General features: G+C 38.8%; 1 protein-coding gene across 1 annotated transcript; it reads left to right on the top strand.

Annotated features, from left to right (window-relative positions):
* The first annotated feature begins 17,381 nt into the window (after window positions 1-17,381).
* MED13L (mediator complex subunit 13L) lies at window positions 17,382-221,039 on the top strand. Its single transcript, XM_049806858.1, has 31 exons — window positions 17,382-17,534; window positions 37,632-37,869; window positions 112,774-112,858; window positions 117,855-117,938; window positions 164,191-164,336; window positions 165,767-165,961; window positions 166,357-166,548; window positions 171,541-171,703; window positions 172,520-172,624; window positions 175,941-176,669; window positions 177,924-178,146; window positions 179,143-179,248; window positions 179,669-179,793; window positions 181,203-181,302; window positions 184,883-185,103; window positions 188,282-188,487; window positions 190,906-191,852; window positions 192,453-192,632; window positions 194,309-194,532; window positions 195,099-195,291; window positions 197,322-197,766; window positions 199,249-199,468; window positions 201,867-202,055; window positions 204,910-205,133; window positions 205,593-205,735; window positions 207,490-207,648; window positions 208,700-208,876; window positions 211,142-211,296; window positions 214,586-214,747; window positions 216,838-216,950; window positions 218,169-221,039. Exons 1-31 carry the CDS (start codon window positions 17,463-17,465, stop codon window positions 218,299-218,301), a joined length of 6,654 nt encoding a protein of 2,217 aa, XP_049662815.1. The 5' UTR covers window positions 17,382-17,462; the 3' UTR covers window positions 218,302-221,039.
* The last annotated feature ends 67,319 nt before the right edge of the window (window positions 221,040-288,358 follow it).

Raw genomic sequence — 288,358 nt, forward strand, 5'->3', positions numbered from 1 at the left:
TTGGCTCAAGTCCCACTGGGATTACTACTCAGAATTATTTTATTCAATTCACTGTGTGAGTGGTGCTTAATGTGAATACATACTGTGTTTTCCCCACGCTGTAGCTTCTCTTCCTGTCTTAACTGACTACCCTTGTTTCTAGTCTACATACTGTGCACATGACCAGTTCCACACCCCCTCCCCATTTAGAAGACTTTTTTATACCTAAAACACAGGAGGTGCTGAACTCTACCCCAACCTGATGAAGATCACAGCTCTTTCTGTTTCCTTGTGTCTTTGTTCATGGTATTTCACTTGTAAAAGAAAAACACCAATGAACTTACAAGCTATTTTATGCCATACTTATTTTTCATTAGAGTTATTTTGATACGGACACACAACTTTTTAAATGATGATTTTTTTTCTCCTTTAAAAAAGCGTTGAACATTTGAACAAAAGCATGCACTTTGTTTCCATATTATCACATTTACAATAAAGACAGTGCACAAAACACGGCAGTTTGTTCTGTATTGGCTGTGCTTTTGTGGACACGTTTTTATTAGGAACTTTTCTCACTTATCTTTCTCTGTTTGTATATATGCTTGGCAACCTAGATGGAGAATAGGAAATATTTCTCATAGTTGTCATTCTCAAGTGGTACTGACTCCCAAATATAAGGTCACAAAAATAGCATAAGAAACCATAAATTATATATACCATGTATAACACATGGTTCTATGATACTTTATGAAGTGAAGAAGTGAAAATTTCAAATCTGCCTGGAAAGAAGGCAAAATGTAAAATGAGTGAATCTCTTGTAGTGTAGAATAGCTTAAATTTGAAATGGTTTTACTGAGTTTGATCATTTATTTTATCCCATCCTCCTGGTTTTCTTCCCCTCGAGGGTACACTAAATGAACTGACGACATGGTTTCTTCCTCTCCACCATTATGCAAGCAGCACATGCGAAGGATGAAATGTTCAAATGTAAAGATAATGCAGTAATTAGGAAAGACAGTAGGCACCTAAAAAAGACAAGAAAATCTAAAAGGTGAAATAACATTTTTAGAAGGGAAATTAACTTGTAGGTGAGTGAAATTCATGAGATGAACAAATTCACTGAAGTTTTAGTGGTTCTGTGGATCAAAGAGCGTGCTTTTGCAAAGTGCCTTACGTGATGTCATTAGGTAAAGCAGTAAGTGGTAAACCAAGGCAAAATAAGTCTGTGCCTTAATCATTAAGCTTTAATAATTCTCCTTCTCTTTTGCCCAATATATCTTTCACTCTGCTACACACTGGACTATCATCAAAGGATGGGTGGAGAACACTCCGCCTAGAACACCCTGTAATTTAGTAGTTAGGTCATTTTCATGGGAGATGCGGGTTTGAACCTCCTTAGGCAGATGTCTCCCACTTCCTTGTTACTGTATTAAAAGGGGGCATTACCCCGGCATCTTAAGAGAACATTTTCTAAAAGGATAACCTTAGGTACCTAAACTTGAGGAGGATGTTCTTAGCTGGGGATCCAGTTCTGTCGGAGGTGAGTAAAGGTGGCCATGAAGGTCAGCAGTTTGTATCTGAGAATCAAGAGGTATACAGCCTTGCTGAAGGAAGACACTTCGTACATAGACCTTGCTTCAGTGTTTTCCGCTGGCTGGGCTAGGAGCAGCATGTTGTCTTCTGTGACTGCCTTGCTAAGGAACCAAACTTTCTTCGTGAATGTGTGTGCTGAACACCATTCTGGGAGAACGGTACCTTCCTTTGGACAGGATGATGCATCAGCCTAAGTCCATTGTAAATCTATACCTCAGTTCTTTTCCTGTCAGATTAACACCTCTGATAGCTCTCAGGTTTAGACCAAACCAACTAAATATGATGTTGAATTCATGCCATCACCTCAAGCTCTTGATCCTTCTCTGCTTTTTAACAGGAAGGTATGAAGTGGTCAGGAATCAAAGACATATTATTCTAAGTTGACTTGGCACATGTATAAAGGACAGAGTGTTTGGATAATAGAGAATCTAGCTCTTATTTTTCCTCAGCATGGAAACGTCTGGATCAAAAATCCAATGCCATGCTGCAAAGACTATCTCAAGTTCCCCTCCCATTCAAGACAGTGGCAGTTGTTTATCTTTCTTATTTCTCATTTGCTATGCAATAACCTACAAGGCTTCAAACTGTGAGAGCGAGCAGGGAATGGCAGTCTTTCCTTTACTGCTATTGCTCATGCACATGCAGGTTATTTTAGATGATGATTCCTTTGCAGGGAAAACAATGAACTGTATGAATCAAACGTTTTCACAGCAGTTGAAAACTATAGCTTGGCAATGAGGGGGAGCGGGAAAACATTAAAGACAATGTAGTAATGACAGACAGGGAAGAGAGAGATGGGGTAGAAGATAACAGGGTATTGGGTAGAGTACACAAGCTAAACAGGAAAAATTAGATGAGGAAAGGAATGTGAAAAAATGGGGAGGTAAAGATTGAGAAATCTATCTTGCCAGGTAAGCAAGCTGTGTTGTCTTACTTTGGGAAAAGAGAAGTTTAGAGCTGTTGACTGACCTCTGATGAAATATAGTATGTATTTTCACAACACCTTCATAATAGTAGTAATTATATTGCATAATGGTCTGAGAAATGGATACTTCTAACATTGATTTCTAGCACTCTGGCTTGCTGCTGTAACTGCCAGGCCACCTTACTCCTTGTAATAGGATACACCTATACTGTGTCTTGCAGGGGTACTGTGGGTGCCATAGAGCTGTCTTCCACAGGGCAGGCCATGCCCAGGCTTCAGATTTTGTGCTGCTTTTTAGCTGAATCTCTGTTGATATGTGTCCTTGAAGTGCATGTTTCTTTTATCTGAGATACTCTTACAGAGGTGAAAGAAAAGGTTTGGTGTCCAGCACTTAGAACATAATTGAAATTTCATGGCTTGAGGCTTTCATATAATTTGTTCAAGGAGTTTAAGGCATGTGGCCAAACACACAGCTGATCTGTGTTTTGGTTGTACAAATGTCCCTGTATTGAAACCTGAAGAGGGTGGTTTTTTTCCCTATTCTTATCCTGGAAACTACTCTTAAATCTGTGTCCAACAGACGTTTGCAATGGCCCCTCTATGTACTCAGAGACAGACTTACAGCTGGTTGTGGGCTGAGGTGACCATACTGCAAAACCCCGAAACCAACTGCGTATTTCCCAAAGGGAAAGCTGAAGACTCACAGTTTGTGGGCCCATTTTTGTGGTGTGCTCCTGTGGTGAAGGATCAGACAAGGAGCATTTGCTTGACAACTGATACCAATGCACATACCTAACACTGCCTTTCCCATTGAGCACTACTTTCCTTTATTCCTCCTTTACATCACATTTGCCTTTACTATGTTGTTTATTTGGGCACGAAATTTCTTATACATGCAGTCACTTCATAAATCCTGCAAAGGACAGCCTTTTTTTCCTCCTAAACCTGAAGGTATAATGTCGCATTGCACAGCCACAGCCTTACTGATCTGAAAACCTGCTGGTGGCACTCACATGCAGTTTGCCCTGTAGCTGAATTAACCCAGGTCTCCAGGAGAAAACCACAGACCTTGAGCTACTCTGCATTTTCCTTATGCGATACCTAAGCCGCTTTAAAACACGGCAAATTTATAATGTGTGGTGTCATCTCACAGACTCTGCCAACGAATGTAAATGGCATAAAGAGCATGTGGAACAGATGGAATGAGACATGCACGTAAAGAATTAAAGTATTTGTGAGGGAATTTGGCAAGGATATTGGAATGCTTCGAGCACTGTGTACGGGGGTGGAGGGAGGGAGACCAGGATGAGTTGTGGGGGCCTGTATGCTAGTGATCCATTTCTTTCAGAAACAATATGTGACCTATTTCTGTAATCATGCTAAACACAGCAACAAATATTTCTTTTTTCCCAGCTTCCTTCAGGAAGCTTGACAACTTCTTTAGTTGGAGAAAATGTTTCCTTGAGGAAAAGCTGTGAGTTGTTTGATTTTTTATTGCAAATATTTTAGAGCAAATGAAGGATAGCAAGGAGAAAAAAGAAAGCATGGGTGGGAATGGTGTGACTTGCTACAGTCAATAACAGTGCACTTACCTGGGCTCCATGGGAGTAAGCAGTGAAGAAAGTAATACGCTAATGCAGTTGTTAAATTTACTTACATGAAATGACTTAGGGTTTTAATTTTAAAATGGCATTATGTATTGGCTTAGTCTAATTATTTTAAAAGTGACTTTTTAGGAGATTTTATATGTGCACACAAAGAGTGAGGTTTTCTGAGTGGCTTATCAAATTGGAAAGAAACAGGAAGGAATTTTACGTAGAAGTGACAAAGAAAAGCCACTGGAAAATGGAATAAAAAGCAATAAGCAGCCTCATCGTGGACTTCTGCAGACCCTTTCCTTTTGCAGTTCCTCTAAGCAAACTTGGGGACTAATGTTTTTGATCAGCTCATTGCATAACCTTTTTCTTCGAAGGTACATCTGGAAGTTCATGATCATAGCTGGGATTTGCTTTGAGTGTAGTCTTCCAGGGAGCTGCTTGATCTGCTGCATGCCACTGGTGACACATTCACACAGATTGTGGTGACATCCCAATCTTCAATCCAATTTTGTAATCTTCAGTCTTCCTTTCTTGGAGAGGGGTGATAGAAGCCGTGAGTCTGTGGATAAATGTTCTTGCTCACTGCTCAGACAAAACATCTAAATTCAGATATGTGAAAGGAGGGTTTCTTCCAGCCACAGGAAAAGGAGATATATTAACTGAAAAGATTTTTGAAAGAAAAGAGTGACACTTATTTGAGCAATGCCGACTAGCAGTCTTAGGAACAGGTAACACCTGATGGTTTTCATTAAATCGCTAACACAGCTTCTAGTGGTGCTACTGGACTTTAAAGGAAGCCCACATCCAGTTAGTTTGCCCCAAAAGAAATCCTGAAACAATGATGTGAATAGAAGAGACAAGTCAGGTTTCCCTTGATAATCATAAAGGGCTCAAATTACCTTCCCTTCCATCCCCAAAGGGGGCATAAATACTTCATTTATGAGATTGTTTGCGCATGACTAATCTATTTCTACTTGCTAATTGTAATGACTAATGCGTGTTACAAGACAAATATTAGCTTGTAATAATACCTGAACAAGTAGATTTATAAGCGTTAAGCAAAAATACAAATAATTAGCAGAAGCTGACTGGTATTATCTTCTAATTAACTGTAAAGACACTTTCTGTTTGGAAGAAAAAGTATGAAGGTTTCTCAAGAAGCTGTAGAAATAACTAGGCCAAGCTACTGTTCTCTTGAAAAAAAGGCAGTAGTCAGGTAATATTTAATTTTCACGGGAGCTGAATTCAGTCATACTTCCCCCACTGACGTCAGTGCAAGAAAAGCACTTTCAGCCTGTTCCTACCTGCTGAGACCATATGTCCACTGGGAAGAATTTGGCAGATATCTCCGAGTAGAAGTAATTACAAGAGACAGGAACGGTCCAGATAGCACAGTTCAGGAGTTATTTCTGCACTGCCCAACTAACTGACCACTGCTCACAGAAATCGATCTGAAGGAATGTTGTTGACCAAATACTAGGTTTGATACATACAATACTTTTGACTTGGGCTGTTGTGCTTTGTTTAAACAGAACATGAAAACTCTCCAGTGATGTTACACGTACTTAATTAAAAGTGGGTTCTCTTTAAGTGAGGTGGAACATCAGAATCATTATGGAATGCATCTCCATTTTTTTGCAGCTGATAGACACGCGTAATACCAAAGTGATTTTCCAACTGTTGAGATGTAAAGTTTGTGAACAGGTTAAAGCACGACAGCTCATGTTATATTTGAAAACTGGATTTAAAGGAACTCTGTTGACTTCTTTGATACCTCCTGAATGCATGCTTGAGTGCTAACAGGCCAGAAACTCCACTGAAATGTACCCTTGTTGCCTGAGAGGCAGAATTTGAGTATTGATTCCCACCCTGTGCCAGAATGTCCTTGATAGAAAGATAGCTGGTTAATCCCAGGCTGGAGCCAGAGTACACACCAGCATACAGGCAGCATGCATGATTAGAGAATTTGACCTCAGGTATTAGCTTGTGACTGAAGCAAGTGTGACACTGTAGACATAGTCTCTGAAAACTGATGAAAGTTGGCTTCTGGCTCCAAAGTTACAAATTGGATTTTGGCTCATAAATGATATCATTACCTCAAAAATAGTGTTCTAGAGTAACTTTTTTACGATATTAATGTAATCCTTCACTTAAAATCTGTGAGTATTACCAAAAATATTTGACCTATATTACAAACAGTCATCCAGAAGCCAATTGGCTTGTCTAAAACCACAAAGTGAACTGAGGATAATGCTAGAAATGTTATCCAGCTCTCATGCTCCCAATTCCTTTCTTCAGTTTTGATATCTTCCAAGTTCTTAATATTCTGATAAGTGATCATGATATTTCACACTGAGAAATAGGATGGGGAGTCTCCCCTTTTGGCAGGTATCGCAAGTATACCTGAGTGGTGTGCCTGACTTCCGTTGCAAATAATTACAACGCCAAACTGTAGACTGGGAATGTGCTCAGCCTGAAACTCAGTGGTCTGTGTCCTGTTGAATCTTAGTAAAGATTTAGTGTATTTACAATGGTAAAAAACAACAAAATTATGATTCACGTGCATTCGTACAGTCCATCATGCTGGCCTAATATTAAGAGACCAAACTAGAGATTCAGTAGAATTGTTACACCTAAGTTTACCATTTTACTCAAAATATACAGCTATGATTTTAATTTAGATTTTACACAAAAATATTTTTTCCAAATACGAATGTGGAACACTAACTGTGTTTTGTCAAATACTGTATTAGCTTGGAGTTCTAGAATAGAACTTAGAGACTGCAGTGTGTTGCGACTTTTAGCTTTGTCAATCATTTAAAAAAATCTCTGTTAGCAGCACCCACTATACTTCTAACTGAAAAAACCCAACACATTTCAGAATAAGTTTGTATCCATAAAGCCCCCACAAATGTGAGATAGTCAGCAAGTACAAACACTACTTGTTTCCTAATATGAGTGGAAGGGTTTGTTTAAATCAGCAGAGCTGATCTTTGCTCAAGTTAGGTCCATGTGCCAGAAAACTGAAGGTCATCCCTGATTAGACTAGAACAGGATCAGCTGTGGCCTCAGAAAATACAGTTGCTAATACATGGACTACTGCTTCTTGGACAAAGTGGGCAGTGGAAGGTAAACCATGAGAAAGGAAGGACGGCTACTTGCTTCGGACCAGAAAGCACGCTCATGTTGTGACCAGGTCATTGTTACTCTTTCCATGTGGCTTTGCAAAGCCATTCAGATTTTTAATTGATCTTCTGCATAAAATCTCAGTCCAAGGATTTGCAGCAAAAATTATCAGCTGAGTTGATGTGTAGGTATTAGTTATGTTGTATGTTTTAAATGAGGCCAACAGACTTCGGTCTCCACTTAGGAAAACAACAAATATCACTGTGTAATTCCTTTCTTCATATGTCAAGCAAAGACAACCATTTGAGTTTCCTCCTGAAACAAGTGTCAGAAAAATCCAAAAAAGCAATACTCACCAGGCTTCAAAAAAACAGAAGGATGAACAGATATCTCTAAGCTTGCCTAGCAGTCTGAAAGATAGGTTCCCTTTAAACAAACATTTCAAGCCATGGCTAGTTTCTTGAGTAATCAAGACAGCAGTTGATTAAATTAAAAGCAGTTGAAATATTGTATTATATATGAGTCTAATTTCTTATGAGGTGAATATTTAACATTTTTGGTGGTAGTAGTAAAATAGGATTTGGTCTGTAATTCCTCTTCAAATTACAGCTTGTGAAACCTTAAAATCTCAGAGAAATGAGTTGTTTCATTTAATTGGGCTTGGAAACAGGGATGTCAACACAGGGCATCTATGGAAGTCTTATGTCTGTAATTCTTTTATTCCTTCACATAATTTCAGCAAAAGCTTTCAGCACAACATTTATCTGCAGTTGATGGATCACTGAATGCTTACAATTGAAGAAAATGAACATCAAAGATATCCAGCAAATTATTTTAATGGTTGGATCTTTCACAGAGCAAGCTTCACCTTTCATATGTTTTGTTCCCTATAAAAATACAGTTTATATATGTTTTAAAGGCAGAATTTAGCTATAGCTTACTATTTGCTTTGATTTACATTTCTTATAACTGAGCTGTAAGTGAACTTGACAGCTTTATGGCCAAAGGGAAGTCCTGATAGTAAGGTTCCAGAACAAAAGGGCCTTAATGAGGTCAGAGTGGTAACAGAATGTAAAACATAACATTTCTTATTCAATTTCATTATTAGTGATGAGCCTCCAGTGGGTCCTCACTAGTTGTTCAGACTCCCCATTTGGAATGGGGTGGGAGGAAGCAAAGACAGAAGCAGGAACAGGCATAAACTGTGAATAATACAGAAACTATTACAAATATTGAAATGTGTGTGTCTGCCTAGAGTAAACTGCACAGACATAGCCTGTGCATTTTTGCCGGTACACCTGTGACTGACTGTTTAGTTTTTAGATGCGTTATTTTCAGGGATATGAGCCTGAACCTTAATCTCTCTTTAAATGGTGCAGTCCATGACAATGGCATCTACTTCAAACTGGTTTCTTTTTGTCTCATAAACGCTCACTAACTGCTTGTTTTGTTCGGGATACAGCAGGAACAGCTGCACACCCCTTTTCAGACCGAAAAGCTGTTTAATTGTTCTCGTATAATTTTGTAACATAACTTTTTAGCCTCAGAAATCTAGAAGTACAAAATGTGGGAGTGCGACAATAAGATATACTTTTAATGGTAACAAAAAATAAATCTAGAGGAAAGAGCAGAGGAAAAATTGGCAATTAAAACTTAATAGTGCCTATAAGGACTTGAATGTGAATGGTGGGTGTATGTATGATAAAATATTCAAAATTATCCCTTACTTATAAAGAATCTGCACACTGGTTGCTAAAGGCCTGAAGTTCTAGAGCTGTCATCTAGAAAGAGTTTATCACACCTTTTCAGGCTGTGGTACCTGTTTCCACATATCCATACAGAAGTGGTCTAGCCAAGGCTTTCATAGCATGGATACTCTGTTCTTCCGGCTTCTAAAGGATCCTGTTTTCCTTTCTTCCAACAGTGTGTGAAAGTGTTTACACCAGAGTACAATCAAAAAAGCCAAACAATTGTAAGGATATGTTAGAGTCAACTCTCATAGAGCTTTTATTCAGTTATAACTGCAGGATCAGGTCCCAAATACGATTCCATGTCATCAGTATAAAAGCGAAACAACCTGTAACTGAGAGTTATCAGCTCCTTTTTCTAGATCATAATGGTAACATAACATCTTAAATTCAAATCTATTTGTGTTTTTTACAAAGTTTCTTCATAGGTCTTCACTTTGTAGGAGGATTGTGGAATCCGTTAGATGAACTTAAAAGTACAGCTTGGAAATTGCAGTTTGCAACAGGAGGAACAATAACTCTAGAAAAGAAAGAATGAATATTTGAAGGGGGAAGAGTTGGAAGATAACAGAAGACAAAGAGAGAGAGAGCTGCATTAGTCCAGGCTCTAATGTGGTCAGTGATCACAGACCATGAGCCACAGTTTTTATTCATCTTTTTTATAACAGAACTTGAGCGTGACTTTAAAAACAGCAAAGATTTCTTAGGACTTACAAGAAAAAACTTTACCTTATCTTTTCCTGCCACAGTAAAGCAAGATGATTTTTAGAATTACAAAAAAAATTTTGCTGTGATACACTTAATCTGCCATTTGCCCGTACTTTTCCTGCACTTTGTCTAGAAAGGCCATACTGTCCCTGGCAGATTTTTTTTTTCTGTTTTAATTTTAAGCTGCAAAGTAAACATTGTAAGTTTGGCAGGAGAAGTCCATATATATTTCAGGGCAATATTTTGCAATTCTTGTTTTTACAGCCATAAACACCTTCTAATGCCAAAGGGGAAGAGGACTTTAATCCAGATAAAATAAGATTCTCAAACACTGAAAACTGTACTCAAATTTATGGGCCAATTTTAATATTTGAGCTCCCATGCCAAAAGCTGCACATTCCACATCTGCAGCATAGGGTGTTGCCTGACTGGCTGATTCCAAGGTCATAGCACATCAAGCTGCATCACCCATCCAGAGTTACCCTAAAATCTATTCCAATAAATAAACTTGGAGTTTTGTTCTCAGAATGTGTTCGCCAAATGTCATTTCCATATTTACTTTGCCTTTTAGCCTTAAATCTTTTAATTTTTTTCTCTTGTAGTATTTTTATCCCGTATCTTATTTAACACCTTTTAATAAGCTGAATTCTTACCAAGCGAGCACAACAACATCTGAAAGATGAAATCTATCTCTTTGATGGTATGAAACCATGACCCAACAGGCCCATCCTCTGCCTGGAGGGCTAGTAGGAGCTTCATGTTAGATTATTAAATCCTTTAGAAACTCAGGTATGTTTATTCATAATGCAAGGTATCTAGCCAACATCACAATTCTTTCCTCTTTTGAGTGCAAAAATAATTTACAATTAAAAAGTATTTGCCATTTTGCTCTGCCTAGATCATGCTGCCCTTTTATTCCTGAATAGTTTCAGTTGTCATTTGCTTCTTTCTGTTTTTCCAAATAGCTCATTTGCTTTGGTTCTACAGAATATTTAAATGCGAATTTACAATCACGTCTCACAGAAACCAACAGGGCATGCTGGTGCACAAAACTGTTCCTTACCTCCAACTAAAAATAAACACGTTCCTTTGTCTTCCTTCGGTAGGTGCCTTTGCAAGGTCTCGCTGGCCAGTTCACTCTATACTGAAACTTATGCCCCTTACACCTTAAGTTCTTGAAGGCCTCTGTGACATCCAGAGCGTTCTCATTCTTTTTGTAAAAAAACAAGTGAAAACTTGCTACCACAACGACAGCGTTTTGACTGTCAAATGGGACATCATATATGGGACTACTTAGTGCTGTATTTTTTAATCTTATCTATTATTATTTTCAACAAGTTTTATTTTTAGCATTACATTTTCTTGACAGTAATGGTTTGCATTTTGCTATTTGCTTCATCCCTACCAGTTATACCTGAAATGTCATCTAAATATCACCGTGATGTAGGAAAGAAATCAATCCACTTCTCTGCTCCTGAACTGTTTTAATCCTTCCATCCAAAGCCACATTGCTAGAGATCTTCCTTGTCTTTTCCCGAATTGGTGCTGGCAATTTAAACTTCAGATGGCCAAACTTAGCCATCCTTTTTTCCTGACTCCCTCACACTTACATCACTAGTAAAGGCACCATGCTACTAGTATTACTCTTTATAACGAGTCAGGCACCTTTGACACCTTCCCTTCTTTCACTGTTCATTCCTCTGTTCATACCACTCTTCACCGCTCTTACTCAACTCCTGCTGCTACTTCATCCATAACAGTAAGAGATGACCTTTTATCTTTCTAGACAGTAAAAAACCTTGTCTAGGCTCCTCGTGCCGGCCCCCACTTCATTTCCTGCCTGTCTTCTATCTTTTACAATCCAGAGAACAAGGAGCTACTAAGATAATTTGTCTGTTTTTTTGATAAAAATTTGGGAGCACTTTCTTTCAACTCCATGTACAGCTTTACATCTGCTTCACCAGGGTAAGCTTAAATGTCTCATTCTTGTCATTATGACTCACCTATTAACTTGAACTTTTTCTCTTTTTGCTTTCCTAATGATGTGACCTTCAGTTAATCTCAGTCCTCTAAAACGGTTTGCAGATTTCTTTCAACATTATCTTGTAGGTGGAAAAACTTCCCAGAATTGGCTTTCCAGGTCATTAATCTTTCCTCAAACTGCTCCGTTAGTATAGTATTCATATGAGCAAATAAAATAATTTTCAGGGAATTTTCTTGTGTATAGGTCTTTAAGAGGTGTGTCGAAACATTGACCTCTGCCATGTGTGTGCTTTTCTGAACCCCCACACGATCCTGACCCTGAAACAGTTGTGCCTTGTGAGATGCTTGTTCATGTAAGTAGTCCCAGGGACATCAACAGATTTAGTCAACTGAAGCTATTTATTTGCGAAAGGCATTTGCAAAATCCCTGCAGTATAACTACTGTGGGGTCTAGCATCACATCTGGCAGTATCCTACATTTGGTCTTTTCTTCATCCTGGAAAAGGAAAAGAAACAGAAACTCTGTGAAGTCCCAGCAGACTATCCCTGCTGCTGTTGATTGTCAAAGGACAATGCTTAAATACTATAAAAATCTCAGAGAGCATCAGCTTGGAGACCTATGGGCTTTTTCACTTGCTTTTGTGCAATTTAAAATAGTCCATGTTACTAATTTTGATTAAAAATATACTTAGTTTCTGTAGCTACTTCTATAGTTAGGGATGGTTGTAAACAGACTACGTGGATCTACCTTGCAGTATTTATTGATAATGATGGTGAGCAAGGATGACTCATTCAAAGATTGCAGTCTGATCACTAGCAGGACTTTATGCACCTCATGAACAACTTCTCTACTAACAAATCTTTTATTTATGTATTTATTTTCCTCTTAGGTAGAAGTACCTATTCCTTCAGAAGATCAATATCTTGTTTTAAACCTCAGGTAATTTTTTATCTTTGCTAGGACTAAACAAACTTACTAATGTAGCCAGTCCTGTATCTTAATAAAATTTAAATTAAAATATTAGTTTACAGGCAATCTGTAGATTATCAGTGGTCAAAAAAACCCCACCCCAAAACAAACAACTATTTAGGAACTATTTAGTATGGATTTAATGTGTGAACATTTTTGGTTATTTTTTAATGTTGAAATTAGATGCTGTTCATTTCTTTATGCTAGTGAACTAGTTTGGTTGTTTGGGTTTTTTTTTCCCCCTCTTAATTCTTCAATTTGTGGAAGTAAAGGTTTTTGGTTTAAAACCAAAATCATTACGAGTTCTTATTTATAAACACTTGAACAAAAAAATGTAATTACTGGACGAATTAAAAAACGCTTAAGAAATTAATTCAACCTCATAAAAAGTAGACAATGAGACCACTGGAAACATACCTGACATTCGGCCGTTCATCTGCACTACATTACAAGAACATGCAATAACAAACCACCTAAATCATGGACAAAGAACTTCTAAAATTCTTTGAGTTTTAGTAATCGTCAATGAAATTACTAACTTGAGTAGAATTTATTTAAGAGCAACTCGAGAGCAGGGGGGAAACAAAATTATTGTCTTTGTTGCTTTTTGATATGTAGAATAGATAAAAGACCATGGCTTGTATTATGTTCATAATTTGGGTCTCATATCATTCTCCTCCACGCTATCCTTTCCGTTACAGGGTGTTGTAGGCAACTGGAGAGGAAAGTTTAGAAAACAGTAAAAATGACACTTGACAGTCATTATTTGTACTGCAAAAGCTGGAGTTTGTGCTAGTGGATAACCATAATGTCTAACTCAAAATACGTGGAAAAATGCGTTTTACCTAGAAATGAGTTGTCTTTGAAATGAAATGTCAAACACTGCTTCTTCTTGACACTGACAAAACTTGGCTGAACTCCAGTTCTGCTACTGGTGTAAGAAGGGCCAAACTCTCCATACCCAAACAGAGCCCTGCCTGGATCGAGTGCTCAAGCCGGTTGTATTCCTCAACTAAATATTCTTTTCATAAATCGGAGGTACTTGAAAGTACAGCAAAGTGGTCGTACTTTAAGATAGAATAAAACCAAGCAACTGCTTTGACATTCTAGCTTTGCCTTAGCCTCCTGACATCTTTGTTTCGTCCTCCATGTTTCGTTTGAAGCATAAGCAACACCTGCTGGTGAAAACAAAGTCTATGAAACTGCTGAGCCATCCTCCTGGAAGAACAGGTTTGATCATTACCGTAAGCTCTTGGTAAGTTGTTCTAGAATAAAAGAAGCTTGCTTATCACTATTTGGACTAATTTTGTAAGAGTAGGTAACTTGCTCCTTCCCAGAGTGCTTATCAGCTCTGTAGGGTGAAGGCTAAGTGTGACACAGCTGATCTCCAGGAGCCCGGAAACTCCTTTCTGCTTCTGAGTTTCGGAATTGCAGCTTGCAAGTTAATACATTGGCAGAATTAATCAAAAGGTTCCTGTATCTTGCTACTACAGAAAAAATGGTTATTTTGTTAAAGTAGAAGCCCCAATGTTGTTGTTCATGCTCATTGATCAATTTTTTTAAAAAAAGTAAAAGATAACAGGGAACTAAACTTGAATACCCTGAGCTGGGAAACACGTTCCACCACATACCACACAAGGATAATTACCCACAAGCAAGTGTCACTTGTACTTGTATATGATATCTGTAAGTGGAACAATGTCTGTTTTAAGTAACACTGTTGTCAGAAGACAGCAAGGGAACTTTCCTAGTTTGGTACTGTGAAGTGAATGATTAGACTGTAACGATTTCTCTTGTCTGTGATAACTGAACATAATATAAAGTCAAATAACTGGCAAACCACTTAAAAAGATGCTGTCTTTTTTTCAGTTTAACAACAAAATGAACTTTACAATGCAGGGACGCGGCCAAAATGTTTGACCGGTAGGCTTTCACAAATGCAAGCGGCAACCTTCAACTTCAGAACATTGACCCATTGCAGGTAATTTAATTATACTAGAAGATCTTTAATTTAAAGAGTGGTTAACGTTCATAGTCATCCTGAAAAGTGGTCAAAGCAGCAAGGGTTGGTTGTACCCTAGGCGTCATTTAGTGATAGGATGGACAACTGATGCTGCAGTGTATTTACGAAGAACTGTACTATTTTCACGTGGAAGGATGTGTTTTGTGGTTGGTTAATACTTACTGCTTGATGTATTTACAAGTGCCACATTGTGTTCTCTGTTTATAAGACTTGTTGCCAAAAGGAAGTGGGGCAATCTTGTCCGAAGTACTCCCCTGATTCTGGATTGCCAGGCTGTAGCGAGCCACTTCTAAGACGACGGCAGTTTGGCTGCTTTGTCAGCTTTGCTTCTTACCAGTTCAGGGCTTTTACAGCGTCTTTGTACCACTTCGATTCTCCTAGATGAAGTGAAGGAGGACAAAAGTCTTGCCCTAGGGTGAGTCTAGGCCTTGTTCGGCTGACTAGTAGGTGTAAAAAAAAAATAAAAAATTGCAATTGTAACCGAATGTGAATATTTAATTTGTGTTTGAAAACACTCTTCCTCTCACTAATAGAGGCCTGGTCTTTGCAACACGGAATTCCTGTTCGGCGTGACAGTGGAAGGAGCGGGGCATGATGGATCGGACTTGTCAGACAAAGAATGCATGTGGTAAGGGCACTGGTCTTGGTGGAAATTTTCTTTTGGCCTAAATTCTATCACTGTGTGTACATAATTGAGCTAAGTGGCTGTGCCGCTTGTTTGCCTTAGAGATTTGTTACTATGAGGTAAGTCCAAACAAACTCCATTCAGTCATTAGAATAGATGCTAATCTTAATTTATTACGAAGAACAGTGAATTGCAAAAAAAAAGGTGCCTAAGATTAAACTCATGATAAGGAAAGCTGCCATTGAGCAGAGCGAGAACTTTTCCCACTGAACCAGATCATTGAAAACGTGCTACGTTTCTGTATTAACGCTTAAGCTGAATTGCTAAATAATCTGTCTTTTAAGCAGCAACATTTGCTTTCTGTCGTCACCTGTGGAACACACCTGTCAGTGAGAAACTCGGGCAGGTGAGCTGTAATCTGCCTAAGCAGGCCAGGTTCCCACTGGTTAGACTCAAAGGGTCATTCCGAACGGCGAAAACATTTTTTTGTTATGAATTACACGTTGGAAACAAAGTATTTGACATTTATGGTTTGCGTCGGTCCTTTCTTCCTATGACAGGAATGAATTTCGTTTGTTTGTTTAACTCCGGCACGCTCGAGTTCCTTTTATAAAAAAAGTAACCGTACACGACGGCTGCAAAGCTGTTTCTGATGGGACCCACGCGGGACTGCTCTGGATTTTTGGCGAACTCGCGTTTCGCGTGGTCGGCAGAACCCGCCGGGGCTGACCTCGCCCGTTAAAGGGGAGCTCCCGGCGGACGCCCTGGTTGAACTAATCGGCACGGACACCTTTCGGAGCGAGTTTCAAAAACTCGCAGGCGGCCCGCCGGAACAACCCGTCGGACTCTCTTCGCTGGCGGTGAAGCGTTTATCCGGCGGCCGGTAGCCCCTCGACGCCGGCGGCAGGAGAAACCCCCGGAGCCCGCCGCACCGGCAGCGCCACCAACGAGAAAGTCTGCCCCGTCCCGAGAGGCGGCCCCCGCTCCGCCGCTCCCCGCCTCCGCCGTTCCCCGGCCCGGCCGCCGCCGCCGCCCGCCACCCGTTGCCGCGCTCCCGCGCGCCCCCAGCGGCCCGGCGGGCGCCGCCGCGGCGGAGGGAGGGGCCGGGGGGGGGGAGCCCCGGCTGCCGGGCCCCCGCCCTCCGGCGGGCGTCACGTGGGGCGGCGGCGGCCAATGGCGAGGCGAGTTGCGCCTGGCGGCCGCCATTGCTGTCAGAGTGGAGGAGAGAGGCAGAGGCGAGTGTGTGTGTGAGGAGGAGCGGGTGAGCGGGGCCGCTGGGCGGGCAGCGCCAGGCGGAGGGGGGGGGGGGGGGGCGAGGACGGGCGGGGCCGGCTCTCCCTCTCTGGGCCGGGGCTGCCGCCCGCCGCCCGCAGGACCGGGAGCCCCGCACGGAGCGTAAACAAGGCGGCGGCGGCGGCGGCGGCAGCAGCAGCAGGAGGAGGAGGAGGAGGAGGAAAACACCATCCACCCGCAGCCAGCGGCGGCAGCAGCGAGGGGCGGCCGGGCGGGGAGGGGAGGGGACACGGCCTCCGCCGGCACGCGAGACAGCGCCCCCCGCCCGCCGCCGCCGCCACTGCCCGGGACCGGGACCGGGGCCGGGGCCGGGACCCTCCCCCGGCCCGCGGGAGGAGACCCTCCCCTCTCCTTCCCCTCCGCCTTTCGCCGCGACGCGTACCCCGGCCGGGGGGGGGGCCAGACCTGGACGCGGAAGGAGGGCCCCGGGCCCCCCCCCGTTTCTTCTCTTCGCCCCGCCGACGCTGAGGCGGCCTGGAGGACCGGAGGAGCCAGCCCCCTCGTCCCCCCGCCCCGTGTTGAGGGGGCTCGGACCGAGACGCCCCCGCGTCCCGCCGGAGAGGGTCCCCGTCGCGCCGGGCCGCGCCGCTTGAGGATTACCGGGCCGGGGACGGGCGGAGAGGATCGCGCCCGCCTCGGCCTCGGCGCCCGGACCACCCCGCCCGCGGCGCTCCCCCTGCCGGCCGCGCTCTCCCGCTCCGAGCGGGCCGGACCGGACCGGACCAGACCGCGGCTGCCGCCCCGGCCAGCTCGGAGGAGTGCCGCCTGCTGCCGCGGCCGCTGTCGTCGCTGCTTCTCCGCCGCCCCCCCCGCTCCCCGCCCCACTCCCCCCTCCGCCGGGCCCGTCTCCTCAGACATGCCCCGCTCTGGCGGCCGGGCTCGCCGAGGATCATGACTGCGGCGGCGAACTGGGTGGCGAACGGGGCCAGCCTGGAGGACTGTCACTCCAACCTCTTCTCGCTGGTGAGTGCCCGCGGCTGGGGGAAAAGGGCGGCCCGGGGTGGTGGTGGGGGGGGTGGGTGTGTTAACCGGGCGCTCCGCCGCGCAGACAGTTCGGTTCGCCGGTGGAGGTGCAGCTGCCGGGGGTGGGGGGTGGGGGTGGGGGGGCTTTATAGTCGGGGCCCGTGGGGCTGCTCCTCCGCTGGCCCCTCCCCCGGCCCGGCTCCCCGTGTTTATTTTGCTCTTTAACGTGGTTTGCTGCCAGTGCGTGTGTTGCTCTCGCGGCTGCGCTGCTCTGAATAGGGGAGAGGAGAGGGATCGTGTCTGTGTGTCTGTCCGTCCGTCCGTCCGTCCGCCCCCCCGCCCCCGCCCGTGCTGCCTGCATGTACGACCATCTTCTCTGGTAAACAGTCTCTTCTCCCCGCCTCCCTTGGCACTCCGTGCCCTGTGTGCTTTGTGCCCACCGAACTGTGGGGTTTTTTCTCTCCTTTCACAATGACAAACGCCATTTCAGCAGCAGCAGCAGCAGCAGCAAGCGGTCGCGTAGCGTGATGGTCTGTCGGACTTGTGCTCCGGGGCTCTTGTGACTGCACGTCAGCTGTTGTTACGGCGTGGTCTCCGCTTTGCGTAGATCGTGCTTGGGGGCGAGAGGTAAAAAAAAAAAAAAAAAAAAAAAGAAACCCCAAACCTTTTCAGTGGCTGAAAATGTAGTATGCTGGATAGCTTGTTTGCATTAGACGCTGTCTGCCCATCTTACTGGTAACTGACAACTTCCTACTCGTATTGCCCGGTTTAATGTTGCAGAAATTATGGTATCGCTTTTGGCTAGCTACAGATTTGTAATTTAAATCAAAAAACAAGAAAAACAATTCGTTTGTCTGTAAGGGCAAAGTCATTTGGAAAGACCTTGCGTTATTTTACCTGACACGTATAGGAACATTGTGCCGTCTGGCTGGGCAACAGCTGAGTGAGCGAGAGGACTATTGGATCATCAAGAGCCTTCTAGTGTTGCCAGGGATAATGTCGGAGGGAAGGAGGGACTTCTATAGTGCATGGTATGGTATAATTAAAGCAAAAACTCATAATGCAACTTTGGGGGGAGCATGTAGGAAAGATTTCTGGTAGATGCCCCCTCCCCGCATCAGAGCTCTGCCAGAATTGGAGGTGGGTGCGTGTGGTGGTAGTCTTTTTCTAATAGAAAGGGAGAGGTTGTTTTTAGCTCCCTTGCAGGAATTAAGGAGAAAAAAGAAAATTTATTAAAAAAGATCAAGGTCTTTGTTTTATGTTTTTCACCTTTTATTGCTGTATGTTCATTATTTCGCCTCTGTTTTTTGGTTTTTGTTTGTTTTGTTTTTTTTTTTTTTTTATGTATGTGTGTTTGATTTTTATTTTGCTTATACCTTTTAAGAATCTGGGACAAGAGCTGTAGTCACTTACGCTGCTAGGAAACTGGCCCAGAGATTCTTCTGCAAGAATAAATGCAATTCTTACTTTGGCTTTTTATGGAACTGTTGCGTTGCATGAGTTTGTACCTATGCTTCTGTTTGAAAGCATTTTCTAATATAAACATATAGCAGTGTTATATGTATCAAGATGCAGGAATTGTTATGGTGGTTTTGACTGCAGTGCTCTTACCCAGTAAGAAAGAAAAAGCGGTAAGCGTGAGGGAGACAATTGTATCTGATTGTAAAAGCAAGGTAGTGAATGCTTTGTCCTTTACAGAAAGAGGGTCGTGAAGTCTCCATTTATTAATGGAGAATTAAGTAGCGTGTTTTTGAGAAGCGTAATGTTTCATGTAGTTGCAGTCTGCAAATCTGTCACTGGTAAAAATAATTGTTGGCGTGCAATTAGCATAAATTATAAATTGAAGTTATTTCGTAGTTATTGTGGTTTGGTGTTGTGTTTGGTTTTTTGATTTTTTTTTTTTCTCCCCACCTTACTAGACTAGGGAAATGTTAAATTTTAAATGGGTGTGTAATATCATTGAAAAAAGTTTAGCAAAATTCTTTTGCAAGTGGGTTTAATAGTAATAATAATAATAATGAGTTTAATGTGCAACCCTTTAATCTCTCATGTAATTTTGTGGGAGGTATCCATACCTGTAATGTGGTGCTATGTGTGAAACGGTAATGTTTTTATTGTGTTCTGGCTCCACTTGCAAAAAGAAGTGCAATACCGTAGTATTACTTTTTTAAATGTAGCATATATGCAAACCACTAGGGTGATTTATATTATGTTAGTATTTGTTAGGATTTATGTATCAGTGAAAAATATTGAGAAAGGAAATATTGACTGGAAATACGTGGCCAACACCATTGACCCTTTAACCTCAAAATTGTCATAGTCATTTCAAAATTTATGAAGTGTTAAAGCTACAGTAGTCTGGATTACTAATTAGAGAAACTTTTGCTAATCATTTACTTTTTCAGTGTAAAGGAACAAAAACATGCACAAACTAAATCAGCTGTTGATGGGAATTCATCCATTCTTTAGGAGTCGGGGGGATTACAAATCTCTTTGAACTGATTCTGCTATTAGAAGTTGACAATTAAGTTTTTTTATTGCAGGCTTTGTTTTGAGTGTGAATCACAAAGCAATGTTCTTGACTGGAGAGTTACAGTTCTGAAATAGTTATAATCTACTGTGATTCTGTTTGTTTATGTTGAAATAATTTCTTCCCACAAACATTTGTTTTGTTTAAGGAGGAACGCTATCTCCCCACCCCAGAGAAAGCAGAGCTTTGTGGCGAGTCTGTCTGGTTGCTGTAGTGGATTTGGGTTGGTTTAACAATTCATAATCTCTGTCTTATTTTTCTTTTGACTGTAGACAGCCTTTAGAGAGAGGTTAGATACCACTGTTTCTTCTGAATCTTTTTACGGAAAATAGTTGCTAAAAGCTTTTTAGCAACTGATTCTCTTTTATCAGTGATGTCCAGAAAGTATAGGGGTCCTTAGTGTTCTTAGCTCAAAATATTTCATTTGAGGGGAAGGCAGAGTCTTCAGTTAAAAGTTTAAAGTTAGCTTTGAATATCCAGATGCTGAGCGTGATCTCAGGCTTGCCTAGTTGGGTTTCATGAAGTGTCCTGCTGGAGTTAGTGACGCAAAAGGCTGTTGTCTGATATTGCGTATTGCTCTATACTGAAGCAGGAATCCAGTGCCGTTCTAGAAAATGGGTTAATGTTTGTATGCTCTGTCAGGCAAAAAAACCCACAGCCAACCTACACAAAGAAATCTAGAGTTTCGCTCTAAATGCAAAGCATTTCTTAGTAAGATGATGTAAGGACCGGTTTGCATATTTGTCCTCAGAATACACCTCGGATATAAACTTGTTTACGCTGGCATACGCAGCAGATTAATAGGCTTGCTCATTAAAAATATGCTTTCTGTCTGAAACTGCTATGTTTCTGGCACAGCAGTAGAAGAAATTATATTAATCCGAACTCTGTTTTTGCAGTAGTCAAAATGTCTGCTGCTGCTTCTGAAAAAGAGTGTCTGTTTATCAAAAGAGTATTTAATAAGCAATTGTTAAAGGCCAGTTTATTTAAATACTAATTAAGAGTTGTCTAATAACTATTTAGAGACAAAATGTTCTGAGGTAATACACTTTGTATTAAAACTTCAGACCCAGCTGGCAAACAGTCTTCCTATGAATAATCCTTAATCATAAAAGTAGTCTTGCTGAAATTAGTATGACTTCTCCTATGAGTAAGGGTTAATCATATGATGGTGAGGGCTTGCGTGAAGTATGAAGATGTTTCCCCAGCTGTCTGGCTTAGCTGCCGTGGTGGATCCAAAGGCACAAGTCAGTCTCTGAAAAACTGGGATGAAGTTGCGTAACATTACATATGTTGGAGCTGGAAAAAGAGTACAGCAAAGGGTGTCAGGAGTGACCTAAAATTTGGAGTAGTTTTCATGTGGTGAAAGATTAGATACTGTAGGAGTCTTCAGCCTGGAAAAGACATGATTGTGTTCTTGGAAAGTGAGACCTATTTATAGAGGACTTCAGAGAAGCTGGTATGGAAGATGTCATGAGTACTGGTTTAAATGTGTTCTTGCAGAAACCTGCTGCCAGAAAGGTCCAGTTAGTAGGAATGGTGTCTTTGTTCCAGTTAGCGTTCAAAGGCAAATTCACAAACTGTAAAGGTCATTGCTACTGTTACTTTTTTCAGTTTGCAAACGGGAACAGAAGTTGTTGCCTTCGATCAGTGAGTTTTGTTGCTGTTTTCAGAATGAAACTGAAAGGAGTCAAGGAAATCTGAGATGGCATTTGAATTATTTTCTTAAAAGTTTTTCATGGCATTCAGAAAGCGAAGGCGGCAGAGGTTGCCAGTGAGGTACTCCTTGGTGTTGCGTAATTGTCGGTAAAGGACTTCATAGTAAATGGTTGATTGCCCAACCACCTGCTTAAGTAGCAGTATATTAACCGGTAGTCGTTCTTGCTTATTGTATTATAGTAAATGCAGTGCTCCAAGCAGTAGGCTGTTATTTTGGCATGCAGGATGTTACATCACTACATAGTAGATATCTTGCTTGTTTGAAATTGTATGTAGGTGTGAATTTACATGCATGTATATTTAAGAAATGGAATGAACCTCTCAAGTTTTCCAAAAGTATTTGATTCTTTAGTTACCTTTATACTGAATTTTATTAGGTAACAAGATAGAAGTAGAAAAATGACATTAGAAAGCTTGCTCGCTTCCTGCTAGTAAAAGATTATTTCACGTTTTAAATCACTGCAGTGGCAGGTTTTTATTATGTCCTGTCAGAGTATTCGACAGTTTAATGGTGTATACTAGGGTGTGAGTTTGAAGAAAATAGACCCAGATTTGCCAAGAGATTGGGACGGAGCGACATTCAGTTAGCTTGCCCAGCTTTGGGAGTGGAATTAATGAATCTGTGTTGGGTAACTAACCTTTTCTGAATATTGCACAAGGAAAATCGAGTGCGCAGGAGTGATATTTGCAGTGCAGGACAAAGCATGCCGAAGAATACCAAGCTAGCCACTAAGAAATGTTTGAGTGAGGTTTTCTTGAAATTGGGATTATCTTCTGAACGTACATGTACACTGGGGCTGAGAATCCTTCTCCGATTACTGTGTTCTGATTTTGGTGACAATGCGAGCCCTTTGGCAAGACAGCTATTGCAAACATCAACGTGATTAAGAAAATAAACCTAGGTAACTATGTCTTAAGAATCATGATTTTCACTTACTGTAATACTATCTGAAAATACACATTTCTTGATTTTTCTACATAATTAAGTGCAGTATTGACATCATAACCCCAGTTCTCAAAACCCCCCAGATTAATTTGATCTTGAATTTTTCTCCCATTCTGCTTCTGAGAGCACTTCCTTATGTGAAAGAGAGTACCTTTCTTCTATTATTTTCCTTCTTGACAGTGCAATTCTTTTGAAAAAATCTAAAGATACTGAAAGTTTTGAGCTTCAGTGGAAAAAAAAATTATGGTGCATATGAGATGTATCTGCTGAATGTGTTAACTTGATTAACTTTGGTCATTAGATGAAGGAGAAATATTTATGGATTTTGTTTTAATTTTTTTATCTCTCTGTTTTCAAAAATGTTATGCCTTGGTAAAGGGAGTGTGCGTGTGTGTGTGCAGACGCACTGCTTTTTAAATACCAAAAGAACATCGATGTTACTGGCGTATTATACTTCGTAGTAAGTTGAACATCTATGCTTGTTTGAAGCTTTCTGTTTACTGGATGAGAATGCTTAACCTGTTGTCTCCACTTTTCCCTGGTGGCTCTAGGGAGTTACACCACCACCGCCCTGTCCCCCAGTCTTCACTTTTACATCCTTAGTTGTGGCAGCATCCTTTTATCGGGGTTTGACTAAAACATCCCTGGTCATATCAAGAATGCTGCTACAAATTTTCCTCTCGTATTCTGTGACTGGGACCACGTTGCACCTTTCTGCAGTCTTTCATTGTCTTCCCCTGCTGTTACATCTCCTCAAAGTTACCGTGCTTTCACTTCCAAAGCCTTGAGTCCTATTCCTTCTCTACCTTTTATTTTTCTTTCAGTACTGACTGTCTCCTGACTCTGATATACACCAGGATCATCAAATTATAAATTAGTGTCTTTTGGGTTTTTTTTCCTAGTCCCTCCTTTGTATTTGTGGGAGGTTACCAGTTGATGTCCACAGACTTACTACGTTGCTGTCCTACAAACCCTTTTCCTAAACTTGTTTGTGGGATCCTATAGACAACCTAATACCACTGAATTTAGGTGATTGGTCTTTTCAGACTGTTGCCTTTAAGGCTGACAAGTATAGTTTTATATTCTTTCAAGTCTGTGTGTATTCATTTACTGTTCTGTGGGTGAGTAGTGCACTTTTTTGTGTAGAGTCTAGCACAGTGGGATTTGCAAGTTGTTGGTGCCATAGTAACACAAATAATGAAACAAATACTGTTCTGACTAGAAGTGTGCTCATTTCAGTATTAACTTGCCAGTTTTAAAAGTACACCAGTGTTTTCAACAGAAGATCCCAAATCAAATCTGGAAGATTTGTTTATATGGAGTATATATTTACATGGGGGCATCCTTCTTCCTCAGACTGAACTTTTATACCACTTTCATTTTAAGCTCTAAGTATTGCTTTAAAAATAGGGTGTCTTTCCATGAGTTCCGCAAGATCAACTGGTAGTTTCCAAGAGAAACCAGCTAATAAAAATATTGTCCTCTAACAGACCTCAAAATATTACTAAAACATTGTGTTAGATTCCCTCTGCACTCAGTTGTGAAGTATATACCGCAGGGATAACAGGCCTGTGATACTAAGAATGACAGCTTGCATTTGTTTCCTGCTGTGGCTTCAGCTAGTTACGCAGTCTTGCATTAGTATGATCGCTATACTGTAAAATAATAATGACATCTGAACATAAACCACTTTGATACCATATAGTAAGTTTAACTTTTCAGATCGGGAGGGTTCTTAGCATTTTACTTAGTAAGATGGTGCCTGGTTTTTAGTATCTCGCATATGTTAAAAGGTTTAAGCAGTCTTTCCAGCTTGTGCTTGGAGTGTTTGATTAATTTTGATAAATCCTGACTCTCACTTCCTACCTGTCTGTTAAAAAATGTTATTTCTCATTGAGTCTTGTGTGGCTTAATTCACTTTCCTAAGCAGAGTTGCAGTAGTGCATATGGAAATGTGACTTGAGCTTTTAGTGGCATTCGCTCTTTTGTTTCTTTGAGACAGGAAATTTTATTGTGTGTTGCTGTTGTATAATGTGCCCCTAGGCAATATTTACACTTATGTGACTAACACAGATGAGCTTAAACATACACAAAGACCTTGTCCCTATACTAAGGAATGTATTTAATCAGCTTATGAAAATAGAGAAAAATGGTCAGTCTTCTGAAATTAATTTTTAGTATAAGATATGACACACGTATTTCTGTATCATTTCTCATTAGGCGCTCACCTCTGCTTTTTTTAGTCAGCTGATGTTGCAGTGTAGTCCACTATTCTTGTTTTCTATGAAAAGAAAATTATATTAATTAAAGAAGAGGAGGTGTGGTTTTTCTCCCTCTCTCATTTTTCTCCCTCCTCCTTCACTCTTCTTCCATGCCTTGGTGACCCCAGAAGGATTTAGAAGCTCATATCTAAGCCTGGATCAGGGAGCTGACCTACTGAAAAGCTTTTCCCCCTTCTTATTCCCTAGCCAGCTCTGTGTACCCCTTCTTCCTCTCTCTCCCCACCAGGTTTTGGCAGCGGCGTGGATTGAAGCGAGATCAAAGTGGCTGCGTAACCACAATCCATGTCTTAGAGAAGGCAATTTAAAGCTTGTTCAGTAAAACTTTATTTAATTCATTTTTTAGCTTTAAAAGAGCTATGCTGTGGTCAGTGCCTTGTTGTTGCCTATTATAGCTCCATATTTGCCCATAAAATACAGTATTCTGTGAGAACAGAGGATTGAGGAAAAAAATTTAGAGGAAGACTGTTCTGTACCTACTGACCAGGCATTGGCAACCTTCAGTTTTTTTGTAACGATGTGTTCATAGCTGACAGCTATGAGACATAAGTTTCAAAATGTGTGGTTTGTTACAGTATAGAACCATGACTTTTTTTCTTATTGGAGTCTCTAGTTTACTAGGAAGTTTTTAAATCTCGTCTAGTATATCTGTAATAGCTTAGTTTCAGGTTTTTATGAGTCTCACTTCGTGTATGTCCACAATATTACTGAATTTGTAGGCAGTTCTGGGTGAGTTAGAAAATTAATTCCAGGAACATCTTGTAGTGACCATGACAAGCATTTTTATTTAAAAAAAACCAACCAAACAAAAACTTTGCTGACAGAATAGGTTAATTGGTTAAATTACTTTATTCTGAATTTGCTGGTTTCTTTTAGCCCAGTTTCTGATTATTTAATTTTGTGTGTGTATTTTAATAAAATTTTGACTTGAGTTCTCTGTGAATTTCGTTCTGGCAGGAGTTGCTGGATTCTTGTCTTTGCAGGAATGACAGCAAGAAAGCTGGCAAAATGAATCTACATGACCAGTCATGTAGTGGATTGATGTACTTCTTTCTATATTAAGGAAGATTCGTAAGAAAGAATTCTTGATGTGGTGGTTTTTTTTAAAGGGCTGAGGGATTTTGGCAGACTGCCTAACAATTTGAGCTTTATTTGATGTCACTGGTCAAGGCGATGTTGATGCTAAAGAACCAGGGCTGTCTGATTGTATTTCTGCACTGTTACTACCTTCCTAGCCTGGAGCCAGGAATCTGGGCCAGGGCCCATTTGGGCAGGCAGCGTAGTTTGCTTTGCAGGTCAGTGATGGACACATGCGTAAAACGGCTATGTGAGCTGTCGTTGGTATTCCCTAAGCAGTTCTGCTTAGATGTGGTGCACAAAAATGTTCTACTTCTGAGCTCTTAAATTCCCTTTGTGTAAGGGAAGAAAAGGAACTGCATTCTTTAACGCGGTATGCCAAAGTTTACCCTACTCGGGTTGTTACTTCCTCCAGCCCCCCCCACCCCCTCCCCTTTTTTTTTTCTGCCCATATGTCAGATTACTTGGTTTGGGAAACATCTGATAGTCCATTGTATGACTCTGATGTTTGACATTTCCTTCCTCCTTCAGTTAAAAAAAAAAATTAAAAAGTTAAAGTTGGGGGAAGAGAGAAGATTTCTTCATTTACTGAAGATTTGCTTTTGTCATCTTTTTTCATGTGTTGGACTACTTTTCTGCAAGAGAGGATTTTTTTTTTTGATTTGGAAAATGGGCAGTTACTCAGTTCTGATTCTGCCTCTTTGAAGGGGACTTGCAAACCTAATCATTCACCCTGTCTTAGAATGAGGGAGGGATTCTTTGGCTAGTAAGTCGCACATTTGCTTGCTTTCTTTTGTGTGCTATCTGAAGTGTACAGTGGTAGTTTTCATTTTATTATCTGTTCTCAACCATCTACTCGGAAGTTAAAACATAGTTGATTCCAGTTAGTAAAGAAACTGGCTGAAGTGTTATGGAACTCAGAGGTACCTTTTAGTGTGCTCTGTAAAATAGTGTCCGTAACCTGACCTGCAGAGTAGTTCACTACCTAAGCCTAGGGTTTGTTAAAATGAAAAGAATGTATTCAATTCCTTCTGTCTTTTTGTCTTGGAGATGGCATTTTGCTTCCAGGCATTGTATGCATCCATTGCATACAGCTTACACTGGTATACATTTGGTTCCAACACGGGTAAATTTCATTCCAGTTCTTCCCCTCTTCCCCATAAAACCACCCAAACCAAATCAAAACCCACCATGTCTTGTTTTAAAATGCTTTTGTCTGTCTTGGCTTTGTTGAGTAGGTGTGTTCTCCAAGTACGTGGATAGGTCTTCCGTAGGAGCATCCTTGAGATTCCTACATATTCAGTACCTGTTTGACTTTTCAGTTTCCCTCTCATGCTTGGTGGTGAGACTCCAGCATGACGACTTACCATTTCATGTGTCTGTATTGGTGCAAAAGCCAGTAAGTACGAGCGTGTGGAAGCGCGTGCCTATGTGTGTTTCAATCACACGCTGACCTGAGAAGATGTTGCTGCCATCTTTCAGTTTCCTAATATTTTTGTGTCTTGAGTATTTTTGACTCAAAAGCATCTTTTCAAGTAATGGCTAAATCTCAGCCCTTTGGCTTCCAGCCACGCTTATCACGTTATCCTTTTACATCTCTGTCTGATGAACTTAGTTACAGCCTTTACAGTGAAGAGAGCTGACGAGCCAGGCGCCAGTTTGGAACCGTGTACTGAGATGTGCTGAATCAGTTAAGGGACTGCAGATTTGCTAACTAAAGCCATTCACTGAAGGTGAAAGATGTTGATGCAACTCAAAGGTCTTCTCTCAAAAATTCCTTCTTTTGTTCTTTTTGTTGTTGTTGTTTTATATTTATTTTTTTTATGAGTTCCCGGAGTTGGTCCTGAATGACTGTTACTGTTTTATTGATGGGTGCTTAGTGTTAACTTGAGAACGGCAGGTCTGAGAGCTATTTTGAGGGTGATCACTGACACTGCTCCTCAAGTGCTGATAAAGATTTCAAAGATGCCAGTGTGGTATCTAGCTAAATGACATGGCATGGGAACAGCTTTGTTGAATCGGGACAAAAGTCCATTGAAGTGTCCTGTCTCAAAGGTGGCCGGCCAATGGTTGTTTGGCCTGCTGGATTTAATGAAACGTTGTGTTGGTGCTTACCAGTTTAACAGCTGCTATGCTGTCAGTGACAGCGACCTGTATTGCGTGGCTTTTTGTATTTGGGAAGTCACCTAGGGGCTTGCTATAGGTGCTCATAGCAATGCTGCAACTCTTCTGGGACAAGAACAGGGGACCCAAAAAATCTGCTGCAAAAGCATGCACTCCCTTGTAAACATGAGCGGTTACCTGGAGAAAGATGTAAGAGTAGGTCAAGGACATAATTATTCCCTTGAATAATCTCCCAGGCTCCGTATATATTTGGTTGAGAGATTTCTTGAACCAAGTAGATATTTAATAGACAATTTTTCAACTAGTACCTAAGTTTTTATCCTGACATGAAGTTCAGCCCTCTTGTTTTGGTTTGAGTCTGCATTCTGCTAATTTAATTTGATACCTGGAAGACACAACCAGCAGCTGTGCTCTGGAGACCCTCGGAGTTTCCCTCTTTTAGACTGAACAGTCTTAATCCTTGAATGCTTTTTGTTGTATGGAATATATACTTTTTGACTATTTCTTTCTGTTTTCTCTACTTTTTGATGTGGCGAGACAAGAACTGCAGTTAGTGATGAAGGTGCAGAGCTAGAGGTGAATCAAGATGGCCTAACCATTTCTGTGTCACCTTCTGTTTCTTTTGTGAGAATTTGTAACATTCCATCTTGTTTTGCCAACCTGTTTCTGCAGTGGACTCTAGGAAGATACTGTTTCTCTTTCAGTATGTCAGCATGCACTCATTTTCCTTCCTTCTGCTGTGTTTTATTTTAGTTTTTTACTTTAGTATTTAACCTTGAAATTCTGTGACGGTTGGGATGCATATCAGCAGTTTGGGCCCTATTATCAGATTACTCTATTATGCTTGCCACTCAAAACTTCTTTGTTGGTAGCTTGTGCATGTGCCAGAACTGCTGAAATTTGAGCATTAATATTGGACTCCTTTTATATTTTCCACTGGGAAAGATGGTGCTTAGTTGCCACCTCAAATTCCTTTTGAGACTAGTCTGACTTTTGTTTCTTTGAAACAATCTATTAATCTTCCTGGCTGCCTCCTCTCCCACATAGGCAGAAACACACTGACATTTAGTAGAGAGAAGAAAAAAAAAAACCTAATTTCTGTTAGTACTGTTTACTTTTTAGGCATAACAGCTCATGCTATTAGTTTGTGGCTTTTAATAATGGCATATGTGGACTCTATTATTTTAAATATATCTTGTTTTTCTGGTCCTCTATACTACGATATAGTATCTCAAATGTCCCCAGGTACAGAAGTCTACCAGGAAGATATCTGATAATAGGATTTTGGTTACAGCTAAATCCTTCACTGAGACTTGGCAAAGATAAAAGATGACATACAAATGCCCTGACACTGTTGCTTGTCACAAACAGCTCTGAAGTAGTAGCATTTAGATAATCTGTTCCAGGGGGTATGAAGGAAGAGGGCGGCACGGTATGAAGAGATTTATCCAGCAGAAAGCTGTTTCAGGCACACGTGCTGCATGCAGTGGTGTGCTCAGTTTCTTGCTGGTCTTAAGAGCAAATGAACGACAACAAACAAAAAAAGGATAATTTTTTTCATCCTTCATTTTTCAAAGATTGTTAGTGGTGTCCTTTATCCTTTTTTTCCAGCCACTTGATTGTGTGCTTATACAGGGAAAGGATTAAAGTCAAACATGTCATTCTGCTGTTGATCAGTTGCATATTAAGAAGAATGATGCTCAACTCAGCTGATCAGTCAGCTCTTTGAAGCACTAGGCATGGCATGGTTTTCCTGTTGGCCACGTGAGGCCCGTTTCAGAATTAGATTTATGTTTTTTAAGGTGTTGGGTTTTTTACATTCTTGAATTCAGAGTATGAAAAAGTTTGAAGAACTTTGTTTATGCAGTTATTGCAATGCTTATCTGCATGTCATATTGAAGATGAGCCGTGGCTCGTTCAGTGCAGGATAAGGCCTCTCTTCGCTGCCATATGGTTCCTTCCTTTTTAAGGGGCAGAAGGGATAAGCCCTGAGGGAAGGGAACACGAACCATTTGCTGCTTTTTTAAAATGGATAGGATAAAGAGGGGAATGTTAATATGTAGTTTAGTAAATGACCTGATTTCAGGAGGCCACAGTGTTGAGATGGTTGGTTTGTTTTGGTTTTTTAAACCAAGAGAGTTTAGACCGAGGAGTAAAAGGTAAGAGAATGTCTGTGTACGGGTGCTTGCTGCTGCTTCAGTCTTATCATAGAAGGTTGTGCTATCCAAATAGGAGTCTTTCTCAGAGTGTAGAAGTAACATATAGCGATGAAGAAAACTTTTTTTAGTTAAGAGATCTCCTCTGTTCCCTGATGTGTTTCTTGCCTCTGTTCTTTCCATTTGCTCGACAGGGACTCAGGCAGATGTTACTAAATATTTTATTTCGGTAGGAGTGGGGACAAGAGTTCTTGTCAGACTATGTGTTTGCCTTCCCCATAAGCACGTGTTGTTACAGAGTATTTTTCAGTCCTCCTGTCTATTGTCCTTTTGTCCTTCCTTCCTAGTAAGGTGTATCAAGATGACATAATTTTATCTGGTATTTAAATGGCTTGAGTAGAGTGTGAAATGGTATTTTGTTGCTGTGTGAGGATGATGTAGTGAAATGAAACACTGTAACCAAAACAGATGGTGCTAATCTTGAATATGTCTGCAAGATCTTATAGCATTTAATTAAAATGGTGGTGTAATTCCCATGACACCTTTAACTACGGTCTAAATTCTTGGACTATGAACTAAGGGCTTTCTTATGCAGATTTTTACTCATGTGAGTAGTCCTTCCTATGAGTCTCTAATGGCTTCAGAATAGCTACTTACTTGAATGAAAATCTTTAAGACGAGACTCTAATAAAACTGGCATAAAAATACATATATGGCATTTATGTTTTTTATGCTCCAATTTGAAGCATAAATTCTAGACTAAAAATACTTAGCAACTACAGTATCCAACATAGAAGCAAACAAAAATCTAGATTAGAGAAATTGTTTAGATTGTGCCTAACTTCAGAGGCTGGTAAATACAGCCTTTTAAGCTACCGTGGACAACTTAACATCTTCCCCTTGGTTAGAAGGGCATATGATGAAAGCTTTTTCATTTTTATATTCCTGTTGGTTAACTGAAACTTGTTTGTAGAAGTACCTGACTTAAGTGATGAGGTGTGGTGTGGTTTGGTTTGCTTTTTACAGTACTTGCTTCTTTTCTTAAGACAATTAGAGAAACTTATGTTTGAAGCACTGTGCAGACCTGAATTTGTCCGAGTAGCACCTTTTGCACAGGCAAGTGGGAAGTATTTTTATACCTGGCTTTTGTTTTATTTTTGTTTTCTTTCAGATAGGAGAATTGAGACAGATAAAATGACCTGAACAATGCCATGTTGAAAGTCTTTGTGAAAGTCAGGGTTGCAGCTGAGGGCCTGAGTGATGGATATCTAGTTCTTTAGCTCATAAGACCCTTCAAGCCTCTTGTGTAGATCTTTGCTTCCTTTTTAAGTATATCCTTCCTATTTTGGGGTACTGATTTTTTTGCACTCTGAGGTCTGAATCTGCCTTAGCTTTTCTCACCTTTCTGTACTATACGAAGCAGGAAAAATAAGATGCGATTATGTAATTTTAGCCATTGTTTTTAATGTAGAGAAGTACAATAATACAGAAATAACTCTGCTTTACACTTGGAGTGGCCAAATACAAGAATTTCTCAAACTTTTGATGCTCTGCCTTTTTCTGGCTCTGCTGTGTCTGTATGCTTGTATAATCTCTCCAAGGGAGCTTTGTGTATTAAAGTGGGTGGAATTACTCAAGTCTTCTGGAGAAGTTCATTTAGAATTGGTCTGTCCATTTCCCATGCAACATATATAGTCCAAAAAGTATTTGGTGGAGATGAGGAAAAAAAAAAAAAAAAGAGGAGGTGGAAGATATGTTTTGTTTGTGTTCCATCTGTGAGGACTGCAGAAGAGGAAAATAGTCACAGTGGCTACACAGCACTAATTATATCTTCAGGGTTGCTGGTAGCATGCCAGAATCAAGTTGTGCAGTGTGAAATGTTACTGGGGAATTGTGATTTTCAGCAGCCTAAACTCTGCCAATCTGAATGGAGTGCTATGAGATCAGCAGAAGACCCTTCCTGCCTGTCTATTATTCTGATTTAAGCCTGAGGGGGGGAGAAGAATCAGAGCTTAGGTTTTGTCTCTACTAGGAATTTACAGTTCTGGATGCTGTCCTGGAGTTAAAATGGCTACAGCCCTCAGCTGTTGTAGATAAATGTGAAGGTGTCTGTATTTAGGACAGCAGACTAATGGTTGTAAGAGAAAGTGCTAGTAATTTGCTTTCTCTCTTTTCTGCTTGCTAGTGTGTATAGGGGATATCAGAGGTTTGGATACTCCTAGCTCATTTCGTCTGAAGCCGTTTCACTCTGTAGAGTGTAACGTTAAAGACAGTCATCTAGGAGGAGGGAAACCTGTGTTTGCGCTCCTTTTCCAAGGACTGCATATGACATTGTTTCTATGGCCATGTTTCTGAATAAAAGCATTGGCATGGCTGTGTTTTCCTTAATGCCTATTCCTTGGGTATGTTTTGGGTGGTTTTGGATGTCTTTGTGGAATTTTGGGTTTGAACGTACTCTTCTACCCTGATTGCTGCTTTTGGATACATCAGAAACAGATCTTTTTGTGTTTTGGGAATTTTACTGTAAAAAGTTGAATGTTAGTGAAGATTTTGGATATTGCTGTTAGATGTAGAGATCTGATTTCTCTGTTTCCTTACAGGCTTGGCCCAGTGCATTTAGAACAGGTGTTTTACAAACACTTTATTCTGTATCCAATTGCAGTTAACTGAATTTAGAAAAAAAATTTTTTTTAAAAAAGCCCGTCTTATCTGGGAAGTTGAACCCTTCACAGCATAGTCTTCTGAAACACATGTTCCTTTATAAACCAAAGCAAAAAATCTCTTGCATAATGCATGATTTACTAACAATGTTGGTTAATGGTAAGTATTTCTAAGTTCCTTTTTTGTCAGGCTTTTTAGTGTTAAGAACATTGTAGCAACAATAATAAGCCAAGACTACGCATATGGGAAAAGATGCAAGAATCACAGAAGATTACATCACCTGGCAAGACTTGTGCTTTGTTCTGCATTCATTTCTAACCAGTTGTGAGTAAAACAGCATGTTCACAGTTTTGTCCTCAGGTTGGCAATCTTGGTTTCTATCTCAGCGAGTATTTTAGGCTGTTTTACTAAAAGGAGCAGCTCTGCCCTCCCTGACTGGCTTTGCTGTCCTCTGTCTTACTGGTACAAGCATCTCTGTGGGTATTTAATGAATCGGGTATGGGAACTGATCTGAGTAGAGGAGAAAACCGTTTAATGTAATACTTCTGATTTTTAGTCAGTTCACCTCGGTATGAATCTATGCAAACAGCAGCACTGCTGTAAAGTGGAGGTGGTGGTAAAGTCAGGAGCAGATGACTGAGGCAGGGAAGGCAGGCCAGTCCAGGACTGGTTTTGGCACGAGTGCTTGCTTGTGTTGGTTTAAGGTGTACATTAACAACAGTCTCTGTGTGCAGTTTAATGTTCTGTTTTATCTGATTGGAGCTGTCGCTGAAAGGGGAGATCCTACTCCACTGCTGCTTTCAGCTGTGTGTTCTCACTCCTGCTCTTCTGTCTGCTCTAGTGGTTATGTGGCTGCAGGGTAAGCTGTCGGTGTGCTGATCTGATAAATATCCTTCTTGCTTTTTGTTTTTCATCTTTAAATTGGTGAACTGATTCCATGCACCCAATGATTGCATGATCACTGGATCTAATGTCAGATTGGGAGATGGAAGTGCATGGCTGGGGTTGAGGAAGAGGCTGCCATTTTGGTAGCAGCCTGTGTTCACTGCTGATTAAACATAAATGAAACCATGTTTAGTTCTTTAATACAATCACCAGAACCACAGGCCATTGGCTGTCTTGTCTGTAAAAAACCTGCTACAGATTGCGGCCTGTTAAAATTAGTGATGTTTTTTTGTTTAAATAAATTAATTTAAAAAAACTTCATGTGGATGCAGATACGCTCCCTATAGTATGTTAAATACTTTACACAAAACATCTGTAGAGGCACAGAATATATGTTAGTGTTCCTGGTGCAGTCTTCTCATGTGTACTCCTTCTGGATTCAGATCTTCTTTTGAATTCAGTTTTAATTAACATGAGGACAAAATCTAGAAGTTCTCAGGGATTAGTATTGATGCTTACCTATTAAAAATTTAAGCAGAAACGCACATATCCAAATAAATGCACTGAACTGCATCTCTGCAACTTTGACCAGAAAATGATGTAAGAGATGTCATTTTATGCTGCTACTAAGTCCAAAACCAGTACTTGTCTCTTCCTTTTCTTGGGAGTCACTTTCTGTGTAAGTGGTCACTAGTGACCCTGGTTAGCTCTAGTAGTTAGTCATTCCTCGGTCTACAGAACTAGACCCTCCAGAAGTTTGTTAGCGTAGAATTAAATTGGATGCAGCTCTGCTGGTTTCTGTATGCTCTTCTTGATGATGTTTCATCTGTAATATGGATGGAATGTTATGGGCTGATATCTCTGAGCTACCAGAAAGCTGCAAGAGCTTGTCTGCTGTTTCAGACAGTTGTTGCTGTGTTGATCAAGTGAGTGGTGCTGTTTAGTAACCTTTTTTGTTTGGTTGGGGTTTTGTTTTTGTTATCCTATTCCATGTTTTTTGTGACTTACCATATGTTCCTAGTAGATTATGACATATAAACATTTAACATTTTTTTCCTAGGTTGCCTACGATGGTACTAATCTTTGGCGGTTTGTGATTCGTAGTCCTATTCATTACACTTTTTCAGAAACTCTGAACGTTCCCTTTCGAAGACATCCATGTAGAACAGATGTAGGTGTTTTGGGGAAGCATGTGTAAGCACTTTCTTTTAGAGTATTATGTAATGTGCGAGGTATTCCAGTGCTACGCAGCACTCTACTGTGAAAAAATAATTTTTGTCCTTCCCTTTTGACTCTTCCTGTTGCACTCCCATGCCTTGTTTTGTGCCAGGAACATGGCATATATGCTGTGCATCTTGGCCATTCTTGACGATCTTTTCTGATTTGCTTTTCCATGCTTCCCCAAAACTTTGAATAGATGATCAGCATTTCTGTTAGAGTGCAAAAGCAGTAGTGCTGGCTGTAGAAAGTCTTTAGCAGGGATAATCCACTGCTGTCTGCGACTTCGTCACCATTGGTATCCTGCTGATGTGGTACAGGATGGTAGCATCACTTCCGCAATGTGGAACTGAAGATGACAGGTGGTTTAGGGGCGTGCAAAAAATAAAACCAATTTCATTGCTGTTCGGTGTTTTGTCAGATTTTTCCCCTTCCCAGCAGAGGTCAGCTACTGTATTCCTGTGTGACTGCTGAGGCTTCTTCAAAGGAAAATTAAATAGGCAATCTGGGTAATTCAGTGTTTGGGGAAATAGTCCTTGAGGCATAGTCACACGAACTTTAGTCATGGGCCAGAACCCTGCTGTGCTAGGCAATATACAGGCAGAATGAGGTGAAACTGTTTTAGGGGAGATTTTTATAAGATCAAAGAAATACAAGTATTTTTTGCTTCTGTTGTTGGTATGATGAACATCACCGTTAGCTCCTCAGCAGTTAACTAGCTAGCTCTTGAACAAGTAACGGCTTACTTCCAGTTATTGTGGTGAAGGAAAGTAAATTTTAGAGTTTAAACTTCTAAATGAACTAAGTTCAAGTGGACTTGAAAAGGGAGATCCTTCCGTAGTATGGGTTTTGGAGGAACAGTGTAGGCCAGTAGGTCAAATGTACTTGTGCAGATGATGACAATGGGAGGAATATGTGATTTGCAAGTCTTTTGTTTTCTTTAGGAGTAAAAATTCACCCTTTTTCTTGTTGATATTTTCTGTATGTACTGTGAAGAGGAAGGAAAGGAATTTTAGTGTTTAGATACAGCTTAATTCATTGGGAGGGAGGAGGCAGGCATTCCTACAGCTAGTATTTCCACTGCTGTGTCTTTCCTCTTCTCCCTGGCAGTGACTTCTTTTGTCAAAGGTGTGGATGCTGTATTTGAGTTTTTGCAGCTTGTTGCTGTAGACCAGCTGGCTTTTCCTGTAGGACCACTTTATTAAGGCTGAGCACACTAGCTATTTCTGAGCAGCAAAGTGAAGGTGTGAATACTGTAAATGAAGCAGAGGTAATAACAGCAGTGAGAATGTGGTAACATGGGTTAGAAACTAGAATACAAGCCCACTGTGAACACAGAGTATATACATACCACTTTTTTATTTGATAATGATACTCACGCTAGCTAGACTAGAATTCACATGAGTATTCCCGTTTGTGTCCTGGGCAGGCTCCCAGAGCTGGTGGAGGGTGGAGAGAAAGGAGGACGAAGCAACAGTCATAGGGACAAACTGGGAGTGGAGGAAACACGGGAGAAGGAAACCAGGCAGCAGGCTGGGGAGGGGAGAGGAAGAGTGTGATGGGCAGGGTAGTAGAAGTAGATAAAAAGGTAACAATCTGGACACTTCAGAGGCGGGAAGAACTGAATGTGACAGCTGTGAGCATCTGTTATTAAAAGTGAAAAGAGAAAACAACCCAAACAGTTAGAACCATTGCTCTGCTGACCTGGTTCTAGCTGCTAACTCTTTCATGGTTTGATTACTTTATCGGTTTCTTCCCTGGCAATTGTTTATTCACACAGCTTTGCAGTGGGACACCTATACTTCTTCAGGTTTTTACCCTGTGTAGAGGGAAAATCCTTCCCAAAAGTCTGGGTAGCCATTTTCCTGCTCTTTTTATTCTTCCTTGATGGTTAATAAGAGAATTCTGTCTGGTTGAGAGACAGTAAATGGCAACTTTCCTTATTCTGGTTTTGTTCATTTGAGCAAAATAAAAATAAAAGGCCAGTGTGGTAAACCTGTAACACCACAATATGAAGCTGTATTTGACCATTTTCATCAAGTCACTTGTTCTCTTATGTCCTGTAGTACTTTTTCTTTGTGACTTCCGAGTGATCAACTTTCGGACCGACACTGAACTCACTTGACCACCAAGCAGCATGAAGGGAATGGGCCGCCTTCCCTCTCCCTGTTTGTTTGTTTGGTTTTTTCCTTCTCATTTGTTAGATTACAATAAGATAACAATAAGGTTAGAAATGAATGAATCTGCTGGAAATGAGTCGAGTTGTGGTGAAAAACCTAAATGCAGGGGTAAGCTAGGTTTATTCAGTAGTGTTTCTAAAATTTGTTTCCTTGAGGGGGAAAAGAAGAAAATGTGGGAATAGGAGGAGTTTTTAACTTCGGCTCCTTAGAGCTGAATTCTACAAATTAAACAATGAAAGTGAAAGAAACCAGCACTATGAATGTAACTAAATTTTGAAATAGTGATTTAATGACTTTTTTTTCTTTCTTTCCCCTCCTGTAGGCTGAACTCACAGGCATCAAATGGCGTAGGTACAATTTTGAAGGTCATGGGGACTGTGGCCCTATCATTTCAGCCCCAGCACAGGATGATCCAATTCTGCTCAGCTTCATCCGCTGCTTGCAGGCCAATTTGCTTTGTGTGTGGCGCCGTGACGTCAAACCGGATTGTAAGGAGCTATGGATATTCTGGTGGGGAGATGAACCAAATCTTGTAGATGTGATACATCGTGAACTGCACAGTAAGTTACTCTCTTTCTTTTGTTTCTTGATTTATTTATATTTTTTCCAGTGGAAAGGGAACTTTGTCATTAAAGACTTTAACTTGCTACCACATGTGATTTTGTCACAATTTGTGTTTTAAGACCTAAAGGAAATAAAAACCGTGTAAATTTGACTTCTCTGCTGCAAGTGATCCGTTTGATAAAATGCAAAATGAAAACTTGAAATGAACTTAGGAGACCCATATCCAACATCATTACTTAAATTTTTGTGAAATCTCAGATGCGCTGTAAAATTAGAGTAAATTCTAGTTCAAAGGATAATAATAAAATAAACCCTGGCATAAGGTAATAGTTGATGGAATAAAGCAGCTATGCTACAGTCAGGCAAACTCCATGGCACCACAGGTAAATCTGCAAGGGCAGAACTTGCCACGTTGGTCATGCTACAGGATTTGAGTGTAAATGGAGGCAAGTTACAACAAGTGAATGTAATAAAAGGAAGCAAGGGGAGGGTAAGAGAAAGGTAACAGTGATAAGTTGATGTGATTGTAAGTTTTATGCAACTTGATTGTCCTCAGTGTCTCCAGAACATGTAGCCTTAAAATTACAGAACAAAACTAGCTTTATCTGTTGTGATCCTTTGTGGCTATGACTATCCACTATATATTAATTCCTTTTCAGTGATGTATTGTTGCTATGAGTAGACCTAGTTTGCCTGAAAACTTTAACTTTTAAAAGATATTTTGTTAGACTGCATGAATACTTGTTTCTTGTTTCACGTCTCATGTCTTGGATGAAAACAATGGAAGTTCACTACTCCCGGAATACTAGTAGTGATTAAAAAAACAGCCCCACACCAACAACCCAACACCTCCCCCCCCCCCCCCCCCCCCCCCCGCAATAAGGACCAGTTCCTTGTTTTTTGCAATAAATTTTCATCCTGATATAGCCTTTCTACCTTCTGGTTCCTTGGCGATAAAATTTATATGCCAGTTCAAATATATAGTATATTGTATTTTCGAAGTGTGCTTTAGTTGTCCTTTATGTCCTTACCTCTACCCTACCCTGTTTGGGTTCTGGGTTCTGCTATGTTAATTTTCTTATATGTTATCTTGTTCTAATCACCTATCTTCAGACTGTTACAAACTTCATACTTTAATGAATACCAGACTGTTTATTTGGTAACATAGCCTGTGAAATCACAGATAGGAAACACTGTGTATCTTTAGGCGTATTTCTACACATAGCAGGTAGCTATGTGATCATGTATAATTAAAGAGGTGGCTCAGAAGTGCTGCACCAAGCCATTCCACTGACATTAATTTTTTATGAGGCACCTGTTTTGAATGAAGGCATGGGTAATATTTCTACTTACCCAGCAAAGCTTTAATAATATATGCTTTTCTCTTTGTGAAATATAGTTTATTTAATATTTCAAATGTAGTATATGGGACTTAAGTGTCTTTTTATTTGAGGGGAGTTGCAGGTGATAGCTTCTGTTTCTGTTGTAAATTGATGTAGCTTGTTTATATCTAACATCTTGGTTACAACAATATAACGCTACTTCCAGTAATAATGGTATTGTGAAGCATTTAAATATATGAATAGCTGAACCTGCTCAGATACAGTATGGGATTGAGTATAGCAAGTAGAAAATAGCATCACTTTGATACTTTTTTTTTTTTTGCTTAGTCCAAAATTTTGTGAAGCATCTGGGCTGGAGCCTTAGCACGATAATTTTTAAGTGGAATTAAATCTGAAAACTGTCTGCAGGAGCACTGTTTTTTAAAGTGTCAACAGCAGCAGTATCACACTGATGATAAAGAGTTTGAGCGCAGTGTGTTTCACAACACTGCAGCCAGCTTTACTGAAAAGATGTGTCTGCCCTGGTACAATAGCACTGTCATTGAGTGATCCTTATTTGCAACGTTCTGTCACGTTGAAGTAAAAATGTCTGAAAGAAAAAGGTACAGAGGGACATGAAGAGATGCAAAGTTGAGTCTGGAGATGGAGAAAGGAGGACTATGTGTAACTTATTTAGGGGAATGAAGTACATGATAAGAAGAAATATGCTCCTGCTAGCTGTCAGGACTCTGCAAGAATTTGGGAGGTAATCTCCTTTTGTCCCGCTGCAGGTTTTGGAATTCTTTGTTATGTGTGTACATCATATAATGATAGGTTTACTTGTTCTATATCGAAAGCATATTGAAACGCTTGTAGTGACTTAGCAGATAATAGTTTAAAGTGAGGTAATTGTAAAAGTATTATAAATTTTACTGCTGATTGAGCTGTCTTGCTCTCGTCAGTAGTTTTTCAGAGTTCAACCATCAGTACTGACAAAACGTTGGACATCAGATTATGCCAGAATCAGGCATTTATGTACACGGATTCCTTGAAATATGACAAAGGACACTGTTCAAAGTTTCATGCTGCAGCAAGGCAGAAGAAACATGGTTATTTTGATTTTTATTGATAAGCAGATCATAGTACTGAAATATTTGGTGGTTGAAATTGGTTTCCTGAGTTTACATGCTCTTGAAAATATGAACGACTTTGCATGTGGGCATACAAACAGAAAATAAATGAGTTACTGAAGCATAGCAATTTACCTGCCTGTCAGCTGAGCCACCATAGCATGCTGGTTGTTTCGGTATAACCTAGTTGTGAAATAAGCTGCATTGGCTTAAAATCTTGTTTGTATCGGTTGGATTGTCACTGTGGTCAGTAATGTAGAGTTCAATGACCAGAGCTTTGTTTTTGTGTTTGTACTCATATGTTTAGGAGCACAAGTCCCAGAAATCTGCCACTGCAAATCCAAGTGGAAGACTAGAGTCTGTTGGAAACATTTTCAGCTTTACAAATCCTGTCTTTTGAGATTTATGAACTTTAGGAAGTAATGGCTGTTAATGAGATCACGAATTCTTACCAAGTATGAAGTTGCTCACAGTGTTTTGGATTTCTGTTCTCCTGCCTAGGACTTGTGCTTTAAAAGTGAAATTTTCATTAGGGTGATAAAAAATTTAGTAGCAACTTATATTTAAGTCTTTGTCTTTTATTCATTCAAGTCTAAATTAGAATTATTGATTTTCCTGAATAACAGAGTAGCTCAAATAATATCGGATGACGTTTAGTACTTTTGTTAAACAAATGATAAGTCCAAACTGAGACTTAGAAACACTTTTTAAAGTTTTGCATATGAAATGTGTGGGTTGCCTTATCTTTATAACATTCAAGATAGATGATTATGGAAACAACAATCTGCCTTGAATAAAAGAATTTCAAGTAGTCATAGAGAAAACAACTTAGTAGTTATAAACAGGAGTACTAGGAACAGTTGTTTATGTAGTAGCTTTCCAAAACTGTGTAGATAATTAAATGCTGTCATGGGAGATTAAGCAAAAACAATTATTTGCAGAACAGCTATAGATCAGTTAAGTAGTTAGATTAGCTAGACAGCTGTGAATTTCATAGGTGTGTCTCTTGCACATACTCCTACATTTCTTTTTCCTGCCAGCCTCAGCTGTTGTGTTCTGGTTTTTATTATGATTGGATTTCAATTCGAAGAAAGATGGAATACCTTTATTCTGTTCCAAGTGAAAAAAGCTAATTGGTATGGGGTCACTGAATGGGAGAAAAAAGTTGAGTGATTTTACAAGTTTGAAAAAGTTGGGAGTGTTTTAGTTTGTGGAAGTTTTGTTTTCTCAAGGATAAATGCTATTTAATGATATTACTGCCTGAAGAACTTTGACAAGTGGTACAGCTGCGGTACCTTTTCCCATAATTTTTTTTTGGTGAATTCTACAGAAGAAATGGAATGGAGAGGAGGTAGTATCTAACTGTTGGCAGGTTTTTTGACAGGGAAGTTGTAGATTTGCAAGTTGCAGTGATCTCATTTGCATTTGGTGACCAAATACCATCTGGAATGCCATAGAGAATTTGTACTTGACTCTTGGGGTTCTTTTTTTTTTTGTTCTTTTTTTTTTCCCCCCCTTCTCTCCCCCTTCTTCCCGGCCTTGTACCCTACGCATTCCATGTAGATTATAAGCAGGTGATAACCTGTTCCTTAGTTGCCGCCTTTGCTTTTGCAAAGAATACTTATGTCTGACATTTTAAACAACCTTTTTGTCTGACAGTTTTGACTATAAACTTGTAATCTGCATATTGAGTTTATGGATATATTAGGCTTTGTTACATCTGTGGTACAGAATACTTGAATTATCAAGAATAATGCAGGAATTATGATGTGCATGGCTACTGAGAATATAGTTTTGGTGACTGTAAACATGACCCTGGGGGTGGACTCTGGAAGGCTGTCAATGTTAGTATCTTGAATAAGATTCTGGGTGTTTGATAGAAGGATGCCATTTTGTTTAAAGAACTATCATCTTATAGCTTGTTTGCCTGAAATCACTGCTTTTGGTAGGTATTTGGGATTGCCATCACATGTGTTCCTCTGTGAAGCTATGAAGACAAGACAAACAAATACGAGGAACTTCGGGCATCAGTGAGAAACTCCAGACACCCATCTGTACCCTCCAGCCGTTATTGTTGGCCTAAGCAATGCATGGCACAGAAGTGAAAACCCAGTATTGTGACAGGTGCTTCATCATATAGTTTCAAAATAGCAGCTTAACAGTACAAAGCTCCTTGAGAGAAAATAAATACAATTTTAGCATTTTGCTACTCTTGGGACAATCATCCTTCAAGTGTTGGTACAGTTGCAGTTAACTCTTGACTTGCTCTTACTAAAAATTCACTTAAAGATATTTTCACCTCAGGTAGATCAGACTGACAGTTCTTTCCGAGCAACTTTTTTGTTGCAGGGGGAAGGGCTTGTGAAGGGAAGGTGGTATATGTAATGTTACTATTTTTCTGTGGGCTAAATTCTTTTGAGCCAAACCCTTTGGGTTTTTTTGTATTGTCTGGTATATTGCACTTGATCCATTAATTGCTGGAGCTGCTTTCCCCCCAAAAGATACTAATAACCCTTGTACTGTATTGGAGGTAGAATGTTAGGATTTTGATGGAAACTCTTCTGAAGAATAGATATCTTGAATTAATTAGGTAAGTCTTTCCTGAAAGATTATTGTTCATGATATTCACAGCTTGGTAAGTTTAAAAATGTAGTTAAAATTTGATCTGTGACAGGAAGAACATGGAGCTTTTTGGTTCATTCCTGTTTATGAATTCTTGGGACATTGGGCTGACGCAGTTGTAATCCCCATGTGCTGATAAATGTTAAGAGGCAAAAATGTTAGCTGTAGGAAGGACTTTTTGTAAGGCATCCATGATAGACCATATAGTTGTGGCCCAGACTTAATTTCTGCTGTTGTTTCTCTACCTGAAAGTTTCTGGTGGGTAGACTTTTACCTACAGGAAAACAGAGCATGCCAGCTATGTTTTCAAGGATGTTTCTGGAGCGGAAAAGCTTTCCAGAGCTCAATTTCAGTATTTTTATTACAGCTAGGTAGGCTTCTTGATGCTCACTTATGAACTTTGCGATTTTGAAGTTTATTTTATCAGTTAAATCTTCTAAATTGAGTAAATGTTTAACCTATAAATGTTAAGTAGATGGTGTTTTTCAGCATCTATTAGGGATTTGAAGAAAAATTATGGAAAACTTGAATTAGGAAAAAATTTTTTTTTTTGGTTCTACTAATATGAAAGAGAATAAAGGAGTGAAAAGTCTCCTTGTTTCAATTTAAAATAGTCTATTTAAGGTTCTTTCAAGGTACTGTGTTAGATTTACTGTAGTTGTAAGGAATTGGGAACTCTTTCGGGAGACGGGAAATACGTTCTTAACTGCTGTGTAGCGAGATATATTAATTATTGAATGAGAAGATGTTCCTGTCTGTCAAAATGTATTTTAAGTGTGTGAAGCAATGTGTAAAATCAAGAATAAGCACCCCTTCCTGGGAAATGGGTGTACAAATCAGTAGTATTTCTTTTAATGAAAGTGCTCATAAATCTTTTGTTCTATTATAAAATTATGAAAGTGGGAAAGAAGGGAGTGTTTTGCTGCTGAAACTGTGTTATTGCATGCTTTGATACTTTCTTGCAATTACCAAAAGGTTATCTCCTTGTTTCCTGCTTTGATAGGCTTAGTTGAAGGGTGTACAAGCATGGAATGTGTATTACAACAATTTGTTTTATGTACTGTAGATAACTACATAAACCCCCAAACTATTGCCATGCTCAGTATTATTTAGCATGAGACCAGCTAATATACGGAAAAGCAGTTTACGAACAAGGAATAAAAGGACTCTCGCAGGAGCTGAAATGGAAGTATTTTTGAAGGCTTTCAATTTAAAAAGAAGCTACAAATATCAAGCAGCTGAGTACCACTTATTAATAATTTGAAGTGAAATCTGAAAATGGTTAATTGCTGGTTCTTGAGTTAAGAGTGGAATTAGCAAGTAGGTTCATATGACAGAAGACTTTATTGGAATATTAAGTTACTGAAAAGTCTGTTTCTGGGTTGATTACTTTCAGTAAGATAAGTCATTTGCATTTTCTTAATTGCCTAGCATAGATTATTTCCAAAGACATGAAAACAAAGTTAAACTTTTACATTCTTTTGGAAAGAAGATAGGATTTAAAAGTGAATTCATACTTTCTCAGCTTGCAGAATTGTTCTGTGACCCTTATATTTGACACTGTTAATTGGTGTCTGGTGATTGCCAGTTGAAGTTTAGCTTAGACAAAATAAACTTTTTCTTTTAAGGAGGCATATTAAATGAGGTTATTATGCCATCATTTGGGATTAAGGAATTGCTTCATGGGAAAATGCCAACTCCTTTTATACACATGAAGTTGACAAGAGCCTTATTGTGTCTGGGCAAGATGTCTTCACTTTATTTTGTTTTCTTTTTAAAATAAATATTCTTCCCACCATTCCAACTTCTTCTCTCTTTTTACTCTGAAATTGGTTTATAGTTATAGACAACAAGGGTATGAGTTGTTAAAAAAAAAAAAAAAAATTAAAAAAAATCTGAGTCTCCCGTTTAGATATCAGATTGCATTTACCTTTTCCTTAATTCTTCTTCAGTGTTTTTTCTCTCAACATTAACACTGAATCTCAGTGTTCAGAGTAGTATCAAGTGAATACATGTGGCACTAATGAATTCTTTATCAGTTCTAGTCAATGATGTACCATTCTAACATACTGCACTTTTTCACTTTTTACAGTCTGCAATATCCATGTCTAAAAGGTATCAAAAAAGATGAAATCTACCTAAGGGTCATATGTGAGATAGCCTAATGCTTTCTATTTTTTATTTTTTTTTTAATTTCCCAAGAATTAACATTTTAAATCTTTTCACATTTGCGAATTTGGAGGTTTTACTGTTAATTGCAGCACATTGCCTCCTGAAAATAGTTTGAAGGAAAGACACTGATGGAAGGTAAAGCCAAAAAATTCTCTACTGAGTACCGTACTTCTTCCTCTTAATCTTCCTGCTTTCAAAATATAAGCTTAGTTCAATTTAAATAGTTGAAATGTTGAGTAATTAATCTTCAAGTTTTATTGGCCAAACAATAGTTATTGTTTTTCTGTTGTTTTTGTGGAAAAATGAATTGGCATTCATTGTGAAACATTAATAGCTGCATTCTGCAGTGACGGTTTAATGATTCTTTTGCAGAACTATTTCAGTAAGGCTAGACTTCATAGCAAACTGTTTACATTTAAGGGTGGAATAGAACTGCTGCTACAAAAGTGTTAGTGCTCAGAAAGTGCTGGAAATCTGAAACAAGATTATAATAGCTCAGAATCGTTTTCAAATAAAAGCTAGAGTGAGGTATTACTAATGAATTGGAGAGAACTATTGTATAAAATGTGCTTGGAATTAACTAGAGTGTTGAGACCAAACTGAAGTCCAACTTTTGAATGTAAATAAAATTGATGTGTTACCACAGGCAACTCAGTGAACCACGTAATTAGTTTTTTTCCATGAAAAATGAGACATTATACTGCAGCAAAGCAGTATGTAAAGGATTTATATTCTGGTTATATGAAAATTAAACAATCATTAAAAGATTGTATTTTTAAAAGTGCTGCTTGAGGGGGGGAAAATGAAAAATCCAATCAGAATTTATTTTTCAGCAATGTGTTGGGCAATATCATCCACAGTAGTTGATGTTTTTTGCTTCAGGGAATCTTTTTTTCCCAGTGAAATGAACTCACTTAACTGTGTGAAGTAAATCTAAGTTAGCTTGAAGTGAAATCTACATTAATAGAGCTCATTACTGATGTTTGTATTTTCATGTACTGGGTAATCCTAAGAACACAGGGTAAGCTCTACTGGTAAATTTCATCTTTAAAAATAGATTAAATGCCACCTTCAAAAAATAAAGTAAAAATTTGCATACAGTTGCATTTTGGTAATGCCATTTTTACAATAATTAATGAACTTCTAGTGACAAAGACATGCTACTGGATTGCAAATAGAAAACATAGAAACATGTTCTTCTGAAGTTAACCCATAGTTTCTCTTTAGAGAGGTATGTTTTCCATTACGTAAGTTACTTTCTTTATTTTAATGGTCCTATTAAAGGTTATAAATCTTGATACAAAATTCTTATACCCCAATTCTGAGACTAGTCTCATTTTAAGTGGACTTAATTACACATGTGCACTTACTTATCCAAGGATTTGACAGTAATCTGTATTACAAGTACACTGGATACCTAGAAACATGTACATATGGCAATTTTAAGATTTGATGTATGGTTCTGTATGTCAGTGATCAGCCATGAAATTTGAGAAGCAGTGTGTACCCTGAGAATGAAGGTTTTGAAACATGAAGTCTGTTTCCTAATGTTTATTTGAAACTACGGGGCATGCTGAAGTTGTAATATGTCATTTCCGAAACAGCATGCTGTAAACACGCAAACAAAAAAAATTCTTACAGCTAATTAAGAGGTGGACCAAGTGCAAAACAATTAAGCTGTAGTACATAGCAGCTTAAGAATGAAGTTGAATTCTTACCTTTGCTCTTTGCTGATGGGAGTTGTGGGTTTCAGTAGGAAAAGAAAAGGGTGGAGTTTTGCTTTTAGTTAAATATTAGTTCCTTGTTTAAAAAACCCAGACAACTGTGTGTTGCAATTACTCATATAATGACAACTAGAATTTGAACTTCCAGTGAAACAGTGTTAAATTGAAGTAGTTTGAAGGAAAAGTATATGCTAGAGGGAAGGCACACTACTGAAATGCTTTTGCATTCTTGTTGATGTAAACCACGCTTTAAATTTTTTCACTTTCAACTGAGCAGTGTAAGCATAACTTGTAACAAAGCTACCTGTGCTCAGTTTGTCTGATATCAGAAAATTGACTGTTCTCTTCCCTTTAGTCATACAAATACACTTTAATTGTCTTTATATTCTCTTAGTTCAGGTACAGGCTGGTGTGAAACAAGTCACTGTTTCAGTTTCTGTTACAGCTGATGATAAGGATTGGAGCATCACAGCCCTCAGCTCGCTTCATTGGCTTCTGCCTTTTACCATCCATAATTTTGACTTGGAATGAGACCACTGCTACTTCTGTGATCTAGCACAGCTAAACTCAGGTGTTTCCCTTAGTGGCCCATTGCTACAGATTGAAGTACCTGCCTCTGCATGAAAAAGCTGTGGCCTGGAAACAGCCATTCTTGCTAAAAGACCCTTGCAGTCCTTATTTCTGTTTTCTGCTGGTACGGTATTTGCCGGTCTTTTCACAGAATCTTGGGGCACGTTTTGGTTTGGAATAGTCAGTGAGCCAAGGATGTCAAACTGAAATGTTACAAATTTGTGTAATAAATTGATGGGTGGATAGTAACAAATAAACAGGCAAAGTTAGCACCTCAAATTTAAGTGTGATGTTCCTATATTAAGGAGTGTATATAGATAAGCTTAGTCTCATAAAGAAGATTAGAAGGTGGCAGGTATGGCAGTTTCTAAGCAGGACTCCGGGAAATAAATACGTCTTTTTCAAGAAAACACTTCATTTTTTTTTTTTTATGGTTTAACTTGTTCCATGACATTCTAGTTGCTCTGTCTTTTCTGAAACATGAGTAATACTGTTTTTACAGCCAAGGGAAACTTCAAATTGTAGGTGATGAAAGTATCATTGTGCAGTGGTTTTTTTTTCCTTGAATGGCTTTAAGAATTTCATACGTATCCTTTAATGCTCTCTAAAGAGATAGGAAGTAGGAAAATTATTATTGTGTCTACAGGGGGAACAGGAGGGCTTATAGTCTTACGTGTTTATGGTTCTGGAGAGTTGGTTAATCAATTGGGGCATGGACATTAAATCTCTTGGCCCCTTCTGAGTTGAATAAAATTTATTCTGTGCAGTATTTTGCAACGTACGTCAACAAAACTCACTGGAATCTGTTCTGTAAGGCAAATGAGGGGAAGTGTGGGGTTTGTTTTTTTTTTTCTCTCCTGTACGAAAAGGATGTTCTTTCTGATAATATGGTAATAAGCAGTATGATTACAAAGGAAGTATGGCTTCTGTATTTGATGTTCTCTGCTCTAGTTAAGCAGTGGATGTGATGTTGGACTATGTTGGGTTGGGATAGACTGATGAAAGGCTTAACTGAAAATCCTGCTCTTTCCAGTGATATTCCTGAATGTGCCTGGGAATTCTGCCACTTTAAAAGGCTGTTTATCAAGAGGAATGTGTGTTTCTGACAACAGCTATATGGGTTTGCTTTAATGTGCAATTGGCTTATTGAAATACAGCATTTTATTATTATTTTGAATAAGTTAAAAATAACTTAAGGATTGTATTGCCATCCTTAGCAGCCCTCAATTGGTAGTCCAATTCTGATTTTCTTTAAAAAGCAAAGTAAGATTTTCATTGTTGCAACATAGTAAGAGCAATTATGAAAAAAAAAAGATTTTTTTTTTTTATTGTTGCAAAAGAAATAGATGCAGCTAATGTAACACCTGGAAAGTCAAGATGGCTCTTCTTTCCTTGTTTGTTTCAGTAATAAGTGGAAAAAATATATGTGCTGCATCTTCAGCTGCTCGTGTAGACAGTTAACTCCTTTTCATGGTAAAAATCACTGAAGAACAAATAAAAAAAAAAACCAGAAGAGATTCATAAACTTCTGCCTCCTGGGAGAAGGAAGTGTAGTTCAATTTTAAGCCTGAAAGCCATTTCAACCTTTGTGCCGTTTCACCTTTGTGCTACGTATTGCGTTGAACATCACTGTAAGCTTCATGTGGGGAACTGTATATTTGGAGGTGAATTGTTGTAATTCAGCAATGTGAAAAAGGACTGAGAAAAGCGAAATGCTGGGCTATTTAATAGGAGACACTAAAAAGTGAAGTGGTATCCTGGAGTGATGTCAACATCACGGCTGCTTCTTTTCTGTTGGCTTGTTGGTGCTTACAGTTTAAGTCAGGTCCTCTGATCCTCTGTCTTCAGACTCTGCACAAACTCAGAGCTAGAATTTATACCCAGAAGAGTTTTACAGTCCAAATGGAGGAGTTTCCACTTGTCTGTTCCTTTTCCCATTCTCTGGGAAATAATTTGTTCAGGAGCTACTAAGCAGCTGAGGTAAAGCTGAGAGTAATAAACACAGCATTGTGTTTCAGAGATCTCTCTAGAGACCCTTTTTGTACCTGGAGAAGCTATCTGTGGAAATGTGTAAGTTCTGGACAGATACTCGGTGTCCCAGATGTATGTAGAATTATTGCTCAGTCGTGTCCATGTCCCGTCCCCTGCCTTTTTTGTAAACCAAACCAGATCGTAGTAAGCATTATTTTTTTATTATTATTTCTTTTGTTGTAAACCACAGTTAAGGCATGGAAAGTGGGAAGGAAAATGTTTTGCCTGCAAGACTGTTGCTGCTTAGTTTCAAAAGAAATACACTGTGGTACTCAAATTGCTAATGCCTCCCATTTGGTATATGGCCTGGCCTTGTCCTGAAAGTTTCTCGGTAAGTCCATAAAATGTGTATAATTGGTGAGCAAATATTACACACAGGCACTCATCATTGTTTACTTGCATGTCCTGTCCTGGACAGCTGTCTAAACTTTGTGCCACAGAGAAATGCTCAGGTTTTAGTATGGCTGATCCTGTGTTTTAGCAACTTCTCAAATTAAAGTGCTCAGATTATTGTGTGTTAACAATCTAATCAAAAGATCATAATGCTTATAGACACATTAAATATATATGTATTGATGTATAAAAAAATATTACTGTCTTTGAGGAAGTAACTTTTGAATTGGAATTGACATGAGTTCAGTTTTCAGTTCTTTCTGTGGCTTTACAATTATTTTAGATTGAATTATTTATTTATTACCCACTACTAAACTTGCCAGCAAACCTGTGTTATATATCCTTTAGGAAAGATGTTTGTTTGCTTTTTCTTTCCCTCTTCAGTAACTGAGTACAGTTTCCATTTTGTCAGTTAGCATAATGGACTGAATAGGAGTTAAAAATAAGTTTCCGAAGTCAAAACTGGCCAAAATACAAAATCTGAAGGAGGGCCATGGTAGATCATTAAAATATAAAAACCCCAAATTGCCACTTACTGGCTCTGAGGCCTCCTGCTTATGCTCCCCTATCCTCCCCAAATATTGGAAGAAGCAACTGACTTTTTAGTATTTTCCTCTGAATTTAATTGCTTAGTTCAATTGACATGTAATCACTTCACTGGAAGAGTAGGGACCTCAGATTACTCATACATTGGAAAAATCTATGGTAGCTATTCATTATTAAAGATACCATTTTATATAGCTGAATGGTATATACAAGAAACATGATGCTGATTTAGCTGAAATAACAGAGGCGTGTGGAAGGAGCCGCACACTGATAAGGCTGCATGATTCATTATTATGTTAGCTCAGAATCTTTCATTGCTCAAACTGCTGAGCTCTGTAGTTTTGTACTGTCATTTGTCTTTGTTTTAATGGGATTAAGTAATTATGTGTGCATTTTCTTTCAACTAACTAGCCTGATAAAAGCATGCAAAACTGAATAGCCTATAAATTGTCAGCTCTTCTGTTCTAGAAAAAGTGCTTTGATTGCACTGCAGTTTTTAAATCTTGGTGCATATATTTAGATGACCTACTGAGGTGAGTAAGACTATAGAAGTAGTTTATGTAACTAATGGGCTGAGGATCTCCCCTTGGGAATGTGGCTAGGGGAAAGCAGATCTCGGCTTACAGTACAGAAATTTTAAGAGAACAATCCACAGCATTTTAAAGCAGAAATAACAGATATGGAACCTAAGGCAGTGTCATAAGTGACTCTTTAGCTGTTCTCCCAAACAGTAGAATAACTCTTCATTGAAACTAATCATATTTGGTATTGACATTTATACTTGGGCTATATCAGTAGTAGTTTCAAATACAAATTTTGCTGCCTCTTTGTAAAATCTCTGCCTCTCTCCTGCAACTTTCACTAGTGTTTTTGTTGGCTTGATATCCATATGATTTTTCAGGTATTAACTGATGGTCATGTATCATGTCATATGAGAAGTGGAGCATTTGTGTTTAATGAAATCATCAGGTGTTTGATATGTGATATCATTAACCCACGTAATTATTTTTACAACTTTATCCTTTTGGTATGGCTTGTTTATACATTTAATTTTATCTTTACTATTAATTCAAATTAAGCCTTGTTTTGAGAGTTTATGTAATCACTTTAATGAAGTGGTTGTGTTTGCTGCTGTGTGTTTATTTTAAATATTGATCTGGGGAAGTAAAGGTTTTAATGTATTCAAAATGATAACTAGTAGTAATTATGCGGTAGTCCTCTGTTAATTCCTTTTTAAGAGATCTGCTCATAAGAATAATTTTTTTTGTACTATTATGCTCTCTCATAATTTCACGCCAGAACAAACTTCTGTTAATTGGTGTTAGTGCTAGTTCATATGTGTCAGAGCTATAGTTTTTCATTTCTCTTCTGGCCTGGACTTATGTTGTCAGCAGATCCATTTCTTCTTTTCTGGAGTTTGTCTATTACACTTGACAATACAGTTTCTGAATCTTGTGGAGTTGTGACTACTTAATCCCAGGTAGATGGTTAAACTAACCTGTTATTGATGAATGACTGTATCCTAAAAATGATTTTTCTTGTCATCTGTAGAATTTGTCAAAAGGCTTTCTGTGAATGTATGTATCGGCATTGTGCATTAAGCAGTGGTTTAAGAACAGTAACTTGTAGGACTTGTGATACAAAGGGACAACTTTCCCAACACCTGTCTCTTGAGATCTGTGGGGGAAGATAAACCAGCTCAGGCCACCTTGTTTGCCTACCTTACAAATGGAATTATTTGTATCCTGGTTTCCTAATGGAATGGATAAATTCAACCTGAATGTTCAATCTCTTGCATCCTTACGTTAGCTCTTATCTGGCTATTTACAGTGGTTTGTAAACTCTTCAGAAGATAGCTCTAAGACTAGACAATACTAGTGGCTACTCTTCCTTTGGGATTTTTAGCTGCCGAGCTGGTTGTAAGCAGGAACTCGAAGGTCCCTTGGCCAAGCCAAGGTGCCTGGTTTTGTATTTAACCTTTCCCCTGGGCCACCCAATCTGAGTTTCCTCAGCACTATAACTTGCGAAGTTATCCAGGATGTGTATCCAGGATGCGAGACTGAGGAGGAGGGAGTTCTGGTCCATGATTGCTTTTATGTGCAATGATAAACAAGTAGGCAATGCAAATGATAAATGAAAGCTAAAGCTTGCTTGCTTATCACTTCACCTTGTCTTTCTGTGTTCTGGTAGCAGGGGCAAATGGGGAAAAGGAGAGGTGGTGTGGAATTGTTTAAAAAGAGCAGATATCCAGTAGCCTTTTTTGTTGCTCCCGCTACTCCCAGCTACATCTTCATGCTAATCCTCATGTGATTAAGAATATTGGATGATGAGACAGAGACTTCTATGAAGTAATACTTAAGGAACATATCCCGCTGTGTACATTTGATGCCACATCTGGGATGAGATTATAAATTAAAAAGAAAAGGAAAAAAAAAAAAGGGAAAATACAACCCTGAAATCCAATGAACTCTAACTTTTTCAAAGCCTTTGAATAGATAGAGCTTGAAGAAAATTGAAGGAGTTAAGATATTTTGCATAAATATATTAGAAAAGAATACAGAGTACACTCAGAATACAAAGACTCAAGTTTTATTTGCTATGGTTGTTGTCAATATGTAGCAAAGCACTTAGTAAGTATTGTCTCAGTCTGTCGCTGTAACGTGTTAAGCATTTGAAGTTGTAAGTCCCTATTGTATGTCAGAAATAGGAAATTTTGCAACCAAATAAAAACATACAGAAACTCTGGATTCACAAAACTTTATGCCATCTACCATAACTTTGGTTGTAGCTTCTGTTCAGTTTTGCAGCTGGCCAATGTATAAAGGGAGTTTTCAAAAATGTACGTACTGTGAAAATGTAGCTATGTTTATGTAGTAATAGTTTATTTAATGGAAGCTTTGCAAAGAATTTCACTGCCCTGTGCAGTGTCCAAATTAAGAGGCTGAGGCACAGAAGAATTGCTAGGGCACAGTCATCTTAAGCAGAAATTACATTATCGGATTTTTGTGAAAGTAGATGAAGTTTTTTCAGATGTGGTATCTATGCTAGTAAGCAATTCAGTGAAATAAAAGCAGTTCAGCAGATCAAAGCAGCTGGGTTGAAGGCCCTGTAGTCCACACCCTATGAAATTCAGGGGTTTGTTTCAGCTGGACCAGAAGCCCTCACCACGTGTGGCTTTGAATTAGTTTAAACAATGAACCTTCAGTTCAGACCCTTTTGTCCCCTTTTGGGGTTGGGGTGTATTTCAGCATGTATGTGGAACAGAGATCCTGCCTTCATTGCTGCCAAAAGGAATCTGTTTTGCATATACCAGAACTGGCAGAGAGATAAGATAATAGGTGATCGGAGCTGCCCAGTATTTATGCTTCTTAAATACTGCTGCGATAATTTGGTTTGTTATTTGTCTACAGTGGGTGTATTGCATGGATGGCATTAGTTCCTGGTGACTTTTTCCCTCAAGAGGTGCCATTTGTCATGACAGCATATATTTGTGTCGCATACATTGGTTTGAGTGTGTAAGAGATTTGCTGCATCTTGCACTTGTGTGCAGGTAAACAAAGTCTGTTCAACATGTGTACAATAAACCCGACGAACGCAGGATGTGTTGTTTGTGTATGTGTTACTCTGCTGGTCTGCTGTAGGGTTGGCTTGTGGCGGTCATTTATGTAGACTGCCAAATATCTGGAAATGACACACAAATGTTGAAAGTCCTCATGTTTCTGGCACAGTTTCTAGGGATGAAGAGAGAGCGCAGCCACTGCAGGCGTGTAGATTGTTATTGTGGATGTAGGTTTCTTTTGTGATGCCGTGCATGCTTTTCTACTTTAAATATCAGTATTATGCTTGTATGTGAGAGAGTGCAGGTGTTCCTGGCCCTTTCGTTAAACTGTTAAGATCAGCTACCCTTCTCTCTTAAAGTTACTAAATATTTTAGCATTTCATAAATATTTATGAAATATTTTTTTAAAATGGGCACTACTACTGAATTAAAATATCAAAGGGCTTTTGGATGTTATCTGGTCAATTGAAATAGAGTTCGGCAAAGACAAGAAGCCTTTGCTACTGACTCTTGGATTTCTGTTGGATTTAGTCTTGTAAGTAATGTGGTAATGGTTGGTTTCATGTTGTTCTGGATTAAAACTAAAACATTACACTATATGATTTACATAGCTTAAATTATTTTGCTATTATTATCTTTACATTAGTCTTTCCTTGTATTTTGTTAGGCAAATTAATTTCTTGTTAAATATTTGGGAGGAGAATTTCAAAATACTGTGATTAGTTCTTTTATTTTGAAAGAAACAGTTAACAAATAGGAAAATGCTTTTGGAGTGCTAAATTTCTGGCAAGTACCATCGGTACAGAGTGTACTGAACTGTAAATGTTGCAGAGTTAGCACAAACTGTCTGATATAAAAAGCACGTTTTTGTTATAAACACTGGCTGGTTAACAGAGTTGTTGGTCTTACAGAACAGCTTTAAACAGTGACTGTTGCTTTTGAGTAATATTAAATATTTGTCTTTTGGTGAATGTTGTCTTAGGAAAAAAAATCACTGACGATAACAAATAAACCAATCCTTTTATTATGCAATATAAATGCATTTGAACTTCCTTGTTTTTATCTAGACTCTTTCAGTTTAATTTATATGTTTTTGTGAGGTTATTCTTCACTTGAAAAAATTTCGGGTTTTTTTCCTCAAAAAAAGGTATTTGTACAGGTGTCTTCTGATTTCAAAATTGGCTATATTCTGTCTAACCTTTGTCTTGTTTTCTTTCTGGCTTTGTACTGACACTTCAGTGTGTCTGTTATTGTACTGTTTCAAGTGACAGGAGTTGCAACAGTAATGGAAAATATCCACTTCAGTAAACATTTTCAGGAAGTATAAAACAGTGTGAATGCGTAAACCTTTCCAAGCTTGAAGTCTGTAAAAATACTCTCTAAAGTTCCACCATGTGAGTGATGGGCTTGTAGATTTTTCTGTGGCTCTCTGTTTAATATTAAATGCTGTGAGCACACGGCATGCAAAGTTTCTCTAAACACTGTATTTTGTGAATGATCTGGGGTGTATCAACTTATAACCAGGATCAACTGGCCTTTTTATTATACAGTGTGATTCGGGTATTCTGAATTCTAGTCTTTATGTCATCATTCCTTACTTGATCCCGTAGTGTATATCCGTCTTTCTTCCAGCTGTCTCTGTGAAGTCAGTTGGGGGAGGTGATGCTTTTTTTTTTCTTTTTTTGGAGGGGACGTGTGTAGTAGTACATTCTAAGAACGAACAGAATGGAAAAACTACCATTTTGGAGACAAGTTGCATTTTGTTAATCATGATAGCCAGTTTACAGTCAGGAATGATAATTTCTGAGCTCTTTGTGTGCAGATTTGTAATTGTGCTGGAAGAGGAGGACAAAATGTTAATTGGACTTACTTATCTCTTTACAATAAAAATACCTGTTGTTTCATTTGGTTTGTCACTTTAAGTATCCTTATTTTGTAGGGCTATATAGATGTCCCAACTTAATCTTACTTGTGTTTGCTAGACCTAATATAATGGATATCTTCTAGGATCTTTGGGAGAAAGGAAGCAAAGCCAAAAACGTTTTACCATTCTGTGTAAATTTATATAAATTTATATACTTTTGTTAGTATAGCAATGATTTTTTGATTTGTAGTCATCAATAGAAGCTAGATGGCTAGGACACTCTTCACAGCCCTGCTAAATGCTTGCCTATTCCTGAAAGGGTCTCAGTACCTTTTAAAATTGGCTTTTTATGCAGCAACCAATCTTTTGAGTCTAATGCAATACTAAAGGTTTGGCTTGAAAGTCGCAAAGGTGTGCATTGAATGGTATTTTAAATACCTGGAATGTTACGTGTTCAAAACTCCCACCCTGAGACTTGGTGATTCAATAATTAAAACCGGGCTCTGATGAAGAGCAAAAAGGCTTATTGTCCTTTACCTGATTACTATTTTCCCCTTTTATTCTAGCAGCTATGTTTAATATTTTAAGAAGATAAATTATCATAGAATTATACAGTAGTTGAAGTTGGAAGGGACCTCTGGGTATCTAGTCCAACCCTCACGCTCAAAACAGGGTCAAGTAGAGCATGTGGCCCAGAATGATGTCCAGTCTGATTTTTAATATCAATGAGGGTAAAAACTCTAGAGCCTGACTGGGGAGCCTGCGTTCAGTCAACCTTACAGTAAAAAAGTTTTTTCTTTGGTCTGCATTTGTGCCCATTGCCTTTTGTCCCATCACTGGATCATACTGAGAAGTTTGGCTCCATCTTCCTTACTCCTTCTCATCAGATATTTGTACAAAATGAAAGATGTCCCGAGACTTTTTTTCTCGGGGCTAAACAGTCCCAGCTCTCTCAGCCTCTCCTTGTATGACAGGTACTCCCATCGCTTAATCATCATCGTGGCCCTTTGCTGGACTCGGTCCAGTTTGTCCATGTGTGTGTCTTGTACTGGGGAGCACAGAACTGGACACAATACTCCCAGTGTGGTCTCCTTAGTACTGAATAAAGGGGAACTGTGAAGGAATCGCCTGTGTAATCACTTGTAGTTCCTCGCAATAGCTGGGAACCACGTAAGAGACATTTAGGTCTCAAGTGTCCAGAGAACATCCACCATACACTTTCTCTTATATCAGAAGTCTAAAAGTGCTCCTAACACAGTTTATCATACTTAAGCTATATAAATCAAAAGACCACAACCTGCAAAAACTGCAGTGTCCCAAAAATTGGGCAAGAGAGATCAGGAACACCACCAATGTCTTAGATTTTTGTGGTTGCTGGGAATTTTCTAGGTGAAATGAGCTCAGATGGTTCTAGGAAAGGAGAGTTCAAACGCTACAGGATGCCAAAGTAAAATATAATTTTTCCTTTTTAGGTACTATTTGTGTGTTTGTGTAAACTTACTTTCTTAACTTGGTTTCATCATCTTTGTGGTAATCTTACTATTCTGTATTAACCAGAATCCCCTGTTGATTTGGGCACTCTGGAGTAAATAAGAAAGTGCATCGTTATCAGATTTTGAACTGATGGCTACATGACTGTAGCAGTCACTTTGTCTTCATACATGATAGTTGTTTCTTCTAGTCTTGAGGTTGATGAGAGGTGCGGGAGGTTAATGTTGTTGCTGCTGTTGGCATGCTGATTCTTTGGATTTTATTCTTCAATGAAACTTAGATCTGTTGTGTAATTTATTAAGAATATGTCGTGTTTTTACTTCCTCCCCCCTTTTTTATTTTTTACCGTGTTTATCTTATTCTAAGCGTGGCAATTCTTGGGGGACAGTAGGTGCCTCTATCCTTTTTCTGGTCTTTAAAGATGAGCCTGGCACCCATTGCAGCTGTGTAGGGAAGGAGTGATGGGGACAGGCCTGGCCGCCTTTGGTCAGCAGGAGAGAAGGAGCTGCTTGTGTTCACGCCATTGCCGAGCATGCAAAAAAACCTAACAAGTAATCCATTTTTTATACCAGACAGCTCCTAGTGTCCACTCAGAAAAAATGTTTTGGTGGGTAAAAGGGGCGGGGGGATATTTGGTTTTGGATCATAAATGGGCAACCTGTTTATCCCCTTTTTAAAAACAAGGAAAATCTAATTACTTAATGCTTAACAAATGAGCCAAAGCAAACCTTAATCCAGTCTGTTTCTTTTTAACAAATTAAGTGTGCATGTCATCATTTAAATATCTAATGAGATTCTGGAAAATTTGATTAAACCTACTAAGAAAACATCGTGAAGTGCAGCAGAGATTAAGTAAGAATTATACTACAATTGAGCGTAAATAATTATTTTTATCAATCCGATAGTGTCTGTAGCAGTGCTCACTAGTGTTGTGATTTATTATTTTTTTCCCTTTCGTTTTTTCTTTTCTTGTTTACTTGTTTTGTTGGTGGTTTTTTGTGTGTGTGTTTTTGGGGTTTTGTTTGGTTTTGGTTGTTGTTGTTGTTGTTGTTGGTTTTGTTTTTTTCTTCCGCTGTAAGCATCAGTCTCCTGCTGTCTGTTCTGGGAATTCTGTTGTAGCGGGATGCTGTGTAGCCAAACCCTTTTAGAGTAGGGAGAGAAGGAACTTGTTTCTTGCTGATAATATATCCAGACATCAAGGGAAGAAAGTATCAAAAGGAAACTTTTGAGCTGAACACCTTTTGATTGGAAATGCAAGATTTGGAAATACAAGGCCAGTTGGAAAGGCAGTTGGAAACTTGACAACCCTCCTATAAAATACGACCTTTTTCTCTTTACATGCTAAATTTTGTGAGCCTATGAATCTTGCTTGTTTTTTCTTGAGTACTTATCATGCGTAGATTTATATGCTTATAAAACAACTGAACTTGCTTTGTCACTGGGTAAATGATTAGCGATGGGAGAATGTTAAACAAGAAATACCTTGGAATGTTAATTGTAAATCTAATGACTTCCTTCTAAAATGAACCTGAAGCAAAATTCTAGTAACTGTTATTGGGAGGAAAGAAATGTGGGAGTATAAACTAGATGAGGCTTGCAATAGTTTAAAGGGGATCTGGTGATTTGGGCATAAAGGGGACTTTCCAGTGGCATTTCTAACACATTCTGGGGATATTTTGCAGCTTATAATGGAGCTGCTGCATGGGATTGGGTTTTGAAGCTGATGCGTTTCTCCTCAGAAATAGTTTTAATTTCATGGCTTGAACTTTGGATAAAAATATCTATTGGGAGAGTTGAAGGAAATTAAATTTTGGATTACTGAGCCTTAGTAAGAGAATGTGTTGGCAGCAGCAGCTCTTGTAAGTGGTTATGTAGGTGTTTTAGAACTTAGTTATCTCTTACGGCAACTAGTTAAACACCCACCACCCACCCCCACCCCCCCGCAAAATAAAAAAAGGCCACAAAATCAACAGCAACCCCCCCTCCCCTAAAGTCTCACCTGGCTTTAAGTTTTCTGCTCCTATCTTTTTTACTTTAAGTATCTTCAAATTTAAGGCCCCCATAATGTAATTCCAACACTGGCTGTGACTCTTATGTGTGACTGTAAGAAATGACTCCCAAAAGAACAAAGGGAAACTATAAATTTAATAATGAAGGTGAGAAACAAAAATTTCAGGCAATGTGTTCTGTGAAGAAGCAAAAACACAGGTATTTTTACTACAGATTCTCTCGTTTTGCTACTAAATAATTGAGAGTCTCATTTGCTGCTTTCTAAAATGGATGAGAAATTATACAAGTAAGGACTTTGCAAAATAGATGTGCTAATCTGCCAAAACATAAACAATTGTGTATTTGTATGCCTGTGTGTCTGCAAAATTGGGAAGTGAGGATTATCCTTCCTATTTAAAGTAGGACATAAAACTTACACTACTGGGAAAATTGCTGGATCATTCTTGATGCAAGTGGCACAATGCAGTGCGGGGACCTGTGGTGCGGTCTTGAGTATCTGCTGAATTCTTACTTGAATATCTGGAGTTCTGTGTATGTTGGTGAAGGCATATGGAAAGAAGTACTGATGATAAGAGAGGAATAGAGATTTTCTTAATTTGGTTAGAAATGACTTCCACCCCCTTTCATTATTTGATATATTAAAGGATTTGGTAGAAGATCTCTTCACTCATTCCGCCACAGCAAACCACAAGAAGAGTTGTTTAAAATAGATGACGTATTTAGTAGTTGCCTTGCCAAAAAAACTTCCTCCTTTCAAACTGTAAATAGTTTTTCATTCTGAAATAATGATCTTTTTATCTGCATTGCATTTTTGTCTACAGCTAGTCCCTTATTTGTAGAAGTTTATTTTTGTAAGGGTTTTCCAGATTTAGGAACTGCATTTGATGACTCATAGTAATTTTTTTTTCCTTTGCTGTATGCCAGGTGTGAGCAGCTGTGTACTTGATAATTAGCTTACTCTCTGCCTTTGCTTAAACACTGCATTCTTTTCACTGTGTTCTGGCTGAGGTGGGAAAAATGCCGAATTTTTCTCTCGTTTGCTTTTTGTGTTCAGCCTACAAAAGCCGGTTTTACTAGGCTGTTGAAGAAGCCAGAATATTTAAATACAGCATCTAAGTAAAAGGAGGACTATAGAACTGCTGTAAATAATCCTTTTTCTCCTCCATGTTCACTTTCTCTGAACATCGTAATTCTGGATAGTATTGTAAAAGTACAGAGGCAACAAAAAGCAGATGGTTACTATAGTTTCAGTGAATGAAGGCACAGTTTTACTTGGCTGAAGGTATTTTCTAATTTCTGTCATCTTGCCTGACACTCATAAAAGGCTTTTATAAACGCATTGAAGTACCGACTATTTTCATACATCATTTGATCTTTTTTTACCTATAAAAGCAGAAGTACTATCTCTGATGTTTTTAAGTACATCCTTATGCTAACGGTTTTATTGCCACCATGGTTTACTCATAACTGCCTTCAGTTCTTTTGAATAGCAGAACTAGTTTCCTTACACTGTGTCAGTCACAGTCCTCTTAAAGTAAATACCTCCCCCATTGGATAGAAGACAGCTATGACTTCAGGCAGAATTTTATTCACTTGAACTTCAGAAAACAAAGAAGCAGCCATAGCTTCCATGTACCGAGTTGAGGTTGCGGTATGGGAAATCGTAATAATTAGAACTGCGGAGGAAGTGATTAGATGACATTTTTATGAATCTGCAGTATCTGTATGTATGTCTGCGGTCATCTAATAGATGATGTTGATAGATGTTATGCATGAACCTGTGTTACGATAGAATAGACACTTCAAAATATGAAAGGGATTCTGTTTGCCATTATTTTATTAAACAGGCATCTGTCCTATGGAAAGCCTTTTTATTTTAAAGCTGATATTACAGTGGTTAAATCCGAATTTTCTTTGTAAATTGCATAAACCAAAACTGTCCCCTTGTTCCTATGTGGATTGTTCTGTTGTGAGATGTTGATGTCTTTTGTGTAAAACTTGCTCTGTATTCCCCAAATACCTTGTCAGGTCTGTGACAGCTGATCTAGTAGCTTAAACGTTAGCTGTGATCCCAGGCAAAACTCCTGTCACTTAATGAGTTCAGCAGCAAAAATTATTCAGCAATAGCCTGATGGCAAACCCTCTCCCTCACCAGAATGAAGAACTTTTACAAAATTTCTGACAAACAGAAATTGCAATATATAGGCTTTGCAATATCAAGAACTTCTTTGTTTGTTTGATATTTAACATGGGAGATTGAAATAGGTAGGTAAACTTCTTTCAGAGCAGAGCCTAAGAGTTAACAGAAGCATCCCCAAGTGGGTCTGTGCATATTGTTATTGTTAGATGCATGTGGCATCTGTTGTTGAGCAGAGTTTGACAGAAATTATCTATTTCAATATGCATTGTAGGTAAGTGCATGCATTGAAGTACATTTACTAGTGTGGAGGAAGACGATGAAAAATTACAGCTTCCATTGTGGTGATGTATTTTTGATGTAATTCCATCAGTTTCATGAAACATGCATGACTTTCTGAAAACAAAGTACAAGAAAAGTTTTGTGGTTTACGTTTGCTAAGTTTTTCTTCTGTAAGTTCGACTTTGTAGATGTTGTGCTTCTTTGGCGCGCCCTGTGCCTTTTTCTAAACCTCTCGTCTGGCGTTTAGCCTCAAGGAGTAAACAAAGACAACGCTTTACAAGGTTTCTGACTTCTCTAAAGATGTGGGTAGTAGTAGTCTGTATGGTGGTGTGGGGTTCTGAGGGGAGGTTTTGCTTGTTTGTTTTCTTTTTTCTTTTCCCAGACACTTAGCCTCTCATTGCCTGCTAGCTACCCTCTTACTAAAGAATTTACGATAGAGTTTTCTGACCCCTGGCCTGCTAGCCCACAGTATATTCTGTAACACAAATTGTAGTGTAACATTTTATATGCTGTATAGCTTTGTAATAGTTGGTAGACTCTTGTGAAAGTGGACTTTTGTGCAGAAGCTGTACTCAAAATGAGAATATTTTTCAACTTTAAAAAAGCTTTCATTATAAACTCAGGTGTTCTAATCAGAAAGGGTGTTTACTATGGGATCAGTGAAATGCTTCCTCTCTGGAACTGCTAAGATTTTTAGCTCATGGCTTAAATACTTATCTTTGGGGAACCAGAAGCCCTCTGGCTGATCTTTTTTAGTTACTTTGGATAACTGAAGAGTGTGTGTATGTATATACAGAAATGTATATACTTCATACATACGAAAAACAGCATTTGAACGGAATACTAAGCATCTTTTGTGCTTCAAATTCAATTAGCAACTCAGCATCTTCACAAAGATACACAGGACTGTTCACATTTAATGAATATTAAATTTTATTAAGGTGCACACGTGGGGGGTGTGTGTGTGTGGGGGGGCATGTGAATCGGGAACATACTTGGAGTTTTGTAGTTGCACCCTATAGTATAAAGTAGCAATCTTGGTGTTTCTCTGTATTGTGCATCGGGACTGGCATTTGTGAGGTGCTCGTTTTGGCAGTGTTACTGTTTGGATCATTTTTTTCAGTATTTGAATTGGCATGTAGAACCAAGGAGGAGTAAACAATCCCAACTATTTTGAACTACAGTTAACATTTGTTTTTTCAAGATTGGATGAAATTCAGCTTAAACTTCCTTTGTGCTAGCATTGGAATAACAAATAAGAAAATAATTGCCATTTTAAAAAAAGTGAATGCGAAGAATCTACAAGTGAATTCTTTTGATTTACTGATACCACCTTAAGCTGATGGGGTTTTACATTGAATTTATCCCTCGTTTTACGGTATGGATTTTTCCTTGATCGGTGTTACTGTGACTGTTAGTGTTTTCGCGTTAGAGAATTGTCAGTTTTGTTGTCTGTCGTGCACTCTGTAAAATGCCCACATAATTTAGCATTAATCTACCTTGATTATTTTATTTTCTTACTCTATAAGAAAAGATTAAGCAACTAGAATACTGATAAGAAAGGAGCAGAGAATCGCAGCAAGACAGGCAGAGGCAGTGGCCTCTCCAACAAGGCCAGAGTATCTCAGTACCTGATAAGAAGAACAGTCCAGACCACCAGACAAGTCCATTGCGATGAAGCAGGTCCAATGTCAAGGCAGAAAGCCGCATTAATGGCTCAGGATCAGAGTCGGGGAGGTACAGTATCAGACACAGGTAGGCACAGACCTACTTGTAGCTTAAGCTTAGGCTCCCACCCTTCGGCTCTGCCTGAGCTGCGAGCAGCAGAAGGGGGACAAGCCCCTGCTGAAGCTTCTTATAGCTCTTGTTTTCATGCTTGGATGGCTGCACCGTCAAAGTTGGCCTGAGCCCAAGTATTTGAGCCCCCAGGAGTGGGGGGATTTGTTCAGGGATCTGACAGAATTAGGTAGGATCAAAGATCCATTTAGTATCTTGCAACCGATAATGACCTAGCAAATGTCTAGGGAAGGGATGCTAGAGGAGAGCAAGAATACAGTGAAGTGTCTTTCAGTTCATCCAAAGTTCCAGCAACCTCTGACTTAATGATGTGTCTTAGCCAGAGGCTGTTTCTTTGTAATTCAAGTCCTCGCTTGTTCCGCACCCCCTCCCGCCCCCAACTTCTTGAAACCCCATTAATTGCTGACATGAACAGTGTCCTGTTGGGAGGTGTTCCCTATGTGAACTCTCATGTAAACAACTTCTCCTTGAGCATACTGCCTGTAGATTTTGCTGGGGTGCCCCTACACCAAGGTGGTCCAAGTCATAGATAATCTGTAGGGAACAGAAGGTCCTGCCCCTAAGTGGCTTGTTGCTTTGTGCTGGCAAAAAATATTTCATACCCATCTGTTGAACTGGACTGAGGAACTGGGAAGAGAGGAACTGAAAAAATGGTTGGGGACCAGTTTTTTGGGAAGAGATGCTGTGTTTTATCTTCTTGCTTAACGTAAGATTTGAGTGATGCAACTTGTAAGTTCTGGACTTGAAGTTTGTAAAGGTGGAACATACAGCAGGCAAAACTGAGGAAGGCCTAGAGAGGTGAATTGATTCTATACAAGGTGGAAACTACCACTTCTAACTGAAAATTAAATAAGCTAATAGGAAATCCTGCTTTTAAGCCTTGTTTAAGCTGCTTCTTTTTTTCTTTTTTTTTCCCTTGTTTGGTGTTTTTTTGCTTGGCTGTTTTTTTGGTCTTTGTTTTTTTTTTCTTCCCCTCTGTTAAATACAACTGAACCATGGACAGAGAGGTTTTTTGCAACCAAATCTACCACCCTCTAACCAGGAAAACACAGCTTCGCAGCTTTTTTTTTCTTAAATAGATGTAGCTCTATCACCTAACATTCCTTTACTTAGATTCCTTTTTCATATGTTTTGGCTATCAATAAAGATTGCACTTATTTACTAGATTAATAATTCTTCCTTTGGTTTGTGTCTGTTTTCACATGGCTAAAACTTAAGTTAAAGATGTGAAACAAAATTTGTAAACCTACAACTAATTCTATCCTAAATATGTTAAGGGCTTACAAAATAGTTCAAATTAATCTAAGCCTATTTTGCCTTGAAACTTTACCAGTCGCACTTTTAAAATTCACCTGTTTCTGGCAGTCATGTCTTAGCACAACCAATTGTGCTGATTTTGGCTGGGGTAGAGTTAATTTTCTTCACAGTGGCTAGTATGGGGCTATGTTTTGGATTGCTGCTGGGACCAGTGTTGATAACTCAGGGATGTTTTCCGTACAGTCAAGGCCTTTTCTGCTCCTCATACTGCCCTGCCAGCAAGTAGGCTGGGGGTGCACAAGAAATTGAGGACCCACAGCCAGGACAGCTGACCCCAACTGACCCAAGCGATATTCCAGACCCTATGGCGTCATGCTCAGCATATAAAGCTGGGGGAAGAAGAAGGAAGGGGGGGATGTTCGGAGTGATGGTGTTTTGTCTTCCCAAGTAACAGTAACACGCGATGGAGCCCTGCTTTCCTGGAGATGGCTGAACGCCTGCCTGCCCATGGGAAGTCGTGAATGAATTCCTTGGTTTGCTTTGCTTGTGTGTGTGGCTTTTGCTTTTCCTATTAAACTGTCTTACTATCTCAGCCCACAGGTTTTCTCACTTCTACCCTTCTGATTCTCTCCTCCATCCCGCCGTGGGGGGAGTGAGCAAGCGGCTGTGCGGTGCTTAGTTGCTGGCTGGGGTTAAACCATGACACCAATCTACAAATGTCTTTTCTTTTGCATCTAATAATTTATTTGATGAATAAGTATATATGAATACGTGGATTGTTTACATTCCTCATCTGTACATTAGATAAATTGAAAGAAAGCAGGCATCTTGTCTGAGACACTGGAGGTATTATGGGAGAGATGGAAAGAGAGCCGTAGAAGTTGCAGCTATGAGAGCCAATAGAGAACAATTTGGTGTAGAGAATCAGTGTTCAAGTCAAAGGCTGGAGTGGAAAGAAGATGTGGGGAGAACAAATGATGTTTCTGAATTAGGGAAGGGAGAAGACCCTGCTGCATTGTAGGTAAAAACCTGCACAGATTTTGGTGGTTGTCCTGAATTTTCCATCCGGCCCTTCCCCTATCTCAAAACTTGGTTTTAATAAATGCCTTTTATAGCTTTGGCTAGAAGCCAGATGGACACTTCTAAGAGAAACTAGTGCCAGGGTAGGAAAAGCTCAACAGGGATTACTATTTCTAGTTAAAAGGTTGGTTAGACTTAAACACTGAGAATGCTTTACGCAATCTGTTGTGAGGAAAATGAATGATTCAACAGTGTTTCCATTTAAGAAAGTTATTAAGTATTCCTGGCTTTGTCCCTTCATCTTCAAGGAGCAGCTGTTCACATCGGAACAGGCGAAACTTTAGCAGCTTATCTAAACCAGGTGGCATAAAAGTAACTTCAATCTGTAGAAGAAAATAAGTTTTGTCTCTAGGCAAACAGATTGTTGCTGACTTTATCTGTGACTATGCGTTCCTGCAGACACTGATATCAGACGGGTTCACGCGTTATGATAACTATCAAAGAAAGTTGGAACAGAGTCAAGAAGCCTGTTAATAACACAGAATAATAACATAATGCTTTATCCCAGATGAAAATTTATGATACGGCTTTTGAATAATAGACCTCAGTAATTCTGCTTTAGCAACAGCCCTTTCTTTTAAAGGAGTAGTAAGCCACTGATATTCAGAATTTGTTCTTTTACATTAGAGGTGTTCAGACTTTATTCCTGGCAGACTGGGGTAGGGTGGAGCAGGGAAGACTAATGTAACTATGGCTGTGTAATGCTGTATGTGAGCTATAATTAAACCTTGCCAGCCTGGCTTAGATCTGTACACCCCAATCCTAACACACAGAAATGAATCAAATTTGTTTAGTCTGCTTGAGCAGCTAGCATTCCTGGGGTCAAATAAAAATTCTCCATGAAGCAGATCTAGCAGTTCAACCACTAATTGGCCATCTTTCTTTTGATTCCTACAGTTAACTTCTTTTGTGCAACATTGCTGTGTTTAAACAAAAAAAAAAAGAAAAAAGAGAGAGATAAAAGGAAATTAATAGGTATTAACTAGATTCATAAAAAACTCAAGACACTGAAATAACATTGTTTTGTTCAATATCACAATATCCCTGATACTCAGAAGGAAAAAGATTATTAAGGAAAAGTCTAAGATCTGCAGGAGCTTCAGCTTTTTTCCTACTTAGTTATGCAGTGGATATGTCCGAACCCTAAACAGCTTAATCTCTTAAAGGGTGACACAGGGTTTTTCCTATTGTTAAAGCCTGGAAGACTTTGATGTTTGTAAATATAAGGGGGAATAACTGCAAGGCACTGGACTCTGTATATTGGTCTTTTAATAAGTAATAAAAATATAGATGGACCATGATATGGAAATAACTTGCTGCAGGAAAAATTCCCCAGGATACCTGATTATTCCCAATATCTACTGCTGTAATTTAGTAAGGAAAACTACAACAAGCCATGTCTAATGCTAATGTTGTGCTCTTTTCCTGAGTTTATTCTTTAAAGATCTGTGATTGAATAAATGAAATCATTTAAAAGCTATTTTACTTACCATTTCAGAGGAAGCCTAAAATTGATAAGGGATTGGGGTGTTTAGGAGGCTGTCATTACCTATGATTTTCAAAGTGTCTATTTGAAAAAAGCATTTTATGGAATAATCTCCTTTTTTTTTTTTTTTAAATGTTTACATTTTATTCAGAATGGTTTTAGAAAATGAATAATACTAGGTGTACTTTCATGACTTTTCATGTTCATATAATAAGTGCTAGAAAATCACTTCAGCATCAGAATATAAATTAAAAGGCAAAATAACTAGAGGTGTCTCCTCCTGTTTACTCTGTGGCTGAAATTCTGAAGTATGACTTCTTGAACACCTACTACAAAAATAAAAGGTTTGGTTTTATGTGTTACCTAAGAATTTTCAAAAGTTCAGTTTTTAGCGTGCCAAATATTTCTCATAGGAAAGTGTGTTAAACGTATGCTTTGGAACTATGTTGGGTTTTGTATTTCTGCTTTAAAACATAACAGTAGTACTTCTTTCTTCTTAGTAACACAGTCTCATTTGCAAGACGTGTAGCTAGATTTAAGATAAACATCTCCGTTTACCATATTTCTGAACCCTTGGCTTTACCTCATTAGTACTTCCTGCATTTTGCATTGCACTTAGTGTATGCTGCCTTTTGTAATAATACTGATAAACTGTGCTTTTGGTTTTCAGTTGTTTTTTTTTTTGATTTCTGTGAATCTGTCAGCTCTGAATTGGTTTTACGTCTTAATCTAATTATCTTCACTGTTGCTTGCTGAATTCCTTTGAACAAATAGAGCTGAACAATTTATGAAAGTTAGTTCATTTATGATATTTTTGACCTTATTATTTTTCCTAAACTTATACTTTCTTTAATGAAAATATGTATGAAGCATTCATAAATAAATTTAAAATGTCGATTGAGCAGCTTAATATTCTGAATTGCCAAAATAACATTAGACTTTCAAAATATACTTTGCAGTCAGAAGAGCCCTCTTGCCCAGTGAGCTTATTATTTAAGATCTTCTTGTAGCCTAGGGCAGTGCAAGTAATTATCTCTGCAGAGACGGAGCAAAAAAAATTTTATTTAAGAAAAAAACCTCTTGTCGAAGCCCAAAAGTTACCTTTTAAGAAGTGAATTTTTCAAAAAGCTGTAATAGTGAAAACCAATTTCCTTTACCTCTGGTTCCATTAGGTGAAAGTCTTTGGTTCAGCCCAAGTTTTCCTGCTGTGTTATTGTGTTCTCTGTTATTCAAAGTATTGTAGGTGAATTGTGTTCTGTGCTCACACGTGAGGATTAAGCTGATAGAGAAGGTGTCTGGGACTTCAGCGTTCATAGTGGAACTTGTTTTTCCATAATAACATTATGGGCCACCCCTGAAGGCCTCTTTCAAAGCTCACTAGAAACTTGTTTCAGTCAACAGCCAGATGTGAGCATTAAAATATTTCCACTTTTATGGAGTGGACTAATGGATGTTTCCTCATCCCACACCAAAAGAGAGATGATGGTTGGATATTGTTCGAGAAGTTGCTTTCAAGTATTGAGCCTGGCAGGAGATTATTTACAGTGAGAAACTGGTAGCAATAAATACCCTGATGCATTCCCACTAGTCTTTTTATTTGTGTTTGTGTGTTTCAGCATTGTTCAGCTTTCTTGACACTTCTGAAATGAAAAGAAATTCCTAGGGCAGCATAAATATTGACCTCTCTCAGGATAAAATACTGTTATGTAAATTGGTTTTCCAACTGATCCATACAATGCTTACGGTAGATATCTTGGCGTATGAGTAACTCTTCATCCTCATCTACAGCCACTGGACCATTGTGCTTCAGCCAAATCTGTTGCTGTAGAGGGAGTAGTCGGAGACTGCTGCTGTTCGGATCTGGTTGTTAATAAATATATTGGTACTGTCTGATGGTTCTGTGGTCTCAAAGAAAGTGCTGGCAGAGTTTCCCATCCTGATGAGCACTTCTTTGTTCAATAAATTTTATCAACCCTCTGAACTTCTTTAGAAAGAGTCTTCCCAGTCATTTTGTTGCTTTGAATTTATTTTTCTTCAGTCTGTATTTTGTCAGGCTGTTGTTTCCTCTTTGTTTTTCTTACGGTGCACAGTATATACCTTCAGAGCTCTAACCCTGCTGTTAGATGGGTCTTTATTTTCAAGTACTGATGAAGCTAGGTTATAGAGTTAGACCAGCTCTGATGACTTTTTTTTTTGTTTTGCTCAACCAGAGTTTACAGGTTTTCCCACTCCAAAGCTAAATTTATATTTGTTATTTCAGGAATTTGAGCATATAATGCTTAATCACTGATAGCTTTTGTAGATTTGTTTGTGTAGGTTAAGTTTACTCTGTCTTGGGGTTCTGTTGGCTGTCGGTGCTACTTACCTAATTCAAGTTAACAGTTGATGCTTGTTTCTGTCTATTTTTTAACTGCTTTCTTACTTGTTTTTCCCTGTTCAGTTCTCATGTTGAGTGAGGGAGGAACTCTGTCAGCTGTAAAAATATTTGACTATACTTTGAGAATATGTTTATTTGCTTAAACGAAGAAATACTGTCGCTAGAAAAAAAGCTGAGTGGAAGATGATGAGCACGAGTGATATATTGCAGTGTTTAGTCACATTAGGGGGCTTTATTTGTGTTAAGTGAGACCAAAATTTTAAATTATTTAGCTTATGAAGTTTGTAGATCCTATTAGAAGACCTGCTTTATTTCAGTGCCTTGGTTTGTAAACACATTAGCCTGTTAGTGTTATAATAAGATAAATGTATTTAACTGCCTAGTCTAAATTGGGTGAGTTATAGGATAACATTTATTGCAAGGAGGCTGGGGTTTATTTCTTTGTTTTGAGCAGAAAAATAGAAAACGTCTGTGGGTTTTCTTGGGGTCCCCTCTTTCCTGTGAAATTGCTTAATTTTTATTCTGAATCCCCTGGCTACGGAACCATGTAGAATACATTTCATTTCTGGCAGCAGTAAGACTTCTGACTTTTAGGGCCATCGAGCTGTAGTGAAGCTGCTGGACTGTACTTGAGGCGTGTGCCTGTGTGTATTGACATGTTTGTGTATTTGCAGGTACAAATTCTGGATTGGGGGCGCTGGGGATTTTTTTGAGTGCATAATTGGTCTTTGTTTAACCCAAAGTCATTGAACTGCTGCCATTCTCCGCTTCAGTTAAGCAGTGTGGGTCCTGTACTGTGGAGGGAGATTCCACATCCTCTGTAATGTTTTTCAGGAAGGAATTGGCACTCCTCTTGAAGTGAGCCAAATCTGAAATGGTGGCGTCTTTATTTGCATTTTTAGTAATTTGTAGTAATCTCTGGATTATGTAATCACCATATTTGTCTTAAGTGCTCTCAGCCTGCAATATTTCTGTCCTACTTGGTAACTTCTGGCAAGTAATTAAAACCCTGAATCTGTTGGCTTTTAGGGATTCCTGTCTCCCTTATCTCCATTCCCTCTCCTGCTTTGAAGGGTAAGAGAACCGATTCTATGCTGAACGTCAGTCTTCACAGGTCTCCTACTTCTGTTGGTACTTGCTAGTCTCTTAGGGCTCCTGGATTTCATCTATTAATTTTCAGTTAACCAGTACTGTCTATACATACATATATATATATAGCTGTCCTTCATTACATAATGAAGACCAAGTTACGTGAGTGAGATGACTGATGTGGCTTAAAATGCCAACATCAGAGATTTATTCAAATCTGTGGTGGTTTTTTTTTTTTTTTAAAAAAAGTAATAAGAAATAAACCCATTAGATGCTCGGAGTAGAAATTCTTCAGTCATAGTCATTGTTCGAGGTTATTCCTTATTACACCTCACATGTATAAATCCAGAGATACTATGTAAGGGAAAACAGTTTCAGAACTTGCTACTTAAAATGGGAAAAATATGTTGTTACTTAGATTCTAATAACAATTGCAAGTTCCGCTTCTGAAATAAAGCCTCGTGGATGGTGTAAGGAACTACTAAAAAAGAATTAAAACAATCTTTGTACTGAATAATAGTCTCTGGAATTGCATTAAAGGGTTACTTTTGTAATCTACATAATTCTTCTGTTAAATCTAACTTCTTTTTTTTTTCTTAAAGAATTAATGAAAGTGATTTAAAGGGATTCACTCAATATAAGTAGATACCTGATAGTAGTGGTAATAGGGAAGCATTAACTGTGATCTGCAAGCATCCTCGCTACTGGCAGAAGTAGGTGACTATGCATTTAGGACATGTGAGGAAGAAGGAGTAAGGGGGGAGAAAACACGTTTAAGCCCCATGCTTTTTCATTATATTCTTTTTCACTTGTCATATAAAAATGCAGCTCTGAGCTTTATTAACTTACCTGACTTCCACCGAACGCGTTTGGATGCCCTTTGTGACGGTAGAGCAGCCCCTCTGAGGAAGGAGGACAGCAGCTATATGGAACAGGAGCTGCCCGTTTTGGGTGACTTCTGATGGCAAACTTGGAGTTGTCTTTTTCCCCCTCTAGGAAAACACAGAGTTGTCGTCGCTGATGGTGTAAACTGTAAGTTCTGAAATGCACGTTGTCCAAAAGACGCTGTTAGGCAAACACCAAGACAAGACCATTAAAGTAAATAACTATTTCTTGACATACACGCACTCGTTTGAAATTCAGTTCAAAGGCTGCCCTGGATGTAAAGGGTATTACTAAAATGGTCAGGGAAGTTTTATGTAACTTTTTAATGAGACTATATTTGCTGAGTAAGTACTTATTACCTGCTTTTCACTAGGTATTCTCGGTGTTACTGCGTTCAAACTATTACAAAAATAAGACGCAGAAAAAGTTGTGGCTGAAGTGCCTCTGAGGAATCCCTTCATTAGCTCTGTCCACGTAATGTCATCTTAGGTGGGGTGAATTTGGCTCATAATTGTAAATGAAATTACTGACATTTGGAGTGTTTTGTCCAAGGGCAATAAAGGTGAAAACAAGATTTGATCACCGCACCTGTTCAAGGGCTTATCTTGCAGACAGTAAGCAATTGTTCGATTTAATGGGAACTCTTTAGTAGAGAGACCAGTAAGTGCAAACATACGGAACTTATTCCCTTGACAGGCCATGCCAGGTTTATTTGTATACATAATGAGCTGTGCGTAGGTTTTGAATTGCTTGCGTTGTAACTAGTGCTGTGACTTTGCTTTTGCTTCTTTTTTTTATTCTTCTTTTCTTGTCTTTCTTCTGGGCCAGATGTGGGCTTAGATACACATATTTTCTTGAGCTATCAAAGTTGTGTGGAACATTTTTAGATTACTGAAGGTCCATAAAGCTGACTCCTTGTTGATCACTTGAAACATGATGCTTTCCTTACAGTTAAATGGTGTTGCCCATGCTTCCGCACAGGCCTAAGGCTTAGTATTACACCAACATAGTAGCTTACAAATAAATGCATCGTTTGTGAAGATACATTAAAAAAGCAAGATTATTTATTTATAAATTTATTACAGAATTGTTCTTTTCTTCTTAAGGGATGGTATAGTCTCACATTTTCATTCACAGGCCATTCCTAGAGGCTGTCATGAGTCAAATTTTTTTGATGCAAAAAAATTTCATGACCTTTCTCAAAAGTAAGTCTTTGTGGAAACAGAGTAGGTGTTGGTGAAGGAGATTTTAATTTTTTTTTAAACAGGACAGATTAACAAACAAGAAACCAGAATGAGAGATTTCTTCATTCCAAGTATCTGAGATCAAAATAACCTCAGAGATAATATAAATATTTTTTCATTTCCTCAGCTAAAAATCTGATTTGATTGTGAAGACAAAAGACAATTGTGTGTTTTTCCCCCCAGTCCCTTTTCCACTTGCATTTCTCAAGAATTTACAAAACCTTAAACAATTTAAAGATAGGCAGTGACATTTAGGGGTGATTCATTCCAGTACTAAATGAGAGCCTCTGACAGTTTACTGTTCCTAAAACCTTCTCAGACTTTGCAGCATCTTCGCTGTGGACGTCGTATCCTCTGTCTGTGTTAGTTTGAAGAGTGCTGCGCTAGTAAGTTTGCTGCTCTTGTAGAGACAATTTCAACTGAAATCATACTTAATGAAGCTTTTTATATATTGATGTTGGCAGTAGTAATACTAATGCTGAGCTTAATATTAACCTGTGTTTGGGCTGGCATTAGAGGCAATGATCTGTATTTGGTGTCTGTGCCAGAAAGACTTGTCATCACTAGGCTGGAGAATGCCAGCAGGCTTTCCAGGCAGGTAGGAGATCTAGGCAGATACACTTTTTTTTTTAAAGTGGTCATTTGATTTGAAAGCCTTCAGAGTTCTTGAGTACGGACTGGTTTCAGAATAATGCAAGGTTTCAGCTGACATGTCATGTGTCAGTGCTAAGGAGGGGTGAATCCCACCATTGGGGAAACCACTTAGGAAATGCACTGCTTTCCTGCCGTAACTTCACTAGCTGACTCGGTAAATACCCTCTTTGTTTTCTGTTCTGAAGGTGATTGAAAGATAAAGCTGATTATTTTTCTTTTCATTTTTAATGTGCTAATTTTACTCCCCCCTGTGGTCTTTAATTTCATGTTGATCATACCATTTTCATTTCGGTCTTCAACTAGTTTGAAGTGTCCTCTAGAATTTCTGCAAATTCTAGTAACAGAAATCTCCCATTGATCAGGCTCTCCTCTGCCTGGCGGTCCTTCCGCAGTGGACTTCCTGCCTTTTTAATTTGTTCCTGTCAAACCTGCATTTTAAGAACAAAAAAGAGACTTTCCCTGTAGAGCAAATTCAATTTTGCACTACTGGAATGGCAATCCAGGGCTTCGGTGGAAGAATGTGATGAGATTAAACACTGCTGGCTAAGATGCAAATTCATTAGGTAAACTACCCTTAGTGTTACATAGAATAACCTCTTTAATGCAGTCTTGGCAATACTATTCTTTGGGAGCTGTTTCTTTATTTTTATTGCATTGAACTAATGTTGTCTAGTAAGCATTTCTTAAGGATTTTAAGCATGGTAAATTGCTTTCCTGGCCCTGAGAGCAGTATCTGTAGCTACCGTTAGTGAGATCCCTGTCATAATTTCTTGAAACTCAGAAATTCTGCTGCCATTATTTAGCTGGAAAAAAATCCTGGCGATAAAGCTGAGTACAGCGTTACTTTCACTGCAGGTTTTCAGGAGAGGCCATATACTAAACTACTGTATTATTTCTGTTTTACATTGCTCAGAATTTGTGAAACAAGTGCAGAAGTCGTAATATCACTGTTGAATTTGACCCTCTCCTTAGCTTCCGTAAATGGAATGCTTCATGGCTCTGAAGCAAAATCCCTAATCACTTTCCAATGTGTACTTCTTACAGAAGTTAAAATTCTGTTAGGTAATGTTTGTATAAAATAATGGTTGAAAAATAAAGCATGCATGCACATTTGCGTTGGTATAAATCAAATCAGTGTCCAACAGTCATCTGCACGCTGTTAGGTCGCCTGCTTGCGATGGTCAGAAATAGCTCTGAATGACGTGGACCCATAGGGTGGTTTTGTCGTGGCTGGTCAGAGGTGATTTTTAGCACTAGGACAAAGATGGTGGTAGAATACTTCTTAATCTTGTTGGAAACTGTTGAACTTTAAGTTCGGAGATGGGAGCATAAATCGGGTCTGGATTGGGTAACTGATGGAAAAGCACAGAGAGGTGGAAATTTCTTCGTAAACAGCTGGTCTAGAGAAAGCTTTCTGGCAGCTGTGCGTTTGGGTGGAGAGTATTGGATAAAAGTGCAAAAACTAATATGTAATAAAATAGAGTGCATTAAAAAAAAAAAGAGGGGGGGGGTATCTCCTGTGTTTCAAAGAGTCGAAATGCATCGTTTACCATTATTTAAGTTTTTTTAACATCCGTTGGGTCATCACAGATTAATGTAAACTTGTGTGGGTTTAGGGTTAACAAGAGGAAAGTGTTTGTAGAAACATTTGTCGGAAAGGTGCTTGTGTATTCTTAAGCTGTTGATTGAATAATGTTTGTGGAAAAAACTGGAGTGGGTTACCTGTAATAAATACAGGGATATAATTTACTAGGAATTTTTTAAGCGTTGCGCAGTGTTAAAATTGAAAAGATGAGTTTGAACAGGCATGGACTTGATGAAAACAGTTGGATCATCTTTCAGAGTTAGCAGATATTGGTCATGTGTAGGTGGACTCTTTAAAATGTAAATCAGGATAAAATGAGCTGTTAAAAGCATACTGTGAGTAGGTTTTGTTGGATTTGTTTGTGATCAAATAATGCAGGCAGGGATTTGTGAAACATAAGAAGCAAAAATTCCTGCTTTACGGAGAGTTTTTGATAAGCAATGAAAAAGTAATATCTACTTGCTTCTAAACCTCTTTCTCCTGTAGCTTTTAATATTGCACACCCGTAGTTCAGTCATAGTTGTAATCCGGCACAGGTATCCATATGGATAGCAAACCTTTTTTTAAAGGCTGAGAGGGAACGAAAACAGTCTTCCATTCCGTTTATCCTTATGAAAAGTCAAATATTGTGCTTGATGATCCCGCAGTTAGGAAGATGAACTGCAGCCAGATGGGGCTTGCATTTTATAGTAAAGCTGTTTAATTATATGACTTTCTCCTGCCTTTACAGGCTCAAAATGTGAGAGTTTCAAGGCATTAAGTATTTTATTGGACTGACTGTCATTATTAATGGCATTACGTGTCAGTTGGTGCTTTTAAATCAGATTTGCTGGTTTCACAGTAGTTATGCTTAGTGCTTTAGAAGAGGGGAATGAGGTGAAACTAAAGATAAAACTTAGGGCTTTTAATAGTTTTAGAAAGAGTAGTGTTGTTTGGGTAAGAAATAGTAAGGTATAGCCTGACGTTGTAGTACTCTTGAAAATCCTGTATGTGTTGTGCTGAGCAATAAACCGAATATGTTTGCTGTAGTATTAACTATTAGAAGGAGACTCGAGTGTTCTTGAGTGATGTATGTTTGTGTGCTACTATACCAAGTGATGTGACTTGATTGCTTTATAGGGAGTTGGAACAACCATGCTTTTCAGTGCTTTGTCTTAGGAGTGTTATACAGTGGTTACCTCTTAAAGGTTTTACAGTGCTCTTACTTGAGTGACTGAGAATGAATTTTAATTTGCGATCTTTTGCTATTATAAGGATTCATTTTTTTGTGGAAAATAGCCCTAATTTCTGTGAATGTCAGAAGTTAATGGTCACCTGTGTTGCTGTTTATATTTATGAACCTCTGTTTACTGAGACTCTTTATTTGGTTCTTTTAAAAATATATTTTATTAGAATAGTCACATCATTTCAAAGACTTTCTTGCCAAAATTAGATCGATGTTCTGCACTGCTGTACAATGTTAGCTGCATTAATTTAGACATCCTTGGCTGCTTCTGTTGCAAGTTAACTTATCAAAGTTTGTATCTTCCACAGTGTGTTTGGAAATAGTGGTATGTGTTGAACAAACACCATAATTGCATTGTGTAGTAGGCTTTTGACAGAACTCCACATGAAACAATTGAGGAATAAGTTAACATGGAGGTAGGAATAGTGTCCAGAGCAAGCAGTTGCTTGTGAATTGCCATTTAATGGACATAGTGTCTGAATTCCTTGAAATGTTTTGAGAAATTAACCTAAAAATCTCTTGCAGCATGTAATAATATAATAATAATAACAATGTTAAAGTACAGTACAATTTCATTTTTATTTAAATTCTGTATAGCAGGTGTTGCTTGGTGCACAAGATTAATTGCTGCATAGTAATAATTTTCTCTAGTTTTAATGTGCTCCTGATAAAGAGCTTTTTTATAGGTGCATCACCCAAACTGTTTGCTCTTGGATTATATCCACTTTGAGACTAGGTGCACTTGCTATTTGTTGTGGATTGGATAAGTGGGAATGGGTAGGTGATTGGCACACCTGCCATTTCCACAGGAGTACCTTTTTTTTTGGAGGCTGTTTCACTTCTGCTTTAGCTCATACTTTCGTGTTTCAAAGTTTCAGAACTGTTCTTTGTCACCCTGACAAAATAATCCAGATATGAGTATTTGCATTTTCAATTTAAAAAATAGGAATATGAACTGCAAACAGGTATGAAAATATTAAATGCCTCTTTTGTTTGCAGGGAAGACTATGTGGAAGTATTTGAAACTCTTTATTTCTTACGGAGGTGGTTTGTGTACAATTTCCATCCGTGACATAGAAGATGGAAGATAAAGTAGTTCATCCATTGTACAAAATGTAGTCATTCTTATGGCTTTGTGCTTCTGTGCACAAAATACTTTCTTCTTATATGTCTGCAGCAGAGCCCTTTGAGGAGTTAGTTGCCAGGTCAACTTTCCTCTTCGCTGTTACCTTTTCTGGGATCCAGAGTGTGAACTCATGGAAAAAGCAACTGGTATTCCTTTACAGGGATGTTAGCAGAGTTGTAAGCTTTGCAGTGCTCGATGATCAAAATTCATCTACCTCTCTTAGCCAGTGGCTGGCAGTTTTAGGGAATATGTATTTGGATCAGTCAAGGTTGAGTTTCTTCTCCAGCGAGCCCTAGAATTTAAGTAATTCAGTTCTCGAGTAGCAGAGTGTACAGTATAGCATACTTTGCAGTCCTTGTTCTGTATGTATTTATTGGTTTAAATATTGCTTCCTTGAAAGCTTAGAACTTCATGTTAAGTAATACAACGTCTGTGAAATTCAGTCAGTTAATAGCACGGTACTAATGAAACTTCTGAACCTATGGGCTCTCCATTTTGAGATGTCCTTTGTCACTTCGATTGACTTCTACAGATTCTGAGCTTAACTGATGAGGTTTTAATATGTACATCAAACCAATTTGCCTCAACAGTCACGTAGGACCAATGAAAATTATTGCTAATGTTTTAGCTATCATACTGTGCTGTTCTTCAGGGTAAAGTTGTAGCAGGCAGTTTTTCAGGATAAGCATGATTCCTTCCAGTAAACCAGTCTTCTGTAACCCTCACTTCCACCTTTTTTTGTTTTGTGTCCTTATAGAGAATGACAAAGGAGATGCTTGGAGTGCCATACAAACAATGTAAGACCCTGAAGGCATTCATTTATTCATTCATGATTTATGGGCTTGGAAACAAAGGTCTTATCTTTCTCCAGAAGTAAAAGAAAACAAAATGAACAGAAGTGCCAGAAAATAAACAGTAGCATATTTCTGGTTTTAAATCAAGTTAGAAATCAAGAAAACAAAACAGATTCTACACTAATCTGTAAAATGGAGTTTCAGCCATTCTTAGATTCTTCATTTATTATGCTTCTGTTCTTATGCTCTTATTATTCCTCATTTATTATGCTCCATAAAACGGCTGAAAAAAAAAAAAATTTCTCTATGTGGATTTTTTTTACTAAGCTCTTTTAACCTATTTTTTTCTCTTGCTTCCAAAACTTTACAATTACTTTTTATAAGAAAGAGACTTTCTTAACTGTTGTTGCTTTGGATATGTTTTAGCTTATTTTGTGATATAAATATGCCAGCCTTTCCCGTCCTCTTTGTACTTATTTTTCTTTAGGCAGTGCTTAAAAAAGTAAAAATGTTATTGTTTGAAGTGTTTCAGCTAGGAAGAGTTATTTCTGGCAGAGAATGTGCCTTCTCTCAGCCAGCCTGCATCTGCTGTTTTGTAACCGTTTCCTGTCGGGGGCCGGATCCGTGAGCTCTTTCCTCCCCACGTAGGTAAGGAATTAGGGTGAATGAGAATTATTGCCAGACTCTGCGAGACAGGTAACGCGGAGTAAATGAATCGGTTCGCGGATCTGTTTAGAAGTAGTACTTCCACCTCACATTAAGAACCACCCTCCTGCAAATTGAGCTTGAGCTGGAAGACAGGTGAACGACCTCATCACTCGGAAAAAGGGGCAAATTGTGTTTTCCCAGTTCTGGTAGCTCCACGCTTTTAGAAAGCTTGGTTGCAACACTAGGCGTAGTTCACTTCAGGTATTGATTTTGTAGTATTTATGCGTATACAGTTTAGATATTAAAAAGTTCTAATAGGCTTTGGTAATCTGGCACAGCGCGTAGGAAGTGTGTACGTGGGAGCTCCACCGGCAGGTCTGAACCAGTCTTCGTTCTCATGCTTCTAATTGTGAGAAGCAGCTGAGGACAGTGACCTCTGGCACAACTGCGTGGATGTATATCCACAGCGACAGTGAGAAATGGGAGGGTTTTTTTGGTTTTTGTTGTTGGGTTTTTTTTTAAGCAGCTGGAATAGAAAAATAACTTTCATATGAAATTATCTTGTTATCAAAGTACGTGGAGCATTTTCAAATTGCTTTGCACAGCTGTGTTACCTTCAGTATTGGAACACCACTTTCATACCTACGGTTTTTTTAATGGATCTTGCAGATTTTTTTCTCTTCCAAGTTAGGCTTTCCTTTCTTCTGCAGTAACATGTGTTTTTAATATAATGAAGTATAAAGTTGAACACTTCTTCAGAGCTATACTCCGTTACAAATATCTTAAATCTTCTGCTGTTCTGTAAGAAAAAGTTTGTTTCATTTTGTAGAGAAAGTGCTCTGCAAGTTTCATTTATTCAAATCCTGAAAGCTTTATCTGACAGTCACGATATTCAGTCATTTTCTATTTGAGCTATTTTTATTGGTCATTCTTTCAGGAATTAGGCAATGGTTATTACTCATTATGGGAGGTTTTTTCCATAACCTACGAAAATTATTGTATGTACTTTTACTGCAGTTCAGAGAAAATAAATGTCCTACCAGATCTTTTTTTTTTCCTTAAATCCAGATTAATTGGCTGTGGTAGTAGTTGTTCTTTTAATGATTTCTAACAAGGTCATATATTGAACAATAACATCTATAAAAGGTTGCAGTAGCCTTCTGAGATGGTATACTTCTGTAAGGTAAGCATTTTGTGTGAGAGGTAATACGCTGGAGACAGTGGTGTTGTACATCATTCCAGGCATGAAAAAGCTATTAAATACATGGAATGAATGAGAAATGTGGCGCTGTTGTTGGCACTCTCCTGTTCTGCAGACTTGCATGTAGGCAGGGCAGACTCTTTTCTTGTTGTTTTCAAGAGGCCATTTGCTGGTTTTTGTCAAAAAGAAAAGCCTCCCTCCCTCCTTCCTTTTTTTTTTTTTTTTTTTTTTTTTTTTTTAAGCTCTCCAGGCCCTGTGAATTATTAAGATCTGTTAGCACAGTTGCTCTTTCTTTGGGAAATTGGCTGTCAGAAGTAACAAGAGAGCTCTTAGGAGTCTCTTTGCTTTTGATTAAGTGGAACAGTTGGATCGGTAACAGATTCCAGATTTTATATGACAGTTACTCATTTCTACACAACCTGTGCAATTAGAACAAGTTCTCTGAAATATGCATGTGTAGCTATATGCATATGCATATGTAAATATAAGAATTTGCCCTAATCATAGGCATTGTGTGTGTGTGTATACACACAGACACAAAATGTGACATACTTTAGATTGCCATAGCATTCGCTTTGCTTTTCTTTGAGCACAAAATGTTCAAAGATGTATATGGAGACTGATTTCATACTGGCTGTTTTCCTACTAAGTAGAATCTGCGGTAATATGATATATATTGTGTCACGGTGTAATGTAATTTGTATTTGCCAGCTATTAATAAAGCTATCGTACAAATTCTTTAAAATTCTGGAGGGTTGGTTTTGAAAATAATCTTTGGAAGAATTGAAATACACAGATTTCCTTCTTTCTAGAACCAGGAAGACTGGCAGCGTATAATATTTTTTAGTACGGTCTGTTTTCTTTATCTTCTCTAAGGAGAAGAGGATTTCTCCTTAACAAGTCCATCTTGTCCATCAGTTACGGACAAGTGGATGCGCTTGATTCAGTTTTCTGTTGAGCCCATTTGCAATGTACTATGCTGTGGTATGTTCATGTCTGGGAAGGTAATGAATATGTATTTCAATGAAAAGCTTTTTTTGAAAAATGTTTTGAAGTTTACCTCTTCTTGAAACAGGTTTTCAGCTCTAAGGATTGGCTTACTGAACTGTTAGCATATATTAGCATATATAACTTTTCTGTATTGTGGAAGGAGATTTGTTTGTTGCAGTAGCATCACATGAAATATCTTTGCATCTTTAAAAGGAATATTTTGCTCTTACTGGACAATTCTGGTCTGGGCCGGTTTAAAAAGCTGGAAAGACCATGGAGTGAGCCTTCTATAAGGGCAACAGGATTTAGAGAACTTTGAATTTTCTGATTTCAGTGCCATCTTCTGGGCTCTGCTTGGACAAACTTATGCCTGCTATTTGAATATGTTGGATCTCTGTAGTGGAGAACTGGCTGAGCTGCTGGGCTCTGAGAGAAATGGTCAGGGTTCAAGGTCCAATTGGCATGCTAGGTGAGCTGTTTCTTGAGAGTTCATACTGGGTTTGACCCGAGATGCAGTGAAGTCATGCGCTGAACATTACAGCCTGTGGCCAGCAGAGCACTTGTAGAAAATGATCTGGGGTCCTGGTGGGCAGCAAGTTGAATATGAATTGGTAGCAATGACCTTATGGAGCATTGCATACTGCTTTGGGAGTTGATTATTCCTTCCTATTCAGCACTGGTGCGACTGCATCTGGAGTACTGGGTTCAGTTCCGAGCTCCTCAGATGGGCAGACTGGGGCGAGTCCAGCAGAAGGTGGCCGGAGCACGCGTGATAGCGGGGGGCTGTGGGGGCTGCGTTCTCTGCGGTCTGAAGAAGAAGAGGTGAAAGGAGGACCCAGTCGCTGTTTCGGGCTACCTGCTGGGTGGCTCTGCAGGAGGAGGAAGCAGACTCTCTCTCTCTCCCTGTACATGCCCAAGAAAAAATGAAAGACAACAAAACCAAGTTACCACAAAAGGGCGGAAATTTCAGCTAGGTATCAGAAATTTTTTTTCCCAACAAGGATGTTCAAACACTGGAACAAGTTGTCCGGAGAGGTGTTGGAATCTCCATCATTGGAGGTATTCCAAACATGTCTGGGAGCAGTGCTACGTAACTTAGGATTTGGTTCTGTTGTGACCAGGGTGGTTACAGGGGTTGGCCTCAAGAGGTTTTCAGGCTAAATTATTCTGTGATTCCTTTGCTTCAAGTATTTTTGGAAGCCAATACCTCACATGAGGATTTACGTGGCCTAGCGTAGATGTAGATACAGGTTTTGTCTGCGGGAAGAAGCTGCCTGTTTTCTGGTTTAATACAAGGCTGATCTTAAGAGATTGGACATAATGAGCAAATGAATATTATGAATAGAATTTCTCTACTTAGTGCTCTCTGTGCCATACAGCTTCTGCTTTGTGAAAATGTCCCCCTTCTATTTCAGCTTGTTTTCTGAGGTAGAATTTTTTTTTCTGTGGTATTTCAGTCTTAAAGAAATTAAAGTTCTCTGAACTGAAACATCCCATTTGTTGTTTAGAGCAATTCGAACATTCATCGGTGGTGATGCACTGTGCTCTGACCCCTTTTTATATCCCAAAAAGCATTTAGTTACCATTGTGTAATACAGCCTGAAAAGAAGAATACAGCGTTTGCCATCTCTCTATCCTTTCACACTTGTTTTCTTCCTTTTTAATGGGCCAGAGTTGCTTTCTGTTTGAATTTAGAATTGTGCCTTCCTGAAATATAGCAGTCAAGACTCAGGATGATGTAAATTGAACAAAAAGAGTATTTTATGCCGAGTTGTACAAAAGACATCAAAATTAAAGGACTCGGGGCATTGACAAACCTCTGTAACTAAACACATGAGCCAGTTCCTAGGCCATCTTACGGATTTCACTCCGTCAGCTGCCTGACAGGGATGTGTGTGCTTTGTTATATCTTCTTTTCTCTATGAGAATGTATGCTGTAGCTGCTTTGAACTACCTGCTACCTCCTTTTTCTGTACTCTGATTTGAACATCAGCGTATTCTGTGACTTTCTGTGGAACTCTTTGAATAAGAACGATATTTATCTTGAGGGGACCTTATTCTTAATGAAGGTGTGCTGTTTTGGCAGTGGTGAGGAGTTTGCCCGTGTGAGATCCTGGGTGCCTGACATGCTGAGTAATCCATTCTCCACCTAGAAATTATGTTTTAGAAAATTAGAGGAAGTTGATAAGAGGGAGTGAATAATTTGTGAGATATAATCAAGCTTTTTTTTTTTTTTAGCCTGTTATCTGCTTCCTCTTTTAGGAAAATATTTCCTCCAAATTATCATCATATAAAGGTCCATCGTGTGATTTTTATGCTCTGAAACCAAAGCCTGCTGTTGGGGAAGTTGCTAATTAGGCAGAAATGGGATTTAACCTGTCTTATCTTAAAAGGCCAGTTCATCCTGGCATATCTACATTCAGTCATGAAAGCACAAGCGTAGTATCTTTTTAACACAAAAAGTCAAGTCCTGGCTTTGTTGTGTTGAACAACATTGTCACCCAATTTCTGTGGGCCAGAACTTCTTGTTCCTTGTTTTCAGGCAGATTGAGTATCTGAGGAAAAATGGTTTGCTAGCTACAGTGTGATTACTTGGCACACATCTTTGTGTTGAAAAGTTACTGAAATTGATAAGGAGGGGGCTGGATCTGTGTAATAGCAGCCCCACAGTTTAAGTGAAGGCAAGACTAAATAAAACCATATTTATGTACTAATAAAACTGGATCTACAGCTACCTAAAACATAACGATTTTGGAAAGGCTGTGCAAAAGCTACACCAGGCAAGGTAAAAGGTTTCCCGTGAAGTAACATTGCAATTGCAAAAGCAAGAGTAGTGATTAGTGAATTGTGTGTTTTAGAGAAGCAGGAGAAATTAGCAGAGAAGCTGGGTCAGGAAAACTGGAGCCATGATCAGAGTAAACTTTGGAATGGAGCCGTAAGAAAACTTCAGAAACTGTTTGGATCATTTGTTGTGTAGAAGGAAAGTTGGAGCTGTGACCAGAATTGCTATTTCTTGCCGTTTGATTTGAGCTCTGTTCAGGGAACTGGAAAAAATCTAAGGATGTAGCCTTAATCTCCTCTTCTGTGATTAAAATCTTCTGAAGGTGGTGTGCCTAGGATTGATTCCAGTAGGCAGTATGCTTTCTAGGGGCAAAATGTGCAAGTAAAGCTGGATTCAAGTTTGGATCCATATTGCTATGATAAATAGATAAAATAGCTGAGGACAGCTTTTGTTAAAATCTGTGGTTACTTGTATATCCTTTTGTGCCTTGGAGGAAGTTGGAATGGTTTGTTGGGTAAAGCACAAGATTTAAAACTAAGGAAGTGTTGGATTTCGTTGTTAGCCAGGTTCCAGTAGGAGTTATAGTGTCTCGTTCTTCATTTTGTATATGTTTTTCCTCACAATTAAAAAAATAAAGGCAAGATGCCCCCTCCCTTACAGGAGGGCTGTGTTTCAAATCTTTTCTGTCCTTCTAAGCTATTGGAAGGACTGTGTATTTAAAAATATTATTATTAATAACATGTATATAAACTATTAAAAAAAGTTAAAAGATCATCATACTTCGTTTAGGTATACTGTATTCGACTTCAAAGGAGATTACTTCATAATTAGGCAAGGGTAACAAAATTCAAAAACAGATTTTACTTTTATTGGTGTGACCCACAGAACAGCTCCAAACAGTTCTGATGCCTTCAGAATTATTATATGCTGATTTAATTAAAAAAAGTCCCTTTGCTTTTATTAATGTGTTGTTTGTCTTTCAAAAAACATTTAGAGGTGGTGCTGTGAATAGTGTTTAAAGTGGAGTTTCTATTCCAAAAGCCCAGAACACAGTAAGCACACATAGTATTTATATGAGGGCATAGCCCACTTCTCTTTCCCTCTCTACCCATCATGTTAACTGGAATCAGTTTTTCATTGTAGCTGTAATGTAATGTTGTGAAACTCTCCTGAAATACAGTGAAATGTCAGTGGTATGCCTGGTTTTTTTGGAACCTAGGATAGGGCAAATCCAAAAATTTCAGTTTGGGTAGTAATGCCTCTCAATCTCACACTTAGAAGAATTTTGGATGTACGCAGTGACATGAGATAATGGTGATGATTTACTGTTTGTTTATTTATCTCTTTTCTGTAGGTAAGCTTTAGATGAGATATTTAGGGAATGTTTCTTCTATAGATCGAGACCCTCGCTGCACTTGTTTTATGAACCATGGGTAACATCTACAGTATGTCTTCTTTTGTAAAGAATTCCAGGAGTTAGGATGAGGACTAGAAGACACAAAACTAATACGATGGCAAAACCTCAAAATAATACATGAATAACCTATGAATTTAAACTGATTTGAATAGTATGTGCCTACATAAATGGTAGGTTTGAACTACTGCACTAGTGAAAGGGTTAAGATATAAACACTTGAGCCATTATTTTCTTGCTCTAATTTAACATCACCTGAAACCTGCTTACAACTCACTGATTAATGGCACCTGGTTGGATAGCTGGCTGCAAGAGTTAAGCAGTCTTTTGCTGTCATTGTAGATGGAATTGTTGCATGTTTGCTTGACAACTACCAAAATTAATTTAATAAACAAAAATAATTTAATAGTGAAATGGATTGTTTAGATGGAAGGATAAGACACTTCTAAGTCATTATGGCGTTCAAGAGTAAAGATCTTCTGGAATTTATGAATTGCTTTTGAGCTTATAGGTATTCTACTTTTTTAGTGGTGCAAATGTAGATTAAATGACAACTTCAGACACGTTTCAGATATTACTAATAATGCAATTATTCCTATAGCAAAATACAAGGAAGCCACAATTAAATAAAAAAAATTACTTTTTGCTCTCCAGGAAAGAGAGCATACACCAGCTCATGGCTGTCAACCCATCTAAGCCTTCAGGTGTTTGGAGTGGTTCTGAGTGATCTTTAATATCAAAATCAGGCTAGCCCTTGGGATGGAAGACTGTTACAGAAGGAGAATAAATAATTAGAAATTATGTTTTGTTTTTCAGCAAATAAGACATTCAGAAGAAAAAAAATACAAAGACTAACCTAATAAAACATTTAAGATCCTTTTCCTCATTAGAGGAAATAAAATTTGAGCAGCTGCAAGAAATAAGCACTACCTACCAAGTTTATACTGTATTCAGTTAAAAAATTAAAAAGACAAACCTGGAATTTTCATAAATGGTCATGTTTGCATGCACATTGGAAGAGGTACACTGTGCTCCTTCATTTTAAGCAATTGGTATTCTCTTAGGGTTCAGAAAACAAAAAGCATGGTTAAAGAGGTGAAACTAAGATGTAGAATGTAGTTACGTTTTAAAAATATCATCGACAGTAACTGGAATGCTTACATTTCACGGATGGAATACGAGAATGATAAAAACGCAAAGTTGTAGTCTTTGTAAATTTAGCTTTTGATTTACACACAGGTGTGAAGTGATATCTCTGTTGCTGTCTGCCTTCTATGTATGTTTCCCCATTTTTGTATTTTTAGTAGTGAGAGAAACACTATTTTATCAGTGTCTTCTTTCTTTAAACTACAACTTAGTGTGAATTAATCACAGTTAGTGGTTGCTTCTGAAGGAAGCACTTCCAGGATGGATGGCTTTTGTGTGTGTTTAATATGTTGATACTTATTGTCGAATAGACTTTCTCACACTGAGTGTTCTCTGAGTAATGGAAGATGAGAGGGTAAGGGAATTAAATCCCCATTTATTCGGTGGCTTATTGTTTCTCTATTTCATCCCTGAAAACCTCTGAAAGATAAATTAATGGATGACAAACATCTTGGCTTCAGATATCCATCTGAAATACATAATGTATCTCGTAGTTCATAATAAATTTATTATTATATTAACAGTAAAAAGATATGAACTAATGCAAAATTGACAGAAACCTCAAAATCTCCAGCCTAATATTGATAAAGGGACAAAGAACTGTTCCAAAGTTCTGATATTCCTTTACCAATCAAGAGCATTTAGCTCTTAATCACTGGGATCGAAGCAACCTCTCCGCACTGTGCTGTATTTTCCAGGATGATGGCAGAGCGAAGAAGGACGTGGGGGAGACTGGCTTGTTACTTAATTTTGTCCTCCTTGTAACAGTAGAAATGCGCAGTTTGTTCTTACAAAGTACTACAAAACGTTGTGACGTAAAATGCCCTTTTTAGGCCTCTGTGGATGCTACGAAGAAAAGTTATTTATGCATTGCAGCTCTTTGCCACTGACACAGGATTACAAGACGTTATATATTCATGCCGTTGCTTTTAAGCCCTTTAGGCTATACAGAAACATGACATTGTATTTGTAATTACTACGTGTGTTACATGTGTAGCTTGTTTAGATATTTTTAGACAGGGACACGTTGTTTACAGTGTATGAACCCTGATGTACAGTCATGAAAATTGCAGAAATTCTATTTAAACAATAATTAATTACACAATTTATTTTCTGTTTCCAGCAAATGATTTCCCCTTAAGCCTATATTCCGAGTGGTATTGGAAATCTTCGGTGCTCTTGCCTCTAGGAGATGCTTCCAGCTATGTTTTCAGGGTCATCTTAATTTGAATCTTACCTACTGCCAAAAGAAACAGCTAATTCCTTCCCCCTTGCCTCCAGATGTGCTTTTCTGCCCCCATCTTTGTCACCGTTAGTGACTGCAAGTCACAAGAGGTCTGCGTGCTTGCAAATTCTGATAGAAGCTGAAAAATAGTATCAGGAAAAAGTGGGGATGGCAGAATGGAAGAGAAATGAGGGGAGGAAAAAATGATAGAGAGAAGGGTCAGGCTGTAGAAGCCAGGGAGCAAATGTCACATGCAATGATAGAATACATATTCAGGCTGTGTTGTGACATGGATATTAAGCTGTAAAGTTGTAGACCTTGAAATACCCTGAGGGCCTTCAGTGTAGCAGTCTCTAAACTAAGAAGAATGGAGACTCAAGTGCTTATACAATGTTCAGACTAAACCTCTTCACTGTCGTTTTCCTAATGCTGTGCCCGAGATGTGTTTCCGTACCTTCACTGCCGTCAAATCAAAGTTTTCTGTTCTCTCTGAGGAAAACGATCTCACATCTGAAATATATAAGGTGAAATTCTGGGACGTCCTGAAAAAACCACTGGGGTTTAGGTGTGAGTAGGGATCTAAGCTGTCATATGTGACACTTGGGGTAAATCTATGTGGCTGCCTTCAGGTCCCAGCACGGGAGCAGCACCTGTATTCCCGGCGAGCAGGATGCTGTGTAGCTGCGCTGAGCACAGCCACGAGTCCTGGCTGGTGAGGGTGCCCGAGCTCCCGCCTTAAGTTTAGAGTAAGCGTGACTTGGTGACATTGCCTTCTGTGCAAAGCTTATGCACGTCTTTTGAAATTTTCAGTCATCATTTTAGCAGACCTGCACGCAGATTAAATCAACAGTAAATTATAGTCCACGCCTCTGACAAGGTATGTAATTCCACCTGCACTTGCAGGGTGGCAAGCATAGCAGCCATTATCAGATTGTGTGTGCGCACATAAATACGTAGATGACTTCTGCTCACTAGGAATTTTTTATTGCTCCTGATCCAGAAGCTATCTATAGTTGCCTCTTTTTTTCTTTTCTTTTTACTGCCGCTGGAAGAGCGCCAGAACAGGAATGGCCGACATTAGAGTCTGTGGTCATACTGTTGAACATTGGCTTTCTGTCTGATTTTACAGATAGTATAGCTAGAGTGTAGCTAGATTTAGGGTGTGTCTGAAATTCACATAAGGAATTTAGTACAGTAAATGTAAATCATTTTGATGATAGGACAACTTTTAGGGTATTTTCATAAGTGTAATTATTTTCATTTTTCTAACATAAGCAGATTTAAAAAGAAAAATTAGAAAGGGAAGGGGACTTAAATCTTCTAAATTTTTTTTAAGGTTTATTTTAATTTGCATTCCATCCAAAGTTTGCAATAATTGGTTGTGTTTTGTGCAGAAATGACGCTTACTGCAGGTCTCCTGAATTGCTCTAAACTGGTCTTTATGGATGAAGGTGCTGAAGCACCATTTCCTTGTGGCTCTAGCTAAAAGACATAGATAGGTCAGGATAGCCAGTGTGGTTTGGGGGAAACTGACAGAACAGAATTTCCCAGTATTTTCCTTGAAACCATGTTTTCTGTTCATAAATGTTATAATATTTAAAAAATATTTTTATTTAATGTACTCTCCCTCTTTTCAGATGTGCATATTTTGCTGCATAGTAAATGCAGCTCTGTATATAAAAAAAAAAAAAAACCAAACTGGTTTTGAATTCTAAAAAGTTAAAAAGGTCTTGTTTTTAAAAAATTAAACCATTCCAGATCAGTTTTAACCTAGATATTTCAACCGTGATTTGGTTTGAGAGAAACAGTTCTGTGAATGCTAACTAGAAAATATATCATCCCTCTGGGCAGATGCCATTAAATAAACATGTGTTCACTACTACATAAGAATATTATTTTTTCTAATGTGGCATATGCATGACAAGCACAGAAGGCTTAACTGTCAAATTTGAAAAAATATCTGTATAGCTAATTCTGTGCTTGCTCTTAAACTAGCTTTTGCATATGCTGTAAGTGTTGTTTTTCTGCATAAAATTCTTTACTTTTGCTTTTAAATATCTGTTATAATACTAAGGCTATAATAAGCCGTGAAATAGTAGAATATCTCTGAACCCCTTTCAGGGAAATTATTTAAAGGAGAATATATGCTGATATAAATTAGATGGTATTAAAACACCTGACATAGATTAGATTGATCTGTGATTTATTTGATTTTATTGCATAATTTTGGAGAACTTTCTCTTCTTTAGACATTTCAAATAGGCTGAACAGAGTGAAGTAAACAAAGAAATCCCACCCGCTTTTCTGAAAATGACATCAGTTGAACTGCATTTTGGAAAATGTAAATTCTGTTCTTTGTAACCCATCTTTAAAGGGCAGTTCTGTAGGTAGCTAGCACAAAATCCGTTTTACAGGACATCATACTCATTTATTAAAAAAAAAAAAATAAATCTGTCTTTTAAACTTCACCTTCAGATTACTGGCTTTTACAGATCTTCTGGCCTGAATAAACAAGGTAGAAAAAATGCAAAGTTTTCTGGATAGGAAGCCATCGTGTTCTAATACCTAATAAAAACATCTTTAACTTTAAACCCAATATTTTTATATCTTCTATTAATATTATCAACAACCTGCCAGAGGGAGAACAGTAGAAATCCTCTGTGGTTAAATAATCAGATTATCTTGTTTTAACTTTTGAAAACTGGCTGTTCCTAAATCAAAGTTACTGGATTATGATGTGTTGTGCATGCTGACTAATGCATGTGGTAGTACTCTGTTGGGATGCTGTAATGTTAATTTTTCAAAAGTGTTGTAATTTAAGTTGAAATTAATGACATACCCCCCTCCCCACCCCCCACCCCCCCATTTATTTCAGCAGCTTGTATATGGGCAATTATAGATGGTGGTTTTCTTCTGTTATTGTTCTGTTCTGGAGTTTTCCTTATTTGGGTTCTTGAGGAGGTGAGAGTTTTTTTCTTTCTCCTCGTCCTCTGACTCCCCGAAGTCAAAATGAGGGTTACTGTAGAACATGGGAAAGGTTTGAGCATGGTGTACCTGCGGGACGATGTCGGGATGCTGAAGCTGGGGGCTTATCCTACAAGGGAGGAGGGAGGGGATGAAGGAGCCCTGTGAAAATTTTGTTTGTGCCTCGTTTCTCACCTCCTCTTTCCATCACCTTAAAACTTACTCTCTCCTGTGCAGCCAAGTGTAACATTTACTTTGGGCCAGTGGGAATAAGAGCCCTTACTGTGAGCATAAATGCAAAATATGTATTAGACTTGAGCGTTTGGTATTAAAGCGTAGGGAATAGGTTGACTGGAGTTTTCTGTAAACCATTAGAAGCTGGCAGGTATGTCAGGAGAGAGAAGCAGTTCTAGAAGAAAAGAAGAAATTCTGGATAGGAAATGGATTTTGGTGAAGGTGGTCTTTGGCATTTCCAGACCTTTTACCTATTAATTCTTTTTTTGTCTTCTAGACTATAGTTTGCTCTGTATTTTTGGACTAGCAAACTTGACTGTGAAGTTCACCAGCATATAGTGGTTGTCTCTGTTTTTTTGGAAGGAGCGAGGATGAGTGGTTTCAGTGTGTCCTGAGAAATGATCAGGATTAATTTACGAAACCAGCCAGGCCGAAGACCTCAAAGATTAGCTTGGTCCAGCACATCCTCTTTCTGTTAACTGCCTATAAATGTCATCTGTTTTCTTCAGGCGAAGGTCTGTGTGAGTGGGGTACGCAGCGTGGAAAGGCTCTCCTCTGGGGCAGCTTTCTGTGAATAGCTGATTCTGAGACTGTACGGCATGAGCAGAAGGAACCGATTGCTTTTTAAAGGTCCGTTGTAAACTTAAATATAATCGTCAACAGAGATTACACTATTAACAGTGTCTTCCTTACCCAGATGCTGTACAAACATTGTCTAATTAATCAAATATATCTGGACAGTCAAAATAAATAATCTTGCAGTCATGCATGTCGTAGAGAGCAGGAGAAAATGATGTTAGTGTCTGTGGACTGGATAGTCACGCTAGTGGTATGTCACCGGGATGGACTCGCGTTCTTCACGGCTGCAGGAGTAGAGCCGTCAGGCAGTTTCTTGTAAGGCTCCAGATGAAGGGTTTTTTTGTCACAAATTCACCTGTAACTTAACATTTGTCCATGTTACAGAACCAAAAAGTGATCCTGTGAAACCAAATTGTTTGAAAATTTTAGGCAGAAGACGGACAACAAAAGTAACCAAGTTTACAGCAGCTCATGGTTAAGGTGACCTCTCACAACTGTGTGCATCACCTATCAGCCATATATTTTGGCCCTATAAAAGACTGCTAGTTTCTGATTTTGAAGTAGTATGTTTCCCCAAACCTACTAAAAATGCTGTGCAAAAATAGAGCACATTGCACCTCTGTTCGGTTACTTGTTGTGAGTCCTACTTAGATTATCAGTTGCATCTTCTAATAATGCTTGAAAAATCAGGGCTTATTGACATTCTAGATATGGTCGGTTACTTTTTAAGGTTTAAAAAATGGAAGTTTAATAATCATAATATTGAGAATCTGTTTGTTGTAGATTTTTTGAAGTAGTAATCATAGGGCCTACTTAACTAACTCCATATGGCCAAAAGCATGTAGCCAGCCTTTAAGTGGGACAAAGAGTGTTGGAGTCTTAATGAAATATGCAGTAATCATCAGGGCTGTGTTAGCTCTTTACATTATTTCACACTGCTGCTTTGAAACAAAGAACAGGATGTGGCACATTTTAATGCTTTCCCCTTGAGAATCAGTTGGACTAAAGTTCAATTTTTAATTCAAAAGGCAAGGGAAGCTGTTACGGAATTAAAGATGTGGATGCTGCCCAGATGAGCTATAAATAACTGATCCATGAACAGCAAAACCTCTCCAATAGTCATGAAAAGATAAACATACACCCTTACAACAGCATACTTGTCCTAAACCTTTTCTCTCAGGTTTGGGTTGGTTTTGTTTTGGTTTGGGGTTGTGTTTTTTTTCTGCTGAGTAGTTTAGCTATAAAAAATGGCAGCCAGTTAAACTGAATTAAACTGGGAGATTCAAATAAGAACTGTACTTTGCAAATATAATTGCAAGTGCCTTTTGTTTCATTGTTCCCTGACTGTCTTCTCGCTGTATATTTTGTTATTTACACTTTGTGTGATCTTGTGTGACAAAACACTTAATGCTGGTGCTTATTGGTGTGTGCATACGACCTGTGCAGCTTGGTCTTCTGAGGCATGAAGAATAGAGTGGCAGCAATCTTGATTCACTTGGCTCCCGTTATTTTTTTCGATTGACTGTCTCTGTCTAATTTACTGTTTAGCTTCTGGTGCCAAGTTTATATAGCCGATGGTTTTGGTAGATTTTAAGGACTATCAAAGAGGTGTTGAAACTTCTTGTGTCTCTAGCTGACTAGCATACCAAACTATGTACATACACTGAGACTTTACAACTTGGTGTCAAAATTTACTCAGCTTGTTTCAGGAATCTAAAAGTCTGAAATGGGTTAGCTAGCAAGTAGGACTGTGTTCTTTGATGGTAATTCTTGGGTCATGTGCCAAGGTCGAGAGAAGAGTATTGCAATACCTTTTTGACTGGTGAATCTGTAGTTCTTCACCAGTAACCTCATGGAAGGATGCTTCTTATCAGCAAGCTGCAGGGTCCTTCTGACATTTGTCTATGGTTCTTGCAGACGTTGAATAAGACCTTGCATTTCTAGCCATTGAAAAGACGGCTAGTATCGGTAAGGTAGGTGGACTCCTGCAGGGGCTTCTTGGTTAAAAATAACGTGCCGAAGAGCAATAGTTACTGTAGGGTAACTATTCTTTTTTGGCAGAACGCCTTAAGTGAAAATGTTGTTATTGTATTGAGGTAATATTTCAATCTTGATAGAATTGAAATTGCTGTTGAGCTTCCTCCCTCCCATTCTGTTGTTTGGATTAAAATGTATTCTGGTATCCACTGGGCAGCCAGCCAGCACTAAATTAACAGTTTCCACTGAAAAGCCTTTATGTGTTCCAAGGTTTTAGTGTGCACTTGTTTGACGTGAATATCTCAGAGTTTGGAAGGTATCATTCCTAAGCATTATGAGTACCTAATACATTATGTAATTTTTCTTTTTTAATTTTGTGTTTAAAAGTGTCTGTGGAGCTTTCTGTAATGTTTTCTTGAATAATGAATTTATTTGAAAATTGTTTTAATGTTTTTAAAGGGCGGTGAAGAGTTTAAGACACTCTTTATTTTTTTATATATATACACATGCACATCTTCCTTGGATACACAAAAGTAAGAGTTTATTAAAGAGCAATGAGATGACGCCTGTCGCTTCCACTTCTCTCTTAGTTTGTTGTTTAAAAATAAGCCAAACAAAAAGTTAATTCTTTTTTTCCTCTTAGTTAGGCTTGTGTGTATTTGAATCTGTAGCTTTTACCAAAATTAGCTTATTTACTAATACTTGTTTGCACACGGTAGTGTCTCCTGTATTTCTGCAACCTCTACTTTCAAAGTGTTCTCCTAGTCCATTCAGCAAAGCATGTAAGGAATCTTGTTCTTTGGCATGTCACTTAAGTGTGTACTTAAATCCTTTTCTCATTTACTGTAGAGTTTCATAATGGTTTGTAAGGGAGTCAGTCATCTCAGAAATACTTGTGTTGCCCTGTACACAGTATTGGGCTGTGACTGTTACAGGAAGCAGTCGCTGACGTTTTGAAACGATCACTTCTTGTAAATAAGAGTTGCTGAGAATTAAGCAAGCAGTAAGTTCAAAGAAACTTCCATTAATCTTGCCAGCACTTTAATTTTGTCATCTTATTTACTTACTGAGTTTGGTGCTAGAGAGCAGTGTCTCCTACTAACAGACATAGTGACACCATGTGCTGTTCTGGGTGAAACTTCAGCCGTGAAGTATGAACCTGGACTCCTGACACACAGAAATGGGGTGGAGGGGGTGTCTGTCTGTCCTGAAAGACCAAAATGGTGATTTACTCTATTTGTATTTCATTAATGTCTGCCTCTAGTATAATCTTTTTAATGTTAATGTTCATATATCGTATGATTTTTTTCCTAAACCTCTCTGATGTAAATTAATATCTGTACATTAACGTTGATTGAAGGTGTCCTTGGCTGAGGATACAGAGTAGGGAGAGGATGTATTCATCTTGATAGCCCTGTGCTTCTCTACTGGTTGGGGTAAGGAGAAGCTGTCAGTTAATACCGTAATTAGGATCTTAGCATTTCCAACATAATAAAGTCTGAGGACAGCTTACAAGGTTGCTGTATATGTGGAAGTGCTAAATATTGTCCTTAACCTCGTCTTGGAAGCTGGTGTTGGCACCAGTGGATGCAGCAGTACTGAGTCCGTGATAGACATTTTGTACTAATGCTGGTGCTATGCAGTGAACAAGAGGAAGTGATGCAATAACTTCTAAGTCTTTCGGACTAATTGTGTCTGAAGTCATGTTAAAAGGCATTTTAAAATACATAGAGACTGAGAGGAAGTTGAGTGGGGTAGATTTTTTTTTTTTTGAAATGCAGAATAAATATAGCATTCCAATGGTGACATCTTGTCAAAAGACAAGACATTCAAAACAGTTTTTGTGAAATGCAAAGAATGACAGTAGTGAGAACAAGTATATATTCCCTTACAGATTTGCTGACAATTCATTGGGCATTTGTTGGGAATGAGAAGAATTTTAGGTATAAACCACTGCTTATCAAACTTGTTTTCCCATTGCAGTATGAATCTCTTGCTTTATGCTGAAAGATATCCTAGTGGAAATGAACTACTTGTTAAATAATTTGTCTGTCTCTTACTGTTCGATCTTGAAAAAGATTGTCATTTGTGGTGAAATTATTTCTCATGCTTAAAGGTAGGAACTTCATGCGCTTTCTACCAAGGTTCTGGTAGTATTTCGTAACTTGATTGATTTAAATCTTGCATAAATGAAAAATATCAATAATTTTGCAGAATTACCCCCGCTGACCTAATTTTTATTCCTTTCTGAGGTCATGGGTGAGAGCCACCACTTTTATTGCTGAAAGTGAGTTTTAGAGATAGAGGTTAAATGCTAGCAGTAGTGACCTTTCTTATTTTTAACTAAAACAGAGGTGGTGCAATTACTTTAGACATTAAATCCTCTTTAGTAATTGTTGTTAGAAAGAAGCTGCATAGTGACAATTTGAATGTGCTAATGCTTTAGTGTAAGAAAAAAAAATTGCTGCAGAGCGTAGATATTGGTGACTACTTGTGAAATCAAGATGTATTTTGCTTCTCATGTGATACTTTCTGCAAAATACTAGAGTAATCTTCATGTGTCTGTAAAATTAATTTTAGGGGAAACAATCGCTGCCAAGATTATGTTCAAAGCTAATTCAAAGAGGTGCACGACCAGTGTAGTGCTGATGATTGTGGATTGAGTAGTCACGTACAGTTGGGTCAGGAGATACAGCTGTAGAGAAAGCTGTGATCAGAAGGTAAGGAGCATAAAGATTGATACAGGGGATGATTTTTTTATGTAAGGCAGCTTAAGATGGTAGCTCGGAGCAATTACATCTAGAGTTATTAAACTGGGATTATCTCCCTATTTGCTACCCTCTTTAAACAACCTAGATATGTTTTGTAGAAATTTAAATGTATTGTATCTGGACTTTTATGCCAACAAAGTAATATCTGGAATAAATGTAATGTTTTGAGCTTAAATGCAAATGCCCCTTACAGGCTATACGGGTATCAAACTAGGAGGAAAGAATAAAAGAAAATAAATGAAAATGTTAGTAGTGTCAATCATTGATCTGTTGATTATGTTTGATAATTGCTTTTTATCAGGCTAAAGATTATATAATTTAGTGAATTTCCAACAGGATATGTTTCCAGTTGTTTTATATTCTACTGGGGGTGGGGGGGGTGGGGGGCGTAAGCAAAACCCAGCCTTTTAGTAATTTTCAGTTGGAAGCCTCATTTGCTGTCAGCTTATGTTTAAATGTTACAAGCTAGTGAAATTCTTTGGCCAAGAGAGATCAAGCTGAGCAGGGCTGCCAACTTGATGTGATATTTCAGATGGGGATTTTTCATTGTTAATTTGCAGTTTAAACTCGAGCGCTGTGATTTTTATTTAGCAATGTAGGAGTGTGTATGTGGTTTGCAGTAGTTAAGAGTTGCTTTTTACATCCATAGCGTGACAAGTCAATTAAGTATGGCTTTTCTGCTTCTGTTGTAAGTAGGTGAGAATTTGTGTATGGTTGTAGGCGTTCTGAAGTGAAAGATTTATCATATATGTAAAATCAGCTTATTTTTGCTTACATGAAGGACAGCCACGGTTCTGGCGGGCAGTGTTTTGGGTATATAGCTGTATGTGTGCTTACTTTTTGAACACTGAAATTGTTGACAGAAAGGGAAAATTATCATGTCCATTACGGTATCTAAATGTCAGTTAAACCAGCCTGACAACAGATTTCTTCTCCCCCCGCCCTCCTTGTATTTGATAATGATCCCACAGATTCCCTGTCATATTCAGTCAGCATCCTGAATTTGCTTGTTAAATTTCTGGGGTGTCTAGTGGAGTCGGTTTGATGTACGTGAGAGGAGGCTGTGGCCTAAGGCAAGCACAAAAGGACGAAACACTTCACTGCTGTGCAAGTGTTATCTGAAGCTAATGCATGGTGACGTGGGCTGCATGGTCAGCCAGAACAGAGTTTCGGCTTAGGGCATATGAAGATTGCTGGGATCACAGTGTCAGCTCTGATTTCAATTAAGTCTTTGCAAAGAGCTCTGTGCGTAGGTCCTTCTGGTTGACAGCTAAGGTCTTTCTTTTAGGATGCATAAATAGATGGTTGTTATTTACTGAAATATTAGGAAGAAATCAAGTAGACTGAACTATAATCTTCTTACAGCTGTGTTTTTAAACAGGATTACATTTTTTAATAAAATAAAAAAAAATATTTTAATTTTTTTTAAATAGCATTTTGTCTTCTCGTGTACAGTGAACCCCTGGGCCAGATGCACAGAAACATTTTGAGTCTAGAAAGAAGCTGCTCAGTTGTGTGTGCGTAGCCCTGTCCTTGAGTGAATTTGTCTGAATAGCTGCTGGATGCCAGCTTGTGAATGTGCAGTACTACTCTGTGGATTGAGAGCAGATTTCTGCCAGCATGGGGATTTCTGCGCTTCATATTGCATCCTTCAGACATTCCTCAAACACCTGTGCTGCTCTTGCTCGTGTTTGGTTCCATTTGATGGGTTTTATATTTCAGCATGGTGCTGTGGTGCGTGTTCAAGGCTGTCTTGTAGGCTTGTCCACCTTTCGTTGCCCTTTGGCCCTGGACTTTAAGTGTGTAGAATTATAGGGGGAATATCCTTCAAGGAAGATAAAGTTTTAATATTATTCCTCATACAGTAGCTACTGCTTAACTGTTCAGAGCTTGTCTGTCTGTCTGAGTTTCTGCTGGCATGCCCGTGTTGGTGGCCCACCAGCCCCCGTAGTGGAGATGTGTTATTTCTAAAATAGGGACCTACAGGGTTTGGGAATTGAATTAAACCATCCCAATTAAGAAATGTTTTGAAAGTGAGCAATTCATGTGGATCTACAACCTTGGTTTCTCTAAATGGGAATGGCTAACAAGTAAAACACCAGTACGAAGAAAAGAAAGCCAAGACAGGTAGTGCGTGACACTCCTTGTTTCCTTTGGCTTATGCTTCAGAAACAAATCCCTGTGTGTGACAAAATTGTCCGTCCTTTGAGTTGCCTCGGCTCTTAAACTATCCCTCGCCTTTTACACAAAGCTGGCAGGTGGAGGGTAACATGCCACAGCCTGCCCTCTTTTCCCCAATTATGTTCTTGCACACGACACTTCCCGTGTCTTGTTTCCGTTGTCCAGAAGAAGACGACATCGACCAGGGTGATGTCGGTCTGCGGCTGCTTTGCCCTTTAAGCTACTGAATTAAAAATAGGAGCAGAAACACAGTGTATAGGTGACCCTTTGTTAACAGAGGTGTTCAGATTATTCCAAAACACCTGACGCACATGTGCACCTGCTGTGGAACTGTTGCGAATGGTAACATTGCAAAGAAATACAGCTTGCTGTGAGGGACTCTTTCTGTTTAATTGGGAGGGTTACTGTTCATTGCGTATTTTATTAGTAGTAGCAGATCTCATAAGCAGGTGAGTTAAACGGGTTAAGACAAGAAGCTACAGCATCTTCCAAAGACTAGTAAAGCTGCAGTTGCAGAATACCTCTCTTTTAAAAAAGACATCAAGAAACTATTTTTATTTTCTGTTTGTTCAGCTATCCAGTAGGCATTTGAGTTTTGGAGAGATTGGAGCGGCAAGCACTTCTTTTCATATCTTCTCCTCTTTCTGCATGCTCTTTCCCCCAAATGGGTGGGGGCATAGGAACAAAAAAGTATTTCCTGAATTACTGTGGAGGACTAAGTAGTGAAAGACTTTGAGGAAAAGGTTAAGACTCCTCATTAGATTGAATGGGGAAGCGGAAGCCACAGATAAGGCCAGGGAAAATTATCTGAGATCATGAAAGATGAGATCTGTTCTGTTGTCTGAACTTATGTAAATGCTGGATGTGCTATTTGAAAGGAAGGGCTTGCGTTTTTCCATTTCATAGGCAATTCAAGTAAGTTTGAAAAGAGGAGGAATACTTTACGTACCATAGTAAGTAGATGAGTTATTCATCATTGAACTAGTAGACTTGGATAAAATTGCCACAAGACCTCAGAAAGGTCGGCCAGTTTTGAGGCTTTTTTTCCTATTTGAGCTGTCAAAGGAAATTTTCGGAAGCCGAGGAGGACTGACTTGGTTTCCTAGCAGGTTGGGGAGCATCGTGGTAGTAGAGTGGGTTAGACGATGCAAGAATAATTCTCCTTACAAAAGTGCTGCCTCTGCCTTTGGGTAGATTTTTGGTGTCTTGGTGACTGTGATGGCAGGAAATGGGTATAGGTTGATTCCTGCATCATGTGAACGGTCTAATTCATATGGAGTTTATTGCTTGGCAGGTCAGCAGGTCTGAGGAGGCAGGAATGCCCATTCATTCCCCGGTTGCTGTGTGTCTTTCGACTTAATTAAATCCACTTTCAGAAAAGCTAAACTGTTTGGGAAAAAGATGAAACAAGACAGTTTGACTAATTGAAAATGAGAGAAATCCTGGATGCTCCTCATTCTAAAAGATGTAAATTGACTGTGAACGTTGGGTGTGCTTTAAACTCTATTATGCTTTTCTCTAAGCTAAATTATTCTTTCCTTCTCCGTTATATCTACAGATAAAGTGGATTAACTTATCATAATCTTAATTACTGTTTTAATAAGGCAACAGCAAATGTTGTTATTGTTTATTCCTGGAGTCCTTGGAGAGCAAAACTTTAGAAATATGTGTAGGTAATAATTTTTAAGGGCAATCTGCAACCCTGATTTTTCAGCAATTAAGTACTTGCAATTGCTGTGCTTCTGGCATGGCCCATGTGCAATAAATATAATTGGTTAATCAAAAAGTAGCTGGAATAAAAGGAAAAGGAGAGAGTCACGTAGACGTTGCTGGGATGGTTAGCCGCTGCCTGAAATTTAAGGTGAGAGTTCAGAAACAACCAAGATGTTTTCAACCATGGTGAAAAGCTAAATTACAGAAGTGCTGTTACATTTGTTGCTGAGGAGGTCCCGCTGTGCAGGTAACAGTCCAATAAAATTAAAGAGTAAAATTAAATAGGTAATTTGTAATCTTTTAGGTAGTTCTTATGTAAAGAAACATTCAATAATACTAAATGAAAATACAAATTTATGTGTGTCGTCTTCTGTTTGTGATTTGTACAGCAGTTGCTTATTCTTAAATATGCCTTCTTAGATGAGTTCTTACGTAGAGAAACATTCAACAATGCTAAATTAAAATACAAATTTATGTGTCTTTTTTGTGTTTGTGATTTGTACAACAGTTGGTTATTCATAAATATGCTTTCTTAGATGAGTTCTTATTCTTCTCCTGCTTACAAGCCCTTTCATTTTGTTTCTGCAATGAAGATGTAACAATTTATGACATCACATTAATAACCATGGCAACAGACTGTAAAGTGAACAACATATTACATTTGCATTGCAGAATCAGTGGTGAGGGAGATGGCTCCTGTTGAAACCTGGATATGTGAAATAACTCCAATGGTGAATACAGGAGACGCCTGTGAAGGAGAATTTTTTTTGTAGATGTGTTTTCTGAAATTTTATAAAACTGATCTATAAAAGGAGTTCCCAATACAACAGAGTCAGAAATTGCATTGCTATTTTGGTCAAATAGAAAGGCATAATTTCTTCCCAGGCCATTCCTCTCAGTGCCTGCTTATCATCAGGGGAATTGTTCTCAGTTGTGACTCCTGTTTGCAGTAACTCTTGTAGAAGAGATCTCTATGGAACAGGACTGGCTTTAAATTAATAACTGCTATATATATTCAGCCTTAATGATTATGAGAAAAGGTGCATATTTGGTGGTCTCAGGTAATCTCTAAAATCTTGATGCTTAGTTTGTTACTGTGCACAATTCCCAGGATTCACCTATTTCCAGAATGGCTCTTCAGTAATTTGTTTTTTTCCGTCCCCAATGTCATTGTATTTTTTTCCTGTAATACCTTCTATTTATATAAAAAAGAATAAATAAATATATTCTTATGAATAAGAATATGCTGATTAAGAAATTGTTTTTCTGTCCCCATCTGAAAGAGCATCTGTAGCATTCCCCGCTTGAAAAGGCGGATTGGAATAGATGGGGATAGGGAAGGTGAGGGCTTGTATATTCCAGTAGTGAGTTTTTGGTCCTTGTGGTTTGGGGCAGTACTGTGTTTGTCCCTCTTGCTTTGGCTGGGGCCAGCCTTACAAACAGCCCTGTGCTGTGTTTGTCTGAACGCCGTCTTGATGTTTCTGTGAAGGGGGAGGAAGAGCCTGAGCACATCTACATTGATTAATTTTATAGTTGAAGTTTCCCGTGTGGAAAGGTGATGCCAACATAGCGATTGAAATAATAGGTGGCGTTAGTATGTTATGAAGTGTAGTTAGGAAGCTCAGCTTTAGAAAAAAGCTACCTCAGTGTAGCACAGTCCCTAATCATTGCAGCAGCCTGGTTAAGTGTGACCTTAAAGACTCAGACATTTGAAACTTTCTAGGAAAGACCAAATGTGTGAAACAGTATTAATTAAAAATGAAAGAAGCCTGAAAATATGTAAATAGCTGTTCAACCAATGGAAATAATGGATGTATGGATTTTCAAAGATCTTATTTAGCCTTTCCCAAGGGATGATTATACAGATTTGATACGAGGCACTTTGACTTTTTTCAAGGAAGTTATTCTGCTTTTAAAGCTGTTTCATACGGAGGGTTTTATTTTTAAAGTAACATTTAAACTGTTTCTGCTCAAAATCTGCCCTCTTCTGATATGTTTATTATTGAATGTGGTCATTTTTTTCAGAAGTTTTATTTTTAGCATGTATGATCTCGTATCCTTTTCTTAATCTGAAAAACAGATCCTATGTGAAGAGTCCAGGAACTGGTTACATGCAGCTCCCTCTGCCGGCTTTCTGTCAGAAGATGACAAAAATATATTTAAAAACCTGTTTAACGTTCTGCTGCCGAAATATCAGACCACTTTGTTGGTAGAACTCGGTACACGGTGGTGTTGCACAAAAGCTGTTATTTCACTTTTACTTCAGTTTAAATAGTGACAAACTACAGCAAACATTTGCTCACGGAAGAGCACAAAGTATTTTGGCATGCTTCTTGCGGAGCACTAAAACCCAGTAACTAACAAACAAAATGACAAAAATATGGTTGTCTTGTCTCTGAAGTCATTTCTAGCCTTTTATTCTGTGCCTGTGGTTTTGAAAGTCTATGTTCTCTCCAAAAAGACGTTTACATGAGGGAAACGGTTTGCACTGTTACATTTTTAAAAAGAGGCTTCATTTCAACCACTTCTGCTGTTCTGAATACCTACACTAAAGACGCATTTTCAATTTTTTTCAAAAAATAAAACTGAGATTCTGGGAACTTACCTTTTCTTTTGAAAATACTGTACTTCATTTACAAGCATCAAGTCTGACCATAAACATTTTTGAAATGATGTTAGGTTATTGCTGAAGCCTGACCCTCTGCTTCTAAAGGATGTATAAACATTATAAACTGAAATTTATTGCTTAACTTTGCTACTCAAAAAATCTGCCAGCAGTATTAAATTTGGTTTTGCCTATTGCTAGGTATTACTTTCTGTTTTGTATATTTGGTGATTGATGGGTGGGGTTTGGGTTTTTTGAAATTGCTTCAACTTTTGCTTCAGCAAGTTTTTAAGTAAACAAATGTTAAGTCAATTTTGTAGTTCACTCCTGTGTAAAATATTGTAATGAATTCCAGTAGGGAGGTAGGAAAACAAGTAGTAAAATAAGCTTTAAAACATTATTTTCAAAGGATGTATAAAGCAAATGTGTTTGCTCAACTCTTTTTCTAGTTTTGAAAAAGTAATATGAAGAGGACTTATCTAATATGTTCCACATATAATGGAATTAGTGTTGTAGTTCACAATTACAACCTTTAGCTGTTATGTGTTTGTGTTACATGATGTATGTTTAAAATGGTAGGCTGCTATAAAAATATTTCCTGTATTGCTTAGTTCAATCAAAATCTTTTTTTTTTTTTTTTTTTTTTTTTTCTTTTCACAATATAGCACTACAAGTAAGTTAAGGAAAAGAAGATTTTCTAATGAAAGTTGTTATTTCTATAACCGTTAGGTCTGGGGGGGGAGAAAAGAAGAAAATAGTAGTCTGGGGGCTGTAAGTAATGACACAGTACCAAAAGGAAGTGTGAACTGAGAAAAAATAAGTGTGGTTCTTACTTTTTACGCAGTAGAGTAAACTCGAATTCTAGCTAATGGAAAACCAAATATTTACTTGGTTAAATAAGCATACAACTGGGATGGAAATATTGCAGTTTTTTGTTCCACGAAGTACAGCCCAGCTGGGTGGAAGGAAGATAGCAGTGATCGTGGAGAGATTGGGCAACATTTCACCCTTTAATTTCTCTATAAATGTATCTTTGGATAGGTTGGAGGTCTTGTCTTTCTTACATTTGTAATCTTAACATATCAATTAAAAACTGTGGCAGCCTTACAAGCACATTAAAGCAGCAAATAATAATGCAAAAAGCTGGCTTTCCTAAAGATGATTCTATTTTTTTTCCCGTCTGTAAATGTGCTCGTTGTGTAACGCGAATGCATTAGCCTCCACGAAATGTAAGAAATGAAAGGCAGCAAGAAGCGGTTCCATTGTTATCACTCCAGGCATGTCTAATGAATCGTGTTTCCATGTTCTCTTGGTCACGCTGCAGAGTGCCCTTAGCCAGGGCTAAGCCTCCTGTAAAATGCTCTTTAGGATGATTGTAGCCAGCGCAGCAATGCCGGCTGCGGGGGGGCAGGGAGGGAATGCTGCTGGGCGCCCTGCTTTCCCCGGCAGCTGCAGGGATTACTCACCGGGGCTTGGCGCAGGAGCGACGGCCAACCGGTCGAGTGGCGAGTGGAAGGCTTTTCAGGGACTTTGGCTCGTCGGAATCGCCGTTTCGAATGGAATCGTCTGTCTCGAGCTGTGCAGTTGTTTTTAAGGCAAACCTGCGTTCAGGAAGAGGGAAGAAAGCTTCTCGGTACCGCTTTCCAAAACGATCTATCTGTATTTCAAGAATGACGTCTTGCATACTTTATAAATGAGAAAAGACTTTTGGTTCCCTTTGCTTTCCAAGTATGGATTAATACGAACTGTATTTTTCCTAAGAACAAGCCTCGTGTTCCTCTGGTGATGGCTGAACTTGCTCTGATTTCTCTTGAGAGAGGCTCGCTGCCCTCGTGCATTCTGTTGCCTCCAACAGAGCTCCTCGAATGTAGGGGATGGGGAAATAACGGTCAACGTGCCATCAATGGAAAAACAACATTTATGTTTAGAGAAGAAAAATAAAAGTCCACGTTCTCTTTGCATTATCAGCGCAGAGAGGAAGATCTTGCTGATGCAGATATAATTCAGTGGTTTTGTTCTCTCTGAACCTAGACAGATCAAAAGGCAGAAGAGGGGGGTTTGCAGCTGATGTGTGGAATGAGGGTTGTGCTGGCTGCAAGTCCTAGGCGGTAGCCGAAAGTGGGAGGAAATGAAGAAAACTTGGAGATTTAGAAGGGGAAAGAAGAGAGCAGATCAAGCGTGGAGAGTAGAGATTGTAGTAATCCTTGTAAAAAATAATGCCAATAAAAAATAAAAATAAAATTGTTTTCCTTCCTATTTTTTGGGTTACTTTTATGTTCTTCTGAGCAACTATTTTTTAATGCCCTTATACCAAAGAGTTGAGGAGGGAAACGAGATGTAACGGAAAGTGAAAAGTTCAGAAATGTGGGAGGAAATGCTAGAAACTCCCAGGAGGAAACTTAAGAAAGTACTTCTTTCTTAGTGGCATCCTTAGCCCTGAATGCTTTAGAGGCAGATGGTGAGAATATCTCCAAACTTGTAGCTCATTTTCAGTATGGTCTGGTTAATGTTTTTCATCTATAGGAAGTACCTCTGCAAAGAAATAGGAAGTAGCTTGCAAATAAAACTGCCTAACAAACACGTGGTGGGACAAATGAAAAGGTGTAAATCAGGATTTGGGGGGAATTTTCTGGGATGTGAGAGCAGGTTTCATGCTGCAACTTCCCACTTTACTTTAGGAAGCAGCGTAAACCGCATAAAAATTTTGCCATATTTATGTTCTTTTTACTCTTTCTTGGGACAGAGCTGGTGCCTGTAAAAAGCATTCAAAGCAAAAACCACACAGCAAACAACTGTTTTATTTGGAACCTCTTCCATCTCCGAAGCAAGCTGCTGAGTGCTTTGGCATAGCTAATTTTGCATTCCTACATAGAAAGCAGACTTGAGCTATAATCACACAGAAATGTTTATACTGATTTCATAGATAATAATTTTGGTTTTGGAGAAGTTAGATATTACCCCTAGATTTTTGGAATATTTTGAAGTGGACTTCTAAAGAAGCAGAAGCGATTACATATTTTGTGTGACCAGTTTGTTCCTTGTGCCCTTCGAAATGTTGCGTGGTTAACCGTGACACTGAGGACAGCTCACTGTAAAGATCTGCTTTGCGGGGTGTTGCAGTGGAAAGGCAAAAGAGACCCTGCAGGAGTAGAGAAATGTGAGAGTATGGGACAGGAAGAGGGAGAGAATGTGACATTTAATACATGTTTTATAAAAAATCATTTTGTACCTCCCGGGAGTGAGGAAGCGATAAAAGTAATACTTTAAGTAGTGCTAACGTAAACTAAGTGCAGATAGTTACCTACCATCTGTTTTTCAATAAATAGCTATTATGCTAATTTCTGTTTCAATGTGCAACAACTAAAGTGTCATAGGATTCCTGTGATATTCAACAGCTGTTGCCTTTGAAGGTTTTATTTATCTTTCTGAAGTGCAACAATTTGAGTTTCATAGTCAACTCTGCTTGAAAGTGTTACTTTTTAGACAAAAAGTTGTGGTCCATTGAAATGCAAACTTTGGGCCTGTCTGAACAGCAGTCTTCAGCGGCAGTCTTCATTAATATTCGGATTTCCCTGGAAGTGTGGTGCAGAACTCGTGCTGTTAAGAACACCTTGGTAGGACATCGATTGTAGATGCTTCTGTGCACGTAAAGCGCATATTCTCGGTGCTTCACATAAGCTCTGTTTGTAAATAGGTTAACACAAACGGATCAGTCGGGTGAGCATTTCTTCGGTATTGGTTCTTTTTTTGGCTGGTGAGTTGACTTGGGAGACAGAAGGCCAAGATGAATTCTCAGTACTCTAAGAGTAAGCAGTACAATTTCCCTACAATCATAACCAGTGCAAGGAAATTAGATCTCTAAGTGGGTTGAGTCTGATTTAGTAATAAGTCAATTTAATCACTAATGACTTCAAACACAGATTTTTACAAGGTGATCAATGGTAGTATAACAATGATCGATCAATAGCATTGCGTTTAATTGGATTTTTATGGGTATAATATAGTTTTTCAGAATTAATGTACCATTGCATTGCTTTGTTACTCTTTTAACTCAATTTTTTAGAAGAAATGATGCTTCAAAATGCTAGCTGGTCTTTGAAATATTGTTTTAAGGGCACATTAATAAAAATTAAAATGAAAAATGAAATGCTTGCTTTTAGTAATTGAATTTCTGATTTGTTCAAGTTATTTGGCAGTGTGTTTTTAAAAACTGTATCTACACAGGGAAAAAGGCCCACATTCTTCATATTTCATAGTAACGAGGAGACAAAATATCAAAGAGTAAGAAGGAACATATACTGCTCTGAATATGAATCCTGAGTAGCTGAGTAACTCCCCTTCCTCAGCAGTTTGACATAGTAATCTTCCCTCGAAGTAATCTCCTTGTCCCATGTGTCCTGCTTTAATCTATCAGTATTTCTGCAGTGTGCAGCAAGAAATTGATTTTCAGTAATTTTAATGGCTGAATAACTGGTCCTGTCCCAGAGTGTTTTTTCATATTTGCAGTGGCCAATGTGGTAACTGAAGTCAGTGTTCTGGATAATAGGTTTCATTAGTTTTGATGCCTGAGGTAAAAAAGCAGTAGGTGGGAATAAAGACTGTTTTTGATGTCTAGACATTCATTTCAGCTGTTGCTGCAATATGATACATTAAAAGGAAATATGTAACATAGCTCTGAGGAAATATGTATTCTTTGAAACTAATTCTACTTTTAAACTGCATAAGGCAGTGTGACCTGAATTATTAAAATGTGGGTGGCTGAATTTCTTAAAGGTATAACTATCTCTGCAATGCCGACACAGTCTCAACTTGCTTTCTTTCCTTCCCTCCTATATTTCTTTTAAGTCAGTTTGGTCACTGAGGCAGAGCAGAGATCTTATTATCTTTCCAGTATCTCTGCTGGGAGACCTAAAATTATTGAAGTATTTGCTTTGATATTTTGCTGTGACTTCTCTCCTTGAAATTTTTATAATGGTTCTTTTTTGGAGAACATGGCTGGCTTCATAAAAATCACTGGACGCTTTGAAGACCTTAACGTCTCTGACTTGAAAATAAAAAAAGACCCCAAGCCAAGTAAGCTGCTCATTAATGTATGTTTAAATTATAAATCTCCAGTGTAAGTCTAAATTATTGTAGTTGCCTTTAATTCTTTTAACATCTGATCTGCAAGGATAAACTTAAAAATCATCACAAATGTTTTATTCATTTTTTGAACCTATGAAAATAAAATTATAACAAACATTTAAAAACTTTATATGTGAAGGATATCAATTAATTCCCATTCTGTATGGAGACTGGTAGTGAGATTTAGCACCTCAGTCATAATCCATTATGGTAAGCGTATAATACACCTTTTTTCTTTTTGGTTTTTCTGCTAATAATGTCTTGGCAATGAGAAAATAAGAAGTATTTTCTCTGTGGAAGACTTGTTTGCATTTGAAAAACACTGCATTATATTATTTTTCAGGTGTTATAACCAAAAGGTTTTTTATCTTATTCCTGTACACACTTGTACATTGGATAATGGTAGTAGGCAGGTACTCGGCTGCAACAGTAACTTTTATTTTTACTACGCAGTGCCCTGTCAGTTTACACAAAATTATTTTTTGCCTTTGTATCTGTTAAAACATTGCTCTGGTGCTTTATTAACTTTCCATGAAAATTTTAATGACGACTTATATTTTCAATTTTTAACTCTTATAGAATGAAACAATTCTGCCTCTTCAGACAAATGAATAGAATATTCTTGTATAAAACTGGCTATCTCAAGTCTTCCCCCCTGCTTTTGAAAGAGACTGAAAATTCCACACTTCTCTTTGGATCCATATGCTTTTTTAGTGCTCTCTCTCTCGACTCGACTGGATTTAAAGAGCGTATAGTGAGAATGATATAGTAAGGGCAGTTAGACTGGCTATCTCAACTGAGCAGTTTATAGAATTACAGTTAATGGCAGAGATGATGTGACCTTATCTTCTTGATTTTTTTCTGAGAATCCAGATTTTTAGAGACGGAGTATTACTAGACTTGTTAATTTTGAGAGGTGATTTCATTTCAAAAAACCCAACAAAACACACGTAGTAGTAGTAGTAGTAGTTGTTTATTTTGGTGAGAAATGTAGTGGTAAAGTTATTCCCCTGTTGCAGGACAAACAGCAAGAAGGGGATGAACTGTCTGTTTTACAAGAAAGTAAATGCTGCTACCAGTTGTCATCCGTGACTAGTTGGAGTGTACACATGCTCAGATAGGGAAGTTAGCATATACAGATAAATATATGTATCTATATACACACACAGAGCGAGATAGATATTTATCTATGTAAATCTGTAACAGTAGGGAATCAGTAGATCTGGCAGATCACACAGGTGAGGAGCTTAGACTCGTGGAGGTCATCCACTCTGACATCCTACTCAAAATGGGATTGTTGCAAACAACGGATCAGATTAGTGTTGGCTTTGTCTACCCAGGTCCTGGCAAGTGGAGACCCACAGTTTTTTGTCCCATGTGCTTTGCTGCTCTCCAAAACTCTTGCCTCCTCTCTGACTTCTGTGGAGGAAAAAGTAGTTACCTGCTCTAGCATACTCTTTCTTTTACTAAAAATTCAATCTTCACTTGATTCTTCCTGTAGAAGTTTTCTTTTTTGAAGATGGCTTTCACAGCTGTTGTGTAGTGTCAAATCTTTTGCATCTACAGAGAATTATTTCAACTGGAGTAACAGAAAATACCTTCAGGCCAGGATATGGGTGCTTGGCATAAGTATGTTTCTGAACCTGTGCAGCACCTGCTTTCTGTTAGCTGTGTGCCCGAAAACGCTGTCGGGCAGCACTGGAAGGCTGATGAGGGCTTGAGTTGAAAGCGTTGAGTGTTAAAAGCATTGCAAATCACTGTGTAGACAGACAGAGACCAACAATTATTTCTTAGTCTTCAATCTTCTATATAGAATTTAAAATATTCTTCAAAATCTAAAATCTAGTTACAGTGTTACTATGTGAGGAACTTTGCAATTCACAGAGATAGTCTGATCTCTAGTGTTTGGCCAAGTTTTGTTACTGGTCACCATTTGCATCTTGAAGTTGTAACTTGCTCCAGTTATTTAAGCCCTTTTCTAATGGGAGACTGGATCAGGAAGCCAAAGAACAGAGAGGAATTGACATGCTGCAGTTCTCTTTCTCTTTTTTTTTTTCTTTTTTTTTTTTTCTTCCACCTCCCCATCTTTACTGCAACAGACGTAGGTATGTCCTCTCAATTGCGAGGTGAACGTTGTTAGTAGGATAAAGTGGTACAGGTAATTGCAGTAAGTATACTGCATTAATATATCTGGGAATCAAAGGAATTATTTATTACAGGAAAATGGTTATGAAGATGCCTTATGATAGAGTTAAATTTAAGAGGGAAATAATTTTATTTCCATTTCATATATAATTTATGTGAATGTCAAGTAATAAAAAAGCCAATTTGGAAAATTAGAATACTGAGGGATGATACCGCTTCAGACTTTCCCCTTTTCCCTGTCCCACTCAACTGCTCCTCCTCAGCCGGTCTGATCTCGTTGGCAGACATGACCGTAGGGTCTTCCCTACAAGTACCTCCACCGTGAGGTTAATGTTGCTTTCCCCTGCTTTTTCTAGGCGTTGGGACACATTCCCTTGCTTAGCCGTTCCATCTCCTGAGTGCAGGATAACCATGAATACAGATGTTGGTGTTGTGTAGAGAGGGAGAGTGCTGCCAGTTTCCATTCCCTCATTTTCAGTCCCTTCTGCTGGGATACATAGGCCTTTCATGTCACACCAGTCCTGGGGAGAGGGGTCTCAGTTTGTGGAAATGTAGTAGGATGGTATAGCCCAAAGAGGAGCTGTGCCGGTCACAGGTAAGCAGGGCAAAAGAATACAGATAACGTCCAGTACTGAAAGAGTTTGATATTAAAATTATTCCAACTTAACAGAATATGACTTTATAAACAGTGTAAAGCAGTACGATCTGATCTTATTTCTTCTGGAGTCAGTGGCAAAATTTTACTTGCAGAAAATAATTTTAGGACATGATATAAGCTGTTCTTTAATTGGGCCCCATTACTTTGTCGTGCATACTTGAGTAGAGAGTGAGCTATGATTGAGAACATCAGAACTGGCTGTGAGACATCTCCTGTAGAATCATAGAATAGATTCTTGTCTCCCATTTTGCATGAAGTTCTTAATGAAGGGACAATGCTGGCTTCTGGCACGGATGCCCTGATAGGATTAGGGTGAAACTCAAGAAGAGCTTGGTGCTTTGTAATAGTGAATTTCTTTTGACTTCTGCAGATGCTGTCCATTTCATGACACTGGCTAAAAATTTTAATTTTTATTTAAACGTGGAGTTTTTGGAGAGGTGAACTCAGGTGTGATCTCTCTCATACCGTAGTACATAACTGTTTACATATTTGAGAACTGTGTAGTTCTAAAGTGTAAGACTGTACCAGTCTTGCAGTTTCTTAGGCTTCAGTAGTTCCGAACTGTATAGAATTTATAGCATCAATAGTTCTGCAAATGCATGGAGATTCTGAAGTTTCTTAAGAATACTGTTTTAAACATGAAATCTGAGGCCACTATCTAGTGAACAGCTATGGCACATTACTTACTCAGTGCCAGTAAGGTTTGGAAGCATTAAAGGGGCCTTTAATGGTTTTACAAGGAAAGATATTTGGCTAATGCTTGTGCCCAAAAGCACAAGCCTGCCTCTTCATTCTTCTGAGGAAGTAACCGCTCTTCGATAAGGTGATTCAGGTACTAAAGCCCTGGCTTTTTTATTCTGCAAAAGGAGAGAGACTCTGTTACCGGTATTAGCATATCACAACATTACACATACAAAAAATGTGCCTGTTCTTGTTTGAGGTTGTATGACTTACGGTTACTGGGAGAAGCAGGAGAATAACGAACAATGGTGGGTTTTGAGGCTTTGAAGCTGTAGTTGAAGACTGTTGGCAATATTAGTATTTTTCATGCAGCAGAAGCTCCTTAGAGGCTTTACTTTAAACATGATTATAGCATAAACTATACTTAGATAATAATCTCTGCATGACAGACATGCTGTTGGAAGGTTTCATCCTTTAAATTGGCCAAGGATGGGTGTTAAGAATTCAGTTCTTAACATGCTGTAGAGTTCTATGTTTGCATTTCTAAAGATCTGCAGAGTATTCCTGTAAAATTGAAATGACAGAACTCAGACAATTAACAAATTCTTACTCCTTGACAAAGTTATTTAAACATCTGTTTTTACTCTGCAGCTGTGATTGCATCTTCTGGCTGAATAAGATTTAGGATCTGGTACAGGCATACCAAAAAAGGTTTTACTCTTGGTAGTTTTAGCATCCAAAAACAATGGAGTAAGGACAGCAGATATTTTTGAGGCTTGTATATCCTTTAGGTACTCATTCAGGTGACTAGTTCATGCTGCACTCCACTGTGAGAGATTAATGGGTTATTTATTTTTTTAAACTCTCTAAATTTTCTGCAGTTTGATACCAAGTTTATAGTCTTTATTTTGGAATAAAAACCTGCTGTGTATTTCATATATTTGCTGTGTATTGCTTAAACTGCAATAGTTTAAGTCAGTACAATGGAGGAATTTTACTTGAGTGTGACAGTGAGAGGTTCAGGGTAGTTGTTTAATGTTAAGTTATGTAAATTGATTTTACACCTTTCATGGTTCACTTTTTCTTGATTGTCTGCATCTGTGGTTAAGTTTTAAAGGATCTCTCAGCAGTCCTGGCAAAGAATAATCATGAATTCCTCACCCACCTGCTTTAATATTAGAATGCTACGAACAAATGTGTGTGCTTTTATGCTTTTGTGTTTTCTTTTTTTAAATTCAAAGTTGGTGCCTTCAGCAAGTAAAGATTAAAGCTACTTTGGCAATATAGGTAATAGTTGAAACAGTTTCATGAAACATGCTACTGTTGAAAATTAAAGCTGTTGGAGTTATGTTTTATATAAATGTTTGTATTTCCCTATTCTGAGCATGTTGACATTTTATGTTTTTGTAGTGGTGGAAGAAGGATTGTGGGAGAATGGACTTTCCTATGAGTGTAGGACCCTACTCTTCAAAGCAATTCACAATCTTCTGGAGAGGTAAGAACAACTCTATTGCACTCAAATATTTCATTTTGATATTTAAAATAATGTGGGATATCTACAGACCATTTATATTATTATTGATCTTAAATCACTTTTTTTTTTTAGAGGTAGAACTTTAGTGCAAGAGATGCAGGATAGAGCTGGATCTCTTAAGTTGTTGACTCTGGTAATGTGTCATAAAATGCTGTGCAGACTAATTAAATGCTCATACAAAGAATAATGTGGATATAGATGTCTGCTTGCATTCCGATTGGGGAGCTGTTTCAAAAGCAAAAAGAAAGTTTTCACCTTCTTGAGGTGCTTACAGAGAATATGCGTACAGAGTATAATTGTATCTGATCTCCAACCCCTTTGATGAGTTTAAATAGTACATATCTTAACAGATAACATTCAAAAATCTTAACTGTGTTCTTCTCAATCATCCTGGTTACGTGCATGTTCCAATTTGACTAAATTTGTGCACAATATTCAGGGTGGAGTTTAATAGTTCCTGGCTTTAACAGGCCTAATGTATCCTAGCATTGCTTGCTTTTGTCTTGATCATATTGGGGGGGGGAGGGGGGGAGGAGAGAGGGGGAGAGAGAGAGATTTGACTGCAAAGTTATTCTCTGATTAGTTAAATACACTTACAGCTTTTTCTTCTTAATCCAGCTATCAACGCTTAAGCTTACTGAAGATTATCTTGTTATTAGGCCTTCAGTGTATGACGCTGCATCTTGGACTATTGCATTTTATTCCTTCTCTGTTACTGCGGTTCTTCAGGTCATCACCACCTTTCTGTATTATACTTTGGTCCTTCTTTTTACAAATTTGGACATCTTCTCAGAATTTAGTGTCATTAGGCTATTCCCACTTTTTCTGGATTTATAATAATAGTAGTAACAACAAAAAAATATAATGCACCTCTCCTTTGCCTGTGTGATACTGTAATTTTGCAGAAAGTAGCATTGACTACTTTTTCTTTCAGAAAATAAGCTAATTAAAGATACTCTTATCCTGTCTCATTTAGCGTCCTCTTTACTTTGATGTAGATTTACTGCTGATCAGGTTTGCATTATGTTCCTGAGGTTGTGTTTCCATGACTGTAGTAACTGTCCCTCTTGACTGTTAGTTATCTGTCCATATCTGCTAGCAAGTGAAGTTTGAATGGCTACCTATGTGCATGTACACGGTAAAAGGACTACTTGTATTTCCTATTTTTCATCTTATCAGTCTTTTAAGGGGATTTTTACATTAGTAATAGACTATTTGGAGTGAATAGAAGTATAAAAATGAAATTCCAAGTCTAGCATGTTCACTAGTTCTTTTGTAGCTTTGCAGTATAAAAGGGCACAATAAATTTATGTGTGTTTATTAATCTGTGGTACCCGGCCACCTGACTTTTAAGTATGACTCCTGGTGGATATTTTTATGCATTAGACCTTTTCAAGCTTGTGAAGTAAATTTTTAAGGGTTGCGGTTTTTTTTTTCTTCTTCAATAACTTAATTGAAATCAGTTGGCGGAGTTAGCAAAATTGTTCCATCCAGCTGTGACCGAAAAGTCTTTGGAGCTCTCTTTCTTTCAGCAGTAGTCTTCCACACACAGTTGGTCGACACACATCGGGTGTTTGCCGAAAGCCTCATCTCACGTCACCGAAAGCCAGTCTGCCTCGTGCCGCAGTCCCGGCCTCTTGCCCTTGGAGGGGAGAGATCCCACCACTCTCTTGCCGTGCTCCGACGGCAGCTCCGGCCGAGATGTGGTCGGGCTGGCTGCTCCGGAGCTGGAAGGCTGTGCTGACCTGCTCTCCGACGGGAGCTGCTGGGGAGGCACGCCTCCAGGAACACCCTTGTTCTTAGAAGTCTTTTAATGAAGTAGTTGTCAAGGTGACTTAGGATGGTGGTTTACTGAATATCTATCCAATTAGCTACAGTAGTATAGCTGCATTTATTTTCAGTTATATACTTTGGGGTTGGTTTGGGGGTTTTTTGCCATACAAAATCTTAAGTTGTAATTATTTCATTTAAAATAATAGCAATAAGTGTGTAGGCTTTATTAAAAGGAGAAATAAGACTTTAAAGACCCATTTTATCCTGTGTTTAGGATTAATAAAAGAGAAGTCTTGAATTTCTTTTTGACCTTATCAGAAAGTGACAGGGCCGTTGCTTGTGCCTGAAGTTTTGTGGGGTTTTTCTGGTTTATTTTGCAGTTAGCGAAGGACAGATTTCCTTCTCCCGGAAACCTCTTGTGCCCCACCAAGATGTAATTATCTTAGCAGGGTGGTTTGGTCTTACTGACTAGCCACAGCTGTGGGTAATCCAGCTGGTACAAGGACCGGAGGGAGCGGGTGGGAGGAGGCTGCCAGCTGCCATGTGCAGCTCGGAACCGGTTCCAGCCGGTTCTGTCACACAGCAAACCTCCCGCCAGCCAGAGGAGCCCACGGCACCGTGGCTCAGCCGTGTTCAAGGAAGAAAGCGGCGGCTGCTGGAGAAGGGGCGCGAAAAGCAAATGGCGGCGGGAAGCAAATGGCGGCCTACCCTGTGGGGTAGGGGACTCCCCCACCTCCTCCACCCGTCACCTCACCGAGGAGGTGGGAGGGACCGAGTGAAACCTGCCATGAAAATGCGGGAAGTTGGGACTAGGAAGAAGGGAGGAGAGGAGTTTAACCTTGGGAAGGGTAAGAAAGGGTATTTATGCAACTATGGTTTGTTTTGTGGGGTTTTTTTGGTTTTGTTTTGGTTTTTCCCCTCAGTACCCAAATCAGCAATCGGAAGTTTTATGATAATTGGCAATGTAAAAAATGTTAGAAGATCTAAGGAAATACTACTCAAAATATTATGGTATTATTTCATAATCATTGGTGTGCCCTTGTCAGGTCACTTTTTTCACAGAAAAATCAGAAATATGAGGGGTCAAATGACAGTGGAATGCTCTAACAGGTGTGCTGCTTAGGAAGAAAATATCACTCAGCCTTAACTAGAGAAATGAGCCAAGGAGTTCAGAGTATTTTATGTCCTTATTTCATATGATTAAATAACTGCTTTTAAGTGTTTACTCATTTGGGATTTTTATGACCAGCTTTTTTTTTTTTAATGCAAGTTCATTTTTACAGCTTACTGTTAAGGCTAGTTACCATTAAGTGCTTATACAGCAAAAATTACACCATAATGTCATTATTTGTTCCCTTGGCTGAATCGTTGAGATCCATGCTTCTGCAGTCATGTTTCCCATTTCATATGGTATTATACCTTAAATAACTTGTGATTTAGTTTAACATGTGAAGGTTGGCTGATTTTTAAGGCCAAGTCTACCCACCAAGACTTTTTTTCTAAGAAAGTAGCATTACTTTGAGGCAGTTAAACCTGCCATCGTGAGACATGATGATGTGGCCTTGAAGTGTGTGTATGTGTGTGTGTGTGAGATGGGGGAAAATTTATTATGTTTTTTGCTAGTACATGTCATTTTCTTTAGGGAACTGATGTAAACTTCACAGACTTCCTTTTATTTGTATAAAGTGTGCTGACACTGCCAGAATTTGTCTGATAGCAAATATTTCCTAGGGAAACAGTTGCTGAAGCATACTTTTTTTCCCACCAGCACAAGAGCAGCGTCTTTAGATCTCCGCTGGTTTAGTGTTCATACTCAGTTTAAGATATTGGTATAGTCAACTGAGCTGGATTCTTTTTGCTTTAATTGAGAAAGTGCTGTTAGAATTTTCTTCAGCCTAGCTTCAACTTTGGAAAACCCTGCCAAGTTTATACAGAAGAATTAGGAGCATATTAGTATGTACATTGTCATCCATTTCTTACCTATGTCTTCTAGGTATGCTTTTGAAGTATAGATCATGCAGTTTTTCTAAACCTTGCAGAATGTATTTCCCCAGAAGGTTACATGTGATTTTTAATTTTTTTGTTTTGTTTTGGCTGATCTCTAGCAACTGTTATAGAAATAAACTATTGGAAAACTTTGAAGAATGGAGAAGTATAGTTCTTCCATCTAAATAAAGAAATACTGATTAGATATGAAATGTATAGGGAAAGCTCGTATATTGCTTGTGATAGTAAATAAACCACTAGCAACAAATGACCAGTTTTTCAGAATTTTGGAAACATAATATTTACCTTACTGGAAAATATTCCTTCATAACAAATTTCTGTATGTGATCCCTTGGGCAGTATGTTCAACTGCATCTTTAATGTATGAAGCATACTTAAATGATGTTGGCATATTGCTGGTGTGATTCATTTGTACAGGTGGACTTAAAAAGGCATCAAGAACTCCTTGTCAACCTGAATTGGTTATTGATTACTTTGCATTCGCACTGTTAGTTTTTTTCAAAGCCACAGATGGTACAATTTCTGTGAAGAAATTTTACACTTCTAAAGTGACCACAGAAAGTGGGTAACTTATTGCTCTAAATTTAGTGATGTGGGAGTATGTTTGTTGGAGTGAGGTTTTCTGAGAGGAGACAGTAATTATGGAAGTTTCAACACTTGAAATCATGCTGTGGATCATGTGAAGGAAAAATGGTTCATTGTTAATATTTGCTTAATACAATTTCCTGTTGTTCATATACTATACTATGCCATTTACATGCCAAAAATACAGGAATGCATATTCTTTATCATGAAATCTGAGAGAAACACTGTATAGAAAAGAATCAGTGCTATGAATTGTCTTTGTTCAAGAAGAGCAGTTTGAAAAATAGGATGATGGATCATTCAGCAAGAAGAGTAGCACGGAGCAGAAAAGAGTCTGTCAGAGATGAGGGGAAAATGCATATGTGAAGATCAGTATCAGTGACATCATCATAAGATTAGACAGTAATTCTCTGTGACTACTGTGGGAAAATAGAAAGTGGCAAAGTTACATGGAACCCAAAAGCTACAAAGTTGATTTCAATATGATGGAAATGCAGCTGCATTTTAATCCCTTAGGTTTACTGTCTTCAAAGACGGCTTTTAATTACATCTTAAGATGTAACTAGTAATTGTTGCTGTAATTATTTTCTAGGTGCTTGATGGATAAAAACTTCGTAAGAATTGGAAAATGGTTCATAAGACCCTATGACAAGGATGAGAAGCCTGTTAATAAAAGGTAAGGTGTTCTATATACATCAAGTACTGTTCCTGTCAATGTTGTGTATTACATGATGGTAATTTGATGCTGCATTTTGGTGGTAGTTTTTCCACTTCTTTTACCATGTAACAAGTGAAAAAACAGACACTATTTGTTCGTGTCAGTAATACACGGAAAGCAATTAAGTACTTTTTCAGGTCACGTTATGATAATTTAAGATAAGAAGGTGAAGGTTAGTATTTATCCCTTAACTCCACAGAAATACCACTTTTTAAAATATCTTTTGAGTAGCATCTGCCTGTTTCTCTTGTTATACAACAGAATTCCAGGTAGCTAAAAAAATTATTTCAATTTCTAGACACTTAACCCCAACCTGACATTTTGAGCTGTAAAGTAAGTAGTATATAGATTTACTTATATCTTTTCTTTTGAAGATGCCAGCCTTGATATACAGCTTTCACTGATTAGGCGGGCTGACAAATCAGACCTGTATTTCTGATTAATGCACTTCTTTTGCAGCAACATAACCCTGGAGAAGGGCTAGCTGTCTCCACTTGCTCATTGCTATTTCCTCTCCTAGCTCTAAAGGTTACAATGTTCTCAAATCTTCTGGTACTTGCATTTATAGTCATCCGCTAAACAAGTTCTGTCAAAAATAATCTGAGTTAAGCTGAAACACAGATTTTCTAACAGGAATCATTTTGACAGAACTGGGTTAGGAAGTGACTAAACATGCAGTTATACTGGAAGATTTGAAGGTAATGAGTAAGTGGAGATGAAGTGGGGTGGCAACTTCTTCATCCAGTGTAGCTACAGTCACAACAGCATGTCTGATGGCAGCTGTAGGTACAGGTGGAAATTGCACTGTAGATCGCACGTACCTTCTCTCATCTCTTATCTCACTGCATCGTCTTACAACAGAAATGTCTTACCTCTTATACAGTGTAATACTACAAATAGTTGGCTTCATTTTGTAACAGATTTTGTGTTAACCAGGTACTTGCAAACGGCAGTTGTTTGTAAGATATAATGCAGTAATTGAACATGGATTTGTCTCCTTTTCTAAAAAACCCCCACAACATTAACATAGCATGGGGATATCTTTTTTTTTTTTGCTATTTACGCTTTGTGGCTAAGTAGACTTACACTGTGTGCGTGTAATTCTTGCTTTCACATCGATCTAATGGCAAGAAGCCATTGTAAGGTCCAGGTTTTTCCATACCTTTCCCTGTCCTGGCTGTACGGAACCACCTTCCTCCCTCCCTTGTGTTTTCTTTCCTGCTTTTCCGATCACACCAAGATCTAGTTTAGTTTTCTGGAAGATTAATTCCCTAAAGTGACATAAGTGGTGTCTTTTCCAGCTTCTGGAAAAGGGAGACAGCTCCTTTCAGCAAAAGCTATTTGTTTTATCAACTTTACTGCAGCCTTAGTGCTCAGATTAAATGTATTTGTGAGTCTCATGTCTGTTCCTGGTGTGTATCAATTTAAGAAGTGAAGCATCTGATACAGTAGATGGTGTCTTCAAAAACAGCAGCAGCACTGGCATAGAAAGTATCATTACTCTAGAATTCTGGCAGAATTCTGTGTCTTATTTACACGTGTGTAACACCGAATCACTTGTACAGTGCAGTGATCCATAGGGGATAATTACATTTGCAAATATATGTACAGTATGCACATAAATATTTCTGGTCTGGAACATGTTACAAAAAATAAATTCATGTTGAACTTAAATTGTATTTGAAGTATTCCTGTATATAAAAGTGACGTTCTTTTAGAGAATTTTAGGGTTGAATGGTAGACTCTTGATTTGAAGAAGATAATGTTTATTGTTGGTTTGTGTGGGTTGGTGGTTTGTTTGGTTTTTTGTAAAGTACTTGTCACTATAGATCCTATGGATACACACCATTTTAAAAGCATTTATTTAGCAATAAGCACTATGGCCTAATTTGAGATAGGTTTTGTGTTGTTTCAGGTTGTTAATTTTTCTGCTATAAATATGTCATTGGAGTTAACTAATCTTACTGAAAGATGGTAGTGAAAACTGCAAAAGTTGATAGTAGAGTCAACTGTGGACGGTAGCAGCAAACAGCAGGAGGCTTTGGGGACTAATTTGTCCAGACATTTTTCATTTAATCTTTTAAGCTTTCTTTCTCAGTAATAGCACAAAAAGCTGTCTTTACACAAATTAAGTGATTACTGTTAATTTCCATATAAATTCTTTGTGAAACTCTTGCTCTAAGCAGCTGCTTGCTGTAGGTAAAGCAATAAGGAGCAGTCACAGGAAGAAGAGGCCAACTGAGAGTGTTTAGATATTTTAACACTGTGGATAATGCTTCATTAACAAAAAAAAGTGGTATTTTAAAAAATAGCAACTAAACGATATTTATTAGGATTAATTTATTAGTGTTAATATATAAAATACTAGAAATAAGTTGCATGTGTGTACAGTGATGAGGTTGAAGTCTGGGAACAGGTAATCCCTGTTGAAAATGCATGCACTATTCTTCTTGAATGGAGACAGAGATAGATCTATACAGATATGTACCCCCCTTGAATGGAGAAAAACTGAGCAGGTGTCATTGTGGCAAAGATATACAAATGGTTCTAAAGTTTGCTTTTATACTTGTGGTGAAGTTAGTCATCTCAAATTTCCAACATCCTGAGTTACTAACTTCATTTCAGGAATATACTGCAAAGTCGTGGACTAGGTATAAATAAAGAGGGAAGGAGTTAAAACCCATGCCACTGGATTTCAAGGAATAAATTCATTCAGGGCCTGTGATTTTTGTGAATGGCATTAATGGAGAAGGGCGGGGAGGTCTGTGATTTTAGAATGAAGTCAAAGATGAAGTGGAGCATGCCAGTGGCCGTGACCTAGTTAGTCCTGAGATGTGAAAAGGAGGTCTAAGAACAATAGATGACCTTCTGAGGCAGTATTAGAAACAATATACAAGATGAGCTTTTCTGGTCTTTTCAGGAGGAGTGATGGAACAGCAGAGGGAGTTAGATCCGTATACTGTTTTGTTTTGCTTACCGTGCGAACCAGATGCTTTTGACAGGAAATTTAGCGCAGAAGTTGTGGGTTTTCTTTCCAGAGTATCTTTAATATTATGTGTCACTTACTAAATAATTCTTTATGTTTTATTGTCTGTTCTACAGCAGTGCGTGTCTAAAATATGTTTCCACGCTACTGCTGGAAAATGGCAAACTTGCTTACTTATCTACACAACTTCCTGAAGGAGATCTGTATGTTTGGAGTTTACAGAATTTGTCTGATACAAGGCCTTGATAGTGCCTTCCAGTGTGTGGTGAAGACTCATCTTTACAGTCTATGCAGAATCACTTTCCAAGTTTTGTATGGGGTTTTTTTGGTTTAGGAAAGCACCACCATAAATTGTTAACATCTTACTGACAAATTTATGACCCTCTTATGCAAGAATCTTTGCTAATTATTTTTGTGATTGTTTTCTTGGTGTGTAGGAGGAAATTCAGAAAAAAAAATCAGTTTGTTTTGAACTGTATGAGCAAGTTAACATAAGCTGTTAAGCTGTTTTTGATTTGCTTAAATGTAAAGAACATAGGAAAGAAATTGTTGCTTTTTGTAGCTTAAATAACTGATAGGTCATCTTCTCTTCCAAAAGGTCTGTTAGGGTTTTTTAGCCTTAGGAAGAAAAAAAGTTCCATCAGGGAAATATTTTGAAGTAGAGTTTATTTCTTTTTTTTGTTAGGAGGTGAGAAGACTGAAGGATAAGAGTGGTATCTAGGTAGCCACATTACCCTCTGCGTGCTCTGCTGCGTGGTGTGGCTGAAAGAGTGGAATTACGGTTAGGCTGCAGTGAAATATAGTTCTTTAATTTCAGTTTCCAAACAGACTTCTGTTTGTTACTGTCCGGTAAGACAGTTGATTATGGCAACCTCATGTGATTCTGATAGAATATAGAAATTCCTGAGTTATGAGTGCATGGGCTGTATCCTAAGCATTCACTTGTCAACTCACCTCCCTTAGATCTAATCCATGAACTTTTACCACTGTACAGAGCTCAGTCAGTACATCCATATCCAGTTTTGCTCAATAGCTGTGTTCATTTCTTTGCAAGCATCAAACTGGGAATTAATCGGAGGCATCAAAACGTGAAGACTGCAGACACTTTTAAGCACTGCTTCCTCTTTGAGGTCCTGGAAATTATCATCGCCTTCAGTTTTCTGGGAGTAGTCATAGGACTTAGCCAAGGAAAATCTAGATCAGTGATACCAAAATTGACATTCAGCGTGGTTGCAAGCAACGTTGCAAGCTGCATTCACTTTCTGCCATGCTAGGAACTCCTGTCAGTCAGTGTCTTCATCTGAAAACATCAGATTTAGTGAGCCCTAGAGAAGTGCAGTGCTGTGCCAGGAGGAATTGGGAACTAGTGGAACTAGTGCCTGTCTAAGGCTGGAGCACCTTGTCTGAATCTGATGTGGAGGTTTGGTCCTGGCACACAACATTCCACAGATAGTGTCTTTTGGCACGTGGTATTAAGCTGTTTCATTAAATGATGACATAATTCAGTAGAAGCATGGTAAAACAAGTTTAAGTGATCTACTTGAATTTTTAATAAGGTTTGAATTCCTCAGCTGAGAAATGGTAACTGATTGATTGCGCGTGTACAGTTTGCTGCAATGCAGTGAGAATATCTCAATTTAAAACTGGAGGGTTTAATTTTCTTGAATTTGAGAAAAATATGCCATATAAATTGTTTTAATTCTGCCAGTTTGTGTACTTGTATTTTAACAATGTTTTGAAAAATTCAGTAATGTGATTGTATGTGTTTCCTGAAAATGGTGTATAGTGATACTATAGTAATAGGTGTGTTCAGTGTTGCCAACTAATACCATCATAAATGAGGAAAGACTAGGAAGGAAAGTAATAAAAATCAGTCTGATTTAATTTTAAATAATGTGTGCTTATTCCTGACTTGTCAAAATAAATGTGATAGAAATACTGACTAATAAGAAATACCACGTATTTTTCAATAATTCTTCCTACCCCTGTAAAAATAAGCTTTTCTATTTCGGTTTAAGAGGCTTAGTTCCCAGACAAATATTTTCATATTTTTGAGGTTTAAATTCTGAAATGTTATGTTCATCTTTGCTGAGTTTCTTCTCAGTCTTACGATTTCAATAAAATCATACACCAAGCTAGCGTATTATATCTGTGGTTGGTTGTTTTTTTGGTTTTGATTTTTTTTAATTTTTTTTAATTTGGTAATCTTGTGTGTGCTAAAGCTGACTTAATTCTTACCTACCCTGAAATACTGGGTAGTGTACCCAATGGAATATGGTCTGCATTCCTATTTTAGCAGAAGGAATAGGTATAAAATACAGATTATAAAATAAGAGTTTTCACATGCATTTTTTAAACAGAAGCTGGTGTCATTGATATCAGTGTGCTTATATTAATAATATGTTTTAAAGCAATTTAATATAATCAAGTATATTAATCTAATACCATTAATAAATATAATGTATTTTTAAGTTTTATAGACAGAAGACAGTAAAACATTATTAACAACTTGAGGATAATATTAAGATGGTTTGGGAAAATGCTATTCAAGCACTACCATTTTAATTACTATTATCTGTTGCAGATATATGCTACTGGTAGTCTTGGTTTATTTTGTGTCACGTTCCAAAAATCTTGTATGTAAAATTCTTGATAGAAAATGTTAGCATGCTGTGCAGGAAAAACCATTGTGGACTGAAGGTCTTAATGTTCACATGCTTTATTGCCAAAGTAACTTTCTAGATAAGCTATAAATTAAGGAGTGTGCTGTATTCAGTTGTCTGATGTTTTTCATTTAATAATGAAAATAATAAAACAGTATTTTCTAAAAGAACTCTCACAGAGCATACTGTAAAATTTTCATTGAATATATTAAATATATGACCCAGTTTGCATTACCTCTGCACAGCTCTATATTATGGTATGTAGCTAGAGCTGTTGCTTTTTATGGATGTCCTTCAATAAATGAAACAGGAAGCTGGATTGGTATACTTGTAGCAGCTACCACTGAGGACTACTTTCGTCATGGTAATGACCCAGCCTTTTCATCTTCTTTTCCTGGGGTAAGAGCATTAAAAAGACAGTGGCAAAGCAACCCCAGGCACCGATTCTTCAGATTCCTTGACCCTTGCCAATCAAGATAAAGTCCTGGGAACAATAGAAAGACTCCCCACATGGGGTCATTGGGAAGATGTCACTGGAGCAGTGCTTCTAGTATGCTGCATATACCCACTTCAGCTGATTCAAATGGTGCTGTAGAGTGTCTTCACACAGCTGTTTGCTGAATGCGTGCAACTGGGCCAGACAGCAAAGATGAAGGATAAGGGATGTTTATAGGTGTGCCGTTGGTTGCTCAGTCCTGTGATATTTTGCATTTTGTTGATAGACATGAGTTTGAAATTCCTTCTTTTCACGTTAAGTATACCCTTGTCATGATAACGGGTGTTATATTATTGCAGTGACTTCTTTGTAGGAATGCAGCATTATCTTAAAGCAGGGCTGCTGCTCATGAAATCTATTGTGGTATTTGCACTGTGTGTTTTGGAGTACCTGTGTGTCTCTGGCAGCCACAATGTAAATTGTGGGTCCCTCATCTCATACAGAAATTCCAAAACGTGGGCATAATGGTATGAGCAGGAGGGTATGCAGCAAGTATTGGCAGTGGTTGGTAAGCTGGTGTGGCAGAATCTTGTAAAAGGTTGTTTGTAAGCTCCAGTTGTTTGGCTCCTAGTGAGCTTCCAACACAGAAGCAAGATACTACTGACCAACATCTACCAGCTTGAAATGAATTGTTAGCAGAATTCTTATCCTTTTCTGTCTTGAGAAAGAAAAATACCATCTGGCCTACTGTCTCTAAAGGTAGCCTGTTTTGCTGTACTTAGCACGTTGAATATTTCTACGGGCTTGTCACAGAGTATCATGGGGCTTTCACAAGTTTGCTTTTGGTGAGGTGCCTGAGACTTTCAATGGCCTTTTTCCTTCTGAAATACTCTGAATCCATCTATTTTTAGCATATATTTATAGCTACCGTTTCCTTGTAGGATTTTGAGGAAGCCAGGATATACGGGATATGTGTGTTGAGATCTTTGTGTTTCCATGTGCAGCCAGTTACACAGTTCAGGTCACCTCTTTCACCATTTTGGGGGGATATGGAGGCATATACTTCTGTGGATTCCAGTTTATAATGCAGATCAGTTATCTCTAGACTTTTGAAGTTAAGGATCTTTTTACTGATTTAAGGAATGTAAATGAACAAATATATAAAGCTGCTCTTGTCATATTTAACTTCTGGATTTTGTAAAACCTTGCCTTGTAGTTATTATTTGCTGGTGACATTTATTGTATATACAAATATTTATATATATAAGGGTACTGGAATGTCTACATATATTCCAAATATTTGCATTACTTAATGTAGTTGAGGCAGTACATTATTTTTCATGCTTTTGTAACTTTTCTAAAAGATAGTTATTTAAACGGTTGAAATATTTTGAACTAGGGGTATACAAATGGCAAGTAGTTCAAGAAAATCAGTTGCACATTTCTGTTGTCTGTTTCTTCTTTTTTTGTGCCTTATTTTTATTTATGTAGTTTAGAAGTGACTTAGTATCTTCATTAAGTGTTTTTGGATACACTTGTGTCAGACACTTGAACTTCAATAATTATATATGAAGCCTGGCTTAATCAGGACTTGGTGACCAATTAGTGAAGTCCCACTAATGTTTAAGCTGCTTTTCTCATTATACACTCACTATTGGCACTGTATATAAAGGATAAACCAAGTGCCCCTGATGTGCTGTTAATTAGATTTGTCAGGACTCCCAGTTGCACTGTCTGCCAAACACAAGTGTTGTCACTTACTGTATCAGTAATGAATTGACTTAAGGGCTTTTGTAGATATTTAGAGGGCCTTAGTTTTGAATACTTAAATCTGTTGGAACTATTATTGTAGTTACAGCCATAGCTCTGCTTAGTGTACTGCAAGAACCTCCACAAACAACAGATATCGGCTTTCTTAAATTTCTGAAAATCAAGCTGGATTTTGTGCTTAAACTAATTTAAGATCCTTGTAGGTGGTATGGGGTCTTTTGAGTTCTGCAGAAACAGTGGCACTACAGGATTTGTTTTCAGTCCAATTCAGAAGCAAACACGCTTCCTCATATTCCCAAATAAAATTGGTACCTAAAGCCAAAAATTTATTCAATCTTTCTCCAAAAATAGGAAAGAAAACTTCAGCTGAAAGCAATTCCATTAATTATTTCAGTCAACAATAATACCTTTTGCATTTATTTTTCTGACACTTTTATGCCTTTTTAAAATAATCTTGAAATACAACTTCGTTTCAGAACAGAATTATCTAGGTTATTTATTCTGAAAGTCTGTTTTCTGAGGCTTATGTTCACTTAAAAAAAATTTGCTAACCTTTATTTTCTGAAGATACAGAATTGTATTGCAATATGTTTGATTGTTTTTTTTCCTCTTTTAGCCAGTATGGAACCATTTCGTTCTTGGTTAATCTGTCTGCTAGCACACCTTCAGGCATTACTGCCATTGTTGCCATCTTGTTCATTGTAACTGGTTGACATCATGATTTCTGACTCTCTCTTTTTTTTTTTTCCTTTCCATTCCCCAAATCTTTCTTTATCAAGTCTTTGTCTTCCTCTGAATCAGGTTTGGTTGCATATACCTTTAGTGAGTTCTCTTGAATGTGAGCTGTAGCAGGTAGTATGTCAGCACAGTGTTCTGTGCATCTCGGTAGTCTGTAGAACAGGTTTTTAAAATACTGCAAAATAATGTCATCTTTGTGCAATACCACACTATCCATTAGGCACTGTGCAATCACGTTGCTCATTTAAGGAATCATCAGATGTTGTGATCTAAATGGACTAGTCTGTGACTGATCTATCAAAAAAGTTGTGGAAATGCTTATTTTTGAAAGATAATTGACTGGAACCATTTCCAAAGTTGAAGAGAAAGCTGAATTAGTCTTCTGAATGCTTTTAGTGTTTTGGCTTATTAAATTTTCCAATTCAGCATAATAGCGGTTTTAAAGTAACTTGTCTTGGTATTAATTTACTGCTAGTTTAGAAGATAGAAAACCTGAGTGAACACTTGGTGTATCGTATATAATCTAAATAAGGCTATATAAACCAATTCTTCTGTGTAGGACTAGTAATATAAATAAACCTATCTTCTTCCTTTTAATAATGAACCAGTGAGCTGTAGGCCATCCTTTTCATGACTGAAATGAACATTGCAGAGGACCAATCTGCTGACGTACGGTAATTACAGAGTAGATATATCTTAAAATATGTCATCATTAATGAACTCTGTTAGCTTCAATTTACTTGGCAACTGAGTAAAGCAAAATAAATTCTGAAGGATGGCTCCAGTCCATTATTGAAAGTACAGAAGTAATGTTCGGTTAGGCTTTCGGGTTACTTCTTCCCACCTTTCTCCTTTCTGTTTGCTTCTGAGGGTTCGTTCTGTTCTCCTACGTGATCACTGTAACTGAACTCTGTTCTGAGCTCAGTAATATTTTTTAAATGTGTCTAGAATGGGAGGAGCTGCAGTTAGAGCAGTTATGTTTGGGGGTACAAACTGGATAGAGTTTGATTAGTGAAGTGTATTGAGAAGCCACTGGTGGTTGTTCTCGAATGCTTTCTCTTAGTGCATTGTAGCAAGAGTATTGACTGGTGACTAGGCTTTTACTTTTCGTCTTTGAAAAATCTCAAATTGGAAAAGGTCTAGCTTTTTCATTCAGAAGTGAGGGGTGGGATGGGTAGGAAGGAAGAAGTTCTGGCAACAGATGTGTGATCAGTTGCCTGCATAACTCCGTCAAACTGAGATTTTGCAGTGAATTGTTGAGGAATTTTGCCCTTAGAGGGCAAAACCTCAGGAAAAAGCCTCCTGTCCTCCTGCTAGGAGTTGCTCAGTATGCCTTGTTCCTTCAGTCTGAACCTCAGACAAGTTATATGTGGTCTAAGCCTGAGGCAGGATGAAGAGCATGTGTGGAGCAGGTCATTTCTCAATCACAAATGCTGGGTAACTTTCAAGTGCTCTTAGTTTGACAGAGAAGTGACTTTGTATGTTCTGAGTGTATGCACTCACGAAGTTGAGAAATCCTGGACAAGTGAGCAAACACTGGATAAAATTCTGAAAAAGAAAACTAGAGCCATTTGCTGTGTTTGGGTCTGAGCTGACTAGATTCATGTTAGGTTGGATATATCCACTTGTATGGCTCTCTTGCTTCTGACTTAAAACGTAGGCAGTCTTTCACACTGTAACTCATAGCAGACGTTGTATTTATGCTAAGTTTTCTTTCTGAAAAATCAGTAAACTTAAAAAAATACCTATAAATAAATCAGACTGCATTTAGTCTCTCTAGACTTTACCCTGATAATAAAGCTAAGACTGAGTGATTAATAAGGAGTAGACCTTTTTTCTAGGTGCCCAGCAAAGAGCTCATCTCTTCGAGTATTGACAAACTCATCTTCTTTACCAATAATATGCTTCATCCTGCCATCTACTGACATCACGTTTTGTCATTGCAGCAGGGTTCAAATAATGGCTTGCCTCTGTGGTAAAACATGTGGTCCAAACTGCTTTGTTATAATTATACCTCTGCAGATTTGCTATTATAATACTTGGATGTGGATACTGTTCTTCAGGATTTAAAGTACTACTTTTGGATTAGCTTATGTCTGTTACAAAGTGTTTACGTTACATAGGAAAAAGGCACTCTAAATCCTGAAACTGTGTTTGTGTAGAATTACTTCCGTCAATGTTTTGGTCAGGGTTCATCTGTCCAGGGAATTGCAGATGAAGTATACTCTGATCTCAAATCACTTGTGTGGCAATGCTTTTTGATCCTTGGTGATCTGGAAGAAAAAAACCCGGTCGTTCCTTATGCATCATTAGATTGAGTGGTATCCGTGTGAACCTCTTCTGTGTGTGACTTTCAAGACATTTTCTTCCTATATGAGTATACTTCCCCCTTTCCTCTCCATCCTTTTTTTCTTGGCTTGTCATTCAAGTTTTCTGTGGATTTCTGAGAACCAGTTCAGATCTGGAATAAAAAGCAGTTTTCTTAAGGTATATTGTTTAATGATTGCCATCTTTAAGTTCAGCAGCGCATTACTAGATACCAGAATATTTAGGAAAATTGAAACTTGTGTGGAGAACAATTGTCCCCTCTTGATTTTCTTTTTTTTAACAGTCTGAATGTCATGGTGACAGGTTTTCTTTCGGAATTTACTCCCAGAGTGGGGGAAGGCATTCCATGAGAAGTGGCAGCCACCACCTTGTAGGTGGCTATGTGAATCATTCAAGGACTTCCAAAATATCATCTCCTGATTCATGACATGACACAGGAGAGTGAGAGACTAATCTTAATGGCCGCTCTGACTACAGTCATGGCAGGCCTGTTTGGAGAAGAATCTTAGAAGGATAAGATGGCAATTCAGGAGTAGATTGAATTTCCCACCAGAGAAGGGAATTTTCTGTCTTCTTTGAGGAAAGTAAGTTGCAAAAATCACTTGGAGGGATCTCATCTCTTTTAATCTCTTCATGTTACCAGCTGTTAAAGACATTGGGAACTGCAAGTGTTTTTTGGATGATGATATCAGTACATTTAATTATATAATTTCCATCTGTTGACTAGAAAGCTGATGGAGAAGATCTCATGGAAGAGCATTAATTTTTTTTTTCCCTTGTTGAAGGATCCAACAGTCTTAATTTATGGAATTGGATATCTTGTGCATGGAATTATCTTTTTACTAGTCTTCAGATTATGTAGAAACATGTCTGTGTGCACACACAATGTTGCTTAAACCACATTTATGATCTGATGTTTTGAAGAACAGTTCCCTAGCACAGGGGCATACAGTGAAATTATTTACTGTCCCACCCAATTCCTAGAAAAAAGATTTAATTTAGGAAGGAGCGGAAATATTGCCAGAAGAGTTTCAGATCCTTTCTACTTTGACACAGCCATGAGGCAGACGTGGTGTTTAACCAAGTAAGATAAAAAACGGTGTAATATAGTCACTCTGGATGTTTCAGGAAGCTGTCTGCTATTATGTGCTTCTAGTTTCTTAAAAGGAAATATACCCAGATACTCTTCTTAAATAATAGCTTAACGTAAAAATTGTCTCCAGCAGTGGTCAAAAGTGGAACAGCTTGGGGAAGACTATAAGGTCATGCCAAGAATACAGTTATTTTTCTGTACGCTTGATCAGCTTCCTGCTGGTTTTGGCAATACAACTTGACGTATTTTTGTGTTTAACAACTGTTGATGAATTTTTCTTTTGTGAGTTTAATTGAGTTTGAACCCCCACAGAATTTCAGCATGCACAAATACTTGTTGGTAATTAATACCATAGCTCATCTATGCAATGGGTGGAAAGAAGTCTGTGGTTTTTGTTTTAATTTTTCATTCATTAGTGTAGTGTTAGGTCTTCTACTTCCTGTATGAAGGAGAGAATGTAACTATATTCTTCTTTGTCTTAGTCCTTTTGAGACAGTACATGTCTGTTCTCTCCCTTTTCAGTTAATCTCATTCCCAGTGAGACTCCTTACGCATTTACTGTTCTTTGTATGGAAATCATTCCATATTTCTTATCTTTCTTGTTACCTCCTTGTGCATCTCTTATTTCTACTGTCATTCCTTTAGACTGAGGAGATTCAGAATGGCACCTGGTTTTATATGAATACTTAATGGTTTTCTGGGCTGTTACAATGGCATCTTCTATTTGTACTGCATCCTTTTCCAAATTCTGAACGGTGTTGTGGTTTTTGTTTGGGATTTTGTTGTTATTTCTGAACTGATGAATCTCTGTAAAAAATGCTTACTATAGATTCAAGAACTTCTTTCCTGACCAGTAATATATCGTTCAAAGCCAGAATTCCGAAGGAAGAACTCTGCCCTCCCCCCCGTATGTTTATATTGAATTTCATATGTGGTTTTCTTTTTCCTTGTACAGTCACTAACTCTTGTGAAGTTGTACTGCAGTTCTTTGCCTTAAGTTCTGGTTTTCATATTTTTTCAGTGTCATAGTAGTAGCAGAATTTATTACGATGCTATTCACCCTATTCTTCTAATTGTCATTATTTAGCCTTAATAATCCTGACGTTTCTTTTAAATGCAAAGTTAAGTCAAGGACTGTGTCTCAATACTGTGAAGAAATCAAAGGAGGCTAAGTGATCTCAGGAGAGGTACTTAAGTAGCTGTAGTGTTTGTATAAATGAGAGAACTAAAAGAACTAATTAAAGTAAGCTGGAGCAATGTATAAACTACCAGCACAGACCTGTTTAATCCAAACCTGCAGGACCTTTATTGGATTAATCATAAAAATCAGTAGAGAAATAAATATCTTACTGATGGAATTTATCATAGACAAAGCTATTCTAAATGAAGGAATTAAATACTGTAAAACAGCGACTGAGAAATTCTACTAGCCAATGGGTTTAGTTATCCATTCCCCCACCCTGTGCATCACATTTTAATTTTATTTACAGTAGATAACACTAATACTGTTAATGGGACTAAATGTCTCTTCTTCTATTATAGTGAATGTTTACTTAATATGTAATACATCGTGCAGTATAGCAGGGGTTTCTGTTGTACTTCATTTTTCTTAAGGCCGCTATTCTTACAAAAATGTGAATGTTCACAATCATGTCACGCATACACTGGTAATTTCAGCTGTATTCTCATTTTCCCTTTATGTAGCATTTATGATCTTTGAAGATTCATTTTGGATGTAAATGACTAGTTTAAGAGTATAAAAAGAAAAATCTATTTAATGTTCCAAATTTGAATGACTGTTTTGTGTGAGTGGAGATGATTTACTTTGAGTTGAAAAATAAACTAGTCAATCCTTTTACAATATACTGTCATAACAGCGATCTGGGAAGAAGAGTGTTAGTTTGGTGATTTTTGTTTTGTTCAAGTTGAAAACTGTTAACCACTGTTTTGAGGCTGGACTGAATTTTTATGGGTGTTTTTTTGTGAAATTCTTTTGATTATATATTTATTTTTAAGAACACTTTCATATACTGCAGCTTTGTCATTTGTGTGGTATTACAGAAAAATCCAACTGTCCTGGAGAACAGATGGACCAATAAACTGTTCACCAAACCTCTGTAGTTATTTTAGAATCTATTTCTGATACAGTGCAATCAACAGCAACAAAAAATTAAGACTAGCATTCCTTTATTTTAGACTGTCGTAATGCCTTTCTGCTTTCTGACAGCATGCTTTATATTACTTACACGATCGTATGACCTGTCTGCTACTTGGAGTTCTGTTTTTTGTTTGGTTGGTTTTGGTTTTTTTCCCTCTCCCAGTTTTGCTGTGGACTGCTTTAATAAAGCTGAGGATACGATTTCTGTGATGCAAAACTCAAGATTAAACTAAGAATACTTGGCTTGTACCAACTTTGGAGCCAGGGGGATATTATTCTTCTTTCACTGTCTCATGTTACAAGAGGTTTTGAGATACAGTGATTTCACGCTTTAAAATAATTTCAAAGTTCTTTTAAGAAGGTTAAGCATTGCTCTTTAAATGGCAAAGTTTATAATTTGAAGAAAAAATTTGGACCTAAGTCTTTTTAAAATAACGATGTTTTCTATAAATGTAAATAAACAATTAGAATCACAACTGAAATCAAGTGCTGAGGCAGTTGGCAATGTTACAGTAATTTCACCTGTCTTTACACTTTGCAGATGCATACTTTACTGAAATTCCATTACTTTGTTTTGAAAAGTAGTAAGCTGACTTTGATGTGATTTTACTGTTAAGCTTTCAAATATTATTACTTTTTATAAAGGTCTCTATAAAAGCCAGTAAATGAACTTTACATACTGAATTGGTAGCGTATTAAAGCAAATAAATAGATTAAAGCAGTTTATAGCAAAAAGTACACTGGAAATGTAAACTTATATTAAGCAAGAAAAAGATGTGGTTAGTTACACAAAACAACTAGAAGATCAGAGAGAGTCAGCCTTATTTATTAAACAGTCAGATGGCACTGCAAAATAGTAAGATCAGTGTCATTCTGCCAAAAGCAACTGAACTGTCTAAAAGACTCTTCTCTCTTCTGCTGTTCCTAAATCTGTAAGATCATTTGTCATTGTAGTTGAAAATCTTGGGAAACTTGTTTTGGGGGGCAGTTAATACCATCTGTGTGATTTCATATGCGGGTAGCCACTTGTAGGGTTTTCAGACATGTTTAGGCACCTACTTCATGTTTATTTCAGTTGGAGTAGGGCATTATTTGTTTCTTTAAGATCCTGCTTGGTGTCTTTTCCTGTCTTACAGCAACTAATTGCTTTTAAAATCTAACTCCAAAGTTAGTTGGTGACCTAAGTCTTGTGTTCAGGAGTAGAGAGTGTTAAATTCAACTGAGGGTTTGTGAGATTTAGTATTTTAAATGCCTGAGTGGTTGGGTTGGTTTTTTTTGGGGGGGGGAGGGAGACTTAAACTTTTTTGGAAAGTTTTATATTAATTTTGTCACATACTCCTGTTAGCTGTCTTTCACAGTCAGCTTCTCAAGCGATTTCTGTTAAATGAGGAAGGCTTTTCCAACTGTTTTTGAGAATGGCAATAGAAATACATATTTGTTAAAATTTTTACTTATGGATAGAATTATTTAACTTTGCATTCATGTGGCTCTGTGTGTACATATGTGCACATAATCTCAAAATATAATTTTTATGCACATAGCTTGTCAACAAGCTAGAGAATATAGTTCAAGAGCAAAGAACCCTCAGCTGACACACTGTTCTTCCTGGCTTTCTTTGTTTTGAAACAATTCTGGAGCATCTGTCATTGTTTCACACAATTTCCTGTAAAGCTGCCTGTGGCAGTTGCACTCATTCTTTATTACCCAAGGGCTTTGCTAGCTATAAAATAATGTATCTGACTACCTAATAGCCTAATATTCAGCCTTGCCTGGAGAAGTGGGAGTGGAAAGCTGTTCTTACTTTCTTTTTTTTGCTGACCATGCAAACCTGACCCTATCTGAGAAGCTTTTATCTGTATTGTCAATGATGTAGAAGGGATTTCCTATGATAATGGCTTTTCTAGCTACTAGATGGACCCTTCTATGTACCAAAGAATGGCACTGATCAAATTGTATTAAAGTTCTGCCTTAATACAGATGACACATCTGTATGTGATTATCTTTTTAACAACCCCTTGGTTTTTTGCTTTGTTTGTTTATTAGTTTAGAGGCCTCTTATAAACTGTAAAAATGGTACAAAAATACAATGCCTAGACTCTGCTTGTAGGACCATTACGGCGTATGTACACACGTTACATCATTTGTACATATCTATAGATAGATATGTGTTGCCACTGTTCTTTTTAACTAGATTTTTTTTTTTTTTTTTGGTAAGGAAAATAATTTTCAGATATTTTTAGTGAAAAACTGCAATGCATATGCAGAGCTGCTCTTCTATTTTTGTAGTTAAATAAATGAATGTGTTTTCCTATAGAATTTTTTCTATAAAAATCTAAATAACAGCAGTTAAAATTAATGTAAATTTCCAAACCCAAATGGTATTGCTTAAAGATGTGGTAAGCACTTCACTGTTAGTTAATTTTGCATATGAACAGTTCCATTGGGATTACTTATGAAATCTTATAAAGGTATGTTTGAAGAATTAAATTACACTTATATGTGTCAGTGCTGGAAAACCCCAACCATGGACCTACTGTACTAGTATGCCCTATAACTGGTTGTTATTAAAAACAAACAAAAAAAACCCCAAACACAACAAAAAACATGTCCTAAAAAAATTAAAAATCATTGAGCAAAGGAATACTTAACCACCATTTAGTTATTTTTCTTTCAAATTAGTTACTTGTAAATGAAAAAATGTTAATACAGGTTTGACTTACCATGAAGTAGGCCTCATGAGTAATGAAAAGTGAAATAAACTAATGAGAGTAGTGGTCAGGAAACACAGTTTTGTGGGTGAATTTCTCACAGTGAGCATAAACGATATACATTGTACTGTAGAAAGCAAAAGTGCAGTGTGTTCTGAACTAGGGTAAATAGTGAGATGAGAAATGCATTTTGAATATTTCAGTTACAACATCATGTAAAAAGTATTGTGTGATGCATGCCAGTTTTAATAGTACTCTGACTCCTTCATCTGCAGTTTGATTATTTCAAGTTCTTATTTAAAAAACACTTGAGCCGCACATAATTTCAGAATATCACATTCCATTGAAGCCATTGTAACCACATGATTGTTTAAAGTTATGTCCTTACTTCCTTGTCTGGCTGAATTAGGATACAGTCTTCATTTGTACATTCCAAACTCATGAGCAGCTTCAAAGAGATTCTTTTCCCAGCCAAATAGCCTGCCAGTGATACTTCAGCTTTCTGATCTGAATGTGGAATTGAAATCTCCATTTTAAATTGAGCAACTTTTTGGACTGTTTCCTGAAGTAGGTATTAGCTATGTTTGGAATATAAGATTGTGTGATACACTGTAAAGGCTTAACTAGCATATAAGCTGCCTAATTCACTTCTGGACTTTCCACTTGCAAAGCAATTCAGCAATCCTGAATGTGTATTAGTAAAACCCCTCTGTTTGTACCAACACATATGAAAACAGGAATTGTGTGTTCGTGTTACATATTCATGTTGTACTTGTAATGCATATCTTATGCTAGATACTTACTATTCACGTGTTTTTGTGATTAATTAATCATATACCAGTCATATACCTGTACAGTCTTTAAAATTTCCCAATGTGATGTTAGGTTCCAAAGTACACCATATGTTTTGCTATATTTACTCATAGGATGAAGGGAGTTAGCTTCTTCCTCCCTCCTCCCTATGTGACCTTTAGATTTTGTAAAGGTGATTATTTGAGATTGGTAATATATGGGGGTGTATATATATATGTCTCTGTATGTGTTTGCAGAAATACCGTGATCTCATCACTGTTGTGTTATTTCTTTTTTTCTAATTAAAATTTTATATTGTTGGATTTTTCTGTTGGCAGAATGCACACAATATAGTTTGCATTTCAAGAAGCACATCAAAAATGCAGTCATACTTTTAGGAGCTTAATTTTAGATTTAGGAGCTTAATTTTTTAGATTGAATTTTGTGGCCAGATAACTTATACTTTAAGTCAATATTTAGATTTTTCTTGTTTGCTACTTGCTCTGATGTAGTCTTCATAGTAGATAGTATCATTTTAAGAATCTTAACAAAATCCATCTGATTAAAATTTTGCCTTTCAACAGTAGCAATGTGAAAACATTTGCAAATGGTTGAAAAATGTTAGCTGAGCTGTTCCACCCAGGTCATTTTAATACTGGGGGAGTGTTGATGAAAGTAAGAAAGGAATGCAGGTGGTCTGATTTTTTCCGAGGAAATAAATTATGCTGATGCAGAGTTCATATTTTCTATCTGCATCTTCAGAAGCAGGTATACTATAGTATTATTTACCATTTGTCAAAATCCCATTGTGCTAGGATAATCAATTAAAACACAACCACCACCTTACCATCAAAGTCTAAAGTGACACAAGAAGAAACAGCTGAAGCTATGTAAGAAAACTGCAATACAGGATTGACCTCCATAATAGATGGCAATTTGACCATCTCCAAGCAGCGGCATAACACTTAGCAGGAACGGCTGTGTAATAATTTGCCCATAGATGTTAAGCTGTGAAGTGAAAGGCTGATATAGGCAGGCAAAATTAACAAGGACAAGGCAAATGAACATGGACTTTATTCTCTTCTCTTAGTTTGCAGTACTCTCTCTAGCCTTTACTAGCTCACTCTCTCTGTTGGTTTAAAACAGAAAATGAATGACCCTTCCCTGAGGTACAGGGTGGGAATGCATGAAGGATAATCCTAAATCTTTTCCTGACTATTTCTAGTGCTTTTATGTTGTTATCCTTTTTTAACCCAGGCCACTTAATTCCATATAAGAGGGGTTGGCTCTTATTTGTGTGTTCACAGGTAGAGAACGTGAAGGTGTAGTACAAAGTTGTCTTAAATAGGCTAACAGAAGTAAACGTGAGCCTTTTTTTCATCCTGTCCTCTGGAAGAAAAGGGTCAAATCATGTTAGTGTTTAAACCAAGCTAATACTATTGCAGATTAGTAACTCTTTCTGGGAGTCTGGAACTCACACACAGGCTTATGGCTTATATGTGCCTCCATGGTGCCAAATTTGGTTTCTTCAGCTCAATGGTTGCAGTCTGTGCTTCTACAAGGAAAGACATCATGGAGAAATCTGTTTCTTCAAGTGACCTAAATAATTCTCCTTATTCCTAAACTCAGCTATGTGTTACTCTTTGCACTTGGAACATTAATAGGATCAGATAATATCGAAGACTTGTGGGGTTTTTTCATAATTATCTGTTTAACCTTGTGATTGAGGGTAATGTATCTTCTCCATCTGTTACTAATTCAGCTGAAGTAAAACTGGTTTGTCTGTTTGAAGGCTGTTGGCTTAAATGCTGATGAATAACTGTGAGAAGCCATGAATAACGTAATTAACTGACTTTGTATCATTTTTAAAGGTAAAAATGGTTATTGATGCAGGCCACCGGTATGAATTCTAGGTCAGAAAGTTTCAAAGCTATGTTAATTCTGATAGATGTTTTGCAATCATTGTGTGAAGGAATTTTGTAGATGCGGTTTCAACTTCCATGTTCTGAAACTCATCACCGCACTTCACACTAATGAGCAGACTGGGGAAAGAAGCCAAGAAATTAATGGACCATAGAAACTAAATTACCCTTTCAACCCTGAAGGAAGTCTTCCCTCATACTCAACTCATGAATTGATCCATACACAAGGAAAACAGAACCTGCTAAAGCCATTTGACGGCAGTGTCTTGCCTTGGTATTAAATCTGCATAGCTTTTACAAAACCAGACTTTGTCTTGTTTCTAAATAATTTTCCTAGATTTAGATTTATTTCTAACTTCCATATGTAATAAAATCTGTTTTTTTGTTCCCCCCCCCATCGAAATTCCCGTGGCTGCTGGAAAATTGAAATCCTTTCTGGTTTGTGAAGAGAGGTTTAGGAATGGAAATTCTATGGCTAGCTTGGATCAGTATTGCACTACTTACGATCAGCCTCTGTTACATTGTAGAAGAACAAATTGTGAGGAAAAACATAGTTAACAACAAGTTCTCATGAGACACATGTTTTTAGGTACTTTAAGAATCTTGGTATTGTTTGCTTAAGAAAAAAAAAAAAAGCTGTACGGAATCTGGTCTGCAATTGGTTTCATATGGTTTAATTCTTTGGCAACAACTGTAGCGTGTATACTGTACCCAACCAGGGCTGTATAATAGTTCATATGTAGGCATCAGTACAATACTAGCCGTTACTTGCAGCGAGGCACTGTTGTTATAGTCATTGCCAATTTTCCCAGTACTGGTCATTTCTTTAAACCATGGTATGTCTTACACCAGTAATTTTGTACTGCAAAAAGATGTTACCCTCCTCCTGAAACCTGGACAGACACACTATTTTACAGCCAGTTAATGCGTTTGTTTTTTCACTTAGGTGACCTTATTCTTACAGTTCACAGGTACTCTATACAATCATTATACGCATACTTTTACAGACAAGTTTTTTAAAAGATTGATACGGATGCCTTGTTTTCAGCAGTCACTATGAATGTGTAATGAAAAAGATGGATTTTCAATACGTGTACATCACCATTCCCACCTCTAAATGTTGACTATAGTGACTCAGCAACTAGGACTACTGGAAAATCTTTCTCTAATTAAGAGTTTGTGAAGAAATGAACTGCCAAACCTATCTAATGCTGGTATAGCTTAAATTTGCAAGAATTATTGTATTCAAATGGTTTAAAGCAGTTCTCAAGAAATCGTACTAGCAAAAGGTAACTCTTTTTGGTCATACAGATTCATCTCCAGTAGGGCTTTTGCAAGTGTAGTTATGTCTGTGAGGAGTGGAGGGGATTGGAGCTTTCTTCTTTATGCCAGAAAATGTTTTGAAGTGTTGGCTATGTTTCATTAGGATTTTTACACCTGAAAATCATCTTTAAGTGTTCCATGCTCTTTTCAGCTTAAGATGAGTAATCATATTTGTTTTCTTGGTGGTTTACTGTTTGGTTTTGGGTTGGGTCCCGTCCCCCGTCCCATCCCCCCCCCCCCCCCCCCCCCCCCGAAGAAATCAGTGAAATGGGTCAGGAGAAACTGACTAGATGTCTTGAATGAGATGAACTGTTTCTAATTTTCTTAACTCTTCTCAAAATATTTTTAGGAGTACCAGGAAGAACAGCTTCCCTTGAAGCTTCGTGGAGGACTAGTTGTGTGATTGAAATGAAAAGAATATCATGTACCATCACTATATACTAAAACTTCCTTGTAGAAGAGAATGTGCAACATTTAGTTTGTGGTTGCTAGCCATTACGCAGCTGCCGACCTCCAAAATTATGCGGTACTTCTACTGGGATAAAATAGCTATAGATTCATGCAGGATTTTTTACACAGATCTCACTTCAAAACTGACTACCTGTGTGACAAAAATAATTTTTATATATGAATATGTAAATGTCCTGGTTTCAGCTGGGATAGAGTTAACTGTCTTCCTAGTAGCTGGTACAGTGCTATGTTTTGAGTTCAGTATGTGAAGAATGTTGATAACACTGATGTTTTCAGTTGTTGCTCAGTAGTGTTTAGACTATAGTCAAGGATTTTTCAGCTCCTCATGCCCAGCCAGCGAGAAAGCTGGAGGGACACAAGAAGTTGGCACAGGACACAGCCAGGGCACCTGACCCAAACTGGGCAACGGTGTATTCCATACCATGGGACGTCCCATCTAGTTTAGGAACTGGGAATGGGGGCAGGGAATCGCCGCTCAGGGACTGGCGGGGTGTCGGTCGGCGGGTGGTGAGCAATTGCCCTGCGCATCATTTGTACATTCCAATCCTTTTAGTACTACTGTTGTTGTTTTATTAGAGTTATCATTATCATTATTAGTTTCTTCTTTTCTGTTCTATTAAACCGTTCTTATCTCAACCCATGAGTTTTACTTTTTTTTTTTTTACCCGATATTCTCCCCCATCCCACTGGATGGGGGGGAGTGAGTGAGCGGCTGCGTGGTGCTTAGTTGCTGGCTGGGGTTAAACCACGACAGTAAATATATTTCACAAACATACCATTTCATTTTTATCATTGAAATGTTTCTTCCCCTAACCAGATACTTGTTGAAAGTTATATTTATGTTAAATAAAACTGTGTAGCTTTTTACATAATGCTAGAAATTTCTGTATAATGCATACACAGTGACAGAAACAAATTCTCTCATTTCCTTACTGATCCTTGTTGCAAGTTGATGGCTATCTAAACATACAATGCACACAACTTTGGTCACTTATATATTATTGGCCAGTGCAATGAAAACCCCAACACTTTGAACATTAATTTTTGTCCTGGTTTCAGCTGGGATAGAGTTAACTGTCTTCCTAGTAGCTCGTACAGTGCTGTGTTTTGAGTTCAGTATGCAAAGAATGTTGATAACACTGAAGTTTTCAGTTGTTGCTCAGTAGTGTTTAGACTATAGTCAAGGATTTTTCAGCTTCTGATGCCCAGCCAGGGCACAAGAAGCTGGCACAGGACACAGCCAGGGCACCTGACCCAAACTGGCCAACGGTGTATTCCGTCCCACTGGATGGGGGGGAGTGAGTGAGCAGCTGTGTGGTGCTTAGTTGCTGGCTGGGGTTAAACCACAATAATTTTACACTTAATTTTTACTCAAGGACTGTGTAAAATTCTGTATTCCAGGGAAGCCTTTCTTCTTTACCTGAAAGCCCATCTTAAATAATAGTGTCTTAAAGAGGGGAAAAGTAGTCTACAGAATGCATAAGAAATGTAGGGGCTTTGATCTCTGTAGGCCACTGAAGTACCAAGAAAGTATGAAATCACTCATGCCTCTTATTAATTTAGCTGGGGGGGGAGGGAGGTGTTGGGGAGGAGGGAAAGGGGCTTTTTTTTTCTTTTTTTTCCTTTTTTAAAGTTTGAGTGATTCTTATCAAATTGTGTTGCTGATGGTTGGAGCAGAACAACATTTAATAATATAAGACTGCTGGATTACAGCTTCTGGTGGTTTGGGCTTTGGTCAGGAGGTAAGACATGGTTTATGATTTTTTTTTTTTTCCCCTCAAGATTGTAAATGTTCTGCTCCTTGGTTTGTTTTTTTCTTCACTGGAATTCTCAGTGGGCTTTATGAAGCAGCTTAATAAACTTCATTTCACTGAGGAAATGTAGATGTAGTTGGGTTAAGTTGCGTACTTAAGTCTAAATGGTTGGGTTTGACCAAAAGTTGCAATGATGAGATGAGAATATAAATCAATTTCCTTTCCCTCTTCTAGTCTTTTAATTGTTTTGTCATCCAGCATGCCCTTCAAGGCTCTCTTATTTCTCTCATTAAAGTGCCAGTCTTCTGTTTTTGCAGAAATTCTTTGAATTTATTAATTCATGTATTCAATATTTTCTCTTTCATGGGTAGAAATCTGATTCTCATGGAATCCTGCTCTAATTAAAAGTGAACGCTAAGAGTTGTTACATTGGTGCAATGCACGGTTCCAAGTAATTGTGGTGATGTACTGTGCGTGCAGGCAGAGTCGATTTGCCTCTTCTGCACTGAGTGGGTCTGAGATGTCATCGTGTTTGTCAACTGTCCAGCTGTGTCTTGGATACTTGCAGGGGGCTGGGGCAAGGAGTTCTGTTTCCATTTAATCCAAAAACTTGAGCAGTGTACAAAATCAGATAAAACCTTTTTTGAGTTGTGTAGCAGTATAATACTAGCAAATACAGTTTTACTATGAATACTGATAAATACTGACCTTAAATTGACTCTTAACTGAATACAATTCCAGGGATTTGCTTGACTTTGACAAATGCTGATGTGGAGATGGATTTTTTTATTTTTTTTTTTATTAGGCGGGGGGAGCAAAACTTAGGTCTCCTTTAAATGCTAAGAGCACAGGCACAACAAGAGACATACTTGTCTTGTCAGCTTGTCAGTATTGGCAGCTAATACTCCAATGGGAATGAAGTTGAAGGAAAATCTCATGTGAAGTTGTTTATTGTTTGTCTGCATTCCTATCTGCAATGTTTGCCATACATTAAAGAAATTCCTACACTGATGTCATTATTTTTGCCTTTGTGCAGTTAGGCTAAATAAATGTAATTTTATGGATATATTTAAAGAATGATTTCTATATCTGCTTTTTGATGTCATTCTTGAAGCAGACTTAGTATAAGAAGAAACAAGAAAACATTTTCTTCAGTTTGGATATTCTGCTCAATCACTCACTGTAGTGTCTTAGCTTAAAGAACAATTTTAGAGCCTTGTATTTACCTTTTTCAGTCCTAAATTGTAGTAGCTGTGTTGAACTGTAGAATAATGGCATAGGCTTCTTTTTTTTATTTGCTGAAACAGGATATATTGTTTATTAGAAAACATTTTTTAAGCCAGTTGTTTTACTTAAACTGATTGGCCTCTAGCTTCTTTTAATATGTAGTAGTATAATTTTTCCTTATGTTTCCATTCTGTGGATGTATTACAGTGTATAGGAAGCTGCAAAGTATTAATAGAAGTGGTAGTTCTCTGCTCCATGTAGGTATGTAAAGAGTTTTTTACTGCTAAATACTGATTTAGGGCGTTCAGGAACTTCTATTTAAACTAATGATGGGCTTACTGGGGGTACTATGTTATTTTAAGAGCAGCTTTCATTTCTTTTGCTCCAAGGTTGTTTAAAGCACAGAAGGGCAATTTCTTCAGTGACATAAGAGGTACTACAATGGGATTGTTTATTTCATCTCCTCTGTCAAAAAGGAAGGTTCTGTTACCAGGGTTGTGCTTACTTAAGTCTGTTCTTATTGGAGAGTAACAAAATAAGACATAAATGTATGAATGGTGTGTCTAACAAGCAGAGTATTCTCAGCAGGAATGCAGCAAAATCTGTTACAGCTTCTGACATGTTTTCTGCTCTTGGACGTTAAGTACCCATGTGATTTTCTTTGCAAATGCATTACCAATAAACAGTCAACTTACTTTGAATCTACATTCATAGCATTTGTACCTAAAGCTGTTGTGTAAAAACCACGCCTACCAGTATTACCCTGTGATGAAAGACAGTAGGTCTTTAATCACAAAATGCCGTAGAAATTCAGGAAGGTGTAAAAATGCTAGTCTAATTGCAGAGGGTTTGCAGCCCATTCCTGAAATACAGATATCATGCAGGTATATGCTTACTCATCTGTCTGTGCACATTTTGCAGCTGTCTATCAAATTGTGCAGACCTTGATTTGAAGACTTATGCTTCCCACACTCCTGTATCTGCTGTGTCCCTGGCCTCACCTGGCATCTGTTGTTTTGCATAACTTTGCTGTTGTGTGCTTATATTGCTACTTTATTGGCACAATAGAGACTTGGGGAAGATGCAGGTGGGGTCTTTCCTCATCCACCAGACAGAGGTTACACCCCACAAACAACCACTTCTGTCAGCCCTTGTTTTAGTAAGATGGAGGAGCTTGGAGTTGTGGGGGGAAGAGGTGATGGAGACTAGAAAAGTCCATTCATTTTCCATGAAGAGGAGAGAAGGTCCAATCTGAGATGCAGCAGCATTCAAAGTTTATTTTTCCGTCTTTTGTACCCAGTATTATTGAGGTGGGGAGTAGGGAAAGAACATAGGAAGATGATCTTCATGAAGAGTAATTGTATATGATTCTGATAGTGGGAAGAGTCTGCTGTGTTATGAAATAAAAATGGAATCATATTTTACATTTGAAGTTAGAGATTAAAGGTATTTAAGGGTATTTAAGCCTGATAGTGTCTATTTATGCTCTGCTCTTGTATTAAAAAAATAAAGATTATTTTAAGAAATTTATGATTGTGGGACCTCTGCACAATGCAAGTCCAACTTGTGCTCCACGTTTGACTGTGCAACTGAATGATTAGGTCTCTAGTATTTTTTCTGTACGAGGGAATTCTGTATTTCTCGCATGCACAGAGAAATGTTAAGAAAAATAGAATCTGTTGGATTTGTCCTGACAAGGTTAACAATAAAGATGACAAATGGGAAGAGAGGTTTGGGGCTTCAAGCAGTAACACTCTACTAAGGTCTGCCAGGCTAGGTTTAGAGTCAAGGTCTAATGACAACCCAAACCACCCCCCTCTCCAAAAAAAACCAAGACACCCCCCCCCCCCCCCCCCCCAAACCAAACCAAACACAACAAACCCTCACAAACAAAACTACCCACCGTCCACTATACTGTACTTTCCAAAATAAGTAACTTGATTTTTCCTCACTAAAAAGAAGGAAGAAGTATATTTTACAAGCTTAATATTTTCCTTTCTTCTGTGTGTCCTTAACTTGGTAGCCTGCTTTACAATTCATACTTTCTGCCTGCCCAAAAAAAGTCAAATCCATTCAGAATTTTGTTCTCAGCTGGACTGCGAAGCAGATCTTTTCCTTATGATTAATTCCTTAAAGAAAACTCTCGCTTGAGAGTGGTTTGTAGCGTTTTTAAGCATTCTTCTTGTATTTTGGCCATTTTGAAGTTTGCTGTTCTGTTAAATCTGCTGTTTCTTCCCAATAATTATTCTTTGAAGGAAAATGAAGCCACATCTTTTTGAAGTAAATACTATTATTATTAATGTATTGGTAAAACTAAAACATGAAAAAAGAGGAGTCTTTTAATTGTCTTTTAATTGTGTGCACAAGGCAGATGCCTGTAGCCTGATTCTCAAAAACACCTAGCATAAAGATTTCAAAAAATTTTAGCCTCAGTAAAAATGCCACCATCCTAATACAAATAGTTTATCAATCTGAAAGTAATTCCTCGAATCTGACTCAGAATCAGTTGTAGAAGATAATGACACTCCTGAAAATTTTTTCAGGTCATCCCTAATACACTTCCTTCATGTGTCAGTCATAAAAAGACATGCTTTAAAATTAAAGCACATATACAGATTTCTTATTTAATATCTGAGTTACTTCATGAGAAAACAAAAGACTGTAGACAGCTAGAGTTTGCGGAGTATTTTCTACTGGCTGATTACATCTCTGGACTAAATATTCTGCAGAGTTATGTACCTGTGTCCTCAGTACACTCTTGTGTGCTTTTCATCTGTCATGAAAAGAATGGAAAAATAAAAATTTATTTATCAAGAAATTCTGACTCAAAGCCTTTTCCACACATGGAGGATTTTAGATGTTCCCAAAATTGCACTGCATTTCGCCACAGTGAGTTTTTACCAGTAGTACTGCTTCCCAAGCTTTGCATTTTCTCAAAGAACGGTAGACATGGTGCCTAAAAATAAAACCACATCCATCTGCACCCATTTTGCTCTTCGTCTAGCATAGGATGTGATCACAAATATTAGCACATTCTTTCAAATTCAGTTGTGCTTACTGGGAGGTATGTAGAAGTCCATGGTAACAAAACAAAAGCACTCGAGGGAGTAAAGGGCCTTTGTGTTAAACCTTGTGAAACAAGACTTTTTCTCATTCTGTCGTAAGTACGTAGTTGTTTGGGTTGTGATACACTCCATTTCCAGTTAGTGATTGTGTGGAGTGACACTGAGATGGTAGCCGTTGCTATGGTAACAGGGTTTAAGTAGTAAAGATGCAGGTGTGATGTCACTAGGGCACCGTTGCCTCTTTTCCCCCTCAAGTTGAGAATGGAGTGAATTTACAGATGCTTTTAAACAACATTGTGTGACTCCACTCAGCACCAGTTATGTGCAAACAATTACCTCTTATGTTTTAGACTTAAGTTCTGGAATAAAATGCAATTGTGGACTTACCAATAGAACAGCAAGAAGGTTAAGGACATTTCAATAGGCTAGTTCTGTCATTTCCATGACAGTCCTGTCAGAAACGTTTTTAAGACAGAATAAAGGAACCTCAGTAGTACCTTTTTGTGCAATGTATCTATTGCCATCTGTAAATAATGGTATCCCTGATTCTCAAGACCTTCTGTAACACCTGAAAACAGTCTCATTTTACGGTTGAATTTTTTAATAGGTCACTAAGCATCGACAAAGAAGGCTTGTGTTTTTCTAATAGTTAAATTGGGTGGGTAGCCTGCATATTGAGGAAATCACATGCCCTAAAGCAAAAAGTGTAATAATTTGTGTGTTCTTTCCTCCTTTCATTCATTTTCAATCCTAGTATTACCAACCAATTCCACCCAAAAGACCACACATTATAACCTTCAGTCTGACTTTCCTCTTGCTCTTCTGCTTACGTGTATTCACGTGTCCTTTTTTTCTAGAATAGTTGAATGTATCTCATGCAGTAGTTGATTGTGCTAAAACAAAGGATCTTGATAAGGGTCTCTATGCAGACAGCTATTAAAGTGCGTGATGGAAGCCTGACATCTCTGTGGGAACAGTGTTAAGATTATGCAGCCTATTGTACTCACATCTTCAAAAACCTTCTCATGTTTCCTGATAGAAATCAGACTGGTGAACAATTCCACCGTTTACCAGAATATTTTCAAAAGGAAGCGACTCCCCCCTTCATAGGGCATGTAAACACCATATTGTGAAGACTCTGCCTGTCTTCAGGTGCCAGGGGTGAAAAAAGAGCAGTTCAGTGTTACCAAGAAATTTCTATTCTCTGCTGTTAGCTCTCTTTTCTTTGGAGCAGAGGGCTACCAGGATAAAACATATGCTGTAACTGCTGAGATGTGGTGGATCCAGACAGCTCAGGGTTGATACCTAGCTCTAGAGAGCAGACTGAGTACTGGTTGAGGCTGCACATTGCATAAAATAATTGTCCATACCACGGAAGGAAAGATGTGCCAATACAGAGACTGAAGTTTGAAGGGGTAGCAGAGACTCTTGCTGATGTTGTGCTGACGTTTTGGTAGGGGTGATCTTTGGCCATTCCTTTCAGTATCAATTTCCAAATGGCTGTTCTTTACAACAGCACTTGCTCTCTTCCTTGGTAATAAAGGTGCTGGGAAGACTCGCAGGAGTGATTCTTGAAGCATTCCAGGATTTCTGAACTACTGACAAAGAACTATGTTCTCAGGCTGCCTTGCTCATTCTGAGCTCCAGAGGAATAGCAAATGACAGTAGTATAAGCCATAATGTCAGGCGTTGATTGAGGATGTACATCTAAACAAACAATGTTGCATTAGACAAAGTTGCGATAGGCTCTTTCAGAAGGGCAACGTGGATCAGTGGAAGTTGATTCCTTGGGGGTAAAGCTTTTTTTATCTGTCGAAATAGCTTCTAAATAAATTATGTATGTGCTTTGTAGCTGATGAGGCATTGCTTAATGTGACTTGCGAAAGTGAGAATTTTAAAAAAACAGCATAGAGGAAATGGATGTACAACTCCTTTTCTTTTGGTTCCATTTTATTAATTATGGTGTGAGACGTTTTCTATAGGCTAGGCTGAAAAAACTTGGATCCTGAAGCTGTAGACTATACTGAGGGATATCAGCGTGATTTCAGTCTAACTCATTTCCCTTCTCCCACGTTTGCTGGTAACACCTGTGTTTTCTCTGTTTCTGGACCCCTCAGAAATAGGACAGTAATGGTAATAGCTGTAGCATGGACTTGAGTTTAAATGTGCAGAAATTTTGGCAGGCTGTCAAGTTACTGGGCGGGGGGAGGAGGAACCAGAATTGGGAAGTAGTTATTTATATTTTCTTCACCCTATAACTCAGTCAAAGTTTAACAGTATTTAATTGAAAGCATGAAGAGAATGTTTCTGACCTTGAGGAAAATCCTGCCAAATCTCAGTGACCTGTTAGAAATAATGAAGTCTTAGGGGTTTTCAGAAAAATTTCATGAACCTTGTACAATCTAAACACTTCAGAGGTATGTGTAAGCATGGCTACTTTATCTTATAATAGCTTGCACATACAGTTTATGTAGTTCAGTTTTTCCTTTCATTTAGGTTCCCTTGCAGTACTTCATCTGGTGACGCGGGTTTGAAGATCAGGGCAAACTGCATCTTTTTTTTCCCTGCATGTGACGTGTGTGGGTTTGCATTGCCCACTGAAGCTCAGAATTACATGTAATACAGAATGCCTATACACACGCAAGAGTAGTGTGCTTTCTGCCCAGTAATTAATAGACTAAGCTATCTCTTTATTTCTTTAATTTTGCTTATGTTTTTGGATTGTAGTAATTTTGAACAGCGTTGTTTCTCACTTGCAAATGAACATGTGCCATTGCAATAGCTAGCATCACTGAACTAGCCTAAAGTTTCAACCATTTCATTTCTCTACGTGGGCGAGAATTCAGCGCAAAATTGATGGTTGCAGCACATTCCTGCCTAAGGAATTGTTTGAACTGGCAGAGATCCTGAGTCAGCAGTATAGATGGCAATACAGGCCAAGACACAGGCACTGGGTTTTAAAGAGGCTAAGCCTACTTAGGTTCTGCACAGAGTTCTCAAGAGTTTCAGAAAGGAGAAATCAGTAACTCCTTATTGCAACTAAAGATTGAGGATGAATAAGATGCTGTTTTTCATTTCTCTGGCGGTCATTTTGTTTCAGAGTGTCCCAACATGAATGGGTGCTGTTCACGAGAGCTTTCTGTTTGGTTAAGCCTACTCTGCAGCACTATTTGTAGTTTCATTCTTGCAAAGGCACATAATTGGTATGCCAGGCATTTATATAAAATACTTCTCACCACAGAAATGTTTTTGTGTGTGGTGGTGGGTTTGGGTTTTTGGGTTGTGGGTTTTTTTTTGTTTTGGTTTGGTTTTTGTTGTTGTTGTTTGTTTTTTTCATTTTAGCAGCAGTTTCAGACAGAAACTTGTTCTTAATTCAAGGGAAAAACTTCAGGAAGCAATAATTTATATTACAAGATTACTTGGTGGAACTGAAAACAGGAAATCTTTAGTATGATAGAATAATTATTTTTCCTTCTCATGTGATTTTCTCGAACATACTTTCTGTAGTTTTTAGATAATTTATCGTATGTCTATGTAAATGTTTAAAATTTCCTTTAATTTCTATTCATTTAAGCTTCCTGTGGTTTCAGGACATGTTTTTAACTATAGTTCATTTGAAATAATTTTTCTTTTCAAACTTTTGGCTTGATTGGACAGCTTATAGAAAAGGTGAACTCCTTGACTCATTTTCAAATTTACCTTTTTGTTTAAATAGAGAAATCCCATGTTCGTTCTGATACCCTTCAATGTTTATTTTGCGGGAAAGTAAAATGTTCTATCCGGTTCTAATATTGGTGAGATTGTGAGTGGTTTTAATAGGCAAAAAACTGTCTTCCCCCCCCCCCCCCAAGATTGTGTTGCTGTAGTTTACTGGTTTGGGATGATGTACAATACCTCTGTCACCCATCTGAGTAATGATTTCCTTAGCTGCCAGATCCAGCTCTCCCTATCTTTGATACCAAATTATGTTCCTGTACCTCATAAAGAAATGAAGTTATACTCTTCATAAAAGTGATATGAAGCAATACAGTGTGCCTAAATTTCTTAAACTAGGTACGTGTGCTTGGCAAGAAGAAATGAAATCCTGATTACAGAATAGTAAGGAAGGTGGTTATTACAGAACCTGAAATTTTGGGCTTTCAAGTCAAGAAATGAGAGAGTAAACAAGACGTTATCTTCCAGAATTAATTCAGAACAATTTAGCATTAACTTATATATACAAAAGATGGAAGAGCAGAAAACTAAGGTGACACAGAGAAAAGCCTGTAGAACCATAGTGAGAGAAGAGAGGAGCAGTAGGTAGACAAGGACTAGAAACCAATGAAAATTAAAGTAATTATCTGGGACCTGTAATTGTAATTTTAAAAAAAGAAAACGTTCAGGATATGATTGGGAGCTGGAGCACTAGAGAATAGAGAGTGAATATGGTTGACTGAATTGTGAGTCTTTATTTTTAATACTTCATATCCCTGCTAATGCAGTTCTTTCTCTATTACTATACGTGATTTGTGTGCCACCTGTTTCAACTGCATTCACTCTCCAGGGACATCAAATGGGAGTCAGCATGGAGAAGCTAAATTATTTGGAGAGGATTCAGTGATTGACTTAAATGTAAAGGGATTAATTGGTCTCTAAACTAGTCAATTAAACTGTACTCTGAAAGTGGAAAGATCACAAATGCATGGCAGTGAATAAATTAATGCATTTTTCATGGGTTTAGTATTTTCTACGTGTTGCTTAATATTGTTTTGAGTCATAAAATTTATTCCATTAATTGTGATCATACTGCATAATGGACGCATGTGAAATAATTTTGTGCAACCATCCACCTAAAGGACAGCTGGTAGCAGGCTTACAGCATGAATTTAAATGTATATTAGCAGGTATTTACATCTTTTGCAGTCTCTTTTACAGACAATACAACAAAGGATAATAAATTTTCTCAGAAACCATGCTGTGAAATGAATGGGGTTCAGGTCTTTGAAAAATTTGGGTCCATTCTGTGTAGCTCATTAAACCTTATGCTCTTTAATAGAAGTGTGAAGGACATCATATACTTAGTCCTTGGTAATTAAGCAAGGTGTACAGTATGAAGAAATAGAGAGAGATTTAAATATTTTGCTTTGTGGTTTGTTTGGGGTTTTTTTTTGGTTTTTGTTTTTTTTTTGTTTGTTTGGTTTTTTTTTTTTGTTTGTTTGTTTTTTTGTTTTTTAATTCAGCCAAGGTATAGTTGGGGTTTTTTCCAAAGGCATTCATTTTACAGTAGTGCTGTCGTCCTTCCAAATTTAAGAGTGTAGCTGCAAGTCCTAGGAATATTAAAGCTCTCCATCAAGATTCATATCTTTTCATGTTCTATGATTCAAGTACTAGGTTATTATCATAGGTTTATAATCAGGTAAAGGTATCAGAAGATTTGTTTTGGGGGAGACATAAACACACCGGGGAATCAGGTCTTCCAGCACTTGCAAATCCTGTTTCTAGTTGTCATTTTTTAATTGATACAAGATGTTCAGAAGTTAACTAGCTTACATGTTCTAAGAGCACGGCTGCTTTTTCACTGGAGAGCTCCCAATGCTAACGTTTACCTGCCAGAAAAGCTAAAAATTGCCTCGTACTGGAAAATGGGTACATGGGTTTAGCACTTGATGACTTTGGATTTTTTTTAAGGTTGTGTGAATCTATGACATAAAGCTCATGATACAATGCTTTTATTTCTGCATTTCCCTTGAGGTGCCTATGGTAAGCAGCTGTTTGAGAGCACAAATCAAAAGTGCATTAATGGTTTTTAGATTTTGAGAATAATGTTCTTCCTCTTTTTTCTGTGTCGAAGAAACCAAGTAACCCCATTTCCCCCTGTTGATGTACTTGCTTTGTGAATGAAACTGATAAATGTAATTTCATCTTCGGTGAACTTAATGACAACAAAGTCGCGGCTTATGTTCCTTCTTTGCTTCCCAGTTTGCCATATTTTTTCAAGAATATCCTTTCTGACTGGCCTTAATCTAATATAATGCTACTTTGGATAATAGCATTCGGCTTTCATGGGGGTGAAGGGAAGAAGGGTGCATTAACCTACATTAGTGACAGCAAAAATAAGCGTGTGTTCAGAGGCCTTGCTAAGAAGAGGAGTGGCATTTGATATGCTGTGTTTTTATTTTTATAACTTATACGTCAAAAGTATGCTATGTATTTGTGGTCTGGTATCTTAACTGTGGTGACAGAGCCTGTGTGCGTGTCTGGAGAGCATCTCTATGACTGAGCGAAAAAGTAATTTAAATTGAGATACGGCAAATTAATTGTAGTGTCTCTTAACTTGTGAATTGCTATGGATTGATATTACCATGCCAGTGCTTCTCAAATTAGTCAAAAAGCAATGAAAAAGAAGACTGCATGCTTTTTAGAAAGTTAGGTTCTATTATTATAAGAAACATTTGTCTTTTCTTTTATGAGATCTCAGTTTTCATTATTTTTGAGCCCTAATTGTAGGATTTATGTACAACGATCTTATAGTCTTTGAACAAAATAATTTTAAAGCTGCACACAATCCCTCTCTGTATTTAAACACATGATATAAGCAGGAGTGTTTAAGTGGTAGTGCCTTACTATCTACTTCGCTTTCTTTCCTCATGCTATTACCAGTCTGAGAATCATCTTATGTTTGCGTATTACTTCTCCTTATACTTCATACCTTCTGGTTAGGGTTGTTGTAGCACGCTTCACAGCTGGTTTTGTTCTTGTATTTTCTTAATTTTTTTAGGTGTCTCTAGCCTTGTTTGAACAGTACCTTTGCAGTTGTTTCAACTAGGTGTTCCCACACTTAGAAAATGTTTTGTTGGTTACTGAAAAACTCAGGGCTGTGTTATTTGTACAAAGAGGGCCACATGTATTATATAAACAAATAATATGGTATTTCAGACTTTGCATACATAATTACATAGTAGCCCTATAAAAATACATACAGTAATGCTTATCTACTTCGCTGTATTCTTCTAAGTTACAGGGGTTACTTAAATGAGAGTAATCATTTCTAACAAATTGCTGTTGAGATCAAGGCCATTTTAAGGCAAAACAGATTATCCTAACAGATTACCTTAAATTTTTAGCTTTCACAGCTAATTGTGACATAACCATCAAGATAGAATGTAGGTAATTTTTGACATTTTGCTATTAAAAAAATGTGTATTATCCCATGTAAAAAGCCTTTTAAAAAATGAGCGGTTTTGAATCTAGTAGATACAGAGCAAAGATGTGGTGACAAACCTGTTTGTGGCTTTGAGTGAAACTCTGCAACAAGGACGTAGAAAAGAATTGTCTAACATGATTACCATGGGACTGATAATGACTTGTGGCTTTAATCCTAGAGTAGTATTAATTTATGAAAATGAAGCTCCTAATGTAAATTTGGTTTGATATTCTTACGTACCTGCGTGTGTTAAGTATTCTTTCTGTTTATAAGCTCAACATGACTGCAGCACTGCCTTGACTTAACACACAACTAGTACAATTAGGGTGTAATACTGAAAACTATGCTAACTTAATTTGAAAAAAGTCAACACACTTTCATCCAGCCTCTCCAGGCTGACTTGTTCAATACATGCTAGTGCCTGTCATGTATCAAATGTCGAACCTCTCAACGTTTCCCTTGCCCTTTCCCCTTTCTCCAGAGCGGCAGGAGGACTCTGCTTTCATGGTTAAGATGCCCGGCAGAGTGTACCTGGCACAGCTGACTGGCAGAATAGATGCCTGGTATTGGACATTTCAGTAGCCCACCAATTGCCAGCATGCAACAGCTGCTCATTCTAGAGCAGCATGACACAAATATTAATGGAAAGGATGATATTTTTACCCACTTTATGACTGCTGAAGGCATCTTTATGGGCAGTAAGGGGAAGCTTTAGCTATATGTGGGTCTGTGAGCCACAGATGAATCATTGTGCAACTGTGCCAGTCAATGATTCTAATACAGCTCACTTCGTGAGACTAAGTAATTGATAGCTGTATTATCTGTGATAAAATTACCAAGGAAAGCTTATATTTAAGGAGACCCAGGGTTTAAACTCTGCAGTATGGAGCTGTTAAGAAAAGGTCAGTTTATGCCTTAGGCTGAAGAAATGGAATAGTTGGTTGGTGAACCTCCATCAGTGCTACTCAGGCTTGTTCTTGAGTTTTAGGTTATTAATATTCAAAAGGATTTTTTTTTTTCAGTCCTGATCTCTAGAGCACAACTGCTCATGACTGTTCTGAGGTGATTCTGTGCCTGTATGGTATTTAATAAAATGCTAAGACTAACAGCACAAAAGGAGGGCTTTTTTTGGAGATACTGCACCTAACTTACCATGTAACTTATTCATGTGTCATGAATAAGTTATGTGTCACTTTGAATATATACACTTATCTGGCTGCATTCTTGTTTTAAAGAGTAGTAGATCTTTTATGGGAATGAATTTTCCAAAGGAGTCCATTTTAAACACTGTGTGAAAACGCAGCGATTCAGACAAGGAGAGAGAGATGTCAGAAGGGTGATAACAGCAGTGATTTTAGAAGTATTACATGCAATGTTTTCTCATGTTGGTATTTTAAGTATGCTAAAGCAAGAAGGACTGCATCCATTCTGACAATTTTCTAGTTAATTATAATTCATTTTGGAGTTATTACCAGTTGGTGCTATTGTTTTTAGAATAACTGGTAATATTGGTATAGACACGAGCAAGTTCTTGATTTTTGTTAAGGACATATATCTCAAGACGCTCAGAATTTCAAGTGAAAAATGTGTGTTTATTTCAGCATTAACCTGAATGTACCTTTAATAACATTCATTTTTCTTTTTTTATGCTTTTATATTTTATTGTAATGTCTGTATCCTGTATTAAAACAGAAATATGGTCACAACAACTTCTGTGTTTCCTAAATAAGGCAGGATCCTGTGTCTTCTCACAATGAATTTATATTCATAATGAATATGACGAACTTGCAGAACCATTTTTTGGTACTGACATTTGAAATAATTCAAAATAGTTGTAGTTCTAAATCAGCACTATTTTGAAGTGTAACACAATGTAAAAAAAACCAAAAACATGCCTTCAGTAATCATTAGTGCCTTGAGCTACATGTTGTGGTATAGTGCTGACTACATCACTTACCTGCTGCTAAGGGAAAAAATGTTGGTTGTGATTTCATTGCAGAAATTTTATTTCATAGATCCATGAGACCTCCTCTCTTTTTTTTTTTTGTCCATTTTATCTGCTAGTGATTAGATTTAGTAAAAACTGGATTTTATTTTTTTTAAAAAAAAGTAATTTAGCACATAAAATTTTAAGTGGTCTGCATTTCTGTTAGAGGGAAACTATTTCTCTGTTTATCTGATCTTGTCTGCAGACAGTATATATTCTAACCTGAAGTGCCTTAAGTGTTCATAAGTTTTAAGTATTAGTAAGAAGATGCACATAATTTACTGTGTGGATTCCTGTAATTTGATCTGCAGGTGGCATCCTGTTACAGAGATGAATGACATCCTATTTGCAGAGCAGGAATCGTGTAAAGTTCTTTTCAGTGGGTTGTGCTTCTAGTCATGAAGTGTTAACTAAAAAACCCTGCATTGCCATACTCTGATTTTAACTGGTTCATTTTTATATTAGCAGATGTACTGACCAACCTTTTCGTGCCATCTGTCATTGTCCCATATTTGTGCATATATGGTATGAGGATAAATGTTATCCTTGATCCAGGGGCTTTCAAGCCTTCCTTCTTACTCCATGTTGCCTTTGGTATTAACCAATATGAAGAGCAGGATTTGTCCCTAGATGTAGAGAAAAGAAATACGTAGCAGTGGTCATGGGAGCCTGCTGCCGAATTTAGTTATTCAGGGATGTTGTGTTATTTTGGATTATTTCTTTAGCAACCATCAACAGTCTAGGAATTACTTCAGTTCGTCTTAAAAATAGCGAGAAGCAAATTTTAGATTAGAACAGCATATTTTGACAAGCCATATTATATACACATGTGCCACTAGTAATCAATAAATTTCCATGTTCAACATGCAACACATTTAATATAGAAATATAAGGTTTTTATTTTGACTATTTATGGGGGCTTTTCACATATTATGGTGTAGTATTTCATTGAGGATCACAGGAATAGAACTGCTACTTCAGTTGTACATGCAAGAAAATCTCACAATGCCAGTACGCTGGAGGAGCTACTTATAAATTTTCAATAATCCATTAATAAAAAAACCAAACTAGATATTAAACACTGCTTTAATTTATTGCAAAAATATGCTTATCTTTATAGGTATAGGTTTCAGGGACAGAACGAGATGGTTATTACTGTAGAACATGTTCTTCCCTGCAGAACTCATGTGGCAAAAGCTCAGTGATCTTCTCTCCTAAAGTAAAAACTTCTCTCCTCCTAAGCTTGAGCCACTTCCACAGTATAATTTACTTAGACCGTGTAAGCCCTGTTATGTTGTTCTGTATATTGTCCAGCCCATCTTTATTAAGGTCATTAAAAAAACCCAAACATGGAAACTATCTTAATCTAAGACATCATAAACAGCCAGTGCAGAAAATGCAGAGCAGTTTGTACTGTGTTCATATTAAAGGTTATGTACGTTGTATGTGACCTTTCCTCCAGCGAAGACTTGAAGTAGGTCTCTTACGTAGAGAGACTACAATATAATTACTCCTCAAAATGTTAGCTAATGTGATGTGCAGCAGTTTCCCCTTGACTTCTTGGAGGTGTTCATGCTGCTGTTAGCCCTGTCATGCTACAGATTGATGTATCCATTTGAAGTATAAACTCCAGTATCCCTCCAGGCTAGCAGGTCATCTTGTGCATACATTTATACAGAGAAAAGAATAGAAGGTTGTTAGAGATGGAATCAGGGAGAGAATCTCAATAGTGAGGCATATATTAGCCTTGGCAAGAGGTTTTTGTTGATGACAACTGAGGAAGTGTTGAGATAGTAAGTCTGTAACACAGAAAGTGTTTAGATAATGTTATCTAAATGCTTGCTGCATTGTGAAACTGTTATCTTAGTACTTTACCGCTGGAAAAACACTAAAGGTAATTAATATTTATACCAAGTTTCTGTGCATGCATCTCGTATATTTAAAAAAAAAAATTCCAACAGAATATGTGAGAAAACATGTTGACTTATAAAATACAATCATTAAAAGACCTGGGTAATTCTGGGAACTGATGTTCTCTTCTGCCCTCTTTTGGGGGGGGGGGGGGGGGGCGGGGCGGGGCGGGGAGAGAAAGAGACAACAAAAGAAAGATAAAAGGAGTAATTGCCAAAGCAATATGATTTAATCTTCAACTTGGTCTCCTGTATTCTTACTGTCTGCCATAGAAAAATTTGTGACTTTGGGCAGAAACAGCTACAGAATCAGATTGTCTTCCCTGTGTAACCAGGTTTCTCCCAGGATCAGTTTCCCTTGTTCACGAGATGACAGTGTGTGTCACGTGAAGAAAAGATGTTTCAAGTTGTGTGCTATAGTAAAATGGCTGCAACACATGGTTTCAGCTGGGTCTTCGTTAGCCTTCAAACAAGATCCTGCTGAAGGGACTGCTGCAGTTCAGTGCCAGCTGAATCCTCTCTCCAGCTCTTAACACAAAGCATATGTTGGATGCAGCTGGGCAGCAAGTCTTCGATTACCAGTGGTTAATACATGGAGTTGTGGAGCACGAAATAGGCTCTAGGTTGCTGTGTCACATATTTGACTATGGGCCTGCATCTGAGGCCACGGCGTAGAGAAACCAACTATGTGAGTTTCATGCCTAGTACCGAAATGTGGTCAGCTTTGTGCTGCTTACCATTTGTTGGAAGGCTGTTGCATCCAGAAAACTCTGGAATTGTCTCATGTCTGGAAATGCTTTCCTTTTTGGTTTAGTTGTGGTTTCTGCAAAAACTGTTAGTAATTATGCCATGTTTCTTGAACATATATTGTGAACTACTGAAGTTGTACTTCTTAATAACTTAACTTTGTCTTATTTCAGCTTGGGCAATGTTCAGAGTCCATCTGGCAGGCAGAGAGTATGTTATGGGTAACTCGCAAGCATGAGAAATGCCACATAAATGTTTTGCCTCTCAGACTGTATCTATGCTACTTACTAGACCAGACAGGTCATGATCTCAAGAACTGGCGTGCTATCATCCAGATTGCTTTACTGTTGCATGCTCACTACTTGGCTTTGAGCAGTGGCAGCTAGCACTCTTGCAAGGCAATGCCCAGGAGAGGTTCTGGGGATAGTGCAGCCAAGGACCGTTTCCAGTAAATCAGTGCAGACAATGCCTTCCTTTCCGGGATGAAGAGGTTTTACCATATGAACATGCTATTTCCCCTAAGGGCCAGAAAATGTGTCCTGCCTTTTTTTTTTAATTATTATTATTTATTTTATTTGCTGCTATTGATAAAGTCTCACTTCCAGGTCCTCTTTGCTCTCTTGGTATATATGAAGAAGCTTTCTCTGCTAACACAGCTGCCTGGCAGGTCCCCTTAGTTCCTAAATTGGACTACTGTATGTCCTAGAGAAATGTACTGGAGGTCCAGGCACTGTGAAAGTGCATAATTTCTCTCCTGTAAGGAGAATGCATAGGCCACTATGCATTGTGAACAAAAGGTCTGACTTCTCTTAAACCAAAGCAGAAGGCCTTTCTTCTCTCTTCCCATTATGTTCAGTCTGTGGTGGTTGTGGGAGCTTGTTCAAATTCAAATTTCACTGAGGATGTTTATTTAGAAGAGGTAATTTTCATACTGGGCTGTTAATTTAGTCTCACCTGTTCAAGAGGGTTATTGACTGTAGGTGTGTCCAGGTGCTGCCATCTCCTGTCCACACCACCGCTGTGACCTGCTAATAACTGTCCTGTTGCTTTAGACAAATTTAAAGGAAACTATTTTATTATGCTCACAATTACTCTTATGTTCCAAATCTGTGCATAGCCTTTTCATACCCTCTTCTTTATAGTCCACATCAAACGAGTGATTAGTCTCATTGGTATGACTGTCTAGTTTCCTAACGCGTGTGGCTTACTGCTGCCTCTCTTCCGAGATCAGACTTGCCAAAGCTATTTTGGGGTAACTGTGAGTTAAGGGCTTTCAGATCCCAGCCCTAAATTTGAGGGGAATTAGAACAGCAATGCAATTTATTGGTCATAAAATATAATTAATTGTGCACAGTCAGTGGCTTTATGGACAATTGCTTATAAACTAAAGGAGAGAAGTAAGAGATTGCCAGCAGCCTGGTGGCAGGGAAAGGGAGCTCAAACTTGCCTGTAGAGAAACAAGTATTTAAAAAATTCTCATCCTTGAAATTGTTCTAAAACAGTTGTTTAGGACCAATGTTTACAAATACAGGATTCTCAAATTTTCACCACGTCCTTCTAAGTAACCTTTAGTGTCAGTATTGTCATCTGTTTCCTATTGCACTTTCTGGGTGCAGAAGTAGGTTGCAGTATTTGGGACTAAACCTAGCTTAGAAACTCTACACTGCACAGCAGCCAGTGTTTTTCAAAACATAAAAGTGCTTTTCAGTGAATGATTTCAAATCACTAATAACGATAAAATCCATATCCTAAAACTATTTTTGGAATATCCCTCTAATAAGGAAAAAAATTTGTGATGTTCTTTTAAGTTTTTGTGTAGATTCTTCTTGATGTGCCTCCCAAATCCCAAAGTAATTGTTATTGACTTTTTTATTATTATTATTTTCCTGAAGTAATTGATTTCCACATTCATCATGCAAAATGAGGTATTTTGAAATCTCTTATAAGGTACAGTTTGACTTTGTACACAGACGTACATTTAGTACCTACATTCAAAACTCAGTTATGAATTGCAGTACATTGGCATTTTTTTCATTGCGATTATTTGTATGGATATAATCTCTTTAAAGTTTCAGTGCAGACTAGCGCAGTTTCCACTGGGTATTTATATAAACCTACTAACAAATGGAAAAAATACATAAACCCATCAGATGTTCTCCGTTCTCTGCCAACATTGCGTAGTTTAAACATAGTCATGTTTTCATAATCTTCATCTGATTTTTATGTATAAGTAAATTCAATGTAATGTTATTTCCTTTAAGTCATTTATAGTAACTGAGGGATTGGCATTCATAAAGATTATGGAAGGTCCTAAATATTACATTGATGAGGTATTCAGCTACATTTTAGGCATCTCAAAGGTTATTTAAGGTAATGATGATCCCAGAGGAAACATTGGAAAGACAGTTGTTGTCAGTTGCAGGTGATTAGGTGCCAAATTGAAAGTTTGAGTAATGTAAATACTCTTTATTTGAAGATTTTTTCTGTGTTATGGGGGAAAAAAATACTGCAATTCTTAGGAGAAGGACATAGATCTTTTCTTTTGTTATAAAAGATAACATGACATTGCTATTTCTTCTTCTGTGCTTTTCTTTACCAGTTTCCTTGCTCTTAAGAGGTAGGGATCAAAACACCAAGAACAGATTAAAAATAAAATTAAGGGAAATAGCACTGAATATTTGTCACTGTGTAATTAGGGAGTGGGTTTTTTGTTTGCTTCCTTTATATTTTTATTAATAGAAGCTTGTTATTTAAACAATTATTTTAGTTTGAGCTCATCAGTCTCTCTCAGTGAATATAGTGGAAATATTCTTTAAAGTATATGCTCAAGTGTTGTGCTGGCTCAAGACTACAGTGCTGAGCATTTTTCAGACCTTGGCCTTAATGCAGCTGTGTTCTATATATTCTGTTTGGCAAGGTGACATCCTAACTGAGGCAGCTATCAGTCACCTGTAAAGGAAAGAAAGGTTTCTGAAAAGGTAACTGTGAAAAGGAGAGAACAATTCCTGCATAGTGTGGTGAGAGCACCATTACAGATTTGCATTCTTTTAAAGTGTTTCTAATTTTTATAAAGTAAGATGAAAAGAATAGGTCTTATTTAAGTTTGTGTTGAAATTTTCTGATGGAAAACTGCTGCAGCTACCACTGTCTCTGGTGGTACTGTTTGTACGCCTGAAAAAACCCAAGGAAAGGAAGAAATTAAAAACCTCAAACCCGAAAAGATAGGGTTTGAGTTAGTCCATCTGAAGTGTATTTCATACTTAGTTGGTGGGTACATCGCTAAAGCATTTTCACTTTATACTACACCCAAGGCATAAATAATTTTAAGTGCTTCCAACTTTATTTTTTTTAATGCATTAGATGCTTCAGTCTGATTCAGGTTTCTGATTTGGAACTTCTAGGGAATTTGTGGCACATTGTACTCCTCTGGTAAGGATCAGGAATGTCTGGTGCCTTGCTCAGGATGGTCACCTTGCTTTCACGCTTTCACCTGAAGAGATTCTGTCCCTTCTTCCTTTCCTTTGGGTAGCAATATAGGTTCTAAAACATGATTCTGAAGCTAGTTTTGTTCCTTGTGTAATTCATTAATATGTGCAAAGTAAACGTATAATGCAGCTGTTCAAAATTGCTAGTATTTTTATTATTGTACTTGTTCTGAATAGGTATAAATTGACAGCTCAAGGTATTCCAGCAGACTTTGTAGAGTAGGGGAAATAGTTTGGAAGCCATTTCACATGTGCCTCTGGTGGTTTCTGATATTTTGAATGTCAGGGAGATAAGAAAGAGTACAGAAATGAGTAAGTTTAAAAACCTGGAGAGATAGTAGAGTGGATTCTCAAAAGCCTGTCAGCTTCAGTTTTTGAAGTTGGTTGAACTAAATTTAAATAAAATAAAAATTTTAAAAAAAGAGTCCGAACATAGTGCTGAATGGTTTTAGAAACTCTAGTTTGATCTGCATTTTGTGTTTAGCTTTTTTTATGGTGCTTTTGTTAGCACAAAGAGTAGATCTGTTAAGAAAACTGGATGTTGATAAAACGCTGTTGGAAGACTCTAGTGAGGACCTGAACAATTTATATATTTTAGAAGCTTTAGTTTGAAGTATGTAGGTCTTGATGTACACTGTAGAACTGTAGCTAAAATGGTTATTAAAAGTAAAGCCTCAGTGCTCAGTCTGCTTCTGAAGGCTGACTGGTTTTTAGCTTGGTAAGTTTTCTTCTGCTTGAATTTTATTTGAAGATCTGTCTCCCATTTTGTAGCAAGAGTGATTTCTGCAGCTTGGTATTTAAGGAATTGTGTGAAATGTACTAAAGACAGGAATGTCAGGAGGCTGGGATGTACATGCCTGAGTGGTATACATCACAGAGCGTGCTTACGCTATTTTCTTGAAATAGAATTCCTATTTGTTACGAAAGTAAACGTTTTACTCGGAATCTGCCAGAAGCTTATTGGGCGTGTAGGAAGTCCCCAAGCCTTGATCTTTATTATTTTTGGTCTTGAAAGCTGAGCTTATAGCAATGACTCTGGCACTGGCGGGAGCGTAAAATTGACGTGTTTCTTCTCTTGCAAAGCACTGTAAGACCGCCCTCGGGAGGAAGGCCTGGGGAAGGGAGCAGGGAGGAAAGGCGAACGCTGGACGGGGGCAGGCTGGCTGGAGGCTTGCTTGCTCCACTCTCTTACTTGCAGAGAGTGCTTTGTACCTCAAGGACTCCTCAGCTGTGGTCTGAAGAAAAGGAATACTTGAGTGACTGACATTGGTTGGTTCTCTTTCAACAGCTGAGCGTGATTTACTTCGGATCCAGTGCTAGAAATGATCCGTCTTTCACTAATGAAGTATTTGTTGCTGGCCACGAGTAGTAATATTCATTACTATTATTCTTTCATCTGTCTGTTTGCAGGAAAGTAAAATGAGCTAATACTGTATTTGTATATCTTTTTTCCTCTAATTAGTCGTATAAGCTTTTAATCCGCGGCTATTCAATTTTCTGAACTTAATGATTAATTTTGATGTTGGCTGACTCTCAGTTGAAAAAGCTAGTGGCATGCATTCCCTTACCTGCAAAAACAAATGAATCTTTTGTCTTTTAAACTGTACTTGGTCTATTTCTTAGTCTCACAGTGTTTATGGATCGTTGTGAATGTTGCATAAGATTGCACGTGATTTGTTCATGCCAGCCCACTTTGCGGGAGACTTGAAAGAGTCGCTGTGTGGTCCCAGAAGGCTATTTTTTTTCTTCAGTTCAATAGAAGACAAGCAAGACTTTCACAGTCAAACGCTGTAGGAAGCTTGCAGAATCAGGAGGATTTTGGTGTAATATCCTAAAGACAGGAGTTGAAAATGGCTACTTTACAAATAGCTTTGCTCTCTGCTTTAGAAAGGCTGACCTGCTGCATGCCGAACTCTTTGCAGAGATTATCCCTGCCTGATCTTAGACCAGATTTCTCATGTTTGGTTTTTTTTTTTTATTTATTAAGACCTTTTTTATATTAATGGCTATCATCCTATGCAAGGGAACTAATGAGTTGTGATTAAATAATTGGGCTTTGCTTTTATTTTTGTATTTCTTGGGTGTGCAGAAATCTGCTGTTCAGTTATTTTAATTTTTTTTACATGAATTGATATGTTTTTCTTCTTGGGGCAAGATAGTTGGATAGAAATACATGGAATCTGTGACCCGTTTTGTTCCATGTCCCATTCCTTCCCTCCCCCTCCATGAAAATTAATGTTCAATTGACTTCTGTAACACTGATGATAGTGAAATTTCTTTCCCTTGTGAAAACGGAAATCTAATGAAACCTTTTATTTCCTGGAGTTAAGTTACTGCTACCAAGTACTTCTGAATACAGAATGATAGCACCAAGGAAGTTTAGTTGTTATCTGTGACTTTAAGTAACCTTTTCTCTGTGGATTTTTCTCAGCTAACCATTTTCTTCAGGTTTTTGTGGTAGTATTTGAGGCTCACAGAAGAGTAACTTGTAGTACAGGACGAAAAGTTGTTCTACACGATGTGTAGAATCATTCAGAGATTAGTAAGATTAGAACAGCTTCCTATTCTACACCATCAGTGCCTTTGTTTAAAAATAGCTGACAGTAGTAGAGCAGTTGGTTGACTTAAATACTAAAGTAAAATTGTTATAGTTGCATGTGTTGTTTATTTTTGGTGAAGGTAGTCAAGAGCTGTCTTTAAAATAATGGCTGGCCCAGTGCCAAAGCCAACAGCCATAGAACTATGCGCAGCTATGGTATTGGACAGAAAAATTACTGCACAATTACCACTTCAGCTCTGTAAATTTTTACTTGATTCAAATGATGATAAAAAGCATGAAATGTGTTTTGTTTTCTTTTTTCTTATGGCTTTGTGGTAAAGAATACTTAAGAAAATAGTTAGCCGTGATGGGAGGTCATTCTATGGGTAGAATAAAGTGGGAACATTTTAGATACCATTCATTTCAAATTAAGTTTAATCATCAGTGGCAAATCCATGTTTCATCTTAGACCATTGTCAACTTTTTGTAATATTCATGTGCTTTTATTTTCTTTAATGGAGATTCTCATGAGGTATCAGACAAACTTATTTCCTATTCCTTTTTTATTCCTTTTCAGCTAGAACCCATTACAGAGTGAATTTTGAGGAATTTCTGAAGACCCCTATTTTTACTACTTGAATCCTGGTTAAAGTCCCATTTGTTTGTAATGATCTTATTAATTGAAACAAGTAGGAAAAAAAAAAAATCTTTAACATAGTTGCCAACATTATCAAATAGTTGTCTAGTGATGGGTCATTCTGTCGTGCATGGTTATCAATCAGCCAATGAACCTGTATTCAGTAGTCACAAGTGGCAAAACAGAGGGCTAGATATTTGGTCTCTTAAGGCTGTGGAATCACAACCGCCCATGAGTTCATTAACATGCTAATAAATCTGTTTCTCGTTTGTCTCCCTCCTCCTCCAGTGAACATTTGTCGTGTGCCTTCACATTCTTTCTTCATGGGGAAAGCAATGTGTGCACAAGTGTGGAGATTGCTCAACACCAGCCAATCTACCTGATCAACGAAGAGCATATCCATATGGCCCAGTCCTCACCGTCTCCATTCCAAGGTAAGTGAGCTGGATTTGGAACTTTGTGTGCTTAACCTCGCTTCTGTGGGGGGGGGACTTTGCTCCTGGTGATGTTATCTTCAGAGGTGAATAAAGTAAGGTTAAGTAACTCTTCAAATGGGTTACATTTCTATTCAGGAAGTTGTGGATATAAGGGAAAATATTGTTAGAACTTCAGCACTATAGCCAGCCATAAATGGTATGGGAATTTTCCAGAGCTTTATATTCATCAACATTGTTTTTAAAGGTACATGCATATAGTAAATAAAGCAAAGAAAGTCATCTGTTGTTTTGTTGGTTTTTGTGTTGTTTGGTTTTGTTGGTTTTTTTTAAAGACTTATTATTTAATAAAGTGAGTGCACTGATTTGATTTTTTGCATGGTGTCTAGGTCAGTGGGCTCAAATCTGTAACTTCAATGCTACGTGAATACAAATACTGAGGTTATCTAATTTGGGAGTACTTTTCATTCATAGATTGCCAACTTTTTTGGTTTTAGGGGTTTTTTTTAAGAAGGGATATCTGTGAAAATATATCAGAAACAATGAAAAACTTGAAGTATCTCTGACTATTTATTTGCCAGTGTAAGAAATTAGGGTTCTACAGAATTAAGTTAATAGCTTATTAAATTCATGATGCAATTCTGGTGAAATGCTCTAAATTGAAAAAATGTAAGAATATTTGAGTCATTGAGTTATACTGTCTTTACTACAGTCTGAAATTATAATTTCAAAGCAATTAAAGCAAGAAATCTCTATAAAATTAACATACAGTAAAGAAAGACCCAGAGACTTATAAAATAAGCATTCATAGAGATGCTAATTTATAGAAGCTTTATTGAAAAACATTTTGTTTCTAAATGTAAAGTTTTGACAGAGGCTCAGACACTTAAGTCTTAGAAGGCTTTATTTCAGTGAGCTAAATTCATTACTCTCTCAAATCACATATGAGTAAAAGCAAAACTGAGTCTGAGAATATCTGTTGAGCAACTAGTTCTTACTTGTCATGACTGTAGTCTTCTTCATATATTGTTATGTCTATCCTTTTTAATGCTGAGAAGCTTCTAGTACCATGTGTTCCTGGTAAAAACCCTATTGTCGAATATCTATCCTCTATTACTTCCATGTATGGTCATCCCTTTGCCGTAACGAGTGCTGTTTCCCTATGCTTAGCTTAGTTCATTGTGGAAATTATTAAACTAAACTGTAAAAAGGTCCATTTTTAGCTCAGTAGGGATGGCTGTACAGGAAGCTAGTGCAGTGTAACATAGCTTTAAATTCTCACCCTTACTCGATTTTGCAGTAGCTTTCCCCTGAAGGCAGATCCTTAAATCAGCATGCAGGTAGAACAGTGACTCAAGCTAGAGGCAGACGCTGGCTGATAAATGGTTGAAATATATATACTGTAGGGACTGTTGTTTCTTACTTTGCAGTTTTGGTGAGTCCTTATGGTTTAAATGGTACACTCACGGGCCAGTCATATAAGATGTCAGACCCAGCAACTCGTAAATTGATGGAGGAATGGCAGTATTTTTACCCTATGGTGCTGAAGAAAAAAGAAGGCATGAAAGAGGAAGAAGAGTTGGGATATGACAACGATTTCCCTGTGGCAGTTGAAGTCATTGTTGGTAAGTTTCAGTATTCTGCCTGAAGGATTATTTTCCTCCACATGATTTAAAAAAAAAATAAATTAAAAAAAATCTAATTAATCAGAAACAGCCATTATAATTTTCCTATCTTCTCTTGTAGCTCTCTTGACACTGGAACATCTGACTAGTTATCTTGCCTCAAGCTTCTGTACTCCCTGTATCCCACATGCTATTATTCACAGTATCAAGCTACTTGTTTCAGCTCTGTACTGGTTATAGAGGGTTAGGTATACATTAGTATGTGCAATTCCTTAGCTCTTTATAGTTGGGATAATAAGTTTTGTCTAATTGACATTGAAAACAAGTTGAAGTAGCTAAGGCTGCTGAATATTACCAGTTATGTTTAAGACTTTTGTTTTTCCATTTCTTTGTAGGTGGTGTAAGGATGGTATATCCTTCAGCCTTTGTTCTCATCTCCCAGAGTGATATCCCCATGTCACAGAACACTGCCAATACTGGAGGCCATTTAAATGTGGGACAGCAGGGGCTTGGAAGCATGAAAGATCCTGCCAGTACCTGTGGGATGCCACTCACTCCACCCACTTCTCCAGAGCAGGCCATTATGGGTAAGCAATAAACTCAGGAGGCAGTCTTTCATTTTTGCATAGCTCATGATGAGTGAGGATAACTATGTGAACAGTAGCAGATTAAAGACAGGCGAGAGACTGAAAGTTAGGAGAGGACTTTTTCCTGTAGGTCTGTGGTAAATTAAAGCCACTGCTTTAAACACCCCTGAAGAAGACATGTCTTTAAACAAAACTGTGAATTCAGTTAAGCTCCATTTTCTGTAACTGCATTATCTTTGTGCAGTAGTGCAAATACCTGAGAGTCTAGACTCTGACAGTGTTTGACAGATTTTGCCAGTGTTTATGAAGTGTTGGTTTTCTTGTGTTGGGATTGGAGGAGGGTGTTGAGTCATTGTGGTACAAGAGTACAGTGAACATACAAGAGTATGTAGCTCTTCTTGTAAAGAGCTAGAAATACAGCACTTAACTAAGCATTCATGTTGGTATAATAAAAATTTGCAAATGCTAGCTACTCTTTGTGTCCAGCATAGTTGGATTTTAATTAAGGGCCATTCAGAAGAAATGCACGAGTCTCTGGAACTGGTAAGAAGGAGCTTGGGTTTCCCAGATGAGGTCTGACATAAGTTTGCATCATATGCAGGTGGCAGAGTGCTGCATAGTATTTGCAAGTGAGTTATGTGTTTCGTCTGGATAGAGTATGCCTCTTTCAAATGTTTGGATCTGTAGTAATTCTAATCTCAGAAGCCATCCAAATGCTTGGTATGTGGGGTACTAGATCCTTAGTATCTTGTTTCATTGAAATGAATATGTACATCCTGTTGCTCCTCGGAAATGAAAATAAATATCTATAACCTGTCATCATCTGGAATACAGACAAGACCTTAAGATTAGTTGCTGTCATTGTGGTTATGCTGTAAAAAAATTCAGGACTGCAATTTCAAATGAGAACTAAGGAACAGAGGAGTCAAACATCTGTTTGAGTGCAAACTTCTCTAAGATAATAAAGTAAAAAAAAAAAAAAAGGAAAGAAAATATATGATATAGAAAAAAGAAAATCAGTGATTCCCCCCACACACGCGCAAAAAAAAAAAGAAAAAAAGTGTTGAAGGCATATTTACAACTAAGTAATTTTCTTCTGTGTAGATTGTCTTCTGAATTTGTTCTTTACACACTTGCCAGTTACTAACAGAATTACAAGATAGTTGAGGTTGGAAGGGACCTCTGGAGACTATCTTACCCAACCCTTCTGCTCAAAGCAGGGTCAGGTAGAGCAGGTTGCTCAGGACATTGTCCAATCAGGTTTTGAACATCTCCAAGGTCAGACACTCCGCAACCTCTCTGGGCAACCTGTTCCAATGGCTGACCACCTTCACAGTAAAAAGTTCTTTCTTACATTTAAATGGAACTTCCAGTATTTCAATTTATGCCCATTGCCTCTTATCCTTTCACTGGATACCACTGGTTATATCCTCTCTATTCTCCCTGTCAATTATTTGTATATATTGATAAGATTTCTCCCCCAGCTTTCTCAGCCTCTCCTTGTAAGCTATATTAATAATAATTTCACAAGTACCAGCATGTTTTATGCTTTGCAAATGACTGTTACTTGGAATTGAGTTTTGGTTCACAGAAGATTCTCTGACTTGAGTCACATTGGCAAAATCATAAGAGACCACTCACCGCTGGGCAACCTTCTGCTTGAACTTGCAGGTTTTTTTGAACTTGTTGATTAGTGCTTACTAAATTTCACAGAGCAATAGAAGCATTGAAGACATGAATGTTCCTACAAGTTTCTGTGAGACCATGCAGCCAGATGGGAATAAAGAATCCTTGTTATACCCTCACTGAGGTCTAAGGAGCTACCAAGCTAGCTTAGCCTTTGTTAGGTAGTTCTGTCACATCAAGAGGATCAATCTTGACGCAAAGCGAAAGAAAACTAATCATCATTGGCTTCATTGCCATGGAAGTACTTGTCTGGATTCACTTGTCCATGAACAGTGCCTGTGTATGAAGACAATCAGAGTATCTAGTATTTACTACTAATAATACAGAATGTGGGATTTAAATTCACTTTGCATGTGTTTTTCAAGGCAACTGATAGTTAAAATAAGCAAAAAGCGTATTAGTAACTAACTGAAGCAAGACAGTCGACTTCTAAATAACAATATTAAAGTACTGATGCATATTTTAATGTGCTGTTGTATTTTTATATTTTTCAGATCCCTGTTAAACTTGTATATTATCACAAGGGTATTCTATTTTAGAATATTTATAAACTATTAATGTCTAAAAAGCGTTCATATTGTCCAATCTGGCAGTCACAGTTTCTGTTTGATCTCTGCTGTTGTTGGAGGGCAATATGAAATTGTATCAGAGGGGTGCCTCTCCAGCGAACAGTGAAAGGATTCCTTTATATTAATTCAAACACCATTTTAAAAGACCTTGAAAAACTGGAGAAATGGATTGGAAAAACATGTCATGCAGTTCAGCATCAGTAGATGGGATACATAAACTGGATTAGTTTGAGGCACATGAATAATACTTCAGTTCTCAGTTCTGCCCCATACTAGTAAAAATATGGTTGTAGTACCATGTCTAGTTTTGAACACTTAAAGATGTGGACAAATTGGATGGAATCCAGTGCAGTGAGGATGGTTATAGATTTTGCAAACAGGACCTACAGAAAAGGATGGAAAGAATTGAAGTTGTTTAGTCTAGAGAAGAGAAATTTGAAGGAGAGATGGTGTAACAGTCTTTAGAGACATAAAAGGAGAAAAAGAATAATCTTTTCTCTGCAACCAATGTGTAATGAACCTAAACTGGAGCAAAGCAAAACTAGGTTAAACATGATGAACAACTTTATCTGAGGAAGGATAATGAAGTGTTAGAATAAATTGGCTGGTGGGAAGCTGCAGAGTTTCCATTAGCAGGGAGTTGGGTGGGTAATTGGGGTTTTTTTGTGTTTTGTTGGGGGTGGTGGTGTTTGTTTTCAAAGAACAGGTTAGTCAAATATGTTGATCCAGCTTTGAAGCAGGGAATGAACTAGATGATCTCTTCAGGTATCTTTCAACCATATTTTCCATGATTGTGTCTAAAGTATGTAACGAAACAAATCGCTGCTGAAACTGGGGAATGTCATTTTTCATGTGTAGAAACAGACTGCACCATAGGGATTGTGAATTGACCTCTGGTGAGTGGCTGGTTGTGTTCTCCAGTATTTATACTATTATGTGAGATAGTTATTTGTGTGTGTTCCAGTATTTTGTCAGTGGTTCTCATGGATAAAAATTAGTGTCAGTGTATGAGAACAAAATGTTTTTGCCTGCTGCAAAGTTCTGTTTCATATTATGCTATGTATGCTGTACTGTATAGTATAAAAATATTACAGAATTTTGGAAAACAATAATTAATGCACTCAAATGTAACTTGAAAGCTTGGGTAGCTCCTTGGTTATCCTCTCATAGATCCTATCCCTCCCTTTCCATCATAGTTTTTTTTTTAACTGGCAGCTGTAACTGTTCTGCTATTGGTTGATGTATGCGATGTATATGTGTGCACATTATGTTTATTTATATACACAGATTCCTTCCTGCCCCACCCAAAAGGAGGACAGATTGTCTAATTCTGAAGTTTTGACCTGTTTTTTTGATCAACTGTCAAGTTCATAATGTTTGTAGAACATTTGAAAGGCACTGAAATAAACTGTTATAGCCACAAGCCTCAGTACATGTAGGGACTTGTGGTTTTGACTGCCTCTTCTTTTTTAATTAGAATTCTTTACAAAAAGAGAATCAGGGAAGGTCTAACTGGAGAAAAAAATATATAAGCACGAAGAATCAAAGAAGATACAGGGTTAGGCAGCTTGTGCATGATTTTAAAAGTTGTATTTTGAAAGTCACCTAATAGAAATCAGCAGAATTACCTTGTTAGATGCAGCGATGTATAGTAGTGAATCCTTTAAGCGTTTCATTCTTAAGGCTTCTTAAATTGCGTCAGGCAGAAGGACGAAGTGTTCTGTACACTGATTTGACCTTGTTAAAATGCGGCATATCCTTACTTTTCCATCCAGAGCACAGAGTAGTGTTACTCAGTCGCCAGGCCAAATGAGCCTAAAGCTCCCTCTACTGTTGTAGTTTGTGTTTGTAAAGATGACTGTGTGAGATTGCAGTTAGTCTAAAACAAAAACATATTTCATAGTAGAAGAAAAACATCTGCTTATACAATAGCTGGTAAGGTTTCTGCATCACAGATGGAACGAAATGAAGTGCAGAGCGTAAATCAGTTTTCAGGCTATTGAAGTAATATCTTCATTTGTTATCTCTGATAATCATACAGTATTACTGAGAACCTCACATATGATGTTAATAGTATACACTAATGATCAACTGTGGAAAAATTTCTGTAGTAGTATACATCTCAACTGTAAGATTTTACCAAAGCAAGTTTTTTTGATTCTGGTATTTCAATTCAAGTATATTATAAAGAAATAGCATCACACTAATCCATTCATTTCTTCAGTGAGGTTTTATCTTGAGTATAAAGAACTGATTCTTGCTTTGAAGTAGTCTACATAAATTACTGGTTTTCTTAACAGATGCTTTTAGAACCATCCATATTATAATAAATTTAGCCTTTAAAGCAACTCACCAAAGACTATATAAATTCAAGTTTAACATCGAGGATAATTGTGAAAAAACTCTGTCTGCACTAGTGATTCACTACAAGGCTGTAGGTGGGTATCTAAACTACCTCCATTTAAGTGGCAGAGTATATTATGTCACAAGAGGTGCGGTACTCGCACGACTGTATTGTACCTGGTATAACCTCGTGCCATCTTGGTTACCCCAAAGGCAAGTATTGCTTTGAAATGTAGTTTAGTCAGTCTTTTGTAATGATGCTTTAAGCATTTTCTAGTGAAAGTGAACATCTGTGTAGTCAGCAGCCTTATAAGAGGGAAAGTCTTTTCAGGAAAAAGTATTAAATGTGAATATTAAGAACAGCTGTAACATTAATGCTTAATTTATATTGCAGGAGAAAGTGGATGCTCTCAGAGCAGTATCAGCCATTCAACTGTACAGGAGGCGACAGTCAGTGTACACAGTCCAAAGAAATCAGGCAAGATTACTCCAAAATTTCACAATCATATGGTTCACCGTGTCTGGAAGGAATGCATTCTCAACAGGTCACAGTCCAAGTAAGGCAGCATGGTTTTGTTTATTAATAACACATTAATATGTAGTTAAAATTGTAATAATTTTGCCTTAGATAATGTTATTCTTCACAGATTCTTTTACCACTACTCAAAGCTAATGATGCAGAACACCATTATCAAAGAATATTTGTTACTATGTTCAGCTGAAAGCTCCTAACACTTAACATTGTATTTGAAGTTATGGATCTTAATTGTGACAGTCTTTGACGTTACAAATCTATAACATGTGCCTTCAGCTAGATGCTTTGAGATTTGATTGTATTTTCTAGCTCCAGTTGTAGTTACTAGACTGAAACTTGGGTGACTGAAGAACAAATAGTAAATATTTGATATTTAGAACTCTAAGGATAATATTTGTAAAGCATTACATGTGTTGGACTAAAATTCCAATTGACAAGGATATGGTAAATTCGTATTGTTAGTTTCATAGCCCTTTAATACTGGAGATTTAAAGTATATTCATGCCATGGTGTGCCCTGAAATAATTATTTTTCACTATTTCCATGCAATTTTCTCATTGGATATATCGGAAGAATTTCCAGATTCAGTTTAAATTGCTTGCCCCTTATTTCTTGTGCTCAAACTCCAGACAGAGCTATCTGACGTAGAGCTGGTACCATTCTCTCACATAAATCAAACTGTAAGGAAGTAGAGGGAACTACTGTTAAATACAGAATAAGGTGAAGTAGAAGGAAGTAATTTATCTGAGGGGAACATACGTGAATTTATGCATACACGTTTTAAAAAATTTGGGTTTTGAAAAGATGATGACTACTAAAATAATTTTATCTTCTTCAGGAGGAATCAAATTACAACTGCAAATTTGGAAGAGGAAGTTCCTAACAACGCTGTTTCTTGGGATTTTGTGGATCCAGTCCAAAGAGTCAGTTGTTCTTGTTCCAGGTGAGGTTTGAAGAGAGTAAGCATTTATCATTTGGAAGAGCCCTGTTTCATTCATATAGAGATACACTTGCAAAAGGGAGTTATGTTTTAGCTGAGAGAAGAGGAAACTCTAATATCAAAACTATAATCATCACTCATATTCAGGTGATTAACATGCGTCTCATATCATCATCACTTGCAGTAGTCAACTTGAGTGGAAAAATGATCCTGGACTAGAGAATGGGGCCTAGAATCACTCAAACGTTTCTTGTTCATAATGAACTCATCCTTCAGGCTTTTCAGGAATGTGACCTTTAATGTGTGGAGTGGTAAGACTCACGATGAAGAGGGGCCAAAGCTGCATAAGTTTCAGAGCATCCCGATTGAGGGCTAGTGCTATTGTCCCTGTTGGGAGGAAGAGGAAAAATATCCCTAAGAATCACTTTACTCCATGTACCTCTAGTCAATCTGCCATGACTCATAGGACACCAAAAAACTTCCAAGAGAATATAAAACCTTTGCAGCATGGTCATCCACTGTCAACTGATCAAAAGGAAATCACAGTTCAAAGTTCTGGTACTACTCACTCAGGAAAGGCAAGCCAGCACCACCAATTCTGCTTAACAGTTCTTAAAATTATGAGAGAGATGTTACAGGGCTACAAAAAAACAGTTTCCAGTGAAGTAGTCCTGTGAAACTGCTTCTACTGAAACTTTTAATTCCCAAGGTCACCATCTACCTAAAAGATTGGTAAAGATGTTTTTATAACCTAAAGAAGTTATTCCTTAAGTACGCACAGATGTAAATGTAATTCTTATGATCAAACAGAAATGCTGATCGTGCTATGCTAAGCGCATTGGGGTTTTGTTTTGGTTTTTCCCCATCTCATCCCCTCTCATCCTCCTCTGCCCCCCTGCCCCTCTCCAACTGCAGTAAGGGTCTTTGCCAAAATAATAGTCAACACCACAGCCAGTGATGTGGCTGATGTGATTCTCTGCTTTTTGTGTTTGAGACATAGCTGGTGGGTTTTTTTGTCTTTATTTTTCTTTGAACAGCAAGGCAAACTTGAGAATGCTGCTGCTGTTAATAATAGTATTTAATATATTGTCTCACCAAATCCTTAAATGTGTTGTCTGCCACAGCAAACTCTGTAGAGCTTTCTTTGTAGATTTGGCTGTACAGAGAAATTTAGGAATGTAGCGTTCTCACAATCTCCGAAAGGTTGTCGATTAGACATTTCCATTGTCCAAAATTGAATGGAGAGAGATTGTGTCCTTGTACCTTTTGTGTTTGACTTCTCATGAAGCCAATTGTTTGTTGTGTATTTAAAAGAAGAGATAAAGGGATTGTGCATCATATGGAGGGCAGCGTGTTCAACCTGGAGACCCTGTGCTGTATCCGAAGTGAAAGGGTTGCTCTTCTGCAGCCTTGCTCTTTACCCCTGGTTATATGTTGCTTGTATGTATACACTCAAGAGTGCAGAACAGATAAATGTTTTGTCAGGGTGCCAAATGTTTCCTATGGAAAGCTGAGGTCCAGCTTCGCCTGGAAAGCATGGGGAATCAATAGTGGACAATGGAAGCCTGAATCTATGGATAGGTTCAGCTGCATTTGCAATTTCATACTGTCTCTTAGTACCTCCAGTGATAACTACATCATGGTGGAGTTAGTAAACACAGCAACTGGGAAATTAAAACATTATCCTTAAAATGAAGGTGGTACCCCATTTCAAACAGCAATAAAAATTTTCTGTACAGCTGCAGCAACTGGACAACTACTGTCCTATAGATATTGGTTTAGTCATTACTGTGCCATTATATGTGTTGTATAAATGAGAGTATAAATGTCAAGATACGATCTTAAATATGGAGTCTTAAAGGGTTGTCTGGTACTCAGCATCACATTCAATCTTCTATAGACCCAACTTTCTGTTCTTCAACACACAATGTCTAAAATAGTTTTCTGCAGTCGGTTAAAATATGGTGAATGATGGAGAATTAAGTGAATGAAATGTTACAAGAACATGCTTAAGGCAAATCTTCAGTTACTAGGGCATTAGCTCCATCCACATTGTGGGTGATTGCAGCTAAAGACCATCTGCTACAGCAGAGAATTTGCAACATGTCCTGATAACAGCAAAGCCCACAAAGAAAGCCAGGACAATACCACATGACATGGATGGTTACAGGAAAAAGATGTAGCAAGTACAAGAAGTTGTATTTGTACCATTTGACAGCCGCTGTGTACTATAAAACTTGGATGTTTTCATAGCTAACTCATAAAAGCAGAATTGGTTTTCTTCAATCTAGTAGTCCACTTGCGATAATGTAGTTTATCTTTGTGAGTAAAAACCTTATCATATGTTTTGTGAAATGTTTTGTTGCTGTCCTAGGTATCTTTGTTTATAAACAAAAATAGGGATGATTTATTTTGAAATGGTATTTAACTTTAAACAGGTATAAATATTAAGCACAATACATCTTTCAATTCTGTTTAGCTTAAAAACCCAAACAACTAAGCAAAAAACCCCAAACACAAAAAAGGCCAATAAAAATATGGACAGAGTTAGATGTCCCTGTTGTAACATCCTTGGGGACCATCAGCTATATGATGAAAATACTGAAACACTTAAATTCAGTCCTGTGCTTCCCAGTCTTCAGACAAATTGAAAAAAGCCGTATTAAAATATGAAGCCAGTAATAAGTTTGAATGTTACTGCATTTTTTGGTTTGAATATTTTAAAATATTTATTCATGCTTTCTTCATCAGTTGGTAGTTTCTTTTTTCATTTTGTTTTGTTTTGGTTTTGGACTAGAGTTGTAGTTATTTTTCCTTACCTGATACAGAGGAGAAAACTACCATGAAAGCATCCTGCCATGTGTTGCGCCTGTGAACATAACTAAAACAATTTCGATCTGTATCTTTTGTAACAGATGCTCAAGAGTGTGCAAGAGTAGTGGTGTAGTTCCACAGCAGTCATTTTATTTGAAAGGCTATCTTTCTTTAGGGTAATGAAAGCAACAGTAGCTTGGATTTTTTTGTTATATTGCCTTTCATCTGAGCAGTACTAGGCTTTTATAAACATTAAATCTTGCCTTTGAATGCTGTTTTGTGGAGACTGTCATTTTCCATTTTATAGGTCAGAGAAGCGGCAGCCAAGTTGGCTTGGACAACATGGTCCAGATCATGTGACCATTCCAGAATCTGTTAAAAGATCAGGAATAGACATACGATTTCTTAGTGCTGTTCTTTGGTTGGTTGTGGGGTGGGGTTTTTTCCCATTAGATCAGATAACAGTATAAACTATGCAGTGACTTGTTTCCGCCTCTGCTTTCAGGCACAAGGTTTTCAAACAGCGTTGTGCTGCTGGCTCCAGCCGACCCCCAACGATAAATCAGCCAGGATTCAGCGTGGGAACATCATCTTCTTCATCATTGCCACCTCCCGCCTCTTCAAAGCACAAAACAACAGAGAGACAGGAAAAAGGAGATAAACTGCAAAAAAGGCCTATGATGCCATTTCACCATCGGCCCTCTGTGACTGAAGAGCTATGCATGGAGCAGGACACATCAGGGCAGAAACTGGGATTAGCAGGAATGGAGCCCTCTTTAGAAGTCCCTAATTCCAGAAAATACGAGAAGCCGCTATCTATACCTGCTAGAAATCCAAGCAAGCAAATTAATATGAATCCTATGGATTCACCCCATTCCCCTACTTCCCCTCTGCCTCCCACACTTAGCCCCCAGCCAAGAGGTCAGGAAGCAGAGAACCTGGACCCACCTTCCGTACCTGTAAACCCAGCACTCTATGGCAGTGGGCTGGAGCTTCAGCCGTTGCCCAGCTTAGATGATAGGACAGTCCTTGTTGGACAGAGGTTACCTCTGATGGCAGAGGTCAGCGAGACAGCATTATACTGTGGGATAATTCAGAACAGTGAGTCACTAGATATGTGGAGGACCTATAGTGTCCCATCAAGTGACGATCCAGAGTTCAGGCCACCAGATCTTCCGTGTGAGAGATACGATGCCAAGATGGAAATAAACTCAGACAGCACTGCACTGAAACGGTAAGAGGGTGAATGGATCTGACTGGTGGTTTTATTAAATTATAAGCGCAACCAAACTGTGTTTTCAGTTGAAACTGAAACAAGCAGAAGGCTTCACTGTAACATCAGAGGTGATGTATGCTGGAGATAAGGTTAAATACTTAAACAGAAATGTGTTATTGTATGTAGTATATCTTATTTTTGTCATATCTGGCTTTCTGTTGGACACTGTAAGAACTGATTAATATTTTTGTAACCTATATCACAGTAATTTGAGCAAATGTAAGACTTTTATTAAGCTTGTGTCTTTTGATCCTATAAAAAAAGAAAATCTATGTTTAGTTATGCAACCTTCCATCTACATAAATGCTTGGTTTTGAGTGAAATTCTGTTTATGGCACTGTAGGGGCACTTCAGTGTGGTTTGTCCAATTGTGTGGGTTTAATAAATTGCACTGTACCATGCTTTCTGTAAGTAGTAGCTGATACTATATTACAGAATAATACTGCTGTTTTGTAAACCCACTGTTGGATCTTTGAAATTGATAGAAACTTTCCTATTAATTTCAGTCTCTGAAGGATTGAAACTGAAAACCCTAACAGTCTCTCTGGTCCGTACACAGAAAAGAGCAAATGCTTATCTCTCGTAAATTGTTACTTTAGTAAAACTACAATTAACATACAGTGTTTTCCTCCATGAAGAACATGAACTACCTAAATTTTTAGCTGTCTCTTTCTCTTTTTATTTTTTTAAACATGGATTTTCTTTTATGCAAAGATATTTATTTAACTCTGGCATGAGAATTTAAATTAATTTTATGATGGCCTAAAAATTACTTTTGCATTTTAACAATGCATAGAAAAAATGTACCTAAGAGAGTAGTTAATGAAAATGTGTAAGCTGAAACTAATTGAGGAAGAATTTTTGAGTTATGACAACATTGGGTTTGGTAATTACAACGGAGTTTGCTAGGCTGAAAAGGTTATGTGTACTTCAAAGTATTTTGATTTATATAGTGACAAGATTAATTCCTGTTTTCATTGTCCCAAAGTAGTTCTTAATACAGTAAGATGTTTAATACTAAATGTAGGCAAATGCATCCTTTATTTGAGGAAAAAAAGTATTTCTACTAGATCAAGGAGAATGGAGTGAGACATGGGCTGTATTTGTGTGTGACAGCTACAGATCTCAAGAGCTGTTATTTTTCTTTGCTGTAAAAGGTATGTTTGTTTAGTTTCATGATGGCTTTGTTTGCTTCTTTATTTTTACTTTCAGGCTCTTAGCACAACCTAATAAACGGTTTAAAATTTTGGAAGAGCAGAAACCAGTGCAGGCACTGAACTATCTTGACCCCTTGCCTCTACTGCAACAACCTGGAGAAGGCTTGGGAGACGCTAGTGATCCTTACACTTTTGAAGATGGTGATATAAAGTACAGCTTCACTGGCAATAAAAAATGCAAACTTGGGGCTGAGAAAGATCCTTTGAAAAAGAACAAGGTAACATGTAAATCCAGAGTCTTTATCATTAATGTTCTTATTGGACTTACAGTACTGTAGCACAGCATTTGCTCTACAGCTCTCAGGAAGACACAAGCCTGTTTCACAAATCAAAATCAGAGAGATTATGTATTTCTTTCCTCCACTGGGTCACAGGAAAAAACTTCATTTCAGTATGGTATTTTTGAACTGGTATTTGTTGCCATCCCTCTGAACCTGTTTGTATATGAAAACACTGCTGTTGCAAGGAATACTTCCTGCTTACATATATTCAGCTTGACCAGCAGCAGATTCCAGATTTAAGCTAAGAAATAAAATATTTTGATCTTTATATTCACTTGTAGAGATGAAAGAATTTGCTGGGCTTTTTTTTTTTTTTTTTTTTTTGCTTGCTTCAGCTTGACATATCACCTCATTGCAAAGCTCAGATCTCTCTAGCCCAAGTTTATTTTTCTTCCCTTGAGCGAAATTAGTGTAGCCTTCTGCTGAGAGGATTTGTGGCAGGGACACTATATCAGTTTGAACATTTCCTTAGAGGTGTTCTTCCATATGTGAAAGAAAACAATTTGATCACTATTCTTTGGTCATCACCTTCCCTGTATGCATGATAATTCTTATGTATCTTACCCATTATGGAGCTGTTTCATTGTCTGGCTACTCACTCATTTGTTCTTGTGCGGGTAGCCACCATGCTTAAAATTCTAGATGATGTGTTTTCTGGAGAAATTGAGGTGGGTAATTATCTGTACTGGCTATCAAAGCTACGTGATGTATATGGAATCCTTGTAAGTCATACACAATATTACTTGATGTTTTTCCTGATATGCAGATAAACAGCAGACAACTGTGTTCTTTTCCTTTCTTAAATTGCTTTTTTTTGCTTCTCAGAGCATTTATTTAATCCAGAACCCTGAGTTTGGCTTGACATAGGAAAACAGTTGTTCTTACATAGCTTAAAGTAATATTCATTAAAAACTCCTGGGTTTTTTTGTATAGTCAGAAGATGGAATTGGTACCAAGGAAATCCCCACAACGGGTCATTCTACACCAGTTCCTGATGGAAAAGATGCCATGTCTATTTTCAGTTCTGCTCCTAAGACTGGTGAGTAAAAGCTCTTTAATTTGCTCTACAAAGCAAAAATACTCAAAGCTGTACAATAAAATCTGAAAGGAAGAATCACATACTGAACGTTTTGCTGTAACATGAGCTATAGACAGCTCCCGAGATGGAAAACACTTGATTCTGCTCGTCCTTTTTATAATAAAACAAATTATTTATTTATTTTTTTAATTAGAATATTAAAATTGAGCAGTAGCTACCTTCATTCATTCCCAGTTGACCTTCGGTGCTTGCTTAAAACTGGACTGCAAGGCTATTTCTAGGCTACATCATAGAAAAGGGGCCTCAGTGATTCTTGCTTGTCCCCCGTTTAGAGTGAGAAGTAAAATTGAAAAAAAAGCTATTTTGGATTTCATAACTTTGCTCCCATTTTTCATGTGTTTTTCCCTTTCTTTTTCATAGATACCCGGCAAGACAATGCTGCAGGCCGAGTAGGCTCTGGTAGCCTCACACAGGTGACAGATCTGGCTCCATCACTTCATGATCTAGATAATATCTTTGACAATTCAGATGAAGATGAGCTTGGAGTAAGTCTTTGTAGGACTGAGTATTCTGTAGAGTTAAACCTTGGCAAAAAAAAAAGGAGGAGGATGGAATTCTAGTGGGGAGCGATTATCCCTAATAGATAGGAGAGAGTTTCCAAGTAGGCAGGCTTGGATTTTAACTAGGAAGAACTGCTAGCAAAGAGAGGTGTCCTTTCAGGAGATCCGTCAAAGAAAGAAATCATCACTGTCTATAATTCAGGAATATTAGGAGGTCATTTAGGTAACATCAAAGCTTGTGTTGTCTGACAGTTTTTCAGTTGTGAGGGGAACCTGTATACACCTGATTTGCTGACTCAGTCATTGCATAGACAGGCCATAAGACTACGTCCATAGGTAAAGCAATGTAGTTACTTTATAAATGCATTACATTGAGTTTTGTGTCGTCCTTAGCTTTTGTCTGTATTTTGTGTGTGTTTGAGTGTTACGGAAAAGATCCTAGTTTCATTAACTGGTGATTTGTTCTTTTACCTTGTCTGAGAAGCTGCCCAAAGAAAAATAAATTCAACCTTGCTGAATTTCAGTAATTCTTTGAAGCATGTTTCTTTCTGTTTCTATGAGCAGTTTATTTCAGTGCAAAGCGGAATAGTTGCTGAATATTAGGAAAAACAGAAGGAAAATCAGATGTACATCAATTACTAGGGAAAAAAATCAAGACACATGGAAAGGCAAACATTTGAATAATTACTATTTTTAAGCTTAATCTAGTATAACCATACCGATACAGAAGGTGATCCTAAACTGACTGATAGTAGATAATAGCATTTAAAAGTCTAATGTCTGGTTCTCAGCAGTACATTCCAAGTATACCAATTTATTTACCACTTCTCCCTCTTTTGTGGTTCCACACAAACTGCACTTAAGATGTCGCAGTTAATATGCAAATCTACTAGAGGACTGTTCTGTCAAAATAAAAAATTACCTTTTTCTGTGAAGTTGGCCTGGACAGACCTAATGTTCTTCCCATCTTAAACCTTGCAAGTGTTGAGCCGTCCCCTGTAGTAGTCTGTTAGTGGCATTCTTACTCTCAGTGCCATATTCTCATGATTATCTTAGAGCAGTCCAAACATGGAAGCAAGTAGAGTAGTCGCATTAATTTCAAGCTCAGTGTTTGTGGTAACATTTTCAGTATAATTTGTGTGTATATAGACAGGGGCAGTGTATAGACAGGCGAATATTTCAGAGACTTTGTTTTAGTGTTGAAAGAGAGGAAAAAGAAATCCAGATTCCTTGGGGGGGGGGGGGGGGGGGGGGGAGCAGATGGGAAAGTAAAAAAGTACACTTTTTCCTTTCTTGTGAAACCTCATTCAGACAGTTTTCAGAACTTTTAATAGCGTATAAATTCTAGTATTTTGTATATTTTTTAATATGATATGTGATTATTTGTCTTTTAGGCGGTATCACCAGCTCTCCGGTCATCAAAAATGCCTGCAGTAGGGTCTGAGGAACGCCCTGTAGGGAAGGATGGTAGAACAGCAGTACCTTACCCACCAAGTAAGTAGCAACAACCGATTGCCACTTTGTTGACAGTTAAAGGCAGTATGGTAGCTATAAGGAGATTTTTTTGTAGGAGGCCCATAATGTCACTCTTTCAGAACTAGGAAGTAGCGTGCTTATTTTGTTCTGTAATTACCAGGTGCCAATATTAAAAGAGGATAAACAGATTTTAATGAAAACAGTGGATGGTAATACAGACATATGTTTTTAATGTGCCTACTGAGTTTTGAGATGCTCTTCTTTTGACATTATTGTCTTAGATTGGAACTATGGGAGGGATTTGTTACAAATCTGCATTTAGAAGGTATCCCCTTTATTCTCAATTCAGTATTTAATCTCAGTTAGTCACTTAAACCACATCCCTCTCTAAGTATAAATCATTCTTCTTTTTAAAGAATTGAAAAAACTTAAAGCTGTGACTTACCAATTGGCCATTATGGTGCAACCCGTCTTGGAAGAAAACTGCATTCAGCATTCAACAAATTCACATTAAAATCACTTCCAGGGTTTAGTACAGATGTGGAAGTGCATGTTTAAAATTGAAGAACTAGGTTCTAACTGAAGACCCATTGTAGACCTTTTACAGATGGTTATGGTAGAAGTGATGCTTGTGCAGGCACTGCACATGTACAAGGAAGGCTATAGGAGTGCAGGAAGGTTAGAAATTAAATTTAGTATGCTAAAAATGTATGAAACGCAGATTAAAACAATAGGGCTTTTTTCTAAGGACAATGCCAACAACTATTGGGAATGATAACTTCTACTCTCTGAGATATATGGCCTTTCTTGTATTTCTTGTACCTGAAAGGAGGTTGTAGCGAGGTGGGTGTTGGTCTCTTTTCCCAAGTTACAAGTCATGGGACGAGAGGAAACAGCCTCAAGTTGCACCAGGAGAGGTTTAGATTGGATATTAGGAAAAATTTCTTCACCCAAAGGGTTGTCAAGCTTTGGAACAGGCTGCCCAGGGAAGTGGTTGAGTCACCATCCCTGGAGGTATTTAAAAGACATGTAGAAATGGTGCTTAGAGACATGGTTTAGTGGTGGATCTGGCAGTGTTAGGTTAACGGTTGGACTCGATGATCCTAAAGGTCTTTTCCAACCTAAATGATTCTGTGATTCTATGGTTCTATTTATGTAGGTGGTGTTTCTCTTGAGATGAAAGAGACATGTGTGTATGTATGTGTGAGAGAGGAGGGTGAGTATTTTTGGTATAATACTAACCAATCAAGTTATGAATTACAAATTACTTAGTGGTGAGGAGGAAGAACGTTTGATTTTTTTGTGGCCGCTATAAGCAGAAATCAAATCTCTCTGCAAATCATTCTTTAATGCCTTCTCATTAACTTCAGCTGGTAATGAGAACAAATTGAGGAGAAGAAAAAAAACAGTCTGAAGGAGATGAGTCAGAGTTTTATGGACCCATAAAAGCTGTGCTGATTTACTCAAATGTAGAAGTCTGAAGTATACAGAGATTGGATTTTGACAGGTTTAGTTGATCCATAGCTTTTTAAAATATGCAAAGCTTTTTCAAGCGTGACACACATGAAAATGAATAACGATAGTTAGCCTGTTGCTGTAGGGTTGGGGGATTTTTTGTAATTAAACTTTTTTATGAATCTGCACTGCAGAATTTTGCTAGCTGGAGTGAGCTTGAGTGTGAGAATATGATATACTATAGAGCTATATGAAACAAGTTAAGTAGATACACTCCACTTCTGTTTTGTAGCTGTCCCCTTGACACCAGCTGTCGAGGTATAACAGTATCTGCAGGGAACTGAAATGCCTTCTACATCATAATAAAGTCCTACTGACCACTTTTCATTTTAACCTTCCTTCCTGTCCCCCTTTCTCCAATTTAGAAAGCACACTTCTCTTTGTTGAAAAACAGAGGCAGTAGCTAATCCAGCTGGCATCCTGAAGCTTATATTTCATACTAGCATTGGGTGAAAAATCGTTTCTTCCATTTTACTGAACCTGTTTTCAACATTAATTTGTCCTGTATCAGGACAAGACTAAGGTCTTTTAAATTCAAAGACTGAGAAGGAGGGAAACCCAAAAAACCTGGGCGGGAATAATTCATAGCCCATTATTTACTCTACTACTCCAGGTTGTGAAAGACTTTGGGTTCAGCTTGGAGCGTTATTATCAACAGAACTCCATTTGTAGAGGACTTCACCTATTTGAGTTGTTTCACTTTGTCTAAAGAATTATATAGACTGGCTGTCTCATCTCTGTGCACAAAAGAACAAAATTCAGGTTTTGGCTCTGTTAAGAGACATCTTGAGGTTGCAGCATCCTACAAAAATGTACTGTTAGTGTATGTATTTGTATACTAGATAGAATTTTAAGTCCATCGCATATTTCTGTCTTTTTCAGTTAGATTTTGAGAGTAGTGCTATGTTTCACCAGTTTGGATTTCCACAACACAGTGTTTACCAGTCAGAAATCCATCTGTATTTATTTATGAATTTTCCATAATCTGTAGGCTGCAGAAGTTATTGAATACAATTATGTCCTTGTGTCCTATCAACTTGGGTTGGATGTATGGATAGAAATGGAAATGGAATTGGGCATTTAGTCTGTCAGAAAAAGTGTTTAAGAAGAGACACCTATGGGAATTTACACTTCTATAATTTGAGTATTTTAACAGTGAATTCACCAGAGTGATGGTTATGTCCAGAGAATATCTGTCCTAATCCAAGTCAGGAAAAGATAGCATATACCCTGAATTTTAAGCAAAATACATACAGAAGCTGGTAGCTGGAAGGAAAAAGAATTTAGCTGGGGAGAAAATGGAAGACTGTTCTGAATTTTTTGTTTGATTCCATTACACTTTATAAAGCATTTGTTGGGTTTTTTTGTTTGTTTGTTTTGCTTAAAAAAGAAAAATATACTATGGATGATTGCATTACGATCATTTACTGAGGAGTAATTTAGGGATTTTCCTGGCTTAATGTCTTGTGATGCAAAATTATAATTTTGTGGCTTCCACTTTTGGAACCACTTTTGGATGCCTGGCAGTCTGATTCTTGAGCAAAATTGCCTATGTTTGTGTTAGCAACAGTAGCCCGTCTTCTCTTCAGGAGTTATGTTGCTATGGACCAAATGAGACTACAATGACTGTATGTCAGTGGAAAAATGCAGCTAAGTGCACACTAACTCCAAAAGCGTCCCATTTTAGGGCTCGGTATCAGCTCTAAAAAAGGGAAGAAACTGCTCCTTAGTAACAGTTGCTGGGGTGAACTTTGCATTAATGTCAATTAATCTCTTGTATTATGAGATACATTTTTGTTGCTGTTAAAATTTTACATAGAATTTGTGTATCTACCAGTTTGTTGTTTCTGCTGAATCATAAGTTTGCAAAGTATCCCTAGGAATTTTTGGAATTTATCCCTAGGAGTTAACTTTTCGTCTAGATTTATATTGCTGTCAGAACTCCGGTAAGTTTGTAGAACCCTTGATAGGTTTTAACTAATGAAATAAGAGCTATTATTGAGTCGGTCACTTCCTGTTTTATTGAGTTTCCTTGAGAATTTGTATTTTAATGATTAACAGTGCATTATTTCTTCATATTTAGCTGTGGCAGATCTCCAAAGGATGTTCCCAACGCCACCTTCTTTAGAACAACACCCTGCCTTCTCCCCGGTAATGAATTATAAAGATGGAATAAGTTCGGAGACCGTGACTACCTTGGGAATGATGGAAAGTCCTATGGTCAATATGGTTCCAACACAGCTTGCTGAGTTTAAAATGGAGGTGGAAGATGGACTAGGTAGCCCTAAACCTGAAGAAATTAAGGTATAGTGCCAAAGATGCAGTATTTTTATAATCTCGTCTGTGTATGTTTTGATTTTTATAAACGAGTCACATGTATTGTAGTGTGTGTAGCAGACTACTTTAACAAATGTGAACTGGATCCATAAAAAGTACCTATCAGTCTTTAGTTGGAAAAAAAATTCTTCTCTAGTAAAAGAGCTTTTTAATTGTTTCCCTGACTTTAACTATAGGTATTTTTCTTCTCGTAATTTTATGTTTGTAATGTTTTTGGTTGTTCTCAGGAAAAAAAAACAATATTGTATGTGAAATGAGCCCTGTGCCTAACAGAAAGAATGTACGTATATGAAAAACCATCATACTTGTGACTAAGTAGCAGTTAAATGATTTATTTCTTCAGATAATTTTTCTGTAGCACCTTTTATGTATAGCCACTCCTTGCTGCCAGTCTCTGGAGATGCAGCTGGGATAAAATCATGCATGTAGAAAGGCTGCCTTTTTCTCTCTGAAATGTTGCCTTTTTTGGTTAGGGTTGAAAATCTCTGAGAAAGCCCAGGGGTTGAACTTGCTCTGTTTCTTCTTCAGCTGATGTTACTTCACAAGTTTTAAGGCCAGATGGGACCATTCTTATCTGACTTTCTGTATAACACAGGTCAGGTAATGTCACATAGTTACTCCTATATTGAGTCCTATAGTGTATCTGAGTAAAGAACTATTTTTAAATGGGGACTCTGCTGCTGGGTACTAGTACTCACCTCCCCGGCTTTACATATCAAGATGTATCCATTTTTCCATAGCATCACATAAAAGGACTTAACATAAGCACCTAGTGTACATTGATTTGTATTTCATTGTTCCATCTTTAGCACAGGTTAAGAGGTAAGATGAAATCATTCTGCCTGCTTGTGTGTATTCTGCATTACTTAACTTTTTGGGCCAATTTTTGTCACCTTTGTCAGGAGTTATCGTTATCATATTTCCATGCATATAGCCTGAGGGTTTTTTTAATTTAAAAATGCACATTTCTGTGTAGAAGTACGCATCACCTTGTTCTGCAGCAAGCTCATTTGTACGCAGGTAATAAAAGAGGAGATACACGCTATAACTCTGTCTTCGTGGTAGTCCCCAGCCCTTGATTTTATAGCCTAATTCTTCTCCTTCGGGCCCACCCTGTCCCTAATCTGCCACAGCCCGTTCCTTCTATTTCAGCAGCCATTTCTCTCCCCAACACCACCTCCTTTCCTCTCATTTTGTGCTCCTGTGAATGTTGGAATTAACTGAAGGCTTATTTTTAAGCATCTGCATTGCTGAGAGTGCTATACACAGAAAGATACAGCACTTGCAGTTGCATGGACAAGAAGTGGCTATATATCAATATGAGAATACTGATGGGTAAATTTATCTTAGTATAAACGATTTAGTCAGCTGTGAATTAGTGAATTTTCCTGCATGGCAGAAACAGTATACCTTAGGCAGACTGAAAGTGAAGCACAGGCAAGTCACAGGGTGACTTTCTCCATCAGAGCGTTCGGTTTTGTCCCTGGGGCAGGAGGAAGTCCCCCTCCCTGGGAGGAAGTGAGACAGCTTGTTGCGTTCAGGGATTACGTCTCCGTATTATGATGAAGTGGGTCTAGTCAGACCCAGGGGTTACCAACTCACAGGGCTGCAAATTAAGCCGATGCCTGCGAAGGGGCTGAGCTGGTAGAGAGCTTTTACAACAATTCTGTTGGGAAAGAGAGACTTTGCAAAAGCGTAAGGGAGTTAGTGTGCCCCTCGTGAAGACAGTTAACCACCGGGAAAGCTAGGTGTACGTAGCAAGTCTGCTTTGTTATTGCAAGCTCTCTTCTCCCGTGTATCCTCACTCCATAACCTGAAGGCACGATAAGAAAGGGCATCTTCTTAGAGGCTTTGCTGGAGTACAGCTATCCATTTGCCTTGTATAGTTCGCATATATCAGTTTTTATACCATTATAGAAGTTTGAATTAAGTTTTTTATAAGGTTTGTAAGACTTTGCCTTGCCACGGACCTTGCTGGTTTTTTTTCTTCTGTTTGTGCTGTAAACTATTTGCTTAAGACTAGGATAATTTGGGCCTGGAAAGAAAATCTGTATTGGAATTTGTTGAGCTGAAAGTTTTTGAGTGGGAACAGATTTTAGGGTGTCATTGACACTGAAGATATTTTAATCTCCCTCACAACCATTTTAGGAGTATTAAAATACATATTTTAATTCTGCCTGATAACATTTCCAACAGCACAGTTTACTTGCTTTTAAGTGTGTCACACCTGCTCATATACACCAGTGGGGGAAACAAGCACCTAAACCCATTGCTAATCATTTTGACAACATGTAAGTAGATTTCTTGTGCTGAACATTCAGCAGCTGAAGATAGTAATCCACACATTTCTCATCTCTCAATGCTTTACAAGGTGCAAGGGAAAAAATGCAAAGATCTAACGAGATGTTAAGTACTGAAATTCTGAGAGACTACTGTTACTATTTTAATAATGATTTTTACTTTGCAGTAGTGCCTCAAAAGGACTAGCTCTTTTCTTCTGAAAGAAACTTGGAATAGCTCTAGAAACTCTGGCTGAAGTTCTTGTCATCATTCTCTGCAAACAAACATGACAGTCAAAGTCCAGTTTGACTGGACTTAATTTATATTTAATATTATGATCACTGGATTGTTTATATATTTATATTTAATATTTGGCATGTGTAAAGTGTCCACTGTTATTACTTGGATTATATTATTCCCCAATGTGGGGTCATTTCAGAGAGGCTGATTTAAGGTTTCTTCCCACGGTGACTCAGCCTCTCTCTCCGTTGTCAGTAGAGAAGTCTTGCAAAGATCAATCTTCTAAGTGCCTAAATTAGGTGCTTAAAGTTAGGTAGTATGACAATCTTGTAGTATACTACTCGCTTTTCAAAGATAGCTTGTCTTAAATGAGTCTGACCGAATTGTGAAATCTACTGACACGGAAGTTGTATAGCGTCTCAGTGTAACAAGGAGCCTCAGCTGAGTTTCCTTGAAGGAACTGCTCTTGAAAGTTTGGTAGAAGTAATAAACATACTTAATTTTGGGAAAAAATGCAGTTGTAGAGTCTTCAAACAATACAATAGGTTTTAATTAAAAATAAATATCTAAATATAAAGAGCAACCTTACCACATTGTTGTAAACAATGTCACTTGGGTATTACAGGATTTTTCGTACGTGCACAAAGTTCCATCATTTCAACCTTTTGTGGGCTCCTCCGTATTTGCTCCACTGAAGATACTGCCCAGTCAGTGCCTCCTACCTCTGAAGATACCAGATGCCTGCATTTTCAGGCCTTCTTGGGCTGTTCCTCCTAAAATTGAACAACTTCCTTTGCCGCCTGCAGCCACTTTCATTAGAGATGGCTACAAGTAAGTACAGTCTTGTAGGAAATTAGTTTGTCATATTCATACCTTAAGCGGCTTGTTTATTAACATGTTTGCATATATTACCAGTCCTTTACTATGCACCAGAACCATAAAATAACCTGCAAATGTATTTTAAACTTTTTAAATTTGTCATTGTCCGAGATCAAAAAAAGTCCTGATAGTAGGAACATGCGAATTAAAAACAGCTTTTGGAAATCGGTGGTGTTACAGTGTGTGTCCACTGCACTCTTAGTGCTTTTAAAAGAACAGGAACACGTGGTACTTGAATTAATTGCTGTTTCTGATACAGGAAAATACTGTAATTCAACATAAACCGGAAGTGTTAGGGTAGAAAAATTAATGCACTTAACCTTTCAGGTCTCTGTCCTCCCATTTCAGTGTCCAGTTCTCTAGCCTGCAGTTAGGCTCCCCTCTTGTTTGTACTTGTGTATTCAGTTTGAGCTTCAGTCTGACGATGTACGGTCCTGATGATACCAGTTCGCCTTCTGAGGGCTCTTCAAATTTGGAGAAGGCCTGCGACAGCTCTCTTCTCCATGTTCTCATGTTAGCCCTTCTGTGCTTTTGTGATTTAACCTGAATGGGTCACGTATGGAGCTGCTCATCAGACAGATGCTGATCAGATGTATGCTGTCCTCTCCTTTCTAAATACTGACAGAAAAGATGCCAAGTATGAGAGCGCTGTGACCTATAAGCATTGCTATTAAATTTAAAAGTTTGTGTTCCTTACTCAGTTCTCAGAAATTAGCTATGTTTATGGAAGAAACTCATTGCTGGAGATTTTGAAAGCTATCGAGAATTTTCACCGTTAAATTAATAAAACCTCTTAAAAGGCGTAATAGTAGTACAAAGGTCTCCTGCTGCACTGCATTCATTTCTAGAGGAAGTAGCCTGTATCTTTAAATCAGTCTGTCAGTCCTTTAAATCGGTTCTTTTCCAGCTCCAAAGGATCCTTCAGTGTTCTCAAAAGAATTGCAAAAAAGAAATTGTAAACCCTTGATAGTGCCTGGGGAGCAATTTAATTCTTGGGTTTTTTTCATAATAGTCACTGATTCACCAGGCCTGAGCTGGTTATTAATTTCAGGTATTTGTTGGGGAAAAAAACCCCTTTCATTTTCAATGTAATCCAATTAGAGTGAAGATTATTACTGCAGGCTTCCGACAGAGTGGTGATTGCCAATCAGGGTTTCTAGGTCACCTTTTCTTATTAGTCTGAGGCGTTCGGTTTGCTTCAGATTCAGAACTCCCTCGAACCTTTGTTCATTTATTTTTTTCCCCTCTCTTGCTTTGAGTTGGACATACATCAGTTCAATGTAATAAAAGGATTCTAAGGAATAAGGTCTTCCCTATTTTCCTTTTCAAGTCACTAATGATATGTGAGAGTTAAAATAGTACTGCTTTTAAATAACATACAAAATAGGCAGTAAGAACAGACAAACATGAAAAAAAACTATTTCCCCTCCTTTATCAAGAGACTTACTGAGTTCTTACACTTTTTCCTTGCCCTAATATGTAGTGAACATATTTCAAGAGAAGTGAGCAGTTATTAGCAATGTAGAAAGAGAGGAGTTAAGATCTTCTACTTTTCATTGGCCCCATTATTACCTGTTTCTTGATACGAGTCATTCCAAAGGGAAGCTAGATCTCATGGGAATGTACAAACTGGTTCTCTGGTCACTTGAATTTGGCAGAAAATGACCGAAATAGAGTAATAAAAACCAGTCTTGACAGGAGATGACCCAAAAATATGATTCTTAGCTTTACTGGACTAAGCGTTTGTAGTGGAATGTGTCATATTGTGCTGTAGACTGTGTAATCCTAAATGAATATTTGCATTTACAGTATCTGAGATACTGTTATCAGTTGCATACCACCATGAGGCAATATCATAAGTGCCACGTGCGTGGCTTCTGACAGCTATTTAAAGTGATGATTTCTAAAAGTAAGATTTCTATGCCTCTGAAATATGTTTCCACTAATGTCTGTCTCGTTACAGATAATTGTGTTTAAAACAACAACTACAATTCTTTCTCTTTTCCCTAAAAGAGTTACAAATATCCTAAAATCTTAACTTGATAATTTATCTAGAGGTTCTTCTCAAGAGCATTTGAGTTTTAGGCCATGGGAATAATCTTTAAGAGGGCTAAGTGCCCAAGATGATACCTTTTTATTATACAGATAAGAAACAACGGTGTTCATGTTGAGAATTACAATTTTAGTTGAGAGACATGAGTAAAAGGTTATGAGCCGAATGGGTGTTCTTTCTTTACTGCAGTTACAATGAATGCTTTCGGTTTTCACCATCTCCTTGTATTTAAAAATAAGCTTTGACAAAATCAGTGTTCCCAACCAACCAGTCTGTGGTGGCATTTGACTCCTCTGTTTTTCATTTACTTCTTGTAGCAATGTGCCTAGTGTTGGGAGTTTGGCCGACCAAGACTATCTTCAGATGAACACTCCTCAGATGAATACTCCAGTGACGCTAAACAGTACTGCTCCAGCCAGCAACAGCGGAGCAGGAGTCCTGCCATCACCAGCAACTCCCCGCTTCTCTGTCCCTACCCCGCGCACTCCCAGGACCCCAAGGACTCCTAGAGGTGGGGGTACTGCGAGCGGGCAAGGATCTGTAAAATACGACAGCACAGATCAAGGTTCACCTGCTTCTACCCCTTCTACAACACGTCCGCTTAATTCCGTGGAGCCAGCCACTGTTCAGCCCATCCCAGAAGCCCACAGCCTGTACGTCACCTTGATTCTTTCAGACTCTGTGTTGAACATCTTCAAAGACCGTAACTTTGACAGTTGTTGTATATGCGCCTGTAATATGAATATTAAAGGTGCAGATGTCGGATTATACATCCCAGATTCATCCAATGAGGATCAGTACCGTTGCACCTGTGGCTTTAGTGCCATCATGAACCGCAAGTTAGGTTACAACTCTGGGCTCTTCATTGAGGATGAGCTGGATATTTTTGGCAAGACCTCAGACATTGGCCAAGCTGCAGAGAGACGACTGATGATATGTCAAAGCAACTTAATCTCTCAGATGGGAGAGGGAGCCAGAAGGACCCAGGAACCTCCAATGAGTCTCCTCCTCCTCCTCCAGAATCAGCACACACAGCCTTTCACGTCCCTGAGCTGCTTGGATTACATGTCCTCCAATAACCGTCAGACGCTCCCGTGTATGAACTGGAGTTATGACAGACTGCAGGCAGACAGTAACGACTCCTGGATAGAATGCTTCAATGCCCTTGAGCAAGGCAGGCAGTACGTGGACAACCCCACTGGTGGAAAAGTGGATGAAGCCCTAGTAAGAAGTGCCACTGTACATTCTTGGCCTCACAGCAATGGTATGGGTCAGAACAGTTGTTGTTTCTTTTCTTTTGAATATTTTTGTGACCTCTGTAAATTTGTCTGAAACTTGCCAATTGTGAGCCACTTAATCTTTATGTGGGAAATGATATCTAAAAATATTCTAGAAATACAGCAGGTTTCTGAAGGCTTTATAAATTACATGTAAAGTACCAATAATCCAGTTGTCCTTAGACTTTGGGGTTTAAATTGTGAGAGAGTCCCTTTGGAGAAGGGTATAAACAGTCAGCAGAAAAGAAATGCTCTGTATGAAAGTGTCACCAAGAAAAAAAATAGGTGATTTTATAATCAAATATTACCCATTTATATGCTGAAGATGCTCTGACTTCTTTTACGAACTGAGCTGGACAACAGTAACATTGAAAGGTATGTGAAAAGGACTGTGATGACAGCTTTATTTCAGCAATGTTTTCATAAAGTATCACATTAAATGCCATTAAGCTAATTAGAGTTGTACAAATTTTATGGGCGTTGTGAAGAGCAATACAAAGGAACAATAAACCAAAAAATGCTGCCGCCTCAAAAGAATTCATCCTGTTCCTCACTGAAAATGATTGATGCTCCTTTGTCGTTTGCAGTATTGGATATCAGCATGCTCTCCTCCCAGGATGTGGTGCGCATGCTGCTGTCGCTACAGCCCTTTCTCCAGGATGCCATCCAGAAGAAGCGAACAGGAAGGACCTGGGAGAACATCCAGCATGTGCAGGGACCACTCACCTGGCAGCAATTCCATAAGATGGCAGGACGGGGAACCTATGGTACATATATTGTGCTATATGCCAACAGTTAAAATGAAAGCATGATTTTATAGAAATGTGCACTTTCTTCTGGAAATACATTAGACAAATGGGCTCTTCATATGGCTTGGGTGGGGGGGTCTGCTCTTCCCACAGCTTTAAAATGCCTTAAAAGGCATTTGAAGTACATGCTTGAATACCGTAGTGGAGGTTTTACCCTTCCAGATTGATGAATGTTTACAGAGTGCAAAAATGCTGGGTGAGCATCAGACTCCCTGAATCTGTATTTTGGCTCGTACTGCAACTAGCTGGTATATAAATAACATCGACAGAGGAAGCTGCTAAAATTGTACCAAATCATAATGGGGAAGAGGGGCTTTCTGAGCTATACAAACATACAAAAACTGGGTATGTTTTCTCCACAAAGAGGTTTGCTTGTTTGAAGGTTTCCCATAGTCTTAATAAGAAGCTTAAGTTTAAGTATCTCCTGGCTATTAAGTGACACTTCTGGAACATACAAATTACAAAATACGTTTTGTATGTGCACATTTTCAAAATAATGACTGACCTTTAAATATGTATTTCTCACCTGCAATTTATTTCAGTATTAACCAATGCAGTGTTGCTTAGGTTTTTTTCTACAGTTCCATTGTGCTTTGCTTTATTTTCTCTCTTTTGGTGTTTGTGATATATTGCTGCTTTCCTCTGGGGCTGGGACAACTTGTGGTAACTACAGTTCCTGTCTAAAGCTATTGTGCTTCACGAGGAGTACTTCTAATCTAATAATTTTTCCAGCATTTGTAACTTTAAGAGTTAGGAATTGCCAATAGTTACCAGAGAATAAAACTGAAATTACCATACAGTAAGTAGCAGAGCCTTTAATACAGATTCAGAAATTTTTACTGAATGTTGACTTTTTAATAAAGTTGGGTTATATTCTGCAGAAACTACTGGGTATATTTTTGCTTGAAAATTTCAGTGGTATTTCTTCTAATGAGCACAGTGTCTGGGAGATACCATGTTAAACTGGACGGTAATCCTCTCGGCTGTGACAGCAAGTGCTCTGGAGCACTGCCTATGGAAAGGAGCAGGAGGCAATTTTTAGAATCGTGATAACTTTGCTTAGTACTATATACCTGGGAATAAGTTTGCCTAACTGTTTTACTTAGTATTTGCACAGCCCAGTGGAGGTAGATGAAGAACTGTAAAATCAGATTTTATGTATTCCTGTTATTAGTTTTGATTGAATAGGAACTCGTGAGATGTGGTTATGGTTATGACAAAGTGAAACCATGAGATTAAGCCTCGGGAAGGGCAATACATGTATTTACAGTATACCGAAAGATGTTTTATTGCAGCTTTCTAGGAAAGTTTAAATGGTGCTTGGATCGGCTCCCTCTTCTTTGGCTGACTGAACTTTGATTTTATGACATTCTTCAGTACAATATAAATCTTTCTTCCTTTATTAAATAATTTTTTCCAAGGAACAAGACTGTGGGAGAACATGCTTTATCAGGCGTGATACAGCCTCGATACATGTTCCCACTCTATGGTCAAACTTCTAGGAGACTCAGCATGGCAAGGGATTAGTGATTTCCAGTATTCCTATACAAGAACCCACTTCCTGGTACAGAGAACCCACTGCAGTTAAACCAGTTGCTTTAACGTTTTTTTCTCTCTTTTTTTTCTCTTTGAAGGCTCTGAGGAATCTCCTGAGCCTCTTCCGATCCCGACTTTACTAGTGGGTTATGACAAGGACTTCCTGACAATCTCTCCATTCTCCTTGCCATTCTGGGAGAGGCTGTTGCTAGACCCATATGGGGGCCATCGGGATGTCGCCTATATCGTGGTGTGTCCAGAAAATGAGGCCTTGCTCGATGGAGCCAAAACTTTCTTCAGGGACTTGAGTGCTGTATACGAGGTTGGAAAGAGGAACCACACTGAATTATTTCTTCTTAAGTGTCATTTCTGCTCTACTGCATGTTCAGTTGGGAGAAATCCATGTTGTATAAAGTAACAATTATTTGAATAAGGATTTCTTGCATCTGGAGAACTTTCTGCGCTTTCAGAGTCCAAGAATACTATCTAATTGAGTTAGTTATGCTGTGATTCTCTGTGCATTTCGGGGTATTTGTTGCCATCTGCTCTTTCCAGCACACATTCTCTTATTTCACAGAGGATGTGACACTAGTATTAATACAGTTGCAACCTAAGGTATGAAGGCCAAACCTAAAGAGCAAGGAGTAGATGAAAGAAACTGTTGCTTTCTTGTAATTGCTAGGCTGGAGATAAAACCATTTCCTTTTTTTAGCATGCACATTGTGTACTACTGAATACATAAGATTACTTTGTAACCTTAGTTTTGGCGGAAGTGCAGTTCAAGCCACCAGATGCGTGCTAGTAAAGGGGTTTATGCTACAAACCAGTCTGCGTAACTTATTCAGGTGCTTGGCATCTAGTTACAAGCATTTCTTCTTTCCTCACCAGATGTGTAGACTTGGCCAGCACAAACCAATCTGCAAAGTGTTACGTGATGGGATTATGCGGGTGGGAAAGACTGTGGCACAAAAGCTAACGGATGAGCTCGTGAGTGAATGGTTTAACCAGCCTTGGGGCACTGAGGAGTGTGACAATCATTCCAGACTCAAACTTTACGCGCAAGTTTGCCGGCATCACCTAGGTAAGTCTACCGTGGCGCTAGTAAGGCTGTTTCATTTTCTGTAGGTATTCTAGAGGTTATTTGCAGTAGGTGGAAACGGGGGGCTTTTTCTTAAGTTACAAATTATGCTTCATTTTTAAAAACAAAAATGGTGTTATGAGGCTTTATCTTAATTTCGTAATCCTTCTGTGTTAAATCTGCCTACTTTAGAAAGTTTTGTTGTTTATCAGTCTGGTGATCATGTCAGAGATTCAAAAGCCAGTTCTTATCTTTTTAGAAAAGTCAGTTTGGTATAAGATGTTTGTATGTCTCAAAGATGTTCCACACAAGACTGAATGTGTAAATTGATCTGGTTTATATGCTGCTGATACGCATCATCACGCCTGTGCGGTGGAATGATGTGCACGGTGCCTTGAAGCATAACATTGATTTGTGTAAGAGGCAAGTTCACTAAAACTCTGCAAAGGAAGAATGAGTTAACACAGGTGAAGAGGAGAAAGTAACAGTATCCTTGATGACTGGGCCCTCAATCTATTGGGAGTGGATACCTGGAACCACATTACCCTGACGGCACGGTCTCTTCTGGACCTCATGTAGGCTGAAACAGTGACACATTTTAAAAGATTAGTCTTTGTGCGTTGTTTTGTTTTTGTTACGGCAACCTGCCATATTTGTTCTTCTATAACGTAATGTCAGTTGAGCTTGTTTCATGAAGGAGTGTAGAATCTGAGAATATGGAAGGATATCAAGTCTGCTGGGGTATTATCAGAAGACTGGTCCTCACTGAGCCTGGATGAGTCCCTGGACTCATCTAACAAACATTGCTCCCAGATTTCATCTGGGAAGAGACGTGGTGGTTGTTCCCTTCCGGAACAGATCCAGAGGCAACATAACATGTATTGTGTATATGACTGAGAAATGGGATCTTAGCACAAGACACAGACCCATCCAAAACGTCACTGGAAATACATTTGCTGAGACAGTGCTGGTCAGCAAGACAGGCAGTGATTACAGAACACCAGCCACGTAAATGTTTCATGCTTCAGCTGACATGTGCAAACTACTACTTTGCTTAAAAATAGCGAGGAATGTTTAAGTGGTTTCTTGAAAAGTGCTTACTCCCTTTGCTCCGAAAAAGGTGTGACAATTCTTAAGTCTGCTTACTTCGAGGACTGGTGATCTGGTTTTGGAACAAAGTGTAAGCAAACATATCAGAGTTAGCCAGGCAGTTCTACAGACTGCTGAATGCTTGCCCCATCCTTTGAGGAAGGTTTGGCAGAACAGGCTAAGACCCATCTATCTCAAATGACCCTGTTGCCTCATTCAGTGTGCTTTTAATTTTAATTTACCACATAACTGGGAGGGAGGAATTATTACAACACTACTTAACCTAAATACCCCAGGCTTCCATGCAGAAGTATGTAGTGTGTGCACAGCCAGTTGAGGAATTGGGCTGTTCAGTTCACACCTGAGGCATCTGGCAGGGACAGTGTTGGAAACTTCCCCTGCTGGTGATTTACCGCCTCTGAGGGTAAATTAATAATAAATACTCATTTACTTATTTTTTATTCATTTATTACTTAAAAATAATCACTGAGATACCTCTTTTTCTGATACTGAGGAGCAGAAATAACTATATTAAAGTTTGCCATTATTGTAGCTCAGGTAAAAAGGATTTTTAGATTTTAAGTCTGACAAAGATAACTTGTAGTATATTGCGAAGCTGAACACTGTATAAAGCTGTTACCGCAACGCAGTCTAGCCAGAGATAATGTCAGTACCATGTCAGTACCAACTTGGATTCACAAAGCTCCACAAAGTCAGTCCTCTTTTTAAAGACATTTGATTCATATCACTTAGAACGGAAACCCTGAAGAATGGATTCCAAAGTAAATATTTATAATGGAGGTTACATTCATGGAGCATTTGTATACTCTTAGGGTATTCTAAAAGTGCAGAAAATACTGTATGACTTTATGGTTAATGCAGTTCACTTTGATCCGACAGACCGTCATTAATCTCCTCTCCTCTTTATATGCTATTTATTTCAGCACCTTACTTAGCCACTCTGCAGCTTGACAGCAGCCTATTGCTACCACCGAAGTACCAAACCCCAGCACCAGCCAGCCAGACGCAAACAGTACCTGGGAACACTGGACCTGTACCCTCAAATTCAACATGTCTTTCAGCTGCTGGGGCAGCACCAGCAGGCAATTCTTTCAACTCCACACCCAGTGGTGGGACCACGAGCCTTCCAGCAGGAAGTAGTTCATCCTCTGGATCCTCTGTGCCACAGATGTCAGCATCTTCTGCAACACCCGGCGTTAACCAGATGGCCACTACCTCTACTCCAGGGTTTAGTGGGAACATTGGTTCGGGGCAAAACACCAGCACTGGGGGAAACACAGCAGACCGCTCACAAGGAAGCACGGGTCCTGGAGGAGACACAGAATCGGGTCAAAACTTACCACAACAGCAACAAGAAGGACAGGAAGGGTAAGTTATTTAACTGCTCGAACGACTCATAGAGCACTTCTAATTAAATCCGCTGTGTTCCTGCTTTCATACAACTCAACCTTTAAGCCTTACATAAATCCTTGACAGGAGAGGACCCTCTGACATGTGCAGGACTACTGACCAGCTGTAAATGGAGCAGGGCCCATTTTTATTTGTTCATTAGCAGTTACTGATAAAGGGGAGCTGGAAAAAAACAACCTCCCCTTTTTTGTTACAGGAAGCAAAACTTGATTCAATTGTGGTGCACATGGGTGTTGTAGTTCTGTTGGAGATGCTTTAGGGTGCCCCACCTGGTCTGCAGTTGCAGTACAAGAAAAACACAAGGTGTCTCGTAGGTTCTGAGCCGTATCTGCTAGCTTGGCCTCACCTGTGTCAGGTACTGCAGGCTACCTCATGTGGCACTGAATGCCTCTTATGTGAGCCACACCATCACACCTGTAATGTTAGCAGATATAAAATGCAATCTATGGATTATTTTTTTTTCTAATTTGCTTGCATTGCGAGTGTTGCTTTGCAAGCAGGTATACTGTGAGGTCAGGAAACAGGATTATATTGCTGTTACTTGAAAATAAATTTTAGCAGCACAACTTTTTCAAAGACTTCATTATAAATAGCCATCCATCAAACATAAAAATCAGGAAAAGGTTTTCTAACATCTTATGTAAGTAACTTCCTGAGGGAACATGTTTTTCATTACTTTCATAATAATGCATATTACTAATAGTCATGATATATGTTACGGAGTTCCTGTATCTTAAGTGAAAAGCCCACATCCTGTTGTAGTTTGGGTTATCCTTAAGACATCTGTTCACTGGATCTATGCAAAATACCATTTTATCAACTGCAGCATGGTTTCTGACAAAGTAAGTCTGAGCTGCTTTTTATCACTTACAGATGTTGAGCCTTCTCTTCATGGTTGAGGCATGGAGGAGTGTTTTACCAAGCAAAAAAAAGTTCAGTTGCTCCTTCCATTACCACTGGAACCTTTTCTGTAATCAGACAGAGGACTTCAGTCTCCACGAATATTACTTTGGCACTTTTCCTCAGTTCTCAATACCTTCCCTTCCCCTTCCACCTCTCCCAAAAGAAAACTCTAAACAGCACCAAAACCCAGGCATGCATATACGTAGAAAGAAAACTCACAGAGCTAATATTAGTCAACTTTTCCATATTCTTCAGACATAATCTATTCTTGATTGCATTAAATGAGATTATGTTAGACTTCATGGTAAGTATCTTTAATGCATAATTAATAACAGGTATTTTGGATTAAGAACTGCTGTGAGTAAAAGCCATCTCTCCTCAGTCACTGTTGCCATGTTTTTAGTTTTGCTTCTGAACATAAGAACGACCTGGTACTCCCCTCTTCGCTCCTCTGCTTCAGCCTTGCAAACCTTTACAGGAAAATGGTGATTAACGATTTTAACTTGCCTTTGAATTTAACAACATGTATGTCTCTAGTGTTACAGAGAGGGAAAGAATAGGGATTCCCACTGAACCAGAGTCTGCGGACAGCAATGCCTATCCTCCAGCAGTTGTCATCTACATGGTGGATCCTTTTACCTACACTGCAGATGAAGAATCTGCTTCAACCAACTTTTGGCTGTTAAGTTTGATGAGATGCTACACAGAAATGTTGGACAACTTGCCTGAGAATATGAGGAATTCTTTCATTCTCCAGGTAATTCTATCTTCCTCTGTATCTTCACACTGGAGAGTGACTCTATCACAGCGTACTTCTGACACGTATGCTCTACTGAAAGATACAAAATGGGAGTTAATATATAAAATTTAGGTGACATTTACAAATTATTATGTTGATAGTACAAGTCTATGTATTAGAAAAACACTTGCTTTTGTTTTGATGAGGAAATTAACTTAAGGCAGTCACAGTATCCTTCCATCAAATCTGTGGCATGCTTCTAGCAATCATACATGCTAGATGCTTCCTGAAGAGAGATTTCAATTATTTAAGTTGCAACTTGGGTTGCCACTGCCAAAAATGTCCGGTTGCTCCTTCGATTACTTTGCATGTTGAGTTGTTTGCTTTTTATATTCTCTTGATTTATACTGTTTAATCCAAAAGAAGTATGTGAAACCAGACATTTAATATATAATTTAACTATTGTATTGTTATTATCTGCTTCTTAAAAATAATTTACCATGTAACTTGGCATATAATAATAGTTACTTACTCTGGAATTACTTCAGAATTGAATTTGTGTAGTCAGAAGCAGAGCTTGGCCTATTGCCCAGACTGCCGGCATTTCGCCATGCCTCCTCTTTCACAGTGGCTTAGTCTAAATAAATGGGGGGGAGAATGGGAGGCCAGAGATTACAAGCAACGCACATACATCTGCAACACGTGCAAGAAGCGGCACGTGAATGAGTTCTGTATACATTTTAATTTAAATTCTAAAAAAAAAAAAGAATTGGAAGTTATTACAGCATCTCAAATTGGGCATGGAAAACATTTGTCATTTTTGGTAATCTTGACCTCATCGTTCCCTGAAATGATGGGGGAAACTGTCACCAAAATATTTCAGGCTTTGAGATCAACTGAAAATCAGACTAACAGCTTTGTATGGTGGCAGACTGCAGGCAATGTAATTGATTCAGGCCTGAAGATACTAAAAATAAAATAGGCCCTGACACCGCAATGTCTGAAATACAAGAACATGTAAACTATGTATTGAAATTGTATCTTAGTCTGTATAACACAACTAATGGGCTCACCAACTCTTTCGAAGTACTGTTTATTTTGCGGGCACTTAATGTTTGTTTCTCAAAACATGTGGCATTTTGCTACTTTAAGTCAAAATAGTAGACAATTTTCTCTAAGTACAGGGTAACATGATATAGTTACCAGCACAATATTCTCACAGCTGTACGTAGTATACACAAATACACAGTTATTTCAAAATAAATCAAACCCAAATGTTTACAGATTTATTACAATTCATATATAGAGTGGAAAAGCCCAGCTTCTGAAATTCTTGATACAGAAGTTGGCTTTTAAAAACACAGTCGCATTTAGTAAGTAGAATATGCTACCACAGTTCCAATGGTTCAAGCAAGAATGATGGAGTAGTAAAAGTTTTGTGATACTTAAGTTTTATTACTACTGAAAATATTTGTTAAAAGAATCTGCTTGGGTCTCATAGTGTTAGAGAGAAATATTTTGTATCGACAGTTTCTGCTCCAAAGATCTCACTGTTCAAAAGAAAAGACGTTTCCACACCCACATCTAGGGCACTGTATTTCTCAACAGTACATAAAAAAAGTTTACAGGGAGTAAAGGATTTGAACTGAAAACATTATTTTTGTTACGCTGTGTTTACTTAAGGAATGTTATGCCATTTCTCCTATCTGTTCTTGTGGCACACATGGGCCTTAACCACCCAACTCAAATCTCATAGGCAAATCTTACTGTAGTTCTGTTTCTTGGTGGCTTGGGACTGAGGATTAAAAAAATAAAAATGAAAACTACCCCCAAGTATTAGGCTATTGCTTTTAAAAGCCACTAGTAGTTACTTCTTGTGGTATATTTTTATAAAAGTTATACATGTAATTAATTATGTGCCCTCCCCAAATTGCCGTATGAATGAGGAAGTGGACTTCAGAAAAATAAGACTTAACTGGGGAAAATAATCCGTTATTTTTGTGTAGTTGTGTGGGTTTCTCATTCAATGATGTTTATATTAAAGAAAGCAAAATCTGGTGAGAGTTTGTGGTAAGCTGTGTTTGCTATTGTGTGTCAGCTATTTCTGATGTATTCTAGTACTATTCAGTTGTTGTTGCCCTGTAAGAAGACTCTTCGGTTCAAGTCTTAGCCTTCTGAGAGATTTTGCAACCTTAAATGTATCATTATAATGGAAACAGCAGTTTTGTATCAGGGAATCTAGTCCCTGAATGTTGCAGCCATTCTTGCAAAAGGGCAGTAGCCCTGATAGGATACTGTAATGCAAATAATTGAATACCACATACAAAATGTCAGGGTTGTTAAATGGCTCATGAATGTGTGAGTCTGGTTTGATATTAATGAACAGCTCTTTAAAGATGTTTTATTGTTTATATAGATTGTGCCTTGCCAGTACATGCTGCAGACAATGAAGGATGAACAGGTTTTCTACATTCAGCACTTGAAGTCTTTGGCATTTTCCGTGTACTGCCAATGCAGGAGGCCGTTGCCCACACAGATTCACATCAAGTCTCTCACAGGCTTTGGGCCTGCTGCCAGCATTGAGATGACCCTCAAAAATCCTGAGGTTAGTACTGGTGTCAAGAAAATGAAAGTCTGCTATTAAAGTGTAACCCCTTTTCTCAAATATCAAAAAAAAGAATAGAGAAAATACTTTTTGGAGTATTTTTTCAAGGTATAAAAGACAATGATAATATAAAGGGAAAAGGTAAGCTAATACTAAAAAAAAAATAGTATGAAAAATGTCAGACTGCTTGCTTTCAAAACATTTTAAGCTTCTGGTTTTGAGTCAAAGTAAAAGGTTAAAGATCAGTGTGAAAGAAGAGAAAAAAGTATGTTGTTACTTGGGATTCTGAGACATTTTGTAGTTCTAGTCTATAGTACTCCTGCAAGAAATTGTTTATGTCCAACCTTTATTTATATACATGTATGTATGCATATATATGAATTAGGTTCCTGTGCCTAATTACAGATACCATATTAACTCCTTGACGAAATGGAGAAATCCCCCTATTTCAGTGGGCTTATCTCTCATCTGTTTTTTAAACTGTGAATATTTAAGCCCTGTTTCTGGAATTTCAGGGATTTCAAAAGAATAATCCATTCTACTTTCCGTGAATGTTTTTCATTCTTTGAAAGATAACGATGACTGTTTTATTTAGATTTAATGGACCAACTAGACAGTTAAACACGTACCTTGGGATAAAGGCATGCTTGTTAGGGTTTAAAAACCTAGTTTCAAAATCATCATAAAACCAACCTATCAGCAAGTTTCATTACTCACGTAACACCAGAAGCTCTCACTGAAAATTTATAAGAGCAGTATCACCCCAGGCATCTCCTCTTCACACTCTCTCCTCATACTTCCCTCAAAATCTGTTCAGCAGGACGGATTTTGCAGCAAGTTACAACAGTCATACTACAAGCTAGGTGTAAGGGGAAGAGCAATAAACTTGCAAGACCCCTGCAAGCATCTCCCTCCCTTTAATTAATGTTCCTGCACTGTTGTCAGGGCGGTATACTTCTAGAAAGTGACATAAGCAGAAACACGATACCCCTTAATGTCTCTAAGAAAACACTGTAACTTACTTTTCCTCTAAGCTGATTAACTTGCATCTTGCATTTCATGTTTAATTTCCCGAAGATACAAAAGACACCAAAACAGGGGCTAATGTTTCCATGAGCAGCTTGCATTTAGCATACTTAATTAATCAGATCTCTACTTTTTCCATTTTACATGTGTTTGCTATCAGTCTGCACTGCAGACTTCCAAACATTGCCTGAAAAATTAAGTACCCTGACCGTTTCTAAACTACCGAGCATGTCTGGTCAGGCCCATCGTGTTTTTTCTTCAGAGAGGAGTTATAAAGCAAAGATGGGTTTGGGGTCAACCATCTCGAAAGCAGCTTTGCAGAAGACGACCAGGAGGTCCTGTTGGACAAGACGAATGTGAGCCAGCAACGTGCCCTTGCAGAAAAGAAAGCCAAGAGCAGATGGGGCTGCATTAGGAAGGGTGCTGACAGTAGAGCAAGGGAGGGGATTGCTCTCCTCTCCTTAGCCCTGGTGAGGCCCCACCTGGAACGTGTTCTGTCTGGTTCTGGGCTCCTCAGTACAAGAAATACGAACATATCGGGGCAAAGCCAGCAAAGGGCCACAAAGGTGATTCAGGGACCGGAGCGTCTGATAACTGAGGAGACGCCGAGAGAGCTGGAGTTGTCTAGCCAGGAGGGCTCTGACTGATAAATGTGTATAAATACCTGATGGGAGGGAGTAAAGAAGGTGAAGCCAGGCTCTTCTCAGTGGTACCCAGTGATGGGACAAGAGGTAGTGGGCACAAATTGAAATACAAGAAATTCTTTTTAAATGAGAAAACACAAGAGAACTTTTTGACTGTAGGGGTGATTGAACACTAGAATTAGCTGCCCTGGCAGGCTGAACATCTCCATCATTGGAGATGACATCCAATATCGCTCTATGTCCAATGATGCAGATACTCAAAGAGGCCTGGGCAACCTGCTCCAGTTGACCATTTAAGCAGGAGGATTGGACTAGGTGATCAGAGGTCCCTCCCGGTCTCAGCCTCCTGTATGACTTTTTTTTTTTTTTTTTAATTAAAAGATGGATTTAATAACTTATTACTGTCAGGCTCTGCAGGAGGGCTGCATGTGTATTATTTACAATCCTAATTTGCTTCTACTTATTGTTAAATGGAGTTGAATGGCCTCGATTTCTTATAACCTTTTTGCAGGTTGGTTTTCTGAGGGATGAGGGGTAGTTTGTCTCTTAAAGAAAGAGAAGCACTATCACATGTACAGCACATCTGATGAATTAGTTCTGTTCTGATTCAAAAACCGAAGTATTTCTGAAATAAAACTGTGAGCTGTAAGACTTAAAGAATTTCTGACATCATGCCCGATGTTCATGGAAGTATGTTATACCTAATGCCTAGGTAGAAAACTGTACATGAAGTCTGAGCTCTACCTGAGCAATTTCTGAGTTGAAGACCTTGGTACCTCACATCAGATTGTGCTGTCCACTGTTCTGTAGGTAGTATATGAATGGACAGAGGTGAGCAGATGGCATCAATTTTAGCAAAAGGATATACAGAGCAACAGGTTTAAGCTCCTGACTGTTTCAGAGACTGGTATCACCCTGTCCAAAGACTGTGTTCATACCTTAGTTTCCCTGGATACAAAAAGAAATCTTTAGATAAAGTTTGAAGTGCATCAGTTTTAACTAGCAGAAATGAATTGTCTATAACCACCCTTTTCCCAGTATCTCTGTGGACTATGAATGCCTTAAATTTATTTATTGTTTCAAACTCGCATTTTTCTGTACTCACTGCCAATCTGTGTTTGCGTGTTTCTTGCATTAAATAGTTTTTGATGTATCTGCTGGTGATTGTGTTGACTTCATTGCAGAGGCCCAGCCCAATCCAGCTATACTCGCCTCCTTTCATATTGGCACCCATCAAAGACAAGCAGACAGAGCTGGGAGAAACATTTGGAGAGGCCAGTCAGAAATACAATGTGCTTTTTGTTGGATATTGTTTGTCTCACGATCAGCGTTGGCTTCTGGCATCCTGCACTGACCTTCATGGTGAATTGTTGGAAACCTGCATAGTTAATATTGATTTACCAAACAGGTAGAAACCTTTACTTTTTACTTTTTATCTAGGTGTATAGTTGTCATCCCTCTCTCCCATCGGTTTTTCATGTCCCTTCTAACAATGTGATCCCTTTCCTGCTGATGTGATCACAATAATGTTAAATTTCAGTTGGCACTTTTAAACTCCAGAGGAAAAAAAGTTACTGGGTTACATTTGTTTTACAAATGCTACCTACAAATCTTACCTTCAAGAATAACCGGTGTGTTGCTCAGCACACTGACACCTCTTGCATGTCACTGCAATAATAGTACTGAAAGCAGACACATACTTTTTCTGCTTCTTGTTAGCAAAAGGTAAGCTAGGCACACCACAGAACTGTAAGAACTCCTATAGAGGGTAAGCAGTGAAATAACCATACAGAATAGAAATCTGAATATTGTCCTCGGTGGTCATCTTTCTTGGTTTGTTTTTTTTTTTTTTTTCCTTAACCTCCAGGTCAAGGAGGAGCAAGTTGTCTGCACGTAAAATTGGTCTGCAGAAGCTGTGGGAATGGTGCATTGGTATTGTACAGATGACATCACTGCCTTGGAGAGTTGTAATCGGGCGGCTCGGCCGCCTAGGCCACGGGGAGTTAAAAGGTATGAGATGTCAGTGCTGTCACTGCCGGTGATTTTGGAATGGAGACATGGCCTTAGTGTGCAAGGCAGAATGACTTACAGAATCGACCACAAACCTTTAAAACCAGAAACTTGAGAGTGATAATCCTACCCTGGCACTGAATTTTTGTATTGGTTTGCTTGTTTGTACACTGGGTTTGACATTACTCCCTCATGTCTTGTTGATGTTGCATAGATTAACTTGTATTTGCCCAGTGTTCTTCCAAGTGGAAGTCATGGGGTATGTCACATGTTAGAAAAAGATACGAACAATAGTTATCCTGTTACAGAAATAGAAACAAGATTCAATTCTGATTCCTAAACTTGAACTAAACAAACAAAAAATTATTGAAAAAAAAAGTTACTGAACAAAAAAAATTCAGGCTTTTTTTCCTGTGGTATATACAAAACTAGCTGATAATCCGTGTTAATCAGCAATAAGGCACTCCCTGCAGTCTGCCAAGAGTTCCCAAGATTTAGCATTCCGAACAGCTTTGTGGGAACTGAAAGGGAGCTCTGGAGTGGTTTAGGTATAGGTGCCTTAATCCAACAAGGGTAGGGACTGCCTTGCTTCACTTCAACAGTGAGTCCTCTTGCTAATTTAAATACAAGCATTCAGCATCTTTTCTGCCATTTCTAATGGTGGCCACTATCCAGGTTTTGTCTGGTAACTGATTGGAAGAAAGTGGGATTCTGAGAGGGTGCTCTCAGTCTTCACCCATCTCCTGAGTTGGAACATGAAGGTAAATTAGACAGGAGGATAAAGATATTTCATGAGTGTTTGTCCTTTTACATTAATAACTGTAGGACACATGAATTCCTCTGGTTAGCTTATTTTAAGAGATTCTGTACTTCATGAGATGGGAAAAAAAAAATTAAAAACGGTGCACAATAAATAACAATTCAGTCTGCAAGCACAAAGAAATACTCTAGGGAGGAAAAAGCAGCAATTAAATGCTTTCTCCCATATAGTACATGCAGGGAAGAAGAGCTGTTGCCTGCCCTGTTAGGGGAATTTGGTATCCATCTCACACACAGAAGTTAAATGGAACGAAGGCAGGAAAACAGATTAAGAATTTAATCAGCAACTCCCTTCCTCTGTTGGGATACATAATGTCATTTAAATGGCTAAATGTAGTTTCTTGAATGTATATCTGCACCTCTACTGAAATCTGCTTTATTTCGTGTATTTTACTCATAACAAAGTTTAACAAAATTTGTCTGATGTCAAGTGTGTGAATTCATACCTCTTTGCTTATGTTTCAAGTATTCCAATTATGCAGCATGTTAGATGAAAACAGATGTCCTTTTTTTCAGAAAGAATCAGTGCATTTCAGGAGAAGATTTGTATGTAAATTAAAAAAAAACCAACATTACAAAATCTTAGAAAAAGAACCCTTAATCTGTTGCCCTGCTTCACATCAGTTAAGTACCTCCTACCTTACAGGTAGAATGAAAGACTCATTCTTAAAGAAACATATAATCTTCTGTGATTTGCCAGAGTAATGCAGTTAGTACACGGGAAGACCAGCACGCTACGCTGGAATAAAATACTCGGCAGTAACTGCTTGAATACCCAGTTTGCAGAGCCATACACCTTGTTCACATGGGGCGGCAGTCCAGAATAGTACAGTGTTAAAGAAATGCAAAGTGTTATTAATATTTTACTATTTTCAAGCAAGTGCTAGCTATTTCAGAACTCCATTCTGTTCTATCATAATGTTTATTCATTTCAGACTGGAGTATCCTCCTTGGGGAATGTTCCCTGCAGACAATCAGCAAACAACTAAAGGAGGTGTGCCGCATGTGTGGCATCTCATCAGCAGACTCTCCTTCTATCCTCAGTGCCTGCTTAGTTGCCATGGAGCCACAGGGGTCATTTGTTGTGATGCCAGGTAAATTTTATCCAACTATTTAAATGCCAATGAAACTCTTCTTCTTTTGATAGCTATCACGTAAGCACAGCAATTTTGAGAGACTTTTCAGTCCAACAAGATGACCTTGACTAGCATGGCTAAATGTGGTAGAAAATAGGTTGAGACAGCCCAATTCCCAAAAATACTAAGAAGAGATGCTACATTGGGAGTGTAGGCTCCTAGGGGGAAAGTTCACTGTATGCCACTGTCAAACTGATGACCTTTTCCCTGGGGAGGTCATGTTTTCAGGTAGACCAGTTCTCATCAGCTGAAAGGTGATGTTGTAGACGCCCTCATGCAAGGAGGACATGCAAACAGACACTGTAAGAGTCTACAGTGTGAAAGAATAGGAGTCTATGTAGATGGGAGTAAGGATAAACCTACTTGCCTTTGCACATGCTTAAGTTATTTAGAGAATTCCCTTACAAGCTGCAGTCCACAGAGTTAAACTGAAATAAAATTAAATTTTGAGGTTCCCTTTACTTATTTGTTGTATTACGTAAGCACGTATTTTTTAATGTACGTGGTGATGTATCGTTACAAACTACTCCAGTTCTTCAAGTTTAGAAAGAAAAGATTACTATGTGGAACAGAATTAAACAAGCTTGAAAATTACTCATCAAGTTGAATTGTTTTCAAAGCAGAGATTTTGTAACGTGACAAAATAGAGGGCAAGTTATGCTTTTTTCACGTCAACCAAAGTGGGGTATATTTCATAATTATACAGACATGTGTGTCAAAAATAAATTTAACTTGCTCATTTAACAAGTAAATCTTTGATTAAGGGGCACCAGAATTAATGGAAAGGTGGGGCATTGTATGGAAATTCATATGGATAAATATTATCTATATAACTTGTGATCTTAATTTCAAGCTCTTCTAGTAATCTATTCTTTTAAGATAAGAACCTTTAAACACATGAATTAGCTTGCAAATCCAGATTAGATGCACAGAAATTGAACTGAACACAGAACATATATTTTGAAGATGATGCAAATTAATGTCTCTGCTTTTGCTTCTGTTCTGGAAGATGCTGTCACTATGGGGTCAGTCTTTGGCCGGAGTACTGCGCTGAATCTGCAGTCATCTCAGCTGAATACCCCTCAGGATGCCTCCTGTACACACATCCTGGTTTTCCCAACCTCTGCTACTATCCAGGTAGCACCAGCAAATTACCCCAATGAGGATGGATTCAGCCCTACTAACGGTAAGTAAGCACTTGTCTAGCGTAAGAGGTGAAATACTTGTGAATGATCAGTCACCTGTTCAGAATATCAGCAGAGCTGTACCGGTCATGAATAAAAAAACTAAGCAAGCGGACCAGTGTTCTCCCATGGACCCCATACTACCCTAATTTACTTCAAAGAGAACACCACTGTACTTTATAGTTACAGGATAATATATTATATTTTTTCTGGTCTGTTTTCAGATAATCATACTGATTTATTCCAACAGTGATAGACCAATCAATATGCAAAATGGCACAGACTCTAAAATGCTTTTTCTTGTTGTTGTGACTTCATCAGGCCAACTTGTTTCTTATAGTAGTAGTTCGCTTCATGCCCTGTTGTGTACAGAGCTTTTGAGGAAGGAGGTACTTGGCTTAGAATTTTAATCTTCCTGTAAAGTAGGCAAAGTATACCAACCTGAGAATTCTCAATGTTAGCAGGGTGCTTTTTCAAGTGTATTTAACCCTATAGTTTGTGTGAGGAAGACCCTGGTTAATACTTTATATCAAGTAAGATTTTCCTAGCTGTCTTGCCATAAATCCCTAAAAATCATTGTAAGATAATTTAAACCAAGAGTAACTACAAACATTTACAACAGAAGTATTTTATGAAGAGGGAAGTTACAGTATAGAGAGGAAGAAAGGCCAACTATTTTTAAGGAAAGAGTCTGCTTTGATCTGTTCCTCCTGGAATTTCAGTGGGCCTCACAGAAGGGAAGTTGCCCCTCTTAATACTTAAGCAGCTGTCCTTTCAAGGCCCCAGAATCCTGACTGAATGCTGTGCTGACAAATATTTAACCTGCGTTAACCTGCCCTTTAGTGCTTCAGATGCTAATTAGAATCGGGTACAAGAACTGGCGTTTTCCAAAATGGTGTTAAATTTAATTTTCTTAACTCTATTCTACTTAATGATTAAACTGCTTCCTATGCTATTAGCCATCTCATTTATGGTTTGGAGGCTAAGCAGAGCATGACATTAGTTCTGTTTTGTTTACTGAGGTTGTAGGACAGAAGTTAATAAACTTAAGTGAAGTTAATTCATTGCTCTTGCAATCCAGTGTTTCTCTTCAGAAGATGAAGAAAAACAACCACCTGCCTCTTTCAACACTAGGACTTCAGGTGAAATTAGTTCAAGACAACACATCCTTTTCCACTTTCATGCAGAGTAAATTCTTCTTTTTCAAGAGATGTCACTTATAATATGTAGAAATGCCTGACTTGTTTAAGACTCCATGTGTTTTAGTATAAATGTGGCTGCAATTCTAATTAATCCAGCCAATTCAGACAGCACCCACTGTCCCTTTCTGTGCCCTAAAATGTACTTTAAATGTCATTCTACTGTATAAAGTTCTTTGCCTGCTGAGAAATCTGGACAAGGAGAAAAACCCTATAAACTGTGTTGTGATGCTTCTAATTTTTTGCTCTGTGTTTGTCTTAGCTTTCCATCATGCAAATTACTCATGGTATCATAACCTGCGTTGCAAATGACTGAGCAATGGAATGTACTTCTCATAGAATGCAAATACATTTTCACTGTATCGCTATGACCTTCCCCCCTATTAACATAAACCAAATTAAAATATCAAGTATGATAATACAACTGTATTCAATTTCTGAGATGAAAGTAAAATATTGAAAGCTGCATTGTAGGAAATCCTGGTGCAGTATTTGAAATAATAATGAAGGTTCATTGCCTGTGAGTGTGGAGCAGGCCTTGCTGCCCGTAGCAATTCTGTGAGCACTTTCCTTGAAGCCACTAGGACTCCTCCCCAAATATTTTGAGCAAACATGCCAAAGTGCTGGTGTGTAGCACTAGAAGCCTAAAGAGCAGCACCTGCTGAGCATAACATAAGTAGGTTTGTTTAATGTATTATTTCAAGTATTTTGTTAATGGATTTCTGTGACCAACTGCAGTTGAGGTGTCACTTTTTCTGTTACAAAGTTCAAGGTGGATTTTTATTAAACTGGTATGGCAGGATTTTTGTTCATTTGGTGACCATTGTTAAAATTTATTATTTTAATAGAAGTCTGCCAACTTTCCCTTTCAAGTCTGTGTGGTTGCAGTCAAAGGTACTAAGAAAGATTAAACAGTGAATTGTATATCTCTGCTTTCATCTGTCTCAAGAGTATATTAAAAAAAAGGGATGATAATAAATTAAAGGGGATGGTAATAAATTACAAAAAATTCCTGACAAAAGCAAGTACAGCATGTTGGAAATTTTTTCTCTTTCTTTTCCTTTTCAGATGACATGTTTGACCTCCCATTCCCAGATGACATGGACAATGACATTAGAATTTTAATAACAGGGAATCTTCACTCTTCACCAAATTCCTCCCCTGTTCCTTCCCCTGGATCACCATCTGGCATTGGAGTGGGATCTCACTTCCAGCATAGTAGGGTAAGGCTGTAGCACTTTAGGGGTGTATGCTACTTAAAAGAAAACACAATAAAAGACCCAAATCCTCCAACAAAATTCTTTTTCCTGTAGATACTCAAACATAATTAGGTCAACAGCAAGCAGAAATTAACATTAAGATTGTAGGTGCTGGTTAAATACTATTGTAGATGATGCCTCTACCTTGACTATTTACATCTGTGAAGGTAATTGTTAGTGTACAAGATGACTGAGAGGAAGAGAGGAGGAAGAGAGAAAAGCTGTATTTTCATGTGGCAGAGCCATATCTCTGACCCTGTATAAATTTAATCTGTATTCATCCATTTTTTTCTGGAAAATCATATGGAATGTCCCTGGCACAAAGTGACAAGTCTTTGAGAGAAGGGAAGGTATGACAGCTCTGTTTGTTTGCATGAATTTATAGGGGAGGCAAGACAGATAATTTTCCTAATAGGAAAACCCTACCCATAGAAACTCTGCAGGTGCTGGATGTTTATGCAAATGTTGTTTTCTTAGTAAAAATTAGCCCAGAGCACATAGTAATGTAAAGTTTTTTTTTTTGTTTGAAGTGGCTTTTACAAAGTTGCTTCCACAGACCAATGATTACTTAAAATGCTAATTATTTTTGGCAATTCAAGGTATTTTTTTTTTGAATCAGGTTTCACATAATTCAGATCGTGTTTGGTAGAACACTTTTACTTATACATTTAATTGTGTAAGAGGCTTAGCTGTACTCCTAAGGTGGTTTCCATCACAAGTATGCAGAAGTTTGACCCTTCATAATTTCCTGTGGAGTTTTATTCTAGAAATAGTACATTTAAAGCAGTAGCATATTACTTCTTTACCAAATAATACAGTATTTTTATTAAAGAAACAGGCTAACTTTTCTACGAGAAACAGATACAGATAACCCCATGCATTTAGAAGTTCTGGTTTAGTGATCTGTAATAACTTAAGTAACTGGATCGGGATCTGTGACTATCACTGGTGGCTTTAAACACTCTCAAGAGAAACTTTAAATCTGGTATGAAAGGAAGTACAGAATAGATACTTGAGGTATATGTACAGCTAAGATACTTGCCTGTGACTGTTGCCAATCACTCAGCCTCTGTAACAAAGCACTGCATTTTTTCTAAATGTAAATCGGGTATCTTAAGAAAAGCATTCTCACTCCCTGAAAATGACTAACTAAAAATGGTGTTAGTTTCACCACCTGGAAGGAAAAAGACCTGCCTGCATTTTCCTTGCAACCTCTGCCAAAATGTTTCAATGGTCAGCTTAATACAGTCTGCGAGTGAAAAATTACTTCTGCATCAGCCACAAAAATGCTAATACTGTATTTTGTGATCTCAGTACCCAACCACCTTACCTTATTTTAATACTCTAACCTGCTTTTCAAAGGCTAAATAATTGCACATTACTGTCACTTGGTTATCTCAAACTGGTATGTTGGCAAATTAAAAGTTTTAAATTCTGTTACTAAACCTTCCAGCCATAAATCACAACTCATCACTCATTACAATTTCTCTCTCTCTCATTTAGTTCCTTCAACAATCTCTATTCTCTACCACTTTCAGAAATGCATTTACAAAACTTACTCTCAATGGAACTCCATCCAAGTGGCTTAAGAACAGCACTGGAAGGTTAATGACCAAATTGCTTAGAGACCCAGACAAGCCATTTCTAGATGAACCTGTCATAGTAATTCAGTTTAACCATTAACAAGGGCCTAGTAATTGATGTGTAATTTTTGGTTTTAAAAAAGCAACAGCGTGTGATCATTACCTTGTGGGTCGGGGAAGGTCAAGTCTCCGTCCATGTAACCCATAATTGATTGCTGCAGTTTAGCAGTGTAAGTCCTGATTGCTCAGCAGCCAGTTTCAAGGTTTTCTGTTAGGCTTTGAGTGCCCGCAGCCAGGTGAGCTGCAGCCTTCTCTAAGCTTTATGGAGTGTTTAACGTTCTTTGATTCCTGATCAAGATACTACTGTTGGGGAAGGACCTGCTTGAAAGGACTAGCAGTGAAGGCTTTGTGATTAAGCTGGTTTCTGTGCAGTGGAATCTTTTTTTCTTTTTTCCTAGCCTATTGACTTAAAAGATATTTATAGATTCAGTGAACTGCAATGCCAGTTCTTCTGGGATAAGTTAAAAGCTAAAATACTTTGCAGGCTTCTTTTGGGTTTTTCCTCTATGAAATAGAAGTAAGAGCAAAATAATAAAGGATGTTTCCAAAAAACCCAAATGCATTTGAAATAGGAACGTACTCTAGACTGGAACGGCAGTCACCCTTTTTCATACCTAAGGGGAGACCCTTGTAGATAGGTAAGGATACATATATACACACACACAGAGGATGAGGTAACCAAGCTCACACCAAGCATTCCTATCCAACTGCCTCAGGTATGGAAGGTTCATCTAGGTTTTACTCTACAGAAATAAAATCACAAACACATACGCTGACAGGCAGAAACTCAAAGTCTGATGAAGTTAGTTTTACAGCCAGTTTCTCATTGTTTAACTCTCTCCTTTCCAAATAACTTTTGTCTATATGTAAGAATACAAGTAACTAATACTGAAAAAATACAGTACATAAGTGATACACACATTGAGAAGCAGGACAGCTATTTCCTTTTCCCCACACTTCCCCTCCTTGGTAGTACAAATATAAACAAAGCATAGTATCAGCTGTCCAAGTGACCACAGCAACAACTGGCAAGTGTAGCATTTTGTTCTTCCTAAGCTATCACTGCAACTAACTGAAAAAACAAACATAACCTGACACAAAACCTACAAAGGTGCAGATACTTTCTGTTCTTCCATATTTGAGTGTGTAACACATCCTTCCACTACCTGAAGTCAGGAAGATCTGCAGTGCAAACTGCTGGCTTTGATATGTACAGGAAAAGCCTGTGAGGCTTTATAAACAAAATCAACACTGGTGTACTCTCTGCACGCACACAAGCTGCTGCTCAGATTCATAGCCAGATCCCAGTACCACCAAGTTACTGTGTAGCATCAAACTCCACATGTAGTCAGTTCAATTTAGGAGGTTAATATTGCTGTTTGGGAATCCAAAGTGATTCCGGAACATAAGCCTGGAAAACCCAACTACAGGGCGAAAAAGGAAGGGATTAGACAACTTTAACTAAGATTCATGAATGACTAAAGGATAGCTCATTAATAACAAGACAGAACTGGATTAAATACTGAGTAATTAGTAAAGAAAATTCATGTCATTGGCATAGGATGTTATGACATCAAACAACAAACCTGCCTTTTCAACTCTTCTTTCAGAGCCAAGGGGAACGTCTTCTTTCCAGAGAAGCCCCTGAAGAACTGAAGCAGCAACCTCTTGCTCTTGGATACTTTGTATCAACTGCCAAAGCTGAGAATCTTCCACAGTGGTTCTGGTCATCCTGTCCTCAGGCACAAAACCAGTGTCCCCTCTTCCTGAAGGTCTGTCTTGGTATCCTTTCACAGGGAAAGAGAAGAACTATTTATATACTCTGAATTTTCTTTGAACATGTTGTCTTTGCATGTTACCACAACTTTGACAACACTGGAAACAGAAATGCAATTTGAGGTTTAAATTTACTTAAGACAGCTGGCTATTAAAACTTAATTCTCTGTTGCTAAAGCCCTTACCTGAAAGTGGAATAGGTTGGCAGCTTCTAAACACAGAATCACCAAAGCTGTATTTGGTATTATGGAAGCATCCCAGTTTTTGTTTTCAGTCAGCCTAAGACAGGAGGGACACACCTTCTATTCTGCTGTAATCAAGTTATGACACATAGATTAAAAGTTAGAAAGGAGAGTAGCACCTCCAGATAGAGCATTTACTATCCATTTCTATTTCCCTAGTTGTAAAAGTTGCACAGTGGAGTCTGTAGTGTCAGAAGGAACCCGATACCTTCCATTCCAGAATTGCAAGTACTTGCGAGATGTATACAGCAGAGTTGGTTCCACTGCTAGGGATTCACTGATCCCTGTAGAGTGTCACGCAGCTTCTCATTTGAATGAATCAAAAAAAAATGGGAACTAATGAGTATGGAAAGAAGGTAAAAGATCTGCCTTGAATAGTATCACATAAGTATTCAAGCAAACAACACATAGAATAATAAAGTTAGTACCACTTACTTTATCCATTCCCAGCTTAATTAACAAATACTAAACATTTTTGCAAGTCTCTTAACTAAATTCCCTCATATATGTCAATCAATTATCAAAGTATTCAGCATTTCTCAATTCTCTCCTCATGCAAAAAAAAAAAAAAAAAAGCAGTTTTAGGACTGATGTTAACAATGACTTGCAGTCAGCATGGCAGGCTTTATATTCAGTATAGCACCTCCACCAGCAAAGTACTAAACCTTATTTCTTATGCTCTGCACTCTTCATGGATAGATTTTCCTGAAGTTACATGCTTTTCTTTAAAGCTACAGAATGGAGGGCTCAAAATAATATGAAAAATAAACAACCATGTTTTTGGAGCTAGAGATGAAGCTTTATGCTAAACGTAAAACTACCTTTTTTGTGAATCTGTAATCCAAAGACTGTGTTTCAGTTCCAGCAGTAAAAACAGTCAGCAGAGCTCCAGGCAACTTTATGAATTCCTTCTATAAGCTTATACTAGATTTGTACTAGAGAGAAGGAGCCACCACCCTTCCCTACCCACCACCCCCCAGCCCAACACAATTGCTCTCTCAGATCTAGGCTGAATTAAATGTTTAATTTGACTTGGAACATACTGGTTTGGTTTGGACAATTTTTAATAAAAGCAAGGGGATGAATTCATGCAGTAACTTGCACACTGTTCAGTGAGCAGGTGGTGCTGTCTCCTTTATGCAGCACTGCAATTAGGAAACTTGTATGGCATGTGAGGCATACAGATTCAAGTCATCTTGGTCTGATTTGGATTAAGTATTTTTGAGCTAAATTATTTCAGCTCCAATGCGCTTGCCACAATTGGAGGAGTATAAATTGGGGGGTTTGCCTCAGCAGGCTGCATGGCATATTAGGCTACCCACTTGAAAGGCTTACATGGTTGCTCTACCCCCAGCACATGATCAATACAAAATCCCTTTCCTACTCCTCTATAAACTAGTGCACAAGCCTTGCTCCAGATGAGACAGAGAAAGCATACCAGCAGAGAGAAGGACAAAGGCTGCACTAAGTGTTCTGGTCAAACACCCCACCTCGACATGGTACTCTGTGATGGGTCTCCTGCTGGGAGTTTGAAGACTCAGGATGGTTTGTTACTGCCATACCAAAAGAAACACTGACACATCCCAAGTGTTTCCTCTCATCACTTCTTCCCTCACATTAAGAACAGAATTCAGCACTCGTTTTTAAAGATCCTTGATTCCGGTCAAAAAGAAAAGTCAGTTTATTCAAAAATGTAGTCATTGTGGAACTTGGAAATGCATATGGTCATGGTGGGTTCAACAAAGAATTGCCAATTTTCCATTAAGACCATTCAGAGTATATTTGTTCACTATGAATCTCTTGCTATGTGAAGAGTTAATTTATGGTTTTTTTCCTTTACACAGGCCTCATTGCATCACCATATCTCTGTAGCACAGACAGATGAGCTTCTACCTGCCAGAAATTCTCAGCGAGTTCCTCACCCCCTTGACTCTAAAACTACATCAGATGTCTTGAGGTAACACCTTTTAGGTTTTGCATTTCCTCCCTAAGGCTTATGGGGACTGAGCTCTGAAATTTCAGAGGGACCTTTTCTTTTCAGCCTGGCAGAATTATTTCTCAGCTTTATCAACAGCTTATAACTCTACTATGCCCTACATGTGTCTCAGAGCAGTGGCCAACTCCTATTGCAGCTGCTACCTCCACCACCAGCCAGCAGGACTTTGAGGGTTACTTCATCAGTTTTCTGTACTACTATACAAAACTATGTAAAGGACACTTAGAAGCAGCTTTGCCTTACCAAGTAGGCACCTTGGTTTGCCTCCCAAAGATTGTTCTGTTTACCTGGTGGTCTAATCTGGACTGTGTCAATAATTATTTTTACTCACCAAACCAAACTGATTTATAGATGGAGATAAAAGTACTCTCCTGATACCAGTATCTTAGGAATTGGGATATAAAGGAGACACTCTTCCTGAATTGATACAGGGTTGCACATCATATTGTTGAAGATAACTAGAGGACTATTTGCCTCCATCCCACCTGTTGGGGACTGAAAAAAGATTTGTTTTATGAGACAGCATACAGGGTGGAACACACCAGTGAACAGACACATACATTAAAGCAAGTAGACAGTATCACCAGAATAACATTAATGAAGAATAATCTAATCTAAGAACATTGGTGCTGTATGTATTATTGTAGAAGATCAGAATTTGCATCCTTTTAAAGGACTGAGCTATCACAGCTGTCCTGAGGTACTATTGTCTTTGTTTTGACTAAAAGGATGACTTAATGCACAGGGAAAGGACGAGATACAGACACAAGTTACAACAGGAGAAATTCTAATCAGATACAGGATCACACAAAAAGCATGATCAAATACTGGCACAGGTTGCCCAGAGAGACTGTGGAACCTCTGTGTTTAGAGGGGTTCAAGACTCAAGGCTTTGGATACAGTGGTATTGGACCCTCGCTGATTCCTTAATCTCTACTATGTATTGGGGAGGGCCTACATTAAAATAGCTTGGTTCAAGTTGAAACATATTAAACCTAAAAATTCATGCTTCCCCTTCCCCCCTTTTCAGTAAGTTTCCTGCTTTGCCAACACCACCAGCTTTAATACAGCTAGGCTGTATTGTATGTCCAGGAGAAACCAGAGATAAGTTTAAGTAAATCTTCTAGAAAAGGCAAGAAGGAAAAGAGTAAACAATTCCACTTTCATTTCTCTCTGCAGGTTTGTTTTGGAGCAGTACAATGCACTGTCCTGGCTTACGTGTAACCCTGCCACTCAGGATCGCAGCTCCTGCCTTCCTGTCCACTTCGTGGTGCTCACTCAGTTGTACAATGCCATCATGAATATACTTTAATAGATAGAAAAGCACTTGTTCTTCTGGCTTATTCTCCCCTCAACCTGAGAAACGTGCCACAGTCTGCAAAGATCACAATTTTGCTTCTCTTCAGACCAGTCCTGTGCTGTGCTTCTGTTCCTCCAAAAGCACATGTGAATTCTGCAGTGTTCAAAACAAAACTACCCATTAACATCTCTGGCAGCTTCAGTCCAAATTCTGGGAACATCCGAGAACAGTAAACACAGAGTAACCTCAAGCCAGTGTTAATTTGGTGGCCCAGTAACTACTGGTCAGTGTGATTATTTTTTTTTTAATATTTTATTTTTTTAAGGAAGACTACAGTATCTTTTTGCATTAGGAACTCTGAGAAAGAACCAAGAGCAGTTTCAGCCCTGCAAGTAAAAATACCTTGTAGTGACCAGTTTGGGTTGTCCAAAACTTATTTTGTTGTTTGATCATCATAAACTGGGACTTTGCAGGAAAAAAAAAGTCCACACAGTTGTAGTCTCGTATAAATATTGGAGTTTTCTGTCTACCTGGAGTTCCTGTCAGAGTGGATTGGGATGAATGCATGCATTTGTTACCTGTCCATGTAGATATGAATGGTCTGGAGATACTTTATTTATTTTTAGGTTTGGGGAGGGGAGGGATTAAATTATAAAGGACCAGGAACAGTAGAATATCTTAAAAATCCAGCTCCGTTCCACTGTAGGGTTATTTATCTACATACCTCTCACTCTTCTGACCTAGAAATCAAAAATGAAGCTAATAACAATCAAAGTCCAAGCTGGGAAGGGAAGCATATTCTGTTAAGGATATACTTGTATTTTAAGGAATTCTGACCTGCATTTAGCCTGGTTAAAGCAAGAAATGGCCAGTGTTTAATGAAGGATAACACTACCTAATGGAAGAAGAGTGAGTGAGAGGTAGGGAGGAAAAATACTTTAAAGCCCAATGTAAGGGCAAATGGAAAGTGGTAAATTAATCTATTGTAGAGCTATGATTGAAATATATTTCCAGTAAATTTAGTGATGCTAGAAAACTATTTACTGAAATTCAAGTCGCCCTTTAATTCTGGGCAGACTCGTCCATGTACATATCCAAAAATATGGTTTTTGTTTACACTAAATCAGTTACAAATCTGGTGTATTTTTTCTGACTATAGGAATATTATTTCAAAGAAATAATTTTTAAAAATTATATCATTAAATTAGTACTTGAAGTTATACCACTGTGGTGGAAAAGTTACTTTGTTTAGTAAAATGATTGCCATTTTAAAGGTTAATGGCTAATTGAAGTATTTTTATGACTCCTTCATTCCAGGCTTCAAGGGGTTTATATTTAAACTCCATTTTCTAATGTTTGTTGTTGCACTGTGCAGCAGGCATGGACTGCCTTATGTGAGGGGTCGGGCACTTTGATCAGGCTGTGTGACCTAGTTATCTATCTGTGGAGAAAAACCTACAAATTTTAAAGTTCTTCCAAAAGACTTTCATGTTCTGGTTAAAAAAAATGAAATTCTATGATTTTAAAAAGTATTTTTCTTGAGATAATGTAACATTTAAAACAAATTATATAAAATAAAAAAAAAAAAAGAATTGCTTGTGTAATGAGAAGGTGAAGTCAGAGAAGTAGCCTGTAAATGGATTATTTCGTTCTCTGCACCAAACCTCCCATGTGAGTATCCTCTTTGCAATGTATAGGTTAAAAAAAATCTGATATCAAACCATTTGTATCTAATGTGTACAGTGTAAAATTGACTTTAAAAATATTGCAGTACTATTTTTTCTTAATCAGAAAAGAAAATTCTCAAGGCCTTTTGAAGAGCATAAAAAGATGAAGATTGTAAACTTGTATAAAAAAAAATTTAACTTGGGGAGGAAAAAATGTAAAGTAGACATTTGTAATCTTTTACCATTTGGGGGTTATTTGTTCCCAGGAGTCATCTGAACTTTGAATTATTATTTTGTTTATTCTTTTTAAATGGGCCGTTTTTATCCAGGGGCGTTTCTTCCCCAGAAACCTGGTTCTAAGCAAAAATTAAAAATAAAAAAAGGGCAGCAAGGAGTAGTTTTCATCTGGTGTCTTTTATTTAATTTTTTTAAGTTAAGAGAAGCTGGTGACATATTTATACGTTTTTGTGCAAAATAAATGAATGGCAATAGATTTTAAAGAAAAATCTTATGTACTTCAGTGTGAAAAGTTCTGTATAATATTTCCCTTAAATATGCATTATTTTACTTGTGAGTTTTTTACTGAATTAATCTGAAATGTACAAGCCCTGGCTTTCCTACAGAGTGAAGAAAGTTATTTTATTTTTTTTTTATTTCTAACTTTGGAAATTCATGCCTAAATCAGAATTATTATTACAGTTGTTTGAGCTAAAGGGAGAGGGAGGGGGTGGGGAATGTCCAGCATGCTTGTATGTATATTTCAGAACCTTTTTTAAATGTAAAAGCTGTACATTTCTGGGGAGTTCTGAATTTCTTTTTGGTTTTGTTTTTTTTTTTCTCTGAGCATTTTGCAGTGAGCTTCTTTTATATATAGCCGACAATTTGAAAGAAAACAAAAAAATGTGAAGTTCATTTTAAATCTACAGTATATCGCTGGTACAATACACTAAAAAAAGACTTTGATAAAAAGAAACAATAATAATAAAGACCTCCATTTTAAATGTCATTCATATATACCTTGTGGATGAGAGCTATATACTTTTACACACTTTTTTAGATGAATAAATTATTGAATTACTGAAACTGTTGGTGGAGTTTTATTCTTACGAGTATTTAACTCTTGAGTTTTAGCATTCCTAGTGAAGGAGGGCTTGCGTTACAAGGTACAGATTCCATATGATATGAATGGAACTGAAATTAATTTAAAGGCTCTTTAATATTTATTTACTCTGGAGACACACACTGCTGCCTTCCCTGAATTAACCCAGCACCTGCTTGCCTTTTCAATTTGCTGCATGTCATTGAAGGTATAGCTTTGTCAGGCTCCCTTTCAGAGTAATAAGGCTCATGAAAAGCTATAAAGGGTCACACTGCAACAGTACTTTTCTTTAAAATTCAAATCAAAGCAAAACAGAATAGTCATTCTATTTAAAATCTTGTCTGTTGTGAGAGGAAATTTGGTGCCACTAATGTAAATGCAGAGATGAACAGATTTAAAATTCTGCCAAATGGGGTGGGTGGAAGCAACCTGGGATAATCTGACAACACACGAGCAGTAGTTGCTTTACATTAGCAACTCTAATCGCAGGAGCTTCATCAATTACAGATGAAACTTCTCTGTACACAGCAGGTAAGTCTTTAACAGGAGATTTCAATGGCATATCTGTCTTGTAACCTCCTCCCCCCTGCAGCAGGATTACTGATAGGGTAACTGAAGCACAGTCAGCCCCAGATGAAAGAGGAACATGGAACCAGACTTGCTGCTGCCAGTTGCTCAGAGAAGCTGCAGAATCCCCACCCTGGATGAGCTGCAGACTCAACTGGACACCTCCTTGAGCAGCCTGATGGAATTATACCTGCTTTGACCAGGGGTTTGGTTGCACTGTTACACTTCAGGAGGTCCCTTCAAACCAAGACATTCTGTATTTAGCAGGTTCATTTCTAAACACAGACATGCAAAAAAAAAGATAAATTAACAACTAGACCCCAAGCCCTTTTGCAGTGCTACACCTTAACCAGACCAGAGATCTATTTTGCATTCATGTCCCATAGGAATAGCCCTGGAAAAACTTAAAACAGAATCTTCAGATAACATCTAATTTTCTGTATTTAAAGAAGTGACAAATCTGTGATGTCCTTAAGTATATTTTAAATACCCTATCCCTTGCTTCACTCTTAAAACAAGAAAAAAACAGCACACTACAACCTGCCCCTTCCTTTCTTTCCCGTTATAACTGCACCTTCAGCTATGGCTAGCCTGTGCTGCTGGTAGGAGCCATCTATTTTCAGGAATGGTGACTGTCAAAATGAGATGAGAGAGTTTCTGCAGACCCAAAATGCTTTTAGAACCGATCTTTGTAGCTCGTTCTCTTGCAAAATATACTAAAAGAACTCATTTTCCATGAAGAGGTGGAGCCCATGCTTGTAGCCAGTCACAGCTCCTGTGACCATATCAAGGAATTGCCACTCAGTTTCATGGCTGTTCCAATGGCCACTTGGGACTTCCTCTGTAGTTATTTTGGTGTATCTAATTTCTAAATTTAGATTGTTACAAAAATATTCCCTAAGATTTTGCCTTTTTTTTTTTTTTAAACTTTCACACTTCTATCTTTTAGTTCAGTTTACTGTTGATAAATTCATAATAAATGACATTGTACAGTTAAATTGCACAAGTTCTTACAGAATAGTTACACTTCAGCTTTCCCCTGTGAGTGGCATAAGTACATGGAATTATTGCAGAACAATATTTTTAAATGGAGATTACTTTGTGGCTAATTCAATGGCTTTAAAAACTACCAATTAAATATTCCGTTCCATGGGGACTGTAATGAAGAATTGAATGAAAACACTAAAATCTCAGTTGATTTGTAAGAATAATGTAATATTTATGACAAAGGTATACAGTACTGTGGTGATGGTCTCTTTAATACCAATGCAGAAAAAGTTTTTAAAGCTTATGCTGACATTAAAGTACTTTTTCCAACTGTCCTTTCCATTTTTGGCAAAACATCATGGTCACCTGAAAACGGCTTAAGCACATGTAGAAAGAATCAGAAGTCATGAAAGTAAACATTAAGTTTATGGTCAGTCTCTCACCATTTATAGTGGAAATAGAAACAGCCCTGAGATCCCAAAACAGGAAGTCTTTGGTCTTTAACAACAAAGCAGTGTTTATTAAATTTTGCTGCTTCCACTTCCCTATTTTGAAACTGAACCTGAACACTCATAACAAATGTTTACATGGGCAGACCCTGTTTCATGCTTGGCTGACTGTTCCTGTACCTGGTATCAAAGCAGCAGTCCCATAGAGCTTTCCAGGGGATATATAAATCTCAGTGCTATTTTAATGAAATCTGAAATACTCTTCAAAAACCCAAAACAAGATGACACCAACTTCTGTGAGAGGCCAACTCTGAATACAGATTACCCTCAGCTGACACTGAGATCCACCTCACTGATTAACTCTGCTTCAGTCAGTGTTTAGGCTCCAGTTCTAAGACCATTCAGGACACATCAGCTCTTGCTCTGGGTCTAGACTGGGACTTGTCAGCCAACTCACAGGCTAACCATGCTGTAAGTATATATATCATATCTTTTATATAAACTATAAACATAATACATGCTCTTTTATCTGTATAAGCATTAGCTTTTTTGCCTGTAACAACTACTTATTAAAACCTTTCAGAGTTATGATACCAATAAAAAACCCACAACCAAACAAAAAATGCTTAGCATCAAGGCCCCTTTCAGAAAACCAGCATGGACACTGTAATTGCTAGAACTTACTACAAAGTCTTTCTACAAGAGTATCTTTTGTGGTCCTGCTATGAGAACCAAGGGCAACACCTGCCAGAATTCACTTGATACCTCCACTTGCCCCACAGGGAGCATGCCCACAGTGCCCAGAGACTGGTTTAATTACAGACAGCATTCCTAGACTCTGACATGGATTTGAGGACACTACAACAGCCTCTGCCATTAACAGCTCCTTTACTCCCCAAAAGCCATGTCTCATTTTTCAGTTCTTGACAAACCTTCAGGTACCTAGCCACTTCCTTTACCTTTCTATCCCAGGAACATGGTTTCTGTCCTACCACGCATGCACCTTTTTCTGTTTGACAGTCATTTCATTTCAGAAATACCTGCTTCTGCAAGATACTTGTCACCTACACATCAACAACATCTAACTTCACAGGCAGTGATACTCACTCCAGCTGGTTCATTTTAAAAGACACAGGCCAGCAGAAAACTGATTCTGCCCACATGGCAGCCATAGCAGGCCTAGGTCCTTCACAAATGGAATTTATTTTCCTTACACAGCAAATTAGACATGTTTTAAAAAGTTCTACCAGCCTGACACTGTTTTTATTTAACTATTATGCCATTGAGAAAATGCCAAACTGGTATAAATCTAGGAACAAACTACATTCTGAAATACATTGTTGCTACTTTGAGGTTTTTTTTGAGAATTTCCTGCCAGATTCCAATACCGAGAATCCCAATTAAAAAAAGGCACACACACACCCCCTCCCCCCTGCACAAAGAGCTCATAGGTTGCTTCAATTCTGTAAAACCTACTTCTACAGATGAGAAAAAAAAAAGTATTTTAACTTTGCAGTTGGGTGAATACTTTAAGAAGTCTTTTTAAGCTAACCATTTTTTAGTTACCTGTGATTTCCTGCAATCAGTGACAGCTGTGAAGTGTCACATTAATCACATCTATTCTCTGTGCCTGGGTTGTCTACCCTATTAATAAGTCAAAGTCATGTCCCTTGTCTTCCAGCAGGGGTCACGTTTTGATGGCAAATGAAACTACAGATTCCTCATAGAGCAGGCCTTAAAAAAACAAATTAAACTACACACATCTACAGAGCTGGATCATTAAAGGTCAACCACACGAACAGGTGTGGGTTCATTGGTCAAAGTGCTCCACCCCTACTTGTAATCAGTTTCAGTGGTAATTTCATTAGTGCCTGGGGAAAAGACAAGTACAAGAGAAGCAGGTGATGGGGTAAGGTGTGTATGGCAGGGAAAGAGAGGTTGTTAATCCCAGCAGGGTAATGGCCCATAGAAGCGCCAAAAGAAAGGTGCTGTGAGCAACTCTCCTAGGCTACTGGGTTAAGCAGCATTTTAGAGTTAAAAGTAATTGCCCTTGCATTTCTTTCACCTTTCAACCGCTGGGAGCACATGGAAAAGGTGTTCTGCTGCAGTGACATCCACTAGTGCACGTTGTCAAGCAATCGACAGGACAGAGAAAAGAAACCTGAATGGTAACATGGAATAAGAAGCATTCAAGCCTGGTCTCAGGGTGACTTTAGACATAAATAACAGGGAATCCAAGTGGAAAACATAACATGCTTCAGAGTGGGCCTGTCTCATCAAGATCCACATTGTTCTCTATTGCAGGAGAATAACAGAAGGAGATAAGACACCCCTCCTTTATTGTTAGCAGTGGAATTGGAGATTTCCCCCCCCATCGCTTGTTTGCCCTTCTCTTAGCACTTTATGTTGCCTTGTTTTTTGATGTTGGGCCTTTTTCACTAGTGAAACATTGCTTCTATTTAAAAGAATCATTTTTCCTCTAGCACACTCAGGTGAACACACAATGCCCTTTCCACAAGTGCTTTTTTGCACCGAGGTGGCAAAACCTTCCCTCCCTAAACAACTTCAGTCAGAAGAGGAAAGAACAGAGTGGGAAAAAGAGAAGCAAAGAAGGTGAATTAAAACGTTTTATCTCAATTCCTGAGAATACCTGTGTGTAGAAAGTGGCTTCATTCTACCAACCATGGGAGCTAGGCTTCATTCTCCCAGAATACCTCTGCTTTTGTTAAGGTAAAGCAACATAGATCACCGAGTCTTCTGTCCATACAGCCAACACAAACCCTTTGTTGTGGTCTTCAGATTCTTGATCAGGGAGTGGGACTTACAGTGACCTCCAATTACATTTGCAAGATTCTCATCTGTAGGGTCCACCACTGCAATTACTTTGTTACTTTTGATACTTGTTGATTTATGTTATTTCTAAACACCACAGTGTAAGAGCCAAGGCCCAACTTAAGAGTTTGCACTCCCTTTTGCTTAAAAAATAAAAATGGAAAACAGTTTCTATCCAATGTCATTGCAAAATGAAACCTGAAAGCAAAATCTCAGCGCAAATGAGAAACTCAGGACTGGATTGTTCTTTTATACAGCTTGAAAACACAGTGGTTCAGTTCAGACTGGGGATCATACAGGAAGCCACACAGCCCTAACAGTACACACATGTACCCATGCCGGCAGAGAGCTGGACAGAAGGTCTTGTTCCCTCTGCTCAACACAACAGCCATGCACAAATGCACATAAGCAACCAAGTCACCAAGCCAAATTGCACTTGCCCTCTCTAGCCATCAGGCAAAGCCCTGCACTGAGCACCAGGCCACGCTTCCACCTTTCCCTTCTCTCATGGTTCTGCAGGAGACAGCCTGCTCCCTGTCCTCCAGTCCTAGTTAGACCTCTGCCCACTCCTGCCTCCCTCCTTTGCGTTGACATTTAGCAAACAGCAAGGGAGTATTATGCTGTCTCAGTTTCATAGGCATTACCACCAAATCAGCTAACAGGGCAAGCAGATGGCAGCCCACAGTACCAATTGAGGTGAGGGGCACTGGCATTAAGCATTAATGCATAACCTCAGCATGCCTGAGGCCAAGCAGTTACAGAATGGAACTGCTGTTCCAAGTTTCTGTGCAACTACTATCCACCAGTTCAGCCTCCTAAACAAAGTATTTCCAGTTATTAAGCCTACAGTCATACAGAAGCACAGCTCCAGATTTAATAAGCAAGTAAGGTAGGCACACTAGAAGGACTGGGAAGAGAGGAAAGATCTAAGCTATCATTCTAAACCTGCCAAAACTGATGTCTGTTACCAGGCTAATTGTTGGCTTTGTTACTCCTTGTCTGTGTAACAATCATAATGAGACTGATACACTTGTCTGGATCACTGGTTCATTATAAGTAAAAGACCCTCAGACAGAAGAATGCAGAGCATTAGTCTGCAAACTTTAGTCAATGTAGTAAGATGATATGAAACTATTCAGGACAATGAAAACTAAAGCTTCCTGTAAAGACTTACAGAAAGATCCCAGAATGTTGAGCAACTGGCCAATAAAATGTCAGAAGGAGCTCTGCAAGAAAGACATAAAAAAAATTAAATAAAATTATGCCAAACAGATGCAGAATTGCCTCTGAACTAGGATACAACCTTAGGATACAAGATAAATTGGGATGTAACCTTCAGAGATCTCATAGTCACTGTAGGTATTTCCATGAATAAAAGTAGCACAATGCCCTTGAAAAATCAAATGAACTGTTAGGACTTAAAATAAGAGAAAGAGTAAAACAGAAATCAGTCAAGCCACTGTATACACACAGTTTTCCTATGCCTTCAACTCTGCACATTCCTGGGGCCATCCATTCACAGAAAGGATATAATAGAACTGCATAGATACAGAGAAGGGTAACAAATATGATCAAAGACATGGAATGCCCATAAAAAAGACAGACCAGGATCATTCATTCACTTCAGAAAAAAAAAAAGGGTATCTGAGGTTAAGCAAAGACCACCAGGGCACAGATTGTCCCCACCATATGACACCTGAAAGACATCCTCTAAAATCTGCACAGGTGTGCTGGTTTAGCTGGGCTATGATGCTTAGTTGCTGACTGGGGTTAAACCACAGTATGTTTCCTTTTATACATTCCTTTATATTGTTTCCAGTGCATCTCTAAAGCATTTTGGAATGCTAAGTGCTTCACAGTTTTCTGGTCATTAGAGGGGAGGTACTCAACACCTGAAAGGAAGGGAGGACTACAGAATAGATATTAAGTAGGACAGATAACTTCCTGTGATGGAAACTTATGGCTGGCCTCTCCCTACCATCGAGGTAGCACTGCTGTCATCAAGAGCATCGCCAGTTCTTTAGCAAGTACTTCTTGGCAGCAAGTTTTTTACTGGACTGCAATTTCAGTCCATGGAAGATGAAGAACAAATACTTACCTCCAGAGCTGATTTTCTTACAGGTGAAGGCAAGAAAAAGAAAGGTCAGGGAATGTACCCAAAAGTATAGGCCTCTGAATCAAAGTTTAGGTCACCACTTCTGATTAGGCTTTCCAGACTTCCCGAGCAACTCTTGGCAAGTCAGTTCCATTTTCTGTGCCTCAGTTTCTCTTTTAGAGAGAGCTTAAGATTATTGCTGTATTAGAGAATGATGATCATGAGCTTCAGTTCTGATCTTAGATTGCTTTCAGGAGCCTGCCTAGAAAGGGCTATAAAGGACTATGGAGAGCTTGTCATTTAGAGGGTAGATGCCCATTGTGTGATCCAAGACACTTTCCATCCTTAAGGGGTCCAATCAGGGGACCTAATTATTTTTCCCCATATGGAAATTAGAGTAATATCTGCTGTTGATTGTAAGAGCAGAGTATAGACAATAAAGTATTTTTCAAGTTCCTTTTGGAAGAATAGAAGCAGCTACTACAGCCCATTATAAAAAAGCCAATACAGCTTGAAACCTGAACACGTTTGCAGTCAAATTCAAACCTAACCTACACAGTCACAGAATTGCAACCAGCTCGAACAAGTGTGTGTCCTAGAAACAGACAACACAAGGCAAAAAAACCATTAGTTTGCCAGAAGACAGCCCCAAACATTCTTCTTTGGGTAGGCCCAGCAGCCAGCCTCCACCAGCCCATGAGCGGTACATAACCCATGCATACTCTGTACTGTTCCTGTAACCTTTCCTTTTGTACTTTGGACAAACACATAGGAGCAGCAGTCACAATCCCAGGCAGAAAGCCTGAAAAAACTTTTAAGTAATAGCACTGAAGTACAAGGGTAGGCAGCTGGTAAACAGAAAACTTGTTGTCAGTTTGGGGAAGTGTATTTATGGCAGCTAAACAGAAAGTATGAGGATTCACCAAGAGAATACACAGCAAGAACAGAGTGTGCCAAGGATACGCAAGATGCCTCTTAGGCAGGGATCTAGACAAAAAGACCAGTCAGCAAATCAGATTTCTTAGCATATGGTAGTACAGTGCTCTAGCTTAGGTTTTATTCTCAATTCCTCCCTCAGAATTCAGGGAGAGGTTTCCAAGACTACTGTATTATCAACCCACAAGATTCACAAGTACTTTTAATAATACCTTTGTAGGCAAAACAGCATGGAGGGCACAGGAACGGTTTACTTCCACAGATTCAGGAGTAAAGACTGTTTCTATAAGCCCACATGAACTTAAGGCTTGCCCTTCAGACATGTGGTTTTACATCAGAAAAAGAGCCTTGGGCCTAGAAGCAGACAGTAGTGATCCAAACCAAACCAGCCTCTTAACCGGGAAACAACAAACTATTAGCAAACAGGTATAGTTCTACAACCCTTATACAACTCTCTGTGAGAAAGCAAGCCTGCTACACTTTTGTCTGGCGTGTATCCTTTCAAATAATAATAATAAACAACAACCCCCAAACCAAATCACCATGTAGAACAGCAGAAAAAAATACCAACATAGCAACACATACATGAAAAGTTTATCAGCACGAATTATTCTTACCTTGCATACCGCTGTAGCTAGAAACTAACTCCAGAGATTAGCAACAGATCCTTAAACAGGGACAGCTTAAGAAACCCCCAAACAGCTTTTTTTTAAAAAAAAACAAAAACAAAAAAAAACCCAAACAAACAAACAAAACAAAAACAAAAAAAACAACCAACCAAACCAAAAAAAAAAACCAAAACAAACAAGAAAGAACTCACAACCTAAACACAAAGACCTCATATAAGGCTTACAGAGCTATAGGAGGGGAGCAGCTGTGTGCATATCTATCTATGTCTACCTGAAAGGCTGAGTAGGATTGGTCAGCAAGAGGGACAGATGGTAATTTAGGGTTGGGTGACAGCAGAGACAGGTGAAAATACTGAATGAATCAAGTCCTCCAACAAGAAGATAATTGAAGTGGGTTGAGCCTTGCCCAGATAGGGATGTTTTACTATAGCAACATATCTACACATTGCCAACAGTACAGTATTTCTTGGGAAAGCCCAGAGTGCATGTTGTTTCTGCTCTAGCAGGAATGCTGGATATTCCCAGATTTTGTTGTTTGGAGGGAGGCTATTCCAAAAAGTGTAATCACCTAATTCAAAGACATTTCATCTCTACCTGCTGCTTCTGCCCATTTGAGGGTAATGGGTCTTTCTACAGCTGTCAGTTATAGTTGACAAAAGGTTCCAGACACAGCTGTTTTTATTCTTCCATATCAGTTTATTTTCTAATTGCTAGAAGGGAAATTCAGGTTATGCTGCAGTCTTTGTACTTCAGTCCTTCCTGGCTGTATGGATCTCATCTAGTGTTTGGTGATTAAATTTTCATAGTGTGATAGATACTTCTCTGAAATTGCATGTCTTTCTCAGTTTAGGATGTTTCACTAGAGTTTTATTCTGTAATAAAATTGGAGTTATGGGAAGACTTCTAAAAGCACCAGAAATACCTTTTTGTTTTTCTGTATAAATGCAAAATTCTTAAAAGTTGATGCCAAGACATTTTGAATATCCCAAAACAATATGGGACTTCCAAGTTTCCTTCATTGAAAATTTCCAAATAGATCAGAGGAGGAAACAAGTTTGTCCCATTCAGAAGCCTCTCGTATGGCTTTAAATGTAGCCCAACATAATTTCAATTATTGTCACTTTTTTAGGTATGCCTTAGAATTTTGTGTGGAGTGTGTGTGTGGGTGTCTATATATCTTATGTGAAAGATAAAGAATACCTCGAAGTGGCGTATCAAAACATACTTCTCTTTAGCATCTCCGTTTTGCCTCTGCCTCAAGTAGACAAATTTGATTACCTACTCTTCATCCTGAGCAGAAGAAGAGATCACATTTACTGTAATAGTACACTGTACCACAGTCCAAGTCCTTCACCCAGTCCTTTTTCTCTTCTGTGGAAAATTAAAGGTTTTCGTTTCAATAATCAAAGCACCTTCCAAGAGTATATTCCTCCTGTAGCAATTCGAAACTGCTGTGCTTGCTACAGCATGCGAATAAGGGCTGGTCTGTATTATTGTCCATGTTTGGATATTATGTAGATGCACTGAGCTATCTTCAGCTAGATAGCACAGATTCTGAAAGATGTCATGGTAGTGATTTAGGCTGTAGATACAACACGATTACCCAGAGATGAAGACAGGGTTGTACAGGGCACGCAAAAGGCTGAGCTGGCAATATACAATTAGCTTGAGTAGATTTTCCTGATCTGTAAGTTCACCTTTGGACTGCAATGTACACATACTTTTATGGCACAGACTTTTTTAGAGGCTAAATTGTGCCTGAGTTTCCTTACATGCTGGATTAAAAAGTGTAGAAGATGAAGGAGAATGAACTAAACCTAATTCTGACTGTTTCTATCAAGCTTTAAAAAAACAGTTCATAGAGCAGCAGATTCATTACAAATATTTTGATCCCCCCCTATAAGTAAAACATGCATTTTTCTTCTTCATAGGGGAACTGAAAGGAGCAGTTCATTGACTTCTGTGTGATTCTTTGAAATCTGTAATTTGGTGGACTTGTGAAATGTTAGATAATGGTGGTCTGAAATACAGAGGGTCCTGCAACCCAAAGCAACTAGTCTACCCAGACACTGGAGCATTACATACCTTATATAGCTTAAGTGAACAGTCATTTCTCACTTTGGGATCAGTAGCTGAGAGGTGTTTCTTGGGCAGCTGCATTTTATCTTAAACTATATTCCCTGCTTTCTCCAACTGTTGGCTGAATTTATTGTTTCAGACATCAAGGAAGACAACAATTTTGAGGGCATTTCTGTCTCGACAGCACTAGATCCTCTTTCTAGCACTGCCCTTCTGCCCCAGGTAGCTTTGCTGAGATCCCCTTACTTTGACCTGCATTGGCTCTTGATCAAGTTCCTGCTTTGGTCAAGGTGTAATTCTGAGCTGTAGATAAACCTCTCTCATTTCACTTTTGACTGAGAAGAATAGCCAAGGCTGTGTGCTGTAACCAGCTAGGGGAAATCTTATTAATTTGATTGCAGTTATTTGCTCTGATGTAGTTGTTTCCACATAAGCAACTCCCTCCCCACCACCCACCCGGACATAAACGCTCTCCTCAGCCCTAATGAAACCAGTTCTTTTGGCACAGTGCCTGTGTTTGGGGCTTCACTTTGACATGTCATAGCCTCACACATTGCTGTGAAGGTGTTGGAAAGGCACCGCAGCCTCTCTCAGAGCGGTGCTCTTTAAACTTTCCACTGATTAGGGGCCTTTTAGCACTCAGATGGCTTTTCCTAATGGATTTTTCCTTTTCATTGAGACTATATTTTTTTTGTAGGCGTTGCCAAAGTAAACAGTCATGGATGGCTATTTGGAAAGCAAGGGAGAGAAGAAAGGGGCAGAGAATCAGAACGGGTCCAAATGTGTCCAGACAAGCACTATATATCAATTGATATGTGTTGAGGGCCAAGTGCTGCCAGAGTGAAAATTTCTGGGAAAAGGAGGCCATGTGTTGAGAGACAGGCACAACAGAGACAACTGCAAGGTCTTCTTTTGGACCAAAGATGCCATGCCTGCACCCTTGAGCCTTTAGGGGGAGCACGGTGTCAGCTTGGCATTAATCAGCCCCCTTCTGCTGTATTTTCAAAGTCTTGAAGTCAGAGGAGCCGTTTGAGTAATGCAAACCTTAGAGAGTTCAATCATATCAGCCCTTCACTGCTCTGAAGTAGGTAATTTAAACTTCAGCCAGCTTGCTGTGTGGGAACCTATCAGGCACTATCTCAAAAGAAACTCCCTTCCTCTGTGCTGCTCTGATCAGTGGAAACCCCACATCTCTCTTTGGAGATGTTCAGAATTTGTTCCAGGCCAGTAAGGAAAACTGTGCACAGCGGCTATGTTCCCAGCTGGATAAGTGTGCCTATTCACTTTCGTGTAGGCCCTGAATGCACAGCAGATGTGTATTATTGATGTAATACATTTATGGCCTGCATTTTTTTCTATCAGTCAAGCAGAGCATACGGCTCTGAAAAAAGTTGTCCGAGATTTTATAGTTCCTTCTCCGATTCCTTGACACGAAGTATGAGAGGAACAAAGCAGACTTTTTTGTATATGAAGATCTTCTTTCCCTGTCCCATCTCTGCACTGATTTGGTCCTTAGTTTGGCCAGCTGCTGAACGCCTGCTCTTCTGCTCCCTGCTCAGATTAACTGCAAGAGTTCAGACTTATTCAGCTGGTGCTTGCTTTTTGCTGGAAGCTTCAGCTTTGTTTCGTCTTGCAAAGCAGTGAGGGTTCACCTGGCTCGTTCTGGTCAAAGATGAGCAAGCTCCCTTCGCAACAGGGTTCTCCGCTACATCCCCTCCACTAGCCGGAGCATAATTCATGGACAGAGTGTCTGGGCTACTGACACTTGAACAGAAGTCTCAAATGCTTAGGACTACTGCAGGCCTCCTCTCCCCATAGCAGAGTCTCCCAAATGTCCAGGGACAGGCTCTCATGTGTCTTTGATCCATGCCAGGGATGGATTCCAGATGGACACTTCCCCAGTGCTGGCCTACAGGCGTGTTTCACACAGCATTGATGGGGTGTTAACGATGCTAAAATTTCAGCCAAGCTTCTTAGACATGCTGAGTTGGGAATGGGGAGAGTAGTTCTATAATAAAAACCTGATGTAAAACCAGCACTTTTACCTGTAGCGCAGCCAGGGGAGTTATCAATACACCTGAAAGAAGGAAGTGAAGGTGCAGTACCTGCCCATTACCAACCTACTGAAGCAACACTGGATTTCTCTATTTCACTAGACTTCAGCTTGAATCAGGGTCCAGGATGAAGCAATTTTGGGCAAGGAAGTGCTCACCTTCTCAAACAGTCAAGCTTCCCATTCGGCACGCTGCCCTGCACAGCAGAAGACCCGTGCCAAACCAGGCCAGGCCCTGCGTGACCCCCCCCCAGCCCTGACAGCCATTCCTTGTGCTCACGATGGCTGCAGCATGTCCCCCCACACCCCTTCCTGCCTGGGTCTGGTAGTGTGTGAGCGGCGACTTGGTCCTATGGGTTCTGGAGGGGATTTGTCATCAGGAGTTGCAAGGCAGTCCAGAGCAGAGGGGAGCTGAGGGGAAGGATGCAGATGGATCCCCACCAGAGGTGTGGCTGGCTGCATCCCTGCCACCGCCTCCTTCAGTGGGGCCTGAGGCGCTTTGGGACGCACACCTCTTCAGGTCAATCCTGTGTGCAAAGGGGTGTCAGAGTCTGCTTTCCCCTGCCCTGAATGCCTGCCTGTTTCCTGGTGTGTGATGCCATGGTACCAGCAGAATGGAGCTGAATCATTGGGCTATGCTTGTGGTGGTTGAGTGGTATCACCAGTGCTTCTGCTGTGGTCATTTTTTGGCTGGGGCACTCTAGTGCAGGGGACTGATTGGTCTTGGCTCTGTTTCAGGTTAGTGAGGAACCAAGTTTAGAAGGGTGATATATCCTTGGTGGGCCTCATCCCCTGTACTCAGCTGTCCTGGCCTGTTCTCATGGATTAAACCCACCCAACAACTAAGCAGCCCACAGCTGCTCGCTCACTCCCCCCTGGTGGGATGGGGGAGAGGATCAGAAGTTTATTCATCCCTTGCTAAATGAGTTGACTTCTGCTTCCATTGTTTCTTTTTAGTTATAGGGGCAACTGATATAGTGTCTGGTTTAGCCATAGTGTCTGTTGGTATGTTTCCCCTCTCTTTGAGGGTGCTGCATAATATTGAGCAGTGTTCGGTAGATGTTGGCCAGGGCCCAGCCCAGTGCGGTAAGTTGTGCCTCTCTGGAGTAGCCACAGCATTTATTTTTTTTTTAAACAGTCTATCACTTCATTAGGATCCTGCAGTTGTTTGGGAGCGGAGTTCCAGACCATTAGTGCAGGACTCTGAGGTGCTGCTATAACACAAATGCTGATGCTTTTTGACAGTGCCAGAGTATCAGAACTACCTTTCTCCTGCCTGAAAAATGCCAGGCCAGTCCCAATCTGCAGAGGCAGCAGAGTTCAGCCAATGTAAGGCAAGAGCCTTGAACTCACAGCATCCTGATGCTGACACATATGCAACCAAAGCCCCCTGCAGTAAGTGGTAAATGAGAAAAGGGGATGGCACGGATTCAAATTAATAAGATCCAGTGTAGCTTATAAGGCAGCTCTGGGGCTTGAGAAGCCAACTGTGAAGGGCCTTGGCCCAAAGTCGGGAATGTAAGGCTGGAAAGCACCATTTGGATGAAAGGCACCAATCCACTGGCAGTTCTGAATAGCCAAAAAAGGGATATTTTGGACTATCCATCCAATTCAGAGGCCACCTAGTGTGCAAAGACATCCCAACCCTCTCTACAAGATCTCGAGAAACCAAGGAGTAATCGCATCTTTTTGGATACAAAGGTTAGGACGACCATCTTCTCCAGCTGAAGTCTCCTCTTGTGGAAAGATGCATCCAGGAACAGCGCTGGGATGGGCAGTTGTAGCTGTTGGATGGAGATGAAGCATTCTAGGACTGGAGCAGTGGGATCTGGTCCATTCCCAGGAGTGCCAGGACTCCCTGTCTGGCCAGGACTGGGAGAGGCTGAAAAGTGAGTCTGTAAGCAGTGCTCTGCACAAAGCACTTGGGTTTTGGGATGGATTCATAGCTGCTGTGATTTAAGATCTTGTGTGGCTTCACACATACAGTTGGTAAAGCTCCCCTTCATTTTCCCAGTAGCCAAATGTGAATCATGTCCAGGGCTCTATTGCCATCCACCCTGAGAAATCAGCAGCATATCCTTCAGCTAATGAAGCGCAATGGTAACAGCATCTTCATAGCACTCATCCTCTTCACTCTCTGCCTCGCTCCTCTGGGCCAGTTAGACATTGCAAAGTTTCCCCCTCTTCTCCCCAAGCTCTGTAAGGACCCACTCACTTTGGGCCTGATCCAAACTCCACTGAAGTTGACGGAAAGTCTCCATCTGGCTCACGTAGATTTTAACAATCCCTCGGCCATTAAAATGCTGAAAAGGATGGGTGGGTACAATCCAAACAATTCTGGCCCTCCTCAGAAAAATCTTTGCCCGTGTTTCAGACCCAATCCCTGAAATGCCCCTCCATTAGGAATGGACACAGGGGAGCGATCCCCAGGAAAGGGGCCCTCAGCCTCCCCCCAAGCCTCCTCTTCCTCCTACAGAAGGGTACCTTGAAGGCCACAGGGCCCCCAGCTGCCAGAATAGCCATATATGGTTATTTGCAGAACAATCACAGTGGCCTCCCGATGTCACAAACTACCTCACCGCCTCCTGTTGCGAACCCGCAGCAGTTGGCTCACATTTGCTGAGCTTCTGGGCCCTCGACTTCCACGATGGCTGGCAGAAAGAGGACCCACAGCAGCAAAGCGAGCAAGTGCCCACTTCTGTGTGGGCAACCAGAGAAGCGATTGCGGAAGGCGCGGAGAAGGCAGCGTCGGCATCGGAGGGGAGGCACCATCAGCTACATGCTAGCGATGGCCACCGCTCGCGCAGCTGATGGTGTGGAGCCGATGGAGGTGGATCCACCTGAAGACGAGGAGGAGCCGATGGAGGTGGATCCACCTGAAGACGAGGAGGAGCCGATGGAGGTGGATCCACCTCCAGGACAGCTCCCCACGCAGCACCATGTCACGCCCCAGGGCTTCCCTCCACAACGCCGCCGTTGACATGGTGCTAGAGGAGCACCTGGAACACCATCAACACGGTGCTAGAGGAGTGCCCGGCCAGTACCCTCCACACCTGGGCGGCCTGCAGGCTCACGTATTCCACCCCCCTGGCATCGACAATACTTTGCTGATGGCCACGGGTCTTGTGAGCTCTTCCTTCCCACCATCCACCCTCTCCCCTACCCCCACCCCTTCTGAAGAGGTGCCATCTCCTCTGCTCTGAGTCCCAAGACAAGGGGACGAGACAACATGGCTTCCACCATGCTGCTGCACCGGAAGAAGTCCCTCTGAGGGCCACCGACGTCCCTGGGGCCTGGAGGCGGGGTTTCTTTAGCCTGAGGACGAGAAGGCTGCCTGACGGGAGGTCGGAGATGAAGCCAGACCTTTTGTGGTGGCACACAAAGAACATCAACAGATCAAGAGGAGACGTCGGAGAGACAGCCATTCCCCTGGAGAAGCAGAAGACTACAGGTCTACCAGGAAGAAGTGCTGGCTTTCAGCATTAAGGCCCCTTCTAGCCGCTTTGTTAGTTCTTTTCAAGATTGGGCAACAAAAAATTTAAAAAAACCTCAACAGAACAAGAAAGGAACATTAAAAATGCTTTCCCTCTCCCTCACTTGGTACTTTGGCAACTATGTCTGGACTCCTCTGTCCCCTCCTGGTCTCCCCAGTCCAGGAAAGACACTGGTAGGTGGGGTGTGGGCCCAGCCCCGGGCCTTCCGGACGGTGAGGGGCTGGGACACATGAGGGAAGGCCGAGGGAACTGCCTCTGGTTGTGAGGATGGTGAGGCACTGGAACATGTTGTCCAGAGAGGTTGTGGATGCCCCATCCATGAAAATGTTCAAGGCCAGGTCGGCTGGGGCTTTGAGCAAGCTGGTCTAGTGAAAGATGTCCCTGCCCACGGCGGGGGGTTGCACTAGGTGATCTTTAAAGGTCCTTTCCAACCCAAGCCATTCGACGAGTCTATGATCCTATGAGGCCATCTTCTCCTGATTGGCCTGAAAAGGTCACTGAGGGAACTGCGCTTTCTTCCTCCCCTTCCTCTCTTTTTATATACCAAAACCAAACCGCTCCCCTCCTCTCTCAGCCCTTCATATAGAGCCAAGGTTGAGAATGAAAGCAAAATTAGGATTTTTATATTCCAAAGGATATAAGGCTATATTTGCTTTAGGATTAAAAGCATCTGTTTGCTTTAGGATTAAAAGAATAGAAGGATCCTCTTCATAAAAGGATCCTCCTTTTAGGATTAAAGGATACAAGGATATATTAGCTTTAGGATTAAAGCAAAATTAGGATTTTTTGATATCAAACCACTCTTCTCCTCCCTCAGCTGCTTCATATATGTCATGGTTTAACCCCAGTCAGCAACTAAGCATCATGCAGCTGCTCACTCACTCCCCCCATGGTGGACAGGGGAGAGAATCAGAAGGGTAGAAGTCAGAAAACCTGTGGGCTGAGATAAAGACAGTCTAACAGGGAAAGCAAAAGCCACACACACAAGCAAAGCAAACCAAGGAATTCGTTCACCACTTCCCATGGGCAGGCAGGTGTTCAGCCATCTCCAGGAAAGCAGGGCTCCATCGCATGTTACTGTTACTTGGGAAGACAAAACACCATCACTCCGAACATCCCCCCCTTCCTTCTTCTTCCCCCAGCTTTATATGCTGAGCATGACGCCATAGGGTCTGGAATATCGCTTGGGTCAGTTGGGGTCAGCTGTCCTGGCTGTGGGTCCTCAACTTCTTGTGCACCCCCAGCCTACTTGCTGGCAGGGCAGTATGAGGAGCAGAAAAGGCCTTGACTGTACGGAAAACATCCCTGAGTTATCAACACTGGTCCCAGCAGCAATCCAAAACATAGCCCCATACTAGTTCCTGTGAAGAAAATGAACTCTACCCCAGCCAAAATCAGCACACATAGATAGAATTTATTCAGAATTGATGGGGATGAAGTTTAGGGGAGAAAAAAGACAGAAAAGTGTGAGCTTTCATTTTCTTTTCTTTTTTTTTCCTCCAATTTTTCTATCCTGAAGTTTCAGTGCTGTTAGACTCATGACTTGTCCCTGACCAGGAGCAAAGGTTTGCTTTTCCTCACCAGCTGGGAGAGGATAGTCATAGTGTTACAACCACCATCCCTGCAGCAAGCAGCTCTCCCAGCCAAGTTCAGCTGAGAATCTGTCACTTTGCAGAAGGCCTCTCCTGTCTCTTGGGCAGCAAGAGTCTGGGAGACTGAACGATTTGTGGCTCATGTACATCTTTGGAAGACCGAGGGTCATAAAAGCCATTCTAAATGGGCACTTTACTGACAGTGCTCACCTTTAATGGCCTTTTTGTGAAGTTACAGCTTGGCTTTTAGGCCCTTTTTGCAATTCATCACTTAATCCATACGCACTACCTTGGCCAAGAGTCGGACAATGGGGCCCACTGTGTCTGGTTTTGTTATGGAGCAGCCAGAGTGGCTTTTAACTAAAACAATGTATCTGAAGGAGAAAAATGTAATCACCTTGAATTCCCAACTGATTCAACTTACTTAAGGCAGCTTTGCAAACACTGGCGTGTGCAATCAATGAAATCAAAACTGAAGCCATGTAACTATGGCAGAAGGGAGTAAGAATGTATGTGCCTTTGCATGTATAAAATATGGGGGGAGAAAATGTGCTGGGAAGAAGGAAACAACTATACTTGCAGCTAGGTCTGGAAAAAGACTGTTTTTCCATGATATGAAATCTTTCATGATTAAATATAAGGGTATATTAGATTGCTAAGGAAGTACTGTTACACAGCCCTGAAATCAGCTGGGGGCCCTTCTAAAGGGCCTTTAAAAAAAAAATCACGCATCTTCTGGGACAGATCAATCTTGTAATCCATTTGTCAGTTCCTTTTAGGAATTGGAGGTGAAAAGAGGTTAAAACTGATCCCCCCTGCCAGTCTTCTAATGCTGCTGCACAAAGGTTTGCCCTGGAACATGTAAGCCCAGGGTCACAAAAAAGGAACAGCCCAAACTCTGTTGAAACTTGGAATACATCAAACTAACTTCCCTAACTCTCCTATTAAAACACTCTGATACAAATGGAAGACGTGTGCGCACACCCTTATTTTGGGGGAAGTGGAAGGATTAATTTTCTAGACAGCAAGGAAATATGTAACTTGCTTGCTGGTGCTGCCTTCAATCTTGACAGAACCCTTTACCTACAAGAGGGAGCACCTCACTGAAATCTACTTGTGATCATGCACATGCTTCCTCTTTCCAGGGTGCTGAGTAGTGTGAATCCAGTGGGAGCAGGGACACTTTATACAGTTGTTTGTGGGCTTCAGTGTGGTGGAGGAGGAGTATCTATATTACCACCTTTTGGCTCAGGAAGCCTAGTAACTTGCCACTTCAAGGTGGGGCACTCAAATGAGACCACCTGGCAAGGGGTAATCTTTATTTTCCCCAAATTTGAGCTGTCAAATTAAGATTTTTTTTTTTAATGAGATGACATTTTTGGCTTAGGTTCCAGTTAAGCTAATGTGGAAAGCTACACACCTCTGGAGGCTTCTAGAAGCAATTCCAAAGACGAAAGTAAAGCCTCTAGAAAGCTAGTAGGGAACATTATACCCTTCTGTGGAATTTATCCCACTTTAATTTGGCTCTAGGTACCTAAAGTAAAGCCAGAAATTTGGCAACCAAATAGTGGGTGGCCAGTCCAGTACTTCAGAGAGTAGCAACCATTGACCTCAGTTAACTTTTCTTCAACAGTTGATCCCTTTCTACACTTAGTCATTCCACCCACATTCTGATTTTATGAGGTCTTCAGTCTTCCAAAGAATCTCCCCCAAAAGGGGAAGTAGGACACACTCCCTTCCCCTCCCCCCGCCTTAACTTAAATGTGTAACAGAAACCAAAACAGGCAACAAGAATTCGGCAACAGTGGCATTTGCCTGTTGCGACCAGAGCTAGAATGACTGTGTGCAGTAGGCCTGTTGAAGCATTAGCTCCATTTGCTTTTTGTCTCTCAGACCCCCACACCTGCCTGCCATTTAGCTGCTTCTGAAGGCTGGCCAAGGGACATCAGACCAAATAATAAAAGCCACATTGAAGTAGTGTTTCAGCTGAAACAGTATGAGTGGAGGCGAGATGGGGATTGGAAAAGGCTCCCTATAAAAGAGCCCACACATACATGCGAGAAGGTCATTAACTCGTGCCTTGTGCTATCTTTGCAGTCTCCGTTCCCTCTCTCTCAATTATTACATCAGAAGGAAATGAGAGAGCACTTTGCCAAATACTAATGGACTTGATGTTTTCATAATCTCAAGTGCACAACAATCAGAGCTGTTTATTTTCCGAAGAAGATGGGAACCAGGGGAGGAGGCTGAAGACTGCAAAGAGGTTCCAGAAAGCTCGAGCCAGTTCTATATTCATCTCTTGCTCCATCTTTAGCTGCCAGGCTGATATTTATCTGAATCATTCACTAGATGAGGCCTTGTGCTTCCTCAGGAATGTGCCAAAAGCCTGTAGAATTGCAAAGAGGCCTCAGAGAAACTGTAATATTGTTAAGTCATCTGTGCCATTCAGTTAGAGGGGAAAAAAACCCTTTTAGAGAAGGGCTGAGACTGAAAAACAAGCATCTAGGAACACTTGCAGTTACAACTCTTAACACACTTTTCTGCAGGAAAAAAAGGTAAAGAGAGTAGCTAGATACTGTCCTGTAGCCAGTGTTCCTGGGCAGTTCACTATACAGCAACTGACAGTACATGTCCAAGTTCACAAATCACTTTATAATCCCACTTCAGCTTGATTTAAGAAGCTTTAGTCTACTTTTTATATGTCTGAATGTAATGATACTGCTACATGTTGTTTGCTTCTGAAGAGTAGCAAGAACCATTCCTGGATGAAATGTGGTGCTGAGGAGACATGAGAGGATATGACTGAGCTGACAGGAGGGGTCTCTGCAGTGGCATGATGAAGTAAATTGTTACCTGTTGTCAGTATCTGGTTTCCCCACAACATGAGGGGAATGCCCAGGTCTTGTTTACACAGGGAGCTTAGCAGGATGCTTGTGCATCCTTAGATCTATGCTGGTGTACAAATATTTAAGTTCCCTTAAAGAGTCAGCTAGGACTGTGAGGCTTCTGAGCCACTGTAGTCACCAGGCTGTTCCACCTGGTGGACCTGTATGGAGAATTCTAGTCCCATTGGTGGTATGTGAGCCAGGGGAGATACGGAAGGCATTTGGTTTTACTAAGTGAAGCCCAAGTCATCACTAGGAAGATAAGGACTCTGTGCTCATCCTTGCTGCTCAGACTTTGGAAGGTTCTGCCTCTGACAGGGGTCTTACACTCTAATGGGGACTGAGAATTTAACAGACACCAGTAATGGGAATGTGTACACAGGGCCTGATAGGGAAATGACTTACCCAATCACACCAAAAGAGAATTTTCCAAGAATCCCCCAAACAGCATCTTACATTCTCATATATCACCTTTCAAAGCTCATAAGCAGAAAAAAGGCTTTGCATAATTTGGGGGGTCTTTGGGCTGAACTGGGACTTAACAACTTTCCTAGTGTGTGTGTGTGTACTTACTTATACCTACGATCAACTCCCAGGAACTGCGTGCATTCATCTATACATATACATCAACATATACAAGGCATATGTTCTGGGCCTCTGACAATTCTGCATTGGGTCAAGAAGCAATAGGGCTCTTCATTGCCACTGTTCAAGCATTTTTCCCCGCTCTCTTAGCAGTTAGATTCCAGCTGTCTTGTACAGAAAACAGCTTACAGTCTCGTTCCCTACACACTTAATATCAGTGTTGTATGCAAGATAGAAAAGTGTTCCTGATGGTAATACAAAGCATTGCCTAGTCTGCTTTTCTGAGAACCGAAAAAAAACAAATATCAAGCAGGAACAGAGCTCCCGGATCCCCTTATTAACATCTAAAATCACAAGGATATTTACAAATGGCAAAGTTGAGTATTGGACAAAAGACGGTCGCAGCAGAGGAGAGGAAGCCTGTGCCACTGCTCAGGCACAGCAGCTCTGCCACAGTCGCCTGGTAGCACTCGGCAGCACCCGGGAGGTGTCGCCGCAGTCCAAGGCTGGCGAGCGCCGGGGAGTGGGGAGAAGAGTGAATTTCAAATGCTAGAGCTAGACTGCCTGGGGTGCCTCCTGTACAATGCTCTCTGACAGCAGCGGGTTGAAGTTCCCTGTGCAAATCTTTCCATTTTCATGTTCAAAGTCATTAGGGCTTCCAATGCGCACGCAAATCCTGCAAGCCTGTAGGCCAGGGCTGAAGGTCTGGCACTCTACCTGCCGACTGCTGAACCTGCTGCCAGGTGGGATGCCTTCTGTGTGACATCCTTTGTATTAAAGCCTAACAAATGTTCAAATGCAGAGGGATTTTGGGCTCAATCTGACAAAAGATTGAAATTTTGCATACAGAAGAGATCTGATCTGTTTTACTCGCATTAAAGCAGACACAAATTTAAAGAATGCTTTTACGGAGGACGTAGTTGTCTTGGGATCATGGGACTGCATCATCAGACTGGAAGGCAGTATTGGGCATCTTGTGGACCATGTCAGTAACTCCATGATTTTCAGGTGTCATGAGTGCCATTAGACTTTAATAAGAAATTTTTGTAGCACTTGTGTTTGTTGTTATCGATGCTATCATTTTGTTGGACTTGAAAATACAGCACCCAGTACAACAGTTTCTTAGGACTGGCTGGTCTTGTGGCATTTTCAAAGTACAAACTGGACAACAGTGGATAATACAGGGTAGTGATTTATAACCATGCACATCAGATCAAGAGGTTTTCCGTACACCTCTTTGGTGCAGGCGTCACAACGGTGAAGTAGGCAATGAATATTTTAGCGTCAAGCTTTAAACATGCTTTACATCCCAAACAGTAATTATAAACTGCTGGTATACAGGAAAAGACAACTGTAGCTGAGATAGGAAGTGATGATTACCCCTTGCATATAGTTAAACTGTATACAGGAATACTGAATGTGGATGAACTGCCTGTGTCACTTTCAGAAAAAGGAAACATCCCAGATTGCAGAGACTATACTTGGAGGAATGGAGATAAAAAAAACCCACACCAAAACCAAAAAAAAAAACCAACAACAAACTAAAACATGGGGCAATCACTCTAATCCTTTGGAGCCGATAGTTGGAAACGTACCCAAACTCCATCACAAGCAGAAAGTCTATCCTCCAAGAGAAAACAGATGGGGATGCTTTGTGGCCCATGTGGATCCTCCCTGTGTATTCTCTTATGCACTACTCATTAGAACATGGAAATCTCAAATTCAATGAAATCAACCTTCTCTAACTCCTTGGTGGAGTGTTCCTTCAATCAGAACCAAAGGTTTCTTAACAATTCCCACAAAAAATGCATGTTAATGAAAAGGAGAGGCAGATGGCATCATCAAGGGCTGGGCAACATGGGCAGCATCTATAGAAGCAGGTATGTTCATACATACCCTGATAGCTGGTCCCACACCACACCCATTCCTGATCTGCAGCACTGTTGTACTATTCTCTTCCCTGTTCTTGTCTGCAGCAACCCAGCAAGTTTATATATGTGTTTTCCCATCAATCTCTAACAATGCATTTCAGTCCTTGACACCCACCGCTGGCCCCACTGAGACATCAAAGCACCTTGTTTATTGTTTTCAGATTCCTTCTCCTAAGTATTTCTGGATGCAACATTAAGGAGTTTTTCTCCTAGGAGTTCTGCTTGCATTTTAGCTCTCTGAGATTTCTATTAACTTTGCCCCCCTTGTTTCCTCCCTTAAGAATTTAAGTACATGGCTCAGGCAGGTACTTGCCTCACTTTAAGCAGTGGCCAAAGGCTATTTAATGATTTGGGTTTATGCAGATCACACTGCCTGCCTGCCTAAGGAACTAAGTACCTGTGATATATAGTAAAAGCACAGATTCTTCTGTTAGAAATCGGTTTGTGTTTAAAACAAACTAATGTACACCCAGAACTTTCTTCAACGATGGCCAAATGAAAGCTGTCCAGCCCAAATTAGCCAGCTCCCAACTATCAAAACTTCCCTTCTCCTTTGGACAATTGCCTGGGCCGAGTGTGGGGTGTGTTATTTTCTGGTTCAACATTTCTTTCAGAATTAACAGTGAAGGACAGGAGTAGTGTTGTGGTTCCAAGCTCTTTTGTCTTCAGCTACTTTAGATCATAGTTGGTTTCTTACATGTTAGAATTTTCCTACTAAAGCTTCTCATGGCTGGAGTACTTGAATTCCTGAAATAGTGCTGAGTGGTTACCGCCTCTCACTCAGGACAGTTTTGTAGCCCTTCAAAACCTTGCTTGCACTTTTTTATATATTGCATTCTCTCCATTATAAGTGTGTGTGTAGGAAGATGCTCTAGAAATTGACCGAGTACATAGGTTTCAATGCAGGTGACAAAAGTAGGTTAGTATTTGCAAGCAAACAATGTAATTTCTCTTGGCATTAAATGTTTCTCTCGCCACTCAAGATGGTCAAGTATCTGTACTGATAAAAGCCTCTGTTTTTACCACGTTGATAGGCATTGTAGGATTCTTCTGTTTAGCATGTATGTACCTGAGAGTCAGAAGTGCCCAATCTGCTTGCTGGGGCTCACCATGCTGCCTTCTGTAGTCTCACTTGTGGTCCTCCTGCATCATAGGGCTAGATACAAGCCTGTGTCTGTGGGGAACCCTGGGGAAAGAAGGCAAGGGTCAATCCAGTTGTGGGACATTCAAGTTGTTCTTGTAAGCTACTCATGACTGGAAAGCTGAAGGTATGGTGCCCTAGAACAGGAGTGGCCTATTAGCAGATCTTACTCTTGTGAGAGGGGAAAAAAATATTTTAGGAAGTCATCCCTCCCCTTGCATACTTTGGAGCCTGATGGTTTTTAATTCAATTATTTTTAATAAAGCTATAATTCAGGGTTAGTAAGACCCACAGAAAGACTGTGGCTCCCTTTAAAAAGTATAAGTACAAGAGTGGAGATCTGGTACAGAGGCATTGATAGCTAAACATTTAAAAGAAAAATGTGTAATGAAGACATGTAGGCAAATATTCTGCAGCCTTCTGACAGCTTTGGAAGTGTTGTCCAGCTGCAGCATCACCCAACAGAAAAAATATCTGAAGGTCACATTTCCAGCTTAGCACTTGAATCTAGGGCAAGTGTTATGGGGACAGATCCAGGTCTACTACTCTGCATGGCATTCTTCCTTTTGTGCATCACCATGGTAAACAGTTAGGGTTGCCAGGAGCTTGGATGCATTGTTTGTCTCACTCCCTCATCCTCTCTCCCCCTCCTTCACCAAATGCTTTCTCGGTGATTAGTTACTGAGTAGAAGGGGCTCCAGTTACCATGCAGCCTGCCATCTCTCCTCATTTTATTGGAACTAATATCCCACCTGCAATGATAAGGTTTAAACTTGTTTAATCTCCCAGCTTAGCTGTGGTGTTTTAATATTTTTAAAATGGTTGTTTCAAAAAAAGGGGGATTTAAACAGGTTTTGAATAAATAATAAAAGCCCTTCTCACAGGTTGCAATGCAGGCTGGGAGGCATGAACTATTTTCATCAGGTCAGATTTCATGTTGGGTTATCCCAAGGTGGCCTGACTTTGTGGCTACGGATTTACAATGAAACAGTCAGATGCAAAGCAGTTTATGGAGGAGAAACTGCTTTAATAATGCATTTCCTGCTCAGCAAACAGCAGATACAATGACATTCATAGGGAATGGGAAAGGGAACAAAATCTCTCAGAAAAGGAACCAGTTTCTCCCTGGAGTTTAATAACTTTTTTGTTCCTACAACATATTTTGGGAGATAAAGGTTGACCTGAGAGACATCAGAATGCACAGCTATCAGGTGAGAAATAAGGCACAGGTTTGTAGCATCTTGGGCCTGCTAAACTGAAGCCCCATCTGCATTGTTTCAAATTGAAGGAAAGGGAAATAGGTTCTCATGTCATGGTGAAATTTCACTGGTGTAAATATAAGACTCTCTCTCTGGAATAAGCTGGATGAAGTGCATTGTGCTGATGTGTAGAACACCTTAGTTTGTCTCCCACTTCTTGCTCCCTGGACTGGGAATGCTGTGTTCAGCCTCAAGAGGAGGACTGCTCCTGACTTCTCTGAGCCAAATCAAAGCCATAATACCAGATGTTCAGAAGAGTCTTGTCCTTGTAGTCCAAGCCAGTACTATGCACTTCAGGCTTACAGAAGCATGTGTGCATGATTGGGGTTGTAAAGCCTGTAAAACTAGGAAAGACTTTTATAGCTTTGTTCAAGACAGTTCTCACTTTTCCTGCATACTTAGGCACAATTTGTGTTGAAATTTAAGTAAAGCATAGGGAATAAAGTAGAAGGTGGCCTACCCTTTTTTTTAAAAGGCAAAAGCTTGCCAGAAAGCAGTCAACTGATCTGTGGCTCAGTTTCAGAAGAGCAAAAGCAGCACCAACTGGATGACCTTAGTGCTGTGCAATTCTTTTCTTATGGTCGCAGAAAAGATAAGGTGGGCATAGAGCTGTTATACAAATACTGTTTATATTATTTCTGTTCTGGGAAAAAGCCCTGTCAAACATAGTAATTTTGTGCCCTGTCTCTAAGTCACACCAGAAGGGAATTTGGCTGCAGTCACCTTCAAGTGAAGGGAGAGATGTCAAGTCTCAAAGATGGATCTTGCCAAGCTCTGAGCTTATGCTTGCACAGATGAATTTGGAAGTGCAACTCATACGAACAAAACTAGCTATAACTAGATGAGTTAGCGATGTCACTCCAGATGGCCTCCTCACTATCCTGGTTGAGAAGAAGAGGTGGACACACAAGTCACTTTGCGGTAGCAATGAGGACAGCGAAGAGGATAATTTTCATTGGTGTGTAAAACCCTCTCTTACATAGCTAAATTTACCACTGCACTCCTCCAGGAAGCTTTTATGGACAAACCAGCAAATAAAAGCAACTTACTTCACAGCATATAGTCATATTTCCAGTATCATACTTATTCAACATAAACAACCACAGGGCAAAACCATGAAAATCCAGATGAGATTGAGTAAATAGGTAACACTAACAAACCACTGCCTCCATTGCACCTTCTATTTGAAAGAAAAGAGGCTGTTTCAACATGATTTCAAAAGCACTACTCTAGTTTTGCATCACCTTGAAATAGCGAAGTATTATCCCTATCTTTTTTAGCAATGCCACAGAAGTCAAGTAGTGACTTGCTACTTATACTGCTAACTCTGTGAAAAGCCCTGCGGGCAGAACCTAAATACCCTGAACTGCAGTTGTCTGCGTCAACATAAAAGCATCCTTCCTCACCAAAACCAAACAAAACCCACACCTAAATTCTTTATGGAAAAGATGTGGTATTGCAGGCTGAAGGGGATATATAAAACAGAAAAGATTTTTTTAAAAGGTAGAATGGGATAACAGTGAAACTGGGACCCATTTGTCTATTAAAACGAAGGTAGGGAAGAGAGCAGCTGAATGTAATATGTCAATGAAAAGACAGGCAGTTTACTTTGAGAATCATAAAGAGGGTGTGTGTGCTTAAAACATTGTTATTAAAGTGGAACTTGAACTGCAGGACAACCCAATATCCTTCCATAGGTTGAGAATATTACAGAAGAGAACCATCAGTATCTTTGGTCATCTCACGTGTATGGAAGAAGCAATTTCCACAAGGGCCCTGTACTAACTGAAGAACCTGTTTTTCAGTTCCTTGAATGTCAATTTTCATTTGCAGGGGGAGTATAGATGGGCAAACATACAGATAGCTGAAACTTCCAAGTTTAAGAATGAGCTGAAATCTAATTTTAGTAGAAGAAATGTCTGCCCAAGTGATATACAGTGTTTAGCTGGAACTTAACAAAATCGGACAACAATGCAGGAAAGCTCTGTGATTAGTCTGATACTGGATACCTATATGAATACTAATCAGCTCTGCTAATCACCAATAAAGCAAAGACTGGTATCATATTTATTACATGTGACACTTCAAGACTATTCTAAGGCAAAATTTGAGACAACAGTCATAGGCTGCTAGAGTGCTTCAGTTTTTCTACCAAGTGTGGTTCTTCAACTAGCATCTGTTCCTCCACAAGGCTTTATGTTCAGTTTTTCAGAGGATGCTAATTGCAGTTGTTGGGTTTCAGGTTATACAAATAAAGATAGATAGTGGGATAATGAGTTCAAAAATAGCTATACCTCTGTGCTTTGTACCAGCCTGTGCATCTGCTTAAATGAGCCATGCTCTGATCTGTTTCATGGCCTTTTGTCCCTTTCAACACTTAGTAGTGTCAAGTAAGATTTTGCTCTTGTCATAGCTCTTCTCAGCATGCTTTGTCTGAAAGAAAACGTAACTGGCTTTCCAACAAAGTAAGCTTCTGTCCTATATGCTGCCTTAGCTTTACTGCAGCATCAAGGAGGAACCTTTGTGTTGAAGAAAGAAAAATAATCTTATCACCCCTGGGGAGACCTTTTAGAAGCAGCAGAATGTCCCCCCTTTCTCTGCAAAGAGACAGTTAAGCCCACAGAGAAGGGCAACACCAAAGGCCCCAAGAGGCTGACTATGCCATACAAACTGAGGTTTCCTGAAGATGATTTAAAAATCAAGATTGTTGGTCTTTTTTTGAGGAAATACTAAACCTGTCTGTTACATCTAGGTGGGATAAAAGTTGCAGATAACAAAACTATTATTTTTGTCTGATTAAATATTTGTCAAATACCATGCCACAGATGTTGGCACAGGGGAGAAATGCTTGAGATAAGTGTGCTTAATGCAGTGTCGCATGCTGTATCATAATTGGATTCTTTCACTTCTGCTGTAAGTTGGCGGACTGAAAAGCAGTCAGGAAAACTTCATGCAGTGGCAGAAAGATTGACACTATCCTTTTACAAAACAGGGAAAGTAATTTTCAGGATCTTGAGTGCATATCAAACTCTCACAGTCCTTGAAGATTCTAGTACATTCCCAAGTTCAGTTAAAATAATGCTAACATACATTCTTCAGGTGACAGGCAAGAACACTTGATGAGATGCCATTAGCAAAATTTCCAATGATCTATGATGGCAAGATGTCTTGGCCTGAAAATGCCATCCCTAGAAAATATTTAGGCTTTTGTTTAAATAGGTCCCTGCTATGGCTGCTCCTGAATTATGCAACACAAACATCATCACTGTGGGACAATCATAAGTGAATCTTGCTTCTGATGCCTGTGATGCTTGCATGTTTGGTTTCATGGGGATAATTTTGCCTTGACAGGACAGGGCTGTACACCAAGGAAATGTGTTGTGTGAGAAGGACCTGTGCACAAAACACAGTTAGCTAGTGATAAAGGAGTGCATGTGGCAATTCCACTTTCTGGAAATGTAAAGGGAAAGGACTTTTCTATGCATGCCAGACCCCTAAATACGGGAGCATTCTTGTGGGAGGTTATCTATGCATGTGACCCCTCCCCCAGTTAAGTCACTGTTTAGACACCACCACCACCTCTGAGTAAGCAAGAGATTGGCAGAGAAATGGATGGAGAATTGATTTGTCCACTATATCACACATCACTGCCAGGATGAGAAACACAATTCTGCTCTGATCCTCCTCCTTCTGGTGCTGCTGAGTACAGTGTCTTTAATATTAGGCCATAGGAGTGATGCTCCATCTCCTGTGTAGAGGAAATAAGCAATAAGTACCACTGAATAACTTTTGTGTTGTATCAGTAGGAGTTGAAATTTGTTTGGGTCGTGTTTTCTTTCTTGCTGAGAGGAAAATCTGATGGATGCAGATCTAGCTACAGAAAATACAGGTCACTTAAACTTGTAGAAATTGGAATCTGCACAAGTGGGTCTAGAATGCTACCAGTCTGGTTTGCAAACAATTTAGTAAAGCAGCCAGCAACTGAACATGACTCAAAACAGGAAAGAAGCAAACCCAATCGGAAACAGCCATTTGTGAAGCAATAATTATTCCTTGTTTAAGGGCAAGGTTACTGGAGGAAAGCAGTGTCTAGAATTAGAAAAGTGACAAGTTCTGTTCAATGAAGTACTACGGCAGATTTTTTTGGCAGTGAATCTGACTTAGGGGCACCTAGTCATGGCCTTGGGTGCTGCTTTCAGTTATGCTGGTTAACTGTTTGTCGGAAAGCAGTATAGACTGAATCATTGAAATAGCCACCTGTAAAGGTTACTTTGAACCAGAAATATTCTTCTGCTTCAGCTGATCATCCAGCTCTGTGAATCATTGCACTGCTGTAACAGCCAACTTCTACCAGCTCAGATAAGTAGCTAGGAGTAATGGGGTAGCAAAAGCTAGGGAAAGAACTAGTTCAGAGGAGTTTGCTGCTGATGGAAGGATATTGTGGACATACCCTTTTAAGTTTTAGGGATTTGATCTGCAAATCTCATACTTTATGAGTAAAACCTACTCACAAAAAGATCGTGTTGACTTCAAACAATCTCTCAATTTGTAACAAAACCAGCAAAGACTGTAGCTTCTACTTTAGAAGAGCACTTTTGTCCACAGACTTTATATTTAAAAACACATTAGGAATTAAACTACATCTTTTCCAGATAAAACTAGTCCATTGCTCTAGCTGTCATAGGATCTGCATTACATTTGCCAAGAAAGCAGCTAGCTTTTCCCTGCCAGCCCCCAGTGTCCTCAGGTGCAGGACATGCATGTAATTTGCTCTTGTACCTTAATCAGTGAGGCAGCAGAAAAATAGAGGAAATTAATTTCTCTCATTCCTTTTCCCTCTGTCCTATTTTTTACAAGAGCCTTTTAAAAATGTGGCTTACTATATGATTATGCACAGCAGGGGTTTGTAACAACCTCATCTTAACTCAACTACCTCTGCCCTTGCCGTGGAATGATTGGTTGCCTTGGCAATCTTCTACATGCGGCACTCTGGAGCTACAATTATAGTGCTCTTCTCAGTAGTGATCCTCTTAGTTCCGTTTCTTAGAAGTTCATGACAAGGAGATACAAAAAGATATATATAATGGATTTTATTGCTTCACCCTTCTGTCTCCTTCATCCCTGAAGGAAGCAAATCTGCATTATCTAAACCTGTTTGCTCTGCAGCAAGGAGAAAAACCTTCTCTTTGTGTAGGATGAAGTACTGTGTTAGTGGAATGTCACAACCAGATAAGTTAAGCCACCTGAGGTGGTAACTGAGTCCCATATAAACCCCGAGGACTAGAGCAACGGCCTCTTGGGCCGTTCTACAGCAAAAGCAACTGCAAAGGAAGCATTGTTTTGTACTACCCTACAAAGACTTCAGATCAAATGTGCTTAATGTGCAAGTAAAACGATCGCAACTTTAACTGCTGGCTCTGCAAACGCAAGGTACGTGCATATGAGCAGTAGTTTACACTGGAATGGGAAGGCCAGTTGCCTCAATCCCTTATCAGTTTAGAGTTCATAGGCCAAACCTTGTGCTAAACTACACCAGTTGCATATTATCTGTGTACAATAGTGATGGACAAAAGACCTATGTCAGCTCTGTGGCATTAGCAAGAGACACTAAGATCTAGTGCGCTATTTTTCTTGACTGTACTTGCTCTGCTGGGTGAACATTGTTTTTTAAAATAAATAAAAAAAATCTGTCCCTGAAGTTGAATATGACTGGGTAACAGAGGGGGATCAAAGCTGTCAAGTAAACTCTCATATAGTAGATCATTATTTTAGAGAAATTTGAGGACAGAAATGAGGTTAGTTCTATCTCTACCATCTGTAAGCAGTGGACGGATGCATAAAAGGATCACATAATGTTTAAATGTACACGCAGAAACTCTGTATTGTGTGCATCCATTTGTTGACAGTGTGAGTACCCGAGGAAAGACACCTGTTTTTGTTACTGCTGAGATCAGTAGGCTCGCACAGTGAGGAAAGTTGGTTTCACTATGCACAAACTGTGGGACTTCATAACAGAAATGCCTAATGGTAGCTGGCATTCTGGACACTTGCAGTGCCTGTGCCAGGGGGCATTTGGCTGATGAGTGACATCCTTTCCGACATGAGCAATGTGAAAACTGCAGAGGAGACTAAAATGCTGAAATGCTGGTTCAACAATTGAGAGCCTAAAAATATTAAGCAGTCCTAAAGCCTAAACAGTTCAGTTCTTCTAATTGCTAAAACACAACTTTAAAAAAGGAACATAAGTTTGCAATTTTGCACACGAGTCTCCTTCTCCTTCTCTTTTTCCCTTCCCCTCTGCTGTCAAGTGTGACCAGAGATACTGCTTTGAACCAAGATGGCAGCCACCAGCAGCTGGCTGAGATGCCATTGTTAATTAAGTCTTCATTCTCAAATGCTGCTCAGATTCAGGAAAGGGTGAGAAATGCCACATATGAGGGCCATGAAAACAGTACTGTCTCACAACCAAAATCAATAATGCTAAACATTTCCAGGCAGATCACACAAATACTTGGCATACACAGAACAAATTCAAATCTGACTTGGAGGAACAAAACTCCATTGACAATAAAGTTCATGCTTCAATTGAGAAGCTACATGAAAAATCTAAGGACCAGCTCTTCATATATTAAATACTCTTTCAGTAACCTTTTGAAGGGTCCCTGTTCTCAAATGTGTGTGCAGTGTTGGGGAAGGAAGGTGGCAGGCTGTTCCTACAGAACTAAAATGCACTGATTCTTCTCAGAAAAAGTTTGGGAGAAATCACAAGTGCTACCCTCTCACTGATAGTCCAGATGCCTGAGACTGAGTCTGCCAACATAAGTTCTGAAAATCTCACCCCTCACATGGGTGTAGATATATCTAATGAATTAAGATTCAAAACACTTTCATACATCAGAGCTGTCACTTTCCAAGACATGGTAGCAAAGTGACTTTGCATTAGAGGAGGACTGCAAGCCTTCAGTGTGGTATTCAATATGACAGCTTTTTCTGTGTGATGTGATGTTCAAGCCAATACTGAAATGCTATAATGGAAAAGCCCTTTGCTAGGTTCATTCTAGCAGATGCACATGGTCTCTTTAAGGCTTGGCTAGTTGATGTTTAAGAAACAAAATCTTCAAAAGTAGAACTTGGCAATAACAGTTGTCACCAATTAGAAGGCAACAATTCCTACAGTGGTTTCCCTTAGCCATCTTATCTTTTATCAAGAAAAATGTGTTGCCTCTATTTCCCTACACAGTTTTCAATACAGAGGGACAAATTCAGAAGCTCTATTCCATCCTGACAACCCAGATACCTACTTGTCACTGAGCACCTTCAAACTTTACAGTTTTAGCACTTGGAGTTGAGTATTTGACTAACTGTTGCTTCTCCTCTATATTTTAAGGGCTGTTTTTTTAGGGTTTTTCCTCTGGAATATTCATTAACTACATGGCAATGTATTTGCTTGTTTCTCATGTGGCTGAGGCAGGCGGTAGAGCATGAAGTCCAATTGTTTGGTTTTTAATATTTGTCTTTGTATTACTGGTGGGGTACATTATAACATTAAACTCCAACGGGAAAATGTAATCCAAAAGTGTCCTGCTTATATTGTTCTATGCAGGAATTAATCACAAAGCAAGGAGTCAAAGTAACTTGCTTTCAAGCCTAATTTTACAAATTTTACATAAGCACATGGAGAGGGTAGTCAGGTTGCTAGATATAGAACAGAACATTTCTGCTCAGACTTGCCTAATGCAGTTTCCTTTGCTGTTACACACTTTTTTATTCCTAGAGTAGCCATCTCTTTTCCAATGTTCATTTCCTCAAAAGGTGGAAACGGGTGTCTGGAGGAGTCAATCAATATGATGAACACAAGACAACTGTTCTTTATGGTCACAGTATTGTGCTGTTCGTAGGCCTCCAAACCTACCATTCAGTGACACTGTTGCTACATCAGGCAAGGTTAATCCTACTTCATGGTATTTCAGGATTTATCAGATTTCCCAAGCTCCATATACCAAATCAAGAACTGTATTTTTTTGAGCGATTTACAGTGTAAATCAAACAAAATCTTCATAATGAGTATAGGCACCTTACCCAAATGTCATCCAGAAAAATCCTTGTTAGTCTTGTCTTTTAATCTTTCGAATATCACCAGCCCTAACATAAAAGTTTAAATCTTCAGTTTGCATGTGAGTTTACTATGCCGGCCTCCCTATACTTGCTTGGTAGTAACATTTATCTAACATTGTTCACCTGCATATTTCAAGGTGCTTTACAAAGAGTGCCTTCATTCCTGCCCTCAAATCCCAGGAAACATAGTCACTCATCCAAGTCATAGCTGAGAGCAATTCAGGTATCATAAGCATTTTAGGTTGCACTTTATTCCTACATACTGGTGGGTGTCCAGTGGTTCTGCTTATACACAGCAATTGTACGTTTATCAAGGTCGCTCCTACTTCAGCCATATACTAATCCCAATGCTTGAAGACATAACTAAATGAGAAGAAACAAAATTATGCTGGATGCTAAGTAGCACATGCCAAAGTTCACTGAAGTCAACTGGAAAGTATCTTACAGGCTTCAAAATTACTTTGAAAGAGTTTTCAGTATAAGGGTTTTATTATTACTATTACTTCAGGATCAGGTTTCCGGGCTTTAGAAAGAAGATAAATGGAGAGCTATTAATCTGATCTGTTTTGTAAAGTTTCACAGCATATCAGTAATGTATTTGCCCATTTCAGATTACATGAAGTCTCTGGACCTTCAGTCAAATAGCAAACACAATACACAGGTACTCTTGGCTTTCTTGGTACCAGTACGCTCTGTAGCCAGTTGTGAAGTCCAAGTTTGTTTTTCCTCCCAAGAGCCAAGCGATGCGATAGAATAGTTGGAGCAGGTTTCTGCTTCAGCAAGCACCCAAGCTTGGTTTTGGTCAAACAAGGAGTACCATTAATCCACCACTTAATTGCAGCCACCTTCAGGGCAGAAATTGGCAGCCATTTAACATGATGGAGTAAAGTTACACAATAGTTCACGACTGAAAGCAAAGAATCATGTATCCATTGAAAAGTCAATGAGACATTAATGGAGAGATTATAATTACAGCTGGAATTTGGACTGGATGTCAGGATTAGCACCTCTACTTGCAGAGAGTCCTGCAGGATGTTTAGTAACCATGCCACCCAACGAATTACATGATCTATGTCGCTAATTGCAATGCTGCATTGACCTGGGAGCTCTTATTGTTGATTGCTCTGTAATTCTGTTTAAAATGTATGGAATGTGACAAGTTCACATCTTGAGATGGCATGCAAGCTACAACTGCACTTAACTAGATCTCAAAGAATCTATGCATCTCTACCTTCTTGCCCTTTTCTTTTTCTGGTGTTTGTTGCACAGTCAAAGGAAACAGCTTTTTATGTGAATGATGATTAATAAGCAGTCCTGTTGAAGGGTGATGTAGCTGGTGTTAAGAACAGGCTGTTTTAATAGACACTTTAAAATGTGTTCTAACATGTGAAAATGATAGGCTGTCAAATTACTATTCAGGTGTACACCAAGATAATAGCATGCATTTGAGAAAAATGATAAGGTAAAATACACATTTTTACAGTATGAAGATAAATAGTGAAATATACACTTGCGTGCCTCAATGTAAAGTAAGAGGAAAGAAGAAAAAAATCCATTTAGAGTGGAATTATGAGTAGTCTGGACATCTCCATTGCCTTGTGCTTGAAATATCAACTGAATGTGTCTGATCTGCTGTATTTGTGCTTGAATTAAAGATATAAAGCATTTGCAATATCTGTTTATTGGCTGTTATCAAAATCTTTCCACAAGGATGAAGGCATCTCAAGAAAGGACTTTGTTTAAAGATTATGGCTATAGTTTCAGTATGCAAACTTTTAGGCAGAAACAGGATGGGATCTTTTCAAAAATAGCACAATTAATGGGAAACCGTTAATGAAAATGAAGCAGTAGGATGTCTGGTTTGCTTAAGATCAATGCCAAAACATCATTTTTCTTATTTGTGTAGAACCTTGCCAACTACTAATTCAAGTTGTGGGCTAGTGAAGGGATAGTTGTCTTTTTCTACTTTTTGGGGGGAAGTATACTGCAGTTCAGAATCCCTTTCCCCGATTGCTACATTAACCTCTTAAGAATAAAGTTCTTAAGTTGAAGTTTAACCTTAGATACATGTAGTGAATAACAGGCATCTTCCCATTCCTGTTAATGCTGCCATTTTCAAGCATCTGATAAATGTTAAGTCCTCTCCCTTTATGAAATATTTTGATGTTCAGTTCTTATTTTGTTCTTTCATCTTTATGTGCCCAACAAAAGCATTCAGAACACTTCCCAAAGTAGCATGAGAGATGAGACATAGAGTGCCAGCCCTTTAAAGAACTAGATAAATGAACTCACACTGTTGCAGATGTATTTAAAAATCTAGGGGAAACTTCCTGTACTGATTCTTTGCTTTTCAGGATTTCTTAGTTAACAAGATAATCTTAGCAATTTGTGGTAGGATCTTCCAGTTATCTGAGTTTCAATGAGAAGGATATAGGGCCCAATGACATGCACGCTGCAGAGAGCTACTGAGTCCATCAGAAAAGTTAAGTAAGTGTCACATTTGGTTAAGGATTTGCGTGTATTGATGGTACTCAACTTGAACTAGAGCCAAAATGAAACAAGCCTTCAGAGGTGTACTTCAGGTGTATATTAGACTTTCACATAAAGGCTTGAACTCATGATCTAGCAGCTACAGACTTCTTAATGTTTAAGGTTACTCTAATTCTCCAGCTTGCTAAACTTTGAATAAAATAGATGTTTAGAAGTGGCTCCCAATGTTTTCAATAGCATCTAGATGGGCTAATTGGGCTAAACTAGGGCTAGATTAACATACCCCTAGCTATGTGTAGTGACTGCAATCCAAACCTGAACGTAGAACCTGCATTTGGAGCTCAGGAAAATCCTGAAAGTCATTTTAGAAGTGAATAGGAATTCTGGTTGCATGAGTTCAGCTACCACTTTCAATTCAAATGCAGAATCACAACCACTGATAAGGAGACGGAGTACTCTCTTTTTAGAGACATCTTCTTTGATATTAAAAGATCCTGCAGATTCTCAACTGCATTTGTTTTGGATTCAAAAAATCAGGATTGTGTCTACTCTTTCCAGACAAATTGGCTTCCTTTGAGTAGGTCCTGAATGTTCTTATGTATTGATCCCAGATTGAAAGGCTCATGTCCCGGTTCAAATAGATCAGAGTTGTTCCTCCTTTTGTCTCAGGGAAAAAAAAAAACCAACAAAAAAGCAATGCCCAGAATGCCAGCATGAACCATGCAGGAAACTTTCCTCACCTGACTAGATTGCCCTGGGGAGACAGGGTAGATACCCTATGTGGAGTTGTTCCAAGCTCTTCAAACCAAGCATCAAAGCAGCAACCCTCTGGCTTAGAGGTGAGAAAATGATGCCCTGAGGCGCAGCTTCTGTGTCAGGCAGATAGCAAGCAATGGGCTCGTAAAACAATATTTGAAGAAAGGTAAAAGAGAACATGAGGGAAAGGGAAGAGATTCTTATTAGCTGCAAAGTAAGGCTTTTCGATCACAATCTCTGACAAAGAACAGCACTATTTGGACAGTAAATCACTGTGGCCCACTGAGAAACCTGTGCTGATAAAAGAGTCTGACAGGCCAGGGAAGAGGTTCAGGGTGGCTTGCAGGGAAAATCTTTCATTCCAAACACATACACCAGACCAGCAGAGGCAGGAGGAGCAGGTACAGGCAGGCAGTCCTGAACAGGAGGGTGAAATGGGATTTCAGTTCATTCTTTCTACAAAGAAGATAGGAAAGCCCCTCTCTGATGATTTTATTTGGGGAAAAAGAGGGCTGCTTTAAGATGAAGGTTCTTCCACCTATGTCATCTTCCCATCAGCTCCTGGGTCTAGTGACAGAACCCTAAATGACGGGGCAGCAAGGCACATCTATCAGTTTTGTGGAACAAACTTGAGCAAGCACTGCTTGTTTGATGGCAGCTAAGTATGGCTGTGGAAGGTATGTGCAAGTCATACAGCTGGATGCTTGTTAAAAAGCCCTGGAGAAAAAATACACAGGAGCTGGTCAGAATTGAGGAAGATAAGTGATCTCGGTCACATTACAATGACATTGAGTGTATTCAGAGATCGCCCTTCATGCATTTGGTACACAGCTAGCAGGGTATGAGTGACCTATGTAACATTGTGCATTTCTTGTAAAACTTGCACTTCTTTGAACCTGCTTACTTTATAGTGGCATGAATATCACATTCTTTCCCCTCCTTTTTCCTTCCCAGTCTCGCCCTTACGCACTTTAGTTTTGCCCCCATAGCAAGAGGGGAGTTTAATGTGATGTAATTTACATCTCCTAGAGGTAAGAAGGAGGGAGATTGGAGGAAAAGCAGCTAATTGAAGAGTTTAAGCACTTTTCTCTCAATTCCTCAAACACTGTAGCTATGATATTTCACTATTCTATAGAATTTGTGGGAGATGCCTGAAAGACCTGAATTAAAGAGGTCATTAGGAAGCAAAATAACAAGGAAAGGTTTAAGAAAAGCTTAGGGAGATTTTCTGTTCCTTTCCTAATGGAAGGGACAGATATGGAAGACTACACTTTGCCACCGATACTAGATACTAACCTTGTGACCTTCACTTTATTCCATTTTAACTATACCTGCTTTCCAGGGGCTATGCCATAGCATTAGTGTAGAACCATCCCAATGCTTTTATAGTGCTCTTACTTTCCAGCATTCGTGTTATGTTCCATCCCTCTTAAGTTTCACTGAGCTAGATATAAGGAATAGGTGATGAGAGAAAGCCCTTGCATGCAGTAGTTTGCCCCGGGCCATTTCTGCCAGTCCTGTAAGAGTATATTGTGCCAACAGAACAGCAGAGAGGCTCAAAATGCACCAATGACACTATTTCTGAAATTTTAAGCAGTTATGAGTTTCTCATGGAGGTTATTCTGTGATATCTAAAGGTACAAAACAGCAATGCTATGGTTGTCACCCCTCTATATTTGAGGTTTACCTTCCACTGGTCATAGCAGATTCTCCCTGCCCAGAACATCTTGCTGGGTCCTGTTTTTTGCATTTTACTACTGGTCCAGCTAACTTGGCGTTCACATGCTAAGTTGCAATTTACTTATGACCTTCCTTGGCATGCTTGAGGGAATGGAGAGGGAGAAAAGACACATAGGTGTTGAAGCACTAGACTGTGCTATGAATGAGCAAAGATACATTTAGAAAGTATTAAACAGAGTATTAAAAAACCCCAAAGCGACAACCCCCCCCCACCCCATCAAACAGCTAGAGTCTACTGTCTTCCTTGTCTACTACGGAAAGCTTGAAAGGGGAATTCCGGCTTCTGCCATTATAAATAAATCGCCAACAGCAAGGAGGTACTAACTAGTCAGACACGGTACTTTCCCCAGGAGAAGAGTATCCTGTTATATCATTGAGAAACATTCTAACCTGAGGCAACTGATCTTAACAGTTCAGTGTCTTAAATTTAGGGAGAGAGAAAAGAACAATGATAGCACTTGCTCTTCATTGAGGCACTTGCCTTGAGAGGCCTCTCAATTCCACTTAGATTAACAAAGTCACTGTCCTTCTGTCAAGCTCTTACATGCAACACAGTTCTATAACTTCACTGATTAAGACTATTTAAATTGGGCAAACCTTATAAATCTTCTCACTGGAGAGACGGTGTCTTGGAGCCACTATCAAATCACACAAGTGGAGTCAAGTTAGATTAGATTACAGCTAGATCTATCCCAGCATCCTGTCTGTTACAATGGTCACCAGTGGATGCAAATGGAGAGCTTGTAAGAAACAAGGTAAGTATAAAGTAATCCTGTGGCAACTCAGTAGTCCCCCCAAGGAATTAGGGATGTTAGAAATAGATGACTAATGCTCTCATAACAGCCTTTCACCTGAATGAAAACCACTTTTCCTACCTCCTCCATCTCTACTTTGAAACTGCAACTTCACAGTCAAGACGTACGCAGAAAAACATATCTGTGATGGGTTAAGATAGGAAAATTTCTCAGCAAAATTCCCACACGTTGACAAAAATTAATGTTGAGATGACAGAAGAGCTTCAACTGAAGGGAGGGGTTAAGACAAAGTTTTCTTTCTTCTCTTCAAGGGGGCTTGACGAAATCTTCATCTTTGTAACTAATAACCTGGCTTACAAGCACTCATTCCCTTCTTGACCTAACCCTGTATCTTTCGTCTTCCTTAAGAAAGCATTGACACAAGGCTGTTGTATGTTTGGGGACAGAGATGCTCTTGATCACTGAGGTTTAGTTCTATTTTATTTTTTTAAGTAAAATATTAAGCCTAGGCACAAGGAAGACTAACTGCAGTACACTGTTCAGGCCAGTCAGAGAGGTTAGATGTGGGCTCAGTTTACTTCACATAGAAAGGGGTAAAGAAACTGGGCCTTCTAAATCTTTCGGTGGATGCTTTCGATAAGACGTTAACAAGTAAAGGAGCAATGGCAAGTACTTCTATGAACATAACCTCTGTTCTTCTTATAAATGCTCATTCGCTTCTTCCTCCAAGAAATGGCTAGGTCTGTTTTGAGTTGTAATGTTTCTTTTTTAATACTATGTAGAACTTTCTACCTCATTTTAGTAGCAAAATGAATAATTTAGTGTAATATGAACCTGTTTCTTTGTCTTGATTTGGCTGTCAGACACACCCCTCCCAGCCCCCTCAATTAAATTAATTGAAAGGCTTAATTGTGGGAGACACTGTCTTTTCTAACTGGAGCTGAAGGGCACAGACATCTCTTAGTTGGTAGTTTAGCTGTTTCCAACCAAGAGTGATGAGTGGTTAACATGTCCATGTTTCTCTATTCTAATACTCAACAATGAGCTATTTGGTGGACTGATCCGAGTGGTCACAAGCGTGCAGAAAACCAACTCAGCACGTATTTTCATGAGTAGATAGTGAAAAGTCCAGATAAGATACTTCTCTTTTCCAAGATCAGATCCAGTGAAGCTGGAAGAGGACACGTTGAGAAATTCCTTAAGTATTCACATGATGCTCTCTTATATATATATGGTGTCATACAGAACAGTATGTCAGAGTTCATATTCCAGAGACCCTCGCTCTTGGAGGTAACTCGCTTAAAGGTGATGTGACCATCCTGAACGGCTGCATTCACTAAAGCTAATTTCTTCCTTCTGTTTTGACTGTAAGAATTTTGTGCCAATGAGTTTGTTTTTTTCCTTCTTTAGAAGGTGCTGAGTGAATAGTTGTAGCCATGCATAATAACAAAAACAGTTTGACCTCCAATAATCAAGGGTACAGTATTTAACATACCTACATATTTCCAGCAGGCAGCCATGCCCCTTTGTTTTGCGGACTGTACAAGCATACTACAAAGGAATGGAGGCTTCAAAAATGGGAAATTATGCCCTTTTGATTGAAAGTACTTGGAAAAAGCCAACTCCAGACAGATTATTTTTAAGTGTATCTAGATGCTTCAAACTGCAGATGGGAGGTGCTCCTGAAAGTCTTATTAGACGCTTGTCTAAAAATCTGAGTACTAGGCACCTTCTACATTTCTAAATATGGTCTAGGCATTTCTTATTCTACCTTCAGCTGCTGAACATTAACAATTTACTCTGAACTTGAATATGTCTCTGCTTAATAGAAGAGAAGAATGTAGCTAAATAAAGACTATGACTTCTCCCCGCCCCGCCCCCCCCCCCAAAATCTAGACAGAGCTAAAGGACCAAATGAAGTTTTACTACAATACTGAAAACATAATGCAATCAAAAATTAAATGCTGCAATGATCCCATGACAGAACAAAATGTTGTGCTCCTACTCTGTCCTCTAACACTGCTGTCGTCGTCTTCCTCCTCTTCCTTCTCCATCTCCTTCTTGCCCCATAAAATGGTTAAAGATCAACAAGTTGCAATCTGGACTGAGAGTGTGGCCACCCAGGTCACTGCACTGAGGACAAGTGCCGAGGAAAGCAGATAGACTACATTATTTGAAAGAAAAAGCCAAGAACTTTCTTTTACTTCCCCTCATTCAAGGTCAGTACCTGAAAGAGATTTATTATTTTTTTTTAAACAACACTGTATTCCACCTAGAAAAGGGGAATTTATGGATGACTACCAGGCTGCAGAACATAAGCTGCTACTCTTGATCCTTTTTAAAACATACAGAAATATAGGTGGATTAAATCATGCTGTTTAACAACTGGGGGTAAATAATGCTATGCTGTAGGCTCCATACTCAGGTATTCAAAAGAAAAGACCTAATTTTACATGTAATTACCTCGCTATCAGTTTCTAGAACCTACCTGCCAATGAAACATCCAGTGTGGGAGGCCCTCATTTGAGGCATGGAGTATGACGGTAGGCAGTGGGGGAGGCCCAATCTCTCTAAAATTCTCTGACCCATGTGTGCACCCAGGGATGTATCTTTTTTGTATCAGTATGCATCTGTTTCTTACAAGAACACATATACTTACTGTCCTGTAGACTCTGAGAATTAAGAACAGGTATGGCTGAAAGTCTTCTTCAAACCTTTCCAAGGTCAGAATGCAGACCCCCTGCGGCAGCTCTGACCTGTCTCACCACAGTACAGATACGCTACCGTTCTGACAGGCTGGCAGTTCATCACCCAGATGAAAGGCTCTGATCTCCCCTGTTTGTCAGCAGAGCTGTCACAGGTGAAATTTTGCAGATTTCCAAAGGTAGGTGAATTACAGAGTCAAACATGACTCGGGGGCAGAGGCAGAGAGGAGGGCAGGGAGTATGCAGTTATAATTTCTTTAAGTCTTCAAGATGTCTCAGGCATGGTACTTGGTGCTTCTGTCTGGCTCTTGCCCATGAATGTACTGGAAGAGGCCTAAGGGACAGTTCTTGGAATTCTTCAGATGTCAGGGACCTGCTGCTCAGCCAATAGGCTACATATGGATTTCTCAGATCTAGCAGGTGAAGATTTAAGCCCTGTATTGAGCCATCTTCAAAACTTTCAGACTTCCAATATTCGCACCACATAAGGCCTTCTGAGCTTAAAACCTTTACTTTCTTATACATGAAACTTTACTTACTTTTTCATGAAGTCTTTTATTTTGAAGTAGCTAGGAATCTTATGAGCATGGAAACATGAATCCTGTATATCCAGTAGAGACCCCTGATACAGGGTTCTGAACCTGATGGTAAATCCAATGTTGCAGTTCAGAGCTCTCTTACTGTCAGAATGCAGAATGAGACTTAATTTTTTGTGGTGAGTTGTGAATAACAATAATGAACGCCAGCTAGTCGTGTTCCTTTTTTATAGTGGAAACTTGGAAACAGCCACAGACGAATAATCATTTGAAGGACTCTTCAAAAAGAAGCAGCAGACATCTCAGGAAAAGCCTAACCATGACCGATAGTAGAGGAAAGAGAAAGGTTGTAGGTTTATCAAGCAGGAAAAATAGTTCACTGAAAGCAAAAAGTGTAGTAAGCAGAACTGATCAATCTATACACCACTTACATGTTCCCTAGCTAATCTTTCTGGTATTCCAATAATAATTGGGCAGTGTTCTACTTTCTCTGTAATTGATCAAGCATTTAGCAAGTAAACTATGTAGCAAATACTAGTGATCTTCATTAAGAATAGATTTTCCTCCCCCTTACATTGGTATTCAAGTACCTCCTGTTCGTGAGGGGAAGAAGTATTAAAAAAAAAAAAAAAAAGGATTTTTTTAAACACAAAATTGACTGACAATGTAAAAGCTAAGTCCAGTTCATTCCAAACAGATAATTCTGTGATAGCATGAGTGATGAAAGGAGGTCAATGCTCTTTGCAGTGAAAGTCAAGGGTCACAATGCACTACTTGCACACTCGGAGTATTTCCATCTTTCCCGACATAATATACACTGCATATACTTGTGTGATTCTAGCTGTCCTACCCTTAGTCTCCTCTTCCTGGTCTCTTCAACATCAATGCTAAAACATACTTTCCTTGTGAGGAAAAAAAGTGGTGAAAGTGATCAAAATATATTAATTTAGAAACCTACACCAGGTATCAGCACAGGAACTGTCTCTTAAGTAATCGAGCCACAGTTTTAACTCTATGAAACAATTTTGTTCCGACAGGTCTATCGCCCAAAGCACTTCCTAGGTATACCTGTGGTGTTCTGTACGTATTTATTTTATTGCTTTGGCCAGTCAAGCGTCAAAGATAGAGGCCTCCTTTCCTTGCAGTTCTGGGCTCTGACACTTATCCCAGTCACCATCTACCTGAGAGGAAAGCAGGCTATTCTCAAAGATAACGCTAGTATGCTAGTCATAACATCTATATAGACATGATCTCTACCTTACTAATGCCATCAAGGTGTCTCAAAGGAAAATAAAGTAAAACAGAAGCAGCGCAGGTTCATATCATGTGCTGCTATTAAGAGTGAGGAAAGGATGATCTTAAATGTGCAACCACTTCCTTTTTTTCAAATTTATTTATCTATTCTATATTGGGAATGAACTGCCCAACGGAAATATCTCTAAATGCCAGCAGAAATGTTTGTGGATTAGGGACTCTGTGTGAAATATCATCTTCAGAGATGCAATTTCCCCACTGTCCCCCATATGGCATATGATGAATCCCCATCATGAAGATAAACATATCATTCTACTAAACATTGTTTATATATAAAAGAATTGATATAGACAAACAAACTTGTAGTTTATGTAAGCCAAGATTCTGTCTCTACAGGGACCAGTACCAAATGCTACAGATGAAGGTGATATAAAATAAAAACTGATAGGACCACTTGCCCCAAGGAAAATTCTTCCTAATTGTGAAAAGTTAGAGAATGGCTGAAAGATGAGTTCAGACAGTACAAAAGGAAATAGGTATCAAAGAAGGGACACATGCAGGGAGAGTTTTGTCAGTTATACAACTATGCTTAAGCTAAGGGTTTTTTTCACACAAAGTTTCTGTAGAGTTTATATGATAGCTTTTTATACACATTGGAGCAAACAATATGCTTGGTTCTGATAGGACACCATAGAGGGCTGCATTCTCACCAACATCCATGTAAGCCTCCGAGTAGTTGTACAGGGTGAAAATTTTCTGAAGCACTCCCCAGTTTTCACAGCACAGCCCATCGGGAGGGTCACAACGAAGCCTCATGATGAGTGGCTACGGTGCATCTGGAAGGGGCGTCTGGTTTCTGAGCCAAGAGGGAGAAGCGGGACCCCAAGGGAAGGCTCTGTCCCTGACCCCCTTTGCCCTCCCTTGTTCTGATCTTTATTGGGCCGTCTGCCTCATAGCATCAAAGGCAAAAGCAGGCCCGTGATTTGTCCTACAACAGCTCTATAAAAAACATAATTGCCCAATAACCCTCTGTCTGCAAAGCAAGCCATCTTCCTGTTTCTTCTCTCATAAAGACTATTTGACAAGCCTGTTCCATCAGCTTATAAAAACCTAGAAATAGTTGCCTTCCCTGGAAAGAAACTGAGAAAAACAGAAAAGAAACTTGTTTCTCTTACGTATGTATGTAAAGTGTGTGTATATGTACACACATACATACACACCAAGATTTCCACAACAAGTAAAATATGTAAACCACTTAAGACAGTGAAATTGCCTATTGGCATGACAAGCAAAAGAATTATTCCTTCTTAAAATAAGGATGTAAGCACTACATATTGAATTTATAGGGTCAGAAATGTTCTATACTTTAAATTGAACAAAAGTGAGGTGGAGTATGTGCTGCTAAACACAGTAAAATCAGTAAGAACTACCCTGAATATCCTGGCATTATTCTGAAGTTGCATATGATCAGAGACAATTTAAGATTGTTGGGTTTTATACTTCTCTTTATCTCTTCTTAAATAGCTTGTTTTCCCCCCTAATAACATTGCTGCAAGACTTACCAACAAAAATGATTCTTCAGCCTTCCCTTCAATAAGGATGTTGATATAAATTGTCCAGTCACCTTCTGGTTAGTGTAGGGAGTAGCTCATTCAGGTGACATTCTGTCCCCAAGCATTCTTGAGAAAATACAGAGAAACTCCAAATTAAAATTGGTGAACCTAAGCTTTAAGTCTAGATCACTTTGTGGTTCAGCCACTAAAAAGTAATTTTAAGTAATCCTTTAACTGAATAATCTTGCTTCTGACAAGAAGTTTTAAAAAGATCAGTTATCCAACAACTTCTCTGACTGTCACAGGTTTCATTTCAAATATTTAACATAGATACAAAATTAAGATTTGATTTGTGGTGCTGAGACTTACACTCCTGGCAAATGTAGGAATAACGCATTTTAATTTACTTTCAATACAAAATAGTTGCTTTGATATGCCTGAGAACAACTGCCTTGGGATCTGTTCCTCCCAAATGACGTCAAATAAGAATTCCTCTATTAACGTTAGTGGATGAAGGATCAGGCTCTTCAAAAACAAAGAAAGAAATAATTTATGACTACTGCTGTGGGCCAAATCTTGAAGTGTTTACTTTACTACACATGCAAGACTGTCCTTGAAGTCAATGAGGACCTCAATGAGAAAGAAAGGTGGTGTTGAAGCTAAGGGAAGATGCCGATTTCAGATTCCACTGTTCTAAATCCACGGATGTTTCGGAATGCTGATTTCACACTGGTGTATTTGTGACCCAGGATTTGATTTACAGTTCTGTGTAAGCAAAAAACCCAAAATCTGGGACAATGATAAAACGAGAAACCTTAAGGTGCTCTTGTAGATAAGGCCATTCTGAGAGGATGCTGGATGTAATTTTGCTGCTCATTTTACAGCCAAGGCCTTTTTTGATTTTGTGTCTGAACTCAGGACAATGGGTACCTTACCAATTTTTTCTTCTAACTTCTATGACAAACAACAGTCTGAAGTTGACTGAAGAACTTCTAATCTAATGTGACCGATGATCTCTCCTCAGCTTTACTGCTAAACTGTATGTTCAAGGTATTTATTATGCACATACCTAGATTTCCAAGTCACAGCATGCATCACTATTTAATATCTATCAATAAGTTGATGTCCTTAACCAACAGCATCACACTTTAGCTGCAGGGAAGCCAGGACTGGAATTAATTCAGCTACCTTGAATATGCCAGTTCCAACTTAGTTTGATCAATAGTCTTAAGACAGTTCCTGCAGTATCTCTTAAATTCAGTCTTGGTATAACTTCAACATTTCTGTCAAAATGAACACAGTTCATCAGGTAGATTTTTTTGAGAAAGATGGTGGATGAGTAAGAACTAATAGTTACTTGGACTACTGTTTTAAGTTCTCCTGTGTCAGCTAGTCTGAAGTCAGTTCAGCTCATGTGATTCAACTTTTTTTAAAGCAGATTGACAAAACTAGGATTGTCCATTGGTCTTACTATAATATATAGCTATAATGTTGAATAATGTCAGCAGCTGTAACTTGAAAGTTTCAAGCAATATAATAAATCATTTCATTCACAGTATATAGGATGTCTCTTCATATATTTTCCTAGCTTTTTTCAGTCTCACATAGAAATGAAGCATTTCTTTTCCATTCAGTTATCTGTTCTCTGATTTGTATTCATGTAACTAATTGTCTCTGTGGGACTGAATCTTGATTACAATTACCTATCTCCAGATTTTTATACAGCTGCCAGTTGCTGCTGGCTAACAATCTGATTCCAACATTCACTCTCTTGATTTTTTATCATGCATTGATTCGTCTCTCTTCAGTGGCCTCCTGTGATTAGACAATGGAGTTGTCAAAAAGAACCACTTCCCAAGCCTTCTCTACCTTCTCTGCATTCTTTCTCTTCATGGCAAGGCCAATGCACCTTCATGTGGAACTGTGCTCTGCACCTCCTCAGCAGATACCACTGCAACTTTTCAGTAGTTGCACTTCTGAAGTATCTTCTACCCGCTCTCCACGCTCTTTCCTTGCCTTTATATCTAGTGGAGAAGCAACACCTCTCCATCTTTTCACAAATTGGAAAGAATTGATCTCCCAAGCAGCTACATTCAGAGTGACCTGCCTCGCGTGGGCATGGATGTCTGTGGCCCAAGGCAATCCAGTTGGCTTGTCTTACAATGTAAGATGATACAGGAGTCCTACGTGTTGTCTCGAACGCTGTAAAGCCAGCCTTAAAGAACTAAACCAACTTTAAAAATACAAAAGAAGAAAAGAACCGATCACCTGATGTCAGCATCTGCCTCTTTCTCCTGATGTTTCAACTCTTCTTACCAATCCTCTTAGTGCTTCCCTCTATCTCCCCCAGACAGTTTGTTCCCTCTTAGTTCATGTAGGTGGTGAACACAAATATTCTTAAAACACTTTTAGAATTAATGTATACACACTGAGTGAATACTGAGCTCATCGTATGATGGGAAGATAGTATTTTTGGTCAATGGAGACTTCAGGCAGAGCCTCAAGTACAGCTCATCCAGAATAGTGGACAAATAGTGGTCAATACCTCAGTCATCCCAGTCTTATTCTACATACTGCCCAACCTAGGAATTCCTTCTTCCTTGTCTTGTCTTCTGTTCAGGAGCCTATTCCTCCCACACAATTCGTCTCAGGGACTGCCTAGGGATTTATTCTCCTCTTTGCCAAGGAAACATCTCGGCAGCATAACTAACCCTGTTTCTGTAAAACTGCCCCTTACTCTAGCCCTATGTGCCCTCTGCAAATGGCATGCCAGTCTTGGGAGCCAATTGCTAGCACAGATACCTCCACCTGGGGGAAGCAGAGAACCACAGAGAGCTCCTTACTTTTGGAAGGTTCCTGAGTACTCTTCTGCTTCAGGCAGGAAGTTAGCTCCTAAATGTGCATCATCAGACTCCAGGCTTAGCTGTTGCGCCAGGTCCAACACCAGCATTGAATAACGAGAACTTGGCCTAAAACCTGCTATGGGCAGGAGTTCTCATCTAAAAGAGGCACTGTGTTGGTTTGCATTGTCCTGAGAACAACTGGACCGGCATCACCTTTGGGAAGACTGATAATTAAAATTAAGACTTTATGTGCACTTCCTCCATAAACAACTTTTCCATGTAAACACCAAATTCTGAATCTGTTTAAACCTCCTATCTCAAATCTATCAATCTTGATGGTTTCTCCCAAGGAAGAATTGGACCCAAAGGTGGGGGTTCACCTGTAGCTGTATATGGCTTTGGGATTGATGCAATACAGTGAGGTTATAAAAAGCAAATGGCACGATGCTGGACAGATTCATTCCTCTTGCAGTTGGAATGTTAAGTTTGTCTGGGCCACCAGGCTGTAATGCGTGTATTCTCTTAATGAAGGTTGCGTTACATTGAATAATTACTACAGTAGTAATTCCTAATTCTACAGTATTGGAGAAGAAAAAAAAGTATACCATTTCTAATGATACATACTATTAGTACATAGTAATTACACAGTAAAATGTATCAACTTCTGTGAGGAAAGCAGAAAGGTGCTGGATACACCACTTCACACGGCAGACTGAATTTTGAGCAAAAAATGGAAATGAATGCCTGCTCTTAAAAAAAATAATGAATCAATGTGTCAGTGGTGAAAAAAGTCAATGCCGAGCAGTGGGAACATATTTTATTTACAGTGTCCTCCAAAGATGCTAGTGTAGTAAAAAAATGGTAACTTGCCTTGAAACATTAAAAACCTTAGCTGGCCCACCTGATATTTAGATCTGTGGCCCAATGCCTTCAAGACCAGTGCTGACCTTTAAGACTCCCTGCTCAGCAACTGTTCCACAAAGTTGTTTAAAATGAAGGTCTTGATCCTGCTTAGCGAATCTGCATGGTATAAAGTTGAGCTAAACCAGAGCCTTGTTAAATAAAATAAGGCTCAGTGCTGGCTTGGAAGTTTGCTCATGCTGTACAGAACTGAGACTCAAAGTAGAAGCAGGCAAAAAAAAATTGTGGAAGAACAAAACTTTCTTCTAGCTCCATCACTCAGGCTCTTACACATGTTGAAAAATAAACAGCCACCAACTTTTACAGCAACAGGACTTGGAGTGTGCTGTCGGGAAACACACTAAACCTTTAAAGGAGGTACCTTTTGGAAATATATTATAGACACTCATCTCCCCAGCCGGAAAGTTTGTGCTGGAAGGAGACATCTTTAACAAATAAATAATAATTTATTAAGTCACTTGTCTCCACAGCAGGAAATAAACTACGGGGTGGGGAAGGAGGGTGGTGCGGTGACAAAGGAAGGGAAACAAAAAAAGTTACCCTCACAACCTCTCTGCTCCAACAGAGCTGTATTTATTTAAAACACTCTTCTCCTAAGACAGATGGAAAAAATAATTAAACCAGCCACCCACCCCTTTTATTAAACTCCTTTGTGACCACCAGGGATACAATCAACATGGCCACCATAAAAACCCAGTCCCCTACCCTCAAAATAAAGAGAAAAACACAAGTAAGAGTGAGACACCGTGCAGGGCAGGAAGTAAATTAAGAACCTGCCTCTAGGGCGGTGAGAATATTTTTTAGAGTGCCTGCTGCAAAATTTGACAAGAGAATCATAGTAAAGGGGTAAGCATTCAGTTTATCTATCTCAGCTAGGCCTTGAAAAGAATCTTTCTCTTAGGCAATCAACTTGGTATGGAGATGCTGTGTGGACCTGCCATAGCTCAACAGCAGAGTAAGCACAGAGGATACATAGGCACTTGTGAGGACAGAATGGCTACATACAAGTTGTCCTGAATTTTCCAAGTTTTGAACCTTGCCCAAATCCTCTGATGTCCCACGTGCAATCACAGAGACAATTCATGTGATGCTAGGCATCTGATCCATTCTTTTTATTTAATTCACTGGACTTTTCTATTGTCCTCCTACTGCTGCTTCAAGGCATTCCATGCCTACGGAAGGCCAGGCCAGATTTCCCCAGAAAAATCCGTCTTTGTTTTTACAGTGCAATAGAAGTCTGGATTTCTGCAGTTGATTACATAGCCCCATGGCAAATCTAGGTACATGGATCCCATACAGCAGACCTTTTTTTCCCCCTACTAATGCCCTTTTATAGTCACTAGCACCTTAGTTTCCAGTCCAAAGCAGCCTCCCTTCCACAAGATCAAAGATACTCAGGACAAACAACCTTCATCCCTTTTGTGATGACTCTTCTGTGATCTCTTAAACTCCACTACCCTGCCTGTCATCAGAATCATAGGAAAAACAAGAAATCTTAAACCTATCTATGGCTACTCACATGCTTTCTCACTGGCACAGTGGCTACAAAACCAGAAGGAAACAAAATAGCTAATTAATACAAGGTTAGAGCAGGCTTTATGTATGACTCTTTGCAGTTACAGAAGGAGTCCATAGTAGAGGCAGCACTGTACTTAGTTACTGACTTTACTGCATTTATTTCAATGTTACCTTTAGTAATAAACTTACCCTTTCTGAATGTGTGTATACCAACATTTGCTCTTGACTGCAGCACTTAATTTGTTAGGATTACCCCTGGGCAAAAGGAGATCAGCCAGAATCAGTATGTAGAACGCTTTTCATCATAGCAGCCTGACTGAAAAAATGTTATGTATAGTGTCTATCAGTGCATAATGGTGATCAAAAGCCGTGCCAAATGTGGCAGCCTAGAACAAGAAGCTGCCAGGATAAGATGATAGTCATCTCTATGGTATAAGATCTGCCAGCTTCCCAAACCAAAGATTTCCTTTCCATGATTGCCAAGGAAGCTCCTTGCACACCGTCATCATTATATAACAGATAAGGAAGCATTGAAAACATTTTTAGTATCTTGTGAGAACACATTCATAGAAAATATTCCTCAATTACATTTGATTTCAAGCTGACCTAGGAAGCATTTTGCTGGCCTTCTACTAACCACACAGCTGAAGGTTCTATTCTCCCTCCCTTAGGAAAAAAAAGGAGGCCTAATGGCTTAGTCATAAGTTGTAAATATGGAGCAAGCTCCTGCTTAGTATCCTCTGTGCCGTGGTAGATGTTGACCGTAGGAGGATAAGCAATACTAGCTCAAGTACGGAATGAACAAAATCACTTGTCGTATGGATAAAAGGTCTCCACTGTGGATAAAAGGTCTCCACTGAGTTGTCACAGTGACAACTGTTCATAGTGTTATGTAAATACAGAAAAAAGAGATACCTGGAGTGCATGTAAGAGGAACATATAGCCCAGACTGACAATTTGCTATAGAGAAAAGGACTGAAATAGAAGATGGTACCACTTTAATAAGGGACCCTTCTGAAGAAAAAATGGAAGAATAATGTTAGCACTGAATAGGTCAAAATTGCCCCTGCCCCCTCGGTATAATTAAGTTTTTCTTTAGTAAAATGCTTTAATAATGCATGATTAGTAGGAACAGAGGGATGGGGAGATGGTAACTACAATACTATACAGTTAGGTAAACAGTAAGCAAAATCAGAAAAGTAGGTCTTAATTATATCTAATATTTGTTAGTGCCTCTTTCCTTAGAAAAGCTGAACATACTTTATAAGCACTACACTACTGGTATGCATAATAATAGATAACTAGGGGTTTGATAACTAGACTGCTGCATATGATTGCAGATGCTAGGTAAAATTAGACTAGTAGAGTGTGGTTCAGCAAAAGGGCACTGAGTCAGGAAACACTGATTGTATTTCTTGCTGGCTCTGCCACTGAAGTGTTTTGAAGTGTTCCCGATCTATGAAATGATAAGGACAAACAGGCTTCCTTCATAAGACATATATTGACATAAATGGATAAAAAGTGTTAATATGAAAGATGAATGTTACTGGATAGCTGAGACTGGACTTAAAGCATTACTGGAATGTACAGTCTAGGTGGAAGTGGGAATATCTGCTAAACGAGCTGGATGTTGAAGTCTCATAAAAGTATCTTTCATGACTACATAGAGATGACAGCATCGTAATTTTAATGTCCTGTCCGGATGGCTTTTAAACAGCAACATGCATACTGTTCAGTACAGTTTATGATAACTTTATATAGCTATTTTAATGTCTAGCTACTAACCTATCTAACTACTTTAAAAATAGTTTTAATTTATATGCATTGTATCACATTCCCAGCAGGGATCACAAGTCAACATCCGAGCCTTAGGATCTGAGGGAGGAACTGACCTTGCCAGAATTTCAACTTATGGTTATTGGCAATCAAAGTATTTCTATCCTGCTGCTCTGACAACCAATCTGTTCATCTGGCAAGCAGTTATTAAACAGTTGATGTGGGCTGGCCCTGCTCACTGGCATTTTATCATCACTCGTAGCATTCATCCACTGCTTGTGGGGATGGGTCTTGAAAGACAGATTTCGAGGCCTTTAATCAGTTTCCTGAGTTCTGCCCATCAACAGTGTCTTCATTTCCTGCCACTTTATAAAACAGGGTTAAGTTACAGTCACAGACTTGTTTTAGGTTATTCTAAATAATCCCACTGAGCTGCTTCAAGTTTACACTCATCTGGGATCCTGCTGCAAAGACTATGGGGATTGATGGGAATCTTCAGCTGACTTTGTATCAGGTCTTCCAGCCTTGATCCTACATTGTTCAAATCTATCAAAATCTTACCACTCACTTAAATAGAACCAGGAACAAAAACCTAATGAAGTGGCAGTTCAGCCATCACTGTGTAAATTGTTCGTGGATTGGAAAAAATATCAGAGCAGTTGGAAAACTGCTGTCTTCATAATCCTGTACTGAATGAACGTAACAAATTTTGCATTTAATTAATTTCATATAATATTTAACTAAAAACTAGTAGGTGCTGCTTTGTTGTTTCATTCTGTAAGAGGTCAGTTTCTGAGTTCTATGGTAGTAATTGTATGAAAAAAGATTAATCTGTACATAAAGACTTTCAATATTTGGCTCTTCCCGAGACATTTCTGATTAGCTCGATTTTAGCTTCTATGGGACAAAATTTTGCCTAATTAAAAGTTTAAAGTCTCAGGGCTGTGAAGTAAACTTACGCTTGTTGTAGTTATCAGGACTCAACTAGGGATGCTCAGAGAAGTCCAAGTGCATTAGGTACATTTATTGCTCTAACTTTTATGATTTTAAATGGATTTCTTAAGTTTCCATGTTTGTTTACTGACATGATTTCCCTTGACAACTTTGCCTCACTGATACTCAGATCTGTGATCCATTCATGCATAGGACGTTGTGTTTAAAGGCATCATCTGATATGACAACTATGGGGTTTTTTTTTAAAGAAAGTTTGGGTTTGGTTTGTTGGGTTTTTTTGTTATTTGGCAGGTGAATAATGAAATAATGAAAGCAGATAATCTAAACCAGCACATATTACAACTAATGACAGAATCATAGGGGATACTGGGGGATTAGTGTGGGAAAAAACTGCTCAGCATTATTACTAAAATGACCATCTTCAGTAACTAGAGTAGCTGTGTTGCCACAGACAGTCTGTCACTTGAACTGCTCTCTAGTTACTGCGAGGTAACAGTTTACATAAGAGAAAATCACCTAATAAGATTTTCCTGACATGAAATTTAGGTTAAAGTTCTCAAAAGCAAGTGATCACAAAACTGTGAATTTATCTACCTCATTTCCAATTTCATTTTAAATAAAATTATAGTCTCGTGAGTGTTTTAACTTATGTATCACAGTAAAGTGGGTTTGCTCATATTCAGGCAAGTTTAATACATTTTGATGCTGTCACCATCTCTCAACTAATATATATAATTTTGTTCTTAAGTTTAGCCCACTTTTGACAGACAATTCAAGGAGATGGCTCAGTTGTATCAGGAAAGAATCTTTCTAGGAACTGATATTTAACCAAAATTCTCCGCTCGCATCAACCAACCATTTGCCCATTAATTATTGATAGCTTTTCACAACATATTCTAACTTGAATTTAACACTCTTCCCTCTTTTTTGTATCATCTCTTGGAGTTACATCAAAGCTGAGAAGGCTGGGAACCTAGTTTGCTTAAGAGAAAATGTGACAAGCACAAACATCTGCTTTGGCACGAAGATTCCTGCTCTTAAAGAAAGCAAAAGTGTTAGAAAGCAGGAAACCCCAATCCTGGAAAAAAAATTACTTTATTTATGTACTTCTGAAAACTCAGGGCAAATTTAATTAGCTGTCAGGCATGAGGGGACAAAAAATATTTGCTTATGCTTTCAAAATACTGTACATGGTCAGAAGTTCTAAAAAACACTGTAAAGCGTTACTGTGATTAATCAATACTGTTGTGCCATTTGAGTGAAAAATGCATTGTCTGGCAAATTAATAAGGATTTCAGGCAGACCGGCTAATTAGAATCTCTATATATGTATCCACCTACTTTATACCATAATAATAAACCATAATAAAAAACAATATGTGAAAATGGATTCTAGGAACCTGATCAAATATGCATGTACTTCAACATACTCTTTCCATTGGCTTCACTATTCACCATTGTTCAAGCTGCAATGCTAGAGTATTGAAATTAAGAGGTTTGGTAAAAAAGATAGAGGAATTTGTCACTGGAGAAGATGCTGGTACTTATTCAGCATGCAGAAATCCTAAAACTCTGCAAGGTGCTAAGCATAATTAATATGGTCCTTCTTTCATTAAGGGTATAGTTTAAATTACTGTGGCTCTGATTCACTGAAGCACTTAACCCTGTATTTGACTCAAGTAGGATCCTAAAGCACACTACAGTCAAATTAGTTGTATGCTTAAATGCTTTTGCTGTATAGAGGCAGATTTAAATTAATAAACACCAAAATCTATTACATAAACAGATGCCTAAATGCAAACTGATGCCATAAAATTGTTTTCAAAACAAGTATCGTGGACAAAGAACATCGAAACTGAAAAATCAAGTACTCGGGAAATAAATCAAGGTTGCCCATGTACAACCACACCTATAACAGTGTACTCAGCCACAGACATATTTATGACATAGAAGATGCCCGACACAGTGATTGTGTGTTGTTTTTTCTACTGGTTTTGCCACTCCTTGTCCAAGCAAATGTCTTAAAAAATGAATAAAAAAATCAAGGAAAGTTTGGTCTGGATTAAGAACTCAGGAAAAAAACCAAAAGGGTGGCAAGAAAATCAGAATTTGATTAAAATGAAGCTCATAGCTTAAGTGAAGATAGTCAAAAAATATTTTGTATAACTGAACAATTGTGATAATGCAGCAGTCTGATTCTCTTTGGTAGCATGATCTTACTCTTTCCTCGATCACTGTCTATAGATATAATAAATAATAAATACTACTATAACCCAGTTTAGATACATAGAAGTTATACTGTGTCTTAGCATATTACTGGGAGAACCTTCAGACAAACTTAGGCTAGCAACAGTTCAAGAGCAAACTACATGCTCAGATCTGGTTTGATTTTTTGAAGCAATATGGAGAAAGAAACGTAGATGATTTTTATTTGGTTCATCATAAAGATAGGCAGGCCTTCGCAAAACTTTTATTCAGGCTTATCTTGAAAGAAAACCTAACATCCATACAATGGCAGTGTTGGTAGCTCCTAGTCTTGCTTTTGTCAAGTGTCTGAAACTGCAGCTCCTACTGCCGAAAGTTATTTAATCACTGTGTCAGATGGACATAAGAATCAGTGGGATATGTGATTTATTTCTCCACAGAATTCCTAAAAAGGACTTGTAATTTAGTTGCACTGAAAACCTGGGGGTGGACAAGGTTAACAGAAAGAAGAAACCGGAAAGAAATTTATATCTATAAGGAAAAGAGGAAAGAAAATACTGTAGCTGAAACATTTTGGTAAAAGATCTTGCTTTGGTTACTAGAACCATAAGAGGCATGATGTGATAGCAGGTTTATTCATTTCTAATTATGGACCTGGCTTTACCTGCAAGTCTTCCTCTCCCTCCTGTGCTAACTGCCCCCCCCCCCCCCCCCCCCCCCCGCCTTTTTCCTCCTGTCCCCTGGGGCAGCACTGTGGTGGGGCTCAATCACTCTTTTATTAGTTGTGATATACTGTGGCTAATTCCCTTAATCTGGACCTTGCTTTCCTATAAAGCCCAGACCTCAGGTATTGAATTTCCCTGATCAAAGTGCAACCAGTGTGGGACACAGCAAACTCCACTAAACAGGGGAGCTTGGGAAAGCTCGTAAATGGAGTAAAAGAAATATACATACGCACACGCACCCACAAGATGGTGCAATCAATTGGTAGAACAATCACGTGTGAAATATTACTGGCTCCTTAAAGTGCTGGTTCTGGGATTTACTGCAGTGTATTAATCTGCTATGCTTAATGCATTGACCTTTCACCCCTAGCAATTCAGTAGACGGTGCTTGAATTGCCAGAAGCTAATACAATGGATTAGGAGCAGAAAGAGCCCACCATATTGAAGTGCCACAGCAGCCCTAAACCATATGACCAGTAACTCCTCCATCTTTCTTAATAGATAGTGCCAGACAGTGTGGCTACCACAGAAAGGCCTGTATTGACAGCTGAATTTCTGAAAGGGAGATAGTGGAATAAAGGCTTGTTATAAAACAATAAAGAGCAGTCTTGTGACTGAGTCACAAGACAGGGATTTAGAAGAATTTGTTTTATTCCATGCAGTCATTCTCTCCTTGTGTGTGACCTTAGGCAAGACAATTCAAATTCTTAGGATCATGTCATTCCTATCTGTAAAATTGGGATAATGGCAGTTACCTGATTTTCTCAGGGGCAGTGGGGAGGTTTTATTCATTCACATTTAAAAGGCACTTTAGGATCACAGGATTGAAAATGTTACATATTCATGCAAAACAGTATGATATTCAGTTCATTAAATATCCATATAGATGAAGAGAATGGAAGAGAACCCCCCTTCATATGTACACCAGGAAGCTTTCTCTTGAAAGTGCCATGTTCACTTGAACCAAAAAGTTAGCTCAGGTCTAAAAATAAGTGCTACACAGACTTGCAGAAATGTGTAGAAATAAATGATATGGAGAGCAATGCACATCTGTAACGGTGAGATAATCAAATGACCTTTTCCTGCTTCCTTGGTCATTCAAAATCTCTACATTTCATGTGCAGAAAACCCTTTGGAATTCAATTTCCAATGTTAACTCATCAATGTCATCTTTAACTATTTCATAAAATTTAACAAATGGTTATACAGTATTACTGAATTCAAGAGGAGTGTCCAAAAACCTCATAAAGGAGATTATTCTAAGTAATTGCTATCAAATACTATTAAATTCTGAATAGCGTTAAGCCCCCTCAACCCGCCTGCACAGGCACTCTCATTTAGGATTAAAGGGACCTTTATTTGATTTGTTTTACTTCAATACAAAATAAATTAGGTTGACCTGAATTAAGGCCTCTTTGATACTCAGGAAGAGTGTCTACACAGGGATTTACTATGCTTTAATTGGTCCACTTCAAAAGTTAATTTGGATATTTTTTCCTGATATGGTCAGAAACTACCACAGAGTATGTGTCATATTTATTAAATGGCACAGAATTTAGAGCACAAGGCTCTGAATATACATTCAGAATTTACCACTTCAATGAGCTTACTGGTACTGCTGTGTACTCCTCAGAACCGGAATATACTTATAATGATGAATAAGAGTGAGATTAATTTCATCAAACTTTGGTTATCAAAAGTTAGGTCTCTATCTAAGTTTGTTGCATATACTGATTCAACAGAAAGACATGCAACCCTAACAGATGATAAAGCCATCCTGATATGCATCTCTGAGGTTGCTGTTACATGATTTCTTTAAGTCAACATAAGAGGAGGCCGTCCCCAAAAAAGTTCACCTCATATTCCCTGTCCCTAGCTGCATGTTTCACCATCTCTCTTGTGCCAGCAAGCATTCATACAGCCGCGTAACAAATTGAGTCGGGAAACTGATCCAGCTAAACCCAACTCTGAACAATAACAACAACAACAAGAGAGAGAAAAAGATTAGTTACAGAAGAGTCACTGCATGGTGACTTAGGCAGGCTTAATTTTGATTGTGCAACCATATCCTAAAAGCAGCAGGATGAATTGTTTTCCAGAGATGTTTCTTTCACTCTACCAATTATACAAGCTTTGCAAGTCAGTTTATAACACCTAACTTAAAACAATTGAAGGGAAAGAAACCTAGTCCCAAGAAATCGTACTTGTGCGAACTCCTATGAATGGAAGTAAGCCTGAGCTTCTGAGCAGCATTTATACCTCATTTCTTGTGGTTAAGCATCCTTCTTCAACTTTTCACAGCAAGCATTGGCAAAGACAGTTGGAAACTGTCTATTAAGTGCCCAATTTATAGTACCTTAAAGGGACCTGGTTTTCAGAAAGTGCTGGGAGCCCATCCTGTGAAAACCATCACTCGCGTAGGCCACTCAAAACCGCTAGTCAGTTTTGAAACCCTTGGCCCTACCTAAAAGGAGTTACGTTCATGTAATTATTTTTTTTTAATAATAAGCTAATACATATATATTTTAATCCAGTCACATGAATATTCAGGAAAAATCTTTTATCTGTCTGGCACTGCTGATCATGTGACACACAGATCAGAAAACACACTGTGCATTTCAAGAACATCCCGACTCAAACATTGCAGCCAAAAGGCCTGAGTGCTCAGCTTCAATGGCTTTGAAAACAGAGCCCTTCAAATCATAATTCAAGGACTTGGGAGTAGCAAAGGGCAGAAGAGATGAATGGCATAAGCGCCTAGAATGGATCCGAGCAGAAGGGATGTCACAGGGCCGCAAGGGACAGTTGGGAAATTTCTTTGCCCTGGTGGGTTGTGGGGCCTACTGCTCACTGCCTGACATCAGCCACTTGGAATGCCAGTAATATAACACCCCTGCGACACTCTGTGCTCCTGCCGTACAGTTTTATTGCCCTGCTTCCACTCTCTCTGGTTTATATCGGATTGTGTTTTCCAAAGACAGGCAATAAAGAGGGGAGGAGGGGAAGGGGGATTTATAGCCTGCTAAACTAAACTTCCCTGGGCTTGCTATCCTCTGTCCCAGCCCTCCTCTTGCTGCCCTGACTGGTCTGGAGGAATAGTGCTTACAGCAAGGTCTCAGGGTGTGAAGGACGAGGCTTGTCAGAGACTACTTGGGTTCTCTTCTTGGGAGGTCAGAGAGCACACACCGGTCATCCACCAACTCAGTTGTTTCAATGTACCAGGCACAGCACCATGCTGTTATGGAAAAGCATGTAGGTTTTTTCACATGCTAATAATCCTGAGACCAATCTTGAATGGCATACTTACAATTTGCCACACAAGGCTCTCACTGTTTGTGGAAGGATTGTGGAACAAGTTAAGGCTTACAAAAATTGGCTTAATGCAGGCATCTTTAGGACTTCTGCTTCTGTGAAATGATTGTCAAGGTCTCTGCCTCAACAGATTTAATGTGAAGGTTTTGCTTGCTGCATGAGTGATTTCAAGCATGGTATGATAGTACAACGTGGCTTGGGATCTTTATATAATATAGATCTAAGCAAGCTGGGAGCTTTTAGAACATGAAGATGAAACATCTGGCTAGTCCTGATGAGGACCTCCAGAACACCACTGTGCCACTCTATAGTCCTTAAGGTATCCGAGGTGAATACATGTAGCTAGAAACAACGGCAACTGTCATTTTCTCAGGCAATGCTGTTTCTGCAAGAGGTAGCTAGAATCCTTGAAAGGCTGCCGTGTAGGCATATCTGCTTTGTGACAGGCATAACGACAGTGCAGCGTGACTCTGACATGCTCTAGAAATATGATGGTGGGGCAGGAGATGGGGGAGAGAGGAGATGGGGAAGGACTTGGGACAGGGAGAACCATTTCCACACAGCAAATCCTTGGTGAAATGCTCACCCAAGGCATAAGTCTCTAAAAGAAAGATTTTATCTGAGATGACTACTCAGTGGAACATTCCTCAAACTCCTATGCTGTTCACAGTTTTTAAAACATCCAGTCCCTGCCAGTTCCTTCTGGGAGACGGGATAAATAACTTGAATTCCTCCCTAGTGGATTTCCAGTGTAACGTGGTCTAGGGCTGACAGAGAATGAGTCCAGAGCAACTTTGTGAACCAAGTCATTGCATGCAGGTAAGTGGGAAGATGGACAAAACCCAGTAAAATGCATGCACATGCCACTACATAAACAGTGAAATTACACTGTGCTCCACTGTCCTATGATAAAACTGTCAACTGTCTCTCAGCTGCCTGTCATTTACAGAAATTTTAAACCAGCTCTTACTAGTTGTGATCTCACAGTGCCAGGTGCTCCCCTCTGGTCTCTCATTCATTGCTTTCAGATCACCTCCACCTTTGACAGCTGCCCTGGCTGTGGTGGGTAAGGTGAACACACCAGCATACAAACACCATGCAGTGGAAGGTATTGCCTCAGCTTCTCGGGGCCGGGGGTATAACGAGGAGTGATAGGATGAAATGAGAGATGATGAATGAGCCTGTTTTCTCTCACAAAAAGCAGACAGATTGCTCCACCTTCAGCTTTTCTCTTCTTTTTGTATGAGGTAGCAATTCCTTGTAAATGGTCTCCCTATGGGTCTTGAAAGGAAAACACTACTCAGACTAGGTTCTTGTGTTTTTATACTTTGTTATGGGGCAGGGGCAGAAGGAAAACCTGGTATTTGGAAAGCATAATCACTTTTTCCAGCTCCTTCCCACCATATGCAAAGAGAAATCCCTCATCTCTTCCCTCGCTATAGGGACAAGATCCTTTGTATATTGTGTACTTCTGATTTATCTACACCTGTGTACTTATGCTAGCCTCTCTTCTTCTTGCTTATTGGCCAAGCAGTTTGTGAATTTTTGCTTCTGTCCAGTTATCACCTGCCTGACAGGCCATTATGATGGCACTTCACTAGATGGATTCAGAGATAGTGAGGAAAGGGCAAGATTGTATTTATGCAAAGATACTTCTTTTGCAGATGACGGTGTGGCATTCAGGAAGCTTACGATACTGAATCAAGTGGAATGTCTGTGTGATGTCAACTCAGAGAGGGAAACCATCATCTGTTAGAAAGGCAGCAGAGAGATACATGAAACACATGAATGTTCTGCAGAACCCCCAACTGTTCTGGAGAGTCCTGCCTGACTTCAAACCCTATGGGATGACATGGGAGCAAATGTACTAAGTATAAATGAAATGTCTATTCAGCCATGTATTCATTCAACAGTTCTTATTTCATGCCCTTCACTGCAGTAGTATGTGATCACATTTAAAATACAGCAAGGATATACATGTCTGCATATAAAAAAAATGCTTTTCCATCCCTCTTCATATAGCAAGGTTTTAACTCATTTTAGGAAAACTGCAATTCAACTCTCCAATTCAAAAGCAACACCTTAAGTGCATGTGAAACTGTGAGCAGTAAGTTGCTAGAGTTCCGGGAGAGCAGCAGGCTTCTGGAAACTCTGCTGAACACAGTTTTCCACTAAGGCAATTTAATGTCCAAAGGTTCCGAGGTTAAGGGGGGAGGGATCTATTTTGTGCTGCTATGAAGAATAGTAAGAGACTTTGGATGTCTTTAGAGACTCAACCTAATCAATATTCATACTAAAATACAAGCTTCACAAAATTTCAGCGAATGCAACCTTGGTATTCTCTGTGCGTCTCTGGTGCATCACATAGATGTGCAAGGCTTAAAGCTGCATCCAAAACTCTCAAAAATTCAGTGAAACAGAAGCTGAGTATCTAGGATAGAGTCTACCTTTTGTTGCAATGACAGGTCATGCTAAATATAAATGTGCCACTTACAAGTTAATCTCTAGAGACTTCTTCTGTGTTACAGACTGGTAAGCAAACACAACACTGGCATAATTGCTTCCAACTTTTAGAAGAGATCCAGCATAAACTGGCTAAGGAGTCTTTTTCACTTGTTAGTTCCTGGAAGAACAAGTAACTGCTCTGGACCCTTCTAATTAAACTGGCATTTCTCTATTATTCAGCCATAACACATCTATTCAGGTCTTCTTAAATTTACCCTGCTCAGAGGGACGGCAAGAGATAAAGGCACCATTTATACTCCAGAACTACAGATTAGGTCTAAGTGGGAGTTACATTTGCGTGTCCTCCACTGATCACCTACATGGGAATTAATTTTACTGTTTGTGAGTGAGAATCCAAGTGCAGTCATGTTTTTCAAACATTACTATGGCTTTTTTTTCTCAGGGAAGTTTCACATTCAGCTTTGTATCTATTCTGAAAAATTTCTCATAACACATACCTCTGCAAAGATGCCCAACAAACACGCTGCTCTTTAAACAGTTACAGAATCTCAACCTATCTTGAATGCCACCATGATTTCAAGTACAGCCTGGCAATACATGAGCTGCAGCACTATGTCCTGCAAGGTTTTCAGTATGTAAATCTGATATAAACATCTCTCCTGCCTTCACGTGTTTATTTCCTGATTGCCCTGCATTGTATCTAATGCATTTAACAATTACTTCATGTGAAATATTTCTGGTGGAATAATGAAAACAAACCCTGGATCCCCCTCCTTCTCTATTTCTGTTGCTTATTAACCCAGGGTGATTTAGGACGTCCTTGAGCCTTACAGCAATTGAAATTTATTTCGGGAGCTGTGTGCTTAGGGACATGTGGAAGAGGTTATTTATTCCAAAGAGCCATCCAGCAATGATGATGTCATAGGAGCTAGCAAAATACCCTATCAACTCAGTTAGTTTGCTATCAAATCACTGCCTGCAGTTGCCTATATGTGGTGGCACTGCTGATATACAGGGTACCTATATGTACTTGGCACATATATTGCTTAATTTTTATCAATACTTAAAATTAGCTTTTGTCCTTTTATTTTTGGCCTTCTTTAAACCCCTGTTAGTAAACTTTTGCAGTTTTATTTGCAATAGGCAAAGACCTATCGTAAACAAGTTCCACCTCAATCTATAGTGAAATGCAGCTCAGTCATGGCAAGCTGAACTCCCAGGCAGCTCTTTGACTGCTTCCTTTGCATATACAATAACAAATGACAAATTTGTGAATAAAGAAAGTGATCTATAATGAGGATATTTTTCTACAGACTCCTATTCAGATGTAGTTAAGTTTGAAGAAATTCTGCTTCAGGTAGCTAGCATGATTGAGGCCTTTTTCAGAGTTATTTCTAAAATTCACGGCTTCCTCCCGAGACTAGCAGTATTCAAACTTTGGTTCTAAGGGAACGTATACTGGTAAAAACTATCTAAGGTAACAAGCAGAGACAACCACGTCACTATGGTTTGTCTAGTTATAACTTGCTGCTGGGAAGGCTAAATATCCAAGCAGTTGAGAGTCCCAGATTTGTTTCGTGGAACACAGCATAGAATCATAGAAAACAAGGCAGAATGGAATCCTAACGGGTCATCTAAGCCATTCCTCAGGATAGCTATACTTGCAGTGTTCCTTGATGGCGAGGTCAAGGATTGGGCTTGGGTGGGGTGAGGTGTTTTTTACAGGCTGAACTACAGGTTCCCTATACAATCTTCAGGAGATTATTCAGCACAGCATAAACAAAGCAGTATCACTCCTGTGTCTTTTATATGGGTATTGAGTAGTTTAAATACTGCTGGTAAAATGCTGTAGGACCTTTGCATTGCTGGATTAAAACACATATGATTACTGAAGGTTCCTGAAGTATTTTTACCTCATAGTTTGACTCTTTTGGCATCTGATTCAGTGGGACTTAAAAGTCTACGGGAAGATTCTGTCTGACTTTTGAGTACTGAATTAGGTCCTTTATAGTAAAGACCTACTTGTAAGTGGACTGTTATGTTCTGAAATACCAAATTATGCATTATTATTTGTAAATGTTGGTGTGCAACATTCCTCATTGTAAATAGCTCATAACTAGCCTGCTGTGAATATCCCATCTGCAAATTCACCCAAAGTGGGTTAGTTACAGGACTCAGGTGATGTGAATACTGTGCCCTCACTGGTTACTAATCACCACATTCCAAGTATGTTATGAACAACTGTATCAGTGTGTGCTTTCTGCAAATATTCAGATATTAAATTCTCCCTCTGTAGGTACAGTGCTATATAACTTGAACATTCACTGGCCTACAGAGTATCCTGCTATGATTAAGTCCATAATTCTTTCAAAATTCTAGGATATGTTCATAGAAATATTACTCAACAATTAAGTTACAATAAGTACAGGAATGGGGTTCTCTGCTAGAGAGGTGGTCAGAATATTATTGTGACATTACGGGGGCAATAGGTGTGAAATAGTTATTTGCTACCTGGGAGCTTGGGAAGAAAAAAAGATAACAAGTGTAAAGACGGACCACACTTTCAGTGTAAGGGTGAGTACGTCACTTTGTGGTGGTGGTGTTGTCTCAACAACTACAGTCTGCACTGGGTGAGGACCCACCTATTTTTGACACCCTTCTTGCAAGATGTCCTGAAGCCAGAAGTGGTCTCACTGGTCTTTTTATAATTCTATTTTAATTTACACTGATCTTTCCTTTATATCTCTTTTACTAGGATGTCACAGGCAGTCACTGGTATCAGTTACTTGCTCTAAGCAAGCACATTTTTTAACATGGGCTTTCCCACACTCTTCTCTGGAAGCTCTTCTCTTTTTTTTTTTTTTTTTCCCTCAAAATGCATTGTTTCCTACCAATTGCTCTTCTCCATTCCTTTAACTTCAAGAAACAAAGCAGATTATGTCCCACATAATAGGACAACATCCTCTCTAGGGAAGAATTTGGCTCTTACGTGTTCCTCTCCTACTTCTTTAATTCTTCTCTTTATAGATCTCCCTTATGCCAATTCCTCATCTGTTACTCCTTCTCTCCTGCTCACTTCTTATTCCCTTCATGGATCAGACTCTTTCCTATATCTGCTACAGACTTCTTAAGGCGTCCATGTATGGTTAAAGGGTCCTATTAACAACGGGGATTGTTTGTATGACCTAATTAGATTTCCACAGAGAGAGCCTTAATAGGCCCTTTTGGTTTTTTGGATTGTCCGCAAAGTAATAGTGCAATGGCAGTGTTCATTTTGCTTGGCTGTATCAGGCCATATATCACATCCTTTTCCTTCCAGTCCTTCAAATAAGCTTGTCTCATTCTTATTTTGGTTTCAAATTATAGATTATAAATTTCACTTCTCTCCACTTTTCTCTATAATTTGACCCCCAGCTGTTGAAACTACTTCAAGTGATTCCTCCTGCCCACCATCCACCCCCCCATTGCTAACCGGTTCATATGAAAGACAGCCCTAGCTTTAGGAACAAATGACGTCCCTCAGACCAGCTGTGTCTAATAAAAACCCAACCTCCAACTCTCACTTCCCTTCCTCAAAAGGATAAAATTGATTTGAAAGTGCTGACGATAAGATACATGGGAATACAAAATCTCCTTCAGTCAACAGACTAAAGCTGTGCACTGTGACATCATTGTATCCAAAAGAAATGATGCTGTCAGTTCCTCCACTGCCCTATAACTAGAAGTTATTACGCTTGTCCTGTAGAAGGGATATTTGTTCGGTTAATTTAGCCTTGTTTAGTCTGGCTAGAGCTATTTTCATTCCTGAAGTGCCATAATGAACACTAGAAAATACAGGTTCCCCTCTAGGCTCCATTAGAATCAATCAATGTTGTGAAAAACACTTACTAGTATTGGATGACAAAACAATTTTATAGTAACACAGCAAAGTACCTAAACTGGGAAAACAAGATGGCACCCCACTAGAAGTGACCCTGCAGTGCCTGTTGTACACACAGACAGGACTGGTAGGTGACATGAGCCTATACTACTTACTCTTACACGCTGGATGTCCTGGCAGGTAGACCAAAGGTTGTCTATACACGGCTATATGACTGAATACAGCTGTATCAGAGCGCAGACGAGGTTTCAAATCACTCCATTGCCTGGGCAACCTAAAATGAGAAAAGAGATGATCCTTATGGCTAGGTATTCAAAAAATCTTGTTTCCCTGTCCTTTCCCATCACCAGCCAAAGCAGAGTATTTCTGTAATACTTAGCGCTGCAAGCAAAAACAGTAACTTGGATTTTTTTTTCATTTTTTTTTTCTGTTGCCTACTGGAGATTTATTCAGTTCAGCATCTCTGAACTTCTTTAAAAAAACTGCATCCCTCCCTCTCTTCACCTTTTTCTCTATTCTACTTGGATGGCTTTGGATATTTCTCTAGACATCTTTGATTGAGAACATTTTCTGGAACTCTCATACATAACACATTAATGAGATTTCTAGTTTACCTGGGTCTTGGTCAATTTAGAAATACCACTCTCTGGTTTTTAGTTCCATTTCATCCTTCAGTTCCCCAAAAAACCCAGCAGATACAGGACAGCTACAAATGATTTGAGAAAAATAGTCTGGCATCTTTTTTAAAGTTCAGAAGAGGTTTCTTGTTTTAGCTAGGGAATGAGGAGATTTAACTGCAAATTTAAGGCCTTTGTTACTACTGTACAGTGTGAAAATTTTGATGACCAAAAGGAATAAGTATATCAATGCTCTATTCAAATTTTGAATGAAGGCTGCTCTTGCCCATTCCCACATTTCATTACAGGCCTGGTTCTGCAGGCAGAACACTTCTCTGTCACTGAAAACTGTTTAATTTCAATGAATTCAGTGGGAGTCAAAGTTACTTATCCCCTTCCAGAAAGTTCTGAAGATCTTACAGCAGTGAACTCTTAATTATACACAGGTGAACAGTCTAGGCAAGAGGGCTGGAAAATCACAGGTTTTCTCACAGCTGCTAACACCCATGGTTCATGCAGTGAGTCACAGAAATCCTGGAGAGAGAATATTGCCCTGTTTTTGTCCTGAAACTGCCGCCTGCAGAATATTTTGTACAATGTAATTACAAATGACTGTAATAACAGGGCCTCTGCAAGCTCCCTTGGAAGATAGTTTCACTGTCTAACAAA

The sequence above is a fragment of the Accipiter gentilis genome, chromosome 7, assembly GCF_929443795.1.
Source record: "Accipiter gentilis chromosome 7, bAccGen1.1, whole genome shotgun sequence".
Classification (NCBI taxonomy): Eukaryota; Metazoa; Chordata; class Aves; order Accipitriformes; family Accipitridae; genus Astur; species Astur gentilis.

Coding starts and splice junctions, on each gene's coding strand:
- MED13L (XM_049806858.1), top strand. CDS start 17,463: ATGACTGCGGCGGCGAACTGGGTGGCGAACGGGGCCAGCCTGGAGGAC. Junction 197,767..199,248: donor CAACAAGAAGGACAGGAAGG/GTAAGTTATTTA, acceptor GTATGTCTCTAG/TGTTACAGAGAGGGAAAGAA. Junction 202,056..204,909: donor TGACCCTCAAAAATCCTGAG/GTTAGTACTGGT, acceptor ACTTCATTGCAG/AGGCCCAGCCCAATCCAGCT.